The sequence below is a fragment of the Chelon labrosus genome (genome assembly GCF_963514085.1).
Source record: "Chelon labrosus genome assembly, chromosome: 14".
Taxonomy (NCBI): domain Eukaryota; kingdom Metazoa; phylum Chordata; class Actinopteri; order Mugiliformes; family Mugilidae; genus Chelon; species Chelon labrosus.
In genome coordinates this window covers 21030518-21318875 of record NC_140347.1, presented here as the reverse complement: position 1 = coordinate 21318875, position 288358 = coordinate 21030518, and the positions used below count along the sequence as shown (strand labels likewise).

At 42.2% G+C, this 288358-nt stretch overlaps 11 protein-coding genes and 2 pseudogenes across 22 annotated transcripts; 11 read left to right on the top strand and 2 right to left on the bottom strand.

The window, feature by feature from the left end:
• Positions 1 to 40504: 40504 nt before the first annotated feature.
• Positions 40505 to 48195, top strand: snw1 (SNW domain containing 1). Its single transcript, XM_084560430.1, has 14 exons — positions 40505 to 40551; positions 41035 to 41188; positions 41319 to 41480; positions 41649 to 41744; positions 42017 to 42123; positions 42849 to 42953; positions 43389 to 43458; positions 43565 to 43630; positions 43800 to 43916; positions 44008 to 44149; positions 44780 to 44882; positions 45634 to 45751; positions 46507 to 46664; positions 47386 to 48195. Exons 1-14 carry the CDS (start codon positions 40538 to 40540, stop codon positions 47576 to 47578), a joined length of 1605 nt encoding a protein of 534 aa, XP_084416556.1. The 5' UTR covers positions 40505 to 40537; the 3' UTR covers positions 47579 to 48195.
• An 8782-nt stretch (positions 48196 to 56977) lies between these two features.
• sptlc2b (serine palmitoyltransferase, long chain base subunit 2b) lies at positions 56978 to 74417 on the top strand. The gene is made up of 12 exons (XM_084560632.1): positions 56978 to 57414; positions 60019 to 60213; positions 60482 to 60636; positions 61287 to 61435; positions 61877 to 62001; positions 63761 to 63854; positions 64454 to 64559; positions 65726 to 65945; positions 67174 to 67300; positions 70285 to 70420; positions 70592 to 70721; positions 72103 to 74417. Exons 1-12 carry the CDS (start codon positions 57274 to 57276, stop codon positions 72214 to 72216), a joined length of 1692 nt encoding a protein of 563 aa, XP_084416758.1. The 5' UTR covers positions 56978 to 57273; the 3' UTR covers positions 72217 to 74417.
• A 470-nt stretch (positions 74418 to 74887) lies between these two features.
• On the top strand, positions 74888 to 85975 carry ism2b (isthmin 2b). The gene is made up of 6 exons (XM_084560228.1): positions 74888 to 75599; positions 79474 to 79725; positions 80692 to 81022; positions 82743 to 82880; positions 82998 to 83066; positions 83268 to 85975. The coding sequence occupies exons 1-6, from the start codon at positions 75489 to 75491 to the stop codon at positions 83783 to 83785; spliced, it is 1419 nt and encodes a 472-aa protein (XP_084416354.1). The 5' UTR covers positions 74888 to 75488; the 3' UTR covers positions 83786 to 85975.
• Positions 85976 to 95491: 9516 nt separating this feature from the next.
• Positions 95492 to 110833, top strand: LOC311499452 (cholesterol 24-hydroxylase-like). Its single transcript, XM_084560429.1, has 15 exons — positions 95492 to 95871; positions 95992 to 96069; positions 96235 to 96316; positions 96504 to 96577; positions 96928 to 97014; positions 97574 to 97712; positions 97817 to 97927; positions 98040 to 98202; positions 98285 to 98350; positions 98557 to 98629; positions 98721 to 98805; positions 109433 to 109543; positions 109733 to 109821; positions 109901 to 109967; positions 110054 to 110833. The coding sequence occupies exons 1-15, from the start codon at positions 95723 to 95725 to the stop codon at positions 110201 to 110203; spliced, it is 1524 nt and encodes a 507-aa protein (XP_084416555.1). The 5' UTR covers positions 95492 to 95722; the 3' UTR covers positions 110204 to 110833.
• Positions 110834 to 112384: 1551 nt separating this feature from the next.
• On the top strand, positions 112385 to 113552 carry LOC311499451 (coiled-coil domain-containing protein 85C-B-like; annotated as a pseudogene). The gene has a single exon. The product of its transcript is annotated as a coiled-coil domain-containing protein 85C-B-like (transcript).
• A 9325-nt stretch (positions 113553 to 122877) lies between these two features.
• Positions 122878 to 130664, top strand: LOC311499445 (cholesterol 24-hydroxylase-like). Its single transcript, XM_084560416.1, has 15 exons — positions 122878 to 123224; positions 123301 to 123378; positions 124847 to 124928; positions 125127 to 125200; positions 125568 to 125654; positions 126203 to 126341; positions 126472 to 126582; positions 126705 to 126867; positions 127020 to 127085; positions 127292 to 127364; positions 127454 to 127538; positions 129383 to 129493; positions 129683 to 129771; positions 129851 to 129917; positions 130004 to 130664. The coding sequence occupies exons 1-15, from the start codon at positions 123076 to 123078 to the stop codon at positions 130151 to 130153; spliced, it is 1524 nt and encodes a 507-aa protein (XP_084416542.1). The 5' UTR covers positions 122878 to 123075; the 3' UTR covers positions 130154 to 130664.
• A 1162-nt stretch (positions 130665 to 131826) lies between these two features.
• Positions 131827 to 132939, top strand: LOC311499448 (coiled-coil domain-containing protein 85C-A-like; annotated as a pseudogene). The gene has a single exon. The product of its transcript is annotated as a coiled-coil domain-containing protein 85C-A-like (transcript).
• A 441-nt stretch (positions 132940 to 133380) lies between these two features.
• On the top strand, positions 133381 to 139691 carry LOC311499446 (cholesterol 24-hydroxylase-like). Its single transcript, XM_084560417.1, has 15 exons — positions 133381 to 133818; positions 133941 to 134018; positions 134236 to 134317; positions 134517 to 134590; positions 134958 to 135044; positions 135611 to 135749; positions 135879 to 135989; positions 136108 to 136270; positions 136450 to 136515; positions 136725 to 136797; positions 136887 to 136971; positions 138236 to 138346; positions 138532 to 138620; positions 138700 to 138766; positions 138853 to 139691. Exons 1-15 carry the CDS (start codon positions 133670 to 133672, stop codon positions 139000 to 139002), a joined length of 1524 nt encoding a protein of 507 aa, XP_084416543.1. The 5' UTR covers positions 133381 to 133669; the 3' UTR covers positions 139003 to 139691.
• Positions 139692 to 139788: 97 nt separating this feature from the next.
• On the top strand, positions 139789 to 147293 carry LOC311499328 (cholesterol 24-hydroxylase-like). 2 transcript variants are annotated; one of them, XM_084560279.1, is made up of 15 exons: positions 139789 to 140634; positions 141317 to 141394; positions 141560 to 141641; positions 141829 to 141902; positions 142253 to 142339; positions 142965 to 143103; positions 143208 to 143318; positions 143431 to 143593; positions 143752 to 143817; positions 144024 to 144096; positions 144186 to 144270; positions 146117 to 146227; positions 146417 to 146505; positions 146585 to 146651; positions 146738 to 147293. In XM_084560279.1, the coding sequence occupies exons 1-15, from the start codon at positions 140618 to 140620 to the stop codon at positions 146885 to 146887; spliced, it is 1392 nt and encodes a 463-aa protein (XP_084416405.1). In that variant the 5' UTR covers positions 139789 to 140617; the 3' UTR covers positions 146888 to 147293. The 2 variants fall into 2 exon arrangements, with proteins under 2 accessions (XP_084416405.1, XP_084416404.1); XM_084560278.1 differs by having other exon boundaries at positions 139789 to 141196.
• A 285-nt stretch (positions 147294 to 147578) lies between these two features.
• LOC311499447 (coiled-coil domain-containing protein 85C-B-like) lies at positions 147579 to 190524 on the top strand. 8 transcript variants are annotated; one of them, XM_084560423.1, is made up of 7 exons: positions 147579 to 149167; positions 176467 to 176546; positions 177735 to 177776; positions 182227 to 182328; positions 186821 to 186913; positions 187154 to 187252; positions 188199 to 190524. In XM_084560423.1, the coding sequence occupies exons 1-7, from the start codon at positions 148465 to 148467 to the stop codon at positions 188286 to 188288; spliced, it is 1209 nt and encodes a 402-aa protein (XP_084416549.1). In that variant the 5' UTR covers positions 147579 to 148464; the 3' UTR covers positions 188289 to 190524. The 8 variants fall into 8 exon arrangements, with proteins under 8 accessions (XP_084416549.1, XP_084416548.1, XP_084416551.1 ...); XM_084560422.1 differs by having other exon boundaries at positions 182224 to 182328; XM_084560425.1 differs by lacking the exon at positions 177735 to 177776.
• Positions 190525 to 190621: 97 nt separating this feature from the next.
• On the bottom strand, positions 190622 to 199769 carry ccnk (cyclin K). Its single transcript, XM_084560415.1, has 11 exons — positions 199477 to 199769; positions 197028 to 197260; positions 196688 to 196769; positions 196465 to 196596; positions 195533 to 195638; positions 195376 to 195433; positions 194698 to 194867; positions 194391 to 194599; positions 194226 to 194256; positions 192664 to 192735; positions 190622 to 192188 (listed from the first exon to the last, which is right to left on the bottom strand). Exons 1-11 carry the CDS (start codon positions 199483 to 199485, stop codon positions 191665 to 191667), a joined length of 1626 nt encoding a protein of 541 aa, XP_084416541.1. The 5' UTR covers positions 199486 to 199769; the 3' UTR covers positions 190622 to 191664.
• A 3993-nt stretch (positions 199770 to 203762) lies between these two features.
• bcl11bb (BCL11 transcription factor B b) lies at positions 203763 to 232714 on the top strand. 2 transcript variants are annotated; one of them, XM_084560769.1, is made up of 4 exons: positions 203765 to 204035; positions 204168 to 204475; positions 212037 to 212420; positions 227419 to 232714. In XM_084560769.1, exons 2-4 carry the CDS (start codon positions 204412 to 204414, stop codon positions 229482 to 229484), a joined length of 2514 nt encoding a protein of 837 aa, XP_084416895.1. In that variant the 5' UTR covers positions 203765 to 204035; positions 204168 to 204411; the 3' UTR covers positions 229485 to 232714. The 2 variants fall into 2 exon arrangements, with proteins under 2 accessions (XP_084416896.1, XP_084416895.1); XM_084560770.1 differs by having other exon boundaries at positions 203763 to 204475; positions 212040 to 212420.
• A 7429-nt stretch (positions 232715 to 240143) lies between these two features.
• LOC311499327 (uncharacterized protein) lies at positions 240144 to 241382 on the bottom strand. The gene is made up of 4 exons (XM_084560277.1): positions 241342 to 241382; positions 241203 to 241258; positions 240901 to 241122; positions 240144 to 240752 (listed from the first exon to the last, which is right to left on the bottom strand). Exons 1-4 carry the CDS (start codon positions 241365 to 241367, stop codon positions 240253 to 240255), a joined length of 804 nt encoding a protein of 267 aa, XP_084416403.1. The 5' UTR covers positions 241368 to 241382; the 3' UTR covers positions 240144 to 240252.
• Positions 241383 to 288358: the final 46976 nt, after the last annotated feature.

Sequence of the window (288358 nt, the reverse complement as noted above, 5' to 3'; positions counted from 1 at the left end):
AATTTATAAAACATACAGAAACACCACATATATGAATATCATCATGAATAAATAATGTCAAGTTGGTCTAGGTTTACTTGATCGCCATCAGTGTTGTTTCTGTTTTTATAGTTCATGAAGATTTTCCATGACAACCTACTGTATAATTTATTGATAGTCAAAGGTTTGATAAGCTTTGACTACACTCAAGATACCACCACCGATACCACATGACTGCATAATCCTCATCTGAACATTTCTGTGTATCCACCACGTCCAAACTGTTTATCACAAATGTATGATATTTCCACCCTTCATGAAAACCAGCGAAGAACTGCAGGGAATTTGGAGCCTTGCCCAAGGACGCCTCCACCTGTTTATCACACCAAAGGGCGATTATCCATACCAAGTACCCAAACTTCAGGCTTGCGTACTTGGTAGTTCTGACGAAAATTTTTTGACTCTGAAGTACACATGGGAGGATGCAGTATGGTCATTGTAATTGGAACAGCAGCACCACTGCGAGAGGTAAATGCGCTTCCAGCGTACTTTGGAATAGTAATTGAAGCTTTTCATAAATCCACAAGAACACAAGTACAGACAAGTACGGATATTGAACACCCACAGACTACATTCCAGAAACTGCAGTTAAAGGTTACTCTTCTGGCTCATTATGCCACCGAGATGCCCCATACGCATGTGTGTGGCAGCTGTGGACTGGTTTAAATCCCCATACATTCACTGTCGAAGTGCCCTTGAGCAAGGCACATAACTCGCAAAGGTGTGCTCTTTGTGTGGACAAATTAATGGGTTAAATGCAGAAAACCAATTTCCCCACTCTGGGATCAAATAAGGCATACAATTTATCTGTGTATATGTGGAATCTGTCAGTAAGGCTGCAAAGTGGCTGCATTTAGCTCCTGCTGACTCGCAGTTTAAATAAGGATACCACAAGTTTTAGGGCCTTGTGACAAACAAATCTAACATCCCCAAAAATACATTATTTCCTTCCAGAGTTTCAACAGGTTTGCCTGCGTTGATTTGTAGTTTCTTTTGTTGTTTGTTTTTTTGTCCTGGCTGAGAAAATGTGATATCACATATTTCCATGTTTCATTTCGAGTCAAGAAACAGTATCATCAGAATGTGATGACAACTCTGGAGTCGTCTGCACTGTCAGGCAAATGTTAAATCACACCTACACTGTCCAGATGAGGTTAGAGTTTAAACCCCGCTAGCGTCTGTTTGCAGACAATAAATTCTAATGACTGTGGTCATTACTTGGCTTTTCATCTTGAGCCAACAGTTATATCCAGTGGAGTATTTCATTCTCTCCTGGTAGGAAGGCAAACAATTTGGCATGAACATTTATGATTGCCAGACAATTTTCTTCTTGCGACATCGTCAAGTCAAAAGATCAACATAGCCACCGGGTGTGAAGAGAAAAGCAATGCAAGAATGGCGTACAGTTTAGTACCACTGTTTAAAATCATCAACTTTCATTCATCAAATTTTTTTGAAGATCATCATGATGTGATGAGACAACTTCATTTCTGATCAGTGTGCTGGTAGTCCTTTTGAAAATAACTCCAGAACTAAGTAGATATTAGGCTTAGATGTATGCCTTGCTTGATTGACTCCTCCGTCTTGTGCAAGTACAGTATAGTCACACCTAAATCCAAACAAAGAATATGGCAACACCCAAATGCCAAACTCTAGAAGAAACCACAAACCAATTGGTGACATCACAGTGGCTAATATATGGCCATGCGTAATTTTTAATTTTTGATCAGGGAATGAGGCAAGCATTAGAATCATAACTGACATTTAGACTAAATGTGAAGTGTAGTATATATGTGCATGTATGATTGCCTCTGAAAGTATAACTCACTGTCATCATCCCGCACGTGAATCCATGAGTGTGTGTGTGTGTGTGTGAGAGAGAGAAATAGTGTGTGTGTCAGGTTTGAGCTGTGAGTTCATGGGCGCCAGACCAGAGTTACTGAGAGCGGTTAATGAGAGACTTGGCAGAGTTATTAGCTGATCGCTGTAAGTCAGTGATCTGTGTGAGAGAGGATTAGGTTCCACACGTCTTGCACAACCTCAGTGGAGCCAGGGGCTCAGTCTCAGTGAAGCTCATTAGATTTAAATATGGCTGTCTCGAGCAAATAGTAGACAAGATGGATGTAAATTGCTATCACAATGACAGTGCAATTCAAATGGTCAAGCAAAAGTGAGTGCGAGTGTAGCGTGTCTTTGTGAGTGCTATTGTGCATTAAAATGAAAAATGTAGATGTACTTTGCCTAATCACCGCTCCACATTCAAATTTTATTATCTACTGTAACAAGATGTTAGTCACTGAAAGAAATATACACGAGGTGTCAGGAGACTAATTTTGGCAAAGCCTACTGACGGTTTATTCTTATTAATTCTTCATCTTTATCCTCGCTCATGCAAGGTCGTTTCAGCAGACTGTCTTTTTAAACAAAACAACATATGTATGAAAACTGGGCTACTCTGAGGCAACGACTGATGCTGACAGATTCCTCACTGATTTAAAAAAAGTCTTATCCTGATAACAATTAAAGCCCATAAGGGAAGTGATTTCCAGCAAAAAGCAGAAGCTGCAGGATGGACTTAGCTACATAATATTGGGACACATTTTATAAATTCAGTTATATTACTTGTGATGATAAAGGAGAATTACTTAAACATGTTTGACTGGAGTACGATGCAGGACTGGAAGTGCTACAAAATGATTAAATACACCAGGGGTGCCCAATACATCAATCCCGATCAACCGCTAGATCTTGAAGGCAGTGGGGGTAGATCGCGTGTTATTGAAAAGAATGTTGTAGATGTTAGTCTAATCATTTATCTGTTGCACCTCCAAAACCAACAGCAAGACGAACATTCATCTTTTTCTTTTTTTTAATTCCAATAATTTTGACTTGGTCATTGTAAAAGTAGCTTGCAAGCCAAAAAAATGTGGTCACCCCTGAAATACACATTATGCATGCAGGTAAGCATGTGCATTGCACTGTGCTGTTACTTAGCTATAGTTTATGGCCTTCTGCAATGTTACGGGTTCATAACACTTAAGTCAAAAGAATACTGCCACGGTCAATAAGCCAACTTTCATAGTGTCTCGATAAAAAAAAAAAAAAAAACTCTGCATGCAATTATATAATCCTACAACCAATTAGAGCCATTTTGTTGTGAACAAATTCAACTCCACAGCACTCAGATGACCTGTATGACTGTCTCCTCTTCTGTTCATCACAGCAGAGGAGACAGGGCGGCTGTGGCTCAGTAGGTAGAGCGGGTTGTCCACTAACCAGAGGGTTAGCGGTTCGATCCCCGGAATGTGCCACATGCCGAAGTGTCCTTGAGCAAGACACTGAACCCCCAGTTGCTCCCAGTGCGTGGCACTGGTGTGTGAATGTGTGTGTGCTTGTGCTTGAGCGAATGGGTAGATGTGTCTATGACTGTAAAGCGCTTTGAGTACCAATAGGTAGAAAAGCGCTATATAAAAGCAAGGCCATTTACCATTTACCATAAAGCCTGACCAGGGGTCGCGTTATCGCGTTAACTGAATATTTTCTGTCATTGACCATTTTTTTTAAAAACTGTGACAGAAAACATCTGAAGGCCATCTGTCATTTTGACAGATTGCAATTCACACCCCTGACCACTTGGTGGCGAGTGACCTTATTAATTCACTCGTCTCTAATCGCAGTTTGCACGATTTCCTGGTACACCAATTACACTAATGCTAAACGTAGACATCTATCTATAAATCAAGAAGCGTCTGTGTGTCTGTCTGTGGCACGCATATCTCGCGAACCGTTGGCCCGATGGATTTGAAACTGGGCAGGTGTCTCGCTACGGGCACGAAGATGTGCACTGCTAAGTTTGACGTTGTTTGGATAAGAAATGTAAAATATATCGGTAAAATAGGTTTTCCCCGCCCTAATATTTCCACTACTCGGGTTGCCATGGCATCAAAAACAGCCACTTTCAGAAATTCACCAAAAACGGAGAGGAAGAGGCGGAGCATGCGCACAAATCTTGAGCACTGTTTACAAATCGGCTTTAGAAGAAACCAAACTCAAGGAGAAATGATATTTTGCCCTGGTAACCGTAATAGGCTCAATATCTTCTCCAGCAGGAAAACTAGCATGTAGTCTGCCATCTATCTATAAATCAAGAAGCGTCTGTGTGTGTGTGTGTTTGTGTGTGTGTGTGTGTGTGTGTCTGTCCGCCTGTCTGTCTGTGGCACGCATATCTCGCGAACCGTTGGCCCGATTGATTTGAAACTGGGCAGGTGTCTCGCTACGGGCACGAAGATGTGCACTGCTAAGTTTGACGTTGTTTGGATAAGAAATGTAAAATATATCGGTAAAATAGGTTTTCTCCGCTCTAATATTTCCACTAATCCTCATACACAGCACCTGTAGGCTCCCACTATAGGAATACATACTTCCGACGGGCACTGCACTAGTATATACAATATACAGTGCCTTGCAAAAGTATTCACCCCTCTTGGCATTTTTCATGTTTTGTTGCCTCACAACCTGGAATTAACACAGATTGAGGATTTGCATCATTTAATTTACAGAACATGCCCACAACTTTGAAGATGTTTTTTTTTTATATATATATTGTGAAGCAAACAACAAATAGGACAAAATAACAAAAAAAGTCAAGGTGCATAACTATTCACCCCCCTGAAGTCAATACTTTGTAGAGCCACCTTTTGCGGCAATCACAGCTCCAAGTCGCTTTGGATAAGTCTCTATGAGCTTGCCCCATCTTACCACTGGGATTTTTGCCCATTCCTCTTTGCAAAACTGCTCCAGCTGCTTCAAGTTGGATGGTTTGCGCTTGTGAACAGCAATCTTTAAGTCTGACCACAGATTTTCTATTGGATTGAGGTCTGGACTTTGACTAGGCCATTCCAACACATTTACATGTTTCCCCTTAAACCACTCAAGTGTTGCTTTAGCAGTGTGTTTGGGGTCATTGTCCTGCTGGAAGGTGAACCTCCGTCCTAGCCTCAAATCACGCACAGAGTGCGGCTGTGGCTCAGTAGGTAGAGCGGGTTGTCCACGAACCAGAGGGTTAGCGGTTCGATCCCCGGAATGTGCCACATGCCGAAGTGTCCTTGAGCAAGACACTGAACCCCCAGTTGCTCCGGGTGCGTGGCACTGGTGTGTGAATGTGTGTGTGTTTGTGTGAACGAATGGGTAGATGTGTCTATGACTGTAAAGCGCTTTGAGTACCAATAGGTAGAAAAGCGCTATATAAAAGCAAGGCCATTTACCATTTACCATTTACAGGTTTTGCTTAAGAATATCCCTGTATTTAGCACCATCCATCTTTCCCTCAACTCTGACCAGTTTCCCAGTCCCGGCTGCTGAAAAACATCTCCACAGCATGATGCTGCCACCACCATGTTTCACTGTGGGGATGGTGTTCTTTGGGTGATGTGATGTGACGTTTTCTTTGATGGCCGAAAAGTTCAACTTTAGTCTCATCAGACCAGAGCACCTTCCTCCATACATTTTGGGAGTCTCCCACATGCCTTTTTGCAAACTCAAAACGTGCCATTTTGTTTTTTGCTGAAAGTAATGGCTTTCTTCTGGCCACTCTGCCATAAAGCCCAACTCTATGGAGCGTACGGCTTATTGTCGTCCTATGTACAGATACTCCAGTCTCTGCTGTGGAACTCTGCAGCTCCTCCAGGGTGACCTTAGGTCTCTGTGCTGCCTCTCTGATTAATGCCCTCCTTGCCCGGTCCGTGAGTTTTGGTGGGCGGCCGTCTCTTGGCAGGTTTGCTGTTGTGCCATGTTCTTTCCATTTGCTTATGATAGATTTGATGGTGCTCCTGGGGATCATCAAAGATTTGGATATTTTTTATAACCTAACCCTGACTTGTACTTCTCAACAACATTGTCCCTTACTTGTTTGGAGAGTTCCTTGGTCTTCATGGCAGTGTTTGGTTAGTGGTGCTTCTTGCTTAGGTGTTGCAGCCTCTGGGGCCTTTCAAAAAAGGTGTGTATGTGTACTGACAGATCATGTGACACTTAGATTGCACACAGGTGGACATCATTTCACTAATTATGTGACTTCTGAAGGTAATTGGTTCCACTAGAGCTTTTTATGGGCTTCATAACAAAGGGGGTGAATACATATGCAAATGCCAATTTTCAGTTTTTTATTTCTAAAAAATAGTTTTATGTATATATTTTTCTCATTTCACTTCACCAACTTAGACTATTGTGTTCTGATCCACCACATACAATTCAGATTACAAAAACATTTTACTAAAGGCTGTAATGTAACAAAATAGGTAAAAAGCCAAGGGGGGTGAATACTTTTGCAAGGCACTGCATATGTATATTATGTCCATGTCTATGCGGCTAACGGCTACCAGAATGGAGGAATCGGATTAAATCACGTTGCTAGGACTGATGGAAGGCAAATTTTATTTAAAAAAAACAACCTGAAGCCTTCATAAAAGCAGAGTTTTGCGCAAAAAAAAACCAAAACAGTTTGCATACCACCGAAGCACTTCAACCCTATATAGGGTATATGGTGTCATCTAAGAGCTGTTTGCGCTAGCAGTCCCAGTCCAAGTACGGACAAGACATGTCGGCAGCCCAAACTTTTTTTTTGATACTGTTCTGAAAAAGTACTTAAAGTCAATGAAAATTAAATGCTATTGAATATGTCATTATTATCATTTTAAAAAATTAAAGTGATGGGTAAAAATAGATTATGACTCGATTTTTATGACTCAGTCAAAATGACAGACAATGAAAAAGTCTAGCACAACCTCTGGTCCTAACTATTCGACTGGCCACAGATATTTGCTGCAGCATTATCAGTTCCCAGTTTTGAAATGCATAAGACACAAAGTAAGAGTTAAAATATCCTTAATATGCTGGTAAATGTCAAATTTCACATAAATATTTTAAAATTTTGAACACCAACTTAAATTGACTGTGGGGGATGTCAACATGTGGCCATCAACCAGGTAAAGGGAGTGCCATCGTGAAAACATAAGTCTACCTGCGCAACATGTAGCCACAAATACAGAAACTACAGCGGAAAGAACCACCAGGGAAACTTCATGACAATTCAACTAACCAGTAAGTAACCAGCAAGTAAAAGCGTGTCGTCAAATAGTCCACAGTTTTGGCCCTGTGTGTCTCATCGTTCTGTGTGTTCGTGTCTGTCAGAACACACGAGAGTGTGTGTGCTGAATGGAATAAACTAGTTTCAAGACCCACGTGCTCGTAATACCACCTGCAGAACAGTATTTTCAGTTCTTTTAGCTTATAAAAGTTCTGGTATACCTTCAAAAAGCAAAACTGGTTGCACCATGATTATGACTGCTAATTACATGACTTCATTGTAGATGCTAATGTATTTAACACATGGACATCAATGTGGTAAACACAGATATTACATGTGTCACATTCTTACATTCATCTATCACATCATACATGGACTTTTTTTTTTGGACTGCTATTACAGTAGGTAAGTTACCATTTGTTCTTTCTCCTTTGTCCTCATCTTTCTCTGTTTCAGGTCAGTGCAGAATTTGAAAGGATCACCACACTGAATCTTGAGCCAAAATTCATGCCAGTGTAGGACCTCTGTTCCCCCAAACGGCTGTGCCTGTTCTGAGCAAAGAAGGGTGCTGAGAGAAAGCCACAACTGAGTATTTTACTCCAGGTATTAAAAATGAATCTTCCACCTTTTCTTAAGCATAATTTCACTTGTCTCATTTAAATTTCTCGCCTATGTGTAAGTAATTATCATTAATAACTGCCTATTAATCTAACACGATTAAACGATTCTATTAGATCTTCCACCAAGAATTATTGATTTTTCAAAGATCAACCACCTGCACAAATAACGCAAGCTATGTGAGCACCTGAAAGTATATGAGTTTTCAGCAGTAAATCATTCCATTATTTCTTTCGTCTGTAAAAGCTGAATATGTAGCGTGTTAATGACAGGTTATTGCTTAAGTCATAGGTGCAGTAAATGAATCTACTGGAGACTCGACAACCAAGCGTGCAGCTAACTTTGCTTTATGGAACTGTCCAATTAAACTCAATTAAGAGGAAGAAGTGAGTGCCACTAATTTTCAGTCTCAATGTCTGCAGGATGCTGCTAAGGCACCTGTCCATGTACAAGCAGACTAAGAAGTGATGAATTTTTACCTGCTGTGGTGTGCTGTGGTGTTTCTCGGACCACATGCCAGTTTTATTTGATTTAAATTTGCCTTGTCATAGTTTAAAACTGTGTGCTCCTGTGCGCCGCTGCCGCATGCTAAAACCCTCCACCGCTGCTCAGTTTTCGTTTGCGTTTCTCGCTGAAAATTGGCTTGACACAAGACCCTCTGCCCTCCTTGACACTGAGCAACTTACATCAACCTTTTTTTCCACCTGTGCTAGCACTCTTGACATTGTCGCTCCTCAAAAAATTATGCGCCTCAGACCCAAATCCGAGCCATGGCTGAATGATGCCACCCGTGCCGCCAGGCGCGAGTGCAGGAGAGCTGAGCGCAGGTGGAAAAAAAGATAAGCTTCAAGTGTCCTATGATATTCTTAAAGAAAGCTGGAGAAAATATCAGAAAACTGTCAAAGCAGAAAAAAACTTTCTGTTTCTCTGACATAATATCCCAAAATCTTAATAAACCACGTGTTCTTTTTAAAACTATTGATTCAATTTTAAATGCCCCCCAATCCACCTGTCTGGAAGCTTCTCCCCAAGTCTGTGAAGATTTTCTCTGCTATTTTATTGATAAAGTTGCAACTATCAGAACTCATACCTCACCCCCCACTTTTGATCCTTCCATACCCGTCACTTGCTCAACTGTTTTAAACCAGTTCGAGCCTGTGTCGCTTTCAACCCTCACAAAAATTGTCACTCAACTTAAACCCTCCTCCTGTCCCACAGACATTCTTCCTCCTCGCCTCTTTAAAGAGGTCTGGGAGACTATTGGACTTAATGTCCAAAAAATCATAAATAGTCTTGCTTCAGGTGTTGTCCCAGCATATTTTAAAGAAGCAGCTGTGGAACCCCTGCTAAAGAAACCAAATCTAGACACTTCAGTTCTCTCTAATTATAGACCCATCTCAAAGCTTCCATTCATATCTAAAATCTTAGAGAAAACGGTACTTGTACAGCTGCAGTCCTTTCTGGAAGTACATGGCATTCTTGACATCTTTCAGTCTGGTTTTAAAGCTTTACACAGCACTGAGTCTGCACTTTTAAAGGTTTTTAATGATCTTTTATTAATTACTGACTCCGGTGACTCTGCCATTCTTATGCTTTTAGACCTTACTGCGGCTTTTGACACAGTTGACCACACTATTCTCATTTCCCGTCTTGAGCACTGTGTGGGTATCAGGGATGCTGCCTTGGAATGGTTCCGGTCATATCTGTCTGAGAGATGCTTTTCAGTAAGGCTTGGTGACTCTGCATCGTCGTCTGCCCCCTTGTCTTGCGGAGTCCCTCAAGGCTCTATTCTTGGGCCCATCCTCTTCTCCTTATACATGCTCCCCCTTGGTTTAATTTTTTTAAAAAACATGGCATCTCCTACCATTTTTATGCGGACGACTCCCAAATCTACCTGCCGCTTAAGAGAAATGATAAGAGCTCCCTGATACCCTTACTTGAATGCCTTAAAGACGTTAAGGCATGGATGGCTTGTAACTTTTTAAACTTAAATGAAGAAAAAACTGAGGTTATGGTGTTTGGTCCCAGTCGCGCCTGTGGTGTCTCTTCTATAGACCTGGGCTCCCTGCAGCCATATGTAAAACCCATAGTCACTAACCTTGGTGTAAAAATGGACAGTGATTTTAAACTTGATAAACAGATAAACTCAATAGTTAAAACCAGCTTCTATCATCTGAGGCTTTTATCTAAAATTAAATCTGTTGTATCTTTTAATGATTTTGAGTGCTTGATTCATGCTTTTATCTCGACCCGTTTGGACTACTGTAATGCACTTTACACTGGCATTAACCAGGCCTCTCTCGCTCGCCTGCAGTTAGTCCAAAACGCGGCTGCTCGTCTCTTAACAGGAACTCGTAAGCATGACCACATTACCCCCATTCTTGCCTCCCTCCACTGGCTCCCTCCATTTTAGAATAAATTTTAAAATTTTATTATTTGTTTTTAAGTCACTAAATGGTTTGGCACCTCAGTATATCGCCGACCTTATACATGTCTATACCCCACCGAGAGCTTTGAGATCTGCTGATAAACTGCGTCTTGTTGTGCCAAAAAGTAGGCAAAAGGCCAGGGGGGACCGTGCTTTTTCAGTGGTAGCTCCTAAGTTATGGAATGAGCTACCCACCCATGTCAAAATGGCCCCCACCCTGGATACTTTTAAATCTCACCTAAAAACTCATTTTTATTCCCTGGCTTTTAATATAGTATGAGAATTGTGTGGCCTCTGTCTGTCTTTTTACTGTAATTTTGTGTTTTTCAGTGTTTTATTCAGATCTTATGGTTTTCTTATTGCTTTTATATGTTTTTAATTTATTGTATTAACTTTTATTTTCTTTATTCTACTGTTGTGTATCTGTTGTGCAGCACTTTGGTAACCTCGTTGTTTTAAAAATGTGCTATACAAATAAAGTGGATTGGATTGGATTGGATTGTGGAACCAAGATGGTTCAAATATATATTAAATATATTAAAATATATATTTTTAAAAATTATAGACCGACTATAGATTCATGAACCTCTTGGATTGCCTTGTTAAATACACGGCATTTCCTGCATCTTCTCATTAGAAATCTCACTGCACGCAACAAGATTAGTCCACCTTTGAGGGAGATCCAAACCTGACGGAAACGCTGTGCAAGCGCCAAGTAGGTGCAAAGCACTGTGGATCTCCAAAACAATTGGAACTGACATCACCCAGAAACACTCATCAAATCAGCAAAGATGTCAGAGACCAATCAAACACTGGAGAAAGTTCAGATTTTATTGTGTCCCTTCACTGATGTAATATACACAATATATACACAACTGTTTTAAAACTGAAATATCTCGAAATGAGTTGATACTGAATTGTTGATAACTGAATCAAATTGGGACCTTGTCAACTGCAGTCAAATCAATTCAGGAAATGGTTGTATCACCTACTATATGTTCTTGAATGGAGGTACTCTAAGAATGTCAAATATTTTTAAGGTTTTCTAAAAAAAGTGCCACTAGTGCTGGATCTTGGAAAGCTCAAACTGAAAAATAGTCGTTTGTTCACATCATAGCTGACATTTACATTTTTTAAAAAAAAACTGCATTTGGACCGGTATGGTTTGCTTATGCAATACAAAACTTAAGTGGCACTGTTCTTACTGGATTTCAGCCACCTCCAGAGTTACGTCTGATCTCATGGCATGTACATTTTCACGTGTTCCTTATCAAGAGTAAAACTAGTTAAAAGAAAGAAGATGAAACGCCTCAAGTTTCCCTGTTATCTCATCCAATTTCAGGTTTCCATTAAAGCCACCCAGCCTCCGTTGACTCAGTTTATTCCAGTTTTGTGGAGGCTTCAACTGACTGAGGAGCCCATTGATTTTTGGTGCATATCACCCAAGAGACTGTTTACTTTGGCTCAATGCGTTTAGAATATTGTCTGGGACATTTTTTAGGTTATGTGCAATGTAAGACAACCAAGTCGCAATTAAGAGATAATTTTATGTATTCAAATCTTAAAACTGGATGAACAAAAGTTTCATTCATCTAATGAATAATTAGCAGTGTGAACTTCAGCTATATGTACAAATATAATTTGATTTCATTAGATATATTCAGTAAAGTACTCATGGAGAAACGGGTAAATACAGTTGAAAAAATAATAAATGTAACACATCTGGTCTAACATCTACCTATTCAGGTGTACTTACATTTACTCAACTTAAAAATAATAACATAAAAATAACTTAACTTTTGACTTAAAATTTACTGAATATTTTATATACAAGTGTAAAATGCTTCTAACATAACTTAGTACAGCTTAGTTTCTTTTCTTTCTTTCTTAAAGGTGTACAACAGAGTCAGATTGGAGACAAATTACAATTTTGAGCAGAAGTCAACCTTCCTCAATTCTTCAAGAATACAGTACGGTCATTTAATACCTGACACTATGGTCCACACAAACTACACAGTGACATCTATATTTCCAAATGAGAGGTTATCATGTGAAAAAACAAGGCCTTCTGCTGGGCATTATGTAACACAGCGGTGAATCAGTGTGATTAAGACAAACATCCAATGTTAAGAACAAGAGTCCTTCTATAAGATGCCTCCCCTATACAGCTCTCTCACTGTGACTGTTTCACACATGTAAATAGAATATCTTTTAAAAAAGAAGAAAAACAAATGTCTATTTTGCAAATTTTGTTGAACAGGTACTTTCACATCGTAAGACATCACAACACCAGCGAGGTGAAAGCTAGACTGCTATTACAATACAGAGCTGCAGCTAAAAATCATTGCAATTGACGCCCCTATTACAACAAAATATCTAGAGGACAATCAAGCTTGTTTTCAGTCTCTCAATGAAATGACGCTTTTGTCCAATTATTTTGTCTTGTGCAGGAGGAAAGTAAACGCTGCATGGCCACAGTGGCACCATGGGTGTTTTTGTACTGTCCTAGAAAGACGAAGAACGTCCAAAATTTGATTTCGTTTATGTTTGCAGCAAGCACAATAAATAGCAGAATGGAACAATCTGGCTGGAACAATCTGGCTATGAAAAGAGGCTCGTGAACTCATGCATTGCGATGTCTGAGTGCAGAAATGGTCATTTATTTACACATTTATTTACCCAATTTTCTCTTCTGTTGACATCTGGAATGTGAACACTTACAACTTCTGAAGAACAAAACATGAAAAGCCTAAATAAGTACGCACAGTATTGTAGGTGTCCAAAAGTGGCATTGGAGCAAACTATTTCTGCATTTAGTCAGAGTAATGCGTGACCTTCACAAAGGAGTGGTAAGTGTTAAAGAAGAAAGAGGAGGAGGGGCAGCTGGCCTGAGCCACTCTTTTTATATATATAGAAAGCAATGACCCATGTAAGAACACTGTGCCAGCCACCACCACACTCCCTGGCCGTCCTTTTACTCTGTGTACCGTGCGTAAAGTGTCTTTTATCCTCCCTCCCGTCCCCGCCACACCTCTCCCCTCCTCCCGCCACTCCATCCAAGTGAGTCAATCAATTCTGAGCAGGATAATGAATTACGTAACAACAACTTCTGTTGTCGTCTCCCTCCCTGACTCTATGCCCTCGGCTACAGGGACAATTATAAAAGAGAGAGAAAGACGGGACAGGGTGGGGGTGAACACATGCAACTGAAGGATGAATAGAGAGAATAAGAGTTAAAAAAAAAAAAAAAAAAGGAATGAGAAGCAAGAGAGAAAATGAGACATTTGGCATTTCCAGTGCCTTTATTGAGTCATTTAAAGTTCATGTGGCATAGCAGAATAACACCATAAAAAAATATGCTCTATGGAGAGAATGTGGAGCATCACACTCCAAACATGGGATCACTGCATTTGCCTTTATGCATATAGAGCCAACAGACCTTGTAGTTATTTTCAAAGTTATGAAAAAAGTCAAAAGGTCACTAATGGCTCCTTGAACATGGTGTATACAGTTCGGCTTGAGCAAGGAGGAAATTGTTCTGTTGAGACTAATGAAAAGAAAAACACTGATTAAACAAAAGCCACAGTCTGCCCTATGAAGTGCTCAAATGTTAAATGAAATAACAGCGTACTGCACCTGCCAGAAAATAAAGAATATGGCTTAATGGTTTATAAAGCATAGCACATATATGATGAAGACATAGCAAAATTGATGTAAGATCCTCTGCCATTGTATTTACACTGACAGACTTGACATAGCAGCCATACAAAGACTTTCTTCCAATTCTGAATATATTGTACTGTTCAGTTTCTTGGAAAAAAATAAACGTTGTCTTCCACTTCTGTCGTCTTTGGAGACACTTAGAGTCAGGATTATGCCAATCATAGCCCATACTAAAATCCCAGGCTAGACACACATCCTACACATTTTATGAAGTGAATGAGATAAAGGGCTGGCTCAAATGTTCAAATGAATATCTTTCAAGCACCAAGCATATCAAAACCTTCACACAGTCTCACTGGCAAAACCAATTATGGAAGGTTTCACACAAAAGTCCAAAAAAGAACTTAACTACAAAAATGACTGGTAGGGAAGCAGGTTGATGAGTTTCAATATGTGTTGAGGAAAGACCTGATTAAGGTCTTTGGGGAAATGTTCTGACAGATTGGAGGCTATGTGCCAGAAACGACAATGATTTAGGAAGGAATGTCTTCAAGCAGAATCCTGAAAAGATAGATTCAGATCTTAAAATTTTAAATAGTGGTGTCATGTCTTTATTTTTCAGTGTAAAGTGGGACCAGAGGCGTAACAAGATATATGACCGATGCCACCGGTCAAAATAAAAGCTGAAAGATCAATACCAAAACCTGTCCAATATCTACAGCTATGGATAGCTATCTGTAACCATGCTAGATGCAGTAAATATTTGGACTTCTGTAAAGATACTCAAAATGTAATACTATTGATTAATGGAAGAATAATCCTTTAGGCCTTGGATTAGAAACTGGTGGCGCAATGTGTTCATAATCACAAAGCTAGGGTAGTACTTCATTTTACTAAAAGCACTAAATAACCATATACAAAGCAGGGCAGCTATTTTAACTCAAGACAAAGGAAGAATGAGTGATAGTAGCAAGGCGACTAGCTGTTAAACCTTTTTTCCTGGAGCACCATGTTAAATCTACAACACTGTCTTTTCCACGGTTGGGTTTAGAGCAATACCCCAGAATAGTTGGGCAACGCTTTAATTCAAAAGGCAGACGTTCAAACTGTTATTCTTTAACAACCTACTAACTTTGCGCAAATGAAAAAAAAATCAAGCAATGAATCAGGAAGTCAATCTCATTTCATTGCCACAGCTTTGCATATTGTCGATTTCCATAATATGAGCAGGTTACATTCCCAACACAGGAATCCAAAGGCAATTAACATCATTCTCTTAAAATTATGCTATTCAGCAACTGACCTTAAGTTGTAGAATAATAATACACAGCAGCAAGCTAATGATTGTTTTAAGTCATCAAGTCAGAATAGATAAAATATGAACTTTTAAATAGTTTAGTTAAGGTCTGATGACTGGTTTCATAGTGTTTTCAAATATTATACTCTTTCATCATAGCAACAGCTTCATTGCATATTGAAATATCCGTGTCCAAACATCTCTGCACTCACTTGCTTTTCTTTGGTTCCAACATTTTTGACCACCTGTGGCAAAAGTCTTCTTTGATAAATCTTGTTTTGTGGAGATGCTGCAGCGTTACAAGAGGAAACTCCTGTGCACATTTCGCAGTCTTATCCACACACCACCCCCTCCCAAATTTATTCTGCAATAGTACCACAAGCACGGACAGCCAGGCAAATGTCATAAGAACTATCTTCAGTGACAAGAACAAGAAGTACTGTAAAAGATGGTCCGACACCCACAGAGACCTAATTTAAATATCAGGGAGTCTGCTAGGTGACAAGAGAAGACACTGAGAAAAAAAATAAATTCACAGAAGAACTAAGGCAAGTTCTCCAATATGCTGGTTTAATGTACCTGCCAAGCCAAAAGTTACTAATGTCAAGATTCAAGGCATAACTTCACTTACACTTCCTGGTTGTATGGCTAAATAACCCCTCTCCCTCACCTTCAAATCAACACAGGTTACATCCCTGGCCTCTGGAATTTAATCAAGATCTTTTTAATCCCTGACGTTGTGCTGTGCTGCTTGATAATGTGTTTCTCTTCATTTACTACATCTTCAGCACTCATCTGTGTTTGTTCTGACGTTAAAACCAAAACTGTACTGTGTTTTACTGTGGCCTTTTAAAAATATTCTGTCCTCGTAGCTGTTAACTCATTAAACAATAAATAAATCCAATCAAGAATCAACAAATGTAAGTATTTAATATGATAACATGAGAGTGATTCTGTCATTAAATAACATAAAATCATGTGGTCATTTTATTGATGGGGTCATGTTGATATATATCCTCATGTCGTCATTAACCTTTATTACCGGAGATTACAGTGCTTACAGAAACTTCCATGGCTGGAGTTATAATCTGAGTTTTGTGTAGGTCTAACTAACGTCAGGGCAGAGATCAATAAATAATAAATTTTGCCCAAGTCATGACGCACATACATAACACAGCGCTGTCCTCCCTTCTGGAGCAGCTGTAGAGATCCATTAGAGACTGTTAAAATACTCTACTGTGCCCCAAATGATGTCGGTGTTTATTTGCATACAGAGGATGAAACAGAGATCGGATCTGGAGACACACGTCAAAGCTGGTCACTTGCTCGGATCAGATCTTGCAAGGTCTTAACAGGTCCTGATTGCTGCCTCAATTACAGTGCGATAATAAATTATGATCAAGAGAATCCAAGTAATCAGGAAAGTTACGAAGGGAGTTATTATTTTATTTTTTGTTTAACTCTCACCAATTGCCAGGTAAACAGCTGAAATAGATATATATATATTTTTTTTTCCACCTCCGCAGTTCCAGAGCTGCAGTCCTATTAAAATGAATGCGCTGGCTGCATTCTTTCACCCAGCGCTGCTGTCTCTCTAAACAAAGCCTCCATTTTGTCAGCCTCAACTTGAACTAAATTTAATTTGATGGACTGTGGAACAAATGCACAGTTCTCTGCTCAGCTGCATGATCTGCCATGGTGGCTTGAAAACCATCAAGTATAATAGATGTCACTCTAAAGTTCAACAGTGGGATTTTGTTTTTTTTCCTGCCTAAAGTTACTCCAGAAAAAGTATATATATCTCCAACATACAGTCACGCTAAGACCTTAATATTACTTTCAGTACAACTGTTTGGTGTCCTGTTTTTGTCTGAATAGATTTACTTTATAAATCACAACACAAAAGACATTTGCAGATCTCACTGCCTGACTGAGGCTGCGCTCCATAATGTGATTTAGAGTGGTATTAAAAACTGAAAAAAGGCTCAGTGAAAGAGAAGGAAATGAAATGAAATTGCAGGATAGCGTGAAAAGAAGGAGGAGATGAAGTATGAACCTGAGGAGTGAAAGCTTCATCGGGTTTAAAAGGAGAGTAAGATAAAGGAGAAGGAAGGAAATGAAAAGAGTCAAATTCGAAGTAAGAGGGAGATGAAGTGTGAATGCAAAAGAGGAAAGCGTGGTGCAGGCTAGGAAAAAATAAGAGATGTGTAAAGACAAACTGAAAGAGAGACGAGGTGGAGACACAAGGAGGGCTGCATTAAAGACTTTGGTCCACAGTCAGTGGCATGTGAATGGGTTCTACAAAAGCGGCGTACTGTAGAGCACAGCAGGGGCTCGGGCCAGGCAGAAAGGCCCGACACTGACTAGGTGACGACAAACTGTAAACTTGTGTTTGTGATATTGCCTCAGCCTGACTGCTTCTGACAGCAAATGCAAGAGAATACATTCAGAATGGCAATTAGCTGCTTGATGTACAGCTTTATGTGGTGTGAAATTGGGTTTTTATGGTGTTATTTCTCCCTGCATTCACCCATATTTACTCAAGGACTGTCACGCAGTTCAAACCAGCTGCCAGCTATAGTATTTTTTTTCCTCATACAGTGAGTCCGCCAGTCAGGCAGGCATGTATGACAGAGACCAAAAGTGCCATCCAATTTCCTTTTTTCGACGGGAAAAGGCACCTCACTATCAAACATCTCTCTGAGCCTGTCAAAACAGATTGCTCTGACACAAACAAGGGCATCCTCCACTCCTCAGAGAGGTTTGGTAGGAGATCCAGAGATGTAGAGACAGACAGCGCTCATAAAACCCCCATTCACTGACAAACCCAATACCCCATAGTAGAGGATGCTGACAAATTGACATATAACTTTACCGCATTTGACGGTACTTCTCATTTTCGGATGCAATAACCTTCGTACTGAACGCACTGCCAGACAGCAGACATAACACTGTGTGTCTGACACCCATGGCCTTTTGTGATGGGTGGAAGTCACTTAGATAAATTAGGCACACTTGCACATGCACACAAACAGCGAGACATCCCCATGCACCTCATTCTGCTTGTGTCATCAGATGCGGTGTTAAATTTGCGCTCGGAGCAAGAATACACTCTACCTGTCACCATGGCAGCTGCGTGGGGTGATTGCAATCACACAATCAGCGGAGGCTCATGGGAAATAAGCTTGGGAAGAAAGAGCTCTCCTGAGAAACGGCAAAGACAGACTGAGGGAGAGAAAGAAGGACGAAGCCAGATGGAAGGAGAGAAAAGAGCAAAACAGAGACAATGGAGGGGAAGGAAGAATTAGTAACTTTTGTCTGCAGTGACGAGAATAAAATGTCTGACTTTTCAAGTCTTGCAGAAAAATACATTTATGAATAGCATGAATTATCAAACAACAAGCACACTCATTTTTGTATAATGCAATAGCAGACATGCAAGCAGTGGTGCAATGTTACTTAAATTTCACAAGAGTATTTTAACTTTCTGCTGCTTTAAGGTCCAAAAACGATTTTAGTTCCATATTTCACACACATTTTCATGAGACCTAGGAGTTTTTTGGGGTTTTTTTTGTTCCTAAACTAAACGCTTTTGAGAGATGGTATTCTATGGGCAAATGTGTGTAAGATTAAATAAAGTATCAGTGAATAAATCAAATTTATAGTAAACAGCTGACTTTCAATCTAAATTTGCTAGCTAGCGCTTATAACGTTTAGCTAGTTCACATTACGTCTGGATTCATTTCCTATGAATCCTATTATTTGACCTACTCACTTTAAATAATTGGAAATCTCCATGGTCTAAATATCAAGAGCACAAACACTGAGTTTTAAAAAAGTGGCGGTAAGGTAAAATTTTATTAGTGAACAACACAAATAGCTTCTCATTCTACATGACTTGACCGTGCCGTTTTCGCCATCAGGTTAAATTAAGTACAGATCAAGTGAGTGGCCGGAGTGTGTGTAGGGGCTGGGGGGAGACGGCTTTGGAGAGGAGAGGGAGGGAGAGATGCTATCAGGAGCTATATGAAAAACAACGCAAGCACAACGTTATTTGAAACGTGCAAAAATATTTCTGATTTGTTATGAGACCACGGTGGAGTAAATTAGACCCTTGGCGGACCGCCATAGTTTTAACATTGTATGGGAAACACAGAGTGGTTCCAGTATGTATCACTCACTTCAAATCACAATACAATTCACAGTAGGGTTGTGCTGATCCTGTGATCTCAGGGAACCGCGATGTTCAGTGACTCCAAGTAGCGGATTCCTTTGCCAGTGTCATTTCAATATTTGGCTTGTTTTCCCATTAATGTTTGAACAGACTACTATTGTTGAATTAAATTCATTTCATGTCACCCCACACTCACTCTCACTCCGACACACCTGACTGGCGTTTAAGCAAAAACCTGTGCCATTACACGTCAAACATTATTAGAAAGACGGGTAGAAAATGAAAATAAACCATTTCCTGCTTCTGTGGAATGCACAGCACGAATAACAATGGTTTCAGCCAAGGCAAAAAATTAGACCGTCAACACCAGGTCAAGATTCATGCTTGTGCACATTTTTTAATTATTTAAATTTCTATAAATCTTGTCCATAACATCCTACAACATCAAAACTGTCAGATGCAACTAGCTAACAGTTGTACTTGTTATTATTGTCATTGATATTATTGATAATAATCAGTATTGTATTGAAAATAATAGGCAGCAAATAGGCAGACTTGGGGATTGACCCAATCAAGTTTACAAAACAATACATAATAATGACCTAACATTATAGTGATCTACTGACATTGCAGTTGTCTATCTGGAGGAAAAAAAAAAAAAAAAAAGTAAAAGAACTCTAGCGAAGCACTGGGAATCAAACTTAGTGTCCAATAAATGCCATTCCTGGAATTTAAGCCTTTGTTAGCTTGACAATGCAAAGCAGCTTGTTCCCGGTGTTTCCAACAGCATTTTAAATTTTACTTTCAACCTTGATCAGGCCTCAGTGCAGAAGTGGCACTCAGAGGCATGCAATTTTTAATTAATCATACAATTTAGAGCCGGTTCTCAACTCTCATTTCACAAGTAAGCATGTGGAAAAAAAACATTCCACAGTTCAGTCTCTACTGTCAAGCTAGGAAGGTTAGCCGGCTACACTCTCTTTTAGTAACAAGGCCTTATATTATGCATGTCTCACAACAGTGCACAGTTGCAGGTCAGCTAGCATTACGGTTTGCACAACAGAGCTAAAATAAAAACAAATGGAGTACTCACCAGTACAGAGCTGCTAAGTCCTGATTTTTCCCCCCACCCCACCAGGTGCGTCAAATGAAGTGGCGCGTTGTTCGCTGACCGTGGACAGACAGGAAAGCTAACAGAAAGGGCTTATGGCTGTCAGGTTCTCCTAGCCAGTCAAGCTAGCCTGGCTAGCAGAATTAGCGTCTGTGCTACACTTTCTGAATGTCACACACTGCACACTGTATGCAACTCCAATTACATACAGCGATAAAAGTTGCAAAGACGTACTAACACTGTAAAATCTTATTTTACCAAGTTTTCAGCTGTCTCACTTAGCCAAACTTCTTGTCACGGCTAATCGCTCTCGTTCCGCGTCTTGACCGCGCGCTCTCCACGAGCCTCCCCACGGCCAATGAAATTACAAATAAAAGAAACCAATCACATATATCGACAAACAAGGTAGGCTGTGCGCCACCAAACAAGGCATGTTCAACAGATGCACTGCACACAACCTATTTAATGGTGCACAGTGTATTTCTATTGCATTCGATTGATTGCACAAAGGAGCTTATTCAAGATAATAAAACAAAACTAAAAGCTGTGAAACGCATTTTAGAAAAAAAAAAACGTACACTTTAGAAATAACGAAAACTTACTGAAATTGGATTCCATATTGAGTCAATTTCCATGAGAAATTGTTGTGTTGTGCGTGTTGTAGTGTAATTCTGTACGCCTTCAGTATTTCCCTTGACAAATGACCCCATTTTCAAGATTCAAATCGTGTTTATTTTCACTTCCACAATATGTTAATAAAAACATACGGAGGTGTGAAATACTGTTTCTCCTAGTACCACTGTGCTATATACACCGATCAGCCACAACATTAAAATCACTGACAGGAGAAATAAATAACACTGACCATCTTGTGACAATTGACCTTTGGCTAAGCCCCGCCCCCCTTGGTTACTGTTGCTACGTCCGACATTCTCTTCTGGGCTGTGGTTTTCTGGTTATCTATAAGGCTCTGGTATCAATATCAAGGAGCAACACTGTTCATGCAAAGCTGGGTACGTCTCTATTCACTTCTATAATCGTTATTACGAAGCAAACGGACTAACGTTACACACGTATGCGTTGTATTTCTTCAGCGTGTGCTAGCGTATCAACAACTATGCAACTTAAGCTGTAACGGTGATGTTTTGGTTAGCTCCACAGGGTTTTGCGCGCACATCATTGGGCTTATCCATACCCTGGATGCTGGATATATACCGACAGTATAGCCTGCCGAGACCGAAAATATGAGACGCCTGCGTTAAAGTCAATGGAGCGCTGTGAAAAAGTGTCGGACCCCTGTGGGAGCTCTCTTGGCTGTGATTGGTCAATCTAAATTCTAGGGCGGGGCTTAGCCAAAGGTCAATTCAGTGTTCTGCTGGGAAACGTTTGGACCTGGCATTCATGTGGATGTTACTTAGACATGTAGCACCCACCTAGACCAGACCAGGCACCCCCACCCCATAGCAATGACACTCCTTGATGGCATCAGCCATCCCCAGCAGGATGCAAAAAAAAAAAAGAAAAAAGTACAGTACAAGGTGTTGACCTGGCCTCCAAATTTTCTAGATCCCAAACTGATCAAGTATCTGTGGGATGATCCACAGAGACCCCTCCCCCAAACCCATAGGACCCAAAGACCCCCACTAACATTCTGTTGCCAGACACCACAGGCCCATCTCCATTCTCTGATGAGTCACAACTGTCCTGGGGGCACAAGGGAGGCCTACACAATATATCATAATGTTGTGGCTGGTTGGTGTATATGCTGACAAGACACACACAATAAGTACTACCGCAATTGCTTCTGCACTGCATCACTACTCTACACTACACTACAACATGTTACAACACAGAAAAAGATTTTCTATACAGAATATATACAGATCTACAAGTGGAACATATATATTATAATTAGGAAACTAACATTAAAACATGTTGTAAAAGAACCCCAACCCTCTGTTGAAGTAAATGAAACTAACTAGAACTGAAAACAAAAACAGAATAGTTAAAGCTAATGAGAAATACCAACTTATCATCTCTGGAACATTGCATGGACACATTATGCAAAACATGCAAATAACCAGCAATAGCTAAGATAACTAGATTGAACTGTTTGTTAAGGTCATATTAAATTGCGTCCATGGGATCCATATTTGAGGGGGTAAAATTATCCAAAACATACTAAAAAAAACTAAAATAAAGCATGATGAAGCTCCCAATCGTGTTTATTTCTTCTTTGATTAACCTTTTCCAGATATTCCAATTTATCAGTGCAATACTGCAATCAAATAACATCATGTTTCATATATTAGCCAAATGCACTGGTTAACCTTTGCCAGTGGTAATATTTGTTGGGATCTGAACCTGGTGGTGAGCTATGGATGCTCACCACGCATAATCAAGTTAACCACATGGCTGCCTTTGTCTTGGAAACAAAGGGAAGCACCAGAACTGTATGTCCCACAATCCTCCAGGTGTGAAACTGACCAAGCAGTTCACTGGCTGACAGTGGCATGTGACCTCTGAGGTCATCAGGTCATATAAAATGCGCTGTTTTGCCAGTGTTCTTTCTCTTATTCTCTTATCCTCCTACCCTCTACAACTCCACACCTTCACGTGGAGACCCCCAGCCGCTCGGCTGCAGCTGGGTGCCAGGCCTGTTCTCCTTACAGCAGCGAAGCGAGATCCTGCTGAGGAATCTACACCAGGTCTTTTAGCCAACAAACAGAAGGTTTGCAGGCTAAACTCCCAAACAACAGGAGCCACACGGCTAGTTAGCACCGAGCTGCTAACAAGCCACTTCAAAGGACTTCAAGGAGCGGCCAGTTTCCCTCCAACGTCTGCCATCAGGAAAACACAGCAAGGACTACAACTTTTCCCAGTTTGGCCTTCCATCAGGAACTGCCAGCTAAAGGAGCAACACACCAGAAATGGACTTTTCCACCAAATCTGGTAGTATGACCTGGGCCTAGTTAAGCTAAGCAAAGCATAGAACTTAAACTTTGATTTGATGTGATATTTGTTTTATTGAGTGTTTAGTATAGTGATTTGATGTTAGTTTAGATTATGCAACACATAGACTCAGGGTCTCTTGCATGCTAAACTAACCATCCTTTCTCTAACCTGGCACCTCTTATCACATTCCACCAAGGCATTTGGCCAGCACACGGCACATGAGTGTCCCCACTCAGCAGCCATCTTGTTTCCTTTGTGTTCAAGACCTCAAGGCCCCAGCGGCCATCTTGGCACGCCCACAACCGGCGGCCATCTTGGCACGCCCACAACCGGCGGCCATCTTGACACGCCCACAACCGGTGGCCATCTTGGAACGCCCACAACCGGCGGCCATCTTGGCACACCCACAACCAGCGGCCATTTTGGCTCACACACACACACACACACATCTGTATTGAGTACACTGTAGTTAGCTTGTATGTTTAATTTTATTCTTGTTAATAAATGTCTTTTAAACATACCTGTCTGTTTAATGTTGCACAAGAGTGAATATTGCCAACCTCTACACTGCCAAGAACTCCAAATTCCTTCAACTGTAACTAGTTGTTAACGTGGTAATTTTGGTTATAGTTATTAAGTTAATTATTAATCCGAACTCCAAATTGACAATTTAGTATAATTTATGAGACTGTTTTGATTAATTGGCTATCTTTTCCCTTCCTAGAAGGGTGGTGCCCCGAGGTGATCTAGTAATTCAGATCCAATTATTTAATAATAAATAATTATTTTTGATAATTATTAATTATTCATGATAGCCAAACCCCAATACTGAGTGCCTTAGTACCCAGGCCCAACATATTTAAAGCAGCAATGATTAATATTCTATATTATAATGACATTGAATAACAAGTTTTGGCTCATTGTTTAGCTGATGAGCCCTCGGCTCTACTGTTTACTACTTTTGAAGTGTTGTTCTTTTGGTCACAGCAGGCAGCTGTTATCAGTGAACACGCTTTAAAAACTCTCCATATAGTTGCTATAGTGCAGCACCAAAACAACGGTCCAGATGGCGACCATAGTGTAGTGGAGCATTTAGCAGCTGAGGAGCCATATATTTTTGTCAGGAGTTGGTAGAAACCAAAAATGGAGCTAAAACCATCATATGGTGACCAGAAACATTACTCCAAATGAACTATAATGCGGCTCTGGATGTGTGAAAAATGTATGCGTTTGGTGAATTGAAATGTAGCAATGCTGTATTGAAAACATATTTTCTGCTGCCGCTAAGAGGCTAAGAAGTCGGTTTCACGGTATAACTGTGAATTCATGACTATAACTATCTGAATAATTCTTCCCAACAGGAAGGAAGACGAAAAGTAAAGCCGGGAAGTGTGAGGCTACTTCTTAATGAAACGTTAAAATGCCTAAGTAAAGCTCTGGAGGTCTGTTTTTTAAAAAGCAACCCTCGACTTCGGTGCTCCTGGGTGACTGTGTACAGTAGTTTGTTCCACAGCAGGGGAGAGAACAGCAGCCCCTGAGTCCCCCGTGGTGCCGAGCTCTGTCCTGGGGGCTCAGAGAAGCAAAGTGTTGCTTGACCTGGCAGTGGAGGACTGCGGGATAATAAGCTATCTGAGTTATTGTACGGGATGTTTTTCTAGACAGAAAAGGCAGCAGAGAGATTTTAAATTCAGTCCTAGAGGAGACAAACTCCCACCTGACCCAATCCTTTACAATGCCATGATGTAACACTCCTACTCAGGCCCTGAGCTCATATTTCTCTTCTTCATTCCTCCCTCTTCTTTTTATATCTCTTTCTATCCCACCCACTCTGTCTGCCTCTCTCGTAGATAAGCCCTCTGTGGGAATAAACTGAATGAGTGAACCTGACTGTTTGAGTGAGTCTACTGTTTAGCTCATTCCCCCTTCCATATCTCTCCGTATTGCTCTCATTGCATTACCTCTCCCTCCTTTTCCTCTTTGGGTGTCAAATTAGCCTTTACCCCCCGAGCTGCTGCAAAACATGACAGCATCATTCACCCCTTCACCTGAGTCCATCTCTTTGTCATCATCCTCGTTCCCATTAGCCCCATGTGTGCTCACGTCACCTTCTACAGTGGTGCCCTCCAACTCTCCCATTGCTCTCTCTCGCTCTCTCTTTTTTGTCTATTGCAGTTACCTCCAGCTGCACAGAGCCATATTTAGCATAAACTGTGGAGAATGAAAATGCTCTGTTGGAGGATGGCATCGCTGTGTTAGTAGGTGAAGTTTCACACTGTGGCCCTTGGAGTGTGTTCTCACAATTGCACGGCTCAAACCGACCAGATGCTCCACAGAGGGATGAAAGAGCCAGCGCAGCAGTTTCCCAGCGCCGCTATTACTTCACGCTCCATGAGAGAAGGAGGGAGGAGGAAGGAGAACGCCTAGCGCCTTCAAAGAAATGGAATCCACAACAATGCGGTAGATCAGCAGGACTCCCTTGCAGAAAAACATACCCACTGTATGCCTCTCTGTGGTCGAGCGTCTTTCTATCGCTCACCTTATTAGCCACGCTGAAGCTTCCTGTAATGTATCCACGAAAAGTTGAATCAGATCTGCTTTGACAGAAGTTGATTTTCGCCTTGAGAGCAGCAGAGGATCAGTCCTCTCTATATCTGACTGTCAGACAGGTTCTGTCAACCACAGCACAGTCAATAAAAGTGCAAGTAGAGTGGAAATATTATTGCCCCGGGCATGCTATTCTTAGCCCTGCAGTACACCCAGATTATCATTGCCCAACAAAAAAACGATAATCTCCAGCACTGTGAACCGTGGAGAGGAACATTGAGGCCCAAATAAATAAATAAAATGGAAAGAAACCTACGCAGCCAATTCCAGAGAGTTAATGAGGGTTCGGATGACTGGCTGCAGAGGGTGTGGATGAGCAATGTGCTGCTCCCCGATAAAGACGATTGGCTCTGTTTTTTGTTGTTTTTTGCTGCCTTTTCCTCCAAAAACGCTCGGTCTCAGGCTCGGTCGGTTAATTAATGCTGATTGCCTGATTGTTTCATTAATCCGATTACTGACCAGACTCTCTGTTATCTCTGTTCGGATATAGGACATTACAGGAAAGAAATGCGTGTTATCTTCCCGAGGCAACTGTAATTAAACATGCATGTGTTTGAAATTTGGATGCAAAATTGAGGATTTTCAATGTCGTGTTTTTCTGGACTTTACTTGTATTTGTACGGACTTTATTTCCTTCAAAAGTCTCTTATTGAACATGTGCTCTTATTCTCTTAATTATAAAACAGGTATAGGTTGTCATGTATCTCAAGATTAAACTCAAATTAAGTTGCAATTTGTTCAGGGGAGCTGTGGAATAGCAGTTAGAGGTTTACATCCCCACTTGTCCGTGGCTAAGGGTGCCTTGAGTAAGCACCAAATCCCCCAAACCGTTCCTCGGGCGCTAACCAGGTGGCAGCTCACTGCTCTGAGTGTACGCACTTCTCTGACTTGGGTCAAATCAGAGAATGAATGAAAGAATTTTCCCATGAGGGATCAATAAAGGAATAAGTCTTCTTCTTATTCAGTCGTACACACCAGTTAGAAATGATTGCTCTTCATTCAGTGCTTCACCAGTACCTCAAAAAATAATTAGTGCAAAATAATATTCCACTAATAATCAGAAAACCATACCAATGGGGGAAAAAAACACCTCAATCGGAAAAGTGTGGCCTGATCTGAAAGATTTTTCATATTGAGAGGGATGGTTTAATTCTTTGATAATCAGTTTCAATAGAAAAATATCACTTTCTAACAACCATGTAAACTCTTGATTTGGTATAATATGTTCAAATAACAATAATTTGTTCAAACAAGAGTGATGATCAAAAGCTGGAATCCAAGTGGACAATGCCATTGACAATGTGGGTCTGTTTCAGCCCATCTTAGTAATCTTTCTTTCATTTATTCAGTTTTGACATAAAAAACATATACACCATATCTTAACGGTATAATTTTGTTTGGCTTCCATCTAACCAGTTAGGTTGGAATCTCTGTTACAAAGGATTACAGTAAGATTGAAGAACTGCTGTCTATGAAGACATAGCCTTGGCGCGCTAGATTACAGGCATTCAAGAATGTGGAGTTGGAAAACAAACTCTTTCTAAGCCAGATGTAAATGTCTAAAAAGTAATCCATAACAGAAATCAAAAGAAATGTTTGCAATACCAGAGGGTGCAGTGATCTATAATTTTAAATAAAAAACGTTGTTTCTGCTTAAAAGGCACTGACCCGAGACCCAAAACAAACTAACTGTAGAGCCTAGTCAAGTCCCCCTCACATCAAGCTTGTTCTTGACATTTAAATCCCCCTGTGGCTTAGGGGGGGTCTGCAAGTCTTTGTCATTGCAAGTGATGTTTCTATCGACTCCCCATTCATATTGCAACCGGCCCTCTGAGCTCTAATCAATGGACGCTAATGCCTCTATTATAATCCATGCTCTCAAATTAAGGTTGCATTGATCAACAGGCCTTGGGTTGCTACAGTGTAAAGCAGCATGAGGGGCTGGAGGGAAATTTCTGTTTTAAGCAAACAGAAACTCAGAGAGGCGACGAGAGAGGGAGGTGTGAGCAGAATACTGTGTGTTTTTTCCAACTCGGTTTTTAATTTAAAGCCTTTCCCCGAGGTTTTCAAGTATGCATTGTCGCTGTCGGTTTAGAGGGGGTGAGAAAATGCATCAAACGTGTCGATAAAAAGGTGTGCTGGATTTTAAACACCGCTGAGCTTTAGGGGCGATCAGCGGAGAAATTGCTCCAGGTGTTTTTTCCGAACAAAACAATATTGCATCAGTAAGCCCCTTTGAGCGCCGACATGCATCTAGTTTTTCCTTGTAGATTCAGGGCGAAGTACGAAGCGTGGATTTGGACATACAGATCGGCTCGGCAGCTCTTAAAAGTGGAAGCACACTTGGCTCTCTTGCCGTCTCTGCCCTTCAGCAACAATGAGATGCGATGAGGTTTTTATTATATTTCATCGCCAATAATACAGTGCAGCGACAAAATCAGTCCTTTCTTTCAGTATCAGCAGCTTTGTACTCTTAAACTGTGTCCTTCCAGAAGTTGAGGAGAACTCTTGATGTCAGCTGTATGTAGTGTTTTCAAGCGGAGACATCCCTCAATTAACACCATCAAAAATGCAGACGTACTCGTCAGTTAATGAACCACTGATACCACACCAAAGGGAAATGGAAACTTAAAGCAACGAACACCAGGTAATTGTGACCTAACTAGAAAGTCTCATTTGTCTGACAGAGCAATAACTCCCAAGTGTTGTTTTCCATCACTAAAACTCCAGGTTTGATTTGACAAACACACAACCCTGTCCTTGTTCCTTATCACGCTCTGTCAGACTTCCTGTCTCTCTCTCCCATTTCCCTCTCTCTTTCTTTGTAATTCACACAGCCACCAAGTCACCTCTGCATTTCCGAGGCTAACCAGGGCGAACTCCCCTAGAAAATGAGAGCAAAACGTGATGCAGTTGTGAGAAATGGTTAGTGTCAGGGAGAGGTGGCTGCAGTGCACCAGTGAACGGTTCAGCTTTCAGAACAGACTTGCAGTGTCCATAGTAGAAAACCTTTTCAACCTTTTGACAGAAGACAAACACATCTATTGGTACGATACATTTTGGTTTCTTATTTGGTCCAGCATTCCCTCTCATTTTTGTACCCCTTCTTTAGTCCATATAAGTTGAAAGGCTAACTACTTAGCTCGCTAGAGTTTCGAGCAGCTTGCGCGTTTAACAGTGCATGCGCGGGAAGATCTCAGACTGGCCGCCTGTCAATCCGTCATTGTATTGTACATCAGCCAAGTGTCAAATGCTATAATAAGGATAGATGACAGACTAATATCTAAAACAGTTTTTCCGATCGATCGGATTGGGCACCCCTGCATTCGAATATAATGTCTGGGATGTTAATAGTACAGGTACTTGACAGGTTATTGTGTCTAATGTGTATTTGAGGTAAAGTGGTATTTGTCTTCCTCTGTTTCACTGGTGTACCCCATAAAGTTCTGCTGCCTGCCATATGAAGACAGGCTACTCAACGTCTGCAATGCTGATTGTTCAATGTATGGCCTCCAACATGGATCAGTAATGTTAGACTTAGGAAGGCAGGCAAGACACAAAAAGGGCATGTTTGGAGTTTTTTGGAATGATCCAAAGCTGCTTGGTTTTATGTATTGTATATGTATTTTGCTCCAGGTAATAAGCCACACTGAGTAACAGGATTGCTTGGCTGATGAAGAGTACTTTCTCTTCCTCTTTCTGTTCCGGAGGATTCATAATGAATGACAGGCTAGGAGTCTGAAGCCTTTGGAAGCAGTTTTGAAAAGTGGAGGCCCTTTCAAATACTAGACAAACCATCAGTCTAGCTGGAGCGAGCTTTAACCAATCAGATCGTTGCAGACAGAAACACGACAATCCGCAGTCTGAGGGGCTTTGAAAGCTAGCATGCAGTCAGTGCAGCTACGTATGTGATTAGCATGTCGGTAGCATGTTTCCTCCACAAAGATTTTCTAAGCAGGGGACGTTTGGGCCAATCTTTCTCACTGTCGTCTCGCTGTCATCTAGCTGTCATCAACATGAAGCGTCCTTGTAGCTGCCTTGTAGTAGTTCCTCATCCATCAAGATGAATTCCCACGTGATCTTATGATCCTGTGATCACCAGTTTTGTGAAAGACTGATCCTGTTTGTTAAATTTGGGCTCCTGTAATACTTTCAGTGGGGTTTTTGAACTAATTTTTAAATGCCTTTCTTCTACCGTAATAGGGTATCGGTGGTAGAGCTCACTGAGTGACTGCTTAATGAATGTGACCTTCCTTGCTCCTCAGCGTGGTGCTAAATGGACATTCATCTCCCTTAAGTTTGCTGCCTGTGTTTGTGCATATTTTTGTACAGGTAAGTTAGGTTAAGGCCTTTCAGGCTCCCTGCTGGCACAACATCATGAAGCCCATCAGTACTGATCAACAGCCCACTTGCTCCTGTGTGCAAACATAGAGATGACCGTTGTCATTTTTTTTTTTTTAACGTACTGTTAATCTTGTGATGAATCTCATCTCAGTCAGAAAGCCATGTTGGATTGTCGATCTCCTCAGCCCAGACTCAAGATCCAACAAAATTCTAGATGCATGATGTTTCTCCATAAATACTGGGTGTGAGAACAGGCATACAACTGTAGGTTATTGGGCCCGTGTGTGTGTGTTAGCCGTGGAAGAGGCTTGTTCATGTAAACTGAAAACACACAAAATTATAGGAATTATCTCTTTAGCTCTGTTAACTTATCACCTAGAAGACAGGCCCGGTTCTTGTATCATCACCATTATCTCACAGCCAAGACACTTGATCAACCAACCTCAAATTAGCTCTTCCTCTCAGCCTTGCTAGCTGCTCTTTCTTTTCTTTTGTCCTTTTCCCTCTATACTTTTCCCTCTCGCTCTGCCTCTCTGTGGCGCCATTAATTACAGTGAGGAGCAAGCGATGGCACTCATCGCTTTGGCATTACAGTGGGCGTGTTCAGAAAATGCACAGCTTGATGAAGTGTCCACTCCACACTACTCCACGATTTATCGCTTATTTCTGCCACAGTGCTTAGGCCAACAAATTTTACTCTACGCCATTTACTGCCAAGACATATGTCCGACAATCAGAGATGAGACTCTGTTGTTTCTTGTGATGCAGCCTCAGCGTGTGTGTGAAATGACCTCCAACAACCAGCAGCTCAAAGAAAGCTTATTTGAGCTTCTCAATGGTTTATGAGGAAAAAAAATAATAATAATTTGTAGTATGAAAGTATGTAGATAGAAGTATTATCATGGGCACGGTGTCTATGTGGGCACTAAGCATGTCTCGACAGCCCAGTTGAGCTGCTCTTTTTTTCTTCAGCAAATCTTCTGCTCATATTGCGAGCCAGCTTACCCTGAATTCCAGAACGTAATGCCAGTTTCATCTGTACATGACATATATGGAAGGGAAATCACAGGACCAGTCAACTGAACGCGCACCTTTTTTAAGTGAGTGCAAAAAGATTCAGCGATATCCCATGAGCCTTTGATAGCGGCGTCAGGGGGAGAAAAAGAAACAAGACAAGTGAAATCAAATGAGAGCTCTGAGCGAAGCAGATGCAGGCAGACAACAAAAAGAGGATGACTGAGTGTGAAACGAAGCAAATGGCGTGTAAGATGCACAAACAGATTGGGGAATGAAACAAAAACGATAATAAAAGGCGGAAAGACGGGCGTTAAGCGAGTGCGCTTTATCAGTTTAAATTAGTCTGAACCCAGAGACGGCAGGAGTCTCTAATCCTTTTTCCCTCAGGCCTTAAATCACCTGCCATCCACAAAGTCACCGTCCATCCCACAGGAAAACACTCATTACGGGCTGCCATTACGTTTGACTGCATCTCTCTCCATAACCTTGAAACACTGTTCACTCAGCCAAAAACACTTCAATCCAGCGGGGGAACTAGGTCAATTGAGTCAATGTCGAGTGACTCTTTTCTCCCACTGGCACCACAATTGACATGTTTCTTTTTTTATTTTTTTTTTTATTTTTTCTGGTTAGAGAATGTTACCAGCAGGTGTAGGTATATCACACGGGAGCGTAAAACGATGGGCGTGACTACTGATGTCAAACGAAGGTCACACACGTAAAAGGTCCTGCAGAGTCCTTGAAGACCGCCACAAGGAAGTCCTTCATGATAGCTACGGGTTCTGCTACAGGACACAGCCAAGGAAGTCAATCTTTCCAATCACGTAAAAGTAGTGTCACTTCTCACCATGTCCTCCTGAGTTCACTGAGTGATGTTTTCGTGTTTGAAGTAGTTATTCGTGAGGATATTGCTGGCCTCTCTGCACCAATTTTCTCCTCTCATAAACAATTTCATACTTAAAAAAAGAGCTCTGTCTTTAAATAATTCAAAGAACACCTCCCCTCTCAGCTACTGCCAGTTCAAAATATATAATAAGCCCGTATTGGAAATGTCTTGTTTAGTAGAGAGCTATGTTACCGCAGTGCATTGAACATAACTCTATATGTTGCTCTGCTGTTCTGATCTCTAATAACAAATCTAATCTGCATTTTTCGGCTGCTTCATTTGTAAATTAATATATCGCAAGACGGCAAGAGACAGCAGGGAGCAAGTGATGTCTAGGGAGACAGATCACAGAGGAGGGGAGCTGTAGCTAATTTCATGCCTTGTATTTTACTGTCACGCATGGGTAATTCACGGCTCAGGCCGGCGCAATGAAATGCACGCCCTGTGATCTTTCCCCGGCTCCCAAATCGCCTGGGCCTCAAACGGTGGAGTCTGAGCTATCTCCTATGCGGGGAGGTCTCGAAAATCCATATTACGGTTTGCTTTCGCGCAGCGCTAATTCGGAGGGAGCACGATAAAACCAAGAGGGAGACAGTGATGGCAGTTCCATTTGGGTCCGCTACCCTTGAGTGGCTGTGAGATGTAAATGACTATCCACCCCCAACGTCCAATGTGCCTTCTCCGGTCCTGCTCCGTTTGTAATTTAATACCTTTAACAGAATGCACTAGTTGGCTGAAAACATATATGAGAAAAGTCTGTGTCATCATGCTATATATACATTCCTATAAATGTTAAATGAATACTTTTGGGAATGCGTTTGCGAACAGAAATGCTGTATCTGTAATGTGAATATGAACAGTGGAAATGGAAGGGAAAGAGCTAACAAACATATAAATGCTCACTGTTTAATAAGGTATACGTGCTAGCATTATATCAAACTAGACCACCAACGTCTGGGAAAAAGACCTGGAAACGGCTTCAACGCTACATTCGCTGGTGAAATTCTCCTTACTTTTCCGTTTCCTGCTATGTTCAGAAAGGAAAATGAATTATGGTGGACTAAATATAACTTAAGGTTTTGGACTTTTTACCAGTGATATTTAAATGTTCGGATATGTCAACATTATATACCAACTCTGCAAGGTGGAACAATCCCAGTACGTCGCAGCTGTGTCCCTTTTTCCTCAGGAGATGATGCCAGCTGATCTGCTACCAGGTACGTGCAGAGCACAGCTGTACATCCCACCTCCCATTTCCATCACCTGTCGAAAGCAGTTAGGCTGGAGTGGCCCCATCGCACCACCCGCTACCAAAACATGTCGCCCGGTTGCTGTGGAGAATGCAGCTCTCCCTAGGTGAACCTTGCTGACACTTATTATGATAATGGGGTCCATTTCAGAACACTGGCTGCCTGCGGTTTGGTTGTTAAGGGTGGGGCTGAATGGGAGAAATGGAGGTTGTAGGAAAATGCAGAAAATTTAGGCGGTTAGAGTGGTGGTGGGGGAGGGGTTGGTTGGACTGCCAGGGGGAGTGTCCATGCATAAAGATGAAAGCACGGGGGCCAACGTTGCTCCAACAAATCAATCAGACAGTGGTTGGAGGGTGCAGCTGGCCTGGCAGTTACCCAACTGTCAAAGGAATATGTCCCTCATACAGATGCGTCTGTGTCCAGTAACATACAGAGATGAATCGCGAGCTCTGGCACAAACACACACTAACACCAGATTCCACCTGAAGATGTCAAAAACATTCTGGCAAAATGTGAGGTGAAGCAGTATCGTTGGTCTTACGTGACCAGAAACTTAACCAACCAATCAATCAACACCAGATTCACTGCTCTTTTTCAAGCTCCGTGTACAACAAGCACTAAGTGCAAAGTACAACGTGCACTACAGCAGCTTCTACAAGCTTCCTTGCTCCACTGTGACCTCCACCTGCAACATAGCCTGATTTTTTGTTGCTTCAAACTGAATTGCACCAATCATACGGCAGAGAAAATGAGGCTGAACTGCAGATGCTTAAAGTCGCCTTTGAAATCCTTTGCTTCACTTCGAGGGCTCTGTCTCAAATCTGGAGCGATACATATCTCCACTGCTGGAGACGCTGCTGCTGCTGCTGCTGCTGCTGCTGCTGCTGCTGCTCACTATCAGCACCCTTCATCGAGCAACATGCTCTGGAGATTAGCCCTGCGCGCCGCCGCTCCTGCCAGCTCTGCCTCCATCCTCTCTCCCCGTTTTCAAGGTCAGATCAACGCCGAGGCGCCAAGCACCAGCAGCGTGTGCATGAAAGGCAGCATGAAATGGGGTTTATCTTGGAGCAACTTTGCTCGCTTGTTTATTTGAACACACGCAGCAGGCTGGGTAATTGCGTAAAAAGGCTGCTGATGTGCGCTGAGAGCATTTTAATTAGCTCTCTTTCGCCTTCTCGACAGCAAGCTCTCTCCCCGAATGACAAAGCAATTTTTTGGCGATTAGGAAATGAATGGTTTCCTCTCCAGAATGGGAGAACCGATGATGGGGCCCCTGGTGCTGATGGGAGCCCATTTCCCGCCTAGCACCCTGAATGGGATGCGCTCCGTCCAAGTTGGAAAAAGTCCAAATGCAGAAGTGGGAATAGTATCTCAGACAAGCCCGCCTGCTGATGTAAAGAGGCCCTGACTGGCCGCTCCTGGCTCCCTCTCTCGCTCCGTGATAATGCTTTCTCTGGCACTCACACAGAACTGCGCACAAGCACTTAAAAACACACACGGTCGCCCACAAGGATACAGCATCACCTCGCCATTTCACTGTCTGTGCCTTTTCTCATGCAAAACAGATGCAGTGTAGTAGAGCTCAGCATCGTGGAAACACCTGAAGGCGTCTTTCTTGCCACTTGTGAAATTGAGTGTGCTCGGATTTGGGTGTGAATGCGTGTGTGCATGTGTGTGTGTGTGTGTGTGTGTGTGTGTGAGAGAGAGACTGGCAACTCTTTTTTGGGCGGCGCTGCCATCTAGTGGTGAACACACACTGAAGGGCGCTCATGAATTACACGGCACTGTTCATTCATCATACAATGAGCTGCTGGGTGAATAAACACAGAGCTACGTCATTTTTTCACCCTCAGATTTATGAAAACAGACATATGTGATTTAACAAGCATGTAATTAAGGCCTCAGCCCTACATTACTGCCTTTACCTTAAGTCCAATTTGGCTACATGTCAATGAGAGACAGCGCTCACAGCCTCAAGCAGGCAGCAAAGAGTATGTGACGTGTAGGTTTGTTTGTGCTGCATAAACCGCACGAAGACTGAATCATCCAGTCCGCTGCAGACTTGATCATCTACTCCTGTGACCTAATTGTGGCCACAAGGGACTTTTTCCAACAGAATAGCACAGCGTTGAACCTTATACTCATCTCTTCTTCACACTGGCCAACAGAACCTTTAGATTAAAGGCTCCACTAGCAGTGCTTGAAGTTTATTTAGCCCTCATGAGCTGTGAAAGCCCTCCGCTGACCTTATTTGGCCCCGGTCTTCCTCTGGACTCCATCCTGATGCTGGCAAAGAGAAGTAACTCCACTTCGGTAAGCCCAGACAGCAAATGCCCCTGGCTTCGACAACAAGGTCAGTGTAAAAGGTTGAGGTTTTAGCTGCTGTTGAAATATCTAAGCATTTTCTCCTTGTTTTTTTCACTGCATGATGATTTTTCAAAACAGAGCAGCCATAAAATGTATATATGGGAGAGGAGGACGGTCTGGGAGCATTCTGCATAATGGCCAGTTAGGGAAGCAAAGAGTAGTTCTCCATACCTGTCTACCTGATTTACAAATAATATTTTTCACAGTATACAGGAGAGCACATCCATGTAATTCAAACTGATTCTCTTCATCAAACAGCTGCAGAGGAGAAGAGTATTGACACTGACTGTGTAACCTTATTTGACAGGTAAGCGGTGAATGGAAATAGACTTAAACTCATCTAAGAGCCTCATCCTGCCACCTAAAATCTAAGGTGACGTATAGCCAAAGAGCTATGTAAGATTGTTGGATAAGGTGGAGGACGGCTGTGCAGCAATGAATAAACAAAGTGGCACAGTGGCATCGCCTCACTTTGTCAAACGTTCTGTGCCTCGCGCGGTAAACGTCCTCTAGAGTGTCTCAATTTGTGCATGCGTATTATACATGCAAATGTGTGTGCGTGGGAACTGGCACTCTGCCGGCCCACTTTGAGTTGTGTTCATTTTTCATTCACTCCCCATGTGCAGCCACAAGGCTCCATTTCTCACTTTTTTTTCTAAAAAAGAAAAAAAACTTGCTCCTGTTCTCCTCTCAGTATTTACCTGGTTATTGTTGGGACATGAATCATTTCCAACAGGGAGGAGCTCATCTTTCAGAACAGCTCCTCTGTGGACGCTGCAGAGAAAAAGAGAAATGTTCTTTTGATTCCCGCGGTCTCGAGCAATTGATGAGTTTGCACGTACTCCCTGTAACTCTGTGTTTGTGTATTGACTGATTTTGGTGGAACAGGATTGAATTTTGAGGTGGGAAGCGAGTTCACTTGGAGATAATGCATGCAGAGGAAAATAACTTTTGGTCTCTTTTTTTTTTTCATGAATACTAGGCTACAAAGATGGAGGCAACTGTACAGCATTGTGTAGTTGTAGTATATTTTGTCTGTGATGAATACAGAATACAAATACAGAATCTTTCTGAAAGTAGCTCAAAACAAAATGTTTCCAGAGGGCCCCCAAAAAGTGATGAACCTGGATGAGTCGCACTTGTTATTGAAAGTTTTATGATTTTTAGAGTGGTGGACGCTTGCTACTTCTCTCTATTGTTTGTATTTCCATTGCTGCTTGTGCTGCTTGCTGTGCATTTCTGTATTTGCTTGTGAGTGTTTTATTGGTGTACATAAATCACCATCTAACATGCACGCCACCTACTGCACCAAAGGCTACAGCAACACCTCCTTCAAGGTATAGAGGTGTGGTCAAAATGAAAATGAAAACATTCATTCATTCATCTTCTGTAACCACTTGTTCCTGTGAAGGGTCGCGGGGTCTGCTGGAGCCTATCCCAGCTTTCATCGGGCGAGAGGCGGGGTACACCTTGGACAGGTCGCCAGTCTATCGCAGGGCTAACACAGAGAGACAGACAACCATTCACACTCACATGCACACCTACGGCCAATTAGAATCACCAATTAACCTAACCAGCATGTCTTTGGACAGTGGGAGGAAGCCGGAGTACCCGAAGAGAACCCATGCCGACACAGGGAGAAGATGCAAATTCCACACAGAAAGGCCCAACCGGCCCATGGATTCGAACCTGGGACCTTCTCGCTGTGAGGCATGATTGCATATTCCACTGCAAATTAGTAAAATTGTTTTGTACCTTGTATATGATTGTAATTGTTCACATTCCAGGCTTGAGGAAAAATCAGTTAAAATGCTTTTTCAGCAAGACAATGGGGAATTTAAAAAACTTAATTTCTTCTAGCACACGGCTGTCAAATCCTAAAAGTGCAATTAGGAGCGTGTGCTGTATATGCAAGCATCTGCTTATCCACTGGAGTGATGCCTGTAGAGTGCACAGACTTGTGATGAGTGAATAATGACTGCGTGATGTGTCTGTTGATTTCGCTTCATCCAGTTTTAATGAACCTCCGTCTTCCCTGCTCCCTCGTGCCCCACGGTGACACTGGAGATGGGGCATGCTGGGGCATCCCAGTGCATGTGTCGCCTTCCTCGGCCCAGCGCACTGCTGTTGCCGTTGGCGTCCACATAGCCGGTAGCTCTGCCACCTCAATGTCGGCTCGCATCAAGGCCCTTTGTCACAGCCCCAAATTAAGCAACACAGCTGGCAGCATGTGGACGCTCCCTCACGTGATCAGTCCGGCCTCATGATGAAGACAATGAAACTTTGTTTTCATGGTCTGACCTCACACTGATGAGTATATTAAATACCATTTTATTAATAAAGGAGACTTAACCTTTCCCATAGCCTTGGCATTTTTTAAAAAATCCAACTCAAGAGACTTGTACCATTGGTTACGTATTTATCCTAAAGATCACATTCAGAGAGATCGTCGGTCAATCATTGAAGCTGCTGTCTGACATGTTACATGAACACTGTTATCTCTTCCCAAAAGCTGACTTCTAACATCCACCGTCAGTCACACAGCTCGTCTAAATCTACCTCTTCCCTGAGGGGTATTTCAGCTGAGCGGTGGAAAAAAGATCCTACTCCATCAGTAGTCCTGATCCAGCACGTCCAGGGATTGGAAACAGGACGGTGTAGGGCTCCTGAATGCCAAATGCCAAACACATGTATAAAAGAAAGGAAAAAGAGAGAGGCACCCATGATGATTGGGTTTATTAAAAGCGTTTGTGTCCCGTGCCACCACAGCCCGGTGATTGATCTCCTTTGACGTGTCCTTTTACCCTGTGTCACATTAATAAACTATGGCTGGGCTGAGAGACTGACAGGCTGCCTCCTCCTCTGAGAAACACAGAGGGAGAAGAGGAAAGAAAGATGGGAGAGAGGAAGACAATAGCAAAAAGCAAAGAAGGAGGACCTAGAAGTACCAGTCATTCACAGCAAGGATGTCACTTTTATTGCCAATTATTATGGCAGGAGAACCTGTAAGACACTCATATTATGATGACATTACATAATTCTCCTACTTCATAGCAAAAATCATTTTACAAGATTTCATGTTCTACCTCTCTTCAGCACTCTGAAGTAAAACATACAGTATATGCTTAAATAGGCTACAGACTCCAACTGCTCGAGGCTCTCCTTCTGGCTGTTTTACTCAGGATAATGCTGGCTGCTTATTCTGCTTCATAGCTTTGTAAGTAGAAGGAGGTGGAATCAGCTGGTGCTAGCAAAAACTGGAAGAAAAATCTAAGCAATGTTTACACTCTGCTGCTGTGGAATCAACCAAAAGCTTATCAGTCTATCCACAAATGCCCTTGCTTTAAGAATTAAAATCCACTAAATGGAGAGACTCTCGGCTGTGAAACTGTTAAGGTTCAGGGATGTGTGGAGGCATTTAGAAGAAACTAAATGGAAACCAGCAAGATTAACTATTAAGTAAGTATGTGACACTCAGTCTGGCACTTCTAAAAGATTTTTTTTTTCTTTTTTCTACACAATTTGGTGATACAGAATTCCACACACTTTAGTAAGAAAATTACACAAAGTTGTCTCATGAAGACATAGAACAATTATTAGAAGGTGTTTGTCTGATGTGACTAAAGGATAAGCCTTTCTTCTCACATGTCACGGCAAAATAAGAACAGGTGTGAACTCTGAAATTACAGATGGCTGAATCTAATTAACTTAATTCTATTTCTAGGCCCTATTATTGTTCATATGCACTCTCTGCCTCACTGTCATGGCTTACTGCAATATTTGAAGTGTTAATGTTATTTGCAACACTTTGCTTTTTCTGCTATAATGTATGAAATAAAAACTCGCCATAAGAATCGCTGTTATTTAAAACTAATTCCTTGCTAGGTTGGTGGTTATCCATTCTGTGAGAGAGATCTGCTTGTCGCTGTAACTCAGCATGAGCAAATAAAAAACTACTCGGATCAGCTGGATCATGAATTAATATTTAGTTTATGCAAGCAAAGATCTGCATGAGTTACTTGCACTTTTTGCTGTTATAGGACTCTGGTGCACACTCAATACATAGTTGTCACAGACTCTTCTGTGAAATATATAGTATATCACTACAAGGAGAAACTAGATGCAGAAATATAGACTGCTTGAATACATTCCTTTTTTTTTTAAAGTTTGCATTTTTTGCTGCTTATCATAGACATGTTACATTCTTACACATGTAAAATTGTGTACCATCATGGTGGGATTCTGTTCTATTCTTTTCTATATCTATCTTTCATATCATAGAAAAATAACATTAAAAAAAGAAAAAAATAGTAATAAACTCTGTTAGAGTTGATATCAAATAACAGGAAATTTTGAACACTATTCTATTCTATTCAATTCTGTTCTATTTTATCGTACTCTCTCTTTCATAATAGAAAAATAATGTTGTAAAGAAAACATCTAAACTTTAAACAACCAAGAAAGTGCCTTCACCTGACTGAGAAATGTGTGTTATATTATATATCACTGTCGCTGCCATAAAATAGAAAACAATATATAAATAACCAAAGAAAAATAAAATGTAAGCTCTAAATAAACAACAAATCGACCACTCTCTTGTTTACTCGTGTACACAGTGTATATCAACTAACCGGAAATGGTTGCCTTCGATTCCGTCCTACCACCGCGCATGCCCAGTACATCGCTAAGGAAGAAAGGGGAAAATGTCTCTAACGAGGTGAGTCCCTTGACAAGACGCTTTGTCTTTATTATTTAAGGAATTGCCATCAGTTGTTGTCTCCTCGTCCTGTTTAGCACTTTATATGCTGCCCTTTTAAAATTTAAGTAGATATTTCGGGTCTGCCCGCTATCGTTTTGTTTTAATCAAAGCTAACGGCGTTAGCTAATGCTAGCTAGCAATGATGTCGTAAGCTAATCGTTTAGCCTAGCTATCTCAGCCTCACGCAGATGTGGTCACAATCCGTTCTTTGCTAGATAGGTAGTTTATGCAGTCATGCCCTGCTGTTTGGATTTCATATGTTTTATTTATGTGTGGCTTTTAGTCTTTTTAGCCATCTAAAACTTTCAAATACTGTTAAGAACACATAATCACAACACCGATGCTAATTGTTTTCACTGCTGGCTAATGCTAGTTAGGACTCAGGGCCCCTGGGTTACTGCTCTTAACATAGGACCTAAACGTTTATCGTTGTGTTTTCAGCTTTTTACCGGCGCCGACCCAGCTGTCGCAGGACCAGCTGGAGGCAGAGGAGAGGCTCCGCGCCCAGAAGTCTTACTCCACCGCCTTGGTATCGTCCCGTAGAGAGCCCCCTCCATACGGGCACAGAAAAGGCTGGGTGCCTCGATCACTTGAGGTAAACTTTTTAATGACCAAAGTGAAAGGTCGCACGTGGTTTCTCATTTTGTTTAGTTCTTGTATCATCTATAAGGTCTGAATTAAAAACCCTTCTTCTAGTCATTGCTGTAAAATGTGTGTTTCACTAGGACTTCGGAGATGGAGGAGCTTTCCCAGAGATCCATGTGGCCCAGTTTCCCCTGGAGATGGGTAGGAAGAAGAGGACATCCAATGCCCTGGCAGTGCAAGTGGATGCAGAGGGAAAGATCAAATATGACGTCATTGCCAGACAAGGACAGGGAAAGGATAAGGTACACATACATTGCTTCACTCACAAGTTTATAAGATGAAGTTTGAGATGAGATTACTCATACGCAATCTATTTTCATGTAGTATGTCATGCTTTGATGTGATTACAAAAAGGAGTATTGCTTTTTAACTTGTGGTTTTCAAATGTTCACCATCTTTCATTATTGTAGGTGGTCTTCAGCAAGTATACCGACCTGCTTCCTAAGGAAGTTTTGAATGAAGATACTCCAGAACTACAGAGGCCCGATGAGGAAGCGGTACAAGAGGTAAGACATGATGTAATGTCCTGAGTGGATCGGTATGTGGCTTCAGTCAAGCCTAATCTTTTGTAGGTATTTATTTTAGGTGTGCCATAAACCAAAACCATGTACCTGTAGTGCCAAAACATCTTCTTCCTTTTCTGTTTTAATGGCGAATGGTTAGAGTTGAAACTCGTAACAAAGACAAAGAAAATCCTATCAATTTGGGGTTAGGATTTAATTGTCATTTAACGGTGTAACCAGCTTCTGTATTAACATGTTGTATGTGTCTTTTGTAGCTGACAGAGAAGACGCGTGCTGCCCTGGACAAACAGGTGTCTCAAAAGATTGCTGCAGCTATGCCTGTAAGAGCTGCAGACAAACAAGCTCCTGCACAGTACATCAGGTATGTGTTAGAGTTTATCATCATCCTCAGAATTTTGAATTTCAAACAGTTGCTACGTTTCCATGGAGAATATTTCCGCAACCTGATTACAATTCTGGTTAAAGATTTTAACTGTGTGTATGTATTCCAGGCAAGATTAAGTTTTATCAGACTGAAATGTTCCTTCTGTTAAGCATTATTCTGATTGTTGTTATTAGGAGTGTTAGTGTTCATATACATTCAGCAAATGATAGCCATGGAAACCAGCCTGACTTCTCCTCAAACTTTCAAGTTGGAACGTTGGTCTGGTCTGGGGTCGCTCCGTTGGGAACTGATTTATCCTGACAATGATCTGCACAGACAATCAAATTGTTTGGGCAGTCTTTATGTGGTAACAGCTCTGATTGGTTGAAGGACTATCCAGTTTCATGCAGAGGTATTTTTTCACTTTGGCAGTTGAAAAGTGACCAAAAATGAAATCCAAATGGTGTGTTACCAGACTCATATTTTGATGCAAACTGAGTCAGGCTAAGCCAGCCTAGGAAATGCCATTGGGTGGGTTGAAATGTTGACCTCCAGTTAATGTAGTGTTTAGTTGTCATCCAAATAAAAACAGTTCCATTCACTATCAGCTCCAGCAGTATAGTTTTAGCTTTAAAATGGAATAAATGAATGCCTGTCACCTATGTTTGTGCATGTGGATGAGGGATAACAATTGACACTCTTCTTCTTTTTCTCTTTCCCAGATACACACCATCCCAGCAGGGAGTGGCTTTTAATTCGGGCGCCAAACAGAGGGTGATTCGCATGGTGGAAATGCAGAAAGACCCCATGGAACCTCCACGTTTTAAGTAAGTAAACCACGGAGGCTTGAAAACTATTTACTTGATCTTGCAGGGCACGTGATATAATTGAATTATGCATTTTTTTCTAGCTGTGCTGACACTTCAGTCATGCTTTTTACAAGATGTTTTTTCCTGTGTTCCTAGCCATCTAACTTAGGCTTTAAGTAAAAACAAAAGTGAAAAGTATTTAGAAGCCTGGATCAAATTAGAAAGAAAACAATACTAAAAAAAAGAATGGTAATAACAGTAACATATATCTGGACAAATACATATTTGTTTTGTACTTTTTATGAAGATGACAAAATTTTATAACGATCACAGTTTGCTTTTCTACCTTTGTAACTTTAAGGAACAAATCAAACCACACAGACTTTTCAACATCTAGATTATGATGGCCAGCTTTTTATAAAGAAACCAATGGAGAAATCTGTTATGTTACAGAATCAACAAAAAGATACCTCGAGGACCTCCTTCTCCTCCTGCTCCCGTCATGCATTCTCCAAGCAGAAAGGTAGAGTTGGAAATGTAATATTGAAAACAAATATTCTGCGTTTCCATCCTTTAAGGATAATGGGTTTCTTTTACTGTATTTCATCGTTTTTCTCCCTTGGTTGTAGATGACAGTCAAGGAGCAGCAGGAATGGAAGATTCCTCCATGCATATCCAACTGGAAGAACGCAAAGGTAAATCTGACACAAGAAATAATTAGAACCATTTTTCTTCAATGTCAAACACATTGTCATTGTAATTAGTTTTGCACGCCTGTTTTAGTTTTGTTTGTAAAACACTGCATGATAACGTTGGTTCTCTCCCTTCTCACTTCTTCCTCTCGATGTGATTGCGTTCCCTCAGGGCTACACCATCCCCCTTGACAAACGTCTGGCTGCTGATGGGAGGGGTCTCCAAACTGTTCACATTAACGAGAACTTTGCCAAGCTGGCCGAGGCCCTCTACATCGCTGACAGAAAGGTAATGCACGCTTGTCAGAGGTATATCAGCATATTCAACTGTTTGAAATGTGCACCTGTTGCCGATTGTTAAATGCCGGTTGTGTCTTTAGGCCAGAGAGGCCGTGGAGATGCGAGCCCAGGTGGAGAAGAAGATGGCACAGAAGGAGAAGGAGAAGAAGGAGGAGAAACTGAGGGAGCTCGCTCAAATGGCCCGAGACCGCAGGGCGGGGATCAAAAGTCATGGAGACAAGGGTGAGTCTTGAAGAAGAAGGTCATTTTCAAGCATATATGACTAACTCGTGTGTGGCTTTCTGAGCTGGTAGTGCAGACTCTGTTATTAATGGCAATTCCAAATCTGAAACATGCCTGACACAATGAGAACTTTTTGTTCTTAGGAAGTGTGTTGACATTCCCATTACGCTGCAAAATGGTGTTTCTGCTTCTCCACTGATCATTGACATACAGCATGTTTTTGAGAGGAGAAACCAGCATTGCATGTGTTGTTGTTTTCCATTTAAATAATGGGACATAAATAAATTCCAACATCTATCAGGTGGATTTACTTTAGCTTACATCCCTTAAATTCCCCCCTCATTCTGCGTGTCAACCACATATCTCATATTTGTTGCATTCTTACACCATTTGCTCATTTCTAACTTTACCTATTTTTATTTTATTTTTTTTACCCTTTTTTCTCACCCATCTTCTCTCCTTCTCACCCCGTCTCCCTCTCTGATCCCATCTGGACTATCCTTTTGTGCCATTTCACACAATCCCCTCTTTCATACATTTTTTTTCTCTTTTTTTAAAATGTCACTTTCGTTTTTTCGCAACCCGTTCTCACACTCTCTATCCGTGCTTCTCCCTCATCTCGCGCTGCAGGTGGCGAGGACGGCGAGGTCAGGGAGCGTGACGAGATCCGCCACGACAGAAGGAAAGAGAGACAGCACGACAGGAACATTTCCAGGGCTGCTCCTGATAAGAGGTGCTGGACACGCACTTTAAACACACCACATGCGAACTCACCCACCCACCCCTCCTTCGTGTATACACACACACACACTCGCACACACAGATGAACTGCTGAATCATTCATAGGATCAGCAGTAGTACTGAACAAACACAGCAGGATCCAGCAGAGTTCCTGGGTAGTTTATCGTCTGCAGTGATCCACAGACTGTTTGTGCATGTAAGAAGCACGATCAGTGTGAATTTGTGCGTCGCGTCTCTGTGCGCACTGTCACGTTGACAGTAGATGGAATTGTGGGTCTCTGGAGAAGAGGAGTTGAAGGGAAATTTGAAGGAGAGGTCATTACAATCACAATTCCACCTGTCAGACAGCAGAGTCCTTGTTATCTTAAAAATTACCTTTCACTTAACTTTGACGTGGCTGTTTGCTGAAGGACAATCAAGATGTTAAAGTCACAAAGAACTGAATGAAAAACTTTTAATTCATATTTGAGCATGGAGGAAAGCTTTAATGACAGAATCCAAGTACTTTTAGGAAGTGATTGTTGATTATGCCTGCAGGTATACTTAACACTTACATTCTGACATCAGATTTATCATGTTACAGTGCTGAAAGTATTGCTTTTACTATAAAAATGATATTAATTGATAGTGGAACTTTCTAGCAAGTTTTCTAGTGGTTACATTTCCCATGTCTACATCTTACTGCTGTGTTTGCCTTTGGTTTTTGCTGAGAATCACTTTCAAAATCTCATTCTTTGTGCCAGGTCAAAGCTGCAGAGAGACGGCGACAGGGACATCAGTGAGCTCATTGCTCTGGGCAAGCCCAACCCCCGTACCACCAGCGAGGCTCAGTACGACCAGCGACTCTTCAATCAGAGCAAGGTTAGAACATTCATACCTACTTTAATACAGATTTAAATCATCTGTGGTGATTGGAGGGGGGGCGAAACGACTTGACTAAATAAGATTTAATTTCAGTGTTGTGATTGAAGTCTCCAGTGTTTAGCTGAATAGATGAACATAACTGAAAGTCTCAGGTGCAGGTCAAACGGTTGTGTTTCCCACAAGAGCTCCTAATTATGATGCTATCCCGACCATTAAAAACAATTGGGTTTAGCGATAGCAGCAGCCTGTGCAGTTCATGTACAGGAATACTAAACACAATGCTGTTGAGATGTGGTATTCTATGGACAAATATATGTACGATTAAATAAAGTGATCAGCGAATACAACGACTTTATAGTGAGACAGTTGACTTTCAATCCAGCTTTGCTAGCTAGCGCGTATAATGGAGTCATTCATTCACAATGTTTGAAATGTGCAAAAATATTTCCGGTTCATTATGAGACCATGACGGAGTAAATTAGACCCTGATGGGCTTCCTTAGTATTAACATGGTATGGGAAACCCTGAAACTGATCTTAGAGGACTGATTCAAAACACTTACCTGAGTAATGTAATACCCACATAGATGACAGAGGTCCTTTAAATTTTTTTGGGCGTAATAGAGAAGCAAAATGTTATTTAATAGATGCATTTGCAGAAAGAACCCTACCAAAGGTTACAGCTGTTTGGTCATTGTGTTGTGCAGTTTTCTATTCGTCCAAAAGTCACTTTTGTTTTGTCTTTCTTCTCAGGGTCTGGATAGTGGTTTTAGCGCTGGTGACGACGAGGGATACACCGTGTACGACAAGGCATGGGGCAGAGACATGGCCACCGGCGTGTACAGGCCCAGCAAGGGTATAGACAAAGATCCATATGTAGACAACTTTGACACTCTCGTGCGCAGCGACAGGTAATGTGGATTGTTTTTTCTTTTTTAATTATCTAATGAATCAGTTGTTCTGTATTTTTACGTTATATTACTGCTGAACGTTTAACCTGATCACACAGAGGGCAATTCAGTGATTACTGTATGTGTGGAAATAGACCTCTCAGCAGAGGAGCAATACATTTAAATCCTTGGGTCCTCAAAAAGCCGAAGGGTTGAGACATGATTAGGATTAAGATCAGTTTTTCATTTGTTTAGTGGACAATATTCTCTCTTTTGAATTTGACTCTTGATTTTACAGAAATAATGAGTGAAATGTATACCTACAGAAGGCTATGAACAAAATGGCTAAATTTTAATCTTGATAAAGTAATAATGCACCCACACAACATTTTGGAGGTCATCCTAGCTTCTTTATTTTTTTTCTCTTCTCGAAGCACGAGTTAAGCTTCCCAGCGGGAGCTCTTGTCCTTGGGGCAGCAGTGCCACACTCTGCTAGCCGAGCATAGCCTGTCCCATATGTTTAGTCACCAGCTTGTCATTGTCCTCTAGGAATGTTTGGTTGGCCACAGGGTGCTACAGTTGTGCAAATAAGAAAGTTGAAAAAAAAAAATTTGCGACATAAAACCATCCGTTCCATGGAATGTAGTTATGAAAAGGATTCAACCTTGTCAGCAAGTGCATTTAAATGACATGCAAATCAGCAAAAGTAGGAATCTACAATGAATTCTGATTATTCTTACAGGTTTGTCCCAGACAAAGGCTTCTCAGGTACTGACCATACACAGAGGCGGGAGGGTCCAGTCCAGTTTGAGGAGGATCCCTTCGGTCTGGACAAGTTCTTGGAGCAGGCCAAGCAGCACGGCGGCTCTAAGAGGCCGTCCACAAGCAACCGTTCGAAGGACGACTACCACGACAAGAAACGCAGGAAGGAGTGAGAGCAGACGTGGGTAGAGTCCATGTAGAGCACCTGATGGGATAGTGGAACATGAGGTTGATCTCACCATCTCAGTGGTTGAGCTGTATTATAATATAAAGGTTTCTGTCAGAAATAAACTTTCAGATTTTTGTCTTCTTTCAGTGTGAAAGAAGTTAAAAGATTGTGTAAAATTCTCCCTTTACCTCCTTTTTACTCAGTTGTCGTTTGCTTTATTAATCCCTGATAAGCTTTTCAGTGTCCGGGTAAATACGACATGATAAATATGCCAGGCCCGGCAATATCTGGTGATAGTAATTCCCTAAAGTATGTAGATCTTAGTTTTTGTGTTTTTTGTTTTTTTTGTAATATTGGAAGAGTAAAACTCAGCAGGAACTATTCAGTATTTACCTTCTCTCAGTTGTGTCCCACATTCTTCTCCAACCCCTTTTTTTAAACTATGTTTTATGTAAGCCCCCGTTGTATTTGTGAGCACAGTCCACATTTGAGGCTTTGATTGATATGTACAGCAGTAAAAACTTATCTAGAAGATGTAAAGCAAACCAGCTTTATAATTCTTGTACATTGCTACCAGCTGAATAAATTTCATATAGTGTCTAATTGGAATTCCTCCTTGTTTCTTCCTGAGCGAACAGTTCACTATTTACAAATCTGGAAATGAGAATGTTTTCTTCTGTCAGTTTTTTCATTCCTATTCGAAGTTACCTAGTCTAAAGTTTTACCACATAGTGGGAAGTCCATTAGTGGTGTAACTGTAATAGTTTGGTCATTATAGATTTCCATTATTGTAATCATTTCTTGAGTAATGCAGCCCATTTACATAGTTGATTAAATGTCTGAAATGCATTCAGAGAAGCCATCAATTACAAAGTGTGACTAGTTGTATTCCTTTTTTTTTTTTCTCACCAGAAATGGGCTCTGCGATTTATGCCATGATTAGACCAAAACTGGTTCCATTAATTACAATTAATTATGATTTATGCAGCCTGACAGTTTTATTTTCCCTGGCTTCGGAAAATAATCACCGGCATTACACAGCCCAGTGGACTCAGTCTCCGAGTCTTTCACTCAACCCTGAGTAGAACTCAGACAGTTGTTATATGCATGAAATTTATGTTCTCTTCAGTGAGTGGTGTCTGGAGTTACAGTTTACACCGTTAATGCAGAGTTCTGCTGTGTTTTATTGCAGGTCTTTTACAAGTATCTAAGAAATTATAGCCTTAAGCCATGTCTACACAGGAGGGGGAGCTTGAACGTTGCTGCAGTAACTCCTGTACTCCGGGTGTGTGAACACAACAGCCACTCAGGCCCAGTTTGGAGGTTTTCGAGAGCCCTTAGCAGTCACTCAGCCACTGTAGTTACACGTGTAAAGAGTAAGCCTGGCAAACAGGGCTGAATGTTCAACAAGAGAAGCACCAATTGGCTCCAACAGTAAAACAAGATGCATCATAAAAAGTATAAAGTAATGAGTAATTCTAAAATGCCACCATGCTGATGCATCGTCCAAAAAACACCTAGTAAAAGATGCTTTAAGGACTCATTAAGGGTTCATATATTGACATTACCACCTCTTTGTCTGGGTTAAATCTTTGCCTGCCTGCTTGTTGCCTCGATTTCACAGCAGGTAGCGATGGAGAGACGGGAGCTAAAGGGTGAGAAAGGGGACGACAAGGGCACGGGTTGGAACTGAAGTTTATAACCAAGTGAGGTATTGGGTCATTTGCCACTTCTATCCCTATTAAATGTAACCTTAAGATGTATGAGGCATGCAATAGAAAAATACCACACTTTCTATATCGACATGCCATTAGTTGGGAAATAACACAAAACAAAACCGCAATCAAATCAAAGTGGATCATATTAAGCTATTCCATAGGGACAATATACACATTTTCCGCATTCCCAAAAAGATTTCCAATGTTGCAGTCAGTAAATTATGTCCTAGCCTGCTAAAGATTTCATCTGAGCCGAGATCATGAAAAAATAATGAACTGAATTCATCATGAAGAACATTTTAATAATACAAGTCGTATAATTCTGCATGAAACGTAGCTTTAATCTACATATACGTTAAGCTGCTGCTCAAATCTTTTTCTTTTCAGCAGCACCTGCCATTTTAACAACAACCACATCTACTGCAGCAATGGCGGACTCGGCCACCGGCGATACAAGCTACCACGTAGAGAGCGTAAACACATTTAATCACCGTAGCAGCATAAAAGTTTTATGAGTGATAGTTTGAAATTCATGCTTCTCGCTGTTGCCGATCAGAGCCGACACAGCTTTCACCGCCTGTTGGGTCAGAGTCAAAAACACAGCGAAGCCCCCGAGCTTCCGTCTGCCTGCTGTCTAGCAGCCGAGAAACCAGACCGAAAACTCATTAATCCCACATTCAATTACAACAAAGTGGCTCTGATGTGATGGAGCATCGACCGCGCGCTCACGTGGAGAGAAGCCGACATACTCACAGTTGTTTTTTTTTATTTATTATTATTCCACCACAGATCTTTTCCCTCTCTCCGATTCTTCATGGTCGTATTGTTTGTCAGGTGTTATCTGCTTTACAGCAAGGCCGTGAAAGAGGACCTCACTCATGCTGCGTGTGAGAAAATGTTGAATGAACGGACTGATGGAAAGTCACTCCGCTACCAGTGTGAGGTGATACAAGGACGGCAGGGGTTTATCGTGAGGGCCCGATATGGGAGTCAGCGTGAAGAAATCAATGTGACATACATGCCAGCTTAGGGTAACTGAGTTATGCGGAGAGCCGTGATAGGTGTACATGGTTTTTTTTTGGAGACGCATATAAGCTGCAGTCAGACAAATGAAGAAAAAAGTTTTAAAAACCCTTAAAGTCAGCATGATCAATACAGGCCGGTGAATTCATCAGGCTTCCTATCTGGAAACAGGAGAATATGCGTGCTCCCTTCAGCCTGTGTTTGTGTTTAGACCACTGCTGAAGTGCGGAAGACAGCTTGATAATGGGTCTCCACTCAGCCCTTGTCTGCCTTTATGAATGTGCACAGAGGAAGATGAATGAGATTCTTTATTCATGAAGGTAAGAGGAAATTGGTTCTTTGGCATTGCCTTTGTGCGCTGCTCGGTGTAAACGGTGAACACATTGTGTCGGGCCATAATGGAATCCTCAGGTCGTAGACGGGGGCCGTGATTGATAGCTCCTTATCCCCGCTGAAACAAACCCAAAAATAATAAACAATATTGAGTTGTTGCGGCGCATCTTTCCACCCGTTACTCTGGAAGGAGGATAGCTTAGTTTATTTTGTGATATTTCTCCCTCCTCGCTCCCCTCAGTGGCAGCAAAAGCGATAAGTTTGGTGATAAATAACCCAGCTGCTTCTGTTGACCTGTTGAAGACCGTGGCTGGAGAGAGACCTTATCTCCCTCCATGAGATTTGGTAATCCCTTCAAGTATCGAATGCTGCTGCTGTAACAGAGGCAACCTTTTTATTTTGGTGAAAAAAAAACAACACTCAGTGACACAGATTAAAAACCCCTGCTCCCTTATGGGTTGAAATGTTAAAATACTCTACAGATGTCAGTGGCAAACCATTCAACTGTGGCCTCACTGGCCAGGAAGGCAATGTTGAACTAAAATAATAATGCTTTAAAGCTACATTACTTGTTTTTTATGTTTAGTAAAGGGGTTGCTCCTGTTTTGAGGACAGGAACATACACAGTTTAGCAAGAAAAGACGGACTGGATGAAAGAGGATTGAAAGAACCCATTTATGTTAAAATGGAAAACCCCTGCCTGAACAGGGGAAGTTGACTGAGACACCACTTGTCAGCCACTTACAACACAGTCTTAACATCTGTCCCCTGAATGTTTCACCACTACACAGTCTCGGCCATTATGCAAAAGCAGGACACCAACCAGGTTCATCCGAACAGCATCTTCTGAATGCCACTGAGCATTGTGTTAACAGACACTAGTCATGTGGGTTTTAAGTGTGCACCACCCACTCATGTTCCGAATAAAACCCCAAACTCCCCACCTAGTCATTTAGAACTTGAAAAGCCACTTGGGTGAGTGGCAAAACATCTTTTGTTTTTTGGATTCCACAGAAAACTATCGCGCAGTTCGACGATTTCCCTCCACTTTACAGACCGCTTTAACATCTTTTAGCTCATTGTTAAGCTTGCGAATTCACTGCAAAACCAGAACAAATGTGTAGCCACTAAATACAGAAGATCATTAACAAATATACATGAATATAAAGCTAATAAGAGTCCAAAAGATGGTCAGAAACACAACTCCGGCTAGGCTGTTTGCTAACACGCTAGCGCTATTACCTGGATGATGTGATAATATGAGGGATAAGTGATAAATATGTGTCCTGACATAAAAGGAAGTGACTTCTGCAGGTATCATTACATGCACATGCAGTCCAACTCTTTGACCAGGAAGTCTAAAGTCAGCAACTCATGTGCTATATCTGTTTCAGGTAATAGAAATTTGCAAGTCAGCAGTGTCCGTGCAGTCATCCACTACCTCAGTCTCAAGGGCTCCAAAGCTCCGGACAAGGTGGGTGACAAAAATGGGAGGGTGCCCCTTCTCATAGCAAGGTGTCCGAATGGACTGTTGAATGTGAATGTGGCAAAAAATGGTGGGAAGGTGATCTGAAGTTCTGCAATGTCAGTCACCGTCACCACACAGGAAACCTTTGACAAAAGCCAACATCTACGAAGAGGGCTCCTCAACTGCTCGTATGTCAGTGTTGTGTCTATAGATGTGAATAAATTAAAGCTACTATCTATTATTTGACATATTGCCGCCATCTTTAATTGTCAGACAGAAATATTTATCATATGCTTAACACCCAGGATTAAAAATGGTGACTTATATGTGGCTTCTAGTTAAAAAAATAGTTTGATATTATAATCTGATTCCCTTTGGGCCTAATATATATTTTCTCTCTAAGGCATACTGTGAATTTATAGTGTGAATACGGGGCACAAAGACACATAATAAATTGAATCTGTCAAACTGACAGCGGCACACACCTGAGCAACCTGTCTTTCCTCTGTCACTCAATCACTTTCTTATCATTAGTTCCTCATCCGTGCATATTCGGGCCGGATTTCACTCATCATTAAACGAGTGGTCTGGAGCCGGACAGAGTCTGCTGCTCTCTAGAAAATACTCTGCCTGTCAATTTGTCTGTACCGCCTGCCTTACCCGAATCCGAGGGAGAAGAATCTGTCTTCTCCTCTGCGGCTCCCTCTGTGGATAATCTTTCACAGAGGGGAGGTTTAGACAGGTGTAACAATCTCTAATGGCTGTGTCAGTCAGAATGCAGCCGACCTGCTGCACGCTGGCGGCAGGGCCCTCCCAACTGTGGCGGGAGCGCACGTCAGCTGCTCTGGGATGTTCCGTGCCGGGAACTGATTGATGCCTGAGCCAATGTCTTCATCTGAGGGAAGAGCAACGGCACGAGGAGTGCGGTCTGACCGGAAACATGCTGTGGTAGAGCTGTAATATAATGTAATATAATCTTTCTCCATGCTGCGCCCGTGTCCATTATACCATCCTGAACTAGTAATTTGCAATGTCACAAGCAGTGCTCTGATTAACACTTTGTCCTCACATGATTACTACAAACACTGATTACAGGAATTATCAGTGAGCGCTGGGATGGATCATTGATTGGGATGTGACTTGCAAATGCCCTCTTTGTGCCGGAGCGTAATTCTGAGCAATGAGCCGGCTCATTCATACTCATTTATACGGTTACTTGTGTACTATTGTGATTTCATCATTCGTTATCTACAGCGTTTAGACGCCAGTCAAGTATGAAAAATAGCTGCTTGCCGAGACTTCCTCTGGCGTTGTGTCTTAATAGGCTGTCGGGGGAATGGGAGGAGAGATTGATTCTCCTGATGATTTCATTACATGACATCAAAGCAGGGAAATTACAACAGAGAGCGGGAATGTATCTTTGGTGAAATGGAAATAATGTGCAATTTGAATTGTACTGTAAGAACATCAACGGTGACATATGACCTTGTCCGTGGAGACACTGTAATTATGATGTTTTTTTGTTTTTTTTTCCTCAACAGGGAAATTGTGTTGGGGTACAGTATATAGCATAGCCCTCTGCCATGTGGGTGTTATTGTCACCAAACCATGACCTGTTTTCTCACGTTGGACTTACCCCATAGTGTCCCAATGGCCCACTTGCTTCTGCCACTGTGGAACCTGTGTCCCGTTTTCTCCCTGTAGCTAGGGTTGGCGCAATGTCTCTCATGAAGGGGTCTCGGCACTCTTTGAGTTTCATCCCCAGTATTGTTTTCTTGCATTTACACTACTCCACAAGACTTGATGTAGGGAGCACGCTTCATTCCCATACAGTCCTATGCTGGTGACACTTTCTCATTTGTTCACCCATCAGCCCCTCCAGCCTGGGAAAGTGTGACCTCGTACATGGTAACTGGTCGCATGAGGACATTCAAACTACCGTCCGAGGGCACTACAGTATGCTATTATCAAAAAAGGATAAAACAATTTCAGTCAGGACAGACTTCCCTCTGAATAATGTGCCCATCAAGAGAAATGTGAGAGTCTTTGGCTATTAGACCCAGTCTTTTAGTCTGTGCCTAGGTCTAGACAGTGGTGGCGGTGGCGAGAAGAAGAGAATGCTGGAGATCCGGATGAGATGAGGAGCAGACTCTGGTTAGCTCGACCTGGGGCCTGGATGTGAAGACTGGAGGTGAACGGGGCAGACGAGGGTCGTAGCAGTTTCAAACTGAGGACATATTTAGAGTCTGACGGCAATGACATGATGGACTGAGATTGTGTCAGCTGATAAGCAGGAAGGGAGTGAATGAGTGAGGATAAAGACGGCCTTCTTAACAGAACTCGTGCTAAACTTTATTTTGTGGACCTTGTGAAAACAGCATCTACCAAGCTAGATAAGCTAAAAGGGAAGCCAAAAACAGTGACTGAATGCTGGAGATACAGTAGGTTGTTTGCTGACATGGCCTAAAGTCTGTTTCTGTTTCGCCAACAAGCTAAAGGATGCTGCATCATTAAGGGTGTGCCCCTACCCACACCAGGATCCTGTGTTCCCCACACTAACTGTATATGACACATGATGGGAACCTGAAAAATGTGTTCTCCAGTTTTGTATTTACTCAATATGACATGGGTCATTGTGGGAGAGGTTTTCTGTTTCCTAGCACTGCTTAACAGTTTGCATATCTGGACTGAGGGCAAGAGGTTCAAACCCCACCTAAACAATAGCTAACTTGCTAATGTTCCCACTAATTCCCACAAGATGTCGCTTTCCGCTCTTGTTATTTCAGCACATGCCGAGTCATCAGCAGCACTTACACACTTAATGCTGTGTTTATAGAGCCTTGTCACTCTGGTCCAGTCGTGGTGGTGGCCACAATGCAGCTTCACTGTCTAGAATGCAACACTGGTATGTTGCATGTAGAAATAAATCACAGTATGGAGTAATGTACTAAGTCAAAGAGTATCACAGGAAGGAACATAATGTCAAATAAGACATCTGTTTGTGTGTCTGTTGTACCTGAAGTGACAAATTAGCATATTCCATCTGGCTCTTGGATTTGTGTGCTTAGGACAGTTGCCTCTTTGCTCAATTGGTAATCATGAACACTTTGTAAAACCTCAGATAATATATTGAGGATCACCTAAAAGGCAAATCCCTTGTCACTTATCGGCAATATGTCTTGCAAAGACTATATTGAATACGTCACATCTGTTAAGAACAAAAAACAAATAGTGGCCAGCAGAATTTAGAACTCACAACAACAACAACTAAACTGCTTATCTGTTCCAAGTCAGTGTGGTTTTACAGTCTCATCTGAATGAATTGCACTCACCATTAATGTTCTTTGCAGTGTCTGTATCGATAAGAGCAGACCCTCTTTCCTTTTAACCCTGCCTTTGATCCTATTAAAGCTGGATCCTTATCACCTTTATCAGGTTTGGGATGGATTGGTGCTTAACTGCCTTTGTGCACACTGGCAAGAGCTCGCCAGACTGACATTTCATTATTCCACACTCAAGGTTGCAGCTTTGAGAGGAGAGCTGGAAATTGATTAGAGAATCAAATTGTCCGATGTTATCGTCAGTGTCTTAATCATGGATGTGACACCAGAGAAACACTAGGCTGTACGGCAGTGTTACTTAACGCTGAACTATAACCTTAGGAGTGAGCACAATGTGTGATTGTGGGTCTGGGGCTCAACCTTTGTGTGGCCCAACACTGCCATCTAGGAGGTGGGAAGCAGGAATAGGATTGTGGAGCTGATTGTGGAGTCTGTACAGGCCTTGCACTGTAAAATAATAAAATAACCATCCAGCACCCAGACCAACACATGCAAATAGTAGAGGGAGGAATGTACACTGCTGCCTTGCAGGTGCAGCATTATACAAACAATCATACTTTATCTGACTAGGGCCTGTGCTGAAAGGCACGTTTCACCATCCCATATTTACCGAACAGGAAAAGAACAGGAAGTACGACCTGGATGTCTACTGCAGAGTCCTGGCTGGGACACTGGAAAGCTCTATTGTTGCTGCACTCTCTCACAGCACAAGTCTTCTCCCTATCTGAAATATCTGGAATACGACATGTAAGATAAAGCTAATTAAACAATTCAGATCATAATGTTATAAACTCATTACACATTACTGAAGTACTGAATTAAATGTTTTTAAGACAGGGTTTTGCCCTTTGTATCATAAAGAATCACGTTGTCTGCGAAGCCCAACCGGGGTCTCACATGTTCTGATTTTTTTTTTTATGTCAATGGGAGGTTAAAACAGCCACGTTATTTCACAGCCAAACACAAACTGAAAAGAGATGACAGACTTTTTCTGAATCTTCTGCGTGACATTTGAACCACCACCTGAAATGCTGGTCAGTCCACTCAAGCTTTACTTTTTTTAAATGTTTTGTGGAAATAACCGCTGCCCTTGATTTGCATATCCGTAACTCAGGTGACAAGTAGTGTCAGTGGAAAAAGAAGCTAACGCCCAAGTAAAGGTTATTATGGGTTATTTCCATGGGCTCGGCTTTAGGACGTCCCACGCTGAAGAGAGACTGACGCCCGGCAGAGAGGAAGAAGTGAGGTAAGAGCTCTCACACCGCTCCTACTTTGCCAAGAGGTGCCATAAAGATAAGATAAGAGTATCATTTATTTACTCCACAGCGCGTTGTTGAATCATGCCAACAACACGGGTAGTTTGTTTCCTGGAAAATATTTATCAATCGCTTGAAATAGGACACATGCTAATCATGATGCGTCAGAACCTGTAACTTTGTTTTGTTTACCAAACAGACTTCAAATCTTCTTTAGCCGTTTGTGTTTTTTGCTTGGAAAATAAGTCAATAAATCATCAGTCAATCAATTATGGCAGTTTTATTTGATTTTTTTCTTTTTTTCCCCCCACAAACCGATGGAATAAGTATTTATAATGCTTGTCACGTGTGCCTGCATAGACGATCTTTGAACCGGAGCGACGTCATTGGCCAAAGAAACTACACAGGGGCGTGGCTTTCCGGCATCGCTCGTGCGGTCACAGCGCGTAGTGGGCGTTGAATCCGTCTTCTTCCCAGCTCATACATGACTTCACGACTTACGTTACACAAGTTGAGCCACTTCAAATCGTGAAATCTCCAGGCGCAGCCGGCCAACGAAGATGACTGAAAGCTCGAACAAGCTGCTGAACGGAGACGCCTGTCACCGGACCACAAATGGTAAAAGAGCGAGTAAAAATGGCTTTGTGAAGAACCACTGTGTGTTTGAACAGCCACGCAAGTATCGCCGCCCCAGGGAGAAGGTAAGGCCCAACCATCAACTGCTCTATAGGGGAGGACCATAAACAAACAACGCTGTGTTCGCCAGTAGAAATACATTAAAACATTGGCGTTTGCGTAGTCGCTTTTAATTTCAGCATAGTATGCCTTCGTGTTGTGTGGCAGTGTCCTTTCGTAGCGGGTCCACGAAAAAGTGCAACCAAACATGACGTTACCCCACGAGTAAACTGTAACATTAATGTAATTAGCCTTCTTAAAGCTATCGTGTTAGCTTATATAGAGCCATATCGCTAGCATTATGTCATAGCCTAGTAGTTTGTGTCCATGCGGCATATCTCAAGCTAGCTGTTGTCATTTGCTACGTGGAATTTAATTTCTGTGTAATATTTTATTTCACATCACATGACTTTAGAAATACATACTATCATGAATGATTATGTTGCTACATTTTACCCAGTAAAGGTTTGTATGAGCAGTTAAAGCTACACTACTCCCTCAACTTCTTGTTTAGTGGTACGTGCCACCTGATCTGGGAGGATAGTAGTGGTGGCTCTTTCTTTTATTTTTTTTGGTAACTTTACACCCCGTTGTTTGTGTGCTTTTGAGCCCGGTGAAACCAGACTGGTCACTGTTTACACCGGCTCTGGTATTAACCTGGGTCCCGCTAAGTTTTCACCAGAGAGCTTGTCAAGTCTCCTGGGAGAGGAGGGCAGGAGTGCGTTCACATGACACTTCAGCAGGAGAGGAATGTCCTCAGCCTTTGGAGGGTGTGGTCTCTCCAGGGCTGGAAGGAAACCCACAGAAATCCTCTAAGTGTGTTTGTGTTTGTGGGTTACACATGTCTTTGTTTTTTTGTTTTTCTTCAGTTTGTTCTGTTGATCACAGGAGAGCAACCGAAAAATCACATGTACAGAAAGTAGAGCACCACCTCTGCCACATCTGAGAACATCACATTCCAGCCCTGCTACGCTGTTTGTCTGCAGGGCTGCTGATTTCAACATATAGCAGATTTACACAACCGTGGTGGTTATACCAGTTTATGTACTCATCCTGCCAGAAATTAAGACAGGGCTGCACCATTCATGACTGGTCTTGGTAGTGCTTTCATGTATATTGGTGAGAGTCTCAGCTGAAAATGGGAATAGGCCCTAGAGGACATCCACAACAGGTTTATGATTGTTCTTTTTATTATCTCTATCATGTACTAGGCTTGTGTATCTGTAATGTTAAACAGTGTGATGGGCCCAGTCTATGTTATGTATGTAAACTCCCCCACAAGGCGTGTGCAGTATTTAACAAGCCTGGGTCTCAGTCCCAGCTCGATACGAATTTTCCTCGTAGTCTGGTCCAGCATCTGAAAAATCGATCATTCGTTATCGAGCTAGCCATAATCCCTGTATGAAAAATATTGGATAAATGGCTAGAAGCAAGATTTAAGCATCCATTTTTATTCAGTAATTGCCCAGTAAAAACAAGCCGTGCGTCGTATCGGCGTTGACCAGAGCGACGGCTTACTCACTTATTTATTGCGTTATACGTAATGAGAAACGTACACCATGTGCTCACACCATGAGCTTTTCTTATTGTGTATACAATGTAACTTGATCATCCTCTATTGAGCTCCAGAGCAAGCCTGTGAAAGAGCAGCTATCCACAGACTTGCTGCTTGGATGCTTCTATGGGGATAGTGTCCTGTGGTGCCCAGCTATAAACGAATGGAAAAGGCCTGCGCCTTTTCTGTTTGTCCGCAGGTATAAAAAAATTAAGCAAATATGATGTCAGGCAAACCATATTTAGCTGCTGGGGTTGGGACCAGTATGCAACGGTCTCTTTAGAGTGGTGTACTTGAATGTGAATGCGTTTTGTGCTCTCTGTTTTCATAAGCCATGGCCACTGGACTGCTGGGGACTGGGAACTTGTTTGACTGGCTTTAATCACACACACAAACACACACACTCACACTCCTGTCCTCTCCTGTTCCCCAGCTCAGAGGTATTTCTTGGAGGAGCATGACTGGTCACATGAGTTATGGTTGCTAAGCTGCAGGGCACAGCCTGTAATGAGTGACTGCCCTCAATGGTTTAGTGTTGGGTTTTATACACAACTAAAAATCACATTCAAGCTTGAAATTACTCTTGTTTTTTTATGGGGGGGGGGGGGGGGGGGGGGGGGGGGTCTGATGCAGCTTTTCCAATCTGTGAACACAATGGTCCCATAATCCGTGATCAATATTGCTATTCATAAAACTCAATGAATTAGAACCCTGGATTGATGGCCATTTTACCGCTCACTGGGGGCACAGGAATGACTTCCATGAATGCGTGTGCTCATTGTAACCTTTATGAGCTTTCTAACTCTCTCCAAGAAAAACACGGTTTTGGCTGCCCTGCTGCCCCACTGCATAGATCTGGTGTGCTTTTGTGCAGTTCATTGACCTGCCTAGTGTGGCAGATTTAATGAGTAAACAGATCTCGAGTATAGATAAACCATTGCCCTTTTGAAGGAAAAACCACCACTGAGATGAGTAAATACTCCTAAACCTCTTCGCTGGCCTTTGATTTGTTGTAAAAGTCGTTTTACTGTATTGTGCTTGTGATTACAGCTTCTTTGACTTTGTTGTCCCCCAGAACCAAAATGTCCCACACAACCCCAGTTTGTATAAGAAGCCCTTTGTGGAATCCTTTGAGGAGACTCCTCTACTGGTCGCTGTACTCACCTACATGGGTTATGGCATCCTCACCATCTTTGGCTACCTCAGAGACTTCCTCCGCCACTGGAACATCGAAAAATGCCATGTGGCTCGCGAGAGAGAAGAGCAGAAGGTAAGAAGCAACATTTACATCACACCTTTTTTTATTTTTTTCCAATATACAAACGTTAATATTGACACACAGATTTGTTTTGTATCTTAACTTACAAGATGGAGCTTTGCTTTTATTACAACAGTGCGTTTTATGTTTTGGACATATGAGGCCTCAACAGAGCTGGTATTCACATTGCGCATGCCCTTATTTGCTGCAGAACAAAGATGACTCCTGTTGCGTTTACTGAGCTGTGAAGATGACATTTTTCTTTTCTTTTCCTTTGCAGGATTTTGTCCCCCTCTATCAGGATTTTGAGAACTTTTACACCAGGAACTTGTACATGAGAATCAGAGACAACTGGAACCGACCCATCTGCAGTGTCCCTGGTGCCAAGATGGACCTGGTAGACAGAGTGTCTCATGACTACAACTGGACATTTGAGTAAGTTGCTGAGTTTGTGTGATTGTATTTGCTGTCCCACACCTACACATATACAGTTTAGAATTAAGGTCTTGTACATGAAGGTCATTAGTCCCTCGGAGGTGTGTCTCTGTGCTATTGATTTGCACTTTAAATCACTGACCTCATATTTCTGATAACAAGAGTGACCTAACTATGATTCAGATGGTTATGTTGAAATGACTAGTATCTGTCACATGGTTTTGGAATGTCGAAAGAATGGAAAAACTTTTAACACAAATTGTCCCCCAAAAAAGAAAGTGACAGATATAGTATGGACATAATCTGATAGATCGATGGTTGGCACAAAACTGAAATATTGTCCCGTCCACTTAATTTTGACTGTGAAACAGTGAACAGCATGTTCATGAACATTTCTGTAGACAAACTGATAACTTTAAACTTTATGTCACATATTTTCCTACTTATCTGACATGTATGTACAATATGTATAATATTTACTGTGTTAGCTCAGTTCCCTTGTATGCTGTAATACTAGCAGGTAAAGTGTCAACTTTGAGCGAAAAAGAGTTGCCAAGCAACCAGGGCAGACAGGCTCACATACTGAATGTAATTATTTGTAATAATCCACATACCAATCTGTCTCTGACTCTTCTCTGTCTTTCTCTCAGGCACACAGGCAAAGTGGTGAAGGATGTTATCAACATGGGCTCATACAACTACCTTGGCTTCGCTGAGAACACTGGAGCTTGTGCCAATGCTGCTATTGAGGCCACACAAATGTATGGAGTTGGAGTGGGGAGCAGTCGCTGTGAAATGGGTAAGATCTTTTCAACATAAGATTTGAAAACCTTTCATGATTTGTCATCCTTTGAGGGTGTCTATTTTTTTCACGATGACTCAAATAGTTTCTAAAATACTCTGCTGACACTTGAACGGCTGCTCCACCCTTTGTTCGTCGCACTTTCAAGATAAATCAGAAGCCAAAGGCTCAAGTGATTCCTGTTGTATAATGTAATGTGAGACATTTTCAGGTTAGGACCTAGTTAGCTGAAGCCTCCTTTTAGCCATTTAATCTTTTTATCTTCATAAAAAATAGCTGGAATTCATGGTGCGTTATGAGGAAGTGGCCTGACTTCCCTGTTTCTTTAACAGACACAATGAAGGACAAGTGTGACATAAGCCTTTTTCCACTACAGAATCTCTGCAAGTTACCGTATACTGAGGAGAAGTTGTAGTAAAACTGAGCTGTCATTTTCAGGAAACCTGGACATCCATGAGGAAATGGAGCAGTTGGTTGCCAGGTTTCTGGGTGTTGAGTCATCCATGGCTTTTGGCATGGGCTTCGCCACCAACTCCATGAACATTCCTGCTCTCACTGGAAAGGTGGGAATTTTCGTTCACTTCCTTAGTTATTTGCTGTCTTATTGTTCATTATGTATAAACATTACATCACTGTGAGTCTGTTCTTCAGTGTTTGCATTCCTCGTGTACCCTTAAGGCAATTGCAAGCTAGTGACATTAATAGTTTCGCTGTTGAGGAAAAACACTCCTTCCTGTGTGAAGTGAAAACAAGAGGCTTTTTAGATGTATGGCCAAGCTTGAAGAGTTCAGACTACAACACAGTGATTTCCTGTCCAAGCTTTCAAAACGTTCTGATCCCAGTCATTGTTTTTCCAATCTCAACAAATCACATGTACGAGTCCCTAGTTGACCTTTTCTTCTGGAGCCAATGTCGCTTGAACAGGAAGTAGAAATCTGAGCTGACAGGCGCGTGTCTTTGTATCTTGTGAGTCAAAGAATAAGTTTCCTGACCATCTTTTGAAAAAAAAAAAAAAAAAACAACAAATGCAGATGGACAGAAAAAGTACAGCGACTGTGAAATCTAAAGATGTGAGTCCCTGCCCTTGTCATAAGGGATAATAAAGTCCTTACTATTTATGTAATTTTTCTGCTAGCTTAGTTCCACGTGACCTTATGCAACAAGCTCATTCACAGGAGGAAATGATTCATGCGCTTTTAGGTGTGTTGACTTTTAAAGCTGGACACAATGTGAGCATTTTTTCCAGCTTATGTTTACGGCTTTCATGTTGGTAATAAACACCTTCCTCTTAGGTAAGCTTATTTTCCAAGTTTTAACGAGTATATTTTGCCAGACAAAGAAAATAGTAGTATTCTTTTATGAAAAAAACATATATATGAATAGAAACACTGCTAAAGATTATGAAAAATTGTGACAGGTCTAAGAATTTCTGAATTAAAATAACATTAAGACATAGAGTCCAAGGTTCGACTGACGCTTTCAGTGGTATCATTTGGTTGTCTCCTCTTATTCTACTATGGTTTAATAGTAATCTGAGGAAAGAATGAGTGCCTCCAACTGTTTACCTGGAGGTGTTTAGCTTCTAAATATTCGACCGACTGCATTTCAGTGAGCATTTATTGACAAAGTTGTTGATTTAGTTGCACAGCCGAATGCCACAGCACCACTGTTGCCACATTTTGTTTTTAAACCAAATAAAAAAATAACGTGGTGGAGGTGATTTGTCAGATCTGCAGCAAAAAGGTGGCATTCAAATAGCCACTAAATAAATCTACAAATCCACCACCCTACCTAGTGTGCCAAACTTGTAAAAAACCCTGCATTGAGGCACATGGCTATTGCGGAAGCTTTTTAATGAATGCCTTCATATAGATGTGGCTGTAATAGATGGTGTACTTTAACATATATTGTAACATGGTATTTATATAAAGACATGCAGCGGTTAAATACAGTTGAAAATAAAGAACCTAAAGAAATGCTGCTGAAGTTTCTCAAAGACAAGATCGTAACAGCCTTACACACAGTAACAAATATACTGCACTTTGTCACATAGTATTAAAGGTTCATGTGAACAGTGTAACCTGTCCTCTGGATGTGGACATGCTCCAGATACTTCAGTTTTCTGCAAAGAGGAATAAGCAAAGATCATTGCCCAACTCTATAATGTCAAGCATGTGAAATTCTGGGGGATTAGAATATGGCAAACAAAGCTCTTGAGAAATAATCCCGTTTGACTTTTCTGGCTAATATGTGTGTGCGTCTGTACTTATGTGAAAAATGAGATCACTTGCTAAAATTTTTTATTTATTTTTCTTCTTGTAGGGTTGTCTCGTCTTGAGCGATGAGCTGAACCACGCATCGCTGGTGCTGGGTGCTCGCCTGTCTGGCTCCACGATTCGAGTCTTCAAACACAACAGTGGGTGACTTTCTATCTCTAACCTCTTTCATAAAAAACACTAGCATTGCGACTCACAGTACACCCAAAGCACACAGTAACACCCTACAAGCGGGATTAATGGCTGAAATGAGTAATTGGCTATAATCCGCCGTACCCAGCAGGATAGTGAGTACTTTTAACATGGGCGTGTTTATGTTTACCAAATCCAAACCGTCTTTATTACACTTGCTTACACACCCCTGCAGTTCTACATGTAGCCCTTTATCTCTTTGTCTTTTTTATTTACTGTACTGAGTCACACAGTAGTGGGTGTGGTGAGACACAAACACATATACTCTATAAACACAATTGCCAATAATCATTACTGACAGTCATCCAAGCTAACAATCAGCAATTAGGAACCAGGCTGGCTGACTGGCAAAGAAATGCTCTCGGTGCTTCAAAGCTTAGTGATCATAAAATATTCATTCATTAGTTAAAGAAGGCTCCCGTACTATTGTAAAGAAATAAAAACATCCTTAGCCTTTATGTGTAGATCAGAAATGTAATTTTCTTACTAAGTAATTTAGTCGGTAAACTTACATTTTTTATTATTGACAAATCCCTCTGTATTCCAGACATGCAAAGCCTTGAGAAGCTGCTGAGAGATGCCATCGTGCACGGGCAGCCTAGAACCCACCGGCCCTGGAAGAAAATTCTCATTGTTGTGGAGGGCATATACAGGTATGCACAGTCTTTGTCTTTGTGTAACATGCACAGTACACCTAAACAAAAGTTTCCTGAGCTGGGTAAACCGTTACCATTTAAAAAATTGCATTCACTTCAAGGTCAAGTTTCATTTCTGTCCTGTTGTTATGCTTAGTATTTTCTGCCACCGCTGTGTCACATTAAAACTCTGTTTCCAGTTGGTTTCTTTATAGCCACAGTTTCCTGGTTGATGACCCATTCAATTTCACTTAGATTGATGAATTATGCCATTTTTATTTCTATAATTTTGAAAAAGTTTGAAGCCATATTCAAACTTCAAATTACTTTTTAACTTTTAACTATAGTGTTCCAGGATATTGCTGTCAGTGTGATGCATAGTGATAACTTATTTAAGACCTTATGGTCACGATGCAAAGGTACTGATTTACAGAATCTGCTGTTGGCTGTTTTTTATATGAACATGGCCCCGGATTCAGCGTAGCAGCAAACTCATTTGCAGTAAAACAGTGAAGCATTTTTACGAGCAGTATTTCAACAAATTAGACTTCAGTGCGAAAACATCTCTCGACATCAATTTCACACTCACCTGCTGACTGAAGACATACTGTACAAAGAAGAAGAAAAGTTTCCAGGGGGACAAAATCTAAATACTCGGTTGACCCATTCCCATTTCTTAGCCATGATCTATAGCAGCATTCCTGTGTTTAATTTTGCTCTAAATATAAAAAAATAGTGGCCCTCCTTTGAGCCTGCTGTATCCCAGTTTCTTTGAAGGTACTTACTGTAAAAGCAATCAATCCAGCCGATCAATATAATTGTCAGGGAAACTGTCTGACAGACTCGATGACCTTTACTAATGCATCGTTAATGGAGTTTCATTTCCTCTGAGATTTCTAAAGCAAACGCTTCATCTGCTAAAATAGACAGTACATGCACACACATTAACACCTGCACATATACGACTAAGCAAAGGTTAGACAGTTGCCTATCAAGTGACGTATATTGCTTTCTGATAGTGTTGTAGCTATGTTAGGGTAAGTTAATCTAATAGTGTATTCTGTAATACCACTTTCCAGCGAACTGTGTGATTAAGTATGCCATTAATAAAAAATAGTTGCTGGACTTTTTTGAAACTGCTGATTTAATTGTATTATTATTCTTTTATTTTTTTTACATTGAAGTATGGAGGGGTCTATTGTGCGTCTGCCTGAGGTTATTGCTCTGAAGAAGCGCTACAAGGCCTACCTGTACCTGGATGAGGCTCACAGTATTGGCGCACTGGGGCCTAACGGCAGAGGAGTGGTAGACTACTTTGGCCTGGATCCCAAAGACGTTGACATCATGATGGGAACTTTCACAAAGAGCTTCGGTGCTGCTGGAGGGTACATTGGAGGCAAAAAGGTTAGTGTTGACTCTGACTGGGACTTCAAACCAATGGCCCCAGTAGTTGATAGGTACGCTTGTTGAGAAACGGTATTAAATTAGTACCTATTCCTGACATATTGGTACTAAAATATTATTATTAATTCCTGGACAAGTGCCCTAAAGCTGCTAGCGTCAAGTCTTCACAATTTGTGCTTTCTAGTCGTGTCTAACAGAAAAGAACATTCAGAAGTGTCCACTGACTTTATTAAACTCAATAAATAAGCAGTTATATGCAATACTCGTAAGAGTATTTGCACATGAAGAGAGTTACCACATTAACGTCTGTAAAAAGAAAATCCCCAGTGTCATCAGTGCCAGTTTCAACCCTTCCCAGTTCTGATGCTGATTGAATTTGCCAACTAAAACTGACTATCACAACATCCTTTAGATACGGTTTTATTTGTTATCATTATAAAATTAACTTAACCCATTCTCTTGATTGACCAGAAGAGAATAAAAGACAATAGACTGTCACAGTACTGTTGCCATCTTTATTGTGAAAAATGTATAGCCCGTCACTGCACTAGAAATGAGTTGTTTTAGCAAATATCTAGCATACCATAAATCACTAACCACTCATGTCTTTACTTTTTGCAACGAATCATAGAGCATAGTGCCAGTATCTGTATTTATTCAGCCCTAACAATTCCAATTCCTTCTAGTAGAAGGAAGATGTATAACATCTGCTCATTGCACTAGCTGGAGTACTGACTCATCTTCCGGATTCTGGCTAGTTTCCCAGCTCCTTGTGTGTCGTCCAGTATTGGTATTGATCAACTATGTTTCCCAGCACTGAGGATTATAGCTTCCCTTTTTTCTGAAAAGAAAGTGATTCACTGTATGCTTTCATTTTCAGCCAGCGTGGAGCCACAAACAAATCTATATTTTTTTGCTAAATGCATACAATATAGAAATCTTATATTTTGTCTCGCAAAACTTTAAAAGCAGAATTCGCTTCACAAAACACTTGAACATGCTTTTTTGCTCTTTGAAAGGTTGGACAGAGGCTGAAATATGTTTCTTTATATGAGAAAATACTTTAGACCTAAACCTTAAATTTGCTATATTATATAAATGACTCTTCTTTTTATGTTAGGAGGAACCCATTGTGCTGATGATGAATGATAAAACCACATTAATTCTGTCGTCAGGTATTGTGCTCATTCACATAATAAAAGCCATTTCATTGTCATTCCTCTGTTAGGAGCTGATTGACTACCTGCGGCGCCAATCTCATAGTGCCCTGTATGCCACCTCAATGTCCCCTCCAGTGGCACAGCAGATAATCACATCTATGAAGATCATTATGGGAGAGGATGGGACTACATTGGGTAGGTTCCAAAACACTACTAAGGCATAGCGTACTGAAAAATCTAGTAGCAAATAGTGTATCTTGGCAGTCTTGTGTATTGGCTTTTGATGGCACCAGAATTCAAGATGAACACTTTTAATTACAATGCACTATGTTGACAGTGTGGATGTAGTCTTATTCTGTTAGCTACTATCTATTTGCTGGTGTTCCAATGTGGCAAATGTTGCCTATTATTTTGTCATTTTGTGATTATTTTTTTCCCCTTGGTGGCATTTAACATGACCACAAGATGGCAGCACAGACCAATTGCTCAGATTTTGAAGATCTCAAGCAAAAGAGTGCTTGTTAGACACAGTTACTATGCAATTCTCATCATGTTGTCTCACTTCAGTGTTACCAACTTTTAGACATTGACGCTTTCATCCTAAGTTTGTCTACTTAACATTTCACACAAATGTCACTGAAAGTAATTACCTGTTTCTGTTTCTTATTTTTCATAATGGCTGCAGTGACAGTAGGTCATCTCTAACTATTTTACTGTTTTGAGATGGTCACTTAGAGCATCCTTTTTTGTAAGCTTTAAAATCATAGTTTCTTTTTGCCTTTATGGGATAGACAGTTGAGAGGGTCAGAAAGTTGGGACGAAGTGCAGCAAAGGGTACAAGATGGAATCAAAGCTCTTCCACTGCAGTGCGGACTAGTTTCAGATTATGGGGGCGCCTGCTCAATGCTAAACCACATTTTTACTGTGCTTATGTCAGCGTGGTTTTAGATGTCTGTTGACCTTCACAGCAGCGTCCTCCTGTTTTTATGTTTCAGGATGTGCATTTCTTTTCAAACTGATATGTAGAAAGGTTCCTTGCTTCAGTTCGATTCAGGGCAGGCTGACGGAAGGTCTTCTACCCGCTCCCTTTATGGCTTTCAGATGTGTTTCTTTGTGTATGTGTGTTTCTTTGCCTTCATGCTGTGGGTACAAATCAGCATGGTGCTTGAGACCAGAGGTCTGTGCAGATCAAACTCTGCTGGACTCTCCTACACACACAAATAGATGACCAAGTCTTGTTTTTGTTGAAGGGCGGCACCCCTTTACTCTTCACAGGCCTTGATTGATTCAGCCTCCCTTAAAATGCTGATATAAGATCAGATTACATTGCCTCCCAGCCATTCAATCGCTAGGTACAGGAATAAACACCTAGGTTACCTTTATAGTATTGCCTTTCTACAATGTCATCAACTCTTCCTCTAAACCGTTTCTGAGAAGAGGAGGCTAGACTCACTGACCTTGCAATATATCCTCACTTGACAAGTCTTCCTTGTAGAGGAGTAACAATGACAGTCTGATTGGTTGCAGCCCGTCACTGTTTGAAATTCAAGCCTTTGAAGATTTAGATGCTGACACAAAGTCAAAGCGACAGTTGAGCTGCCTGCTAACGGTTTGTTGTTGCCCTCATGTTGCTAAGGAAGGCTGTTCAGCATGGCAGACGGAGTATATGGATGGGATGTAAGGGTAGGAACCAGAAGGAGCTTTGTTTAATATGAAAAGAAGGCTAAAGCACGTGAAAGGCAAAATCCTTTATTATTATATGCTATTGTTTTTTGACAACTAATCACTCAATGCTGGGAATACCTTTGGATTCCTTGAGTATGGAAAAAATGTGTAGATAAATATAATGTCAGACTTTGTTGTGTCTCAGCTTTGAAGCTGTGTTGTTTCTACTCTGTTTTCAAGAACAGTCAGGCAGATGTGTGTTGCTATTGGCGCTTTGTTCCATGTGGTTATTTGTTTGGTTAAGATGCTAGCTCTGGAGGCTCGGCCTGAGGATTCACTGAGTAAATCCACGGTGTGCATCACACTGACACGTAACGATTGATGTCTGTTTAGTTTCAGCCTCTTGACCTCGAACTAAAAGAACTCTGTTTGTCTTCAAAGGTCCTCTCCAAATAAGTGCAAGACACAGTAAAAAAGTTACGTGTTTTGTTGACACGGTTTTGTTACTGTGATTTCTTATTCTGCTTTGGCTCAGCTGTGCAGAAAAGCAGACTAAATGGAGAAACAAAGTGTCTGCAGACTCGATTCCGTTTCCTTCACTTGGCCGCGGGACATATAATTTTAACAAAGCTTAGCAGCCCAAATAATTACCAAGATAATGTTGTAGTTTTAAGGACCAGCACACCCTCACAGGTGCTTTCACTGTGGCTGATTAAAAGTGTGCACAAGTTGACTGGAACTTCCTGCACTAATCAGAGTCATGAAAGGGTAAGTTGTCCTGTCCTTACAGGTGCAACAAGACACTGAGGACAAAAACAACCAATAACTGTTTCTACATATCGTGCCTTCTAATGGAGCTGGTTACAACTTAGGAATTGAGACCGTATCAAAAATTCCCACTTAACACTTGATGAATACCACAAGAGTGGGTTGACCACAGTAAACACAACACTGTTTGAAGGCAGCGCTACACACACTAGGTCTAATCATGCAAACTTAGTGAAACCACCTGTGTGAATGCATTGTTGATGTGGTGGGGCTTAAATCAAAGCCAGGAGATCCTAGGTAGTAAATATTCCAGGTTTCTCCTTTCAAATAAAAGTAAATATAGCACAAATTTGAATAAAACGTAAACGGTGTAAAATGTGTGAGGATTTTTCTAGCCAGTTACAGTAGCATTATCTAGCTTGGCCATCTTAAATTTGTTCCTGGCTGAAGTACAACTCACATTAGTAATGTTACTGTTGTCCATGCGAGCTGGTTAAGTAGCAGTAGCCAAACCTTGGATTGCAAAGTGGCCGAATTTTGACCACAGTCATGAAATCAAATGACAGTTCATCTTGTTAGACTTCTATCTATGCGATTCTATATGATTCTGAGGAACTGCTCCAAGTGATGGGGATGTTTGAGGTCGCTCTAAGAGTTACTTTTATGCATACTCTTCCCTTAGAAAGACAGCAAGCAAACCAAAAACTCTTCAGAAATTCAGTTGTTTGTTTCTCTGTCGTTTCCAGGTGCTGATCGCCTCAGACAACTTTCAGAGAACACCACCTACTTCCGTAGGAAACTCCGCGAAATGGGCTTCATCATATATGGCAATGACGACTCGCCTGTTGTACCCATGATGCTCTACATGCCAGCCAAAATCGGGTATGTGATATTCAACCCGGTTACTGTCAAAGATTAAATACTTTCTTCCGGGAAGACATAAAAGCTCATCCCCTAATTTGAATTACCTGATGATGGTGGGACTAAAGTGGTCAAATCATCTTCAAGACAGCAGTGCGTTGCCCTGTGTTTAAGGTTCCCTTTGCTTTTCAGGGCCTTTGGTCGAGAGATGCTGAAGAGGAACATTGGCACAGTGGTGGTCGGCTTCCCAGCAACACCTATCATTGAGTCCAGAGCGCGCTTCTGTGTTTCGGCTGCTCATACCAGAGAGATGCTTGACAGGGTAAGGTTTCCAATAAGTCTTCTTAAACACGCATATACTTTTAAACCTATGCCTTTATTGCCATTGGTTTTAAGTGTTACTATAAGGTGAATGTTTTTTTTAAAAAAAAATCAATAATACAGAATCTAGGTTAAAAATCAGTGCGAGGGACCTGACAACATTACCTAATAAGCTTTTCCCTTTATATCATTTTATTTGCCTTTCTAAAACAGCTTTCCATCAAAGCAAATGATTAACTCTAAACTGTGGGAAAGTTTAAAAAAAAAAAAAAAAAAAAAACACTGTTGGGTCCAAAATTAATGGGAAACTGTTTATCACCTTTTTAAAAAGATGTTGCCTTGTAAAACCCAGACAAAACTGAAGTAAAAAAAAAACAAAAACAATCACTTCTTCCATGTAGGGAGAGATGAGAGAAACTCTTTGTTTTTATTGATTTGAAATTAACTGAATGCCTGAATGCTGCCTTCTAATCTTCAGCCGCTTAAGTTTTCATTCATCATCAAAGATGTAAAAAGAAAGGCCCTTCTGATCTTAGTTTAGAATGTGTCTTCTTTCATGCTGGATCCAGTTCAAGAGACGTTGTTACAGGACAGACTATTTTATTGGTGAGGGCTTAATTTTATCCACAGCATGATTTAAGAGTTTGTTTTGATTCATCATGGGTGATCATGGATCCAAGAAATCTGTTAATCATCCAGATCTGCCCGAGTGCTGACTGACAGCTTGAGTGTGTGTGTGTTTTACTCCATGTGAGTATTGAATAATAAAGTCCTCTCCAATATGTCCTTTATTATAAAGGAACCTTGAAGGCCAAGCTGTCTGTAAAGATTACAGCACGGCTCAGACCCAGACTTATTTGAGCTGCTCTGTCTCTCTAAAGACACTTCATTCATCTTACTGAGGAGCATGTCAGCACCGTTTGTAATAGTCCATTTAAAGGGCATCAGCCTGCCTTTGTAGAGCACTTCGAGGAGCCGCTTTTTCCGTCTTTGGAAAAGCCAGCCCTAGCTATTTCTCAAACCATGGAATCAGAAAAAAGGTCAGGAGGAAGGTAAATTGTTTCCAGGTGCCCTGCAGTGTGTTGCAATACTGATACAGTCTCGGGTGGAAAGAAGTGGAGGAGTTTCTGTTCAGTTGTGGTTCATACAGGGAGCCTTCTGTTCACCTTTGCTTTTCTCCACTTCTCCAACACCCTGACATGTAAAAAATCCAAGCGTGAGGCTTATCGCTCCATTTGTCACCCACAAACACAGTCCTCTTTCAAGTCATGTGTGGTATCTTCTCATCTTGTCTGGCTCATCTGTCTGTTTTAATTTAATTCTGACTGATGCAAAGTCTTTTTGGATTTAGATTAATGGCATTCTTCCTGTTGCTTTGTCAGGCGTTGGGGGCCATCAGCGAAGTGGGCGACCTGCTCCAGCTGAAGTACTCCAGACGGGAACAAGCTCTCCCCTCTCTTGGGTGGATGTCTGAGGAGAGCCTTCTCCAGGACTGAGCCACATCATCCCTTCCTATCACATCAAGCCGTCTCTTCCCCTTACTTTACGTTTTATGCCCCATATCCCTCTTTCGCCCCACCAGTTCCTCTGAGCCAGTCTCTCCATGCGACTTCCACATATCTCTTCACATCAGACTCCCGTGGACTCACAACGAAAACCAAAGTCGTAACAGATTCACCCCCATTTTGAGATCTGTGCAGTCTTTGACCTGCCCAACAGATTCACCCAAATCATCCACACATGTGCGTGTCCATTGTTAAAATAGTCTTTCAGTTTTTTCTAACTTATTGTGACTACATTTGTCTAACGTCAAGTCTTATTCCTGTACGCACCCTGAATGTGTATCTTGTTTGTGCAATAATAACTTTCTTTCTTTGTAATTCAAACAGCCTAGTGCAGACCAGACAGAGCTTTGCCTCGTGCACTTGGAAATAAAAAAGAAATCTGATCATAGGCATTGCTATGATGCAAATAAGAGGAAACAAACGATATATGTAAATATTATTTATCACAAAGTTGGTAGTACTGCCTTAGGGTTGCATCCCAAACCTCAAAGAGAGATCCATTATTTCACAAAAGTGAGCATGTGTTCTAATTACTTTTACTTGAATAGAGAGTATGGATATTGGGTTCTTTCCCTAACCAAAGGATATATAGATAGATATATCTATATATAGATATGTATGTATGTATGTATAGATATATTTTCTACCTTTTCTCTTAAAATACAAAACAGATGTTCCAAAAAACATTTAACAGGGAAAGAATTCCAGGGAGCAAGACTAATTAATATATATATATTTTTTTTACTGCTTATTTTCTAGAAATATTTTTCAGCCTTATTTAGTGTTTACACCTGCACTCAAAGAATTGAGCCGAGCGCCTTTAACATTTCTATAAGCTAATGTGCTACATATGTGATTTTTTTTCTCTCCCCCGTTTCATTCTCACACAAGTGCTTTCATGTGAATCGGCGATCTGAGCACGACGACACGCTGTAACTTTGATCTGTATGTATGACGATGCCGCTCCCATACTCATCCGATATACAGACAGCTTTTATTTATTTAAAATGTGTTTGTTATCCGTTGGCTATCTATTTTTGTGAAAATTGATTTGAAAGGCAGCTCCAAATGTGCCCCAGTGGAAAGAGTGTATGTTAACTGACTACTTTAGGTCTTCATGTCTTAACTTCAGTGCAGCACTACTGACAGGCATTTAAATGCACAAATGACGTAGTCACTGAAATTTGCAAGATTTGCTTTGGTGTACTCCAGAGTTTGTTTGTTTTTTTCTTCTCATTATTTATCATCTGTGATCATCCTCTGGAATGACATTCCATATCAACCTGCTTTCAGTGTTGAAGGTTTTGTCTGATTTTTTTTCTGTGTACGGTCTCCCTGAACATGCAAGTCAGACATGTGAGTGTTTTTATGTTTATCACTTCACCTATGTAAACTGGAGGCTATTTATGTGTAGCTGTTGTCTGGAAATGTGAACATTCCCACACATGTTCAGTCATGAAACTCAACACAAGTTTAGAGATGTGTTTGTTAATGATTGTGGCATTTTTGCACAGCATGACAACTGTTTGTTCTAAAACTGTACCTCCAGTATACATTAGTCACATATTTGTATCTTGAGTCATTCCAATATTGTTGGTCTTCATAAAATGGCTTGAATAACAGCCCGGTGATACTTTTAATATATAAAATAAAAAAACGTGGAACACATGACTGTGATCTGGATGCAGTCTTCAGAAATGTGCACTGACATAAAGAATTTTCTTCTCATCAAAGTTTCCTCTCGAGCTGACTGCAGCACCGTGCCGTATGTTGAGTCTCTACATTTCTGTCTATGGAGGCAAAAAATGTAATTGCAAACAGCAACATTGCTGCTTTTCTCAGCCAGGTTTCCCTCACTAAAACTGCACATTTAATGTCTAAAGAGCTCAATCAGATGCAGAGTTTGCTTGCGGCTCTTTGATGCATTGTGGCATTTCCCAGCCTGGCTGCGACAAATACCTGTAAACAGGCCTGCAGTGACCAATGGAAACTTGCTTATCGGTCGCTTTTGCCCTTGGAATTGTGTTTGGGTTTCAGATAAACCACTTACAGGAGTTTGTAAAGCAGTGATGTTTGTTGACCACGCTGTTGGAAACAGTGCTGCAAAGATTAAATCACTTTCTTTGTATCAAGTTCTGGAAAGGCTTTGTGTTTATTTACCATTATACACACACAGACTGCAGGAACAACTTAAAAGCTCATGACCAACGTGTTAGTAAGCCTTTTGGCCAGATAAGTCACTGACATTCCACAATGACTGGTCATTTACTATAGTCTTAATTGTAATTTTATGAAAGTGAAATAATAACCTGTTGTTTTTGGCAAAACACCCTTAAAGGAAATAATGTTTTCATAAGACACTGGTGGAATATTGTACATGAGATATGATTAGATGAATTTTCTCAGTGAGATGTATATGTCCACCTCCTGTCTGCAGCCTGTGGTGAGTTCCAGCATGTGAACTCAACCTTGTACCTTATCTTGTACCTCAGTGGCCCTGCGCACCCCCCCCCCCCCTCCACACAGCTGTGAGTAATGAGCATCCCACCCCCAACTCCTTCAGCATCAACCCTCCGAATGCGTGCGTAAAAGGCGAGTTTACTGGGTTGGCTGGGCGCTGCGCACACAAACACACACACATACGCACAAACACGCGTCTTTTCCAACCGGTGGAAGAACTTCAGCTGGATAATGGATTAACGCATCACACAGATAGCTAACAAAAGCATACTATGAGCTCCAGATGTCAATGTATTGGAAGAAAACACCCACCCACCCACGACGAGTGAGTCACAGTTTAAAGTAGCTGAATAAGCGATCGCCGGTGCGGACGGGGAGATTCTGCCTGCGTGGGGTATTCTGACTTCTTTCTGCTACTTAAAGCTCTCCCCAAACTCTGGTTTTTATGGGGGAGAGAAGCTTCGAGCTCGAGCCGCCACACGGACTGACAGTTGCTGCGCGAGGAGCCGGTGCCAGATATGGATAGCGCGCGGGATACCTCAGGACGCTGGTGCGCATCTTCATAAAGTGCCACACTTCGAGACTCCGAGGGGGCCTAAAACCTCACTTGTCCGGAGGCAAAGTTGGGGGCAAACGGAAGACGAGCGCCTTTTTTTTTTTTTTTCTAAAGCAGCAAGCCGACTCGGAGAGAAAGCTGTCCAGAGAACAGTACTTTTTGCAGGTCTTCACGGGAAGCTTTAACGATGCGTCAGGAGGTCGCGAGGAGATTTCAGATGCTGCTTGTGCTTTGGCCAATGCTTCTCTTTAGCTTGGGAACAGGCTTTCCTACGAGACACAAGAATGTTGCCCACAAAGTAAGTTTTCTCTCTTTATGTGTGTTGCCTTATTTTTTTTATTTTTTATTTATTTATTGCTTAGAAAGCTAAGCAACAAGTTTCAGCTAGCTGCTAAGTCTTAAAATCACACCTGCCACGGATAAAAGCTTTTTCTCTAATTAGCTAACAGCTGGAACTTTGCTAACAGTTGCTACCAATGTTTAATACCTCAAACGGAGGTAATTTTTTTATTTTTTTTATTTTTTTATTAATGTTCTAAACTAACTTTTTTTGCAGTGTGAAACATTACATATAAGCTGTAATAAAAGATAAAACATTTTTATTTCCGTTACAATACTAAATTTATCATTAATAGCCTAATTGTATCAACAAGCACTAAAATTAATCACCTTCAGTGAATATTATTATAGGCTGAGCTGGTCGTTTTGTTTGTGATATCAGAAACATGTGTTCTCCCTTTCTTTTAAAGTTCCTGCTCTTTTTTAATTTAAACTAAATGTCATGAAAAATGTCGGCTAGAATGTGTCGACCCTGGTCGTATTCAGCTGTCACCCTCAGTTTCCATCAAATGGCCCATTCAGCTAAATGACAGACTTTCCGCACCAGTAGCCTACATGGAGCTTTCTTTTGTTCCACTGCTCTCTCCATGTATAGTAAGGCTTGCCATCGCTGGGCATACACCCTGCTATCATAAATCCAAACTCCCTACGCACACACATGCTGCGCAGTGTCTGTGTGTGTGTGTGTATGTGTGGTGTCTGCGAGAATGTTTGTGTTACACACGGACGTATTTGGATATCAAAGTCTGTTTGTGTGTGTTTGTGTCAGGGTTCAGCTTTTGCCTTTGAACTCTCCATCTTGTGTGGCCTCCCATGGGTGCCCTTTTGGGACATACTCGCTCTCTCTGTCTCTCTCTCTCATCATCTGTCTGATTGATGTCAAGGCAAAAAGACACAGAGAGGAAAAACAGGGAGGGAAGAGACGGGAATCATTAGTGAGGAGAAATGGGAAGACATCTCACTGTGGCTTCTGTGACTGATCGTTTCATTCACCAAAAGGCAGCCGTTGGCGGCGACTCTGTACCTTTGCCTGCTGATGTCCATAAGTGGTGGATCCAGAGGGGAGGTTAAAGCGGCTGCTCAGTAAAGCGGCTGCCCAGTAACGAGATGCTTATGTAACCAGAATAAGGCAAGCCCTCGGCATCTCTCACACTGGAGCTGGGGTCAAGTGTCATTCATCTGATTGTTTACATTGGCTCTTTTTTGTGTTAATGTGGAATTTCCTGTTTTTGGCTTTACCCCCATGTCTCAGCAAAGAAGACGAAAGGGAGGAGGGTTGTGCTGAGGTGGCCTCTTTTCCAAACATTGGGACCTGTTTGCGCTCTCTAGTTTGTGCCCCCGCTACCCACACCAGCCTCCACAGCCTCCACAGCCTCACCCCGATTCCACCAGGCATGCATTTGTTGTCCCGTTTCCATTTGCAAAAGATGGCGATCAAAGAGCGTCCATAGTTTATTGTTCTTCTGTAATGGTTTGGAAACAGCCAAGTGCAGGGGCCTTTGATATCTGCGGGTACATAAATCAGGGCTGCCACACTGCATGCCTTCCCAGCCTGCCCCCCCTCAACCCCACCGGATCTTGTCCTTTCCCCTCACCTCAGCCACTCCTGCCTCCATCCAGTCTCCCGGCCCCCTCTCCCCAATCGGAATGTGTGTCATCAGCAGCAGTAGCAATGACAGTAGCCCAGAATGGATCTAATTGTGTCAGTCACTTGAAAGCAGGACAAAATGCTTTGCCAAAAGGATTGTCAGTAATGCAGTCTCCAGACTGAGGTACCCCACTGCATCCATGTAGTCTCCCAGTTAAACGCACTGCATGCCATCAACCAATGGGCCTTTGATCAGAAGTGCCCCACTACCGAGAGGAGGAGAGCAGGATCAGAGAGAACGAGGGGGAGGAAGAAAGGAGGAGGAGAGTGATATACAGGGCGAAAGAATACAGGATCCAGATGTGTAACAAGACGAGATGAGGAGGGTGTGAAAGTATGTGGCCTCTCTCATGACTCTGGACTTCTTTTTTTTCTGTCTATGTGAGTCTGTTATGGCATGTGTGTGTGAATGGTCACTGCTCGACACATTTGATAGGGATGTACTCGTGCTAGTAACAGGCCAGTTATAGGCACAAATGCAGAATCGTGTGTGAAGATTTTTTCTTTATATGTTCACTCAGGAACGATATTACCTCTTTTCTGTATTTTATTTAAACATCTTGCAATAGAATGCACATGTGACACACTATAATGGATGTATTGGTAGTGAGAAATTGATATTGGTGTATTCCTATTTTTTTTTTGCACACTACTACAATACTCAGAAAATATTGACAAATGTCCATCTCAGTTCAAAAGGATGTCTTAAGTTGTCCTATTTTATTAGACTGCAGCCCAATATCCAAACCTACTCATAAAAGCACAAGTTGTATCTTTAAATTGAAATTTAGTTTTTTTTTTATCTGTGCTCTTGAAATTAATCAAACGACAAATCGATTTTGACAATAGTGGCAGATGATTATTTTTCTGTCGCACAGTTTCAGCTCCAGTTGCATGCACATCAAGCTCTGAAAACTGGTCCAAACCAGTACAAACTTTCACCAAGCCTTTGACTATTCTGTTAATTTGTAAGTTTAATTTGTGTTTGTCTCATGAAAGTGCTTTGTGCCTAGTGTTTACAGACGCATTGCAACACTCAGTGTGTTCTGATGAGATGTTGATTTTTCTTGTCAAAAAATGTTGTTAAAGTGTCACTGTGGATTTATTGCAACATCTGATGTTTACAACATAAAATGTTTGCAAACAGTGCATACACTTACAGAGAGAAAGGTTAAATATCCCAAAAAAGGTTACTTATTTGTCACCACCAGTTTACAGATATCTGAGGAATGGAGGCCAGCTTCATCCATCATTTATCATGCCTGACAGACTTCTCGTCTAAACAGGCTTTATGTGTTCGCATTCTTGGATTTGACCGACCACATAAGTTCTTTATGGGACAATCACAGGCAGTCACTGAAAAGTACGCCCTGTTCTAGAGGCCATAACCATAAATCATCAACCGACTGGTCATTAATTCAGACGTTTCCTCTCCACTTTAGCCCTCCAACTGCCACCGTTTTGCTGAGCAGACCACAAGCTGGCTCAGGTCCAAGCTCATATTTTTGTCCAATCATATGTTTGGGCCTATTTAGCATATTCAGGACGACAAAGGCATGAGTGAATGGCAGAGAAGTGTTCATTAGAGGGCTTGGATGTTGGTTGTGACCAGTGACAGGCATGAAATAGACCTATTGCTCATGAAACATGCACACTGGAGAATCAGAGCAAAAGTGTAATTTTTTTTATTCCATAGGGTACAAATATCCCACCGTTAATCACTCTTAAGCTTTAAGATCAATGTGCTTTCTTTCCAGGATCTTTCTCAATAACTGTAAAACCTGAAAGGTCACATTAAGCCGTGACTGTAGTGGTGGCAGCACAGCAGGTTCAGACATACTTGCATCAGCCCAGGGGTCCCACGCCTCCTCGGCCCTCTCATTAAAGCTAAAAGAGGATCTCTCTGGCACAGGACCCTCTTTGTCCATGGCCTGGATGCCATGACTGTTGTGAGGAAAAAAGAAAATGGTTGGTCACTTGGCTGGTTAGTTGGATGCCTCAGGGGCTTTCTTAGAACTGCTGACCAAGCTGCAAAGTGATTGATGGTGTCAATTTTTCTTCCTGGAAACAGAACACTTATTGTTTTTGTTGTCTTCAGTAAGCCACTGTAAATGACAGATCGCTTTTTGCCATTAGCCCTGAACAGTTTAACTCACATACCCTGTTTACCTGCACTTTCCCTCAGGCTCATGGTCACCCAATTCACAGTGGTGGAGTCCAGTATGTCCCTGAGTCTTTGGAGCAACAGAACCAGGTTCAGAGTCTGCTGCCCGAACCCCACAGCCACCAGAGGAGGTGGTCTCTCCCCCAGCACCGCTCCGTTGGTGTTCTTCCACAGCCTGAGCCCGAGGAAGAGACAAAACCCTTCATACTCGACCTGAAGAACTTCCCAGACCTGGCCAATGCTGATATCAATTCCCAGAACCCCAACATACAGGTGATTGCGAAGACAGGAGTCACACAGATGTGAATTTTGCTGTATGGGTTCACTTGAAACTGTTGATGTGTGAAAATCAGGGACAGTTGTATTTGTTATTGTTATAATTTATGTACTCAATGTCAAACATGAGCAACAATCTCTCAGTGTAATCTTAGATACACAGTTTTTCTTGTTATTCTTTAATTTAAAAGAAACAAAGGAAAGACAAATCTGTAATCATCAGTGTCTGTTAAGTCTTCATCAGTTCCAAATATTTTAGAAAGTTTAACTCCGACTCTGGTCTGTGTAATCAGGATGTGGTTAGAGGGACATAATGTGCCAGCTAACATCTACATCAAGTCTGGAGACAGATAAAGATTTCGAGTAGCAAAACTTCTTTATTGTAAAATTTATTTGACAACACTTGCAGAAACATAGTTTTGCTCTCTAGTCCAGCCTGCTCTTCACATCAGCTGAAGTGGGCCCTTGGAGGTACTGTAGCATCTAGGATGAGTCATATTGAGGTAATGAGAAGTAGTTATCCAGAATAAATGTTCACATTCTCTCCCTGAGAGGATCTTTTGGTTCGCTGAGTGCTCAAGCTCATGTCTGACTGGCTGACTTAGACCTAGGGAATCGGTTCGCTCACTGAAATACTTTTCCAAGGATTTGATATGGTTGATTTCTTGAGAGGAGCTTGCAAGTGAATCACTGAAGCTGCATAAGGGATTTGTGTTACTTTACCTTTTGGATTACATTGAACTGCAAAAGCAGACTTGAAACAGCAACTTAACATGAACTCCGTTGTTTGTTATATTGTCTTGTCAATTCTGAGTTTGCTACAAATTATAATACAGTTACAACAGTGGTTAGTTTAGACCTTTAGGAGAGAGATGTTCAGGTCCACAAATATAGATACTGCTCATATTAAAGGTGGTTGTGTCTTAGTTAGGATTAACACAGATTCTCACTTGTTCTTTGCAGGTAACCATTGAAGTGGTTGATGACCCTCAGATGGAGGTAGAGATGGACCTGGCCAAAGAAAAAGATTGGCTACCCTCCTCTTCCTCCTCCCCCTCTTCTACAGTAGATTGGCTCGGAGGCAAGAAGCTTTTCTGGCCCCTGTTCTGGAGTTACACTGACGCCGATTCCAGTGAGGACAGCAATAGCCGCTCAGGCGTGGAGGAAACGGGCGAGGAAGAGGAGGAAGATTACTCTTTTGATTATGGAAGTGAGGAGCCCTTACCCAGTGGAGTAGGTGGAGACTGGGATACTCATTGGAACGAAGGCTGGGATCCAGTGCAGAGCTACTATGGTAGGTTTTGCCAAGTGGCACACTCCCTGCCTGCTAGTATTGGAGTATAAACATGACTCTTTCAGATATGACTCTACCAAACTGCTTACAGCTTTAAAAAGTTGTCTTTTACATTTTTTAAAGGGAAATCTTTTAAAAAAGGAAAGTAAGGAAATGCAAACGATGAATTTATCAAATCTAAAAGATATAAAGATAATGGGATGGTCTGGAATGATAGATGGAGAAAATGAGAAAATTATGTGGTCACAATGTGGGAGAGCAACTGAGTGGCTCAAAAAGGCTGCATGATAACTGTCTTCACAGTCACAGAGAACCAAACAATGCCAGCATGCGAGGCAGCAAGAGCACTCGACCGTAAGGACATTGTGGTTTATGGGTACTTTGAAGTCGACACTGGTTGTGCTGGTCACAGAGGCCTGCCTTTTGAAGATGGGTCCGATGCGCTCGCTAATGGCAGCGTGAGGCCGGCACTGTTTCCTGGGACAAAACAGCTCTCCGCTTGTGGACAATTAGAGGGCAGATTGGGAACACAGAATAACAGGGGCCATTTGGCCAGCCCTTTCATCCTTCCCCAGGACCCCTTGGACCCCCACCCCTCAGGCCATGGCGGCCCTCACTGCCCTCCGCGGCTAGGCCTTTTGAGCGAGTTCAAGAATTTCGGGGGGCTTTAAGGGCTCTGCATAACTTATGTTGTGTCTCGGCCTGCACAGACAACCTATTCAGTGGTAAAAATAGTAACTAATGAGAGAGAAAGAGAAACGGGGTTTCCACAGAGAAGATGGAAAAGAAAAAAGGCAAAAAGAAAGAAATGTGAAGACAAGTGGGTGTGAATCTTACTTAAGATTCGTACAGAGTGGTGAGCTGTCCCCTAGAGCACTTCATTCTTTAACGAAATTTCTTTCATAAATCTGGACTTCATTTTCAAAGCTTTCTGAAGCTTGTTTTTGCACAAAACTCTTCTTTTGTAATGTAGTAACAGGTGTATTAGATTGGACTTATTTTCCCCATTTTATAGCATATAGTATTCATCTTTAACTGTTGTGCACATAGACGAGCCAGCAAAGGGCAACAATGCCTATTAAGTGGTCACATCTAAAGACTCGGTGAACATAAATCAAGAATGTCTCCCTTAGCTTCTTCTGTAATTAAGACTCTCCTGAGACCTCCTTCCTGTATGGCCACATGGCGAGTTGGCAGCGCCCACAAAGTAAAATTGGGTGCTCGCTACACCCAGGCTGGTATTTCTGCACCCACCTCGCCTTTAATCAAGAATGACTTGTTTTCAGTGTTATTAACACCACAAGGAAACATGGTGCGGAGGCGGAGAGCCACAGCAGAGCCTCTCTCTCTCTAATTTTACTGAAGCCTTTTTAAAAAGAACATGGGTTTGCATGGGAAAGGTTAGACCAGAAAATTGTCATTTGTGTGGACTGAGACAGTCAGGAAACTTTGAATGCTTATTCTGGATTAGAGTCTTGAAGCAATGCTGAGTTTATGTCAACACTACAAAGCTGTTTCCTGTTAAATTGACTAAATGCTGTAAACAAGTTCTTGTAATCTTCACATGTGCCCAAAAGCATGATGTAGAGCTCCTTCTACGATCATCTCATCACCAATATTATTGTTAATATTGTGCTTTAATCTTTGTAGGAGTGTAAAGTTATGCTTATGTTCAGTCTCTGTCACTGATCATGTTTGAATTTTGTTTTGTCTCCCACAGTAAAGGACACAGATGAGTGGACTCCTTGGTCTCCCTGTTCAGTGACATGTGGACACGGTGAGAGGAAGAGGACCAAATCCTGCGGCTACTCCTGCACTCTGACAGAAGCCTCTAAGTGTGACCTGGATCCTTGTCCTGGTCAGATTATACTTCCATTTAAGAATTAAAAATGACAAACAGATTACTGAGATATTTATATTCTGATTGCCAGCTGGTTATTAATCTAAAGCTGATCTACCACTCTACTCTTCGTAGGTGATGTCAACACTGTGGTGGAACCTTTTCCTTTTGAGATGGAGAACGGCACAGAGCCATTTGGAACAGGTCAGTTTTTATTTAATGGGAAACTAACAACTTTCATTAGTTTAAAGTATCAGGAACACATTTCACAACAATAATACTACTCATCCTCAACTGTAGCAGGTTTATTCAGTCAGATATTTACTAGAATTGTGTGAATACGATAGCACCTCCTTGGCTAATGGGCTAATTAACACAATTTTATTGCTGTTCCCTTTCTTATAGAAGTAGACAGCTGTGAGAAATGGCTCAATTGCAAGAGTGAGTTCCTCCAACGGTACCTGCACCAAGTCATGTCTGAGCTGCCTAGCTGCCCCTGCTCCTACCCATCTGAAGTGGGGTACACTGTGGTTAGTGTTTACGATGACACTCAAGGTCGGCCATTTCGCTGGCGCGATGCCAGTGGCCCCAAAGAGCGCCTGGACGTCTACAAGCCTTCGGCACGCAGCTGCATTCGCTCAGCACTCTCCAGCGACTCATCCACTCTTGCTGCACAGCACTGTTGTTATGACGATCGCGGCCGGCTGATCACGCGGGGTAAAGGCGCAGGCACGCCTAACTTGATCAGCACTGAGTTCTCACCTGAGCTACACTTGAAAGTGGATGTGCTGCCTTGGATCTTGTGCAAGGGAGACTGGAGTCGCTTCCATACGGTGCGACCACCCAATAATGGATTGAGCTGCCCACAAAACCCCCATGACGATGTGTTCATGAATGAACTGGAAGAGGCCAGGGAGTACTGAGGGACCACAGCCAAAACTACCACTTCACTCAGAGAGAAGTCAGAATGGCCCAATCCTTATTTGAGAGGAGACAGCATACCTTAAAATGAAGTATCTCATCAAAACCACTTATCAGCCAATAACCATGCATTAATGAGTCAGAGGAAATCTACACTTGTGATTGGGAGTTCTTTGAGATTCAGGAGTAATGGTGAAGTCAGGTTGTCTCAAGTTAGGATTTGGCCCAGTGTCCTGATGTCAGGCTCGACTCAACTGAACTCAAATACACGAAGAAAAAAACAAAAACTAAAAATGTAGTGTTGTCCCATCGCTTGCCAACCTGTTATACATCTGGCATGACATCAAGCCCTTTCTTTTTATATTCAGTACACTCTCCTGGGTGCATGTAAGCATGATGTCTACCCTCTGGCTTCTTTTGATGGTGTCCTGGAGCACTTGTGATTGACAACTTATGGTAAACATTCCTGATCATGTTTCTTGCAGGTTTTACATTAGGAAATATAACATGAATATGTGCAGGTTATATTATTGAAACAAACACAGTCCAACAGACATATATATATATATATATATATATATATATATTAACTATGCTGCTACAATGTGAAATCCTCTAGGTTTTACAAAGGATTTTAAGGCAACAACACATCAGTAGATCCAAAAGGTGCTGCATGCATTTAGAGTAATGTAAAGTGTTTGGAGACAAATGATTGATTACAACCAGAGAGCTAAGCTAATCTAGCTTTCTATAGAGAATTATGAGAATAGCCTTTGGACAGTAATGATACACGAACAGCGCATTTGATTTCATGTGTTTCCTCACACTTTCTTTCACAGCCAGGAAAAATCTATGATCTGGGTGCCAAAGAGATAAAAATCAGACTGTTGGTGCCTGTGTAAATAGAGCCTCCAAGACTCTACGGTGCAAATGTAGGGAGAAAATAAGTTCTGCAGTGGTTAGATTGTGCTAATAGATGTGTCTCTACAATGTTCTCAGGGGGACTAACTGACCATGACAAACAAATTTGTTCATTTACCTCGACAGCGGCGCGCTATTGGACCTTGTACAAAGTGTTTTCGGTGTGTAACCCAGAAAATGCTTTTGTTCTGTTTCAGAAAGCAGTTTTAAACCGTATAACTGAATAGTTGTTGTTGATGCATTGTGTGGTAGGAAGATGTTGTTGCTGTTCAAGCTGTTTTTGGTCTTTGGGTTTATGTATAGAACTTGATTGGGTAGAAAGGACATTCCTTCTAAAACCAACATCCCTCAGAGGATATATACTTGTTGGCCAGCATTCTGGCTGACACAAGATATTCTTAATGATAACAGGAACTAGTTGACATTAGCAAATGTGTCTGTCTTTTGTCATTATTTAAGGTTTAAAAATCGAATTGTAATTTGCAGAAGTATCTGTGCGCTCTAGTACTGGTCCTTTCTATCCAGTGTAATTCTATGGATGTTTGCTCCAAACCTTTTTTTCAGGAATTCTGCCTCCAGATGTGCATATGCAAACAAGCATTCACATTTTGGAATCACCAATTTTAAAGGAAGGCACTTTATTTCTGCCGTTTGTCGATGATAGTGTTATTGTGAAGGGAAACTCGCCAGAAATGCTGCATTGTTATATGAAGGTGCATAATACATAGCAGTGTTTTGTTGAGAAAAGCATGATCTTTTTTGTGTGATTTCTGAATCTAGTATTACATATATGGTGTTGTACAGTATTTATTTGTCTCTTTTTTTTTTAAAGTTTGCTGAAGCTTTGAAATGAATCTATACTCAACACGGTGCACTAGTCGGACTGAAAAATGAAGGCACCCGTTAACAAAAGGGAAAACTCTTGCCTCATATCACTTCATACAGCAACAACAGGTGTCTGTGTTTCATTCTGTGTTGTACTGCAGTGCGCTATGAATATGTTGATGCAATTATACTGAAGAAATATATATAAATACCTTGCATTCATCATCTGACTACTTAATGTGTCTTTTGTTTGTCCACACCTTACAGCGTAGTGCCAGAGATAACAGAGTATTGTAGACGTACATACCAAACTATTCTGTATGTACAACAAAGGAACATCACTGTAAGTGTATATATGATGATACATTTCCTGTATCTATGTTTTCATCAGGTCCTGAGTCTATTCACTCCAAAAAGACATGACCATGAGAACAGATTCATGCTGATTCGACTAGGGTGACCAGATGTCCCGCTTTGTGCGGGACAGTCACGCATTTTCATTACTTTTCACACGTCCCGCAAATTGAGACGTTGTCCCGCATTATTGACAGTCAGACTCCAGTTTTGAAATGCGTGTTTTATAATCTGGCATTTATCAAATAGCTGTTTGGAGAAAGCAGTGAGGGCTGTCATCAGGGGTCGGGGCGGGCTGTTTGATCATGTCAATCAAACTGGGACGCGGACGCAGGTTAAGGGCACGCCCACCAACAACAAACAATACAAATCAGATCAGAACGGCATGCAGCGCGAGACATGGAGGGAAGCACAACCCGGCTAAGAAGAGGAAATGCAGCCATGATAAAGACTAGGAAACGATCTATCCCTGGGTGAAACCAGTGCAAGGCGAGTCTGGTAAAGTTTGCTGTGAAGCTTGCTTGAGTCATTTTTCCGTTTCACACGGAGGTGAATACGACGTGACACAGACAATGCGAGACAAAACGTGCTGCTCAACTTGGGAACTTGGGAAAGTTGCATTTAAATAAGTTTATATATATATATATATATATATATATATATATATATATATATTTATAAAATATATTATAAAATATTTTGGCGGCACAGTGGAAAGGTGGTTATCACTGATGCCTCACAGCGAGAAGGTCACCGGTTCGAATCCATGGGCCGGCTGGCCTTTCTGTGTGGAGTTTGCATGTTCTCCCTGTGTCTGCGTGGGTTCTCTCCGGGTACTCCGGCTTCCTCCCACCATCCAAAGACATGCTCATTAGGTTAATTGGTGATTCTAAATTGGCCGTGAGTGTGAGTGTGAGTGTGAATGGTTGTCTGTCTCTCTATGTTAGCCCTGCGACGGACTGGCGACCTGTCCAGGCTGTACCCCTGCCTCTCGCCCGATGACAGCTGGGATAGGCTCCAGCACACCCCTGTGACCCTTAACAGGACTACACGGGTATAGAAGATGAATGAATGAATATATTTAAGTTTTTATTTGCAGGCTGTTATGTGCTACTGAATCAATCAGATGGCAAAGCATAGTGATGTTATAAGCAAAGGGGCAGAATAGAAATGTTTATTTTTTCTTTTAGTTCTTTTAGGGTACCTTGATGCACTGGTATCTCACATTGTCCCACATTGTCCCACACAAACGTAGCCTTTGTCCCACATCTGGTGAATTGGGATCTGGTCACCCTAGATTCGACATGTACACTTTGTATAGGACCTGTCTCAGCAGCACACTCTCACAAGATCTGGCAACACATCTTTTTCCGATCAGACATTCAGTTCGTACTGTGTTGACACGGACAAACAATAGTCCACGAGTGTCATGAAAGTTAACTGTATTTCCCCATGGAGGCAGACAGGTAATAAATGAACCATTCAAACTACCTGCTGTCACATTTCCTGCTAGCTGCACAAGCCTGTTTTTGTTTTGTGCCGCTCTTCCTGTAACCTATGAAGCACATGAATGCAATTCCCAAAAGTATGAGTGGTGCATTCCTTTTAAAATATCCTTAATGAGCAAACACAGAGTCAGTCCAACAAAGCAAGGTCCTTCTATTATGTGGCGAGTCATGTCCACAAAGCTAGGGGAAGCTCTAATATTAATTTGTTTCACAATCTGTAAATGCAATTTGTGGTTTAGTAATCAGTGTGTGCTCTGATGAGAAGTAATGAGACTGTGTCAATTTCTTGAACCTAAATGGACCCTTCCACATTCAGCAGAATTTAAATGTAGCCATGACAGATTTAAATTAGTCTTAAAGTAATTGGTGTCAGACAGCAGTCGCCCTTTCAAACCAACAACATCAAACATTTCATAAGTGTACTCAGTTTGTTGTTTGTGCTTCCTTAACTGGTTCTCTTCATGAGTTAAGTTCATGTCTACAAATCAAAAATAACATTTCCAAATGTGTAGTGGGCCCTCTAGTGAGGGATCCACAAGAGTGACACATTTTTCGTGACTGTGTTTTTTTTTAGGTGTGGTTTCGGCCCAGAGTTTCAGGACCTAGCAAGAGGGAAGGTGGTGTTGGCTAGAAATTCCTTTAAATGTGAATCACAAGAGAGACATGTTAATATCACACTGGAGGTTTTGTTCAATCGGTCAGAGCCAGCGTTTAGCCCTGCTATAACGCACATTTAACTTCTTAAGCCCATGCATGCCTTAACTAACAGCCACAATCACTGCCATCCATCCCTGCTGTGGTTTTTCTAGGTTGATCTATGCCTATACCTTCATGCTGTCTGAGGCTAAACTCTTTCCAGAGGATTAAATAACAGTGAGATTAAAAGTTCAAAGGTCAGAGTATTGCAAATCCATAGGCTTAGGCAAACCAAATACTCCTCTCAGATGCTCTAATTCCGGTCGGCCATGATGTCCATCCTTCACTTGCTGCTCCCGTTGACCCAAGAGGTTAAAAAAAAAAAAACACTTGTGCACTTACAATGGAACACTAGGTTGGAAATGGGCCACAATTAGCAGATGATGTACTTAAGTTATATGTAGAGTCAGGGAGACGCTCAGAAATCCATCTATCTATCCATATGGCAGGGATCCACCGTGGAGTGAACAACAAGGAGCTTGGTAGGTCTACTATGGTCCTCCAGTGGTTCCTAAGCTGACTACAGATGAGTGCTGTGTGGAGGGAAGCCAGACACATGCTGACCACATTGCTGCCACAGAATAACAGATAAATAACCGCAGATGTGTAGACAGAGGAGAAAGCAGGGAGAGGGAAAACAGAGGGAGGAAAGGGGAACATAAAAGAGAGGGGAGTTTTCAAAACTCTGCGGCTGAAAGATGTTATCTGAAATTCTGAATGGAGCAGGAGTTTTTTCCGGGCAGATGCATTTAAAACCCGGGTGAATGCACTTCACGGCTTACAGTAGGGCACGTGTGTCGTGTCTTTTAGGAGGGCGTGTGCTACAGTAACAACAACATTCAAGCCGACCAAACTCATCAATTTATCTTGATTGCATTTACACTGGACTGTCATTAGGGATCCTGAGTTTTCCTTCACCTTCATTTTGGGCAGGGAATGTGTGTTGCTATGTGATTCATTTCTTTAGTTATGGTGCCGGTGGCCCAGGCCGGGTGCCAGCCCTCGGTGGTTAGAGATCTGTTTACTTTTGTAGGCTGGCAGGAACATGAGATTTCCTCTGGGTGCACAGCGGCTGGTCGACCTGCAGACGGCACGGCCCTTCAAATGCCTCACTGTTACAAGCTGCCTTCTTCCCCAACCTCTCCTCTCTACAAGGGTACTGCTAAACAAACAAACGTATAGTCACAGAGTCTGACAACACATATCCTTACACTTTTGCATGTCTGCATGCATGAACAAAGCTGTACACATGCTTTTGCAGATCGATTTAAAGTTTTCATTATCTGGAGTTTGAGGGATCCCATTCCTTGACCAGCCTGACACAGAGGAAGGCCTTGTTCTGAGACTAGACCAAGACTAATCTCTAAATAAAGCCTTTACCTGAGGAGAGCCAGGAAAACCAGTAAGTGCAGCTGGACTTTGAGCTAAATGCTAACACTGTGCTAAAATGCTTGTAATAACATGCTGAGCATACTGTTTACTGTGGTTTGAGTCAACGGTCAAATTCTGTCAACAGCTGGGAAAAGGACGGCCCAGCTTCAGTCTCGTGTGGAAGGCCAGCCAATGTTGGAAACATGTCACAAAGGATCCTGTCAACTTGGAGTCCCCAGTTTCAGTTTGGCCGTGAATGCAGATACTTCATCTGCCAACCTGAAGACATCCATTCCACTGTGCTCCCAGTAGGGACCTTTTCTCTGAAAGAGATCTCTGTAGCGACTCAAAACCCTGCCGGGGGATCTCCCCCTTCTCGTCAGGGAAGGTTTAAGCACAAATAGACTGTACCAAGGTGAGTGTAACTACCACACAAATTCATTCATTCACAGGGTTTTGCTGAACCATATAGTCTTTTACAAAATCTCATCTGACAGAGATGCTACATTTAAAAAAAAGAAGAAGAGATTACTAAGATCATTACACTCACTACAAGTTGGTGGGGTCCATCCTCTGGGCACCATGAAAGTCTGCACCAAGATTTGCCCCCTCTCCCAATCCTTCCCGCCTCCCCATGGACTGCCAGGGTCTCATAAAATCTTGTGGGAAACCCAAAATCAGGATTAATATAAAAATGACAAATTATCGTATCAAACAGAGAGAACGCAATACAGTTTGAGAGCAGTTCCTCACTTTGTTGTAGACATAAAATCGCTGAGAGGGTTGGAAAAGTCACTAAATCAAGGTCGACTGCGGTTATATAGTTAAAGTCATTGCATGAACACTGAAAAAACACTAATGGCTGAACAAAAAAGACCCATGGTTGCAGCAGAGGTCGACATTCCCACAGTAGCTCACTCCAACCGCCCCCACTCCGGTGGTTAGCAGAGAGGAAGATAATACCTAGCTAGCGTGCTAACGGTGGCTAAATTCACCTCACTTAACCTTATTACGGCTGAATCTACATATTTTGGCCATATAAGTTATTTTGACAACGATGTAAATTCTGAACAAGTTCAAGGAATGAAAAAGATGACTTTGGCAGGAAGTAGCTACGTACATGGAAAACGCTGGGAGATGGGCACAAAATACTACGGATTGCGCGGGTATTCAGACGTATGCGCACATGACTGTCCCAAAATATTCCTAAACTCATTTATTTTGAGTTAATAAATACAGTTAATACTTTTTCATGTTCCATCAATTAAATATGAATGTGTATTTCTAAAAATGTATACTTTATGTTAATCTAACAGTATTTAAATGAGTCAGATTAAAACATTTTTTGAGTGCATCAAAATGCAGAAGAGGAAGAGTTTAAAAAGAAAGTATTCTTTTTGCGGCGTCTATTGTCACATTGTCTTTAATATTTATATAAGCTTTTTATCTCTTTCCCAGACGCTGGCCTGGCAAATTTTTTTATCAAGCATGAACAATATTCAGCATGATAATCCCGACTCTGGACATCAATATCCTCAGAGGAGTCGGAATAACTGAAATTTTTTGGATGGACCAGACTCTACAAACTCTTGTTTACTTGTGTCCAGTGGGAGTCTTAATTTTCTCCCTCTCGCTCTCTCTCTGCTGATAACATAATCAAAAGAACGGCCAACACAATACCCCTGGACATGAGAGGGGCCTGGGGATCCAGTAGTACTGAGGCGGCAGCCCGCCAGCCATAACAACATCAAACGGCCCCTAGCCTCCAGTGTTTACACAGAGCCGAGACCCTGGACCTAAAATATGATTGCTCGTTCTTTTTAAGATAAGAATGCAGACAAGCTGGAAGGCTATTGCAAACAATATGTGCAGGTATGAAGCAGCCACATCTGTAGAGGCGGCAGAATTGTAGTGAACAAATAGGGAGAAAATGATGTTTAGATTCTTGGATGCCCGGGATAAGAATATATAGGATAGTCTTGTCTTGTGAAAACAGCCAACACTTGTGTTCTTATATGTGCAATACGCAGGTATGTTTTGAAAAGCTGGCAGTTGCTCCATAGCTTATCTCACTAAAGAAAAGTACTCGTGAAATGCTGGGAACTTGAGAAACTGACATAGAGCACCACCTGCTGGTACATTGTGGTACACCCATAATAGCTTCCTGCACAGTGCTTCCTGTGCTTCCTTGTACCTTAAGATACACTGTGCTTCCTGCTATTACGGGTGCACCACAGTACATCTCAAACCTTTCTGCTATCTTGCTCATAGTAATGTCACCTCATTCTTTAAAAATAATTGGAGAATCTATTCCTAGACATTTGGACCAAGCTTTCTGATACTGTTCACAGGTTGCTGCATTTAAAGTAAATAACAAGTGCTTTACAATGTAGAATCTCAGTGGATTCTACATGTGGATGAAATGAATGACACTTCATTTCCAAATTGAAATCAGTTCGTTTAGAAACTGAAACCAACCACTTTGGGTGGCGTTTGCTTATGAACTAGAGTATTCTGTTTGTGGGTATAGTCACAGTGTTAACTATCTGTGTCAGGGGTTAGGCTGATCTGAAACGATAGCACCAACAAAGATATGAACATAATTCCCCAGTGTGTCCTAGAAATCACACTTTTACCTCCAGCGTCCCCATCTGTCTCGGCTCCTTGAGAAACAAGCGACCCGAAAAATGCACCACACACACCAGGGGCCACAGAGCACATATTTTCATGCTGGTAATTTGACTTGTGACAAAAAAAAATCAAGCGACGGCTTGGTTTACCGTGTAAAACTAATCCTATAGTGTCTGTCCATATCACTGCCCACATGGAGAGTGCAGTTCATCGCTTTCTAGCTTTGTGTCAGCCTGAGGAATGCTCCTGATCACACCACCTTAAACACCGTGATCACACATAGAGACTTAAATTGGTTGAAATCAGTCAGATCAGATATTCTATGGATCATCATATTTCTTCCTAGAAATAGGACCCTGTTACAGACCAATGCATCTGGGACTCAGAGGGGGAGCCCATTAGAAGAAATCAGACTATGAGATATAAACTTTCGTGCTTACTTACTCAAAGCCCTTCATTCCCCTTTAGCACGTTCAACCAGTGCATTTATACAAACCAACATAAGTGTGCATTCGATTCACAATGTCTATTTGCATCGCTAAGCCTTTCACTTCTGTATGCACTTCTTCAGCAAACCTGTGTGAGAATCTGTGCTGACTCACATGATTACCCTGTTATTCCAGCACTCGTGGAGATGAGTGTAATTGCATTAACAGAGGGAAGTCTCCTCCTGCGTCGCCAGCAAAGGGGAAAGCAAATGGGATCTGATGCGTGAAGCACATCTGCCTACGTAGTTGCGTGCTCCAATTGGCATTATTGATCCTATTTTAGGTGTGGAGGAATTCCCTGGTCCTGTCGTGCTGAAACCAATTTGTGAGGGGTGAATTCTCTTCTGTGAGGCAATACAATTTGCCTCAAAGTTTTAAAGTTGTGAAAACTCAAATTCACCTCTGCGTCATATCATGAATTGGAGCTTACAAAACGCAGTGGGTGCACATCACATAGACCTGCTTCTGCTTCATTACGTAAGCATAGCTTTTAAGGAGAGATGGTTCTTGCCCTAGTGTTGCACACAATGACGTATACTTGTTAATACATAGCTGAGATGTTGTAAAGACAAACTAGTATTATGCAGCCTACATTAGGAGTAGAAATGCTGGTGCCAGTGTTCTGCAGGCCTACTAAAGTGTTCTACTCATTCTGTTTTTGTATAATCATTATGATTAGAATCAACAACAGTAAAGACACGCCAAACGTAAAGGAGATGTAGGGTAATAAAAGATACAACATGTGCAGCTGCAGCAGAACTTAAAGTCTCAGAAAGAAGATTAAACCAGATAAATCTTAAGAAACCCACTCTAGACCCAGATGTTTTAGTCAACTATAGACCAATTTCCAACGTTCCTTTTATTTCTAAAATTCTAGAAAAAGTTGTTGTTAATCAGTTGCGTGACCATTTAAACAAGAATGGTTTGAAGAGTTTCAGTCAGGTTTTAGAGCTCATCATAGTACAGAAACAGCTCTGGTTAAAGTTACCAATGATCTCCTCATGGCTTCAGACAATGGATTTATCTCTATACTTGTTCTGCTAGATCTTAGTGCTGCATTTGACACTACTGATCACAATATTTTACTACAGAGACTTGAAAGTGTGATCAAGATTAAAGGAGCTACATTACAGTGGTTTGAATCCTATCAGTCAGACAGATTCCAGTTTGTCCATGTCAACAGCGATTCTTCTATTTATACAAAAGTAAGTTATGGAGTTCCTCAGGGCTCTGTGTTAGGACCAATCACAGTTTTTCCCCGTTTCCCATTGAACTGATGTTGAATTTTTCATATTGCTTGTTCTGTGTGAGCAGCGTCCCGAAACCCACAGATATTCTGTTTATAATAAAATGAAAGACAAATACCAGCAAATCGTCACATTTGCAAAACTAATTAATACACACAAGATACACATTAAAGAACGTATGTAATCCTTTAAACTGTACAATGGTCGGCTTGTGTTTGCTCATATGGTGTGGTTGAATGCTGATTGGAGTATCTCACATTTTCTGTTGACAAATGGTTGAAAAAATCGAGATCTGCACATCATTTCCAGAGCATATTCTTTTGGCTCTTTTTCATGCACAAATCTCATATATGTGTGCAAGTCTTGCCTTTTTTTTTTCTTCCAGTGGTCACCAGAACAGGCAGTTGCAGTATTTTGATAATAGGGTGTTAGTACAAGTCAAAAAATCCTGTAATAATCTGAAGCGAAACTACGTTTGATATCTATAGTGAAGTTCACTAGTTCTTTTTTTATTTTTGTCCAGAAAGTACAATGTGTCCCGTACGCCATACTTTGTGTCATTGTCATCACCAGGTATTGCTCTGAAATGTAATAGGCTCCATAATTGAACATTATCATAATACTTTATTGTATTAACTCATTGGATCATTTTGTTTTATGACCATGTCACACAAAAATGACTCAGCATTATTTATTTGTTGCATACAGGGTGTGGATGACACTGCGTCACTAAAGAGCTTGGAGTACAATGTACACCAGCACTTTTAACTAGTATTATCAACGGGCTATGCTAGGCTAATATTAGCATGAAAAGAAAACATATAGCACATATAAAAAGGTGTTACATCAAGGAGACAGTGCTTTTTTACAGGCTGCTGTCTCTGTCCTGCTCCACTTAAATATCATATCTTTCATATCTTCGACCGCAATTCCTGCCTTTTCCCACGGGATAAATAAAGTATCTATCTATCTATCTATCTATCTATCTATCTAAAGAAGTGTTGGCACATTGGACATACAGGATGACAGTTCCAGATTCATTGTGCATTTCAACAGATTCCTTTTTTAATTGTTAGCCCTGAAACGTTTGAGACTTGCTTAGATCATGGTGTTTTGTTATTATTATTTTTTTGCTAATAACATGACACAACGAATGGCATTTCTATAACCACAGAAATCAGCGTTGTCAACCAACCCTTGCAAAGAGCGATACTTTGTCTTGTAATGAACGGCAGGTCTGATCAGTCCTTCAAGAACTACATCGAAACTCATCTCTAAGCTAAAACACAAATTAACAAAGGTCCAAGTGTGAGTGGGACTGGCTTTAAGAGATAAAAGCGATCACCCGACAGGCCCCAGCGAGGATCGAACTCGCGACCCCTGGTTTACAAGACCAGTGCTCTAACCACTGAGCTATGGAGCCTGTGCTGGCGACCATCAAGATATAAAGGAATATAACATGTAGCAAACGACATCATGAAAAGAAGTTCGCGTGTACCTGTAATGTGGCCACAAATTGTCGAGGCAACTGAAGTGGACCGCAACTATACTAGAATTGCCAGTACACGACTCAACATCTAGACTAATGTCATGTCTAGATCTAGTCTGTAACGTAATATTACAGATGAATTCACCCCCGTAATGTTGTCATGAAAAGTCAAATAAGCTATTGAGACCAAATCCGTTTTTTGTACGAGGCTGTAAACATATTAACGTTGCTGTAAAGTTCGGCATTTTAACATGGGGGTCTATGGGGATTTGCTCCCTTTCGCTCCCACTCGATGAACTCATTTTGGCACTTCCGTATTGGCTCCGCTGCACAGACGCTGAGGTTTCCGCTCAGTGTGAACCATTAACTGTGGTTGCGAGCAGCTCTGCGCAGGACTTGAGTTACCAATATGGGAGTTTTTAACATGCTTTTGAGTCTGGCTGCTAAAGGGGCCATGATTCTTTTCTTTCTACTTCTACTGGCGTTTCTCGGCTACTGCCTGTACATCAAACGCATTCATATGAAATATGACCACATTCCAGGGCCACCGAGAGACAGGTGAGGAAAGCGGGTCGTAGTCGATGGGGATATAAACTTTAGGTAATTGTGAGCTAAAACATGTTGGCTGACTTTGTTTTTTTTTGTGTGTTTTTTTGTTTGTTTTTTTGTTAAACTCAGTTTTTTCCTCGGACATCCACCAACGTTTCTGCGTGTAATGAGAGATGGTGGAAATACACAAGACAAGTTCCTGGAATGGTAAGTTTACAATCATCACAGGTTTTGGATACGTCCGTTATATGCATTAAGTAGTAGTTAGTTTCGACCACCACTACATTCACTTTAAGTTATCAGACTTGAGTATGTAATAGGTGAACCACTTTCCTTTAAAGCCTATTAATACTAATATTCTCTCATTCATAGGGCCGAGGAATATGGGCCTGTTTACAGGACAAATTTTCTGCACTACGTTTTCATTTGTGTGACCTGTCCAGAGGCGACCAAGGTAAGCCCATTGTTGCATAAGCATTGCACATAAAAGTAGGTATAAGTGCACTGGGATTAAGATGGATGTGCTTGATAGCAGTCCTAAGCAAACAAATAATAGCCCAGCCCAGCCTTTATTTTGGTAAAATGTAAAAGAACGCTGCTACAGTCAAACACCTTTCAATGTCTAACGGTTGTGGTTTAAGGAAGTCCTGATGTCCCCAAAGTACCCCAAAGATAAATTCCTCTACAAGCGACTCTTCAACCTATTTGGTCAAAGGTAATTCATCATACTGTCAGAATCACTTTATTGTACCTGCTTTATACACCATGGCTTGACATGCATTCAGCAGTAAGAAGAAAGTGTACTTTGTGATTCAGATTAGTTGCATTATTGAAGTGACATAATTGTATTATACACCACATCCTTCAGTGTATCAGGGATGGACTGGCCATCAGGCATGCCGGGAATTGTGTGTTATTAAATGTGGTCCAAAGATTTTTTGTCCCAGTCCCCCCCTGCAGTGTAATGTTAGCTTAACTGAGTAAAAATCATCATTGCTTTTCAGTGTCAAATCATTTAGCTACATCCTTACTCTGAAAATATTTTCTGATTGGTCTCTTTCCAAGGTTCCTAGGCAATGGCTTGGTAACAGCACAGGATCATGAGCAATGGTATAAACAGCGCCGGATAATGGACCCTGCGTTTAGCAGCTTGTGAGTTACTCAGTTATCACTAAAAGAAAGAATATGATCAATCTTTATTTCATATCCAGTGTCTGCAATCATTGTAGATGTCTGTGAAGGTTCTCATTCATCAAGGTCATGTCCACAAAGCTTTTAAGAAAGGCAGCTGGACATGTAGAGTTTCTTGAAGGTGTTTTGCCAGTCATCCAATTAGCTTCTTCAGTTCTAAGTGACTGGTGGGAAGCTGAAGTTTATATAGGAACATCTGTGGGTGTAGCCCATCAGAAAGCTTGCTTGACTTGTTTCTGTAACGACCAGAAACTGGCATGACTGTGTAATGGTTAGTTAGAGCACCATGTTCAAGAAGCTCTACAAATCTAGTTGCCTTTCTTAAATGCTATTTGGATATACAATGACCTGGACGGCTGGGAACCTTCACAGACACATCCAGGTCATTTTAGATCCTTTTCAGATTGTGGGAATATTGTCTTTAGTTTACTTCCATTTTTTTGTGCAACTTTGTCTAATTACAAAAATCTCAGTGGCTTTACTGGTACTGTTCCTTTGTCCAAACTATAACCACTTCCAGATACCTGAGAGGTCTAATGGGCACCTTCAATGAGAGGGCAGAGAAACTAATGAATAAACTCACAGATATTGCTGATAGTGAGTCCGAAGCCAACATGCTCCACCTTGTCAACTGTGTTACTCTAGATGTTATTGCTAAGGTATTGTGCTATAGTCAGTTTTGCAAGTTCCTCTGCAGAAGTCTTTATCCAACATATTGTTTATCTGTAATCATGTTCTAACATGTTTCTTTTATGACATTCAGGTTGCTTTTGGAGTGGATTTAGATCTCTTGATAAATAAATCACCTTTTCCTAAAGCCATTGAGACATGTCTGAAAGGGATGGCGTACTATGTTAGAGATACTTTTCATGAGGTAATACTTACAAAAAATTGATATATATATATATATGTTGGTTATTGTGGAATGTGTGTTGCAAAACCCGTATTAACAAGCGTGACATTTAATCTTTAATCTCCAATTTCAGTTCAATCCAAAGAACAGACCATTCATTAATGAAGTGAGAGAAGCGTGCCGCCTGCTGCGCACAACTGGAGCTCAGTGGATCCATGACAGAAAGACTGCCATGCAAAACGGCGAAGATGTCCCCAAGGACATTCTCACGCAAATCATCAAAGCTGCCAGCAAAGGTAAGGATCCCAAAAGAACAGAACATGTTTGCAAGTAATGGAAATAAGACAAATGCTTTTTTCCATCTTCTCGTTATTCTAGAGGAAAACATGTCTAAAGAAGATGACGAGTTAATGTTGGACAATTTTGTGACATTCTTCATTGCGGGTGAGTCAGTATCTACATGGACAAAAACTGCTGAATAAAGGGTGCCACTTGTGATAGACATTCTGTTGTGTTTTATAGTGAACTAGTCCTTTAATGCACACTTTTTTTGTTCATAGAAGAAGAATACATCTACATAAGTGTGTGCTGTGTGTTATTGCTCTTTTTATAGTAAAGTTCTGATTCAGTTTTGCCGTACCACATTTCAGGGCAAGAAACAACTGCCAGTCAACTGGCTTTTTGCATTATGGAACTGGCAAGACATCCTGATATACTGGAGAAGTAAGAAATAATAATGCTGTGCATGGTAATCTAAAGTATAGGTAGTGAATGAAGGCTTCTTCAGTCGTTTAATTTTTTTTCTTTTTTTCAGAGTTAAGAAGGAGGTTGATGATGTCATTGGGATGAAACAGGAAATAACCTATGATGACCTGGGCCAATTGATCTATCTGTCACAGGTATATGCCACGATTATGCAAAAAGTTACACTTAAGTTTACTCTCATGTTCATTCATGTATTCGCCGTTACAGTGGATATAAAAAGTGTGAGTCCCCCTGTTAAATGTTAAACCAGCAGGTTTGACCAAATATTTAAGAGTTGACGCACCATGAGTGATTTCATTATAGTGCTCAGCTTGGAACATCTCAACTGTGGAATGTAACGTCTTGCTCGTATTTGCACAGATGTTCCAGGTCTGTCAAACGGTATCAGGGCATCTCCTGTACACGGCCTTGTTCATGTCCTCCCACAGGTTATCTATAGGATTCAGGTTTGGGCTCTGGATTGGCCATTACCAAACATTAATATTTTATAGCTGAAGCCATTCTTTTGTTATGGATTGGGGTTGAATTGCTTTAAATCATTTTCATGGTGAAAGATGAAAGTACTCTTCATTTCCAGCTCTCTAAACAACCAGAAGGTCCTGTGCCAAAATCAGTTGGTAGTCTCAAGCTATTCGTGATTCTCTAAAGCCCGTTCCAGCTCTAGAAAAGCAGCCACAAAACACAATGCTGTGACTATCACACTTTACCGTGTCTATGCTGTTCTTTTGCTAATAATGTGTTGTCATTGTGCTAAACACACCTTTTACAGTTTTGTCTAAATCGTTTAATCTTGGTCTCGTCATACCATAACACACTGGAAGACCAGGTATGCGCCCAGTTTAACTGGGTCTGGGTGTGTTTTTTATCAGAAGATAAACCTCCGTCATGCGGTCCTGCACATTTATGGAGTAACCAACCCATGTTTCTGGCAAGGCAACCTGGCAATGGTACATCCAATTTTCGTGATTGCAGAAATAAGATAAGATAGTGTAACTGCTCCCAAAGGTTTTCTTCTAGCTCAGACAGACTTGACGAGTCAACCACTGTTCAACAGTTTATTATCACGCACTGTAGATGAACATCGTTTTTTGGTGAAAAACTGTAACAGAAATAATATACGTATAAAAATATGTTACATGTCAAATAAACAAATACACATTACAAATACACATGGTCACACACACCGTTTCGCCTTCTGAACTGGAATTCAGGAGAAGTTAGGAGAATGTGCGTACATTGCATCCTTTGGACCACAAACCGGAAGTAATGAGCAATTCTTGCTCTCGGCTTCCTTCTCAACCTAACTGTGCGATCCTGATCACCTGACTTTCCTACACCACATTCAATGCAACTCTTAAATGAACAGCAGGGGGCGCAATTAACCAAATTAAATGTGAAACTTGACAGCATATTACACCTGCAGTCATATTACAATCATGAAATGTAGAAAGGTAAATTATTTATTTATTAATATAATCATGAACTTAAATCCAAGACAGTTACACTGCCACCAAATTATAATGAATTATGTGACCATATTATTGAAAATAATAATTTAAATCATATAATTTTCTAATAAACTGTCATTTAACTTTTCCTGATTAACTCTATTTAGGTTAGACATCGTCAGGTAAAATAGTTAAGACTGGCTTTCCACTAGCACCACTAGCTTATGCACTGGATGCTCAAGAATAGTTGGCTGTGTCAAGCGTTCACCTTTCCTGCCCAGACTTCTCTGACCTATTTGAACTTTAACCTTTCTCACTAGACCATCATCATCTTCACTCGTCTCCACAATCCTGGCCAGTTTCCACTCATTTCTGGGAACATTGTCCTCCTTGACAATCACTACATCCCCTATTTGTACGTTTCTTCTGGGCACAAGCCATCGTTGTCTGAGGCTTATATTAGCCAGGTACTCTTTGCGCCATCTACTCCAGAATTGTTCTGTCAGGTATTGCACCCTCCGCCACCTCTTCCTGCCATACAGATCTTCTTCGACAAAGTTGCCAGGAGGAGGGAGGGGCACAGACGTCTTCATAGTGAGGAAGTGATTGGGTGTTAGCGGTTCTACACTCTTGGGGTCATTGATCGTATCTGTTGTGAGGGGGCGATTGTTCACAATCGACATAGCCTCGTAGAAGAATGTTCTCAATGAGGTGTCATCCAGTCTTCCTGTAGCTTGTATCAGGACAGAGCTCATCACACTCCTGACTGTCCGTATCTGGCGTTCCCACACGCCTCCCATGTGGCTTGCTTCAGGAACGTTCATCAGGAAATCACACTGTTTCCTTGCAAGGTAGGTTGCAATCCTCTCCTTGTCTGATTCCATAAGACTCTTTTGTAACTCATTCCTTGCTCCGACAAAGTTAGTGCCTCGGTCACATCTGATCTGTCTCACCGCTCCTCGTATTGCTATAAAACATCTTAAAGCGTTTAGGAATGCATCAGTTGTGAGATCCTCCAGCATCTCGATGTGGATTGCTCTGGAGCTTAAACATGTGAACAACAGACCATACCTTTTGTTTTCCTTCCGACCTGTTTTTGTGTGGAAAGGGCCGAAGCAGTCAATTCCAGTATATGAGAATGGTGGAGAGGGATCTACTCGGTCAACTGGCAGGTCCGCCATACGTTGCTCTTCGATTCGTCCACGCACCTTCCTGCAGATGACACAATTTTTGATGTATTTGGCCACTGTCTTGCTGCCGCCGATAATCCAGTATCCACTGGCCCTGAGCTCGTTCATTGTTTGGCCACGGCCCTGGTGTTGAGTTCTCTTGTGACAGTCGTCCAATATCAGTTGTGTGACGATACCTTCCCTAGGTAGGATCACTGGATACTTCAGCTCAAGGGATGCAGAAGATCGTCTAAGCCGTCCTCCGACCCTGAGTAGTCCATCTTCAAAGGTAGGATCAAGCTGATACAGTTTACTTGTTTTTGGTAATTTTTTAGATTTCTGGCTAAGCCATTTTTGATCCTCTTCAAAGGCTTCTCTTTGTGCTACCTTGACGAGTGTAGTAGCAGCCTTTCTTCTCTCCTCTACACTAATGGGCCCAGACTGGTCTCTGCTAGCCAGCCTTTTAATCCGAGCGATAGTGTTGAGGGCTGTATTCCAGTCTGAGAATCTTGACAACCGCTCAAGGAAGTTTTCACCTTCCAAAGCATCTGTTTTGAGGACCTTGACCTCTGGGTCACCAACAAGAAGCTCTGGGGATGTTTGGTTCATTACTATCTTTTGTTCCCATAGGAACTTAGGACCTGTCAGCCAGTTTGACTCACTCAGGTCTGCCACCTTGAGCATGGTCTGCTGGATTTTGACTTGTCTCGATGTAGAACCATTGGTTTGGGTCTGTAGTGTCTCTTATTCTTTGGACTCGATTGGCGACGAACACATGGAAGCGCCGGGCTTCGTTCTTGATATACCCAAGCACCACCTGCGAGTCGGTCCAGAAGAATTCCTGGTCTATCTTCAGATCAAGCTCTTCTCTGAGAATATTGCTCACTGCAGCAGAGACTGCGGCTGCGGTGAGTTCGAGACGTGGTATGGTCACAATGTTGATGGGTGCCACTCTGGCTTTACCCATAACCAGTGCACAATGCACCTGCTCTTCAGCAACAACCCTAATGTACGAACACTGCCCATAGCCGTTGTTGCTCGCGTCTGAGAAATGATGCAGTTCAATTTTTTGGATCGCACCAAGGTTCTCAGAAATGAAGCATCTTGGTATTTGGATTCTTTGGAGATTCTCCAAGTCAAGGAGCCATGCTTCCCACCTTGACTCTAGTTCTGGGGGAAGAGGATCATCCCATCCAACTCCTTGCTTGCACATCTCTTGCAGCACTCTCTTTCCAGTTAAGATGTAGGGGGAGAGAAATCCTAGAGGGTCATACACGCTTGCGACTGTAGATAGGATTCCTCGCCGCGTGGCAGTCTTTTCATTGAGGACGACATTGTACGAGAACGCGTCCGTTTCTACATTCCACTTGACTCTTAATACACTCTGCATTGGAAGCTCACTGTAATTCAGGTCTACATCATTCACTACAGTAGCACGATCACTCTCCTGGATGGTATCTAATACTTCTCTGCTGTTAGACACGAACTTGTGCAGGTGCAGTTTTCCTTTAGCACAGATCTCTTGTGCTTCCGTGATCAGCTGGGCGGCTTCCTTGACTGAGTCCACACTGATAAGTCCGTCGTCCACATAAAAATGTTTGCGGACAAAGCTTGCTGCCATTGGGTAATCCTTTTCATATTCACAGGCGAGATATTTCATGCCGTAGTTGGCGCATCCCGGAGATGACGCTGCTCCGAAAATATGAACGCGCATGCGATATTCTTTGAGCTCACCTTCTGTGTTTCCCTTTTTCCACCACAGGAATCTCATGAAGTCCCGATCATCTGGGTGGACGTGAAAACGGTTAAACATCTTTTCTACATCACAGGTGATTGCAATCTGATGCTCACGGAATCTACACAGTACTCCTGTCAGAGTGTTAGTTAGATCCGGTCCTGTGAGTAGGTGATCATTAAGAGAGGTGCCTTCAAATTTGGCTGAGCAGTCGAATACAACTCTAATTTTTTCAGGCTTCCGCGGGTGGTACACCCCGTGGTGTGGGATGTACCATGTGCTGCCCTCCTTTGGTAAGCTGTCTGCTTCTTCCGCATCACCATCCTCAAATACGCCATCCATGAATTTCACATAATCTTCCTTGTATCTTGGATTCTTGTCCAGTTTTCGCTTTAGATGCCTCGCTCTGACCGTAGCAAGGTGTTTGTTGTTCGGGAGCTGGGGACGCTCTCTGAAGGGTAGAGGCATCTCTACATGTCCTTTCTTATTATGATGGATGGTCCCATTCAGGTGCTGTATAAACTGAATATCTTCTTGGGATATGTTCCTTTCCTTGGCGTTAGTGTCCAGAAAGTCTGTTTCCAATGCCTTAAAGGGGAACTCCGGCGCAAAATGAACCTGGGGTTAATAACACATGTGTACCGAGTTCGACCGTTCTCTGGTATTTGTTTTCATGTATTTGTTTTGTTAGTCAAATGTGACCAGTTTTCTTGCAAACCGCTATTTAGCGTATAACGCTAGCCTTCGGGGCACACCGACACATAAAAAGAAATCGCTATTTCTATACCACTAACAAGGCTCACAATATCACCACACTTACACGGTAGCATAACTAGGGTCTCTACATGTAAACCGAAGCATTGAGAACTTTGCAAGTATACAGGCAGTTTATTAAAAAAGGAATACAGTACCGTTCGCGTCCGGCTCGCTTATCCAGGCAGGCGCCATCTTGGGGAAACTGAATTCTCTTCGTTCAGTGCTCTCAGTGCTTTCTTCCGGCAACAGACAGGTCAGTTTCCCCAAGATGGCGCCCGCCTGGATAAGCGAGCTGGATGCGAACGGTACTGTATTCCTTTTTTAATAAACTGCCTGTATACTTGCAAAGTTCTCAATGCTTCGGTTTACATGTAGAGACCCTAGTTATGCTACTGTGTAAGTGTGGTGATATTGTGAGCCTTGTTAGTGGTATAGAAATAGCGATTCTTTTTATGTGTCGGTGTGCCCCGAAGGCTAGCGTTATACGCTAAATAGCGGTTTGCAAGAAAACTGGTCACATTTGACTAACAAAACAAATACATGAAAACAAATACCAGAGAACGTTAGAACTCGGTACACATGTGTTATTAACCCCAGGTTCATTTTGCGCCGGAGTTCCCCTTTAATGACAGAGGCAGGTGTGATAGGTGGAAGTTCCTTCACAGAGACGCGATGGCAGAACCCTGTCACATCCTTTGAGCTAGCTTGAGCTGTTTTGGATCCCACTATACTCCAACCTAACTCTGTCTTGACTGCATATGGATCACTGTCTTCCCCCGATATCACTTGTGTTGGTTTCAGGGCTCTTGCACAGTCATATCCGATCAGGAGTCCTACCGGACAGTCCAGTAGACCAGGGAGCTCTTTTGCTATGCTGAAAAGGTGAGTCCATCCCCTTGCAGTTTCACATGTGGGAATACTGTTTTGCTCCAACGGGATGCATTCTCTAGTGTAGGCTGGCGGTACCTCAATGCTCTCTTTTGAGCAGTATCCTCTCACCTTAAGTCCCACTGCTCTTTGGCAGTTCACTATAGAACCTCTGTCAGTCATTGTTGACAACTTCAGTTTGACAGGTTCAGTCTCTGCTCGAAGTCTCTCGCAAACATCTTGGTCAACAAATGTATTGCTGCTCTGTGTGTCCAGTAATGCATACACCAAGATTTCTGGGCTTTCTTTTGCTTCACCGGACAGCCACACCGGAACAATCATTGAAGTGCGATCACTGTTGTCTACTCTCACACTGTGAGAAGATGCACTTTCTTCTGGTGACAGAGTTTCTGGTCTCTCCTTCTGAGGACGCTCCTCATGAAGGAGAGTGGGATGGCTTCGTTTGCAGATATTACATGTGGCCCTTTTTCTACAGTCTTTGGCGACATGGCCAACCCTAAGGCAACCATAGCACATCTTGTTGTCTAGGATGAACTTCTTCTTTTCTTCCTGAGACATAGTTGTGAATTTTTCACATTTATAGATGAAGTGCTTTTCTTTACAGCAGGCACACTCTAGTTGTCTTTTGTCTCCGTCTGATACACTGGAGTCTTTGTCTTGTTGGTCAGTGCGTTTTGTTTTCTGAGACACCTTTGCTGATGTCATCAGAGTGCTGACTTTGAGACGCTTCTTTTCTCTTCCTGAGATTTCATCTTCACCTTTTAGTGCATGAAGAGAGGAGATTGGATTGCACGCTATGCGTGCCTCTTCTGCTATGAACCCGCTGGCGATTCCAGCGGGTTGTTGCCCAGTCAGGAAGTTTCTGTAGTAACTTCTGATTTTCTTCACAGTCATCTAGAACCTTCAGACCTTGCACATGGGGCATCGCATTTTTGCAGGAGACGAGGAAATCACTAAACTCCCTTAGTTTGAGAGACTCCTTCGGACCAATCTTTGGCCAGCTGCTTAGTTTTCCCCTGAAAGCTCTCTGGATTATGAAGGAGTGGCCATAGCGTTTGTTCAGGGCATCCCATGCCTGTGTGTAGGCTTCCTCGTCACTTCTGTAGAATGTTCCTTCTAGCACACTAAGTGCTTCTCCATCTATGTATTTCTTCAAGTAATACAGTCTATGTGCTGGGTCTGTACAGCTTGTTTCAATCAATGCTTTAAAGCAGCTGCTCCATTCAGTGAACTTCAGTGGGTCTCCTTTGAACACAAAAGGCTCTGGTGCTGGGAGTCTAGTCGTTGCCAGGGTTTCTTTTAACACCTGAGCCAGTGAGACCTCATTTGCTCCTGGATCTGACTTACTTACAGTGCGAGGAGGGACTGAGATGTTTTGGGGAACTTGGATGCATGGAGCACTGTTTTTTTGCACTGGAAGCTGACTTTGAGGTTGAATGATTATTACTCCATCATTCTCTATTTCAGTGTTCCATTTTGATTCTTCTTCAGCATACACATTGTATTCAGCCTCCATGGCTTCGATATCCCTCTGAGCTTCCAGCATTTTTATTCTCTCTTGCTGGGCAAGCAACTTCTCCTCTGCTCTGTTCTGTTGCTGGACAAGCAACTTCTTCTGTTCTGCGATTTCTTCTTCTCTTTTTTTTTCAGCTCTTTTTGACGCCAAGCGTGCTGCTAATTCCGCCCTCTTTAGAGACATCTGACTTCCAAGCTGACTACTCTGTTCAGCTCTAGACACAGTCGATCCATAGATAGATCTGGCATCCTCTCTTTTGAGTAACTGGCGGAGTGTTTCTTTTTCAGCTACTGCATCAAACTCCTTGACACCAGCTTCAGTGTGACGCCTATTCAGGACTGCAGTCATTTCAGAGGTAACTGAGGTGCAGCTATCCATTTTCCTTCTTGTATCTTGTGATGGAGTGGTCATTACACGTAGACTCTCATATAATTGTTTTAGTTCTGACTCATATTTCTCTAGAGTTGTGATCATGTCACTTAACTCCTCTCTAGCACACTCATTTTTAAGCTTAGATCTGCTATACTGGACCTCTGCCTTGAAGTTTACATACGTAGACATAAACTTTCTTTCCTTTTTTGCTATTTCTTCCCTTTGAAATGCAAGCATTTTTTCTGTGGGGTGCTTCACCCTTTCACTTCGCCTCAGCTCTTGCTCAACATTACTTGCTGGCTCTGACTCTGTAAGCCTTACATTCTTTATTCTAAGCTCTACATGAATCTCACCTATGCGGTCTTTTATCTTTTTGATTTCTGCATCTTCCATTTCTGATTCTAACTTCTGTTCTAATTGTGCCTTCTCTTCTTCTAAAATCTTGATTTCACGCTCTATTGCATCTCTCACTGCTTTATGTGGTTCCATATTTGCTTTGCTATTTTGCTATTTGCTGTTTGAAACCAAACTATTGAAATCCAAGAATGAAAGGCTACTATAGAATCGTAATGGATATACACATCAAGTATCAAACCAAATTACACATTTCCTATAAACATGTTATCTGAAAGCAAATTCGGTTTTACAAACACATCCATGCAGAAAACGTACTGTTTCAAACTTAAACGATACATCTGACCTGGCATCCCATGGCAAAGTACTGTTGCTGAATTGTCCAGAGCATCATACTGCCACCTTGTGACCGCTTTCGGAACCGCGGCGCTGTCCCTTTGATTCCATCATGCAGGCGGATATTTCTCAATTGAGTCTTTAATCAACAGTTCTGGCCTATTATGTCTTCTTAGGAACACTTCTTTACTTGCTCACGGCGTACATTTGCCCACGATGACGATAACTCACTTGCCCGCGAAGATACCTCTTCAACTGATGACGACCACTCAATCAATATTGCCGACGGCGACTCTTCGTGGCTAGCTTTCACTCGCCACTCTTGTGGCTACGTTTTTCACTGTAACTGCTCCCAAAGGTTTTCTTCTAGCTCAGACAGACTTGACGAGTCAACCACTGTTCAACAGTTTATTATCACGCACTGTAGATGAACATCGTTTTTTGGTGAAAAACTGTAACAGAAATAATATACGTATAAAAATATGTTACATGTCAAATAAACAAATACACATTACAAATACACATGGTCACACATACCGTTTCGCCTTCTGAACTGGAAGTCAGGAGAAGTTAGGAGAATGTGCGTACATTGCATCCTTTGGACCACAAACCGGAAGTAATGAGCAACTCTTGCTCTCGGCTTCCTTCTCAAACTAAAGGTTAGATTATGCTTCCGCGTAGTGATCACGCAATGGTCACGCAATGGCCACGCAGTTGCTCGGACGCAGTCGTGAGACCGTGATGGTTCTGCGTGGGGTTTATGTGTCGAAATGCATGCCATACCGGTAGAGGGCGCTATGATTTTTTGTGACCGACCGACCGAGACTCTTGTGACTATCTCGCCTCGTTATTTACCTTCCGGCTTTTGCCGTAGTCACAGTGTACGATGGACACCGAGACAGAGAGACTGGCGTTGGAGCTCCAAATTATTCAAGCAGAGGAAGAAATACTTCTTTTGCAAATTAGGGCACGACAAAGGAGACAATGATGTTTATGAGTGGAAACCGGAAAAGCGGTCTCCAGCGGATGTAGTTAGCGGACCAATCACAGCCAATGCCGCTGCGTTGCTGTTGCGTCGCCTCGACGCGCATCGAGGATTTTTGGGAGGTGCGCGTCTGGCCCTTGCGTAGGACGCACGGGGGTCCGCAAGGACGCAATAGGTCCGTAATAGGTCCGTACGCACGGACGCGCTGTGTCAACGCGGAAGCATAATTTGGGCTTAACTGTGCGATCCGGATCACCTGACTTTCCTACACCACATTCAATGCAACTCTTAAATGAACAGCAGGGGGCGCAATTAACCAAATTAAATGTGAAACTTAACAGCATATTACACCTGCAGTCATATTACAATCATGAAATGTAGAAAGGTAAATTATTTATTTATTAATATAATCATGAACTTAAATCCAAGACAGTTACAGATAGGACTTTATTTAGATAGGACTTTAATTAGGGTGTTACAGCGATACAAGAAATAGAATAAGGTAGACAAGATAAACGATATGAAAGTAAATATGGCACAAAAAATATTTACATAAGGCCGGCACAGTGGTGTGGTGGTTAGCACTGATGCCTCACAGCTAGAAGGTTCTGGGTTCGAAACCATGGACTGACTGGGCCTTTCTGTGTGGAGTTTGCATGCTCTCCCTGTGTCTATGTGGGTTCTCTCCGGGTACTCTGGCTTCCTCCCACTGTCCAAAGACATGCTCATTAGGTTAATTGGTGATTCTAAATTGGCCGTAGGTGTGCATGTGCATGTGTGAATGGTTGTCTGTCTCTCTGTGTTAGCCCTGCGATAGACTGGCGACCTGTCCAGGGTGTACCCCGCCTCTCGCCCGATGACAGCTGGGCTAGGCTCCAGCAGACCCTGCGACCCTTAACAGGACAAGTGGTAACAGAAGATGAATAAATGAATAAAATATTTACATATTGCATCAGGTTTTCAGTAGCTAACCAAATTCTCCTCCTAAAGTTAGCCGCTAGCTGCTAACCACTATTTGTTGTTTGGCGCTTTGTACTGGACAGATAGTGTAAAGTGGGTTTATCTGAGCTTTTAGCTGAAAATAACTTCCTGTTGTGGCTGGAAATTACTCTAAAATATATGAGAGTGTTGAAAGCTAAACAACAGCTGAATGAGGTTAAAATGCTACCAGCATGCTTACCAACATTGTAACCTTCCCCCAGGTGCTGAAAGAGACCCTGAGAATGTACCCAACAGCTCCAAGCACATCCCGTGAAATTGCGGATGACATCATTATTGATGGTATCCACTTACCTGGGGGATTCACTGCTTTTGTGAGTCATTTGCTTTTGATTGTGTTTGTAGGTCTGAAGAAGAAATTGTCTTCTTGTCTGTTTTAAATGTATTAAGGACAATAACTGACATTACTAAAAACCTAAGAAACTACACCTTGTTTTAGATCACTTGTTAAGCATTTCAGTTACCTACTATCAAAATGTGATTTTTCTTTTTCTGAAATTCAGTTCAGCACCTATGTGACTGGGAGAATGGAAAAATTCTTCAAGGACCCACTGACATTTGATCCAGACAGATTTCACCCAGATGCTCCAAAGTAAGCAGCAGACCTATCCTTAGACAAGATCCTATCATTGTGCATTGTGACTCAAGTTGCCTCTTATGTGTTTTATAAGGCCCTATTACTGCTACTACCCTTTTGCCCTCGGTCCACGCTCATGCCTGGGACAGAACTTTGCTCAGGTTAGTGCGTGCCTAAATAAATCAATAAATACATAGACATAAAACACATACAACCTCACACTGATTGACTGGCAATGTGTTTTCAGATGGAGGCTAAAGTCGTGATGGCTAAGCTGCTCCAGAGGTTTGACTTCACCCTTCTCCCGGGGCAGTCCTTGGATATCCTGGACACAGGCACTCTCAGGCCAAAGAGTGGAGTGCTGTGCTCTGTCCGGCACAGGAAGTACAATGAATAAATGATCATAAAGTAACATAGCGTACAAGGATATAATAATTGTGCAATTGGTGAGTTTGGGTTGTGGCTTATACTGCTTAACTGCTTCTCTGATTTTTAAACACTAAAAATGGACTACTGTTAATGAATTGTTAAATATGTATAATTAAATATTCCGTATATTCACAGTTTAATTTTTGTTACTTATGAAAGGCCTAATGGAGGTATAGGATTTTATTTTTCCGTTCTAATACAACAGCCTATGAATTTATATGAAGTGATCTTTTTGTTTTGTGTAACTACTTTACTGAACACACAGAAATGTTTTGTGCCTGCAACGCTAATTATGAATATGACATGTTACTTAAATAAAACAAACATCCAAATGAAATACAGTGTGCTTTTAGGCTGTGTTCTGTTTGCTGCGCAGTGATACATGTCAACATTATTCATGCGTTCAACCTGCAAATCATGATTTTGGCCAATGCTGTCAGTAAACACAAGAGGGCGCTGTGACCTGGTCAAGGAATTCCACGGGCACCTGTTAAACTACAATTTTCATTTCTCACTCAGAAGCTGCTACTGGTTGAATTTGAACTGGTTGTTAAAGTTGGTTCAAATTATTATCTCTTAGTTTTTAATGTGGACCACTGCCTTTTATGCCTTTTACTTTCAAAATCTTTTAAAAGTGGCCTGTTATTATATTTTCAAATGGCTAATATTTTTGGAGCGTTTCTGTTGTCCCGAGTTTCTCCCAACTGTCCCTTTAAGAGGGCTGAGTCTGTGCGGTGTGCTTCTCCGACGCACTTTTCATCTACCTGCTGCCCACACCTCTCCCACGTCTTGATTGGCCGTTGTTGACGAAATGTGAGTCCCAGCAATTGTTTTCCCAGATTGACAAAGGTTTTTCTGTAACCAGATTAGTGAGGGAGTGCAGTCCGTGCACGGGTTGGCATAGCATCACATTAATATTTTCCCTTTCATTATCGGACATTTTGTACAATGCATTAGTATTTTAACACAATTTCGCAATTGAGATTAAATTAAATGAGTTTTGATAGCTGATTTAAAGCCGACTGTTTAAACGAACTGAGACAGAGCCAAGGGAGTCATGGCTAAGAATCCGTCCGAGGCAGGGCCGGCGCTAGCCATTTGGGTGCCCTAAGCGCAAATGCTTGGTGGTGCCCCCCCCAACCAACCAACTACCCACCACCAAAGGAATAACAACCATTCAGAATTTCTTAGGTTCTCTTTACTTCCAAAATAACTGCTGCAAATAAATAATTTTACATTAACAATGGCACCAAACATGAAAAGAAATAAATATAATATATATATATATATATATATATATATTCTACTGAAATGCATTTTTGATTGAACCATCATACAAAAATATTGCACACATTAGTCTTTTATATAGGCCTATGTGTCACTGGAACATTTAAAATTCAAAACTCTATTTTACCTTTAAAAGAGGTCTGATGAGGCACAATATAATTCTGTACATAATTTGACAACTCTGTGAATATGAAAATATACAAACACTGAGATTGTGTTTTTTTTTTTTTTCTAATTGCAGTTTCACCAACAGATGTCGCCCTTGGCCTATGAACCTCTTGAAAATGACCGCATAGAACAACAACGAAACTTATCTAAAGCAGTCTAATTTGGCAAAATCACATCACGTTCAGTTGCAGGGTTTTTCTAAAGTTCACCTTACCAAGAGCCGTTTCCCACTCACCATTTCATTACGTTGTGAAAGTGTCACTTGTAGCGTTACCTTTTCACTACACATCGTTTGATCATAATTGATAACAAACGCCAAAAAAGCGTCCTGAAATGCAAAGCAAACTAGGCTAATAGGCTAACGTTACTTACCTGACTATATCTCTGATGGCTAAAAGAAATAGCAAGCCCAGTTTAAGCATAATCAAACATAGCATTGCTAGCTGACTAACTGATAAGTCTACCGTTCAAAAACGCAACACAGGTTCTTTTTTATTTATTTATTTGTGATCGTACAGCAGTAATGTTACAGTAGCCCACACAGCAGCACAGGTTCGCGTGGCCGTCATCAGATCTGGAAGTCGCTGAAAAGGCTCTTTCGAGGTTGTGGCTTCGAGTCAACTTCAGTGAGGTGCGGTGGTTTATGGGATGAGTAGTTCCTTCTCTCGGAAATGAAAATATGTACACAGTCTTGTACCTTTGACTTTTTTTGGACTTTCTCTTCGTTTTTTCACTCGAAATGGTATGCTTATGAGTTCAGCCGTAGCTGGTTATCCTAAGACATGCACTAAAACTCTTTAGATACGGATTTTTCCAAAACGTCAATGGGAGAAATGAATGGGAACCGTACTTCCGGCACCTCCGCTCTCTTTGGCTGTGGGCGGGACTGTGACGCTCTATTGAGGCATAATCGAACAGACCACTGGGAGGTGGGGAAGGGGGGCACCAGAGGGAGACTAGAGAGAGGGCCGCACAGGAGATTCACCTTTTTCTCGACTAATTTGGTCTAGGCCTATATTACTTTTGTATTGCTTTTGTATATTAACATGCTTTAGACATATTTTATTTGTTATTTATACTAGTAGCCTATTGTGATGATTTTTCACGACCCAGATTTTTTGGTGCCCCCCCAGGGACTTGGTGCCCTACGCGCAGTGCGTGATGTGCGTGTGCGGAGCGCCGGCACTGGTCCGAGGGGCCGAAAGATGACCTGAGCCAACAGATGGACGAGGAGCTGCTGCGGTGCAGCAAAGAGGACCTGGTCAGGAAATTAAGGAGGGTTGACAGCGAGAAAATTAACTTGATGATCGAGCACAGCAACCTGATGAAAGACTTCAACCGATGGCTGCAGGTGCACCTCCACGAAATCCGGAGCCTGAAGGAGATCAATCAGAAGCTGCAGTACGACAACCATGAGCTCAGGGAGCTTTGCTGCTTCCTGGACGATGAAAGGCAGAAGGGCACGAAGCTGTCCCTCGAGTGGCAACGCTTTGGCCGCTACACTGCCAGCGCCATGTGGAAGAAGGTTGGCACCTGCATGATGAAGCTGAAGGAGCTGGAGGCCAACCAGGAGACCGTGTTGAGGGAGAACTCTGAACTGAAGGAGATCATCCTCATGTTGGACGAGGAGAGGAATGGGGCTGGGTCCAGGAGCTCCATAGACAGTCAGTCCAGTTTGACCAACCTGAACGGAGGCACCGGCACCGTCAGGGATGTTGGGGATGGGAGTAGCACGTCCAGTACGGGTAGTGCTGGCAACCCAGAATCACAACCACATACACAAGCCCTCACAGAACAGTAAGATGAGGAGGTCCATGGATGACCTGTCAGCACCACATCATCACAGGAGCATCCCCAATTGACTCAATGGTGAGTACATACGCTGTGGAAACCCCTTGGAAACATGGGGAATCGTGATCTGCATGCACACTTAGAGTCCAACCAATCAGGCCAATGAAGTTCTAAAAGCTTTTGGCCATATTCTGTTCAACTGGCCACATACCTGCCTGTTACAATGCCTCATCGATAGACACAGTCAGATGGTGTAGTTAGGCTACTATGCGTATGATTTCTCTGACAACGTATGCTGATCACCATTGTATTGAAGGATTAACTCACTGTAATGTCTCGATTGGGGTGATTATGACACACAGACGCACACACAGCCTCCGTAAGTGGCCGTTTCAGTCCCACACGAACCCATCGCTTGAGTCTGCAAACTATGCTGGAATCGCCAGTAGGCTACACGACTAACATTTCAACATCTAGACTAATGTCATGTCTGGACTGGATCTTTTCTGTAATGTGATATTATACAGATGAATTCACCCCCGTAATGCTGTCATGAAAAGTCAAATACGCTATCGAGACCAAATCCGTTTTTTGTACGAGGCTGTAAACATAACGTTGCTGTAAAGTTCGGCATTTTAAGATGGGGGTCTATGGGGATTTGCTCCCTTTCGCTCCCACTCGATGAACTCATTTTGGCACTTCCGTATTGGCTCCACTGCACAGACGCTGAGGCAGTGTTGCCAACTTGGCGACTTTGTCGCTAAATCCAGCGACTTTCAAATCTTCTTGGCGACTTTTTTTGTCAAAAGCGACTAGCGACAAATCTAGCGACTTTTTCTGGTTTCATTGGAGACTTTTCTGGTTCTTGGAGACTCTGATGTGAAAGCACATATCGGTTTTCAGTTACTGTCCTCAACAAGCAGCGGGTGCTGCCGTGAGCCCCTCCCCCGACCCAAAGCACTCACAGGCGGTTAGAGGTGGGCGGATCGATCCAAATATCGATAATATCGATACCAACGTTGGTATCGAGATTGATCGATACCAATGTAATGATATCGATACTTAAGTTTCAGTTTGTTCTCGTTTCATTAAAGAAGCGACCTGACTCTGTTTGTCTAGATGCCGCTGCTGTCAGAACAGATCAGGCTCATTTTGCTCCCCCTCCCCCTCCCCCTCGCGTGTGTTTGTTGTACTGTCATGTGACTCTGCAGCGCCAGGTGACCGAACACCGCCCACCGCTACCAGCCAGGCTCGGCCAGCAGCAAGGCATTACACACAACGAGGGAAAGAATAGAGCTGTTTGGTTATATTTTCGGACCGAAAATGAAACGATAGCAAGTTGTGTTATTTGTAAAAAGGTGGTAAGATACAGTGGTAACACAACAAACTTGTAAAAGCATATAGAAATTTTTAAAATTCCCGCCCACTTGGCCCCTACAGATCGCTGATAGGCTACGACGAAAAAAAGGGCACGAAAGGGGAGAAATGTTGTCTTATTTTTGTATTGTATTGTACTTCCTAAACACTTCCTTACATTATTTATAACATTTGTTGTGGAGTGATAATTTTCTACACTTTGTTTATTTAAGAAAAAAAAATCCAGAAAGAAGTTCAATGAAGGGAGAGATTTAGTTTTTATTGTAGTTTCTGAACACTCTGCCTGAAAAATAATTTGTTTTTATTTGTCCTCAAGTGATCATTTTGTGTTGTTTCTGAACAAAAACTTTTATTGTGATAAAGTATTTTCTATTTACTTATAAACCAAATTCTGTACTGAACTTTAATTGATTAATAATCCAAAAGGCAAATCACGAAAACACTTAAAATGTCATGAGAATTAATTCAGATTTAGATTGATTCAGATTGATGGTGCGTCCACCTTCATTTTTAAAAAGTATCGATATCGATATCGGTATCGGTATCGGCGATACGGGCCCAGTATTTACTTGGTATCGGATCGATACCAAATCGAGCGGGATCGCACACCTCTACAGGCGTTCAGTCTCACAGTAGCCCCGCGCAGCAGCAGTCAGAGCAGAGAGGGAGACCCACGCCACTCCGTGTCCAGAATGCGAACGAATGGCGCATGCGCAAAGCTGCCGCTGATCGCGCCCTCGTTTACAGAGCGGGATGTAGCTAGTGATGGGCAATCGAGGCTTTGTTGAAGCCTCGACACGTGATTCAAAAAAAGGTTCATTACTCGAAGCTTCAGTGACACAGTGCTCTATTAGGACATCTAGTGGACAATAAAATGTAGTGCAATGGAGACGTGTCATACTGGTTCATGCTTGTATGGGACTTGATTTGCCATGCACATTTCTATTCGACTACATTACATGGATATGTGGTTTAAAGTTTATTATAAGAAAATTATATACATATAACAATAAAATAAATAATAAAGAACAAATGGGAATCAAACCCTTGTTTCGCTAACGAAAGACCAATGATTTCACAGTGTACCACGAACCTCATCAGTGATGCGCCGTTGTCGGTGGACCATTTTGATTACGTCACTGCTACACTCTATGAACCTTTCCTAATTTACACTAATGATTATGTTTCAGCGCTTACATCAGCTATTTTCATTTGCTCTTGGTATCATGGTTTAGTAGTGTTAGAGAATATTTGTACTGAATGCAACAGTGTCAAACCAAATCTCTCTTGACTCAGTCATTATTTGCTTCGAAGACTCATCTCATCTCTCCCGAAGAGCCGAGACAACCAAACCAGTGACAGGGTTTCTGAATGAAGCGGTGAAATGGTTCATACGTCACAAAACACGTGATTTGTCCGAACCAAAACTATACACGCACTTCTGACTATATGTCTATATCTTATCTGTATCTCTCGCTCTCTATCTTATCTATATATAATGATATTTTGAACTATCTATGTAACTATGTCTATCTATAAATCTAGTGTTGTCTAACTGTGTAACTATTTTATCTATTTCAATCTGAATCTTACGATCTATCTCCACAAAATACGCAACTAACTCCAACTACAGCAACAAACCAACCTATTATGCAAAGAAACATTCAAATGAGCATCACTAAATAAGGATAGGATATCCGAGATATCCCTGAACACACTCGATCCCACCAGGTGATTCACATGACAAACCGAACCCCTCAGGTGATTCGTTTGCCGCTGAAGCGTTCGAAGCAGTGCTTCGAACGTCACTCAAGTGCTTCAAACGTCACTAGTCACGTGACCGAACCACGCCTCGGCACAGTGGTTCGATGCAATTGCTTCATGAGCTACGGCGCATGTGTCGGAGCCTCGGGTGTCAGAGGGCCATCACTAGATGTAGCCTAAATGTTTCTTCACTGTCACACTAAAATAAATAATAAAATAATAATCCATTTAGGTTGTTAATTTTGTCAAGTTAAAACCGTTTATACAAAAAATGTTAAAAATGTTCTAGTTATGGCAAAAAAATGCTCATGTTCTACTGTGACTCTACTGTTGTAGGCTCTAGTGGAGCATAAGGTTAGAAACTAAACCAAACTTAAGAAAAAAAAAAAAAAAAAACTTAAGTAACTCTGCCAGAGTGTCTCTTTTGAGTCACTTTGCCAAGCCCAAGTCCAGATAAAGGAGGAGCATTAATTATACAGGACAAAATTACTTTTGTGTGGCTAGGCAAAGCATAAGTCATGAAATTATTTTGAGAGGTGATGGCAAAATAAAAAAAAAATAATAATAATAAAAAAAAAAAAACAACCAAGAATCAACAGAAGAATGTTCATTTGTAGTTCTAAACCAGTGGCGGCTGCTGGTCTTTCAAATAGGACCCAGTTTTGTAAAATTGGCCAATTATTACATCATTAAATTTAACAGGGTAACTAATTAATTCTCCTTATATTGTATAGGCCTATGTTTATAGTTATTATTAGTTAATTAGAGTGCATGAAAATGCACTCTACTGTTATCATAAGTATTATTATTATTATCATTCTTCTAACCAAAATTCATTTAATTAATTCAGCTTGAATTGTTAAACGTAGAAACTTCATTCAACTTTTAAACTATCAACTTTTAAACTACAGTGGATGCAGCTAGCTAGCTGGCTGGCTAGTTTACCCCCTACAATTGCAAATAAACGAACTTTTTAAAACTGAAATGAAAACAAGTAGCAAACTCAATAACGCTATATATTCACGATTTTATTTTGACAGATGGAAATAGTGCGATATATCGCAACAGATAATGAGCAGTAGCTTAGTATTAACCCTATGGTATTACTGTAACTTCACTCGCCAAATATCCGCATGGGACTGATAGACGAACGGCTAAAACGTATTAACGATTGTGTTATTATAAGAAGTAGCCATGAAGTCGTTCATGTTCTAGCACATTTTAGTTTGAGTAGTAGCCTAATGTAAATTCGTAGTATTTGACGAAATTGCCAGTGATATTTTAGGGGAGGCTGAGCTTCCCCTGTAGTCTTAGAGCAATCGCCTCTGTTCTAAACATATTTAGTTTTTTTTTTACTCTTTGTTATTCACATTATTCCTCTCTCCTACCTCAATACTTTACGTGCACGTAACTCACGTAACTAAGGAGTTCTACTTCCGCATCCTGAGTGTGCGCTCGACAATTTCCGGTTGCAACCGGAAGTTCTCTCGCAGCGAGACGCCAGATTTTGCGATTTTTGCGATGGCATATTTCACCCGTTGTCTACAAGGCCTCCCGAAAATTGATGTGAATGACGTCCACAGGATTGTCGACCACTGTTCACCTGCACCCGGTTGCAAGCGTGAAAAAGGATTTAGGTTGTACATATCAAGTTACATCCACAACTTTGAAGGTGAGTAGCAGTAGTAGACATTGACTAAGCTAGCAGCCAAGTCAATATTACGACATACTTTATTAGTGTTATTAAATACCTTGTTATGTTGACATGATTAGCAACTCATTTTTGTGTGTATTTCCCCTCAGTGTCCAAGAAAGATCCAGTGACAGGAGTAGTGTGTGTGAGGGCGTTATGTCATCCGTCAATGGACAGATCAAAACCACCTCACAGTTTAAGTGTGGGATGAGTGTAGCGTTAAGATAGCGTTAAGATGGTTACCCATGTTCCTGGGTTAATCGTGTTCTTTTGGTTCTTTGCTCTAGGTTAACCATGTTCATTTGGTTGACGATGTCTCCCATTAACGTAAAAAAATGACCAGTGTAGCTTAGTGCTACGTTACTATGTTTTCACTAACAGCAACCAGTGGTGTAGTATTTGCTTTTCCAGGTATGCTGAACATCCCAGCTAGGTGAAACACATAAGATAGGTATATACGTTTATGTAAACCTGCTAAGTCTAAGTAGGTATACAGCAATCCTGGTACTTTTTAAGTGGGGATTCTGAGTGTACCTGCAAATCAAATAGACTGCACCACTGACCATATCAAAAGAAAAAGATTATTAATCCCTTTATTAACAGTGTTAACAAGAAAAAAAGTTACGTTTTAAGTTTTTAAGATAAGTTTTTACTAGCTATTTTAACTAACAGTGTACAAAAATAAATAGTAGCCTACTTGAGTAGTCCATATAAATATATGACAAATCAGTTATGCTACTATTTTTTATATATTGTTTTAACATTTTTAACATCTTGTTACAGGTGGGGCTGAAGGACTCAATCCCTGTTGAGCTGGCCCATCACAGCTGTACATGTGTAGCTGGATCAGTGCTCTGTAACCATTGTGTGGCTCTACTTTTCCAGTCTGCACATTATTCTCAGCTAGACATTCCAGTTGTTCCACCAGTGCTGAGCTGTACGGAGAGTGAACAACAGTGGCACAAGCCAAGAACCCTGGTAAGTCTTGGAATAATGTAACAATAATTTCAATACTACATCTACACACACATCACATACGCTCATCACTGCTTATGGCCTATATTCACAGGGTGTTAAACCAGGTCCTGTCAAGAAGATGGCTGTGATGTCTGCCAAACCAAAGCAGAGAACCACGGCCGAGGGAGTAAGGTGAGAATTTGACTAGTAGTTAGTAATCTATTAATTAATTTGTTAGGCCTACTTTTCTCAATCAAATCAAGAAAACTGTAGTTTTGTTACTTGTAGTTATGAAGTTATGTATCTAACTGATGTTTCTCAATTTGATTCAAATAGGTCCACACTGTACAAAGCCATCAGTGGAGAGTTGCTGGACCTGTCCATTCTCAGAGTGTCAGAGATCTACAAAGAGTTCACCCCTGCTTCTGCACCAACCATTTGTACAATGGGTATCACCTGTGAGGTGCCACTAGTGGACTCTGCACTCGGTTTGGTACAAGCAGGCAGTCCCCTGTCATACCAACAACCCACTTGAGGTTACCTGGGAGATGGCTAACAAAATAGAGGATGCAACTAGGGGCCAAAGTACATCAGCAGACTGGCATAGACTGAGAAAACCCAGACTCACTTCCTCACATTTTGGGGAAATATGCCATGCTAAACCATGCAGCTTAGATAAGATGGCAGACCGGCTGCTCAAAGGGGTCCGTCAGACAGCAGCAATGAAGAGGGGTCTCGAAATGGAAGCTGATGCCATCGAAGAGTTCTGCAAGCTCAAGAGAGTGAACTACTACCCTTGTGGCTTCATTATACACCCCGACACTCCATGGCTAGGTACATCCTCAGATGGGGTTGTCTTTGACCCAACAGAAAGCACTGAATTCGGCCTTGTGGAAATAAAATGTCCAAACATTAAGAGCTATGTGGATTATCCACATCTGAAAATGAAAGACGGCAACCTCGAACTGAAGCAGGGCCATGGCTACTACTGGCAGGTGCAGGGTCAGCTGCTCCTAACAGGGATGGAGTGGTGCGATTTTGTGGTGTTTGCAGAGGAAGACACCCTGATTCAGAGAATATACCGGGACAGTGGTGTGATGCAAAAAATAAGAGAGAGAGCAGACTTCTTTTTTTTCTACACATGCCTACATAAATATCTGCTGTAATAAAATGAATTATCAGTAAACAATAACTTCTAAGACCTGTCTTGTTCTTGTTGATATCTCATTATAGTGTGAGGCCTTCAAGTGGGTTGTTTTAAGTTAATTTAAATTTGTCAAGTTACTAATCAGAAAATATGCGCTAAACAGAGTTGTGACACTTTTAGGATTGACCACTTGACTTAAAGTGTAGGCAAAGCAAAGGTTAACCCACACCAATGTATTGGTAGATGTTAAACTAATATTCAATGAGTCAGGCCCACTTGACATTAAACAACACAAAGCGAGACCAAGTTAATATAGATTTCAAATAAATAATTTATTAATTTTAAAAAGTCAGTAAATGTAAGCCAAAACTAAATTGTGGTGTGAATCAGTATATTGTTTGTAAAAGAAAAAAGGAAAATGAGGAAGAGGAGCAGCCAGCCATGAAGCAAACAGTCAGCTCTTATGTTCTCTCCAGTCTTTGACCAGAGGTCCATTTTGGTAGTTGCACAAGATACAAGCTACAGTGAAAAGTTGGCTAATGCTCCCTGAAATAGACAAAGGGATTACAGTGTCAAAAAGTTTGTTCTCCTTAACCCGCCTGATTAGCCTTTCAACATGAACTCGCAGCCGCGCGATTGACTGGGTCTCCAGGACGTCCTGTGCTGCCATTTGTTCCTTGTTGGAGCGGAAGGCAGGCCTGTGAAGTTTTCCTGGCACAAGGTTGTCCACCCTAAAGCCCTTGTCCACCATCACAGCCATGTCAGGAGACAGGAGAGGTATGATGCCCGACAATCTGAAAAGCTCACGGTCACTGATAGAGCCCGCATAGAGTGCAGAAACAAATGTCAGAGGACCATGTGGTGCCATGCCAATCATGGCCTTGTAGGTACAGTGTGATTTGTAGTGCGAGTACACCTCACTCTGTAGCACAAGTGAGGATGGAGTTTGGCACCGCAGTTCTGTGCAGTCAACAATGACCTGAGTGTCTGCATATTCCTTGAACTCAGGAGGTAGGTTGGCTGTGATTTCTTCAGGTGTCATCCAGATACACACAGCTCCCAGTACACAGTAAAGAAAGTTGGCCCAGGTTGTGATGATCCCGCTGGCTGTTGTCCGATGGATGTTAAATCGGTGGCCAAGCTCTCTCTGTGTGCATCCGGTTGATAGATAATTTAGAAAAAGAAATAACTCATCTATGGGCAGCAACTTAGCTGATCTGTTCGATGTTGTTTTCTCTGCCACAGAGGCTGATGCTTCTCTTGCCACACTTGTCACACGGATCATCCTTGATGTTGCTGGTTCGATGAGCCTCCAGAATGCCATCAGGTGGTCATAAGAATGGAATCTTTTAAACAAAATACACAACATTGTTGTTAGTCATGGTAGACTAATTTAGTTACACATGATCAATTATCTTATTTTTTTTACTCTACTTACTACATTTGTTTTACATGAAGAAAAGACAATGAAAGGTTGTGTCTACACATCTGAGTGCTGTAGGTAGCACAAGTTTGGGCCTGATCATATCATTATGTTAGTCATACGTTACACTACTTTTACTTTTGATATTTGATGTACACTTGAAGGAAAATACTCTACCTCTTGTAAGGTGGACTTTTAGTGGAGCAACATTTTACATGTGTAGTAAGCTTACCATCTTTACTTTCACTAAAGTACATGACTTGCGTGATTTTTTGTCCGTCACTGTTAATATACATCAGCTTCCTGCCATTCAAAACACCTTAATTACGACTTACCTGGTATAAAATCGGATGTCCTCGTCCGATCCTGCAAAGCGTTTTAATCCAAAACAACTCCGCAGCTGGAGAGCCTGTATTTGTAGTTCAAGCTCCTTTACTTTCTGGCGAAGTGTATCGTTTTCCTCAGCAAACTGATCTGCGACCATTGCTGTTGTAGGAGTAATACAGTAATCATGATCTGGTGCCAGGGTAGCCATCTCCATCTCTTCTTCTGAGTCGATGTCATGGACAGGAGGAGGGCTATCCGCTCTGGGTCTCCGCTCCCACACGCTCGCCCTCGGTGCCGGTATTTGGAAATTATTCCAGGAAAAAAGAGCAGGAACGGCCCCTTTCTTCAACCTTCTCAATTTCCCCGGGTTGTTAACAAAATCGTTTTTCTGGAAATGCCTGCTGCAAACACGACTCGTCTTGCTAGGGGTAAAGTCGTCCCGCCGTACTTTTACCATCCATTCGGCTCTCACCGACACGTCCACCGGAAAGCTATGAAAGCTTAAAGTACTGTTGTACCTGGACGAATTCGCACACAGGGGTACACAACAATGGAGTGCGGTCTTTTTCACCCGTTGATACGCCAACCGCCTCTCTTTTACCCGAAATCCGCTCATACTGAAACATTCAAAACTAGCCACTCTCGATTTCAAATCTCCACATCAACATCACGACCTACAGGAAGTACTCGAGCGCACACTCAAAACACGGAAGTTAACCGGAAGTTCTATTGTGCACGTAGCCTAAAAATATGCAAATACGCTGATGACGTCATTTAGCGACTTCTAGCGACTTTTAGGACAGCCAATAGCTACTTTCCTTACTGAGGACTTGGCAACACTGCGCTGAGGTTTCCGCTCATTAACTGTGGTTGCGAGCAGCTCTGCGCAGGACGTGAGTTACCAATATGGGAGTTTTTAACATGCTTTTGAGTCTGGCTGCTAAAGGGGCCGTGATTCTTTTCTTTCTGCTTCTACTGGCGTTTCTCGGCTACTGCCTGTACATCAAACGCATTCATATGAAATATGACCACATTCCAGGGCCACCGAGAGACAGGTGAGGAAAGTTGGTCCAAAGTCGGTGAGGATATAAACTTTAGGTAATTGTTAGCTAAAACACGTTTTTTACACAGTTTTTTCCTCGGACATTCACCAACGTTTCTACGTGTAATGAGAGATGGCGGAATTATACACGACAAGTTCCTGGAATGGTAAGTTTAAAATCACCACAGGTTTTGGATACGTCCGCCTAACTATTGCCAGTGCTATCGAGAGAGAGAGAGAGAGAGTTGCGACACTCCCACAGACCTCCGTTGTAAAAAATGGCGGCGCTTTTAACCGCCTACTTCCGGATTTGAAAGTCGGATTAGTTCCAAACACTGTCATTTGGGCGTTCGACCTCATTCATTTACATTGCTGCGAGTTGAGTTGTTCCAGAGCTAAGCTGCTGAAATATCGACCTCTTTTGAATTGTCAACTGTCTATATTGTATCAGAGGCCCTTTGCGATGCTTATACTGGTCTTCATTTGTATATGCACAGCGTAATTATTTATATTTTATCTTGGTTGTTTCAACCAATTTTCTAGCATTGCCTGCTAGCTAATTAGCCAGCGCGACTTCCCCTGCTGTGAAGGTAGTTCGGTGATGAATCGCTACCACCTTCATAGCAACTTTTATTTAATTGAATTTTGGGATATACTAACTTTTAATTATGTGACGTGTTGGCTGTACTTAATTTGTTGTACTGTTCCTGTTCCATGTTCACTTGGCTAGTGTACAATTTGCCCAGCGCTACTTGCTGATGCTTGATGAGATGAGATGCTGATTGCTGATAGATTGCTATCCCGTATGTCAAGGCATTGTCGTGACTCGTGATTTGAGCGAGGGTTATTTAATTAGGAATGACGGGAATTTTAGGACTGGCGAGTTTGGCGTTGTGGTCGTGGGGGTGGCCACTCATCAGAAGAAGTGAGCTAGCTTCTAGGCGAATTCTGAACGGACCGCCATGGCAGACCTCTTTGCGTTATCACGAAGGTAGGCTAATAGCTGAATCGGAATTTATAAGCAAAATCACGGGAATCAATAGCCTAATACAGCCCAGTTGTGCTCAAATGAATATCATGAGACGTCTACCATCAGATGAATGACATGGAAAAATTAAGTTAGGGCCTCTAAAGCCAGTGCTACTACCCATGCGAACATGAACACTAAGCTTTTCTCTCCATGTAGCCTAAAACTTATCTAAGTAATATAAGTTTTTCGTTGTCACCCTGCCTCTCCAAATGCAAAACTGACATTAACAAAATGCAATAATGTAATAACAGCTGAAAAAGTAATTGGGTGTGTGTTTTATTTTATATTTACCGTTCAATAATGCAATCGCTGCTGTCTGTCCCATAGAAGAACATGACAGCCAGCGCATGTTTTGGAACTAATTGGGTTTACATGAACCACGTGACAGCCATAGCGGCGACATCAAAGAGTGTCGCAACTCTCTCTCGATGGCACTGGTTAGGCCAAGTTTCGACCTCTTTTTCGTCGAGTATGTTTTGGTGTCAAATTCCGTGATAGTACTCCTGTACATAACACCATTCACTTTAAATTATCAGACTTGAGTATGTAATAGGTGAACCATTTTCTTTTAAAGCTTATTAATATTAATATTCTCTCATTCATAGGGCCGAGGAATATGGGCCTGTTTACAGGACAAATACTCTGCACTTCATTTTAATTTCTGTGACCTGTCCAGAGGCAACCAAGGTATGCCCATTGTTGCGTAAGCATTGCACATAAAAGTAGGTATAAGTGCACTGGGATTAAGATAGATGTGCTTGATAGCAGTCCTAAGCAAACAAATAATAGCCCAGCCCAGCCTTTATTTTAGTAAAATGTAAAAGAACGCTGCTTGATAATATTTACAGTCAGAAACCTTTCAATGTCTAACGGTTGTGGTTTAAGGAAGTCCTGATGTCCTCAAAGTACCCCAAAGATAAATTCCTCTACAAGCGACTCTTCAAGCTGTTTGGTCAAAGGTAATTCATTATACTGTTAGAATCACTTTATTGTACCTGCTTTATGGCTTGACATGCATTCAGCAGTAAGAAGAAAGTGTACTTTGTGATTCAGATTAGTTGCATTATTGAAGTGACATAATTGTATTATACACCACATCCTTCATTGTATCAGGGATGGACTGGTCATCAGGCATACCGGGAATTGTGTGTTATTAAATGTGGTGGGCTGGTCTCGTCCAAAATGCCAGAGCAGATACTTTGTCCCAGTCCCCCCCTGCAGTGTATTGTTAGCTTAACTCAGTAAAAATCAAAACTGCTTTTCAATGTCAAATCATTTAGCTACAGCCTTATTCTGAAAATATTTTCTCATTGGTCTCTTTCCAAGGTTCCTAGGCAATGGCTTGGTAACAGCACCGGATCATGAGCAATGGTATAAACAGCGCCGCATAATGGACCCTGCGTTTAGCAGCTTGTGAGTTACTCAGTTATCACTAAAAGAAAGAATATGATCAATCTTTATTTCATATCCAGATGTCTGTGAAGGTTCTCATTCATCAAGGTCATGTCCACTAAGCTGTTAAGAAAGGCAGCTGGACATGTAGAGTTTCTTGAAGGTGTTTTGCCAGTCATCCAATTAGCTTCTTCGGTTCTAAGTGACTGGTGGGAAGCTGAAGTTTATATAGGAACATTTGTGGGTGTAGCCCATCAGATAACTTCCTTGACTTGTTTCTATATCGACCAGAAACTGGCACGACTAGTGTCCATTGATGGTTAGTTGGAGCACCATGTTCAAGAAGCTCTACAAATCTAGTTGCCTTTCTTAAATGCTATTTGGATATACAATGACCTGGATGGCTGGGAACCTTCACAGACACATCCAGGTCATTTTAGATCCTTTTCAGATTGTGGGAATATCGTCTTTAGTTTACTTCCATTTCTTTTGTGCAACTTTGTCTAATTACAAAAATCTCAGTGGCTTTACTGGTACTGTTCCTTTGTCCAAATTATAACCACTTCCAGATACCTGAGAGGTCTAATGGGCACCTTCAATGAGAGGGCAGAGAAACTAATGAATAAACTCACAGATATTGCTGATAGTGAGTCCGACGCCAACATGCTCCACCTTGTCAACTGTGTTACTCTAGATGTTATTGCTAAGGTATTGTGCTATCAGTCAGTTTTGCAACTTCCTCTGCAGAAATCTTTATCCAACATATTGTTTATAAATGGCAATAAAGCACCACCAAATCTGTAATCATGTTCTAACATGTTTCCTTTATGACATTCAGGTTGCTTTTGGAGTGGATTTAGATCGCTTGATAAATAAATCGCCTTTTCCTAAAGCCATTGAGACATGTCTGAAAGGGATGGTGTACTGTATTAGAGATACTTTTCATGAGGTAATACTTACAAAACCTTGATATATATATATATATATATATATATGTTGGTTATTGTGGAATATGTGTTGCAAAACCCGTATTAACAAGCGTGACATTTAATCTTTAATCTCCAATTTCAGTTCAATCCAAAGAACAGACCATTCATTAATGAAGTGAGAGAAGCGTGCCGCCTGCTGCGCACAACTGGAGCTCAGTGGATCCATGACAGAAAGACTGCCATGCAAAACGGCGAAGATGTCCCCAAGGACATTCTCACGCAAATCATCAAAGCTGCCAGCAAAGGTAAGGATCCCATTTAATTAGACGAATGTTTAAATGTCTCAAATGACTAAGCATTGAGATTAAAATAACAAAGATTGTAAAAAATACACAGAACATGTTTGCAAGTAATGGAAATAAGACAAATGCTTTTTTCCATCTTCTTGTTATTCTAGAGGAAAACATGTCTAAAGAAGATGACGAGTTAATGTTGGACAATTTTGTGACATTCTTCATTGCGGGTGAGTCAGTATCTACATGGACAAAAACTGTTGAATAAAGGGTGCCACTTGTGATAGACATTCTGTTGTGTTTTATAGTGAACTGGTCCTTTAATGCACACTTTTTTTGTTCATAGAAGAAGAATACATCTACATAAGTGTGTGCTGTGTTTTATTGCTCTTTTTATAGTAATATTCTGATTCAGTTTTGCCGTACCACATTTCAGGGCAAGAAACAACTGCCAATCAACTGGCTTTTTGCATTATGGAACTGGCAAGACATCCTGATATACTGGAGAAGTAAGAAATAATAATGGTGTGCATGGTAATCTAAAGTATAGGTAGTGAATGAAGGCTTCTTCAGTCGTTTAATTTTTTTTATTTTTCAGAGTTAAGAAGGAGGTTGATGATGTCATTGGGATGAAACAGGAAATAACCTATGATGACCTGGGCCAATTGATCTATCTGTCACAGGTATATGCCACGATTATGCAAAAAGTTACACTTAAGTTTACTCTCATGTTCATTCATGTATTCGCCGTTACAGTGGATATAAAAAGTGTGAGTCCCCCTGTTAAATGTTAAACCAGCAGGTTTGACCAAATATTTAAGAGTTGACGCACCATGAGTGATTTCATTATAGTGCTCAGCTTGGAACATCTCAACTGTGGACTATAACGTCTTGCTCGTATTTGCACAGATGTTCCAGGTCTGTCAAACGGTATCAGGGCATCTCCTGTACACGGCCTTGTTCATGTCCTCCCACAGGTTATCTATAGGATTCAAGTTTGGGCTCTGGATTGGCCATTACCAAACATTAATATTTTATAGCTGAAGTCATTCTTTCGTTATGGATTAGGGTTGAATTGCTTTAAATCATTTTCATGGTGAAAGGTGAAAGTACTCTTCATTTCCAGCTCTCTAAACAACCAGAAGGTCCTGTGCCAAAATCAGTTGGTAGTCTCAAGCTTTTCATGGTTCTCTAAAGCCCGTTCCAGCTCTAGAAAAGCAGCCACAAAACACAATGCTGTGACTATCACACTTTACCGTGATTATGCTGTTCTTTTGCTAATAATGTGTTGTCATTGTGCTAAGCACACCTTTTACAATTTTGTCTAAATCGTTTAATCTTGGTCTCATCATACCATAACACACTGGAAGACCAGGTATGCGCCCAGTTTAACTGGGTCTGGGTGTGTTTTTTATCAGAAGATAAACCTCCGTCATGTGGTCCTGCACATTAGCCAAGGCAGAATAGACTGATAGCTGTCACATGTGTGAGGCAACCAATATTTTAGTGTAGTTGTGAGCATCCTGGAAGTCTACCTGCCCAGTTTTGTCTTTGTCTTTTCATAAATTTTGTAGTTTGCCAACAAGGCTAGTTATCTTATGAGGAACTGCACTATTTCAGACTATTCAAATATTCAAATTTTCTCTGAATTTAGGTTTAAGCATACTTTGTTTATTCAATCATTGATGGAGTAACCAACCCATGTTTCTGGCAAGGCAACCTGGCAATGGTACATCCAATTTTCGTGATTGCAGAAATAAGATAAGATAGGACTTTATTTAGATAGGACTTTAATTAGGGTGTTACAGCGATACAAGAAATACAATAAGGTAGACAAGATAAACGATATGAAAGTAAATATGGCACCAAAAAGTATTTACATAAGGGCACAGTGGTGTGGTGGTTAGCACTGATGCCTCACAGCTAGAAGGTTCTGGGTTTGAAACCATGGGCTGACTGGGCCTTTCTGTGTGGAGTTTGCATGCTCTCCCTGTGTCTATGTGGGTTCTCTCCAGGTACTCTGGCTTCCTCCCACTGTCCAAAGACATGCTCATTAGGTTAATTGGTGATTCTGAATTGGCCGTAGGTGTGCATGTGCATGTGTGAATGGTTGTCTGTCTCTCTGTGTTAGCCCTGCGATAGACTGGCGACCTGTCCAGGGTGTACCCCGCCTCTCGCCCGATGACAGCTGGGATAGGCTCCAGCAGACCCTGCGACCCTTAACAGGACAAGTGGTAACAGAAGATGAATAAATGAATAAAATATTTACATATTGCATCTGGTTTTCAGGAGCTAACCAAATACTCCTCCTAAAGTTAGCCGCTAGCTGCTAACCACTATTTGTTGTTTGGCGCTTTGTACTGGACAGATAGTGTAAAGTGGGTTTATCTGAGCTTTTAGCTGAAAATAACTTCCTGTTGTGGCTGGAAATTACTCTAAAATATATGAGAGTGTTGAAAGCTAAACAACAGCTGAATGAGGTTAAAATGCTTCCAGCATGCTTACCAACATTATAACCTTCCTCCAGGTGCTGAAAGAGACCCTGAGAATTTACCCAACAGCTCCAGGCACATCCCGTGACATTGTGGATGACATCATTATTGATGGTATCCACTTACCTGGGGGGTTCACTGCTTTTGTGAGTCATTTGCTTTTGATTGTGTTTGTAGGTCTGAAGAAGAAATTGTCTTCTTGTCTGTTTTAAATGTATTAAGGACAATAACTGACATTACTAAAAACCTAAGAAACTACACCTTGTTTTAGATCACTTGTTAAGCATTTCAGTTACCTACTATCAAAATGTGATTTTTCTTTTTCTGAAATTCAGTTCAGCACCTATGTGACTGGGAGAATGGAAAAATTCTTCAAGGACCCACTGACATTTGATCCAGACAGATTTCACCCAGATGCTCCAAAGTAAGCAGCAGACCTATCCTTAGACAGGATCCCATCATTGTGCATTGTGACTCAAGTTGCCTCTTATGTGTTTTATAAGGCCCTATTACTGCTACTACCCTTTTGCCCTCGGTCCACGCTCATGCCTGGGACAGAACTTTGCTCAGGTTAGTGCGTGCCTAAATAAATCAATAAATACATAGACATAAAACACATACAACCTCACACTGATTGACTGGCAATGTGTTTTCAGATGGAGGCTAAAGTTGTGATGGCTAAGCTGCTCCAGAGGTTTGACTTCACCCTTCTCCCGGGGCAGTCCTTGGATATCCTGGACACAGGCACTCTCAGGCCAAAGAGTGGAGTGCTGTGCTCTGTCCGGCACAGGAAGTACAATAAATAAATGATCATAAAGTAACATAGCGTACAAGGATATAATAATTGTGCAATTGGTGAGTTTGGGTTGTGGCTTATACTGCTTAACTGCTTCTCTGATTTTTAAACACTAAAAATAGACTACTGTTAATGAATTGTTAAATATGTATAATTAAATATTCCGTATATTCAGTTTAATTTTTGTTACTTATGAAAGGCCTAATGGAGGTACAACAGCCTATGAATTTATATGAAGTGATCTTTTTGTTTTGTGTAACTACTTTACTGAACACACAGAAATGTTTTGTGCCTGCAACGCTAATTATGAATATGACATGTTACTTAAATAAAACAAACATCCAAATGAAATACAGTGTGCTTTTATGCTGTGTTCTGTTTGCTGCACAATGATACATGTCAACCAGTGGTGGCTGCTGGTCTTTCAAATAGGGGAAGCCCAGTTTTGTAAAATTGGCCAATTATTACATCATTAAATTTAACAGGGTAACTAATTAATTCTCCTTATATTGTATAGGCCTATGTTTATAGTTATTATTAGTTAATTAGAGTGCATGAAAATGCACTCTACTGTTATCATAAGTATTATTATTATTATCATTCTTCTAACCAAAATTCATTTAATTAATTCAGCTTGAATCGTTTAACGTAGAAACTTCATTCAACTTTTAAACTATCAACTTTTAAACTACAGTGGATGCAGCTAGCTAGCTGGCTGGCTAGTTTACCCCCTACAATTGCAAATAAACGAACTTTTTAAAACTGAAATGAAAACAAGTAGCAAACTCAATAACGCTATATATTCACGATTTTATTTTGACAGATGGAAATAGTGCGATATATCGCAACAGATAATGAGCAGTAGCTTAGTATTAACCCTATGGTATTACTGTAACTTCACTCGCCAAATATCCGCATGGGACTGACCTAAAATCCTTCGATGCAGAAGTATAGTCTTAAAGCGCTGTCAATCACGACGAGTTCCAGCCACGTTAACAGTTCATCCAATCATCATACAGAAGCTCGGCGTCCTGGTACATCCCACTGCCCATTCACTCCCAGAGACGCCCGGCTTCCCTGGAAGTGACGATTTTGGAGCGTTTGTCCAATAAATGTCTAGCTTTTTTGCCCTGAGATCGGCCCATTCTGAAGCCCCATTGAAAGTCCATTGAAGCCGAGCCTCAATGGGTTTTTAAACGGACCGTGCCATTACAGCAATATGAGAAAAAAAATCACGATAGACGAACGGCTAAAACTTATTAACGATTGTGCTATTATAAGAAGTAGCCATGAAGTCGTTCATGTTCTAGCACATTTTAGTTTGAGTAGTAATGTTAATTCGTAGTATTTGACGAAATTGCCAGTGATATTTTAGGGGAGGCTGAGCTTCCCCTGTAGTCTTAGAGCAATCGCCTCTGATGTCAACATTATTCATGCGTTCAACCTGCAAATCATGATTTTGGCCAATGTTGTCAGTAAACACAAGAGGGCGCTGTGACCTGGTCAAGGAATTCCACATGCACCTGTTAAACTACAATTTTCATTTCTCACTCAGAAGCTGCTATTGGTTGAATTTGAACTGGTTGTTAAAGTTGGTTCAAATTATTATCTCTTAGTTTTTAATGTGGACCACTGCCTTTTATGCCTTTTACTTTCAAAATCTTTTAAAAGTGGCCTGTTATTATATTTTCAAATGGCTAATATTTTTGGAGCGTTTCTGTTGTCCCGAGTTTCTCCCAACAGTCCCTTTAAGAGGGCTGAGTCTGTGCGGTGTGCTTCTCCGGCGCACTTTTCATCTACCTGCTGCCCACACCTCTCCCACGTCTTGATTGGCCGTTGTTGACGAAATGTGAGTCCCAGCAATTGTTTTCCCAGATTGACAAAGGTTTTTCTGTAACCAGATTAGTGAGGGAGTTCAGTCCGTGCACGGGTTGGCATAGCATCACATTAATATTTTCCCTTTTATTATCGGACATTTTGGACAATGCATTAGTATTTTAACACAATTTCGCAATTGAGATTAAATTAAATGAGTTTTGATAGCTGATTTAAAGCCGACTGTTTAAACGAACTGAGACAGAGCCAAGGGAGTCATGGCTAAGAATCCGTCCGAGGGGCCGAAGGATGACCTGAGCCAACAGACGGACGAGGAGCTGCTGCGGTGCAGTAAAGAGGACCTGGTCAGGAAATTAAGGAGGGTTGACAGCGAGAAAACGAACTTGATGATCGAGCACGGCAACCTGATGAAAGACTTCAACCGACGGCTGCAGGTGCACCTCCACGAAATCCGGAGCCTGAAGGAGATCAATCAGAAGCTGCAGTACGACAACCATGAGCTCAGGGAGCTTTGCTGCTTCCTGGACGATGAAAGGCAGAAGGGCACGAAGCTGTCCCTCGAGTGGCAACGCTTTGGCCGCTACACTGCCAGCGCCATGTGGAAGAAGGTTGGCACCTGCATGATGAAGCTGAAGGAGCTGGAGGCCAACCAGGAGACCGTGCTGAGGGAGAACTCTGAACTGAAGGAGATCATCCTCATGTTGGACGAGGAGAGGAATGGGGCAGGGTCCAGGAGCTCCATAGACAGTCAGTCCAGTTTGACCAACCTGAACGGAGGCACCGCCACTGTCAGGGATGTTGGGGATGGGAGTAGCACGTCCAGTACGGGTAGTGCTGGCAACCCAGAATCACAACCACATACACAAGCCCTCACAGAACAGTAAGATGAGGAGGTCCATGGATGACCTGTCAGCACCACACCATCACAGGAGCATCCCCAATGGACTCAATGGTGAGTAGGCTACATACGCTGTGGAAACCCCTTGGAAACATGGGGAATCGTAATCTGCATGCACACTTAACACGTCCCAGAGTCCAACCAATCATGCCAATGAAGTTCTAAAATAAAAGCTTTTGGCCATATTCTGTTCAACTGGCCACATACCTGCCTGTTACAATGCCTCATCGATAGACACAGTCAGATGGTGTAGTTACTATGCGTGTGATTTCTGTGACAACGTATGCTGATCACCATTGTATTGAAGGATTAACTCACTGTAATGTCTCGATTGGGGTGATTATGACACACAGACGCACACACAGCATCCGTAAGTGGCTGTTTCAGTCCCACACTAACCCATCGCTTGAGTCCGCAAACTATGCTGGAATCGCCAGTAGACTACACGACTAACATTTCAACATCTAGACTAATGTCATGTCTGGATCTTTTCTGTAATGTGATATTATACGGATGAATTCACCCCCGTAATGTTGTCATGGAAAGTCAAACAGCCTAAGCCATTGAGACCGAATCCGTTTTTTGTACGAGGCTGTAAACATATTAACGTTGCTGTAAAGTTCGGCATTTTAACATGGGGGTCTATGGGGATTTGCTCCCTTTCGCTCCCACTCGATGAACTCATTTTGGCACTTCCGTATTGGCTCCGCTGCACAGACGCTGAGGTTTCCGCTCAGTGTGAACCATTAACTGTGGTTGCGAGCAGCTCTGCGCAGGACGTGAGTTACCAATATGGGAGTTTTTAACATGCTTTTGAGTCTGGCTGCTAAAGGGGCCGTGATTCTTTTCTTTCTACTTCTACTGGCGTTTCTCGGCTACTGCCTGTACATCAAACGCATTCATATGAAATATGACCACATTCCAGGGCCACCGAGAGACAGGTGAGGAAAGTTGGTCCAAAGTCGGTGAGGATATAAACTTTAGGTAATTGTGAGCTAAAACACGTTGGCTGACTTTGTTTCCTCATGTTTTTTTTTTTTTTTTTTTTTTTTTTTTTACACAGTTTTTTCCTCGGACATTCACCAACGTTTCTGCGTGTAATGAGAGATGGCGGAATTATACACGACAAGCTCCTGGAATGGTAAGTTTAAAATCACCATTGTTTTGGGATACGTCCGTTATGCAATAGTTAGTTTCGACCTATTTTTCGTCGAGTAGCTTATGTTTTGGTGTCAAATTCCGTGATAGTAGGACTCCTCTACATAACACCATTCACTTTAAGTTATCAGACTTGAGTATGTAATAGGTGAAACATTTTCTTTTAAAGCTTATTAATATTAATATTCTCTCATTCATAGGGCCGAGGAATATGGGCCTGTTTACAGGACAAATATTCTGCACTTCGTTTTAATTTCTGTGACCTGTCCAGAGGCAACCAAGGTAAGCCCATTGTTGCATAAGCATTGCACATAAAACTAGGTATAAGTGCACTGGGATTAAGATAGATGTGCTTGATAGCAGTCCTAAGCAAACAAATAATAGCCCAGCCCAGCCTTTATTTTGGTAAAATGTAAAAGAACGCTGCTTGATAATATTTACAGTCAGAAACCTTTCAGTGTCTTAATGGTTGTGGTTTAAGGAAGTCCTGATGTCCTCAAAGTACCCCAAAGATAAATTCCTCTACAAGCGACTCTTCAACCTGTTTGGTCAAAGGTAATTCATTATACTGTTAGAATCACTTTATTATACCTGCTTTATGGCTTGACATGCATTCAGCAGTAAGAAGAAAGTGTACTTTGTGATTCAGATTAGTTGCATTATTGAAGTGACATAATTGTATAATATACCACATCCTTCATTGTATCAGGGATGAACTGGCCATCAGGCATACCGGAAATTGTGTGTTATCAAATGTGGTGGGCCGGTCTCGTCCAAAATGCCAGAGCAGATACTTTGTCCCAGTCCCCCCCTGCAGTGTATTGTTAGCTTAACTCAGTAAAAATCATCACTGCTTTTTAATGTCAAATCATTTAGCTACATCCTTATTCTGAAAATATTTTCTGATTGGTCTCTTTCCAAGGTTCCTAGGCAATGGCTTGGTAACAGCACCGGATCATGAGCAATGGTATAAACAGCGCCGGATAATGGACCCTGCGTTTAGCAGCTTGTGAGTTACTCAGTTATCACTAAAAGAAAGAATCTGCTTGATCTTTATTTCATATCCACTGTCTGCAATCATTGTAGATGTCTGTGAAGGTTCTCATTCATCAAGGTCATGTCCACTAAGCTGTTAAGAAAGGCAGCTGGACATGTAGAGTTTCTTGAAGGTGTTTTGCCAGTCATCCAATTAGCTTCTTCAGTTCTAAGTGACTGGTGGGAAGCTGAAGTTTATATAGGAACATTTGTGGGTGTAGCCCATCAGATAACTTGCTTGACTTGTTTCTGTAACGACCAGAAACTGGCACGACTAGTATCCATTGATGGTTAGTTAGAGCACCATGTTCGAGAAAGTCTACAAATCCAGTTGCCTTTCTTAAATGCTATTTGGATATACAATGACCTGGACGGCTGAGAACCTTTACAGACACATCCAGGTCATTTTAGATCCTTTTCAGATTGTGGGAATATTGTCTTTAGTTTACTTCCATTTCTTTTGTGCAACTTTGTCTAATTACAAAAACCTCAGTGGCTTTACTGGTACTGTTCCTTTGTCCAAACTATAACCACTTCCAGATACCTGAGAGGTCTAATGGGCACCTTCAATGAGAGGGCAGAGAAACTAATGAATAAACTCACAGATATTGCTGATAGTGAGTCCGACGCCAACATGCTCCAGCTTGTCAACTGTGTTACTCTAGATGTTATTGCTAAGGTATTGTGCTATAGTCAGTTTTGCAAGTTCCTCTGCAGAAGTCTTTATCCAACATATTGTTTATAAATGGCAATAAAGCACCACCAAATCTGTAATCATGTTCTAACATGTTTTCTTTATGACATTCAGGTTGCTTTTGGCGTGGATTTAGATCTCTTGGAAAATACGTCACCTTTTCCTAAAGCCATTGAGACATGTCTGAAAGGGATGGTGTACTATATTAGAGATACTTTTTATGAGGTAATACTTACAAAAAATTGATCGGGACATCCCTTCTTACATGTTGGTTATTATGGAATGTGTGTTGCAAAACCCGTATTAACAAGTGTGACATTTAATCTTTAATCTCCAATTCCAGTTCAATCCAAAGAACAGACCATTCATTAATGAAGTGAGAGAAGCGTGCCGCCTGCTGCGCACAACTGGAGCTCAGTGGATCCATGACAGAAAGACTGCCATGCAAAACGGCGAAGATGTCCCCAAGGACATTCTCACGCAAATCATCAAAGCTGCCAGCAAAGGTAAGGATCCCAAAAGAAGCATTTAATTAGACGAATGTTTAAATATCTCTGTGGCAAGGAAAATCTCAAATGACTAAGCATTGAGATTAAAATAACAAAGATTGTAAAAAATACACAGAACATGTTTGCAAGTAATGGAAATAAGACAAATGCTTTTTTCCATCTTCTTGTTATTCTAGAGGAAAACATGTCTAAAGAAGATGACGAGTTAATGTTGGACAATTTTGTGACATTCTTCATTGCGGGTGAGTCAGTATCTACATGGACAAAAACTGCTGAATAAAGGGTGCCATTTGTGATAGACATTCTGTTGTGTTTTATAGTGAACTGGTCCTTTAATGCACACTTTTTTTTTGTTCATAGAAGAAGAATAAATCTACATAAGTGTGTGCTGTGTGTTATTGCTCTTTTTTATAGTAAAGTTCTGATTCAGTTTTGCCATACCACATTTCAGGGCAAGAAACAACTGCCAATCAACTGGCTTTTTGCATCATGGAACTGGCAAGACATCCTGATATACTGGAGAAGTAAGAAATAATAATGCTGTGCATGGTAATCTAAAGTAAAGCTAGTGAATGAAGGCTTCTTCAGTCGTTTAATTTTTTTTATTTTTCAGAGTTAAGAAGGAGGTGGATGATGTCATTGGGATGAAACAGGAAATAACCTATGATGACCTGGGCCAACTGATCTATCTGTCACAGGTATATGCCACGATTATGCAAAAAGTTATACTGGAAGTCTTCTTAGAGTGTCCATAGGGAAGTTTACTCTTATGTTTATTCATGCATTTGCTGTTACAGTGGATATAAAAAGTGTGACCCCCCCCGTTAAATGTTAAACCAGCAGATTTGACCAAATATTTAAAGGGGAACTACTGTTTTTTTTTACAACCTGGACCTTATTTCTGGCGTAAAATATGGTCGCCTACTCACCCATATAACGTTTGTGTAATTTGTATTCCTTCGGGAGATATTTAGATCTCGTATACCATGTAGTGGGAGTGACTGGGGCACTATTTTGTTATCGTACGTTAGTGCTATTCCCCGTTGAGTCCGGAGTTACCTGTTATCATTATCTGGAGTCTGTAGATTGACCTACAGACCCCGGATGATGTCTTCTGACCTGATGATGTCAGGGTTGACGCACCTTAATTGATTTTACTGTGGTGCTCAGCTTGGAACATCTCAACTGTGGAATATATCGTCTTGCTCTTATTTGCACAGCTGTTCCAGGTCTGTCAAATGGTATCAGGGCATCTCCTCTACACGGCCTTGTTCACGTCCTCCCACAGGTTATCTATAGGATTCAGGTTTGGGCTCTGGATTGGCCATTACTAAACATTAATATTTTATAGCTGCGCCCAGTTAACTGGGTCTGGATGTGTTTTTCCTCAGAAAATAAACGCCCATCATGTGGCTCTGCATATTAGCCAAGGCAGAGGAAGGATAGACTGATAGCTGTCACATGTGTGAGGCAACCAATATTTCAGTATAGTTGTGAGCATCCTGGAAGTCTACTTTTTTCTTTGTCTTTTCATCAGTTTTGTAGTTTGCCAACAAGGCTAGTTATCCTTATCAGGAATTGCACCATTTCAGATTGTTCAAATACCTGTTCTCTGAAATTAGGTTTAACCATACTTTGTTTATTTAATCATTTATGGAGTAACTGGCCAATGTTTCTGGCATGGCAACCTGGCAATGGTACATCTAATATTTGTGATTCCCGAAATACTCCTCCTAAAGTTAGCCGCTAGCTGCAAACCACTATTTGTTACTATTTGTTTTTTTGGCGCTTTGTACTGGACAGATAGTGTAAAGTGGGTTTATCTGAGCTTTTAGCTGAAAATAACTTCCTGTTGTGGCTGGAAATGACTCTAAAATATATGAGAGTGTTGAAAGCTAAACAACAGCTGAATGAGGTTAAAATGCTTCCAGCATGCTTACCAACATTGTAACCTTCCCCCAGGTGCTGAAAGAGACCCTGAGAATGTACCCAACAGCTCCAGGCACATCCCGTGAAATTGCGGATGACATCATTATTGATGGTATCCACTTACCTGGGGGATTCACTGCTTTTGTGAGTCATTTGCTTTTGATTGTGTTTGTAGGTCTGAAGAAGAAATTGTCAGTCTGTTTTAAATGTATTAAGGACAATAACCGACATTACTAAAAACCTAAGAAACTACACTTTGTTTTAGATCACTTATTAAGCATTTCAGTTACCTACTATCAAAACATGATTTTTCTTTTTCTGAAATTCAGTTCAGCTCCTATGTGACTGGGAGAATGGAAAAATTCTTCAAGGACCCACTGACATTTGATCCGGACAGATTTCACCCAGATGCTCCAAAGTAAGCAGCAGACCTATCCTTAGACAAGATCCCATCATTGTGCATTGTGACTCAAGTTGCCTCTTATGTGTTTTATAAGGCCCTATTACTGCTACTACCCTTTTGCCCTCGGTCCACGCTCATGCCTGGGACAGAACTTTGCTCAGGTTAGTGCGTGCCAAAATAAATCAATAAATACATAGACATAAAACACATACAACCTCACACTGATTGACTGGCAATGTGTTTTCAGATGGAGGCTAAAGTTGTGATGGCTAAGCTGCTCCAGAGGTTTGACTTCACCCTTCTCCCGGGGCAGTCCTTGGATATCCTGGACACAGCCACTCTCAGGCCGAAGAGTGGAGTGCTGTGCTCTGTCCGGCACAGGAAGTACAATAAATAAATGATCATAAAGTAACATAGTATACAAGGATATAATAATAGTGCAATTGGTGAGTTTGGGTTGTGGCTTATACTGCTTAACTGCTTCTCTGATTTTTAAACACTATAAAAATAGACTCCTGTTAATGAATTGTTAAATATGTATAATTAAATATTCCGTATATTCACAGTTTAATTTTTGTTACTTACAAAAGACCTAATGGAGGTATAGGATTTTATTTTTCCGTTCTAATACAATAGCCTATGAATTTATATGAAGTGATCTTTTTGTTTTGTGTAACTACTTTACTGAACACACAGAAATGTTTTGTGCCTGCAACGCTAATTATGAATATGACATGTTACTTAAATAAAACAAACATCCAAATGAAATGCAGTGTGCTTTTATGCTGTGTTCTGTTTGCTGCCCAGTGATACATGTCAACATTATTCATGCGTTCAACCTGCAAATCATGATTTTGGCCAATGCTGTCAGTAAACACAAGAGGGCGCTGTGACCTTGTCAAGGAATTCCACGGGCACCTGTTAAACTACAATTTTCATTTCTCACTCAGAAGCTGCTATTGGTTGAATTTGAACTGGTTGTTTTCATGCAGTCAAAGTTGGTTCAAATCATTATCTCTTAGTTTTTAATGTGGACCACTGCCTTTTATGCCCTTTATTTTCAAAATCTTTTAAAAGTGGCCTGTTATTATATTTTCAAATGGCTAATATTTTTGGAGCGTTTCTGTTGTCCCGAGTTTTTCCCAACTGTCCCTTTAAGAGGGCTGAGTCTGTGCGGTGTGCTTCTCCAGCGCACTTTTCATCTACCTGCTGCCCACACCTCTCCCACGTCTTGATTGGCCGTTGTTGACGGAGTGTGAGTCCCAGCAATTGTTTTCCCAGATTGACAAAGGTTTTTCTGTAACCAGATTAGTGAGGGAGTTCAGTCCGTGCACGGGTTGGCATAGCATCACATTAATATTTTCCCTTTCATTATCGGCCTGTCGGAGATTAGGGCATGATGGCACTCTCGGATTTTGGACAATGTATTCTTATTTTAACACAATTTCGCAACTGAGATGAGGTTAAATGAGTTTTGTTAAATGAGTCTGGTTTAACCTGATGAAAGACATCAACCGACGGCTGCAGGTGCACCTACACGAAATCCGGAGCCTGAAGGAGATCAGTCAGAAGCTGCAGGACGACAACCATGAGCTCAGGGAGCTTTGCATGCTTCCTGGACGACGACAGTCAGGAACACTGGGCACATGATGAAGCTGAAGGAGCTGGAGGCCAACCAGGAGACTGTGCTGAGGGAGAACTCTGAACTGAAGGAGATCATCCTCATATTGGACGAGGAGAGGAATGGGGCAGGGTCCAGGAGCTCCATAGACAGTCAGTCCAGTTTGACCAACCTGAACGGGGGCACCAGGACTGTCAGGGATGTTGGGGACGGGAGTAGCACGTCCAGTACGGGTAGTGCTGGCAACCCAGACCACCACAATCACAACCACATACACAAGCCCTCAGAGAACAGTAAGATGAGGAGGTCCATGGATGACCTGTCAGCACCACACCATCTCAGGAGTATCCCCTCACTGTAATGTCTCGATTGGGGTGATTATGACTCACAGATGCACACACAGTATCCGTAAGTGTCCGTTTCAGTCCCACACGAACCCATCGTTTGAGTCCGCAAACTATACTAGAGTCGCCAGTACACGACTAACATTTCAACATCTAGAGTCTAATGTCATGTCTGGGTCTTTTCTGTAATGTGATATTATACGGATGAATTCACCCCCGTAATGTTGTCGTGAAAGTCGAATAAGCTATTGAGACCAAATCCGTTTTTTGTACGAGGCTGTAAACATATTAACGTTGCTGTAAAGTTCGGCATTTTAACATGGGGGTCTATGGGGATTTGCTCCCTTTCGCTCCCACTCGATGAACTCATTTTGGCACTTCCGTATTGGCTCCGCTGCACAGACGCTGAGGTTTCCGCTCAGTGTGAACCATTAACTGTGGTTGCGAGCAGCTCTACGCAGGACGTGAGTTACCAATATGGGAGTTTTTAACATGCTTTTGAGTCTGGCTGCTAAAGGGGCCGTGATTCTTTTCTTTCTACTTCTACTGGCGTTTCTCGGCTACTGCCTGTACATCAAACGCATTCATATGAAATATGACCACATTCCAGGGCCACCGAGAGACAGGTGAGGAAAGCGGGTCGTAGTCGATGGGGATATAAACTTTAGGTAATTGTGAGCTAAAACATGTTGGCTGACTTTGTTTTTTTTTTTGTGTTTTTTTGTTTGTTTTTTTGTTAAACTCAGTTTTTTCCTCGGACATTCACCAACGTTTCTGCGTGTAATGAGAAATGGTGGAAATATACACGACAAGTTCCTGGAATGGTAAGTTTAAAATCACCACAGGTTTTGGATACGTCCGTTATATGCATTAAGTAGTAGTTAGTTTCGACCACCACTACATTCACTTTAAGTTATCAGACTTGAGTATGTAATAGGTGAACCACTTTCTTTTAAAGCTTATTAATACTAATATTCTCTCATTCATAGGGCCGAGAAATATGGGCCTGTTTACAGGACAAATATTCTGCACTACGTTTTCACTTGTGTGAGCTGTCCAGAGGCGACCAAGGTAAGCCCATTGTTGCATAAGCATTGCACATAAAAGTAGGTATAAGTGCACTGGGATTAAGATGGATGTGCTTGATAGCAGTCCTAAGCAAACAAATAATAGCCCAGCCCAGCCTTTATTTTGGTAAAATGTAAAAGAACGCTGCTACAGTCAAACACCTTTCAATGTCTAACGGTTGTGGTTTAAGGAAGTCCTGATGTCCCCAAAGTACCCCAAAGATAAATTCCTCTGCAAGCGACTCTTCAACCTATTTGGTCAAAGGTAATTCATCATACTGTCAGAATCACTTTATTGTACCTGCTTTATACACCATGGCTTGACATGCATTCAGCAGTAAGAAGAAAGTTCACGTTGTGATTCAGATTAGTTGCATTATTGAAGTGGCATAATTGTATAATATACCACATCCTTCAGTGTATCAGGGATGGACTGGCCATCAGGCATGCCGGGAATTGTGTGTTATCAAATGTGGTCCAAAGATTTTTTGTCCCAGTCCCCCCCTGCAGTGTATTGTTAGCTTAACTGAGTAAAAATCATCACTGCTTTTCAGTGTCAAATCATTTAGCTTCATCCTTACTCTGAAAATATTTTCTGATTGGTCTCTCTCCAAGGTTCCTAGGCAATGGCCTGATAACAGCACGGGATCATGAGCAATGGTATAAACAGCGCCGGATAATGGACCCTGCGTTTAGCAGCTTGTGAGTTACTCAGTTATCACTAAAAGAAAGAATCTGCTTAATCTTTATTTCATATCCAGTGTCTGCAGTCATTGTAGATGTCTGTGAAGGTTCTCAGTCATCAAGGTCATGTCCACAAAGCTGTTAAGAAAGGCAGCTGGACATGTAGAGTTTCTTGAAGGTGTTTTGCCAGTCATCCAATTAGCTTCTTCAGTTCTAAGTGACTGGTGGGAAGCTGAAGTTTATATAGGAGCATCTGTGGGTGTAGCCCATCAGAAAGCTTGCTTGACTTGTTTCTGTAACGACCAGAAACTGGCATGACTGTGTCCGTTAATGGTTAGTTAGCGCACCATCTTCAAGAAACTCTACAAATCTAGTTGCCTTTCTTAAATGCTTTTTGGATATACAATGACCTGGATGGCTGGGAACCTTCACAGACACATCCAGGTCATGATATATCTAAACAAAGCTGAAACAAAGGCATTTGTTACAGTTTTGTCTTTGGATAATCATTTTAGATCCTTTTCTGATTGTGGGAATATTGTCTTTAGTTTACTTCCATTTTTTTGTGCAACTTTGTCTAATTACAAAAATCTCAGGGGCTTTACTGGTACTGTTCCTTTGTCCAAACTATAACCACTTCCAGATACCTGAGAGGTCTAATGGGCACCTTCAATGAGAGGGCAGAGAAACTAATGAATAAACTCACAGATATTGCTGATAGTGAGTCCGAAGCCAACATGCTCCAGCTTGTCAACTGTGTTACTCTAGATGTTATTGCTAAGGTATTGTGCTATAGTCAGTTTTGCAAGTTCCTCTGCAGAAGTCTTTATCCAACATATTGTTTATCTGTAATCATGTTCTAACATGTTTCTTTTATGACATTCAGGTTGCTTTTGGAGTGGATTTAGATCTCTTGATAAATAAATCACCTTTTCCTAAAGCCATTGAGACATGTCTGAAAGGGATGGTGTACTGTATTAGAGATGCTTTTCATGAGGTAATACTTACAAAACCTTGATATATATATATATATGTTGGTTATTGTGGAATATGTGTTGCAAAACCCGTATTAACAAGCGTGACATTTAATCTTTAATCTCCAATTTCAGTTCAATCCAAAGAACAGACCATTCATTAATGAAGTGAGAGAAGCGTGCCGCCTGCTGCGCACAACTGGAGCTCAGTGGATCCATGACAGAAAGACTGCCATGCAAAACGGCGAAGATGTCCCCAAGGACATTCTCACGCAAATCATCAAAGCTGCCAGCAAAGGTAAGGATCCCAAAAGAAGCATTTAATTAGACGAATGTTTAAATGTCTCAAATGACTAAGCATTGAGATTAAAATAACAAAGATTGTAAAAAATACACAGAACATGTTTGCAAGTAATGGAAATAAGACAAATGCTTTTTTCCATCTTGTTATTCTAGAGGAAAACATGTCTAAAGAAGATGACGAGTTAATGTTGGACAATTTTGTGACATTCTTCATTGCGGGTGAGTCAGTATCTACATGGACAAAAACTGCTGAATAAAGGGTGCCATTTGTGATAGACATTCTGTTGTGTTTTATAGTGAACTGGTCCTTTAATGCACACTTTTTTTGTTCATAGAAGAAGAATACATCTACATAAGTGTGTGCTGTGTGTTATTGCTCTTTTTATAGTAAAGTTCTGATTCAGTTTTGCCGTACCACATTTCAGGGCAAGAAACAACTGCCAATCAACTGGCTTTTTGCATCATGGAACTGGCAAGACATCCTGATATACTGGAGAAGTAAGAAATAATAATGGTGTGCATGGCAATCTAAAGTATAGGTAGTGAATGAAGGCTTCTTCAGTCGTTTAATTTTTTTTATTTTTCAGAGTTAAGAAGGAGGTTGATGATGTCATTGGGATGAAACAGGAAATAACCTATGATGACCTGGGCCAATTGATCTATCTGTCACAGGTATATGCCACGATTATGCAAAAAGTTACACTTAAGTTTACTCTCATGTTCATTCATGTATTCGCCGTTACAGTGGACATAAAAAGTGTGAGTCCCCCTGTTAAATGTTAAACCAGCAGGTTTGACCAAATATTTAAGAGTTGACGCACCATGAGTGATTTCATTATAGTGCTTTGCTTGGAACATCTCAACTGTGGAATATAACGTCTTGCTCGTATTTGCACAGATGTTCCAGGTCTGTCAAACGGTATCAGGGCATCTCCTGTACACGGCCTTGTTCATGTCCTCCCACAGGTTATCTATAGGATTCAGGTTTGGGCTCTGGATTGGCCATTACCAAACATTAATATTTTATAGCTGAAGCCATTCTTTTGTTATGGATTGGGGTTGAATTGCTTTAAATCATTTTCATGGTGAAAGGTGAAAGTACTCTTCATTTCCAGCTCTCTAAACAACCAGAAGGTCCTGTGCCAAAATCAGTTGGTAGTCTCAAGCTATTCGTGATTCTCTAAAGCCCGTTCCAGCTCTAGAAAAACAGCCACAAAACACAATGCTGTGACTATCACACTTTACCGTGTCTATGCTGTTCTTTTGCTAATAATGTGTTGTCATTGTGCTAAACACACCTTTTACAGTTTTGTCTAAATCATTTAATCTTGGTCTCATCATACCATAACACACTGGAAGACCAGGTATGCGCCCAGTTTAACTGGGTCTGGGTGTGTTTTTTATCAGAAGATAAACCTCCGTCATGCGGTCCTGCACATTAGCCAAGGCAGAATAGACTGATAGCTGTCACATGTGTGAGGCAGCCAATATTTTAGTGTAGTTGTGAGCATCCTGGAAGTCTACCTGCCCAGTTTTGTGTTTGTCTTTTCATAAATTTTGTAGTTTGCCCACAAGGCTAGTTATCTTATGAGGAATTGCACGATTTCAGACTATTCAAATATTCAAATTTTCTCTGAATTTAGGTTTAAGCATACTTTGTTTATTTAATCATTTATGGAGTAACCAACCCATGTTTCTGGCAAGGCAACCTGGCAATGGTACATCCAATTTTCGTGATTGCAGAAATAAGATAAGATAGGACTTTATTTAGATAGGACTTTAATTAGGGTGTTACAGCAATACAAGAAATAGAATAAGGTAGACAAGATAAACGATATGAAAGTAAATATGGCACAAAAAATATTTACATAAGGGCGGCACAGTGGTGTGGTGGTTAGCACTGATGCCTCACAGCTAGAAGGTTCTGGGTTCGAAACCATGGGCTGACTGGGCCTTTCTGTGTGGAGTTTGCATGCTCTCCCTGTGTCTATGTGGGTTCTCTCCGGGTACTCTGGCTTCCTCCCACTGTCCAAAGACATGCTCATTAGGTTAATTGGTGATTCTAAATTGGCCGTAGGTGTGCATGTGCATGTGTGAATGGTTGTCTGTCTCTCTGTGTTAGCCCTGCGATAGACTGGCGACCTGTCCAGGGTGTACCCCGCCTCTCGCCCGATGACAGCTGGGATAGGCTCCAGCAGACCCTGCGACCCTTAACAGGACAAGTGGTAACAGAAGATGAATAAATGAATAAAATATTTACATATTGCATCAGGTTTTCAGTAGCTAACCAAATTCTCCTCCTAAAGTTAGCCGCTAGCTGCAAACCACTATTTGTTGTTTGGCGCTTTGTACTGGACAGATAGTGTAAAGTGGGTTTATCTGAGCTTTTAGCTGAAAATAACTTCCTGTTGTGGCTGGAAATTACTCTAAAATATATGAGAGTGTTGAAAGCTAAACAACAGCTGAATGAGGTTAAAATGCTACCAGCATGCTTACCAACATTGTAACCTTCCCCCAGGTGCTGAAAGAGACCCTGAGAATTTACCCAACAGCTCCAGGCACATCCCGTGACATTGTGGATGACATCATTATTGATGGTATCCACTTACCTGGGGGATTCACTGCTTTTGTGAGTCATTTGCTTTTGATTGTGTTTGTAGGTCTGAAGAAGAAATTGTCTTCTTGTCTGTTTTAAATGTATTAAGGACAATAACTGACATTACTAAAAACCTAAGAAACTACACTTTGTTTTAGATCACTTGTTAAGCATTTCAGTTACCTACTATCAAAATGTGATTTTTCTTTTTCTGAAATTCAGTTCAGCACCTATGTGACTGGGAGAATGGAAAAATTCTTCAAGGACCCACTGACATTTGATCCAGACAGATTTCACCCAGATGCTCCAAAGTAAGCAGCAGACCTATCCTTAGACAGGATCCCATCATTGTGCATTGTGACTCAAGTTGCCTCTTATGTGTTTTATAAGGCCCTATTACTGCTACTACCCTTTTGCCCTCGGTCCACGCTCATGCCTGGGACAGAACTTTGCTCAGGTTAGTGCGTGCCTAAATAAATCAATAAATACATAGACATAAAACACATACAACCTCACACTGATTGACTGGCAATGTGTTTTCAGATGGAGGCTAAAGTTGTGATGGCTAAGCTGCTCCAGAGGTTTGACTTCACCCTTCTCCCGGGGCAGTCCTTGGATATCCTGGACACAGGCACCCTCAGGCCGAAGAGTGGAGTGCTGTGCTCTGTCCGGCACAGGAAGTACAATAAATAAATGATCATAAAGTAACATAGCGTACAAGGATATAATAATTGTGCAATTGGTGAGTTTGGGTTGTGGCTTATACTGCTTAACTGCTTCTCTGATTTTTAAACACTAAAAATGGACTACTGTTAATGAATTGTTAAATATGTATAATTAAATATTTCGTATATTCACAGTTTAATTTTTGTTACTTACGAAAGGCCTAATAGAGGTATAGGATTTTATTTTTCCGTTCTAATACAATAGCCTATGAATTTATATGAAGCGATTTTTTTGTTTTGTGTAACTACTTTACTGAACACACAGAAATGTTTTGTGCCTGCAACGCTAATTATGAATATGACATGTTACTTAAATAAAACAAACATCCAAATGAAATACAGTGTGCTTTTAGGCTGTGTTCTGTTTGCTGCGCAGTGATACATGTCAACATTATTCATGCTTTCAACCTGCAAATCATGATTTTGGCCAATGCTGTCAGTAAACACAAGAGGGCGCTGTGACCTTGTCAAGGAATTCCACGGGCACCTGTTAAACTACAATTTTCATTTCTCACTCAGAAGCTGCTATTGGTTGAATTTGAACTGGTTGTTTTCATGCAGTCAAAGTTGGTTCAAATTATTATTTCTTAGTTTTTAATGTGGACCACTGCCTTTTATGCCATTTCATTTTAAAATTCTTTTAAAAGTGACCTGTTATTATATTTTCAAATGGCTAATATTTTTGGAGCGTTTCTGTTGTCCCGAGTTTCTCCGTACTGTCCCTTTAAGAGGGCTGAGTCTGTGCGGTGTGCTTCTCCGACGCACTTTTCATCTACCTGCTGCCCACTCCTCTCCCACGTCTTGATTGGCCGTCTTGGTCGAAATCCTCTTGAATGATTTCAAACTCGAGTGTTTGGACAAGAAGGAGGAGAAGGAGGAGGGGGTGCCCGCTGCTAATTCCGAGCTGGCTGAGTGGAAAAGGCTGAGCCCTTGGTCCACCAACGCACGGCTTCAGTAAAGAGGTTTACCGTGGATTGTTGTTGACGGTAAAAACGCGTCCGAGAGCGGTAAAGAGTGTAGCCCACAGGTACCGCGTTTACTACAACATAAGCTGTTTTTAGTTTTATTTTTTCATTTTTTTAGATTGATTTCCATACAGATACCAGGCTGTTTTTAGTTTTCCATCATTTGAATGGAGTGATGTCCAGCGAAGACGGCGCACATTGCGATGGGACGCGGTGTGCCTTGCTGACAGGACTCTGTGCCCGGGACTAGATCCTGATTGGAAATCTTTGTTAATCGATTGAAATGTGTTCGTTGTTGACGGAATGTGAGTACCAGCAATTGTTTCCCAGATTGACAAAGGCTTTTCTGTAGCCAGATTAGTGAGGGAGTTCAGTCCGTGCACGGGTTGCCATAGCATCACATTAATATTTTCCCTTTCATTATCGGCCTGTCGGAGATTAGGGCATGACGGCAGTCTCGGATTTTGGACAATGCATTCTTATTTTAACACAATTTCGCAATTGAGATGAGGTTAAATGAGTTTTGATAGCTGATTTAAAGCCGACTGTTTAAACGAACTGAGACAGAGCCAAGGGAGTCATGGCTAAGAATCCGTCCGAGGGGCCGAAGGATGACCTGAGCCAACAGACGGACGAGGAGCTGCTGCGGTGCAGTAAAGAGGACCTGGTCAGGAAATTAAGGAGGGTTGACAGCGAGAAAATGAACTTGATGATCGAGCACGGCAACCTGATGAAAGACATCAACCGACGGCTGCAGGTGCACCTCCACGAAATCCGGAGCCTGAAGGAGATCAATCAGAAGCTGCAGGATGACAACCATGAGCTCAGGGAGCTTTGCTGCTTCCTGGACGACGACAGGCAGAAGGGCAAGAAGCTGTCCCGGGAGTGGCAACGCTTTGGCCGCTACACTGCCAGCGCCATGTGGAAGGAGGTTGGCACCTACATGATGAAGCTGAAGGAGCTGGAGGCCAACCAGGAGACCGTGTTGAGGGAGAACTCTGAACTGAAGGAGATCATCCTCATGTTGGACGAGGAGAGGAATGGGGCAGGGTCCAGGAGCTCCATAGACAGTCAGTCCAGTTTGACCAACCTGAACGGAGGCACCGGCACTGTCAGGGATGTTGGGGATGGGAGTAGCACGTCCAGTACGGGTAGTGCCGGCAGCCCAGACCACCACAATCACAACCACATACACAAGCCCTCAGAGAACAGTAAGATGAGGAGGTCCATGGATGACCTGTCAGCACCACACCATCACAGGAGCATCCCCAATGGACTCAATGGTGAGTACATACGCTGTGGAAACCCCTTGGAAACATGGGGAATCGTAATCTGCATGCACACTTAACACGTCCCAGAGTCCAACCAATCAGGCCAATGAAGTTCTAAAATAAAAGCTTTTGGCCATATTCTGTTCAACTGGCCACATACCTGCCTGTTACAATGCCTCATCGATAGACACAGTCAGATGGTGTAATTACTATGTGCGTGTGATTTCTCTGACAACATACGCTGATCACCATTGCTGTGAAGGATTAACTGGGAGGGTGGGGTCTTGGCTTAACCTCACTGTAATGTCTCGATTGGGGTGATTATGACACACAGATGCACACACAGCATCCATAAGTGGCCGTTTCAGTCCCACACGAACCCATCGCTTGAGTCTGCACTGATTTAGGTCACTGCACTTGCGCTACTCAAGGAGGAGGTCTTATCTTAATAGCTTTTAGAGGCATCTCAATTACATATATATATATATATATAGAGAGAGAGAGTTGTTTGCTGAATATTGTTTATACTTGTAGAAGAGTACTCATGTCAGCTTAGGGCCCTTTTGAAATGTTTGGCGTGGGACCAGAAATCAATGTCCCTGCTTTAAGACCTAAATACGTGGCTGAAAGCTGCATGTGAGGATGAAAATGCCATGATGGAACAGGACAGGAGGACACTAAGCCTCTAGCGAGCGCACGGGCTCATAACCCTCTGTGATCTGTTCGGAAAGGGGAATAAACTCTGGTACATAGCGGGGGAAAAAAATCCTCCGTCTAGCTGAAACTTTTATTTTTATTCTGCCCTGATTTGCGAGGACAGGGCAACAACAACAGCAACAGCAGCAGCAGCAGTGTGTAGGGGCTCAAAGCAAGCAGCTTCAAATCAGATCACACAGGTCACATGTTATCCATCAGACATTCCTAAAATCGTGTGCCGTGAAAACCGTGAACGTAGCAGACAAAAAAGGATGGAAGCATGCATGAGGGAGACCTTAATCTGGAAACAAACACGCTACAACATTTTGGGTAGTGTTTGGCTGTCATTATGTAACATCAATATTGTGTCTGCAGTGCCCTTCTGTGTCTCTAAGCCCCTGTTTTGCTAGAAGTGAAAGACTTCATCACTGATAATAAATTTACAGATATGCTGGCTTGCGTTTCTGTACACGGGAGGTGTACTGTTTCATTGTTAAAATCTGTGCACTGGTAATGAGATTGATGCGATCTATTCATAAACAAAGCTGAGCATCACAGACCTTTCAGTAACAAATTTGCACTAGACATTACCTAATATAGCGTTTGATAAAATCAAAAACAAAGCAGTACTACACTGATCCTAATTTACTGTGACACGAGCTGGATTACTCTGAAGATCAAACAGGTGTTTCATTGCTCCTCTCAATAAATAATTCTCAAAACCTTTCTCAGAAAGGAAATTTAACTGCCCTCTGGCTGACACTAGCTCCTACGTGCCAGACGAGAAAGAAAGGGGTCTTCTTCTTCTTCACCAGGACAGATTTACTCAGTTGGCTGGTTTGAAATCCGAGTGGAGTGGCCATGTCGTGAGGTCAGATCTGGTCGTGGTGTGAGGTCTGCCGAGTGGCTTTATTTAATGCTGTCCAAATGCCAGTGGCTCCCCTGGGCATTTAGGAGACAAGCTAGAGGATTGCCACTCAAGTGCTAAATGAACGGCATCTGTCTGGTTGCCAGGAACAGACAGGAAGAAGTAGAGTAGGAGGAGAAGAAAGATGGAATGAGGCTGGAGTGTGTAAAACTAATAACTTCTATCAGCTACACGCTTGGGCTTCATACGTTTTCGGTCAAATGTTACATTTTATCATCGTTTCAGCTAAAGCGAAGTTTGAAGATTTCCATTTCTTTGGAAGCAAAAGAGGCAGTGGGAGAGGAGTGAATGAAAGGGAGCCCGGCACGGGGCCCAGTGTTGGGGGAGTGGCTGAATGGTGGTAAGGGGTTGGCTGGGAAGCTTGGGAGTGGAGTGGTGGGGACTGTTGGAGGGCATATTGAACTCAAAGTAGGTTGGGTTTGGAGCCATCCCGCTGCCTGCTTAATTGAATTTCTTGTGCATTGACACGGCTGACCAACCCCCCACTCCTTTTCTTTTGTGAATGTAGGCCGTGTGTGTGTGTGTGTGTGTGTGTTTACTTGGGCAGGGTTGTGCCGTAAAGAGTGAGGAGAGCAAAAGCTCCTGTTCAGAAGAAACAAAAGAAAACTCGAGATTTGTATTTCCAGACTTCTCAGCGTCTGCATTTAATTTTGGCGGTCCGGAGCTCAGTTCCAGTCAAACACTGCCTGAAATTTGATGCTGTTACAGAGCGCTCGCATTAGACACAGAGTATAGCTCTATGACATTAAGACAAGGTGGCCAAGCGATGCAGAGAAATGTTGCTTTGACACCAACCAGATGAACTGATGAAGATTTTTACTCCAACAATGCTCGTTGACCTTTAGCAGACCCCTCACACATTGCTCTGGCCTTTTAGCTGCCAGTGGCTTTTAGGAACAGTGTTTCAAACTCGGCACATAAAGACACAATAAACTAGCCACAGGGCGCAGTTACACCGTCGTAGAAAGAGAAATTATCAAATTTGGGCTGACATCAACACATTTTTCTACTTGTAACATTTCAAGATCAGCAGAAAATCTGTGGAGTACAGTGGAGTTAAGTTCTCATTAGGTGTTCCCATTTTATATAAAGTCTCTCCCTTTTATGGTTTCATCAATATTATGTACAACTTGCAGTTTCGACATTACTGCTGAATTGAGTGATCTTGGCAATAGTGGTACGGTCATTTCATGCATATGGACAGACACTTGTACACTAATGCAGGGTAATAAAAAGTAGTAAAAAAACATGAGCTGAGCAGGGACAACTGGTTCTGGCACGTGTCTGCTGCCAGAGTGACTTAATCCTTTACCCTTACACAATCTGTTGTGTTTGTTTTTTAGCCATGCGTGCCAGAGACCAGTAAGATTTTGAACTGGGCCCAATTTCTGACTTTTCTGAATTGACTGCCTGGCCAAAACGCTGGACGCCTCAATCCCCTTTCTACCTTAAAGGCTTGGTTATATGCTCCAGCAAATTCCAGCACAGCTGCGACCATTTACTTGCTAAGAACATTAAGTGCATTTCTATAAAATCTTGAGTGTTCCGTTCGGCCAACCAGCAACCCATCGTTGCGATGCTGACCTTTGCCGGAACATAATGCCAAAGACTCCAAAATGGAAAAAGCTGGTTTGTCAGCAACATCATTATTTTTCATTTTATTTCAATGACTCTGTTAAGAGTATAAAGGGCCAGACAAATAGTTTGCATACTACTGAGAGATAGTGACTCTGTAGTACAAATATGCCCTCTGAATGGTGTGAACTTTGTTCTGTAAGCAATTCAGGTAATGAGCTGGCTACTTGACAAGCAAGCAGTTATAAGCTTGTTAATTTGTTTCCCTGTTCAGTAAAAGTCTTAAGTGAAACTGTGTTCAAGCCTGAGAAAAAAACATCAAGAAAAAATGAGAGGCGCAGTGTAGAGAAAACGAGAAAAGCTCAGGGAGCATGCCCCGGCAAATATGTCGGTGTTTAGCACGCGAGCTAAAGTAGTTCACTGGATAACATTATGACTGGATATCTCAAAGCTACTAGAACCAAGTATTTATTACCAGTTTCAAATACCACATTAATTTCCCGACTTGGTTACCACCCAGCCTGTCGGCCTAAACCTGTCCGATAGGTTACTGAGTCACCGTAAGATTCATAAGAACTTTAACAGGGGGTTGGCTTGGTTTTGATTTGCATGTTGTATCAAATCCAAGGACCGGCTTCCCGCATCTGTTCAGTAAATCGTGTTCCTAAGAAGGCACGCTGTCTTAGTCACTCTGCCGACTCACCCTGTAAAACAACCCAATTAGGCTCAAATTAGGTTCAAATGAGTCCCAATTATCTTGCTGAGAAGTCATAAAAATCGTGTGTTTAAACTGTGATCTTTAGCACCTAACCTCTCTATGCGTGCACGTCTCTCAATATATGAGGTGCCATTGTGAGTGTGAACTCTCCCCCTCTCCCTTTTAGAGGCTTTTCTCTCACTCCCTCTCTCTTTTAGTTTTCCTTTTCTTTTACCCTTGGGCAGCGACATGACCTGAAAGCTGACAGTGAAACTGTAGAACCAGCCCTCCCAGTTAGCCGCCAGTATGTGTGTGTGTTTCATCACGTTAACATGAATTAGTCAGTGACGTAACACCCACATTCAGGTGTGACTGACACAGTTTGTCCTCCCTGTGAGGTGCTTTATCGGTAAGCTTAAAAGTGAACATGACCCATTTATATCCTTGAAATCACAATTTTGAAGTTAAGCGTCTGTTGTGGTTCCTTTTTATGAGATAGTCTATGCTTACTTTATTTACACCACTGCATAATCCTTATAATATGTATTTTTTGTCTGAGAACTGGTCAGGTTTCAGTATCTCTTGAGTTTTCTGAGGTAAATATACCTCAGTCAGTCACAGCCACCTACTCTTGAATTTCTCAGTGTGGGCTCCTTTCTTGTTTCAAAGGAAACCAGAGGATCAACAACACAATGGTGTTTTCCTCCCAGCTGTTGTTTCAAGTCATTGTGTGGCATATCTGCAGGACTGAAAAAGGGCGTCTAAGCAGGAATAGGATGTTTCTGTCGCTGACATCCTGTTTGTCCGCTCTCAGATTCATGTTATGAGTTCCTAGATGCTGAGTTGGTTTCTTGTAATCTCTCCCAGGATTACTTTTCTCATAAGAGGCCAGCACATCCACGGTGTACGTTCCAAACTTTGACTTGGTAAATAAACTGAAACTGTAGCTCTGAGATGATTTCTTAGGCTGTGCATGATTTGCTCCAGGTTTATAGATTAAAAAGCCCCCCTGAAGACCTTGTTATACTCAGTAAAACCTCTTTCATCTACTTCTCCAGGTTTTGTTGGTGTTTTGACTTCAGATACAGTTTAAGAGTTTCTCTGGAGTACGACAGGGATCTCTGGTTTGCGTTTCCCAGCATGCTGCCTGTCTCTGTGAGGCCTGGTCGCCTGATAACACAGATAATAGAGTAGAAACACAGCCGCACCGAGGAGAGGTTCAGAGAAAGGAGAATTCTCAGCTGTGTGCTGTCAATGAAAAGTCGGCTTGTCAGGACGTCCCACATTCCTGAATAAACAAAAGAGGAAGTGTGTCTCCGTCCCCTTTGTGACACAGCAGTCATGACACGGCATGGAAAGAAGATGGGAAACGAATGAAGCGCGAGTCTCCGGGTCACTTCTCGAACTTTTACCTCCATGTCTTTTCTTATCTGACAGACTTCTCTCCCCTCGCTCTCTCTCCATCTGCATCCATCCCTCTCACGATTCCTGTGAACCTGCTGTCTGATCTGCTGTCCTTTCATTCCCATCAACGCAGCACCCAGCCGACAGAATGAGGTTATAGAGCCAGCACGAGTCTTGCGCACACACACGCAGACTTGCTTAGAGATGTGATGCGTGGGCCTTTAACACAACAATACGTTTTTCAACAAGTCCTGGGTGCTTCATATTTGTGCGGTCGCCGCAGACATTTTGGAATTATATTTAAGTGCAGCTCGTCTCTCTGTGACTCCCTTTACGTGTCTGCTGATCCAAGTCGCCCCCTTATCTGATTGTGGGACAGTGTTGCTGCTGGAGGGGCTGGGTTGCTCAGTTGCCAAGGCAACGACGATGATCAGTGGACGGCACCCACGCCTAGACTTGGAGTCACTGAAGCATGGGGAAGTAAGGGGTAGGGGGATGGGGATAGGTTTGGGTATGGCTGGCCTCCATGCTGGTTGACCCATGCAGAATTATGCCAGCTCCAGTGAGCTCGGCTCTCGGCTCTCTTTGTATGTGTGTCTACTTGCTCTTTCAAAATATATTTATTGGCTACCTGCCAAATTCCAAACTTACTTTCTTTTTAGCTTTTGTTTTGGTCTCCACCAACTCCCAAGGTGGAACACTTGCTACCAGGTTATTAACCAGCTAGTTGGTAACTTTTTTTTTATCTCCTGTTTGCTCCTGGGCAAGTAAGTCATAGTGGATGTATCAGAGGGTTTTCACTTAAAGCAGCTGTTAGTGCTGGAAACGATGTTGATGAGTGTGTTGAGACCATAACAGTACAGCCAGGGGTTTATGAAACCCAACTGATGAGCCACAAGATGCCAAGATACTTAACAGAGCTGAGGGAATGCAGTTTTTTTTTTACTAGAGGCATCCTCTTTCTTAAGAAATACAGTAAAAAACATAAATTATAGCAGCACGTTTCATTTAGTATCTCTAATCCTTATCTAGAGTGACAGAGTTGACTAATTCAGAATGTTTTGCTTTAGTTGTTCTGATTAGACTATTAGAAATGTCGATGTAAAGTACGTATCTGGATGCAACCAAAACAGATTTTGTAGACTGACTCAGAAAACCATTATAGTGACTATATTTTCACTTTTGTTCAGCTTTCATGATAGAACTTTATGGTGGGGAAGCGTCTGTATCTAAAAGTTGTAGCTACAGTGTTTTGGCTGACTTGCCTTCAGTGCAGTATTGTATAACTACACCACATCCTTTGCTTGTTCCCCCGTTGGCAGCCTGCCCTTAACCGACTAAGGTTGATTTTATTGAGAGACACTGCCCTGGTGAGGCCTTTATTGACCTGCGTTACACGTCAGACAGCAAATGAGGTATGGAATTTAAAAGACTAACTGGGTTCAGCATAGTGACAAAAAACCCATCTGGGCCCACATCATGAAGCCAACGTCAGCAATTTGATTCTGTCTATGCGACACACCCAATGACCTTCGATAGTAGAACGGTCCCAGGTTGCCAAAAGTCAGCAGCTCGTAGACAGAACACCTCTTCATCAGCTCCTTTCGAGGCCTGGGAGGAACAAGGTGTTCATCTGGATTTTCTGCCTGTCAGCTCTTTGGGCTGCTGTGACATTGGAGACCCGAGTCAGCAGATGTCTTCACCTTGCTTCAGTTTACATGGTGCTGTCACCTTACCCCAACCTTTAGTCTAACAGTTATAGATTGTTTTCTTGAAAGCTTGGGTACTCAAAATGTGGCCACTTCTGGTTATACCCATATTGCTCGTTGGTTTTCAAGCCAAGAGTATGAATTCCTCACTGCAATAAAGTAATATGTAAATACTTGATTTCTTGCTTAGATGTCAACAGGACCACTGTCATGGTTAGAACTTCGTCTGATAACTGCATAACGGGATCGCATGCAAAAAATGTGAAACTGGCAGTGGGCCATCGAGATGGGTGAGATAATGTGTAGTTCTGACGGTCGGCTGAAGCATCTGGAATGAATTGTACAGTCTACAGCACTGTTGCTCCGGCCTTAGGAATTTTTTTGGGATGGTTTCAGGTAACCTTGCTTTTCTTTTCTGCAGGCTAATTTCCTCTTGCAGACTGGACTGTGTAACTTGGGCAAACATGTTTCTGCTTTGGGTTGGCCTGGGATTTGAGACGCACATTCTCCCTACTAGTTCTTGTTACTTGGATACTGGAAATAAACAGTTGTTGAAACACTGGGACGAGAAATGGATCAATCAAATGGTGGGCTTAAACAATTTTTTTTGAACACCTGGGTTGTATTATGAACACAGTGGTAAAAGTTAGAGATTTTTAGGGGCTGCAGCGTTGCCACCATACACTGTATAAACATGGATGCGGAACTGCTCCTCAAAAGTGAAGCAAGTAGAGCTCCCCCTGGTGACTGGGTGCAGCATAGGTCATAAGCTCCACCTTCTCCATGTAGCGGATGGGACTTGGGCCGAGCTAAAGCACTAAAATACACGTCAAATTTTTTTTTTCAAGGATTTCTGTCATTTTAAGTAGTTAAAACTATGTTAATGAATGTTCAAGTGTCAGTTTTGCTTTAGTTATTTAACGCTATAGAAACAGGATGTGACATAATGGCAAGCACCACTTTCCGTGCCAACCACTCCGTAAAGCGATCCCTTGGGACTGTGAGAGTTGTAAAAAAAAAAAACGTACTCCGCAGACTCTGACTGCAATCTCGCAAGATGACGAAAATAGCGTCAGTTTGGCCAATGCAAGGTAGTGGGGATACGTTGTCCATATTTATACAGTCTATGGTTTCCACCCTCCTCCTCCTTTCGGGTGTGCCCTACATTAAAGGTACTGTTGCCAATTGTTAGTGTAGTCTATTGTCATCATGGGGTTACACAGATGGTAAGGAAAGTAATTTCCTCCTGAACTGAAAAACTCAGAAAAATTAGTTTGTACGTTGAGAATTGATGATGTTTTTATTGGACCTGTGGTGGTGATCTTATCAAAATAGACAATGAAGCAAACAGCAGAGCAGCCACACAGGCCACATGAATTATTCCTAGTGTACTGAGAAATATTATAACCCTCAGTCCCATCTCACCTATTGGGCTCAAAACCTTTGACCTTAGATAAAATATGTAAAGAGGAAACTTGACAGCTGAAAGGCAGGTGAATCATAATGGGCAGGGTCAGGGGTCAGCTTTAAACCAGTAACTAGTAATACTGTGAATATATCATTGGTGGTCCCAACACATAAAATATTAATTCAAAAAAGATCTATCTTCCTCTCCCTGCGTTCCAATTGTGCGGCTCTTGAGAAACGCATAGTGACGACCTGATGGCGGCTGAAATTCCATCAAAAACGTATTACAGCACCCCATTTAACTGAGCTTGGCCTCCGATTATAAGGGCTGATCAAAATCATTATTGGTCTGAAGTGAGCCAAGTGTAGGGTGTTCGATACCACAGATTGTGACAGTCGTAAAACGCTTAGGTGAAAGCTGATAATCATGTGAAAATACAACCTCACAGAAAAGGAGTTTGTCTGGCTAAATCGATGATTGGCAGCAGAGGGAGAGGGATACAAGCATAAATGCATGTTTGGTTGCATGTATGTGGCATTGCTGGCATTGGAGGATATTTGTGCTGGTATTAATGTTCATGAAACAAGTATCAGGGATGAGATTATCTTAAAATCTAGAGATGTTCCTGGGTTTCTGACTGATCCTCTTTCTTGTTTAGATTAACATTTGCTGTCCCTAATGATGAATAAAAAACACTGAGTTGGCATGCAACCTCAGAATGTGGTCAGAGTGATCAGATTTCAATGCATCATGGATGCTCTCATACCTGTACTTATAGCTGGCCAGTCGTGATTAAATCAGATGGTACCCTCTCTTGTTTCTTTTAGAGCCCATTTATGTCTGATTACACATCTTTAAAGAGGACGTAATAGAGGCAGATGGATGGGAAGTGAAATGAGGCCCTGTTCATACTTGAAAATGAAAATGGTACAAAAATACCTAAGTACTCATGGCCAATTTTCACAGCTGACCACTTGTGGCTGGATCATCCAAGGCGCTTTTTAACGTCTGGGTGAACAAGGCCTGAGAGAATTAGGTTTGCGAGTGTTACGATGTTAGATAGTGAGAAAAGAGACGGTACCCTCTCTTCTTTCTTTTACAGCCAGTTTCTGTCGGGACGTGCTTCTAGAGTTTCGGATAGAATTGGTGGGTGTCGGAGGAGGCAAGCGGAGCCAGTAATTCATCCTCAGAGGGGCATCGCGCAGCATATTTCAAACTCCTCTCGCTCACACGCTGAGAGGAAATGACAGTTACGACAGCCAATTATAGCCAGTCTATTTCTCCTCACTGGCACCGTGGCCTCTTTGGTTCTGATCTCCACTCCTCCACTGCTGCTGCTGTTTTTAGTGAGAGTTCAGCATCAGCACATTTTGAGTCAGGCATTAGTTTGCAAGGCAACAGAGGTTGGTTAACACTTTATTTGGAGTGTCTCTCACAGGGTACTATGAGCACATCATATTTATATTTAGCTAATATATTGTATTCCCTCAGATTCAGGCCTTTATGTACTTAATCACAGAAAAACTTTACAAATCAGTAAAAACACAAGCCAGGACCTGTAAAATGCAATATAGCATCATATACTTGAAAATGGTGAAAATGCAGCTGCAGCTCTGACATATGCTCTGATGGCAGGTTGAACTGATCAGTGAACTCAGCGGACCCACACACTAGTTTGTTTCCTCACGCACAGACGCCGCCGCATAGAAAGCTCACGCTCTGAAATTCCACCCATTTCTTTGATGAATCCACCTTTGACCTCCAGCTGTCTCTGTATGTACCCATCACCATACCTTGCTAATCACAGCCTGAGCTAGATTGAGTAACAAAACAAACTACAAGGAATTTCAGGAGAAATTCTCTCTGTGTTATCTCCTATTTATCATCTCTTTCTATCTAAACCAACAAAAGATGTTAAAGATGATTAAACTACTGACTGATCTTTGAAACCTGGCAGAGGGGATGCCTTTACTATTAAATGGATGTGAAGAGTGGGATCCAGCGCTTCATCTCTACCCACCACTTTTTTAAATACATGGCACGTAGCCCTGCGTATGCTAGGCAGTTTATAAACCGAGGCCCCCTCTTAAACAGGTTTAAGTGACTTGTGCACTTGATGAAAACATCCTTAGTATTGTGCAACGCTGTGTTCCAACAGAAAGTAGAATAACAAAGGATGGGGGAAAGGAAGAGAGCGTCTCTGAGGGGGTTGCTGAGGAGAACCACTGTAAGGAGGATGCCAGGTTGAAGATCCACAAGCAACGGAGGACACTGCCGAGCAAGCAGTGTTCCCTTTTTGCTTGTTGCTAGGATACTATGCCCTTTCATTCAGTATTATGGGGTGTGCTTTACTGCGCTTTCTCCACAGAGTGGCACTTCCTTAAGCTTTCCTGCTGTACATCACTTACCCAGGGCTTGGACACATTTTTCTTGTCAACTTTCAACTTTTATTGTTACCTGTAAACATGTACAATCTTGTTGCAGAGGAATGCATCCAGACAGAGGGATTTTCGAACCTCTGGTGGCTTTAAATCTGTGTTCCCTCAAGGAGGAATGTTTGCTCTCTACCTACAGATCCTCCTTGCAGTCAGCACATGTACGGCAAACAATAGCAGTTGGCATTAACGGATGAAGAGGGAGGCGGTGCCATGTGCTAGTGGTTTAGTAACTCTCCAGGCCCAGGTTCTACACATGGTGGAGTATTTATGGAACATGAAAGAAGATGAAAGCTACAGTGTAAGCAGTTTCCATGCAGAAGTTAATAAATAACTGTGAAAATACTGGATGAGATAACAGTGCCACGAAAGCCTGCAAAGCAGAAAGAAAGCAGAGTTATGAAGTCAGTTGACATTGTGTTGATGTTGTATTGACCACAGTCATGCGCGGTGCGGTTCACCAAAAGGGTGGAAAGGCTGACGGAGGAGGTTTTCATGGAGCCCACATCAGTGGTTGTCAGCTGAGGACGGAAGAAAAAGGGAAATCTGAGAAATTATGAAAGCTTAGGGAAAATGTGGAAGAGGGGAGGTGGGCTTAGGGGTTGTGGAGGGTCAGGCGAGGAGTGCATGAGGCTGGATGGAGGAAAAACATGAACGGAGCAGGAGTGTGGACCAAAAACATGAACGGGGTACATTAAGCCGAGATGGGGCCACGAGAAGAAGATAAAGTACGGGAAGAGCAGATGAGAAGGAGGAGAAGAAGGAGAAGCTAAGGACAGGAAAAAAGAGGGCATATGAAAGAGGAGAGGATGAGGAAGGTGTCACAGCTGGAAATTGACCATACCCGGACCTTCACCTTCTGCTGCTTAGAGTTTAGCACGGAGAAATAAAAATACACTCTCAAAAATCCTGCAAGCACCTACAGACAACTGAAACAAAAAGACACACTGCCCAGCACTGAAAGCAAACTGACGTGACTGAGTAAATATTTCACCTTGCATCCACTCAACTCATATACTTGAGCTTTACATTTCTACAAAAAAAAATCTTGCAAATCGTTTGGCTGCAGAAACAACAGTGTATAGAAAGTAGTATAGTATTGTAGTATAGTAGTGTTAGTATTAACAATTTTAACTTTCTTTGTAATTGAGACACTCTGTACTATCCAAAGTTCTCTAGACTTGCGCATTACCATCAGTTGGTTTCACAACTTCAAGTGTTTCCAGCTGCTTAAATGCTTTGCAATCATCAAATATCTCGCCGGTGGTCTGAAGTTGACTTATTTACAGTGTTTTCTGTGAGTTACGACCTTCGGTGTGAAATATTGAACGTAGAATTCCGACTATTGCAAGAGTGTAGACGTTGCTAGATCTTGGGTGGGACCTCGCTGCACCTTTACATTTCTGAGGAATGTCAATATGAATGGTGTGCTGACAGGAACTTGGATGGAAGGAGGAGGGGGTGCAGCGTATTGACATTATGTTGTAATAAAAACACTGAGCCGGTTACGTAAGTCTTTGTCTGTGAGCATTCCCTTTTGCTGAACTCCCTCATGGGATACCACATGTGGAAAGAAACCTGAGACAGGAGGGTCAAATTCCACAGGGCAGAAAGTAAAATCAGGCTTATAGTTTGTTACTCATTAGTGTGTTGTAGCAGTATGGAAAAATATAGTTAATCCACCCATAAAAGCAAGGAATGTCTCTTTGTCTGTGTGTTTGTCTGTCTGTTGGCCTTTCTTGACAACCTCTCAGGTGATTGGTTGTATTTCTGGAGATGTAAACAAAGTGTAAAGTTTGAAGTTCGGGGCGGTTGTTGTATTTGTGCTGTTTGCTGCCCTTCGCGATCGGCCAAGCTGCAGACACAATGGCAGCTGGTGGAAAATCACATGACCACAGCAGGACATGTTGGTCTTCAGGTTGTGGAGAGCAGGTTCACAACAGTTTACAATTACCGTAGCTGCGATCAGAGCTGGCACGGTTTCAACGGACATTGCATTTTCTGATCATATACAGTTACATCGTGAGTGGGACCCAGCTCACACACTGCTGCTTATTCAATCTTTTGCTGTATTTTTTGGGGATGAGCAGATCTCAAGAATTGATCACATAAGTGTACATAAAAGCAGTGCATTTTTTTTTTGGCCACTGTGGTGACACCACACAGTTCCAAAAAAATCTATAATCCGTACAATCCTTCCTATACGCACTTTTGTCCTGTACAGTGTTGCAGGGAGCTGGAACCCTTCCCAGCTCCTACTGAGTTTAAGGCTGTCCACCTTGGCCAAGTCGCCAGTCTACCCCAGGGGTGATACACAAACTGACACATTCACACCCCTACCGGCAATTTACAGCTGTCAGTTAGCCAAACCTGCTTGTCTTTATATTGTTGGAGGAGTCACATGGAGCACGGTGGAACAGCCGTAGCTGCTTGGCCATCCGAACTCAAGGGCCTGCTCCTCCTGAAAACATTGAATCAGCTGAATTTTTAAGCTGAGACAGAGGAGCAGGAAAATTTTGTCTGGGACAAAAAGCGAGCATATGTTCCTGTTTGCTAATCCGGAGCTTTTGCAGTAAGATGATTAGAGGTTTGATAACCCTCCATTTGAAAAGGGGCACAAAAAGGCTGAAGGCTCGTTTAGAGCCATTTAGAGCTGATTTACCTCCTTTTTCGAAGCATAGCTTATTAAACTGTATTGTAATTCTTATCCTTATTTGGAATCTGTGTGTGATCCGCCTCTTCTTCCATTTCCCCTTTGTTACACCAAGTCGTCATCTTTGGCTTTTTCTTCTACTAGAGTCTGTTAATGATTTACTGTTGACCCCCTCAGTTTTCGCTGTAGGTCTGTTAGTAAGAGCCACTGAGTCAGAGTGAACACCTGGTCGCCGCTGTCTCCTTCTGATCAGTGTCACTCACTTTTAATGTGAGCTGACGCAGTGGCTCCCAGAGGACAGCTGGTTACACTAACGACAATGGAGGCCAAGTAGCGTCTGACCCAACTGTGCTGTCCAAGATAAAGTTAGTCTAGCTTCTGTTGTTGACTCATGTCTGGTGCTTTTTTTTTTCTTCAGTTGTAGAGGTCCTTGTGCTGATAGAGGTAATACTGGCAGGTTTTCTGTTAAGTTAAATGAGTAAAAAGCCTGTAAGGCCTGGGTGTTTGAAAAAATGACCAGTCAAAAATAGTACGATAAGTCTCTGGCCCCGTCACTTAACATAACAATGTGAATTTAAAGAAAAAAGAAATTGCAAGACATCTGTTTTTTGTTGCTGAATCATACTTTGGCTTGTTAAAGCACAATTAAAGAAATGGTTTGATTCCATTTGAATCCATTTTTGCTAAACTAATTAAGTCAACCAGCTGCTGGCTCCAAGTATATAAGCAAATTGTTTATTTTGTACGTATTGAAATGGTTCTTTCATAAAATTTCGTTTGAACTTTTGAAGAATTTATCAAATAAAACTGCTTTTGACTGTTAACATTTCCTCAGTAGGCTTCATATTCTCCTCAACCACCTTCTACGGTTCTACAGCTTCAGATTCCGCCGAACGGTGAAAAACGATGCTTTGCATTGCAATTATGGCAACCAGACCAAAAAAAAAAAAGTCATTAAAGACTGCAGCGGTGAGATTGATAGGCAGGCTACTGATTCTGCCCCGTCAGAGGAAGCATCAATCTAAACTGCCTCTGTAACCATCCCGCTGGGCAAATGATCGCCATACATCACAAAGTGAGAAAGCGTGACTTGATGACCAGATGATGGTGTGCCAGAGAGGTCTTACGTAATAAAATTACCAGTTAATGAGTTTCCATCAATCTTTATGAGGTAGTTATATATATATATATATATATATATGCGTGTGCCTATGTGTGAGACGGAGTCCTGCTATAGTCTTAATCAGATTGATTCAGGCCAGGTTAGCCATCTGGCTATAAACCTTTAGTCTTACTTGCTAATGGAATTTGTTCCTGTGATTCTGCCCTCGTTGTGTGTGCGGGCTTTTACCCCCTATACAAGCGACACTAATAAACCTAATGGCTGCACAGTCAGAGGCGGGATTTAGGCCTATTAAAAGGATGGAGTGCTGTAGTGGCACTTATGGAATTGGAACTCTTATGATATACCACTGCATAGTGTATGATGACATTTTGAATTGTTCCTACAGTATGCGCTGGGCTACAGAATATGCATAAATATATGTAATGCCATAATCTCCTCCATCATCCGATCAGATGTAATGGCCTAAATTTGAAAGTTGGCCGGGTGGCAGTAGCCGTAAATGCCATACTTGCCTTTAGGGTGTATATCCATGTTGTTTGTAATGACGCTGCTTGATGAAGCCATTCATTAGCTCTAATTAAGTGCTTACTGGCAAAATGAATCAGTGTCATGTGTGATTAGAGCCATGTTTCGTTGGGTTGCTGCGTGTTTTATTGATTGTATACCGTATAGAGCAGGCAAACACACACTACCAGAACACAATATGTGTGTTTCCGTCAGCTCAGACTTTGCATTATTGTGTTTCCTGTTTTCAATTAGTAGATCAGTGCAGTGGTTCTCAAGGAAAGCTGTAAAATTCTGACATCGTCTGCTAATCCGTTGGTACATTTGTGTCTGAAGGGCAGACTGAAGTCTGTGCCCCAGGTCAATTTAAACTGGAAACAATTAGACAAGATCAGACACCTTGGGAATGCTTGGCAGTTTTAAATATACAGAAGACGTGTGAGGAAAACATGTTTTCGATCTGTCAGCCTGTCAGGCGACAGAAATAACCAGCAGTCTAGCCTTATGTAGGCTTGTCAGGGCTCGTAAAATTTTCTTCTTCAAGGGTCGCTGGCATTTACGCTCCCTTGACTCTTTCTCTCCCTGATGTTCCACACCTTTGACATCATCTTTAACATTGCACAAATATACATGAAGCGCATAAACCTTTTCACTGAAGCTCCTAGAAGTCTTCTTGCCATTGGCGAAGGAGTGGAAGTGTGTGTTCAGACACTTGACACTTGAAGATTAAAATGTTATTTTGCTGCTGCTGCATCTTACAAGAATCTTATCTTAATTTTCTATTATAGACCAAAGTGATTTTGAGTAAAAAATGACTCAGGGATAATAAGTCCTGGCTAACCTTGTTTTCTTCCATTGTGGACGCAGCCAGGTCTAACCAGTCATAATGGGATGTAATAGAATTCCCTTACTTATTAAGCCTGTTTATGTCATGTCTGCACAGCATCTCTTGTCTGCCTACTGAACGTCTTGCCGTCGTTCTCCTGTTTCCTTTCTAATGGCCTTTGTTCCTGACAACTGCAGAGTATAAATGCCGTCGCTTTCCCTTAGTTTCACTCTGTCTCAAAACACTGGGCTACAAAAGGCTACGGAACTCTGGTCCAACATCAATCCAACTTTAGCTGTGGTTTGGATGAGATAACGAACTACCTCGACAGCCCTTACATAAGCTATTTTTCCCTTTGTGGCCATCACTTTGCTAATAGCCTTCAAAAATCCATTTTTATCCCGCAGTGGTCAGTTATAAGTAGGGGTTGTACAGACTAGTCGACTAGTCAGTTTGTTGACCTTACTGCTGTGCCGTGATGCTTTAAGCATCATGTCAACTAGTCACGGATCACGCAGCTATAACAACACGGACAACTCCTAGAAGACAGGTGAAGAGCCCAGTGGGTCATTGCAGCAAACTAGCAGCGGTTCATCAAGTGTGTGGAAATACTTTACTGAAGATGAAGCCCATACTACCGTGACATGCAAAATATGTAAATCAGTCCTGAAATACAACAAATGTACTTATGCAATGCACACTCATCTGAAAAGGCATACGCTAATGTTAGCAGAGGAATTATCCAAATCCTCTCGACAGCAGTTGCAAATGAACAATTTGCTGGCGAATTTCATTGTCAAAGTTATTAGGCCTTTAACTGCAGTACACATAGAAGGCTTTAGAGAAACACTGCAGTTTTTTTTATTTATTTTTATATTTTTTTATACCCGGCTACACTGTACAGTCTTACAACACGCTGTAGAGTACTATTAAATGCTGTTGATGGTGCTGAGTTGCAGCCTGTTTTTATACAGGCTATACATATCTGCAGTGCACAGTATATAGCGCCTGAGCTGTCTGTTCTCAGCATATGTATTCAGGTCAAGAATATAGATTTAATTGTTGCAAAGCATTACCTTCTGCTGTGTATTTATTAGTGACGTCAACAGTGACTAGTCGGTGCCGATTTGTCTTGACATGACTTTAAAAAATCTGACGTTGTGCAACCCTTAGTTGTAAGTTGGTAAATTTTCATATGACACAAGTTGAATGGACAGTTTTGTTTATCCAAGTTGCCCAATTTGAGAGATCCACCCTTGTCCTCTCTATTAATTACTTTTGTTCTATACATTAGAGAGCTTTCTTGACGTTATTCCTTTGCAGAGTAACTCATGGGATTTCCTACATGTTGCCACAGGTAATGCCATGGTTAGAGATATAGTCAAAGCAAGTTAGATTTCGTCAGCACTTGGATAGAACAGCAGAGCCACAAGTTGGATCTTGCCTGCCTTCCTTTTCTCTGTGATTTGCATTAAAATGAAATCATACTGGTTATTAGTGGTGTAAACAGTAATGCAACCACTACATGATGTCACTGGAAAGAAAAGGCTATTTCCACAGGATTTGAAGAAGAACCGCCAGTTGCACATTGCATCAGTACCCACACGGGGAGATGGGATTTTCATAATAAAGGGGTTTCAGGGTTGTACTTATGGAAGGAACGTCCTCTGTATTTACCATCTAACTGCTCGCTGCTAGACTCTGCTTGCATAAGCACAACCTTTGCCAGCTCAGCAGTCAGTCAGACAGGCAGGCTTTTAAAGGAATGCAGATTTATGCAAATGAGACTGCTGTGGGGTTTGTGGTGGCAAAACCGTGGTAACGGGGAGAGGAATGAGGTTAAATAGGGCTGTGGGCTCTGGTAGGACGTTCTCTACCCGCAATGCCCTCTGGTGTTTGTTTACACAGTGCGGTGCGGTGGGCTGTAGGTTGTGTGGGGTAAAGCCAGCCATCTCGTAAGCCTCTTCTGCAAAGCCTTTCATGGGCACCGTGGGATAGCTTGTTGGTGATATCCAAACGTTTAGTTTTTGGGCAACATATCTGTGTTTTTGTTATCAAAGGGCATAAGTTAAATTTCTATTTATACTGACACTTTCAAAATGTGTTGAAATTAGTTAACTCACCAGGTTAATATTCATAAAGGCCGCTAGCAAAGGACTTGTAATCCCCGCAACAAATCATCCCATCTAAATAGCTGATGATACCGATATACATTCAGACAAAGGGTGCGCTGCTATTTAACAGACACATAATGCAGCGATTCCACCATCTTCGTCTATGCAAGGAGAAAATGGTTGACTGATCTAGAGGAATGTAGCATCCCATCCCTGAATCAGACGAGAGTTACGGCCCTTGACACTGAAGGTCAAGGGCCATGAGTGTCATTGAGTGTGAGATAGCAAGAAGCTTTTTCCGTCTTCTTGGAATGAGAAATACTGAATGGAACACATTGCACTCTCCTGGAAGTGTTAGTAACCTCAAAGGAGAGACGTTTTTTACCCGAAAACTCATGTGCACTCATTACAAACATGTTTTAAATAGTTTGGGGCTTGACCCTGTTCACCTTTTTTAACACAGACGTGAGAAATGTGGAAAGTATGTGGAAAGTAATCTGCTATACAACATAAACCATACATGTGGGTGTGTTGAAGAGTTGTGGTACAACATTCTGTAGACAAATAATAGCTAATCCATCTCCAAATGTCACTAAGCTTTTCTATTTTGTCTCGCAGTGAATAGCCACAAAACACACACTCACACGCACGCACACACACACATGCACACACACATAAGCATAGTAATTAAAGGTGGTGACCAAATATAAGCTCAAAGCTTTGATTTCATGGGATTAAACTACAATGGCTGCCTGATCGCCATTCTTCTACCCTAATCAAAAGATTAAGGGCATGGGGCAGTAGGCAGTGGCATGATCATCGAGGAAACAAATAAACTGACTGCAGCACCACTGTGTAAATGTTCTGCACCCAAGCAGTGGGGAGCGCTAAACCGTGACATTAATTTTATAAGACACTTGCTAACAGCTTTGTCTGCTGTCATCCTGCAGATCTCCCACCAATAATAAGGGAACTTGTTATTTCTAAATCCCAGCCACAAATTAGCACACGGGCTTGTGCTGTATGAATGCAGTCACAGGCGCGCGCACAACGCCACACGGGTGTAAACGTGTTTTCAGCTGGCGCGTGTGTGTGGAGCTGCAGGGGCGCAAAAGGCGTCCGCTGACCCTGCAACGGTGATGACGACGAGCGGAGGAGACAGCAGAGGGACCCATCAGTTTGCTGGACAGGATGCGTGATAGGAACAAGCAAAGTGTCAGCTGGAACACCTATAAATAAACATTCTTTTTCTTTTAAATGCTACCAGAGATGCTGACAAACCAATCAACAGCTAGACATGAGAGATTTAAACTAAGCTTTAGTTTCCACTCAGTAGACATTAACAACCCCTGGTCATTTAAAGAGCCCCCCCGGACCTCTACACAACCTTGAATGAATACAATGGTCTTGGCAATGCACTTAAGATGTGAATGCTGTGACTACTTAAAGTTAGTAGTGATTTTCTGTCAACTTCCAACCGAAGACTGATTTGCAGAAACTGCCTGAAAGATGCCCAACCAAAAGTTCAAAACCACTGACTGTATATAAAGATGAACTAACCTTCTTTGACGTCACACATAGGATTCCTCCAGTGAGGTTTTGTAGCTCAGCGTGGTGGCTGCAGCTGTCTCCATCTTGGCAGGGGTTGTCTCCGCGATGTATAGGCAGACGGCTAGTGACCTGTGATAGCACTCGACCTGTCACTCAAGTCACGATACACGCCAAATCATTCATAACTTTAAGGGATGCTGTATCTACAATCCGTGGATTATATAAGAAATCACCGTTGTACATTGTCACTTAACTACAGAGAGATGGAAATCATGCTGCCAAAGCTGAGTCTTGGAGATGGCCTCAAGTGGTCACTGGAGGAACATTCATTCATTTTTCAGTCCCAAAGGTTGCCAATACTTAAACTACCTGTTACTATAGTAACATATAAATATATGATATCTCATTTTTGTCAAGGAGCCAATTAAGAAGGTGGTTTCTCTAAAGATTACCTAAAGAAGAAGTAAACAAAAAGGTTCTTGAACAGCACTTGTGTTATCAGTATCTGGTTGAGGTCCCTGGTGCACTCATGACCAATCAGCTGTCTTCTTTTCACTGCATGACCACACAGTGCTCCACAGGTTTATGATATTCATGTTTTCCACCAAAGTGTATGAAATATTTATGCCACTAAAAACTCCTCAAGGCATACTGTCCTCTGGAGTGAAAACCACACAGAGCTGTCACCTGTTGTCAGTCAGTCCTGCTAGGCTTTGCTGTTGACAAGCAACGACCGATTAAAAAGCTGATTTCACCTGATCAGTGTTTAAGAGCTGCTGATACACACAAGCCATCCTTTTGAAGTGTAATCCTTTCACCACATTAACTTTCACACTAGTCGCTCAGCATGGGTCGTCTCCATTCAAGTATTAAGTAATACTGTACTGCTATCACGCAAATGCAACGACTCGCACACATTCTCATACACATGAAAAAACATGTCTCGCTTCTCCCAGAGCGCACACACCCACATATGCGACGGGAGGTGAGGCGCTCTTTCCCTCTTTCTCAGAGTGGGTGCCATGTCTTGTCATATGGGGTTAGCTCCCTGCCAGCTGATGAGCCAGCCGAACCTTTGAAGGCCTTCCAGGGTCCCGTGGCTTATGTGCTTGGGTTGCCAGGTTCTGCCATCCCCCTCATTAATGCAGCATGGGTGCCCACTTAACTTGTTCGTCTCTGTTCCTCTGGCTGGCTTGCCCTGACCATGACAGATCGTTGCGCAGCCAAGCAGACGAGCACACACAAACTTGCTAAGTGCATGCACCCATACATGCGCATCCCAATGCATACGGACATGGCACCGAATATTGCACTTTGAGTCAGGTTAATTGACCGAAACAATTAGTCCACTAGTCAGTTGATTATTTATAGCTCCTTCCTTCGCAGTGACACAGAACAAAGAAATGTTCGCATGTAACTTTGACGAACAAGAATTCTTGTGTCAGTTTTGTAGGATAATGACAAGTGCAATGCCCACTCTATGCATATTTAAGACCTCCTTTGTTCATGGTTGTCATTTTAAAATGTGTTCCAAGGTGGCAGAATTAAGAGGTGTTTAGTAACTAGCTACATTTGATGAAACTGAATTGCGATTGTTCTTTCAGTCACCTAAATTAACGCAAACACTGTTTTGGAAACTGCATTAAATTTGAAGTTGTGAATGTGCGACCGTTAGCGCTATAAACTGTATATGTGCAGTACTAGAATGAAAAGCTTGCAACAATAGCTGGGACTGAGCTAATCCTACAATTTTAGCCAGTCACAAAAATAATTGAGCTGATTAAACAACAATGAAAGTAATTACTATTTACAGCCCAGTGAAACTATTACTTTCCGTTGATTGTTGCTTGGTTGACTAGTACCAAGTTCTGACTAGAGGCAGTGGTGTCTCTCTTCTCACTTTTCCTTTATTCGTCTTTTTTCCTTCCCTCTGTTTTCCATTTTTAGGGCAGGCCTCATTTTCCCAGCATGAATCCGCTCTGTTCCATATTGTTTCTTTGAAAGTTGCTGGTTAAATCGAGATGTTTTAGTAGGATAATGGGACTTTCTGTAACCAGTGAGGTCTGGTTTCATGGAATTCACTGTACTTCCAGTTGGGTGTTGGCGCAAAGAAAAGAGAGGGAGAAAGTTTGGACTGTTTCTGCTCTTTCTTTCAACATCTTGAGGTAATTGACCCAACCTCCTGCCCTGAACACACATACGAACACACATACAGTGTAATCACAGATGGGTTTAAAAATCCCCGTTTTTGCTCAGACCCAGTCGCTTATTCTCCCTCCCTCCCACACAAACTAACGCTGTCGGCTTCAACACCCATGCAACCCACATGCACTCCCTGTCTTACAAATGCTTCTCATAAGCACTCATTCATACTCTGCACACATACACACATCACTGAGAGAATATCCATGTCTCTGTGCTAAAACACTGAGTTACAGCTGTGAATAGGAGATGAAAGCCAGAGCCGAGCCAGGAATAATAAAAGCAGTGTGATTTCAATGTACTGCGGGCTTCTAAACAGCCTTGGGATCTGACATGAAAACATGAGGGGATTCCAAAGCTTGGTTCTTTTTTACCCGACTATTTTACCAAAGCTACTTTGATGTAGTAAAGACCTTGAAATCAACAGTGTGGCGGCTGGTTTAGTAACATTCCCCTCAGAATAATCTAAATGCCCAGTGTAAATGTACGGCCAGATTATAAAACTAGTCAACCTTATTCTTGCAACACCCCTTTACAAGCATGCCTGACTCCATTCACTCTGCCTGTACTGCACAATTTGCTCTTTAAAGAATGACCTGCCCTGACCTCCTATAAATCCACCCACTGTTCCATATGGGGATTTGAAGCATATGTAAGAAGGGTGTGACTAAAAACTAATGCAGAGGTGGAAAGGCAAACAACAAATTCACACAGGAGAATGCTAATACACCCTACAATATCAAAGACAAAGCCCTTTAAGGTCTATAATAGTTTGTTTTCTTTCATATCATACTACAAAAGTGAAGCTGGGAAAGTATTTAATGGACAAATCCAAATAACCAGTCATTTCTGTACATATAAATCCTGTTGCAGATTTGCTTGTGTTGTGTAATCAATCATATTTGCAATTCCTTATGGACGACACTTAGTTATTATTAATTAAATGCATACTTTAGAAATCTGGTTGAAGTTAAACAGGGACAAAAATTAAAGGAGCACAGTGGAGTTTTGACCACTAGTAGTGCTATTGAGCAATGCTTTTATGACAAGATCCTCATTTGTTTTTATATCGTGCATGCAAGTACTGTATATCTAATTCACATCTGCTACTGGTTTTACATCATTCCATTAATCAACAGTTGGCAGCAATAATGCACAAAGACTCGTGATTTAAGGCAAGGAGCGGCAAAACAAATTCATCCAGCTCGGGGTGAGCATCTGCTCTTTGGCAGACCCTGGTCATGTGAGTGTCAGGGTGGGCACCACCCACAGATGTTTCTAATAAAAAACCTAAACTTCCCGCTAGTTCCTTAAAACTGAAGAAACTACTGTGGTGAAAGGTCTTCGACAAAACCCAACCAGTTCAGTTGCTTTTGTTTTATCTTAATTTCTTTAGATATACCACAACGCGGATAACTGTGAACATTCACAGACGACTTACGTTACATTTTTTTAATCTGCTTTTCGTTTGATGAGGGCTGAGGTGCATCCAACACACATCCGTTGAGTTTCAGATATGCACGTAATGTAGGTATTTTATGCATTGCGTGACTCGAGTTGATGCTTTAACATCTAAACCCTCTCATGCAGTTGTTTCTTTTGTGTTTTGGGTGGTGAATCATGCACCCTTCCAAGTGGCACTAACACTGTCTGAAAAAAAAAAAACTGGACTAAGAGTAATTGTGGCATGGTGCAGGCTGGGAAGCGAGAACTGTTTTGAACAGATGGGGATGGGATGTTTGGAGCCAAGCGGAAAACAAAGGCCAGCCAGGAGAGGTCAGGACCTTTTAAAGGTTCACACAAGTTTTTACAGCTTGGCTCTCATTCAGGCTAACTTTTTCATTTGTCCTTTTTTTCCTCTCATCACCAAGCAGCTAAGTTGACCAACAGGTCAGTCACCCAGAGTCGTGTTTTTAAGAGCACAAAGAGGCCACGGTGGACAGAGTGGGTATAGTAAGGGGATGCAATAAAACGGAGAAAGAGAGGGGAACTGGGAGCAGAGTTAAGGAGGGAGTGGCTGCGGGAAGTGGGTCACAGTGGCTCTGACGTGATACAAAGCGACATGCTGAGAGGGGGATGGACTCGCGCCACTGTCTGCGTCACCTTTTGTCCTGCGCACTCGCAAACATGTACACTCTCACATACAGATAAATCAGCTCAATTCATTGGGTAAACAACACCAGCACAGAAAAATAAAAAATTGCTTACTTGTGCATTGTGACTGTAAGGTTTCCCCCCTCTCTTTACTGCTTAGTTGGGCACATTTTACTTTCCTTCTTCTTCACAGCATCTTGTACTCACTTTATCAGTGCTTAGGACTGCATTCAGGTTATGCATTAGTAATAATGGCCTCTCCCTCGGCGCTTGTTGTGTATGAAAGAGTGGACGCAGAGCTGAGTTTTGCAGGGTAATTATTTTGGCTCGGCTATGCGATCCCCGCATGATCTGTAGCTTTTCCTGCAGCCCCGCGGAGGAGCGGTGAAGAGGAGGAGAGGATGTGAAGCCGGAGGGGTGGAGGGGATAAAAGCACGGAGGAGTGGCTGGGGAGTCAGGGAACTGTTTAATTGCCTGACCCTTCTCCCACCAGGATGAGTCTCTGGAGCCGGGTGTTAAAGAGAGGGTGACTGCTGGATTCTCCCCAGCCCGTCCCTACGGCTCCGTCTGTGCATGTGTAGTATGCGGAGGGGGAGGTTTTGGGGCATCGGTGCGTGTTTTGTGTTCCCGTGAATGTTCCCAAAGCAAATCTGCACATATTTAAGAAGAACCACTTAATCATGTCATACGTAATGCTGCACTGATGCGCTTTGAGATTTAGGCCCCCTTTACACATCAAAGGCTTATATACAGCGAGTGGGAGGGAGAGACTGAGCTGTGTTATGTGAAGAGGCTTCTCATGGCTGTGGAATTCCTCACATTTGGCCGATTCTAGGTTTCTTTAGTCAAATAAAAAACAGTCAATGCTTAGCTTTTGATTGCTTAATTTTGATTTGAGCCGTTTTATCGAGGTAAAATGTTCTATGATTGTTTGATCTTTTATCTCAGTAAATAATCTAAACATATTACATACTGGAAAAAAGCAGCGGTGGACATTTGCTTTTCACCCTGCCCGTCGTCAGAGTCTGTTTCCTTTGTTTGAGTGTGATGGTGATGACTGAAGGCTGAGGAACCTTCATCCTAATCGGCTTGAGATCTGGCTGCAGGTCAGGCCAGCAGATGAATACAGATTAGAGGGTCACAAGGCAGGAAGAGAGGATTACCAGCTCTGGCCATGGTAGCCTCCTCTCATAGCCATCCAACCGTTGACTAAGCATTGCTGTCTGCAGTGGCTCTCCTAAAAAGTCTGGGCACAAATAGGTCTGGAGGGGCTGCTGTTGATCAGCTGGTTGACTCAAAAATTTTGGGGGAAGGTATATGTTGTATATGTGAAATGATTAGAAATATTTATATATATTTAAGACTTTGTGATGCCATAAAGAACTGCCTCTGCACAGTGCTTGTGTGCACATTAGTTACACACAAGCTGAAATAAAAGGAGGAGAAAAATAGAAAACGTTTTGCACCACCGAAACCTGGAACCTACCAAGCGGACCAGTCACAGTTCTTGCGTTGCCACGACACGTAGTTACGTTTCTGGGGAGGTGCACGTCAGGCTACAGCATTAGGGTCTGCTTAGGGCCTGCATAGGATCTGCGCTGGCGCCGTAGCTACGCCGTGAAATTGACGCAGGAGCCTAAACTGCCTATTAGTTTTTCCAGTGTGTCCTGAACCGTTGGCACTAGTCGGACCTCTGACGGTGGCTTTTCAGCAGATTCTGCATGTTGAATCGACAGTGGAGGGAGCCTTTTATAGAGATAACTTTGATTGACTGTTCAGCTTAGAAAACGAGTGAAAATCCACATGCTAACCTAGTGTTTCTAATTTATTAGCTTGATCCCAGATCCTGTTTCTTGTCACAGATCTGCAGACATCTATAGATCAACACACAGCTGTTCACCTATGTGTGAAATATTGCATTGCTATGATCTGCGACTTTTTCTTTTCTTTCTGTGAATCCAAATCTCCTGAATCCAGTCTGGTGGTATACGAGTGTGTTTTAATAGTTTATTTCTGTACAGTAGTCCCCCCGGTTGCAAACTGTTCATCGATTAAGTTATATTAATACAGGATAGTTAGATTTATTGGTTTGTTTAAACTTAACTGGCCCTGAGGTCACTTTGATTTTGATGTGTGTGTGCATTACTGTTACAGCACTGACTTCTCATATGCATCTACCATCATTGTTATCAGCAACCCCCCCAATCCCCCCAAACCCAAACATCCCCAATCTCTCTGCAGTTCCACTTACAAAACAAAATAAAACAAAGCTGTGCGCTCAGTGGTGGGCTCCTGATGAGACTCACTTCCTGTGCGGATCGTGGCTTTGATCCCTCTGTAAATTAAACATGCCTTTTTAGATAACAGGCCCTGTGCCACCTACCGAGTCAAGCTGCACCTCCACTCTTCGCTCCTGTCCCTGGTTTGAACTCTGTGAGGCTGATTTATGTTTGGAAAGAATGCCGCTTCATCAGGATCAACAGCGGTTGTTGGAATCTCTGCGGAGTATTTAAGCGGTTTCACTGTTTGACGGGCGTATAGAGTACACAGATAGTTCTGTGATGCACTTCAAATATGGCAGTAGTGTTGGATTCAAACAGAGTACGTAGCACAGGAGAAAGGAAAGGAAACAGGTCAAGTATGGGTTCAAAATATAGGTCTAAAGCACCGCTGATATCTGTGAGGACGCTCAGTTCGTGACCCTTGACATCAAGCTACAAGGAGTTTATTTACGACAAGGACACATGGCCGATAGATTTAGTTAACAGTTTTTCTTAAATGTTGGTGTTAAACAATTTGTTGATGGCTCCATCAGAAGAAAATTAACTAAAGGGAAAGAATTGTGGGCAAAAGCAAAACATTTGTGATTTGCAGCTTTCAAAAAGCTTACAGTATCTCGGTTTAGTATTTTCTTTTTTGAATATTTTTGATTTATTTGGGTCAAAACAACACTAGACTTTAGGATGACTTTGGATATTTTATTACTCTAAAGCATTTCATTTATTGCTAAATAATGGTTGGATTCTTTTATCATATTAGCAGTTCTTGAAGCCACCAGCAAACTAAGACATATTTATATTGGTATTTATTTAGGTTGCTGAGAAATTATTTTTAGGCAAGGTTCCTTCAGAGTAAATGATTGCTATTCAGTAATAATGCATGCATTATTGCATTTATTTTAAGCTTTATATATAACTAGGACCTGTAAGTCCTCATTTGGAAGTTGCACGTTCAGAAGGAGTTTTCTAGGTCTCTTAAAGTACACAGCAACCTTTTGAGCTCTATGTGGTCCTTCTGCCTCAGTGGCCCTGCCTGCCTGTTTTCCGCTTGAGGTCTTTGAAATGCTAATTACTTCTCCTCCCTCCTTTTCTTCTCCGTCTCTCCTCCAGATTCCTCCTCCAACTACATCAGGCAGCTGGAGACGAAAGTGCGGATCCTGGAGGATGACAACAATAAGCTCCTCTCACAGGTGAGCCGTGTGCACACAAGTACTGCGCCGCTGAGTTCCCCTCTTTCTGTCACTTCCAGGCATGTGTGTAGCGTTAGTAGCCCACTTCAGCGCCATCTGAACTTCTACCCTGACTTCTTCCCGAACTCCTCTTACGCAACTTTTTAACTCGCCCAAAACATGTGATAGTCAGCTGCGATGACACAGAAGCGTTTTCCTGATACCTCTGCGAAGCTGCCCCCTCACAACAGGCTGCCTGTCAGTTGGAGAACATGTTTATCATGTTTAATTCATAGGGAGTCTGTAAGCTTCAGTAGCGAGCAGTGATGTTAGCCCCCGAGGCGAACTGTGGGAGCGGAGGAGAGATGAGCGTAGGGGCAAAAAAAGGGGAGAAAAGGGCATTAAGTGACAGTGACATAGTAAAGGATTTCTCCCTAAGTTGACCTGGCTCGCACTTCTCTCACATTTGGAGGATGGTGGCCTTAGTGAGTAGAGGTGGGAGTTTGAGAAGGACGGGGGTGGGATGCTAGTGTGGTTCAACGGGAGGTCGCATGCCAGAAACACAACCAAGAAATAGTGAACCCATACCTCAAAGAGGCTTGTAATTATTGGCTAGTAATTACTGTTAAAAGAAACTGCTATAAACATACATGAACATATATCTTTTATATTTAATTTGACCATTTTTGTTTCATTATAACGTTGTAGAATGTGAATCCGTTCCTATGATTGCAAGGGAGGCTTTTTAAAAGGCTTTTTTTGTCACTTGAAGCATGTGTTCTTTTATTTTTAAATAGCTTTCTCTCTCCCCAATTATCTCCCAACTGATTCACGTGTAGGCAGAGCGTTGGCTGAAATCACCGATACGGAAACCTAGATGATCCTCATAATTAAGTGTTATATTTAGGTGCTACACATTGTCTCACAGCAGTCAAGACCCACAATAGGAACCTGCTTCTTGAAGTCGACTAATAGTCCTTGATCACATGGGGTTTTCTCTTTCTTTCTTTAGATCTGAGGGTGAGGATATATTTGCAGGAATATCATTTTAATACTTGATCATTTAATACTGCAATATGTGATATGCAACTAGAGGAAAATTGTCAATCATGAGAGCTTTCATCAAAAGCTTTTTTCATTGCTGTTGGCTTCCAGTAGACACAAAATTAAGTATTGAACCATTCCATCGTTATGTTTTTCTCTCCCTAGGCTTATAGCCGGTATAGCTTATCGCAAATACAGACGAAAAAGGTAACTTTCTGAATTGTCACTGTTTGGCTCCTCTGTTGGCCGATCAGTTTCAGCCCCTTTTGCCCTTTTCAGTCTTTTATCTGTTTGGTGATGGGACTTTTCACAGCTTTGAGCTTTTCGCTTTCTCTAATATAAAGGGTGGATGCAGCCAAAGCAGCAGTTATGCAATGTAATGCAACTCATTTTCAGTGAATGTGAATGGTGAAAGGTTCAGTTTGTGTTGACACCTGAATTAACTCTGTGGTAATGTTAAAATCCACATATTATCATTACTTTCACATTTTAATGAACATATTATGTTTTTGGTTTTTTATTCCGTACAACAAAGTTTAAACCCAACTCAACTGCTGCATGTTTCATCTGTAGTGTGTAGTACACTATGTACTATGTACTATGTGATAGGGTAGTATTATTTCAATGACAATAGCAACATCTTAGCATGTGATTTTCTGGTCTAGCTGCCACATTTTGCAGTGTCAGATCATCACAGGCTGCTAAATGAATCCATTTAACTCGCTAGTCTCCTTTATCCAAAACCACTGTAACTGAACTTACACCGTTCTAACAATTTGATATTAGTTGGTGGTCCTTCCCCACCATGTAGTCAAGATGACAACCTTTGAGGAAAGGAGGTATTTCACTCTCAACTTTTTGACCATGACAGATACACTTAATCTGAGACGAAGTACAGTCAATTCAAAGAGATGACATAACTTAAATGAATAAACCCATTGGTAAGGAAGATTTACTGATGCTGGTCAATGAAATGTGTTGTCCTTGAACTATAGACCAACTAAGCATTCAAGAACTGACCAGCAGTAATCTTTTAAACACATGACATATCAAGAGTCCTAATTCCTGAAATTAAACTGAAATGTTATCACTGACAAGCAAACCTAGTCCAACTAAATCAGCTGTTTTGCAGTTCAGCACTACAGTTTGTCAGGTAAGCAGAGCACCAAATCCAACTTCATTTGTCCTTTTCCTGAAACTAAGCTAATCACCTTCTGGCAGTGACTTCATGTTAACAGTCCAGACATAAGAGCTCTATTGATTTCCCATCTTCCCTATACAATAAAGTGCAGCAGACATTACCACAGAAATGCGAAACAAAGGATTGGATTGCATTACATTGTAGAGGTGTTGCTTCTGTGCCCAGGCCCCTTCATAAACTGCTAGCATGCTATGCTGATTAATAAACACAGATGGCTGTGCTTGATTGTATCCTTTCTTGGAAAGAAACCCTTTATCTGTCCTTGGAGCTGCACTCCACAGTGTTTGGTACAAGGTACACCTTAGGTGAATGAATACTACATTGTGCTTTGGTGCATAAATGACACATGCTTGTCCCGGCTTTTCGAGATGTCTGGTGGGCTGAATAATTGAATACACGGGGGCACCACAGGTAGATCAAGGTACATTATGCATGGCTGACAACTGGTGTGTGTGAACTGAAGAATGTAGGAGTGTCTGAAGTTAAGACATGTTATCTTTATGGTTGTGTCACTATTAAATTGAAAGGTGAAAGGATACACTAGAAAAGAAAAAAAAACATTTCTACAGTTTACTATTTAATTTGACATCCTGTTCAATAATGTTTCTGAATACTAGCAGGTGGATTAGTAGCCTCAGTGGACGTATTGCCTAACTTCCTGTGTTATGAAACTGGCCCAGTGAAACCAGAGTTGAGTGAAAGGAAGCAATAGACTCTTATTGCAGGAATGTTGATGCTCCAAACCAAGCTTGCCTGAAGGATTTTAACTGTACTAATGGGAGTAGAGAGGGAGTTAACAACAGGGTCCCACGTGGATATAAGCAAGGGCCTACGCTGCACAGGTGGAAGCAAAATAGGAAAAACAGGTGTGTGCTCACACACACACACATTAACAACATGCTCGGTCACATACATGTAAGTAATTTGCCGTTAAACTCCTTTCCCACTCGGCTCTCCCACGTCTTCTAGGCCGTACTTATCTCTGTTACCTCACCAAAGTGTGAGGCACTCACACTTTCCCGCCTTATCATTAATAAGTAAGCGCTCAGTGTGAGAATTTAATGATTCAGATGACAGATTCAGATGGCACTCCATCCATTTACTGCGAGCTAATTGATCTCACTTTGCAAGAGTGGACCGCAGTACGATCCAGTGGATTAGAAGGATGACAGAGGTTAATGAATTGTGGCCTATTCGTTGACAAATTTACAAAGTGGCCGATTTATAGACTGAGGAGTCAGATTGTGCTAAAAGAAGATGGATCTGGGACATGGTTCGTGTGCGGACTAATTCAGTATTTGCTGAGCACCACTACTTCTCACTTACTGCTGCACTTGCCAAGCCTTCCATCTTCACTTGTCTCATAATGCAGTCAGTGATGTTGGTTGCAGATCTGCCATTCAAAAATGACTCTACCTACCTATATATAAGATTAAGGGTAAAAGTATCGCCTTTACCCAGCTAGTTTATGATTCATATAAAAGATGTTCTGAAGTGGTGAGACAGTTATGCCTAGTATTTTAAGAATGATAACAAAGAAATTTAATCAAACTATGGCTCTCAGTGAGCCCACTGCTACCACTTTCTACCCTTTTGCCAAAGTAGCATCACCCCTGCCCCCTCATAACTCAAACAGGAAACGATGCATGAATTCCACAGCTTCTTCCTGTCACCACCAAGAACACTGTGATGGAGTGGTATATGGAAGGCCCTGGGTTTTAGCCAGGAAGTCTGCAGAGGGCCAACTGTCCTCATCTGTCTGGCAAACAAATAGCTTTGTTGGTCCCAGTGGTCAAGGTCAAGTCAGGGACGGAAATAAAGTTGGAGATGTGTTGGTTTGATAAACAAGACTAATCCTGTCAGAACTATTTTAGTGTTCTTACCAAGCCTTCTTATTCACTTGATGGGTTGATCTTACTGTATCTAACTCCTCCTCATTTAACGTTTCGGACCTCCAGACACAAAGCCTTAAGAAATTACAGATGCTAACAAAGGTACAGAGATGAGGGCATGAATATGGAAACTCAAAGGATAGATCAAGAAGTGCCAAGGGCAGGATTGGAAAAGGTTAGAGGAACACCACAGAGAGAGAGAGAGAGAGAGAGAGCGAGAGAGAGAATGTGCTGGGTATCAAAGGACAGAGGAGACAAGGGGAATGCTGATTGTGGCTTTGTGGTAACAAACTATGTGTGAGTGTGCACCTGAGTATGTGACACAAAGACGAATAATACACCGGCAGACAACACAGCACAATGTCCATGTATTCATGGGCGCACACACCCTCAGCTCATTTTGTTATTTATAGCACGAGAGCTCCAAGGCATCAAGTGTTTTTACACGCTGCTCCTCGCGCAGAGTGAACACTAGTGCGTGACATGAAAAATGTCATAAGGAACAGTGGTGCTGCCGTGTTCCTGCCCGCGGAGGGAGGCTAGGCAGGCTAGGCAGGCTAGTGCCCCCAGGAACCAGTGGTCTTTGGCTGCTAATGAGGACAAATCTTAGGAACGCCGTCCCTGCGTCATCATGGCCTTCGTGGCACAACGTGATACATCCGCAGCGCTGGAAAGTGTCACCGTCATATATGCAGACAGCCACACAAGCTGTTGCGTCAGAGTGACGATGAGTGGGCAAGTGGGATGAGGACAGAACACGAGACCTTAACCAACACTAACTAATATACATTAGTATATTAGCCATGTGGACATCTCATCAGGCTGATATAGAGTCGTAATATATATATGGCAGTATGTCTGATGGCACAGATGCTAAGAGAGTAAACTGCTTCAAATTGTTTACTAGCAGCATGATTGATTAGTTTCTCAGTTCAGTTTTGATATAGTTTTAGTAAAATATCTTCATCAGTAAATAAGTAGAGCCAATATTACCAAAAAGTTGTTGCAAATGCATTATTAATACAGTGTAAGTGCAAAGATACACCAAAGACACGTTTATGCTTTAATTAAATAAAGTAAAACATTAAAGTTGTCTCGCTCAGTACATTCACTTGTCACAGTAGTATAATGGCTAAGTGACATGGCTAAGTTGTACATTTATGTAAAAAAAATCAAATATTGATGTTATTGCTAGTATCCAACTCCAAAAATCCGGTATGGTTGAGTTTTATTAACAAGGAGGATATATCCAACAGAGGTTCAAAAAAGGCAACTGGACTTGTAGAGTTTTTTGAAAAGACGTTTCACCATCCGAGTAGCTTCTTCAGGAGGATACAGTATTTTTTATAAGAAAGTGTGCTTTGTAAAAAAAGTACATGACTTTCCACCTGTAGGTTTGTACTTTGTGACTTTGAATTAATCACATTGATTCATCAGCATGCAGTGCAGCCACACTTGGGTATTTTTAGGTAACATTGGCATTGAGGTTTTGTAACCCTTTTTTTGTTTTGTTTTTTTGTCTTTGTTTTTTTGGTGTTTGTTTGTGCCCACTTGTGCCCAGCAGTGTAACCCAGGTGACCTTCGTGCCCTGAGGAAGGGAATGACTCTGTACCACTCAGAGTCCCAGCTGTCCTCACTGCCACAGCGCCAAGAAGCCATGCACATGGTCAGTACCCAGGAGACTGACACACACACACCCACACACCCACACACACACACTCACATGCACACTTGGCAGAAGGGTAACCACATATAAAGACTCACACGCACACACACAGAGATGCCCACTCAACATCTAAGCACCTAGACTATAGTCATAGCCATAGATGAAGACTACGTCTTATTTGCCCCCACAGTAAAGTCAGCTCTAATTCACTTTACTCTCTAATTAAATTTCGCAGGCGACCTCACTCTCTCTTACACATGACAGGAAGGGTGCTCAAACATACAGGAAGAAAGAATGAAAGGAAAAGGGGCTAAAGGGGGGTGAGGTGGACTGGAAAAAGAAAGGGAGAAGAGAAACTAAGGCAGAGATGAAGATATAAAATTTGCCAGGAGTCAGCCTTCCCTCCTCTTCCTCCCATATCCTGGCTCTTCAGCTCATTTCTTCCTGCCCAGAGCCTGTTTGAACTGAATCCCACTATGAAAGTAATAATCCTCTACAATCCACCTCCACCCCTGACCCTGCCAGTGTCTAGGGAGAAGAGGCTTGATAATTGTTTTCTGACTGCTTAAGGAAGGTCAGAGTCAGGCTACGCTGCTGCCCAGAAGACTAAATCTTCCCCGTGTAAAAAAAATCAATATTATGGTTTAATCACAGGCTCAGTGTGAGGCACGGACGTCACTGCATTCATAGCCAGCTCGCACATTTCAAGCACGGGTCAAACTCGTCTCCCTCTGGAGCTTCGTGCCATTCAGTAATGCCCATGATCTTTGACTCCACTAGAGGGTGAAGGATAAACTGCAAATTGTCTTTATGGTCCGCATTTAATTTCACAGTGCAGTTTCATTCAAAACAAGGTCATGCTGTTGACTTGGAGTGGGAAGTTAGGCTCTTTAAAGACAAGACATCTCGCGCCATTCTGACACGACAATATAGAGATAAATGCATTTACATATCATATATTACAGTAAATTATTATCCAACTAGCTGCAACAAGGGACAGTTTGGATTCCAGTGATCTGCCATATGTAGGATTTGATTCATACAATAAAACTCAGCCTTGCAGTCTTAGTGTTATAAACAAGACTGTATATAAAGATGGATAAACAACATCGCCCATGGCTTTCCTGAAGAGCAGTATTAAAGCTCAGTGGTGCCCCAACTGTCGCCATCTTGACAGTGCCTCACCATAACACCCTACTAATTCAAAAATAGGCGACGAGGTGAGTGGAGCTGAAGCGGCTGGGATGATGCCAATTCACATGACTAGCAACCTATGACAGCACCCACCTGTTACTCAATGCTGCCACACCTTAATTATGTAGAAATTTAAGCCTTGAATGTCTTTTGGATCGGGGAGTTACACAGACTTTACCCATTTTTCAGTTGTCATTAATGAAGACATTAACTATAGAGACCAAAACAGTTCTACCTATCAAATAGGATTGACTCGCCCTTATGGTCAGCCTCAAGTGGTAGTTTGAGCAACTGCACTTTTTCATATTTCAGCATTGGTTTAATTTTTTTACTTAGCCCTGGAAGTTTCCATGTGGTTAAGTGGATTTTTACACATTAGAATCTGCGGCACCACACAAATGAAAAATATATAGTTTTTACTAAATGTTTACACCTACTGTAGTAAGCTGGAAGCTAGCTGGAATTGTTTTGTAGCTAAGTGAACTAGCTAACGGACATAACTAGCATTAGCTTGTTCACTGATTTAAATTGACGATTAAAAGCTGGTTTAAGACTGATAGTGGATATTCAGTCTATTGATGAAGGATTTTCAGTTAAATTTCACAATGATAACAACATACTGTACTTGAAACTATAATGCTAATGTTAGGCTAAATACCTCAAAAATTTAAGTGGCTATGTTTGCCCCTAACTACGTGAATACTACTATGCATACACATATGCATAAATAATAAAATCATGTCAAGTCATGTCAACATTTTTAGAGCATTTTTGGGTAGGTTTAAAGGAATAGTATCCACCTTTTAGAAAATATTGCATTGCTCATGTTCTTTCTTGTTGCGTTGGAGAAGAAAGCCTGGTGTCAGAAAGATTGTTAAGGTTGAACCACCTCATGTCTGTGGTAAATATGAAGCTACATTCAGTAGCCAATTAGCTTAGCTTAGCATAAAGACGAAAAATACTTGAGCTACCCATATAAACCTTATAATGATGCAAAAAAATGCAGAGTAAACTATTGTGTCTTGAGTTTTATGTCTTTTTCTGATTATGGCTTTGCTGGGATAAGCGTGCTCATGTTGAGCAGTAGGGTGATCAAGTGGCTGGTCTCTAATTTGGCCTGGGTTGCAAAGAAGATGAGAGATGTGGGGCTCGAGGATGACAACAGCAGGACTTCAGAGAACTCATCTCTTCGTTTGTGTGTACCCCTCCCAGTCTATCAGCTTGTCCTTTCTATGTAGTTCTTTGTCTAGCGCAGACACAGATTCAGGTCAGTGAGCGTGCGTGAGATTGTCAAAGAGAAAACGAGGGGAAAGAAGAAAAGAAAAGATGTGTAGAGAAAGAGAGCGGGCAGTCTGCGTGATTCTCACAAACACTCAACAGTCTGCTCTGATTTAGTATTCTTGAACTCCACACCATTGATTCTGACAGTGTTTGCCCCCCCACCCCCTGCTTCCTCTTGGGAGGCCTAAATCATGCCTGTTTATGCAGGGAAGCCTTCCCCAAATGCACGCTTATATGAGCAGTAAACATTGCCCGGAGCCGACTGTGTCTTTCCGCCATCCTTTTCTTCTCGTGCAGCTCCGTCACAAACTGGAAAACCTGGCCGCGACGCAAGAAGGAATTGTTTACACATTTCTAATAATAGCTGTAACCCAAAGACGAGAACATCAAAAAAGGGGTGACAGCGATTTACATATTCTTTTTTGTAGTTGACTTCAAAGTCCACTGCGGAGGAGCCGTATGGACAGTAAGCTGCTACACTTGTTGGTGTGACCTTAAACAAAAGGAAAGCACAATGTGCTTTTATTTAATGACGTTGTTGTGTATAATTTTTACTCAAATGTGGACTTAGCCTTGGAGAAGCATTTATTAATAAATCTTAACTACAAATGTTCTGCAGACTAGTCTGTTTAAAAATAAATAAATAAATAAAATAGGACTGTAACTAGCTTGCAGGCTGCCTTTAGCTTTCTGTTTGTCATTAATGGGATGTATTTGTGCAAATGTTCCAAATTTGCATATGGATTAAAATACCTTTGATTAACTTCCTTTGTTTTAGAAAAATTGGTGTAAATAAAAATGGCAAAATAAGTTTCAATATAGTCAGTAAGCTAAAATACTGTGTCTGCAAAAGGAATAAAAATTAAAGCAATAGCAGTTTGTTGTTAAGTCATGTAAAATCTTTAAAAGTGAAAATGGCCAAAATCCGCGTTAACATTTAGGATTTTTATAGGCTCATAAATATAATGGTCTTCATCAAACAGTTCTCTTTGTGTTTGGGGTTAACAAGAACTTAAGAAATAGAAAAAAACATACATCAGAATTGTCGGTATATTACTGTTCAAAGGTTAATAAAAATACTTCTTGGTTTTGGTGGTTGTTGGGTGAGCAGGTGTCAGGCCGTAACCCTCGAGACCGGCTAAAAAAATAAATCAATGTTTCATGTGGGTGATGTGATATGCATTGACAGTTGGGCAGTTTGCACGAATCATCTCTTAGCTGGAGGGGGATTATTATTTTAACTCCATGCTATTGGGTTTGTGGACTCGTTCGTGACCCTAAATGGGGCCGGCGGTCGCGGTGGGAGCTGACAAACGCATCGCTGGTGAGCGAGGAATTGAACCTGGGCTAACAGAGCCATAGAGCTGTGTCTAATGCAGGGCCTTGATGCCAGGTTACAGTGAATGGTGCCATTGTGTGTCCCAGAGATCTGTGTGCCCCTCAAACAGAGAGCCACTGTTTGGAACTAACCAGGGGGTGTGTGATGAGTCAAGCAAAAAACCCCCCTGGACCTCTTCCTGGCTGGATGCTCACATCACACCAGGTTAAATCACACGGTGCAGGTAGCTGACCCGGGAGTTGAATGCCTGGTCAATCCAAAAAAGGGAATGAAAACACAAGAGGTGATGTGAGCTGTTATGAAGGGGATGGCATTTTCATTGCTGTTATGTCAGAGCAGAACATTCACTGATAGAGACAGTTGTTTTTTTTTTGTTACAAAGTAAAATATCTTGGCTGTGGCTAAAGTGAAGATCTCTGTAAGGTGGTGCTCATTTCTGTACTTGAAATTGGTCTCTACTTCAGAATCTAACCTGTCAAGTCTGAACTATCGAGTATGGAAGTCTGAAGTTTGCATACTCTCTTTAAACACCCACAGGCTTCAGAACATGTCCTCCACATGTTTTACGCCTGGACATGAACCTTTGTCCTAGGCCTATCCTCACCTTATATCGTAGCTAAGCCTGTTTTGAAAGAAACACCATAAATGCCTCAAAATATTTTCTTTTTCTCCTCTTAGGGTACTGGCCGTCTACCAACCAGCGAGTCTTCTCCTGCCACAGGCTACCTGTCCTGCGTCCAGAAGCCTGAAGCTGTAGTGCATGCCATGAAGGTAATATTATACTTCAATAAATTCAATGACATGAAATGAAATGAATACTGCTTTCTGATCACTCTGTTTAAACTGAATTCATTGACTTGACTACAAATTGTACAGATATGTTGATATCTCATGCTCATAAACATGTTTGTCGCCAGTGTAATTAGTGCAGTGACATAGCTAGCGAGGTTGAAAGATATGGCCATCCTTAGTTTTGCAAGTAGTCACACTCTTTGGTACGCCCGCTTTCAGGTGCTGGAGGTCCATGAGAACTTGGACAAGCAGCTTCCCGAGGACTATGAGGACGATCTCAGTGAGAAGGAGAAGGCCATTGTGCGAGAGATGTGCAACGTAAGTGCAACGCCTCGCCCCAAGACGACCGTCGGGACGCCACCATCTTGTGTACATGACTATGCATGTCCTGTTCGCACGCCCGCAGTTCCATTTGAAGGCAGCATTTTGCAGTTAGAGTTGGTGTATATGCTGCTGCATGCAGGCATTCTTACGGCTTTCTGTTGATCACTTTTTTAGTTCTCTCCACTCGGTGCAAATCAGGTCAGATTTTGAGCGGCTTTTGCTAATGAGGGACTCATTTAGACTCATTTGGTTTGGAATGACACAGGCAGCAGAGTCCCGGGCACAGCGCTCCCTCTTGCTTTCCGCCTTTCTCTCTCTGTCCCATTATCTCTCTCTTTCTCCCCCTCCTCTCCCACGTCCCTCCTCCAAAGCCAACACTGAGCTGGAAGAACTAAGTAGAGGCTCGTAGTTGAGCTGTCAAAGCAATTAAACTGGAGCGGCAGGGAAAAGAGCACTCCCCCCTCGCCTAAGCCTCACCCCTCCATTCTTCCTCTCCCCCTGCCGCTCATTTTCCTCCATCTTTCTCTGCTGGCGCTGAAAAGGCCTGGTGTGGGAATAAAAGGTCGGCTGATTAGAGATAGAGTGAGAGCCGGGCTATCTGGGCCCTGCAGAGGTATGTGACAGGCCAGGAATCTGGGGAGCACTACAATAGTACCTCTGTAATATCACTGGGGCCCCCCAGGGGCCCCCTTTCACTCACTCATAGCGAGCTCTCGGCACTAGAGAACAGAGATAGAGGACAGAGGTAGCTCTACTGTAACGTGTGCAGTCTCTGCAGTTCAAAGTCAGACTGAGAGCATTTGAAGTTTCCACTCCTGTAGAAGAAAGTATTTTTTTTCAGTCACTCTCTCACTTTCGCTCTCTGTGTCTTCCTGTCTCCTTCCGTATGTCTGGCTGTTCCTCTTCCCCTCTCAGCTTCTCTCTCTGCTTCTGTTTGCAGGTGGTGTGGAGAAAACTGGGTGATGCAGCAGGATCAAAGCTGTCCGTCAGACAGCACCTCTCTGGGAACCAGTTCAAAGGGCCACTGTAGCATGGCAACCAGCGAGAAATGGAGAGGGGCATCAGGATATACTGAACCTACACTCACCTGAAAACACCACCTTACTACTTGCGCCTACACGACCCGTCATGCCGTGCTCCATGCTGCCTACAGCACCCAGCATTCCTTCAACTAACACTCTCTTAAGACTGACAAACTTATGGAACGGACCTTCTGCTCTGATATACACATGTACAGTGTTACATGTATGTTTTATCTCTCAAAGCTTGTGTTGACAACTGGCAGCTAGTTTCACTGATTCACCACTTTTCTTCATTGATTCGGAGGCTTTCGGATACACAGTGGTCTCTCTCTGTACACTAGCTACACACCCACTCTGCTTTTAGCCCTACTAGAGCATAGCTGTGCTATAATAAGCTAGCGATAGAACATGGTTTTAAGCACAGACCTGACTAGGCCGCAGGGGCAGAAATCTCTTTGCATGTTGCCGGGATGTGAAGGCAACAATGTGGTGGTATCTTCAGATAGTCTTTGATAGTACCTCCCATAGAGACTTTAGCTCCTGTCACATGTATCGCCTTCCCCCCTAGTGGTCAATGAGTATAACTAGCATTAGCGTTCTAAAATGTTAACTAAGTGAAATCCACTGTGACCTAGCGCCTTTTTGCTCGTAAGACAAGTCTATGGATAATAAAGTCTAGAGATCACTGTTAACTTGTGTATATTATGTATAAAAACCATAGCACTACTTCATTGTTACTGTTGATTTGACTTTATCTGTTTTGTATTCTAGCGTGGCCATGTGATCAATAATTCAGTTTCGAAAGCACACACAACCGAACCTAAACAGGGTTTGCTTTTGGTGATGAATAGATTTCTTTTTTTTTTTCTCCTTTTCCACATAAATTACTTCTTTTCTCTGTAACCTCTGAAAAAAGTATCAAGTTCATTCTCGACCTAGCATCTTTCTCCTTTTGTTAGTGGACAGATACATTTCTTACTTTGTAAAACGAACTAAAATTGTGTGCTGTGTGCATGCTCGACAATCATTTTCTCAGGTAGGGAGGGCTACAGCTTTACCTTTGCCCATTTGTGACTGCGTGTTTGTGTGTGTGGAAGGAGAGTGAATGGTTCTCTTGCAGCTGTAGCATCTGCCTGTGAATCCTCTTTTTAGCTATTGAACCCTGGTTACAAGACGGTTGAAGACTGCTGAAGACATTTTCTGAATCCAGGCAAAAATTTTAAGGTTAAATACTAAACCCCATGTTAGTTTAAATGGGTTTTTTGAATTGCTCTAAATTCCTTGTTTATCATTTTATATCTCACAAGGTAAAAAGAAATCTTTTTTTTTTTTTATCTTGTCATGGATTCAGCAGGTGTGTTTATGCAGTGCATGTTAATTCTTTTTCTTTTTAGAATATGAGAGTAAAAGTCTTCCCTTTGATGTGTCCATTACCGTAAAACACTAACATTGTAAAATGAGTATTTCTTAATGTCAGAATGAACAAACAACTTTTTTTTTTATCAGTGTATTTATTGCCAGGTGGAAGATAGAGATGGGAGCGCCGTCAGTAACTGAGCAGTCACATTTTGAATTTAGCAGGTTTACTCGCACCGTAAAGTTATCTGGTTGATTTGTCGAGTGACTGGCAGCTCAGGCTCTCCCATCTCTAGAGTTATTTGTTCCAAATTAGAACATGTCTGAGGCTGTGCACCTCTGATCTCTCAAAATAATGGGTCAAAAATAATACTAATCAAAAGCAGATTTTTTTTAAATGTTTTTTTTAAAAAGTGTCCTTTTTTCTAGGAACTGATTTGAAGCCATGATGCGATTTTGGATTCTTTATATATGGCATTTGATTTGAGATGTGCCATTTTTTATTCGTCGTGTTTTGATTTGGAACCTAACTGTAATTCTTTTTTTTTTTTTTTTTTTTTTAAAACATCTATACTTCCTTTTTCCTGCCTATATGCTAAAACCACAGTACAGAGTCCTAGAATCTACAGCGTAAGTGTCTATTCCTGTAGTAACTAGCATGACTGTAACTTCTTTTCTTCTTTTCATGAATTTCACTGATGAGATGACTATTTGGCAGGTGAAAAGAAAACAGGAAATAGGCCACGTTTAGATGAGAAATTTGGGAGAAAATAAACAAGTTGCTTAATGATGCTGTGAACCTGTCGTCTTGATTTGACGAAGAACCCATTTGTGCAGTTGTTTTCTTCACTGGATGAATTGTACTGCCCTCTGCTGGTACACTCCACTACAAACTATTACATAGAATTATGTGAACATGCTTGGTGTACATAATTAATTTATTAGCTTTTTGACCTTATTAAGACTGAAAAACATTACTCTGTACTCAAAGTAGGAGAAGCAGGTATTTAATGTCTTAAGAACCAAAGCTGTGTACAGGATACAGAAAGCAGAAGCCTGACTAAGGCACAAAAGCTCTCCAAAAAAAAATCGGCCTAAGTTTTTATACATACAAATTTACCTTGGACTGTCCAGTGTTAGAAATAGTTGATATGACTGCAAGGTTTGTTCTGTACAGCATTCAGTACTGTCTCCAGTGAAGATTCACAGAAAATAAGATGACAACGTGATATATACATTTTTCTAATTACAGCATTAATGATAGCAGAAAATATCTTTCAACATGGCATCAGTAAAATGTAATGAGAAAAAAAGAGCTACTGTATATAGAGCATGTTTATTTTTCAGCCTTTCAAAGCGACAGTCCTTTTTAGATTGAACTACTGCATTACTGCTATTCAACCACCTCAAGATCTTATTACACTCAGGTTTTACTCAGCAAAACAAAGTGGGAATGTAGAGAAAGGCGGAAAAAAAAGCAGACTGCAGGAAAAATGACACGGGCCTGACAGGAAATTCAAGAAAATCAAAACACTTGATAAGGGCGATAGAACATAGAAGGGAATAAAAGACTCAACCCTTAATCCACTCAGTGGTGAAGTGAAAATGGAACACTTCATCACCCTATACAGTAATTAGCAAGAGGAACCATGTTTGACAACAATACAAAAGAAAAACACACACACAAAAAAAACCTGTTACATTCCCAGAACAATGAGGGAACAGCGGTTGTTGCAAGATCCTGGAATAGGGCACTCTAAGTATCCATCCCACACGTGTTAAGGTCAGAATTTCAAAATATGTCTCAAGGGAAATTTAACCACCACTGGTTCTCATAACAATACTGCCCAGACCTCACTTTTCCTTTCAAGTCTATTTGCTAACAGGCCTTCATCCACAACACAAGCACCTGTTTATCAGTTGTTGTGCTTGAGATGAACCAGCTCCCCCTGTCAAGTTGCTGGTTGAAACATACACTTCCCAGTTTTGGCTCTGTACAGCCTCAGTTCATACACTGTCATCACACTCTCATCTCATCCACCCACCGCGGTTCAAGGGCATGCCAGGTGGAGGGGGCAGGGGCACCTGTGACTGTCCTGGAGGCACAGGAGGTGGAGGGTACCCAGTAGGTGGTAGGCCTATCCCTGGAGGGGGTACATGGCCTGGCGGCATGCGTGGAGGAGGTGGTGGAGGGTAGCTGTTGTAGCCAGGAGGCGGATAGGTTGGTGCCAAGCTGGGTGGTGGATAGCTGGAGGGAGGAGGAGGTGGTCCTGGAGGTGGTGCTGCAGGTGGTGGATAGACATGTGGATGATACGGTGGTATCGGGGGAGCGTAGCTGGGCGGCATGGGGGCGTAGGAGGGACCTTCTGTCTTCATCAAGGACTGCAGGTTCTGGTAACCCTCTCCAGACATGTAGGAGCTGGTGGTGGACATGATGTAGTTGGAGGGTGGAGGCGGAGGAGGGCGGTGAGGCAGGGGAGGAGGCTGGTGCGGTGGAGGAGCATGTGGAGGCGGAGGAGCCGTTTCACTCGGCTCTGCTTCTGTGGGAGGGGCTGTCATGATGGGACAGAGCAAAGAACAAAATGTTAAAATCTCTCATCATCTTGGCAGTAACTAAAGCTGCTCCCTCCACCATGATCTCAAATAACCTCTCAGTTCCCAGACAGTGAACACACAGCCAGGCTGAGACTGCCAGGCTTCAGCCACACAGGAGGTCTCATTATCGGGCTCAAGCACTAATCAGATTGGTCTGGGACAGGTTAGGAATATGCGTGTGTTGGGAAACAATGTCCAGACCAGTTGTGGTTATGTAAGCAGCCTGAGAGGACTAACGACTTTGGGTTGCTTTCTGAGCATGAGTCGCAGGGAGGGGGAGTCCTGGCTGGTGATTATGGGCCTATTTGGTGGCACACGCTAACAGACAGCAGGGTGTCGAGAGGACACCAGCAGGCACCTATACTCTAACCCAGCTCTGGATCATTCTAGCTAACAGGACAAAGAAGGTACACGACAGACAGTCCCTCTTACCTGGGGGAGGTTGCGATGTGGGCAGAGGAGGCATGGGGCTCTCCAGTCGAGGAATCTTGGATCCAACTTGTTCTGTTAATTAAACAGAGCACTGAGTGAGACGCAGAATCAGTGAAGGCATTGGGGAAATCTGGTGTATGCTCGGATATTTAGAAAATCCTAAAACCTATCAGGAAGTTACTAATCCACTTTGAATCTACAGCATGTAGGTGCAGTTCTGCTCAAACTTTATATAAACTGATATGTAAACTTTTCTTGGAGGTATTTCAGTGGATAAAAAGACTTAAAAGTTAAATGTTTTAAATAGGGATGGCTCGATCCGATACTTAGGATCTGTATCGGCCCGATATTGGGCAAAATTTCAGGATCGAACATCGAAAAAAATAACTATAGCCCGTCCGATCCGATACCTAAGCCCAAATGCTCAACTTGACTGCGCGACATGCCGTAAACAGAGAGCAGCTGCTGCAAGCGTGTGTAAACAGAACGTTGTGACAGTGAATTAGCCTAGCGCTCTTATCATGTCAGCTGTGTGGAGTTACTTTGCACGCAAGGAAGAGAAAAGTAAAACAGCCGAATACAACTTGTGCAACGCGAGTGTCTCAAGGGGTGGCAGCAGCACCGGACGCAAGTGTTTGTGACAGTTATTTAAAGTTAGCAGTCAGTTAAAGCAGCTATATGTCCTATAGCAGGGTGCCCATTACGTCGATCGCGATCGACCGGTGCGGGTAGATCGCGTGCCATTGAGAAAAAAAAATAAATGTTTTAGATGTTAGTCTGGCTTAACAATTATCTGTTGCACCTCCAAAACAAACAGCAAGACAAACGTTCATCTTTATTTTACTTTATATTTGCAACATACCCTCAGTTCAGCGGCACACATCCACAGCCACGCACAACTTCAACCACAACAACTCAAGACTACCGTCTTTCTTAAAGAGACAGCGCTATTTTTCTAAAGGTGTAGTGCACCAATTTTTCTTGATAAAAATAAAAACAAAGATGGATAGAGCTTTTAACACTGTAGCAACAATTAATATGACTTAGGATAGGTAGATCACTTTGACTTGGTCATTGTAAAAGCAGCTCGCAAGCCAAAAAAGTGTGGGCACCCCTGTCCTATAGTCTTCAATGGAACATTGGAACTAAGTCCATTCTATATCTAGTTTGATATGGGTGTTTTACATACAGTTCAACTCCAGAGGTTACATGTGAAAGAAGAAACATTCAAGTTTGCAGTTTGCACTGATTTGAAGTTTAAATAAAGAGCTTATGGCTTGAGGCACATTGTGGGCTATTTTATTTCTTCCCTGAGGGGAGCAGAATATTTGTTGCACAGTTTGACCATGGTGTTTTTAGATGTCCATATTAAGCAAAGTACATCTACACAAACTATATATTATTAACAACTTAACATAGGAGAAAAGAAGGTATCGGATTGATATCGGTATCGGCAGATACTCTAAGTTGCGGTATCGGACATGAAAAAGTTGTATCGAGCCATCCCTAGTTTTAAATCCAAACAAAACTTTTTTCAACTTTATGTTTAAAGAATATTTTACCTGGAGCCTTTGGTTCATCTTTTGGGGATGTCTGAAACATAAATGCAAATACTCAGTTCCCACTTTGGGACAGGGTACACACACACTGATGGCAATTTCAAATACAGAATTTTTAAATTGAGATATAGAAGCAGTGGACTTTGTATGGGGTAAGCATATACTAACATGTGAGCGTTTGAGCTGGCGTGCAGGGCTGCCACCCTGAGGGGAAGTCTTCTTTGGTGGTGGGGGAGGAGGGTTGGTGACTGGGGGCTGTCCCTGTGGAGCAGGAGGGGCAGGGCTCGGGAGAGCAGGAGTCCGCTCCTTCTCCTGCATTTGCTGAGGGATGGGCTTGTTTCCCTGGGAGTACAGGTCCAGGATCTGGTGGCAAATGTCTGGAAAACCAAGAAATGTTTTGTTTGAGCCAAGTGCGACAGCACGTTAACAAATATTGTACGAAAGGTGTGAACTGTCATGTCTGTATGATGAGTACCTTCGAGCAGCTCAACTGGGACATCCTGGACAAACTGCTCCCACCAGCGGCGTGATGACTGCTTGGCAGTCCACTCCTGGATGTCAAACTTACACAGACGGCCTGCCAGATACATGACAGCCACTGCGATGATCTCTGGCTCCCACTGCAGAGACAACATGGTGCACAGGCTGCCAGAGACACAAGCAATGTGGTTAAAGTCTGATTGCAGCTTTGTTTGCTAAGAGAAAAAAAGAAGATCTGGAACCTTAAAAGACTACCCCATTACATACCTAATTATTGTTCTGTAACTCTAACAATAACCATTGTTATTGTTATTTTGCAGCATTTTTGCTATTTTGCGAAATAGAAAGGCAGACAGGAAATGTGAGGGGAGAGAAATGCTGACTCGTTACAAAGGCTGTGGCCGGATTTGAATCGGGGACACTGCACTTGTATGTGGTATGCATCTTAAACCACCAGCCACTGTGATGTCCCCATGTGATTCATTCATTATAAACACTTCTCAAACTGTAAAGCCTGTCTTAAAAAATGTATATATACTGACTATCTAGCAGGTTACCCAAAAGAGCTTTAAATATAAATCACTCTATACATGACATATTGCTTTGCATAAGAAATCCTCTATGATAAAAACAGGTATGAATAGGAGAAGCTGTTTCCTTGCCAGATGCTCACCTATCATTGACAAAGGTCCATGCCATTTGAAGCACTTTGCAAACTTTATTCTTCTCCCCTAGAAGATTAAAACAAAACAAAGTCTGTGCTTAACTGGTTCCATTCACCAGAATTAGTCAAACTGTGTGGATTTGATGTAATAATTATCCAGTCTGACCTTTGAGCTGCTTGACATAACGCAGCAAGAACATGTAGGGGTGCTCCACCTGCAGGTCAAATTTTATAGTCTGGAGCAAGATTCTCTCCAACACCATCACCTCTTCCTGTTGAAACAAATAGGGTTACTTAAGACTTATTCACCATTTCCCACCTAGATACATATTATAAAATATTTTCATGTAATGTTTTCAAACTAGAATTTTCTTGTAACAAAATATAATACAGAGGAATTCTCCCTGTAACACCAGAGGTGTTGGAAGGCATCAGCAACTACAGTCGCCAACTGTATAATGGAAATTAGTATTAGAAACATTTGAGCCATAACTAGTCTTTTTACAGCTTTATTCTGGCCTTCTAAATCAAAATAAACCAGGGTGAATAGGCCACATGGTGCGACATTTCACTGGATGGAACAATTTATCACCTTCAGACCTATCCGTGAAAGTAACTTGCGAAAAAATATGACTTAGCCATCTCAGTAGTCATAGTTTCAATTACAGGAAACATGTGTTTGCGTTTCTGTTCCTTTTTAACCACAATTTAACCTGTTACTGTAAAAAATAAATAAATTAAAAATTAAAGACAAATTTAGCTTTAGTGTTTAGTATATGAGGTCTGCTCTAAATCCCATTATATGAATCCAGGATTCTAATATAAAAAATAAATGATTCAAGATTCAAGATTCAAGATCTTGAATGGGTTAATATGGAAAAACATCTAGTAATGTAGTAAGTATTAAAACTTGGCTTGTTGGTGGTCTGTCTACATGACGCAGAGGCCCTCTGCAGTCTCCACACAATACAATTCAGGTGTGAAGACCGCAGGGAGGCAGAACCCTTTAACACAATGTTATGGCAAATAAGACTGCAGTATGTGCACAGCTCTACAAAGGTGGCTAAAGACATAGGGCGTAAATGAAAGAAACTGCACCTTTGGATCATCTCCAAACTGAGCAAACTGCACATCATTCAGTAAGCTTCGAGCTGTTTTGATGATGTCTTTGCATTTCTTTGGCGTTTCCTCTACTTTTCCAGCCAGGAAAAGGCAGCAAGCTCCCGTCACCTGATGAGACAAAACTCACAACATTAATCCAACACATTCAGTCCTCTTACAGGAACCAGAAGAACTAATGAAACCAATCAACTGAACTTACATATCTGGGAAACTGCTTGAAGGAGTGAAACATGTAGAAGCGGTGGAAATATATGATGCCAGTTGCCAGTGTGTCATAGTGTCTGACGACAGTCAAGGAGTCACCATTTACAGTCATTATTTCAACATCAAGTTCATCAGATATCAGACGCAATATAAACTATATTCTAAAAAAATAGGATTCAATTTGATCATTGTTAAAAAAATAAAATGAAAATGCAGCATTACAGAAGTGAAAGTCCTTCAAAACATGTCTTGTCTTTTTTGCTTTCTGTACGGGAAAATGTTGAAGCAGTTGTACCTTTTTCAAAGGCTTATTCAAATCAATAAATCAAGGATACAAGCCAAGTCGGGTTCCCACGTCAAATATGAAGCGGGCTCCCTCTCGTCGATACCGGGCCTCTGTTCCAGGGTCCAGGCCCTCAGACTGAGAGGGGGTGTGAGCTAAATCCTTCTTGTCCCAGTACCAGCATGGCTTAATGTGGTCCAGAAACGCTTGGCCAGTCATTGATAAGTTGTCCTTCGATTCCTTCATTGACTGAGGTGAGGCGGTGGATGGACCCGCTGCACTGGACTGTTAGAATACAAGGCAGAAATACTGTATTCATAGATATTCTTACTAACCAGGATCCAGCACACAGGCAGATTTGAAAACAAAAGTGTGCGTTACAGTGACTCACACAAAAAAAAGAGCCCCACAAATTGTAATATGCTGGTGCTATATGTGACTTATGTATAGTCTGGCTGGAGAATAAACTAAAAGGTCTATGTTCCAGTTTGAAGCCTTTAAATTAGGCAGCTTTTTATTAGACAGCTGGGTAAGTGAAAAATAATGACTGAGGTCTATAATGTCTTATGTTTTATTCACATTGGGAAGTTGCTGTGAGGCAACCCTTCTCGGAATAATCTACATGTGATCTCAGTTCAGTAGAAAACTATGGGATTCAACACTTTACCCATTAGTATACAGTGTAGATCAATCTCGAAAACACCAATGTTCAATCAAAAAGAATCCGATCAAATCAGCTTTATTTTCTATGTTCATATGTACAAATTAACAGGGAATTTGGTCTGCATTTAACCTACCCAAATAAGCCCACATGGAGCAGTGGGCAGCAACGCAAGACGCCCAGGGAGCAAGTCATGCGTTCATAGTTTACTAGCCTAACCTGCGCTTCAAAGCTGCTACTTTTAGTTCACTTTCATACACATCCTCCATATGTACATGCCATACAGTTAGCTTACAGCCCACACTATGTAGAATGCAGATGAATGTGTCCCATTATCAACCTACATCCTGTTTCTATAAAGAATATTAAGCTAGCTGTTAACAGTTTGACAACCTAACGAGGGAACAGAGAAGCGAAAATAGATTCTGACAAAGGTATAATTGTAAGTATGGCACCTCATATCCCATTCATTCATCGGTCAATCTCAACTACCTCGTTAGAGTACGAAAGCAAAATAAACGATTTAATGCCAATTAGTGATGGGAATTCCGGCTCTTTTTGGAGAGCCAGTTCTTTTGGCTCGGCTCACTAAAAAGAGCCGGCTCTTTCGGCTCCCAAGTGCCTCCTCAGATTTTCTGTTGCTTAAAGTATATTTATCACCAAAAATAATGCAAAACTATGTGTAAAATGAATTACTAATGTAAAAAACATAAACTATATCAAATATTTATCATTTATATGGCTTTATTTAGCAACGAACACACTCAAACTTGAACAGAGAATAAAAAAAATATATAAATAATAAAAAAATATATAAATAATAAAAAAATAAATAAACTATAAAGTATGCTATAAAAAACAAAGACCCATCCAGGGCTCAAGACTCCTTTTTTCACCAGTTTAAAAAACAAAACAAACAAAACAGAAAATTCACTGGTTCCACATGTGCAAGAAGATGGACTATTTACATTGAAGCATTTGAGCTGCTTATAACATTGAAATTTTACTACGTTTCCTGCTGCTGTCGCTCATTTTCTCACCGTTTCTTCGTCGTTCTCTCTCTCTCTCTCTCTCTCTCTCTCTCTCTCTCTCGCTCGCTCGCTCTTTCGTCCTCTCTCTCTCTCTCTCTCTCTCTCTCTCGTTCGCTCTTTCCTCCTCTCTCTCGCTCTCTTGTCTTCCTCCGTGTGTGTGTGCGTGCTCACTGCTGTGTGTGTCTGACCCTCCCTTTCCCCCGCCCCTACTGCTCTTTGTGTGGACACTGCAGTTGTCGCCACACATCTTGACCAATCACCGTGTGGCTTTCACCAAAACAAGCGGAGGAAAAAAAAAACGAAAGAAAAAAACTAAATCGGCTCCCAATGAAGAGCCGGCTCCCGTCGTTCACTTCAAAGAGCCGGCTCTTAGAGCCGTCTCGTTCGCGACCGACACATCACTAATGCCAATACAACGAAAGAGATTTGCTAGAAAGTAGCATCACAAAACAGCTAGCTGCTTGCTAACACTCACTGCTATTAGCTGTGCCGGATAACACAAAGGTAGCTTCATATGTCTTAGCTAACTAGCTAGGTGAGCGCGGATAAAGAGAGGAGACGTAAGCGGTTGTGTTCGCTTAAAAACAAAGACAGGGTAACATTTCTTAAACTTTCGATAAGAACGAAGCTAACTTTGCTATCCTGGCAGGTGAGTCTCTTCACCAGCCTCGGCTAGCTAACTTCGGCTAGCAAACTTGCTCAGCTCGAGGTCTCGACAACGCTGAGACTAGAAGACACCAAGCTGTCAAAAGTAGGTAAAATTTCCCCCGTTCATCGCTATTCTGCTTCTAATGGAGCAATACTCTTACCTTTAACATGTAGGCGTCGGAATAAATCACCCAAAACGGCCAGGTGTGAGATTAATTCGTAGTTATTCACAATAAGTTGGCTAACAAGTGACCAACAGCAGTCCCCATTGTGACAAGACCACCGCCATTTTGCAGTACGTCAGAGACTGTTGGCAGACGTCATGAGGACAACGGGTGCACGTGCTACGTGGTTATATTTTTACTTAAACATTTTCTTCATTAAATTAAGTTCTCCAATCTCTGAATTAATGTCTTTAAACCCTAAACCCCTTGTATGATATCCGCAAGAATAATTAACGTCTTTTTGATAATAATTAAAATGTGTTATTTCCAATTATAACCACTAGAGGGAGACAAATGATAACTGCTGGGCTTTGACAGTCAGGACTGGATTTTTGACACATGTAGATTTGACTAAATGACTAACTTGAAAAATAGGATTGTGCAGATCACAGGAAATAAAGCAAACCCAAAGGACATTCAAAATATCTTGCAAACAAACACAAAACAACATTTACAATATTTTGAATAATCTTTTTTTCCCCCACATGCCAGAGAGTGCTTGCGCCTTGTCTGCAAAACTGTACTACACCCAGAGGGTTTGAGTATATAGGTAGATGAGAAGAGGATGTGAGATCTTATATATTACACAGGATTTACAAGAATCCAAATTAGGCCAAAACATATTTAACAAAAATAGCTTTATATCACAAAGATCTACTGAAGGTTTCCTCACCACTACAAAGGAAAAGGGTCTTCAAAAATTACAAAGTTCAACAGAGCCTACAGTCTTTGAATACTTAAATATACATCTATACATACAGTCCCTGATATAGAGTGTACAGGAAAATAATTCAGTTAATTTCAAAGTCAAATGTTGGCCCTTGACACCACTTGTTTAACTTATCATGGCATCTGAGGGCGAGAAGAGATAGTCTGAGAAATTCTGACAGTTTGCAACCATATACTGCATTTCAGTTTCACTAAACAACCTACCATTATATAGTAATCCTGGGTCAAAACACACAAAAAACATTGAATCACATTTGATTAGTGAACAAATGATAAATGTAACCCGGTATTTCACTGGTGCAATCTTCACCCATTCTGATGATGCAGTGTAAAATGTTGTGGGTATGTGGGTATGGTTGCAAAATGCAGAGGAGTAACTTCTGCAGAACAATAGTCATAATAATCGTTAACCATCAAGAACTTTTTGGTGAATAAGAAATAGGCTGCTAATAGAAATGTACTAATATGACCAAAAAAATAAATAAAAAAATCATGAGAATCACCATTTGTTTTGCAGTGCAGAAGAGTAGACTGCAAGTAACATCTTGTGCCCCTTTCATTCCCCTCCCGGTCTCACTTCTTAGAAAAAGCCAGCATTAAATCATTTACTCGGTCCAAATTAAAATTTGGAATCTGCATGCATTATATATTCACCCCTGCTCGGACAAATCCTCTTAACTGTGGGAGAAATTGTCAGGATGTGTCCTGTAGTAAAGTAAGAGCCTTGTCTAGTTGTATTGCCTGTAGCAAGGGAGCATCTCAATCTGCCACTCAAATCCACACACACACACACACACACACCCAGACACACAGACACACCCACGCACACACACGCACACACAGCAACCACAGTAAATCAGCTTATGAATAATATATACTTATACTTTCTTTATTAATATTAAACACTGCATAATGAAGCACCGACTATAAGCAAATCCCAGAGCAATATTCATATTACCATGAGCTCTCCTGGAGTGGACCTTTCATTGTTTATGTCAGTCCTGTCACATTGCGGTTAAACACATCAACATGGCTGCTTTGAAAGGTTTGTACACTTAACCTCGGCAACACAAAATCCTCTCCTCTTGTCCTTAAAAATTGTATTATGTGCACTTTCCATTATATATGTTAGTCTATTTTAAGACGCTGTATTAATGTCATTTTTGTATTCTTTGGGGAGTAAACAGATGGGAGAGATATGAAAAATGGAAGATAAAAGGATGTAATGAAGGATGTGACCCAGAATCAGAGCGGGTTAAGCTGCATGTGCTTTCGTCCACCCGTGTGCAAGAGCACTTCATCACTGGGATCATCTTTTGTGTTTCAGCATAAATTCGTAGTGTCTGGAATCTCCTTAAATCATGGAGACTTTGGACAGATGTCAGCGTAATGTCTCTTGTTAGTTGGACAAAAACTTTCTTTTCAGCGTATCCTCGTCTCTTGTGTAGATGTTGCCCCGCGGTGTGTTCAGGTATCTCCTATTCAGCGATGGCACTTACTACAAGAGCTGCATGTCTCCTTAGAGGTAACACTTTGGACTTAAAACCTTTCCTGTGTCCACAAGCGGGGTATTTGTGGTATGTTGGCCCCGTGCAACCCAGCTTAAACTGCCTTTGCCCGGAGCCTGCAGATACAAGCTATAATGGAGACATTGATGTATTATTGAGAAACCCATGGGTAAGGATCAAGGAGCTGCTCACAGCCGGCAGGGATGGCAAGAGAGAGTGTGTGTGAACTCAGGATAATGTTTTCCTTCAGCATTCAAACGTCCACGACCGCTGTTGCTCTCTTGGCCCATTGCGAGGAAGAAAAAGACATTTCATGTAATATCACATGCGGAATTTATGCGCTCCAGTCAAAGCAATATGCTCGACAACATGCTTGGCCTATCTGTGAGAGATAGCTGTTGTGCTGTAGTGTTTCCATGTGGCGTCTGCTGAGGTTATGTCTTCTTGAGCCAGATCTGAGATGACATTTCATTTATATAAATAATTACTGTCCTGAAAGTCCCCTAGGCCTGCCCTGAAGCAATCAAACTTCTAATGCTCTTAAAATTGCCCACCATGTTTTATTAATGGCTGGGCTGTAAAATGTATTGCTATAGCTGCACACTTCTCTGCTGATCCACGAAGAAACGGTGTCAACTTCAAATGGCCGTACAAGGCTTTTATTCTTATTGAACAATGTATTTCCACCAAATTATTGCACAGCACAAGTTTGCATTATACGGTAAAGTTTAAAAAAAAAAAGAAAATTGAGTGCGTTCTTGCTGAGCTGCAGTCTGTACAAAGCACCTCTCTGTGATCTGAATGGATACAGTGGAGTATGTGCAGAATGATTAGTGCCATTAATTGCCTCTGAGTGAACCTGATCTGCTCTTCAAGGACTCTCTTAGATTCTGAATTGTATAAATGGCAAATTAAGGAGGCTTCATTCTAAAAATAAGAATCAAGTGTAGTAGTGCTCTGTTAATGTGTTAACCCCCCAAACCGTTTTATAATGCCTCCTGACTGTGCCAACAGAGGGTACTGTTGCCTCACAACATGCTTAAATTATCCCAACAACAAAGCTGCAGCATGCTGATTTCCCCCCCCCCCCCCCCCCCCTCCATCTGATTCAGTGTGTGGAAATATGTGTGCTTTAAATTTCTGCTCATTATGTACAGTAGCATTGTCTGGTCAATCACACAACCTGGAATACCAGTAAAGTATTAATTGTCTAAATTAAATGTGACATTTGAACCCAACTTGACCTTATATCTGATCTTGTTTGTGCTCCTAGAGCTGCGGGAGTCATTTCCAAATTGTTTCCTTTTGGCATTATTTCCATTTGTGGAATCTGGATCAATCTGGAATTACATGGAAAGTTAAAAAAAAGTAATATATATAGAAAGAGATAAAACTATAAACAACAGTGTGTAAAATTAAAATGATTGACTGCATGTTTTTATTTCTATTGTTTTGGATAGAATGACCACCAATGCATAGGTGCAATGGTGGATTTTGGGTGTAACTTGACACTGCTTCAGAAGCGGGACAGTACGACCCCGTCTTTGAAGGAAGCAGCCGCTGACGAGTGATAATTACTTGCTGCACGGAGCCTGTGTCTCAGCTCCGGGGAGCCACCGCTAGTTGCCCCCAGTGTCCGCAGCTTTCACATGTCTGTGGTGTCTGACGCGCAAAACGTGGCGGACGCACTTGAACTTGAATCCTTTCCACGGAGGCAAGCTCATCTACACACACTCACACACGCAGTCTGCACACACACACACACACATCGATTGCGGGGTCGCCCCAAACAGAGCGTATTTTGTCGCGAAAGTCAACAAGAAGTGGCCTCAACACTGGGAAAGAAACTGGGAAACATTGGACCTCAGCTTGTTGGAAGAACAAGGAGGAGGAGGTGTCTTGTCTGCTTGTCTGCCCGCCTGTGCTCTCTCTCTCTCTCTCTCTCTCTCTCTCTCTCTCTCTCTCTCTCGCTCTCTCTCAATCAACGAGGCTACTGCCACCAGAGCCAAGAGTTGCCGTTCCGCGCACCGATGCCAAAACGCGCAGGAGGAGTCAGTGCCAAAGGGTCATTTTAGCGCACCACTGCTGAAATGGAAGGACTGTAGGGAATCCTAAAGAAAAACAGCAGCCATTTGACCCCCAGATGATATAATTATATCATTAAAATTAAGAAAAGCGAAAAAGGGAACGGAGCTAAATAAGAGCCAATATCCATCACCGGTGGAGTGCTCCTTACTTGTCACCACGGTCGCCGCAGAGGTGGGCAGTCCAGGATTTTTTTATCTGCAAAAAGCTCTTTGCAAAATTATTACTTAACCGCGCACATATCAGCTCAACGGTCGCTTGTAGCCAACTGCTTCATAAAACTACACTTTGGCTTCCTCAATCCAGGTGTTGCTTCCTCCGAAGACGCTGCAGGACACTGTGGACAAACAAATCCTTCCATCCTCGTTGCGCTCCCGTCCGGCCGTTCACCTCCCACACGCGCATCAAAGTTGCCGCTGCAGACTGTGAATTGCGGAGGGATTAGAAGGAAGGAAAGTTGGTCACCTGCGATCCAGAGAGGACCGACACCACGGTCCAAGCCGACTCCAAGTGCCGTTCACCGGGCGATGCCAGAGTAAATGCCGGGGCAATGTCCCGCCGCAAGCAGGTGAACCCGCAGCACTTATCGTTGACGCACAGGGAGACAATACAAGGTGAGTTTAATTCTTTACACACTCCTCACTTCCTATGTTATTTGTTTACTGGTCTTGTAGTCTGTCATTTGTATTAATTATTTATAATTCTTTATAATTTAACCAAATAGCCTGTAAATGCTGATTTTTTTTTAGTGAAACATAAAATTAATGACCATAGATTGTTTTTAGTGTTTTTACAAGGCTAAAATAATTGCCGACTATAACTGATTTGTGAAAATTAATTGACCATACGATTACACTTGTGCACAAACACACAAAAAAAAAAACACATTGTGTTCGTTCTTAACTTAGACTCAATCCGAGTCACTTCACAGTCTAATATCTTTTTGTGTATTTACTACGGCTCCAGTTTTAAATGCGCCTTTTCAGCTTCATAAGACTTTACTACCATAGATGATCTTATGGCAACTACAATGGGGGCTGTCTGGTTGAGTGTGTGAGAGTGTGTGTGTCTGGGTGTGTGTGTGTGTGTGTGTGTGTCTGCAAGCATGCACGCACGTGCGTTTAGCGTGTAATCCAACATTTCATCACGGTACAATTTCGTTTTATTCCCCAGCATATTGCAACACGTGGAAATGTGCATATTTATGTGCACTTTGCGAAACATTTCACATGTTTCTAAATGTAGTTATTTATTCGGTGACTTTGCACAAGATAATGTAGATTCAAATGTTGTTGTTTTTTTTTGTTTTTTTTATTTAACCACCTCTTTACTTCTCTTCCGCTCTCACTCTGTGTCACACATTCTCACACTCATACACAAAGTCAAAATATATTTTCTTCCTGACACATGAAGGCCCATAAGTACTTTTAAGAACGGAATTAAATTTTAATTGCGCACGAAAACAAGCTGTATATATATGTGTATATTTTCCTTTTTGCAATCACACACACACAAAGAAAGAAAAACATGCCACACAAGTTAAAAACAATCTCAACTTTTATTCATGCCACATTTTAAAACCGAGACTCGCAACTTGTTTACTTTTTCAGAGCAGCGAAAAAAAAAACAAACAAAAAAAAACAGAACAAATTAATTAAATTGCGCAGATGAAATCTGTGCCAGGATTTTTATTTTTTATTTTTTGGAGGGGGGCATATGATTAAAAAGTCGTATAATCCAATTTCAAATCAATTATATCAATCTAACCTTCATCTCCCAGCGCTCTGCTGTGCCTAAATCCAATTTCATACAGGCCTAATCTGGGTAATTCATTGCAGAAGTTCATGATGTAATCTTTGGCCAATCTGCTTTGTGCTGAAAACGGTTAGGTGCATTCCGTCCCACCCGACACATTTAGCATTTAGACTAATCATTTATCCCATTCACTTTGTCTCTCTGCCTCCCTCCTCTCACCGACTCTGGATTTCTCACTTTAAATAATTGCGCAAATTTCAAACGCAAAGATCAACCTGAAATCCAAATGTTGTCGTTTTTCTTTTCTCCTTTTCTAATCGAGGAAGTGTGGAGCATCTCCAGCAGCTTTTAGGCAGATGACAAATAATGATCCTGTGTGAATATTAATCAGACAGTTTATTCTCTCTGTTGTCACAGTCGCTGTCTGTCAGTTAAAGCTGGAGAGGGAGAGATGTGGAGAGATTTTGAACTTAAATCTCTAACATGAGAACAGTTTTACCTCAGGCATGTGTCTGTGTGTGTGTGTTTAACATATGGCTGCATGAATATGGCAAATAATTGCAGCGTCTCACACATATTCCTTCCTGTCCTCAGTGAACAAATTTGGACTAACTGTTAAATATTTGCTCGTGCTCCTTCCAGCCATGGGTCACTTTGTTTGACATCCTTTGGATGATAGTTAGACAAAGCCTCACACAGCACCTGCTGTACAGTCAGCAGATTCTTAAAAGTGAACCTGTGGTGCTGAATGCAGATACTTGCATAATTAGGCTGGTAATTAGTTGTCACAGATTAGCTTTAGATTTCTTCAATTCTTTGTCGGAGCTGAAGCTGAGTTTGAATGTCCTCAGGATCCATGTGTTCTTGCCTGAAGCTTTTTTTTTTAATTATTATTATTTTATTTTTTAATAACTGCTTTTAGAGATCTTTTTAATCATCCCCGATCTGTCTTAACCACTCACAGCTCAACGACCTCAAATCTGTAAATGCTGACAACTGTTTGATTTTCAGCTCAATCATGCAGTCAGTCAGTGTTGTCTTAAAGTAGTTATTAGAGCAAGTAGGATGCTGAAAAGCTGGGCAATCTGTAGGGCCAGAATCTCGTCCTACCTGTTCTTTCACATGATACGCAGGCTGTCTCTCGCTTTTGAACTGTGGCCTCCAGCGGTAGCAATGACCTCAGAGTCAAAACTACAAGACTAAGGAAGAGCTGCTCTTGCAGGTGTTTGTTTTGTTTGAAGTCAAAAGCACAGACAGAAATGGACTTTGACGAGCAAAAAAAAAAAAAAAAAAAAAAAAATATATATATATATATAAAGAAATAAATAAATAAAGAACATTTAATTGTTCTCCCTCTGCAAGAACAATGTGTGTCTGTGAGTGAGTGTTTGCACAGATGCACTTATTTGCATTAAGCACCTAAGCTATGGCAGGAAGGCTTTTAATGTACCTATCATTCAGCGTCTGGATGCTGCAGGCTGCTGTGGGCTGTTTCCTTAAGACGGGTGGGTCAGGAGAGGACCAGGAACACTCCTCAGGCGGAAGATCTGAGGAGCGCTGGGGGAAAACCAAACTGTAATTTGAATGAGTCAACATAAAACGAGAGCTTTTTTCTTTTTTTCACATGTATGCTGTAGAAGGAGAAGGTAAACTGATGAAAAGAAAAACACACTGGACTGATTATTTATCATATTTGTCTAATATTTTAATATCACTTCATCAATAGGCTGGCTTGGTTCCACGGTTTAGTGTCAGCTGCCAAGACTAGTCACAGGGAGTCTCGTTTCACAAGTGAAAATATGAAGTTACTGCAGGATGCTGACAGGGGTTATCCAGTGAAACTGAACACAGGCTTGTGCCCTGCAGCCATGCTAGGCCTATAGGTCATGCACTTCTTGGGAGAGGACAGAACCTGAATGTCAGCATATTTCTGTAAAGGCTGTTCTTGGAAGACTGTGCTGGAAATGTTCTTGCCAGGCCAGATGTCTAGAGGGACGTACAAGCGACTGTACCTGCAGCGAATGCACTCAGAAGAAAAGACAGACGTAGAGACTCAGCAGAACGCACGAATACATACACAAACCGTTCACATTCTAACAAATCCCATGTAACAAGCTATTCAGCCCATGTCAAAGCTGACCTTCGGTTTACAATCCATTCTTTGTTTTATTAAGACTCCTGTAGAGAAAACATCCTCAAAACAGCCTCAGTGATTCAGCTTGGAGTCACATCCATGACAAAGGGAGACCTATCATACAAATATCCTTATGAATCACACACAAATTAATGCGCAGCGGCTGCTGTTTAGCACCACACGTCTCCCCTGCTCTGAGACTGGTGCATGTGTGTGCAGTCTAATATCAGCAATATTATAGCGAATTCTTTTCTGGATCCAGCCATGGAATTGCCTCGTGATAACTGTTTACTCTAAGAATTGGCATGCTACTTGTGAAACAGTTAATGTTTTCTTCTTTATTTGCACCATATGGCTGTCAAATGATGGGGAGAAACCCACGGTACGCGCTGCGACACCACAGTAAATATTCACACACTTTGTGGTAACCGGATGATAATCTCACAGGAGATGACTGGTGAGCGATTTATGATTTACTGTGAGGCACTGCAGTTTGTTCTCAGATTTTCTTTCTATATTTCAGTGTTATTGAACACATTTAATCAGTTTTGCAATGCCATAAAGCTTCTTTTTATTAGTATATCGCTAAAATTGTTTGGCAAATTTGATTTATATCTCCAAATGTCATGCCTCATAGGTTGCAAGTCATTTATAGCGATTTGGTGACAAGTCACAGTCAGCTGCAGAGCTGTATTTTGCTCACTTTCAGGCTGATAATCTAAGATTTATGATAAGGAATGAGACTGCTACAGATTAAATGGTGATAAGATAATGAAACACACAGGCCTGGCCTTACACAACGCACACTGTTGCAGCTCTCCTTGGCAATCGCAGCTGAGAAAAAGGGATAGGCTAAGCGAGGCCGCTTGTTGTTTGAATTTTTGATTGCAACCATCTGCAACGTTGCTGGTGTCATTTATTTTCAATGACAGTGTGAATCTTATCCGACTTTCCCTGTGGGGTTTACACATAAGATCGTGCGTGTGTGCATGTGTGTGTGTGTGTGTATGCATGTGTTCTTTAGCTCAGCAAATGGAAAACAAAGAAAGGGAGACAGGTCTGAACCCATACAGCATGGTCGACTGTCATATGAGTGCCCATGGCCTTACTCTGCTTTTAACAGCAGAACGGAGTGTGCAGCCGGTATTAAAATGTTGAGTGAGGTCAGGATTTTAGCGGCAACGGAAAATAGTTTTATGGTTTCGGTTTAACGCTGCTTCGGAGCCTTTCATCGAATTTAAATATGAAGAAATGTTTCGCCAAATAAAAATAAAAAAATAAATGCGTTTCCCTCGGCCGTCATTCGACTTTGGGGCAATCGCTTGTTAAACTGAGTTGTACATTTTTCTTTACTTTCACCTTCACAATCACAATGAAACAACAGAAGACTCATCTGGTTTACAAGAGCATATAAGGACAGAGTTGAATTAGCCAGACGTGTCATTAATCTCAGGGGACTTGACAGGAGGCCGTGTATGTACTTTGGCATCTTTCACATACCTTGCTTGTTTTAGCTGGCAGCTAATGTGAAAAAAAGACAGGTGAGAACTTTACATTTACTGTGTACATACCAGTTTTGTCGGTTTAATTGCAATTTAACTGTAAGCAAACAACGCATGTGAGGGATTTTCTTATTTACAATAAAAAAAAAAATAGACTCAGGAATCAGCCCTAGTTCTTTGTTAAGCGCATTCTTGACGGTCGTTTAAATATATTTTCAACCTTTGGAAATTAAAATGGAAATTTTGGTGAAAGAGGCCCATTGTCTTCAGCTGTGTCTCCCATCTGGTATGTATTGTGCAGTGGCAGCAGCAGCAGCAGCAGCAGCAGCAGCAGCAGCAGTAGAGCGACTGACTGACTGACTTTCTCCTCATCAAACTGATAGGGGGTGCTCTAAGGCTGCCTGACTTAACTCACACTTGATAAGGCAGAGCAGCAGGACTGTCTTTGGGTGAATCCAGCTCCCCGTATGTGTGTGCAAGAAAGACAGAGACCAAGAGAGGAATAAAGTACGCGTGGTATCGTGTTAGACAGCCGGGTTTCATTGCTATCATCACGCCTTCTCAGTGATGGCATGTTTGACAATGCGTCAGCCATGCTCCTTTACCTATCAGGCTTGTTCCTCTCACATAGGAGTTTATACAGAGGAATTAGACTCTGTCTGTCACGGTGATAGGCCACATTAGCGTGTTATTCTTTCGTGTGTATGTTTCCATTTCAGTGTATTTGTGCCCAAGTTTTTTTGTTCCCCCCGCAAGCATTCCATGTTCGGTCCGTTCTTGCACGCGTTTTTTTCTCACACAGGTGAGCCTCGGGAGAGATGAGTGAACGGGTTTCAAAGAGGGGTGCGGTTTTTAGAAGGTGTCCGACTGATATTCCAGTGGCATAGTCACGGTGCCAACTCCTGTTAATTTACTGCCTTCTGCCGCAGGCCATGTTACTCAACCATATGTTAACAAACAGGCCTTACTGTATTTGTCTCTGTCTCTCACAGGGAGAGAGTCAAGTTCAAATGCCCAGGTGTCTGTCAGCTTGTTGACTTGATGTTGTCTTTTCCTCATTTACGACATATGAGGATCTGGGTCTCATACCACCTGTCTCGTTTTCAAAGAAATGAGAGCACGCCTTGTTGTTTGCAGAAAGATCTCCTGCATCGTCCCACCTATATGCATTCCACATACTGCGTCTGCACATTCACATGGCTTGGTTGAGCACTCCGGAGCATTGCTTCATGTGAATTATGGTCACAAGCTGTGAACTGTAGGTAAATATGTATTTGTGTTCCTTCTTTGCCGCCAAAGATTATGAGATGGAAATTATTTGGCAGGCATCCAGGAGCCCATCGCCATTTAGAGAAAAGATATTTGGCATCGGATCATCACTCCAGGGCGAAGTGAGACGACTGGAACGCGCGCGCGTGTGTGTGTGCATATGTGGGCGGATGGGTGATTGGCTAGCGGGGAGATTCACAGTCGCAAAGAAACACTTCTAAAAAGATAAAAATGGGTTAAAAAGATGTGTAATATTTAGTCGCAATTCTGCCCGAGTGTAACAACTATGACAGGGAGTTTAGAGGGGCAGGGCCTCCCTGACAGTTGGAGATGGGTGATAGGAGATTTTAGGATCTCTCCTCTGATAACTGCTGCACACCAAAAGCGCACAAATGAGCACACATCCTCTTTGTCTAATCTTTGCAATTATTAGGGTGTCATGTTTGGAGAAAGAGAGAAAAGAGAGGCAAAGAGGAGGAGGCAGGGAGGGGGGAATGCGGGTTCTAGAAGTGGAGAAGCAGCAGAGACAGGCAAGCGCTGCTATGCTTCTCTCCCAGGCATCAACACCTCCTCCCCGGGTACCCGCTCACTCAGACACCCCAACAGTCTCCGGAGCTTCAGGTTTCCTCTGGGCTCTTTAGAACAAGACACATTTTCATACTGGTACATCAGGGTAGAGTTTAAAAAAATGGAGGCAGTCCATGAGGGATTTATGTTAAGCCGAGGGACAGAGTCGACACCATAGGGGAGGAAGGGAGGAAGAATGTGTAATGGTTATTAATGACCGTGTCAGATCTGTGAAGAATGAGATTTACTCTCTTAACAGGACCCCAGGTTTGACTTTATAGATTTTCTGTCTGTAGAGAATATAGTGTTCAAACTCACCTGAGTCCTGATCCATTCATGTACACACATACTTAGGCATCTTACTGTTTTTTTTTCCCTCCCCTCCTTCTCATTTTTTCTTTTCTCTGTCTTATTATACGATACGCACAAACATGAACACACACGCGCGGTGGATGTGGCCTCCGTTACGCTACACTTTGTTCTGCACAAGCCTCGGCTCCCACATGGTGAAGGCAGCCGTCTGGTTATGACAGCTTAGTGCAGCAAAGGCCCTCACCGGAAACCCAGCCTGCACTGTGAGATGAATAGCTTCCTGGCCACACGCACAAAAACACAGGCAGATACGCACACACACGTACACACACACACATACATGCACTGTATGCACTGGGTCCCACCCACGCAGATCTCTCACGGATAAGCTGCGCAGGTGTTTGTCTAAGCGAAGCCGCTTTGCAGTGGCGTTGTTTTATGGCATGAAAGTGACACAGTTGTAAATGTAATGATCATCTTGTGTGGTAGAGAGGGATGGCTTTCATCAGGTAACGACTTCAGGAATAACTAAACCTTCTTTCTGCTAGTGCGCCTGCCTGCCTTTCTTCTTTCTCTCTTAAAAAAAAAAAGAAGCGACAACAGTGACTGACATCTTTTACCTTCCTATTTCTGCAGCAGAAGCCAATCATGACTCAGGGGCCGGATCTCCATCTCTGGAGTCGTCCTCCCCCAGCCCTCGGAGGGTGGGACACGGAGAGCATGATCTGCTGACCTGCGGCCAGTGCCAGACCAACTTCCCTCTGGGTGATATCCTGGTTTTCATCGAGCACAAGCGCCGCCTGTGCCGCGGGCCTGCTGGCGGCCCGGGGTCCTTCTCCAAGCCAGGGGAGGCTGGTGGCATCATGGGCCTTCCCATTTCTCCCAGGGCCAGGTCACTGGAGCTGGGCAGGGGGTCCATTCCAGTGGAAGTGGGCATCCAGGTGACTCCTGGAGGAGAGGAGGATGAGGCGAGGAGGATGACGCCGGCCAAGGGGATATGCCCCAAACAGGAGAGAGGAGGTATGTAGAACAAAGTGTGCACTGCCTCTAAAACAGCCAATAAGCATCTGAATAATAAACACATAGTCTTGAAGGGAGCTCTCTGTCGGTATAGAAGCATACGTCTCAAGCACACACATAGGTGCACTTAGACATGCCCACACATGCATACGCACATCTCTCACCTGTCCAACACAGATAGCTCTCTTTAAAGAATCCCAGCTGTTTGTTATTTTGACAGTGGCCTTCAGGAGGGATTAATGTAGCCTGAGATGATTTTATTAGAGTTGCACAGTACGTCTATTCTGCTCCATTCTAAGTAAAACATCACACACATATGCACATGAAATGACACACAAACACACACACACACTCGCAGGCCTGAAGGACTTCTTCAGCTGAAACCAATTGTGAAAGGCGAGGAAGAAGGTGATAGAGGAGCCGCCCCCAGAATGAGCGTGCGCGCGTATTTGATTTTTTAATTTATTTATTTATTTTTTGCCCGTGTGAGTGCACGTCACGTGTCTGAGCGTTTGTAAAGAAATCCTGCAGCATATGAAGAGGTTAAGAAAGCTGATTAAAATTCATCTGCGTGCGTGGTGAGGAGAAGGGGATTAATAAAGCAGCAAGGCCGTTCATCTGGCTATGAGGGGAAGGGGGACGGGAAGGGGAATGGGAAGGGGAGGGTGTGGGCGGGGGGTAGGGGGGGGGGATGGCAAGGACTGTAGACTGCCAGCGCTGCAGGGAAGCCAATTCAAAGTTATCAGAGGAGACAGTCACCATCGCACCCAGGAGCTGGGAAGGCCATCCAGGATTACACAGACTCCAGTAGACTAAGAGGGAGTTGGTTTAAAGAGGGAGGATGGCTGCATTGTAAAAGTTACCATCCGGGAATTTCATGCAAGATTATGCAGTTAACACAGAAACTGGCTACCACAGTGTTACACTCTTATGTCATGGTCAGACTTAAATATGTTTAAGGAAGGCTTTAGACTGAGAGCAGACTGAATAACGTTAGATTTTGTCGCTGCAGACATGCACAGAGACACGCTTTAGATAGATTGAGTTGATATAATTGTCAAATTAGGTTCTTATACAACTCCCTCTACATCTCCGACATAACTAAGGGGTTATACTGGTTTATCATGTGTTAACACATGTAAAAGGTGTGAGTTTGTAGAAATCACGATAACAGGCCGCGGCTGCTTGGGTTCACCGTAGGAGCGCTGATTTTTTTTTTTTTAAACCCATTTGAGTGGTTACAATTCACGGCGCAAGCTATTTCTAATCATAAGTCTGCTTACCTGTGACCATATTACAAACCTTACACACGGTCAAAATACAGGGAGGCCCTATGGTTTGGTTTTACGCGTGGCTTGAATATTTGTTTCTTGAGGATCCTAGGAGACCAAACACGTTATGAAGCTGAACATCATTTCGGCATCAAAGCTCATGAAGACGTCTTTTGTCATCGCTGCAGAAACCAGTGCATGCGCATGGTTTCTGCGTGCGGCCGGCAGCTGTGTGTGTGGCCACCATCGAGCACGGTGGGAGAAATCTATTGTAGGGGATCACAAACAATATGTGACAGCGCAGTTTTGGATGTCACTGGTAATTTCAGGGGGAAAATAAAAGGATGCTTTTTCGCAGAGTACAGAAGATTTTCCCGCAGATGAAAAACAGCTTGAGTTTAAAAAATAGTAACTGAACATCGATCAATAATAATGTGGTTTTTGTTAATTGTCTAATGGAAATTTAATGAGCGCTTAACAGCGACGCAGAGGAAAAAACATTTTGGAAGCTTTGTTATTAAAAAGACTCATTTGACATGGCATTTTTGTCTGCTAGGTGGTCAAAGGAAAACACTCACAGTCTGTGAGTGAGTCAGCCTTTTAGAGCGGCAGTCAGTTAGTCATTCAGACAGACAGTCTTATCACTAAGAGAACAGGACATGAAAGCACTCCAAGCGCCAAATGAAAGAGAAGAGGAGAGCTTTGTTCGACACATTAGATTGCCACTCAAGGCAGTCTCAAGTTTCAACCAAATTAGATTACATTATTAGGTCTAATTAAGTCCAATGTGTTAGAAGTACTCACACTCACACACGGAGAGACACACACATAAGGAAGCATCTCATTTGCTTGCACATATTGAGGAACTTTGGGGCATACAAGCTAATACACGGCTATTTCAAAACATGTGATGAAAATAAGACGTGCATGTCAAACTTCTCACATACATTTCCATGTACACATGCTAATGATGCACAAAATACCGTGCACTGTATGCATAACATAATGAGGCTTAACCCCATCCTCTCCTGGATTGTTTTTTCTCTCTCCTGGCGGTGTTTTATAACATCCTGTCTGGCCTCTTTGTCTGTCAGCCTGCTTGCTTAAACTGCAAACATGCTGCAAGGCTAGCAGATTCAACCCCGAAAGGTGCAAACGCGCTCACATGAACGCAAACGCGCATGCAAGCACATGTGTACTCTTTTGTACACACGGCGTAGATGAAAAATGGCCCTTCTCTGCCCTGATTTTATTTTTTATTTTTTTGCCCAGAGTTTCTCTTGCTGATGCATGCACTATGCGTGTATATGTGCGGGCTTTGTCGGCGTATGTTAATGTGTGTACGTGCATGTGTGTCCTGTATGAATTTGTATATGTGCGAGTGTGGCGTCTGTGAAGAATGATGCGTGTCATCAGGCAAGCGAGAGGTTGTCGCTAGGGAAGTGTTACCATACTAAGACGACCCTGGCCCTGCTTTGAACTCCTCCCAGGACTGCTGTCGATCCCCCTTAGAGCGCTTTAAGACATCCATACGGGCGAAGTCACAGCATGACAACCTCTCTCTCTCTCTCTCTCTCTCTCTCTCTCTCTCTTTCTCTCTTTCTGACTCATTCTCTCCCGCTCACAAACACAGCGTATGGAGATCACACAGTAAATATTTCATGAGGTGATGTGAACGACAGCAACATCCTCAAACATCTCTCTCTGTATCTCTCTCCGTCCACCTCTCATCTCCCCGTTGTCACTTTTGTGGGCATAGTTCTACATTGCGTTAAAGATTTTGCCTTTTTTTTTTTCTTTTTTTTTTTTCCTGACAAACAACTTGCAAGCACGGTGTGAGGCCGACACCGGTGCTCTTAAGTGAACCACCCTAACACTGGATCCACGATCAAAGAATATAAATGAGACACCCGCCACTTTAGAACTGTCACACCTCCATGTGGAAAATAATCTGCGGGTGTGAAAGTGTGTTAAGTGCGCAGGGGCATTTTAACGTGATAGGATCAGTTTTTATTCTTGAGCTAATGGGCAACGAGGGATTTTGTTTTTCACGTTAAATGAGTCACAGTGGTTTTTAGATGAAAAAAAAACTGCGGTGTCGCTTATGAAACGCATCAAAAGTGATAATGACCTTTGTGCTCAAAGAGGTCAAATCGGCGGTGTTTGACACTTGTTTCACTGCTTCACTGCTGCTCTCACTAAATAACTGTGACATTCCAGTTTCCACACCTCTGCACTGGATTTGAAGGTGTCCCTTTTCCTCTCTCTTCTTCTTTTCTCTCTCTCTCCCTCTCTCTCTCTCTCTCTGCCCCCCCTCCCCAATTTTTTTTTTGCCCCACCACCCAATGCTCCTTTAATCACCTGGCTTGCTCTCATTTCCATATTAAATAGGCTTTAATCATGAAAAGCAATCAGGCTTTTGCATATTCATACCTTCCCCTGTACGCCGGCTTCCCTGTCTCGCTCCAGTGCCAAGCAGCTAGTAATCAGTAGGCAGGCGGCGTAATGCCATAGCCCCGGCCCATCGCATGAAAACACACACACTGCGTGAGTTAGAAATAACTTCACATGCTACTTACGTATTATCTCTACTCCAAGAGAGAGGGAGAGATAGAGGGAGAGGGAGAGGGGTGAGAGATAAAAAAAGAAAGATGGCGAGACTGATCCCTGATTTGAGCGGCGAATATTTGTACAGAGGCTCAAGGAAAAGTCGATTTGCATAATGACTTTGTAGTTTTGCATTAATCACATTTGCATATGAAAATGCGTTAATTACTCCTGATGATTTTTTTTTTCTTTTTTTTTTTTAAACTTGCTTCATTTGATGTCCAAGCTCTGGGGTTGTGATTAGGGGTCACATGGTGGGAGCTGTGTAGCTAGTGCGTGTTCACTTGCATGTGTGTGTGTGTCTGCGAGAGTGTTTTCTGTGTGTGTTTGTGTGTTCTTACATGAGTGTTTTGAACGCTTGCCAGGGAATTTATCTCGTGTCTGCTGTTAGGCATGTGTGTCTATTTTCATGTTCTAATTTGCGCGTGTGTGCATTTTTTGCAGATTCTGTGAGTGGAAAATATTTCCCTATTCCTCTGTGTGTAGGGAAAAAAAAATACTAGGTGTGCGCTCCCGTCTTCAGTCGAATACGCAACATATTTTGAATAACCTTAACACACACTTTTAGGTCCTGGTTTCACGGATCTAGGTTTAGATTACTGATTGTGTTGATGAATGCTTTTATTTTTTCTTCCTGAAACAATGCAATACACAAAATTTTATTTTTGAAATATTTTTACACAATATTTCAAGAAAATTGTGACACAAAATAGATTCAGTACATACGCTGCAGGAACAATTAATCATAATTTATGCATTTTGCTTTGGACCGTTTGTATGTATAATTGTTGGTGTTTTTGCACAGTGCCGCATGCGAGTCACAGCAACTAGAAGCCACTGGCAACCAGCTATAGGCTGAATGTAAAATTTCTCAATTGCAATTTCAGAATTTTTATCTCCTTACAAACTAACAGAAGAAATTAGGGTTTTCACACTTGGAAACACAACAAAAGAAAGTTTTTGTCTTGGCTTTTTAATTAACGTAAATTATTGATATCCTTAATTGATCATTTCTTTTTATCTGTTGTATGAACATTTGGGTTCAGGAACACATCTGTGTGTGTGTGCAATTACAGCATACGTGTTCCTGCCTGTGTATGGGCCCCTAGTGTTGCTGGCCCATAACACTGCACCTCAGACAGGACCACCCCAGGGGCCGTCTGACTCTGCTTGTGTCTGTCTGCCTGCTCTATACAGGAGGGTCAGCTAGGTCTATAAGGGAGCTGCTAAAATGGCACAGCTGCATGCGCACACTGCTGTAACCGTTTCATACGCAGCAAGGTATGTGTGTGCGGGAAAGCAGAAACATACATGCAGCAGTATGCACACACACACACACATGCTGATAAGAGCCGCACACACACATGCAGAAAAAAAAAATATGTACATGCAAGAATGCATACAATGGCTCTCATCTCCCATTAAGGCCTGCATCTCCCACCAAACACACTCACGCACACGCACGTACACACACGGCTTAAAGGCTCCCACATGAAGGCATCAAACACTCCACAGCCAACTTTATGGCACTCATATGGCAGCAGATTTGATATTTTCCTACCACAGCGGGGGAATAAAACTCGCCACTAATTTGGACTGCGAGCGCCACCGCTAACTTTCAGCATGTGCCGACTGACTGTGTCTTCCAGATGTGTGGACTCTTTGCTCCTTAACAGCCTTGCTGAAGAGGCATTAGAAACCTCACACCCTGTCCCCGCTACGCATGGCGACCGATGACGGTGCCTCGGTATTCAACACAAACACTTTTTTGTGTGGGGCTTTTGAGTAAAGTGCCGATGTGAACTTCATGGTCTCGCCGCCATGGCCCACAAGTCGTCTTGTGTCGACGGGAATTTGTGAACGTGTTTATGTTCTTTGTGTAAATAGCTGTAATCAAGGTATTTTGACTGCTGCGCCGACAGCTACCCCTTGCTTTCCCTCTCTACTGGTGACATTTGTTAACAGGTGCACTATTATCAGTGCTGACTAATGAGGAAAGTTCTTTAAAGAACGTGGCGTTCATACATAGAGTACAAGTGTAAGTATTTTTGTGTGTGTACACCTGCAGACGAGAACCTGCATGGCAACATGTACACCTTCCTCCACTCTGGAAATCTTGTGTTCAGCTATAGTGCAGACAACTAGTATATAGCATATCATATGTCCCTTTCAGGAGTAAGTGGGGGAAATTTCTGACCAGGGCATTCGCTCCCATTTATCTTTTGAAAAGTAGCATGTGTTTGCCTTTGGGAAGAAAAGGGCTACCATTAGTATTTGTGAAAAGGAAAAGAGATGGTGCTTGTTAGCCAGTCAGACAGGGGTAATCCTACTTGCAACACTGTTGTTGTTCCTTTCCTCTTATCTTATTAGTGTCCTGCTCTGATTGGGTGGGCTTGTGGCGGAAGAAAATAAGGAGACAGCGTTTATGCCGTATTTTTCCTTTTACAGGCTGCTTCGCCGCAAGATATATTGAAAGCCTTTCATGGTACGCTTACGATTCCCCTTATTTCATCCACTTATTTGTCTTGAGCAATTACTCCGAGAGAAAACACTAGACCCAGACAAACACATGACGAACGTAAGCTGCCTTTATGTTGGTTTGTCTTGGTGTGCCAAGAGCGGTATCTAGTATACAAACAACACATTATTCATGCCACCTTCATACACACTGTGCAACCCTCACATACACAGTAGCGATTTACTGTAAGCAGTAAAAGTTTTCTGAAGGAGGGAAAAAGAAGAAAAAAAAAAGCAGAAGTTTGGGCGCAAAGGTCATATTCACTTTCGTTTTTAATCTAAGTTTGCCCTTTTAACTTACAAAGGCGCCTAGATAGACTTAGGTTAATTTGCCTAACATTTTTGATGTTTCTGGTGCTTTGAATACAAAAGAAATGGAAAGTATTTCACTTGTGCTCAAAAGAATTATTAATAGTAACATGTCTTTCTAGAAATAGTTCCGCTGCCGCTCTGGATAATCCGCAGATCACACTTTGAATTGTTATTTAAGGACTATAAAATAGTGATAGCTTATGAAATACCTATAGAGACAGTTGGTTTGGAATCACATGCTAATGTTTAATGTTTTATTTTTTTGAGAAAATAGATCCTTTAGAGTAAAGTAGTTCCTGGTTTTATTCATTATATTTTATTATTATCATTATGTTGGATTCTTTCCTCCTTTAACTTTACTTCTTAAAAACTGACGTGCCATCTGCAGGAATGGGAAAGGAACATCAGCTCCGGTCTGTTGAAAGGGCTTGCACTGTCATGTCCATAGATGGCATTGCAGACAGGGGAGTTAACTGCTCAAGGTTAAGGGGCTACACTCTCCTTGCATGCTGGCGTAATTCATACTTTTCCAGAAAGCCCTCTTCTCTGTGCCGGTCTTTCCCAGAGCAGAACAGAGCAAGCCAAAATGAAATAAAGCCTAAGATGTTATCAGGGTGATTGGTGCCAGCGGAGCTTGTCTGAGCCTGTGGTCTGGCGGGGCAGTGCTGGCCCGTACCAGTGCTTGTATATGTGTGGGTGTGAGTGTGTTTATGTGTGTGTGTGTGTGTGTGTGTGTGTGTGTGTGTGTCCTAGAGGCACTGGATAGATGAAAGCTTTCTTTAACCATAAGCTATGCAGGAGCTGTGCCAGGAGTAGGAAATGTATCAGCGTGATAACAGCCAGAAAGACAGAGAGAAAACGAGAAAGAAAGAAAGAAAGAATGAAATGAAAGAGAGGGAGACAGAGGGAGAGGCCACATGGAACCCACAGGGGGAGGCCTGGGGCCAAACTCAGCCCCATCATGTCACTTCATAAATATGTGCTGGGTGTCGAGTGATGAATCTATGTTCATGCCTGCATTTGAGTGCGTACGGGAGAATTTGAGTCTGCGTGTTAGAGACGGTGCGAGACAAGAGACCGTTTGACACACCTGAGTATTTCGGGACGCATCGGGAGAGAGAACAGAATTCCCCTGGAGACACGACCGTTGCACGTCCTTACACAAGAAAATCAATACCATTCTCAAATTTGATAGGTAAACGCGACTCTACAGCCACCAGCTGGTTATCTTATATTAACATAAAGGCCGGAAACAGCCTGGCTCTGTGCAAACTTAACAAAAGCCCAGCAGCTCTAAAGCTGTTAAAGTTTTTTTTTTGTTGTTTGTTAAATCCATAAAAACACTGAAGTGCAAATGAATGAATGGACTGGGTAACTGTTTGCTGTGTTTCTCCTGGCAGAAGCCTTTTTTTTTTTTTTTTTTTTTTTTTTTTTACCAGACAAACACGGGAGTCTTCTCAAACTATTAGTTTAAGAGGTCTAAGGATATCACATACCCATATCCTGCTTTTTAAAATGAGCTCCGTAACCCCTTCTTCTAGACCAAGCAGAACCGTACTATAAATACAGTAAACTATAAATACCACTATCCATTTTTTTTTCTATCACTCTTCAGTTTTTGTTGCTTCGGTTTAGTTTAGCTAATAATAATTAGACAACCTGCAAATTGGTGCCAAACGATGCAATGCTCCACGTGCTCTCTCTCTCTCTCTCTCTCTCTCTCTCTCTCTCTCTCTCTCCCTCCTGTGAATCTCACAGCCCGAATTAATTTCAAGTTAATAGTGAATTAGATCACGCATGTTTTTCCCCCAGTCACTGGAATGGACTCTGCAGCTTGTGTGAAGCATGCGAGGGGCAAGTTTTATAGTGAGTTGATTAGGCTGGAAAGGCTTGTGTGCCATTCAAGGCCGTGGTGGTATCTTCCTGTGGGCTGCTAGTTAAGCGGGACTGGCTCCAATGGGCAGAAGCCAGCTGGGAACCATTACTGCTGCTGAAAGAATATAGCACCCTTTCACAGAAGGGTGGACCGAGAGACACACATGCTAACGTACACATGCGTTGCCGCACACACACACACATCACAAACAGAAGCATAAAAGCACTACTGTATGAGATTAGATGTAATGGCAGTGTCAGTCGAGAAGGAAAATCCTTGGAGACGTTCGCAAAAGGACACTTAAGATGAGCAATACTCCTCATGTATGTATTTATCAGGGCTGGAACAATGCATTTTCACACCCTTTTAATATATACAGTAGCCTACATGTGTTTGTATAAACTGATCGATCCAATGAAAAATTTAATAAACCCACAAACTGCAATTCACGTGTCACTCATCTGTCAATTTCCTATTCAGTGCTAGGGAATTGGAAATTGACTTTCCGGACAAAGTGAGATGCCCTGAGGGGTATAACCGAAGCTCATTTGGATGTAAAACCTTACACAAACATTGTGTGAGTCCACAAAGTCAGTCTCCATTTCAGTGTCAAAGCAGCTCAAGGTTTTTTTTTTTGCTGTCACCTTACCGGGCATTTTGCTTTTTTTTTTTTTGGTTTTTCTCGTCTGCTTCATCAGTGGTCAGCTTTATTCTAAAAAAAAAAAAAACAACCAAAATAATCTGCTTTATTTATTCTATTTATTAAAGGTGAATCACACATCTCCTCTTACAGTGAATGAAGATGCCTCTTGTTTCTTTTCTTTTTTTTAGTTTCACGTTGTCTGTTTCTGTTTTCCCTGTTGTGTCATAGTAAAATGTTCAGGGGATGGAAATTAAAATGGATGTAATTTTGCTGAAAATGGCGATGCAGGTGATAAAGAAAACACAATTCTTCCTCTATTTCCACACCGCCTGCCATTCTATTTTTTTTAATCCACTTTTTCACTGACTTTCCCCCCCTCCCATCCTCCCTTTCTTTGTTTAATCCTCTCCTCCATCTTGCTCCTCTCTCTTACATCTTCTTTCAACCACAAGCACGATTGAGTGTCATCCATTTGTCAGCGTCACATGATAGACAGCAGACCCCACAAGTGTGTGCACAGACCCCTAAAACGAACACACAGTGTGTGTGGGTGCGAGTGTGTGTGTGTGTGCAGGCACTGGGGCCAGTTAGGAGCTGATGGCGATGAGTCAGGCTTTGAGAAATGCCACAGAAAGCTCAGCTAATGCACTTTATGGAGCTCCCTTTTTCTTTTCATTCTCTTTTCTCTCTGTATTGCTCCCTCTTTCTCCCCCTTTGTCCTGGAACCCGAGCCAGAAGTCATAGCTCTTTGCTGACAGAGAGGTCTTGCCAGTTATTTTTCACAGCATGTCCCCCGTGCCCTGGCTGGGATAGCTTGCCTCATGACGGTAACGTGCTCCCTCAGTCGTGCTACATGAGAGCCTTCTCTGCTCATGCATTGTTGTACAGCTGGACTTACTCAGTGTGTGTGTGTGTGATCAAGTTGTTGGAGATACCTGATCCCTTTTATTGTTCATTTGACCCACATCCCAGGAGGCATGAGGGTCAGGGTGGAGTACCCAGATACCTTGTACAGGTGCTTAGTGTGTACGTGAGAGAAAAGGAAGACAGGGAAAGAGGGAAAAGGAGAAGATAAGGGATTTAAAAAAAAGGAGAAACTTTACAATTTTGTGCATGGCTCTCGATCCCACACACTTTTCTGCAAATGCATTAACGAGCACTGTTTCTTTAAATCTTCTCTTGGGCTGTCAGGCATTTCAGCTGGTCATATTGGCTGCAGACACACACACACACACACACACACACACATGCACAGACACACAGATGTATATGGTTAGCAGGCTGAAGCTGGTTTGAGTTAGCATGGAGCCAGTCACACTGTGTGAGAGCCTTACCCCCTGCCTGCTACTGCCACCCTCCGCAGTCTCTCTACTTATTTCTTTCTCTACATCTCCCTCTTTCCTTTACTACATTTTTGTGACAGTCTGCCCCTGCTTGCCGTACTGTAGTTTCCAGTCCGAGCTCCCTATCCCCTGTGAAGAGCACACAGACTCGCACAGTTGATCCGCTTGGCCCTGTGTGCCCTGATTAGCCCCCTTCATGACAAACAAGCCATCAGAGCGGAGGGGAGTGGAGCACGGAAGAAGAAGGAGGAGGAGTGGGAAGAGCAAGAGGGACGGATGGGAGCAGTGAGGTGGAGGAGGAGAGGAGCAGAGGTGCAAGGGGGGGACGGGGGGTGAGGTGAGGAGGCTGGGACCCCTGGGGACCCCTAGATCACAGCCATGCTAATGAGGAGCTGCTTTGCCAGCAGCAGAGGTGTCAGCTAACCCCTGACAGGTGCACACACGCGTACTCCCAGGGCTTGTGCCGGCGTGTGAGCGCGTGTGTTCAGAGAGCGTGTGTGTTTGTGTGCGTGTGTGAGAGGAAAGGAGGGGCTGCAGGGGCAGGTTTGTGTCCCAGTGGCCTAGCCTGCAGGCAGCTTTGTTCTGTATGTAAATCTGTCGCTGTGGCGTTCTGTCGCCCTTGATGGAATGTTTGAGCAGTACAGCAAACCTGAACTCCAGGAATGCTGCAGTGTACACACACATGCTTGACACCTACTGTAGCACATCCTCTGTTGCCCGAGTCCTCTCCTTGTTAACAGCCAAAACCTTTACTGGCCTTTTCTGTTTCTACACTTCTTATTCTACCAACTCCACTGTGCCACATGTACCGTGCTGATCACTCTAGAGCTGACCTGGAAAACCTGAAGGTGGTACAGTAGTGCAGTTGGCGGGTTAGCATTTGATTCCACCTTGTTTTCAATAATGATTTATTTTCCCTGAGCTCTGTGAGGGTTAAACTGGCATCAGTGAGCATGCTTCATCAGCCTCTCACTGCTCACTGTCTTGTTGAAGACTGAGCCTGTGGAATTTTGTTATTCTTCTGTGGTCTTAATATAAGTCCCCGTGGATTAGCGCATCTGATAAAGGCCCCAAAATGTAAGTGTAACGTAAATGGAGCGACCTCATGCTTTAAAATATAAATCAGACTCGGGCCGGAGGCTGAAAGGATGGCATGTGAATTCCTAAATTAAACACAAATCCACATGTCTGCACCATACGCCTGGTGTCTACGTCAGCCCCACCAACCTCACACCAACTTTTGTACACTAGCCATATGCAAACAGTCAATACCATGGCTCCCCTTCATTCACTGGCATTTTGTTTGTACTTTTTAAGGCAAAATAATGGCTATAAAAGGCAATCTGGAAAGAATAAAATCTGATGTAAAGCTCAGATCTTACTCCCTGAAGACTGGCTTAATTGGCCTGGTGGTTTAGTAAAAAAACCAACCCAGGAGAGAAGGAGAGCATTATTACTGGCCTACCTCAGCTCCACGCATGTGCCAATGTTTTAATAACTTCCTCCAGGCCTCCTGGCCCTTAGCCCTCGTTTTGTTACACAGGACAAAGAGCTGCCCTCTTAAGCTGGTCTCAGTTCTGTATTGCGTTCCTCTGTTTCATGGGAAAGGCTGCCCGAGCGAACACCTGGGCGGAAAAATAATTGATAGTCTTTTTGAGGTGAATCCCATTACACTATAGCTTTAACAAATTGCAGTATTGCTAGCAAAATGACAAAAAGCAGCAAAATGCAGTGTACCATATTACTGAATCCCGCTGTGACTCCATTTCATTTAACCTCTCATCTCAGTGAGTGTGTGTGCGCTAGGATGTCGTGTGTCTATGTGCATATGGTGCGCCAGAGTAAATTGGGCGATTAGGTCCAGCATCAGTGACTGCGTGAAGAGGAGAATGTAACTATTCTAACTGGTAGTTGACCTTGGCGGTCAGCGGTGGAGAGGTCCCTGCCTGTGTGTCAGGCAGACGACTGTAATTACCACAAACTGGAGCATGACACGGCCCATCGTGATTCTTTAATGAAGGCTTTTATTGGCTGGAGCACTGAGCAGCGACACTCTCTCAGCGTGTGTGCAAGTCTGCATTTGAGAGGAAAGAATGGAGTGGGTATGTCTGCAACCTATTGTGTGTATTTGTTGGTGCATCTGTGTGTGCACGAAAGCAACATGAGGGAAGTGACTATGATGCTTACAAAGGAGAGGAAGTCTTGCAACCTGCAGGTTTGGGTTTACCACTTACCTGTCGGTTGGTTAGAACTGTTTGCAATAGAGTTTGATAGTTTGAGTCAGTCAGTCAGTCAGTCTATCTATCTATCTATCTATCTATCTATCTATCTATCAGTAGTCTTTGATTCTTTTATTGCCAAGTCTTTTCTTTTCTGCTCTCCACTCTCTTCTTTCCCCTCCCCCTGGATGCTTGCTTGTTTGGGAAGTTGATGAAATTTGTCTTTGGCCGTCATTAGGCAGCAGCCATCAGCTGCCACTCTATTAGCTGCCACGCTTCCTTTAACAGCATATGGCACGGCTGTGTAAGATATGACAAGATGCAAATGTGTTGCCGTAGCGGTGGTGGGAGGGTGCATGGTTGTGGGGACGGTTATGTTTGATTGGGTAGCTTCTATTGATGAGGCCATGTGTACAGACAAAAATGTGGATAAGATGGAAAAAAACACACTTTGAAAAACTGAGTGAGATCATCAATCCTACTCCCAATCTCATGTCTTTATTCAATATTGATCCGTGTGTGTTGATGAGATTATACAGCTCCCAAGTCTATAGACCTAACTTGGTCCCTGGGGGCATGTAAATAGCCTCGGTGTGTGTCAGTGCGTGTGTGTGTGTGTGTGTACTCAAGCACGTCTGGCCCTTAAAGTCCCTCCACCTCTCTTCTTACCCCCTCTCCTCCTCCTCTTCCCTCTCTCGTTCTCTTCTCCCCGTCCAAGCTGTTAAGCTGTCCAGCTCTCTGCTGCCAAGCGGCCGTGTGAAGCTTAGCCAAACTAAACACGGGCAGGCAGCCCGCCACTCGCCCCACACATGCACGCAGACATACACATCGAAGTGCAAAAATACATACATGTTCATACACGTGCACAAAAACATGCTCACACACACATTAGTAGGAAGAGTCAGGTCGTGTCCCACCCCACACAAGTAGTGAGAGTGACGGCTGCACCAGAGCCCCACTAATAGCAGAGAAAAACAGACAGAATCAGTAAATGAGCCCCTCATTAACTTTTTCTGACCCTTTCTCCCCTGGGGAAAGCCAAACCAATCACACCGCCAAATCAGCTTCCTGTACTAGACACTGATCCAACATCAGCTTTCGCTCATCTGTTCTGCATAGTACAAGTGTGTGTGTGTGTGAATTTGTGAGTGTGTGGAGGTACACTGTGAGACTGAGAAGAGACAGAGAGAGGAAAGTGAACAGAAAACACTCCTGTACGTGTACCAGTGTCTGCATGTGTGCTTTACATTCCATAACAGAGGGTGGCTTTGAGGCAGTCAGCCATCTTAAGGACTTTTTTCGTGATCACATAAAACTTTGGGCAAGAGTAACTTCCCCGCCTTTGTTTCGCCCCTCCGGGCTTCAAGCTCTGGGACCACCGTACCAACTTGACTCTACTTGCGGTAGCCACTGATGATAAAGTAGATACAGATGCCTTGCAAGCAAACACAAGACTGTGGAAATGCGTCTTCACTACAAGCCTGTGTTGAATTAGATGAATCCCTGCCAAGGTTCTTTTTATGAGTCACAAGCAGGATGACAAGGCCATGCCACAGTGACTGATGGATTCATTTGGCATTATTAAGTCACACTATTTAAAGGGGCAATTTGTCAGTGTGTGACGTACAGTTCTCTGTGTGTGGACTCACTTTACTGTACTCCTTATTACACCATTGACGTAGAGCTTAATTTAATGTGGAAGTTGTGTTAAGACCGGAAGTGTCTTCACTGTTTACACCTTGTCTGCATCCTCTCTCCCACCTCTCCTTTTGAATGTCTCTCTTTCTCTCTAATGTCACATCCTTCCCCCAAGTCCCATCCCCACCTCCACCACAATATTCTCATTTTTTGTTTTTGTTTTTCTTTGTTTTTTTTTTCCCCCACTGCTGCCTCCCTTGTCTCTATATGGAAATGACAGAGTAGAAGAGATGGATCTGTATATTAAAGCTTAGCTGACATTAGAATTAGCATAATGTGCCATGGCCTTAGGGCAATAACTACCACCTACGTTAGGCCTGTACACACACACCTTGTCAACACACAGAGAAACACAAAAGCCTATGGAAGACCCCCAAACGCAGACACAAAAAGAAAGATAATGTACTTTAGGTTTTAAGAAAAATGATTAACCCCACAAATTTTCTCACAAGTTGTTAGAAGACATATTTGAACTTTTACAATAATGGTGTTTTCTTTGTCTTGGTCCACAGATAAAGATGAGCCATCCAGCTACATCTGTACTACCTGCAAGCAGACCTTCAACAGTGCCTGGTTCCTGCTTCAGCATGCCCAGCACACTCATGGCATCCGCATCTACCTAGACAACCACCTAGCCAACTGCTCCCTCACTCCCCGCATGGCTCTGCCTCCACCCCCAGGAGCTGATGCATTGCCCCGCTCCCCTCTCCCCACTTTCCTCGGTGACACCAACAACCCATTCCACCTCCTCCGCATGGCTGCGCCCCTGCTCAGGGAACACCCTCCTCCTCCAGGGTACATGGAGACCCGGTTGCCTGCAACGCCACCCTTTGTCAGCCCTCCACCTCCCCCTAGACCACCTCTAGAGCGGCTGGGCCCAGAGGAAATGGGGCTGCTGTCACAGCACCCCAGTGCCTTTGAGAGGGTGATGAGAATGACCCCCATGGAGCCTCCTTCCATGGACTTCTCCCGTCGCTTGAGGGAACTGGCCGGCAACACAACCAATAATGGTGGGCCCACACCTCCTCTTTCCCCAAACCGTGTTCCACCCATGCACCGCCTGCTGAGTCCTACGCTTTTTCAACCTGGTGCCAAGCCCCCAGCATTTCTCACCTATGCCCCTCAACCACCCACCTCGCAGGGGGGACACGGGTCTTCCAGCCCTCCTGACTCACAAGGTCAGAACCAGGCCCCAGGGAAATCCAAATCCTGTGAGTTCTGCGGCAAGGTTTTTAAGTTCCAGAGCAATCTGATTGTCCACAGACGCAGCCACACAGGAGAGAGGCCGTACAAGTGTCATCTATGTGATCACGCCTGTTCTCAGGCCAGCAAGCTTAAAAGGCACATGAAGACACATATGCACCACAAATCCGGGGCTATGCCTGGCTCCCCAGAACAGGAACGTAGAGGAGAGGGAGGAGAGGGAGAAGAAAAGAATAGAGAAGGAGATGCAAGGGGAATGGGAATGGACAATGAGGAAGAGGAGGAAGAAGAGGAGGAAGAGGAAGAGGAGGAAGAGGAAGAGGAGGAAGAACTGAGAAATGGAAGTCGGCCAGACTCCAACTTAAGTGAGGACTCCCAGGAGTACAACCAGAATAGGGAAAATGGCCCAAGACAGTCTCCTGAGGAGAAATCCCTAAGTGGGGACAGAGTAAATGATAGTGGTGGGGTGGGCATCATGCACCCATACAACCATCTGGACAATCACCTTAGACTTAACCCTAACAAGCGAAGCTTGGAGAGACAACCTAATGGAGATGGTGGAGAGAGGGGTGAAGCAGAAAGACAAAGAGAGAATGAGAGGGAACATAACAGAGAGCGAGATGTGCAGGAAGACCAGAGGCCTGTGATGAATGGCAGGATCAGTGTATCTGAAGCAGAGTCCTTCCCTGGGCTGTTCCAGCGTCGACCCACCCCTATCACTAGCCCAAGCCCCTCCAACAACAAGAGGATCAAGATAGAGAAAGAACAGCTGGAGCTTCCCCCGACCATACCCCTTATCTCTCCCGAAAACGTCTACTCTCAGCTCCTGGCTGGCTATGCTGCTTCACGCCACTTCATCCGAGAACCTTTCTTGGGATTCACTGATTCCCGCCAGTCACCGTTTGCAACCTCCTCTGAGCACTCATCTTCAGAGACAGGAAGCCTTCGCTTCTCCACCCCACCTGGGGAACTGATGGAGGGTGGAAGTGCCTCGGGGCGCAGTGGCAGCAGCACCCCTCACCTCTTGCGGGGACCTGGACCCGGCAGGCCCCCAAGCTCCAAAGAGAGGAGGAATGACACCTGTGAGTACTGCGGCAAGGTGTTCAAGAACTGCAGCAACCTGACGGTGCATCGACGCAGCCACACAGGGGAACGGCCCTACAAATGCGACCTGTGCAGCTACGCCTGTGCCCAGAGCTCCAAGCTGACACGTCACATGAAGACCCACGGGCAATTTGGAAAAGAGGTGTACCGCTGCGACATCTGCCACATGCCCTTCAGTGTGTACAGCACGCTGGAGAAACACATGAAGAAATGGCATGGCGAACATTTGATGGCCAGTGAGGTCAAATTAGAGCAAGCGGACAGAGGTTAAGCCAGCAACCATTAGTTATTCAGTGTACACAAACACTCTCTCTTCCACACATACACACAAACACACATGTACATGCACACACGTAATCCCTATAACCACTTCTTCAGCAATGGGGCCTGGCTGGAAAATCTCTCTCTTAAAAAAAAAAAAAATGAGATTGATTGATGTTCATCTTTTTTTCTTGTCACAGAAACTGCCACCTGAGAATATAAACAAAGGGAAACTTTAATGAGAACTTGTCTGGAATGCCCAACTTGGTGTTTCCTGGCAAACTGTCTGAGGATTTTATCAGTTAGGAATCCATGGAGCCTTTCTACTGTGCAATAATTTCTGTATTTATTGGATTTTTGTAATGATATTTGGCATGTGCAGGTACATCTTTGTGGGATTTCATATGGAGTTAGTTTTGAAATGTGCTAAAAAAAAAAACTTTTTTTTTTTTTTCTAAAATGCGATAACTGAAAAGAAGTCACCCTTAATACAAATGTTCTTTTGTTCCTATAAGGAAGCTTATTATCACGTGAAAGTAACTTTGTGTGAAGCAGTTAAGCTTTTAAAAGTAAAAATAATTGTTTTCTATATTAACTGCAGCAGCGGACTACAATCCATTCCCTCATACAGGCCTAAAGCACTGAATGTCAGCCTGACAAGAAAACATCATGCTGGATTTTAAAAATCCAACATTATCGTAGAGACCTGGAAAGAGTTACTATTAATTTATTCAGGGAACTTTGTCCTTTTAAATATTGGCATGTGAATAATTTCAAAATGCAGTTACTGTATTGCTGTCCTTGCTTCAGTAAGGACATAAATAAAGGTTGCACTTGGAGATACCCTTAACTGATGCTCAGTACATTCCCAATGTAGGATTAAACCACCATATTTAATATGTTGAATAAGTTAAGACTACTTGTGATTAATGTGAGATGGAGAACAGTCCTGTTTATGGTTTGTAAATATATTCTTTTTTTTATATGTTAAAGTAGCCCTTACTGTACGTGAAAGATGGCCTAAAACTAAACAATCAGAAGACCAGCTGCTTGCATCATCCACAGTATATGCTAAATGTAACTACCATACATTATTGCTTTTATCAGACCCAGTTAATTACCTCTCCCACAACCCCATCCCATGTGTGCTTATTCAACGGTAATTTGTTAAACAAAAGCTACTTCAACTATTGTAACACTTTTCTAAATTATTCTTCATCTCCCTCTCATGTGTGGCGTGGCAACTCTCTCCGACCCAGGTTGACTTCCTGTGTCGCCTTAGGATCCACGAAATGGTTTCAAATGAAATTCATATCAGAATGTGTTAGCGTGTGTTCTTCTCTCTGCACCATGCTCTAAGCCTCTCTCTGACGGCGTCTTTTCACAGTTCACTAGCTCAGATTCATGCATTAGAGCGGCTTTTAAAAGGAAGCCTGTTCATTCGCCTCACAAAGCGATATGGGTTTAACTCCCAGTAACAGATTTTGAGACAGTGTGCATGTTCGTGTCTTTTGGGGATTACGGTTTTTATTTTCTGCATCGTTCATCCTGAAATGAATCTAGCGCAAAAAAATGTTATATGAGTTATGATAATTTTGAGCGCAGCTGCACTGGGGGACGGCCGGGCGACCTTGAGTAGGGGCTATTCTTATAGTAAAAATGAAAGATTGGAACTGAGAAATGAAGAAATGTGAGAAAGAAATGGAGGGAGAGAGAGCAAGACCTTGACCGGGGAGAATAGTCATTCAAATGAAATTGGAAGCATATGAAAAGTGTATTTTTTTTTGTACCCAAATGCACATCTACTGGCCACATCTTATAACAGACCATCAGAGTGAGACAGAGTGAGCGTGAGAGGAGGGGAGACAGCAAAGCCACATGAAAGGAGATTGAGACTACATCTTTCATTTTAGTACTGCAATTCTCAATCATCAAAATCATTGTCACTTGAAAGTTTGACCTGCTATTCTGGCCTATTGTCAGTTTTGATCTGCTCCTCTCTGAGAAAAAAAAAAAAAAATATATATATATATATATATACTGTACCTTGAATGCAAATTCTTTTTGTTTTTGCAATCTTTAAAAATGATGTTGAGGTCAGGAGAGCTCTCCATAAGCTATTCAGTTACCATGTAGTTCAATATATTTTCTATGAATTAACATGAAAAAGCTAGATTGGCTCAAGAGCTACATTCAGCTTGCTTACACATGTTGATGCATGAGTGGGGAAACTCAAGGTCCTGTTGTAAACACACAGCGTATTAATTCCCAGAAAACTCAGTTCAGCGTCAGGCCAGATTGAGCCGTACGACTATGAAATATAACACACTCAAACGACGAACAGTGGAAGCCGCGCGGAGAGCCAAATCACACATGGACATTCAGTCTTACAATATGTTTACAGTGTTGAAGTATGCCATTGATGAAATACTCTGTGTAAGTGTTTAAAAATGATAATAAAGTATTGTTTTCTCCAATGTTCTTTCAAATGATTTGAATGCCATAGCAGTTTTGTATAATTATCCTGGTGGAGGGATTTTATCTACATAAATATGTTTCTGTATGATTACTTGTTCACTGTATGGACAGTTTTTTAAGTGTAATATTGCAGATTCATGCCAGTTTTTTTTTTTTTTTTTCTAACAACAGTGGTGCCATTTTTGACTTTTGGTATCTTCATCTTTTAATTTTGATATGTTTTATTTTCTTTCTTTTTTTTTAGTTTTATTTTTTGAATGGGGTTCATGTTGTTGGTTTTTGAAGCCATCCTTTATGGATGTAAAACTAAATAAATAAAAAAAAAAACAAAGCAAAAAAAAAAAAAACAGGAGAAGAATGAGCTTAAAGGAAGAACCTTCGGCAGGGGAATACAATGGTTTGCGCAGGAATTCTTTTCCACATCAGTTTTATGAGACGTTCATGGACATTATTATTATGATTTTCTTTTTGTTTTTCCTCATGGTTGGTTGAAGGTCTTGTGACGGCACTTGCAACTGTAATTTTGAAATACATTTTCATATTTCACTTTTCACGCCTTTCACTTACACTCTTTGTACAAAATAGTTTCCTTGTTCTTTCTTTTGGGAGGGGGGAGTGCATCATTGTGGAAAAAAAGTGATTTCAGAACAGTACACATCTGCTGTTTTGAACATATATGTATTTTTGTAATGTGTTGAAAAATCAATACAAGAAAGCCAACACTTCAATAAATGTTGCAATTGCTCTATGATTGAAACGACATTTCATTCTCATTATTTCCTCTTCTTTTTCGTCGACCACCACAAATAAAATCTACATAGTGCGTCAACTATAAACAAAACTCTATTGCTGGCATACCGCCACAGCAATCTAATCCTCATAATGTACCACATCTGATGAAAAGAAATATATTTAATCAATCTCTATAAAATACTCAATAAAATTTATATAATTTCATCCAGCATACATGCGCTGGAAACTGATGCTAATAATTTAGCACCATTACTAATTTTGATCTTACATCCACAAACCAAGCATAAACTACTCTAGTAACACTCTTTGAATTATGTAATGTACAGAGTGGGAGCTTCAAATTCAAAAAGTGACATCTACATCTATGAAAAAATATTATGACCACCCATGCCTTATATGCTGTCTGCCATTCAGACAAAAAAGCCATGTCGGACGTCAGCTTGCACGGCCTGACCAAGAATGTGTCTTGTGGTAACTGGCCCAATAATATTAGCGGCAGATTCTTTAATTACTGTAAGATGCGAGTTGGAGCCACCGTGGATCAGATTTGTTGCAGCTTACCTTCCAAGACCCTGTCACCGGGTCTGACCATACAAATTTGGCTCTTGTCTGCCCATTTCTCCTGCAGCCAACATGTTGTCAGCGAGAACCGACTGTTCTCTTACTATCTAACACACTCCGGACCTTGACATCTAATGAAATAATGGTCATTTAATGGTCATTAAGTTTTTGCTCGCACCTATACTGTGTAGGACCATTAGAAAAGGGGAAAACCAGATGGAATAATGCACATTGACTCAGAAACACACCGTATATCAAAGACAGAAAACCAACTGAAAGAGTTACAACAGTGTCCACGATAACTTCAAAATCCCCCATTTACACACACACATTTTTTACAGATGGAAATCCGCCCTTATTAAATTGTGTAGCACCTTGTAACGTAATGCCGCTTTAAACAGCAGCAAAATATACACATACTCAAAATTCCATAGAAATCATCGCACTGGACAGTCTCCACTGTGTTTTCATTTGACATAGAAAATACAAGCTGCAGTGTGTTGGATCTCTTCAGATGTCTCTATTTTGATGTTTTTATGGTGAAATTCAAGAAATACCTATCATGTTGTCGGTGAGGAATTCTGGGCAAGACAAGACACAGATGGATGGTAAGTAGTGAATCTTGATCAGAATCTGACAAATCAAATTTCACATTGAGGTACTGTACTAGTGCGTGGAAGAAACAAAAAAAAAAACAAAGAAGAAGAAATCCCTTCCAAAATTTTGCTTTGGAAATAACTGCTAGTACCACTCCTTTGTTCTTATAGAAAATAACACTACAAACGTGACTCATAGGTTTCGAAAGCAACTGTTGACGGTCTCACGCTTCATAAATGAGTCTTGGCATGAGTGTAGGGACCCATCAGGTATTTCTTGATATGAGGCCAACAGCAGTCAGGTCTGTCCTCACTTGAGCCTCCAGGCCATTGGATAGCATAACAGAAATGGTGCATGTTCAGGATGCGTGTGCATTCGCTCAGAGACAAAGTTCAAGAGAGGGTAGAGACACAACAATAGGGTGGAGATAGAGGAGTGAAGAAAAGAAAGGAGGCTTGTGCAGGGTGGGTTTGTGTGAGAGTCAAAATCGGCAGGAATTCTTAATGCTTGCCAGCTCTCGCCACACACAACGATCCGCTAAGTGTCTACCTATTCTAAACAGTTCAACGCAAAAATATGATTATTATTTCAAAATAAGAACCAAACAAGCAACTATGAACTGCGCACACAGAAGATGTTGGGAGGATCTGCTTTGACTTTCTCTATTCTCTCTGCGTATGTGTGTGTGTGGGTGCCTTCAGGCCGACATCTGGATGCCATGTTGATGATTCTGGTCAGCAGAAATGTGCATGTTGAGAAGATGTCACATTCCCACAATGCTTATCCCAGCAATGGCATAACTATTGACACAGAATAGCATGACACTGCAGATGTGTAGGGGCTGCAGATGTTTTTCATGATTGAAAAAAGGTGAAAAAACTGATTGATCTCATAATGTCAGCTGTTGGTTGCTTAATTCATTTAGCACTACATGTGTAATTAAAATACGTAAAAGGTGCATATTATGTTTTGTTTTTATTTTTAGATTTTTTTTTCTTATTAAATTGAGATGTTGGAAAACCAAAGTTGTAAATCATATTACTGCCTCAAGTATCTTATTACATTTAGGCGAATACCGAACTGTCTCTTTCTTTAAAGGGCTACTCTCCATATAATCAGAGACCACACAAATGTGTGCTCACAGGCCCATTCCGGCCACTTCTGTGCCACCAGCCCATTTTGCACCGTATACATGTGACATGAGGTTTAAAAGCTCTCTTTTAACTTGTTTAGAAAAGGGCCTCCTCCTGTGTGCCCGACTCCATGGGAGAAAAGTGGCCTCAAGCACCACTGGTGAGGAGGTGCTGTATTCTCTTCACCAGAAAGCACTGGGCAGAGGCCCACAGTCACAGACAGAGAGTCGCGGAGTAGGAGATGGGAAATCATGATTTGGAGTAAAACCACGTCCTCGGGGAACAGGGTGTCAGCAGGGACTGCGGTCCGCGTCCTGGGCCACACAGAACCACAAGGTCACCGCAGAGACCTAACTTTCCACTGGATCACAGGGCTCAGGCCCCACTGGCCTCTCTGTAGATATCCAGTTACTAATCTACCGGCCCTGACCAGTACCCAGTCAAATGACGCTGCCCGCCCAAAGAGCAGACTGGGCTTCGCCCTGCGACAGAACGACCAGAGTAAATCCAGCCCAGCTGGCTTCTCTTGGGAACAGGGGGGTAAAAGGGGGTGGAAAGAGACAGGGAAGTGGGGGAATGGTGGTGGGAGGAATGGATGGAGGAGAGCAATTTAGAAGAGTGGTCAGGAGACAGAGACCAGTGTGGTCGAGCGTGGTCATTCAACAGCTGCGGCTTGGGAAGATTCTCTCTTCTGGGAGAATCTGACCCTGAGGAACAAAGGCTCTGCGGTCGTGTTGAGCGTGTAACTAAAGGACAGGAAATGCAGACTTTTTCAGAGCGAGGAAAACACTAAAGCCACTCAGTGGGAGGTTTTGGTCTTTTACAGCATAACCATGTCGTCAAGAATCAGAAATGCACCCATCTCAAAGCGAAATGACAAGTTTGGTTCGCTGTAATTGCCTCCCTCATATTCAGACAATTCCATAACTATAGGACAACAAAAAAAAATCTATTGTTTGACAATTAGACACTGTGATTTCCTTCATTTTCACGAGCTCTCCTCATTGCACAATTCTCTGGAAGAGCAAACTTACATGACAGTGCAGACACCTGATGTGATCCCCTTTGAACAGTGATTTTAAAAGTGTTCCAGTTTTTAGCGCTATGACAACTCAGTGGGTTGTGACTGCACAAGCCCACCTAACCACTGCCCGTCACCTCACCATGGAGACACAGTGAAGCAAAACGTTTATTTATCTTTGCGCTCCAGCCACACCCTCACTGTCTGCATATTTAAGTCTCTTCCTCCTCTTCTTCTTTTCTTTCATTCTCTTGGTCTGACTGTCATAACCTCACTTCTTTCTTTCTCAGTTCCTTTAAGCTGATTGGTTCCTTCCAGATAAACTTTCTTTCCTCATAAGTTGCTCTCCCTCTACTTCCCTGCCTCCATTTCACAGGCAAAATCCTTTCTTTCTCTCCTCCCTTCTGTCCCACTGTCAATGTAATTCCATTGGTGTCAGACCTCCCAGGTGGGCCCAGACACAGGTAGATAGCTACCGCAGTGGGGAAGCTCCTCTGCTGTCGGCTTCCTGACGCCCGGTCTGCCCCCCCACGCACTCTCTCACACATCAACACTTTGCCTCAGGGGGGTCAGTGTCATTGTTGACATTGGACACATGCTCGTCGTGGTGCAATATTAAATCTTCTCATTTGATTTGGACTGTAATTATGTCGTAAAAACAAACTGGCTGTGAAGCCGTGGCCCGCCAGTGTGATCTACTTTCATCAAGTGCAGACTGGCTTAATTACAGAGTGCGCCATATACCCATCTTTCACTGGGCAGCTTTTCCTGCTGCTTCTTTAAGCCATCACATTCTTTTATTGTGCGTTAATCACAAGGCAATTGGACCGTTTGCAACGGCTGGGGGTAAATTTTAACACTGGTCTGTACACATCCTGCGTATTCTGGAAATAAAAAAAAGTCAAGAGTTATTCAGTTGTACGCAGTAATGGAGTCTGATACCTTCTCTATTTCTGTGGTGTACTTAATGATATGGTTTTCATACCACAGAGGTATTTAAATCTCTGCACAATACAGGATTTGCTGTTCTTTGTGCACTTTGTGCAGCGTATGAAGTTAGACAGATAAGTAAATTTAACAATAAAGGACTGAATCTCATTAAAAAAGCACACACTGATGTGAATGCTAAATAAATGTCAGGTGTTTTCTTATATTTCTGTTTTATTATCTTAAGGAAGAGGGGTCATAAAACATTCAAGAAACACCGCATAATTATGCGGATCTAGGAATTTCATGAGCCAGTTATTTCCTCATATAGCTTCGGCTTTTTATCTGCATTTTACAGACAGACTTCTGAAATACATGTTTGTTTAGGCCCTATATTTGCCAAATGGCTAAGTCAAACCAGATTCCACATCAATGCGCAGGAGGACGCCAGATGCCAAATCACAACATATGGCAAAATGTATATTCGTTTTTTTTGATGTACTTTATGTTTTATGTTTCAGAGCGCAGCTTCAAATCACTTCAATGATTTACTCTGTAATATTTTAGACTGACCTCCCATTTCTGTGATTTGAGAAAAAATTTGTATGGTTTATTACCACGAAGGAACTACAGCTTATAAGTTAGATAATGCAAACATTTAATTAACAAAAAATTGCAAAACAGTCACAAAATCAGGATGCAGGTATAATCTTGAAGTCAGTGGTTCCCAAGAAGAGCACAAGGAAGGATTTATGTTAAAGATGAGGTGTGTGTGAGGGAGGGATAAAGGATGGATCTGTCTGGGGACTGACCCCTTTATGTCTTAATAGTTGAGCTGAAAACGAGGGCAGACTATGAAAGCTGAAGGGTCACCAAGGGAGAGCTCCCTCGCTTTCGCCCCTCTTCACCGGCCTTTTATGATAGGTTCATCTGTGTTGTGACAGGTGTGTGAAGTGGGCATCTTACTAGAGGTAATTGCCATTTTTCTCCTGTGGGTCATTGTTTGTCCCCACGCCTGAAAAGACCATTAGAAAAAAGAAAAAAAAGGGGATTTGCTAGTGTTCACGTGGCAGAGATGAAATCTCTGTAATTCTCTTATTTCTGCTCGAATACAAATCGCAGCAGTAAAATTGTGAGAATCTTCTGAACAGATCCATTAGCCGCAGGATGTGCTGTACATAAACACAGACGGTAAACACTCTCCGCTGATGCTGTTCTTTAGCTCAAACCGGCTGCTGTGGCTTCACTGCAGAAACTATTATGGTGCCACTGAGGAGAGTCATAAAGGTGATTAACAGCCGCTTCTAATTAAAGATCAATGGAGAGTCTTTCTGAGGTGATTTGTTATATGAATTAGGATGCCTACTGTCCATTAATGACATCAGGCAATGTCACCGTAACAGAGTAGGTATTGATTTACCCTTGTTTGAAAAAAACAGCTCAAACCAAACTGTAGATCATGACTGCCTACAACACTGGAATTTGGTCACGAATGCCCCTTTATTCAGAGTTGACTAAAGAGCCCAACCCCCTCAGCAGCCCCTACCCCTGCCATTGTGCTTGAGAATGTATGGCATTTCCATGTACAAATTACATCAGAAGATGGATAAGTGGAATACATCTTTATAATGATGCAGGAGTAGAAGTAGTGACATTCAAAAACCTGAAGTGCATTTCTCCCACATTTGATTCAGTAATCAGATGAAGACAAGCAATGCATCACAGGGAGGGGGTGAGGAAACCGTTGTATAGTCCGTTTCACCCTTACTCAATATTTAAAACCATGTTCTCCATTATGTGAACTGAAGACCAGCAAAAGCCAAGTTGGTCCAATTCTTGGCCATTGTCTGCCAGTACAGAGCCCTGAAATTACCTCTGAATAGGATACTGCCTTTTCAGAGGCGATTGCTCTAAGACTACAGGGGAAGCTCAGCCTCCCCTAAAATATCACTGGCAATTTCGTCAAATACTACGAATTTACATTACTACTCAAACTAAAATGTGCTGGAACATGATCGACTTCATGGCTACTTCTTATAACACAATCGTTAATAAGTTTTAGCCGTTCGTCTATCGTGATTTTTTTTCTCATATTGCTGTAATGGCACGGTCCGTTTAAAAACCCATTGAGGCTCGGCTTCAATGGACTTTCAATGGGGCTTCAGAATGGGCCGATCTCAGGGCAAAAAAGCTAGACATTTATTGGACAAACGCTCCAAAATCGTCACTTCCAGGGAAGCCGGGCGTCTCAGGGAGTGAATGGGCAGTGGGATGTACCAGGACGCCGAGCTTCTGTATGATGATTGGATCAACTGTTAACGTGGCTGGAACTCGTCGTGATTGACAGCGCTTTAAGACTATACTTCTGCATCGAAGGATTTTAGGTCAGTCCCATGCGGATATTTGGCAAGTGACGTTACAGTAATACCATAGGGTTAATACTAAGCTACTGCTCATTATCTGTTACGATTTATCGCACTATTTCCATCTGTCAAAATAAAGTCGTGAATATATAGCGTTAGAGTTTGCTACTTGTTTTCATTTCAGTTTTAAAAAGTTCATTTACCGGTATTTGCAATTGTAGGGGGTAAACTAGCCAGCTGTGCATGATGGCAGACAGTGCTGTTGACTTGATTTTGGCAAGGCCATTTGATGTTCTGCCTTAAGAGAAGCTCAGAATTAAACAGCAAGGCAGACCAATGCCCAAGATTGATTTAGTTAAAAGCAAAGGGAAACATAACAGGCCTTTTCAACAGTCCTGGTATGAAAAGGTAAGCTGGCTGACTGCAAGTGCCTATGTTATCAATTAACTAATAACTATAAACATAGGCCTATACAATGTAAGGAGGATTAGTAACCCTGTTCAATTTAATGATGTAATAATTGGCCAACTTTAGAAAACTGGGCTTCCCCTATTTGAAAGACCAGCAGCCGCCACTGTGCCTTTTAGGTTGGACACTAAAGACTTACTGGTATCAATGTAGAGCTTGAGTGGCCCAGTGTGAAGTTTAACATTTGCCTCTGCTTTGAGCAATGGCATCATGATCAAATGTCAGATAGGGTTATCACTTCATATGAGAACATTCAGCACATTTGTGCAACACTTGAGCCATAAACCCTTTAGCACAAAAGTAAATTGGAGCATCACAAGACCAGTGGAACTCTTTAGAAGTCCTTGACAAACACACTGAACATGGGAGAATATTTAAATGGATCTTTATTTTGCTTAGGAACAATACATCAATTGATATTAGAGCCATACACATGTTAGGCTTGCAAAGTGTCCTGGCTGACAAGAGTGGACCCTTTTAAAAGCCATATCCTTGAACAGTGTGCTTTACAGGTTGACGGGGCTGCTTCACATGCTGGACTGGGAAGGTCTCCCCTTGCTGAATGCTGGGGCTAGCAGGATAGTAGTACCTCAGGTAGTGGCTGTCATGCCAGTTGTCCCTCCCCTGCTCCAAACTACTGCTGAAGTGCGTGATCGTGCCTGGAGGATACTGGCCAGTAACAAACATGTAGTCATAGTAGGGATAGGGAACCCATCCCAGGTTGTAGCCTAATGGCACTGGTACAGCAAACGAGCCTCCGGCATTCTCAGCTTCATAATTAACTTCTTGGGAAGGAAAACCTTGTTCTTCAGATTCAGACTCAGAGTTGCCATGCTCCAAGATCTCCTCCATGTGAGCCAGTTCACCTTCCTGGTATGTTGGGCCTGGAGGACCTACAGGTTCACTTAAGGCAAAGCCCTCAGCGCTAGCAGGCTGAGCCTCCACAAACAGACTAGGTGCAACTGCCCAGGTGACATCTAGGATGATGAATTAGAGGGATTTTGAGTAGTAAATCTACTCTAGGAGAGTGTATTGCTAAGGCAATATGGACTTGCCATTGTCTTACCAATTTAGGAATATATTTAATGCTTTAAAGTTACATTCTAGCTCATCAACATTACTTACCACGGTTTGGGGCAGGCTGATAATATGGTTGTGTTGAGCGGCCATCATCTTCAGAATACACAGGTGCAGCAAAACTGTTAGTGCTAGAAGCAGCTGCTGGTTCTCTCTGAACACCGGGTTGAGCATATATAGGCTCTTCATATGAAGGGCCTTGATAAGCTGGAGTTGAGGCTACCCACAAGCCAGAAGCAGTAGGTGCTTTTGAGGAGCCAGTGTTTGAACCTAAATAGCAAGTAAATCCATTAATATGACTTAAAAGATAAAAGTTGAAGTGTTGAATTTGTGAGACCAGTAAAGCTTACCTTTCTTTGCAGGGTAGCTGTAACTGGCACCAGTCAGCATGACAAGGAGCAAAGCTCTATTAACAAAAAGGAAACAATTAAAAGTCACAACTACAAGCCATGAACCAAACAAGAGCCCAAACAGCAACACACTACTTACCCCGAGAAACACAAAGCAGACACCATGTTGAATGAGTCACTCTACTACTCCTGTGAGCATGTCAGAGGTTTATATGCTGCAAGTGACCTGCCCTGACCAATCAGAACCTAATGAGCTGACGATACACGGCTGCTAGCACATTAGTCCTGACGGAGGTGGGTTCCCCAATCTATATTTAAAAGTATCAGAGCTGCCTCACGCTTACAAATGTTTTTACAGTGTTCCATAGAAGGCACATTTATGTACATTTTACATGACCTCTTTGTGTTTCTGTGTATTATTGTTATTTCATTGGTGTAGCAGTCTCAGGTTTAGCTTGTTTCAAAAAAAATAAAAAAACTCAAGGCCAAAATTTTACAGGTTAAATACTAACAACAAAAACTAAAGGTAGCAGAACCAGCCAAGAGGCCTGTCACGTGGCTCAACTAGACAGCCTTGGCTCTCTTAAACATATTTAAACAAATCCTACATGGCAACATTTATGACACAACTTTTAGTTTCATCACATAGGATGAAGCCTTTGACCCTGGAGACCGTGTCGTGCAGATAAACTGATAAATGGCACAACTATATGAGAAATTTCAATGTGTTTGATAGAGCACATCCCTTCATTAAGATCTTACTCCTCTATACCCAGCTTGAGACTGTGCCAAATGTGCCGCGGTACTGCATTGTGACAATTTCCGGCTCTTCAGATGTGTATTTCCTGGCTTTCTAATCAGAATGCTATTTTGTATCTCAAAAGGGGCTCCATTCAGCTCAACATTAACAGCCCTCGTCTGTGATAATGTGGATGCTTCGGGCCATAGGCCACCAGCTGCATCCACTTGTCAGTCTTTGGTACAGATGCCCTGTCTGTCTGCTGTGCGAATGAAACTCATGGACTAAATTGGCTCTTATTGTTCAGAGTGATTTTATGTACGCATTTTTAATGTGCCTCATCCAATTCCTTAACATGGTTTAATTTTATCTGCTGACAGCTATCTCAAAATTTTAAATGATTTAAATGGAAAAACTCCTGTCTCGCTTGTAATTTCTGTCTTTAGTGGCCAGTGGAGACCAAATGGAAAGGCTATAGATCTTTGGATTAAACTCAAACACTCCCAGGCAATTTATCTAAATCTGCTGGATTTTCTGTGCATCATATTAGTTTCTCATACAAATCAAATGAAGAGAACTCAATTATGATGGATCAATAATTCAGCATTCTCAATTATGCTTTAATTGTAAGAAGCAATATCATCCAATCTTATTGTGTGGATAGGTGTTGTTGCTCTGCAGAGCTTTAGCTGATTGTTTATATGAGATTAGTGCTGTGTATCAAGAAAAAAGATCAGGCAATGTCACAGAGCCTTGGATAGCCGGCAAGTGACACGTGCACAGACACACTCCCAAATACACACACACACACACTCTTAATGACACAAACACATAACATAAAGCCAAATGCTGCCACTAAAATTTGCATGGTGCTCAGTAATGCATTAGTGAACATCACTTGGCAATCTGTTCATACGGGCTTAATTGGATTTTAATACCGCCTCTGATCTTGTTTTCTAATTAACGGCGGTGGCTGGCAACCAAGCAGAACCATGCACCCAGCAACACCTTTGATCCCGGCCATATGGAGTTCCTCCAAGCACGCCGGGGATGTAAAAATCCCTCACCTAGACGTGGGCGAACAACAGGCCCCCGAATCAAAATGGATGGGGTGAGGAGAATGAAGGAGGGTGGAGGATGGAGGAGTGAGGCAAGGGGTGCTGAGGCGGTGGGGGCGTGCGCGAGGTGGAGGAGGGGGTGGGCAGTGGCATGTGTCACCCCTGCATCCTGGCGGCATTGTTATTGATTAATTTCTCTCACGATCAGTTGTGATCACAGATACATAAAACATGAGAGGGGGGACTGAATGCCTGTACACCTTATCATCCTTGCTGCCATTCGACACCCCTTCCTTGCTACGGGGAAATGTCAATAGCTTTTCTAATCTGTTTACTTCTCCCCTTGTGGCCACTGCTTTATGCTTTTGATGAAGGGCTGCCAAAAATGTGTCCTTTTTCTACCCTTGCTTTGCTTTTCCTGTTTTGGCAGACAGAGTGTGGGTATTAAAGTTTACATCTGCATAGTCACCCTGGCCCTCATGCTGTTACTTTGTTATTTAAAGGATGTCAATTAAAGGCCCAGTGCAATTCTTAAACTCTAATTATTTAATAGATTTTAAGACAGTGTCGGACTCAGTTTATGTTTATGTAGGCCTGAGAATAGTGCCAAACACCACCCTTGAACAAATAAGGCATATGAACTGAAAAAATATATATTACAACATGTAACTCTATGTCATAAATTCAACCAGATATTAAGAATCTCATTCAAAACGTAACACAAACATGTGAAAACACGTGAAAACCTCCTTTTGAGAGATTCACATTCAATATCCTTAACCTTAACCCTCTAAATTATATCAGTTTTGTAAGAGATTACAGTTCAGCCTATGATGACCTTCTGCCCAGTCCCTGAAACGACAGTTTTGAATGTGAGTTACCATGGTGAAACAACTATATTTGGTTAATCTGCCCAGATTACATTACTGCAAAAGGCCTGGCCTTAGAGTAGTGTAGTTTGGGACGGCAACAACTTTTACTTGGCACACCTCCCATACAGGTCAAACTTGACAGCAGTTACAGGACCTAACTACAGATAATGGATTCATATTTTGGGATTCTTAGATTAATCATTTTAGATCAAACTGTCAGTGGTCTGGGCAAATTAAATAAATCAACTCCACTTTTCAATGATTTTCCTCATAGTAAAATGATTTATTTCAGATCATTTGGAGATTGTATATTGCCAGACTCATCTGTTTCCTCAACCTTTTTTTCTGGATGATGCCTTAGAGATCTCTTCAGATCTTTACACAAGGATACAACTGTAACACCCATTAATGTAATCCCCAAGTTCAGGAGTAGTTCCTTATTTTCACCAGCAGGGTTCGCACACAGGTATCGGCAGTGCTTTAGATCCTTGTTTATCTGTGTTTTTTTTTTATAAGATAAGATAAGATAAGATAAGACATGTTTGTTAATCCCACGTATGGGAAATTTCCTTGTCACAGTAGCATGGAATTTATTCACCGAATGCAGACGAGAGCACACACACGCTACGGACGAGAGAGAGAGAGTTTTTTGCTAAATTGGACGACTACATGTAAAGTTGTTAACACAACAGTTCGAGTTGTCATTCTGGGAATCTTTATGCACTGGAAGGGAGTTTTGGTAGCCGAACATCACCGTGTTGTGTTTTTGTTGAGTGAAACTCCGGTTGGTTTTTATTTCATGATTGGATTCCGATGGCGAGCCAGAGCCTAGACTGACGTGTCATGGAGCAGAACGCAGGCTTACACGTGGAGGGTGGACGTCGGCAGGAGCTTCATTGTGCATTGGGAAAGAACACCTTTTTCATACAGATAAGACGTCAAACACAAACTTACACTACCCGGGTAGACCAAAACTAAACACTGAACAGTTATAAACTGTGGACACTGACTAAATCCTGACTTGACATAAGACTCTTTTGGACTCTTTGCTCTTGTTTATTATTTTGGGCTATTTCAGTTATCACTATTGCTATTTTCCTCAGTATTACTGTGCACTGTTTTTTTTTGTGTTAAACTAAGGGTTATTAAGTGCAATATTCTAAGTTGATACCACTTCAAGGGTGGCACTTTTGCCAATAAAGAATATGTTTTTAATTTCAAAACTGCATCCGTGTTCTCTCTATCCTCCTTGAGCGTTCCTAATTCTTCTGATTGGCCTAAGTTGAAGTAAATGATAGTCACCTTAGACGGTGTTACAGGTGCTACAACTTTTTGTGGCGAGCCAGCCAGGAGGATTAATATAAGACGGACACGGTTTTAACACATTTTGAACGGACATTTTATCTTCTTCTAGAGTCCATTTACTGTGCGGTTAATTTCATATCATTGTTGTGAGTGTAGCATCAAAACAAACATGGATATTGAACAAAAGTATGGCATTAATGCAGAACAGTCCATTTGTGTAATTGGACTAACCGAAACAGACACTGACGCTGATATCACTGCTTCATTAAGAGCACATGGGACTGTAACTAAAGTGGTGAGGCTTCAAGCTGCAGTAAAAGAGAATGCAGCTATTGTAGAGTTTGATTCAGAAATTCCGATGGCAATCTTCTTCTTCTTCTTTGCCGAGCGCTCCTTCGTGGAGCATAGGCCATTGATCACAGTCCGCGAGAGTCCTCTATCCTGGGCCTTCTTTTCCAGTTGTTTCCATGTCGTACCACACTGCTTGATGTCAGCCTCAAGGTCCCGGCGCCAGGTGTTCTTTGGTCTGCCTCTCTTTCTTTTGCCTTGGGGGTTCTCTGATGGCAATGTTTGAGTTAAATCTTCCTCTTGACATACCAAACGTGAACAATCCTACAGTGATATGGCAGGTAGACAGTATTGAGTCGCTTACACACGTTACTAGCCAGACTGCAGTCCCTCTCAAAGGCATTTCCCTTGCCATAAGCAGTAGCAGTGAGTCTTCTGATGAGAGTGTTCGCTCCGTACATAGTACCACACCTCTTATACGCAAATCCAAGACCAAGAAATCTGACGTGCAAAGGTTTATCTCCTCTCCACTTAACATTAACACAGATAAAGAGGTGGTTCAACCTGTAGTATCTAAAACGATAAAAAAATCTAGAACCCTGGAACTGGAAGATGATGAGTTAAACCCATCCGATGTGCGGCACATTGTGGTTGAGCACGTGATTAAAAATGACTCTTCCACCTCTCAGAGCCCATCCAAGTGGTTACGCCCTTTCTCTGGGAAGGTGCCAAAACCTCCTGGAGAAACTGACTTTGAAACATGGTGTGTCCATGTATATTTGATGTTCCAAGATGGAGTCCCTGTGGATGTTCAGCGTAGGAAAATATTGGAGAGTCTGCTTCCTCCAGCCTCGGATGTTGTCAGACAACTGGGGTCCTCTGCTCATCCTACTGAATATGCGAAGCTGTTGGACTCAGCTTATGGTCTCGTCGAGGATGGCGATGAAATCTTCGCTAGGTTCTTGAATACCCATCAAAACTCTGGTGAAAGAGCATCAGAGTATCTGCAGAGGCTTCAGGTGCTGCTTAGCACCGCTGTAAAGAGAAATGGCGTGAGCCAGTCATCAGCAAGCCATCATCTGCTGAAACAGTTCAAACATGGCTGCTGGGACCACAGTCTCATCATGCAGTTGGAGCTGAAGTCTGAGAAACACCTTGACTTTGCAGAGCTACTACTACTGCTACGAACAGAAGAGGATAGAAGGGCAGCTAAGTTTGATCGAATGCACCATCACTTTGGAGCCACAAAGCCAAGAGTCACTGCAAATGTGCAGTCTGTGCCTGACCTACCTCCAGATTCATATTCCGGTGTTCTTCAGGCATATATCTCTGATACAGAAAGTTTAAAGAAGCAGCTTGCTGAGCTGAAACTACAACTCTGCTCAAAGAAACCTAAAAAACACAGAAAAGGTGAGAAAGTCTCAACAGACAAACCAAACCTGCACACACCTAGAGCTGAGGCACAAGCTCACCAAGCAACATACAAACCACAGCCTAGAGCTTGGTTCTGTTTCAGATGTGGTGAAGATGGCCACATAGCCAAGGTCTGTGAGAACCCAATTAACAAAGCTGCTCTTGACAGAAAGTACAAAGAGTTAAAAGCAAAACAAGATGAGTGGAAAGCTAAACAAGACCCACCTTTAAACTGGACAGGCTCCCAGTAAAGGGACCTACTGGAGCCACTGAAAGAGATGAGTGTTCCAAGATAAAACACACAGCAAAGAAAGCTAAATGTGAACATATAAAAGCCTCTGAAGATGAGCTTCTCAGTGGGTTAGTGGACCCAAGGTCTGTTGCAGTTGTTAATATTGAAACAGTGCAATGTCAAGCAATCATTGATCCTGGCTCACAAGTTACTACCATTTCCAAGTCTTTCCATGACACTTACCTGTCTTCCCTACCAATTTTGCCCCTTAGAGACATTCTCGAAGTAGAGGGTGCAGGAGGTCAAAATGTGCCTTACCTGGGTTATGGTGAGATTAACATTCAGTTCCCAGAGAACATCACAGGAAAAGCTGAGCGTGTTACCACATTAGCTCTTGTTGTACCAGATTGCAGGTCTAATGCAGAATTTCCTGCTCTTTTGGGTACCAATATACCTCTGATTCGAAACATTTACAGCACATGCCAGATCAAACAAACCAATGACATGGTGGGGAGGGTGAAGCTACAGTGTAAGAAGGGAATTGTGATCCCAGCGGGTGAGAAGAGGGTTTTAAGTGGTTATGTGAGAAGGGTGCCCACAAACAAGGGAGTCCCTCTTTTGGTAGAGCCATCCACTAAACCCAATTTACCCAGTGGCTTGTCTTTTTGTAGCTATGTCATGTCAAGCCACCAACAAACATGTCCCCATTCTGCTTAAGAATGAGACAGCACACAACATAACTGTTTCCCCAAACCACAGCATAGCAGAGCTTACCATTCCATATTCTCTCACTCCCATGTCCTCATCATCAGACAAAGCTGAAGGGACTCAGGTGTCACAACCCCCCAGCAGTACAGCTGAGAGTACAACCATTGGTTCTACAAATCACAGCAACAAAATAACTTTTGACTTCACTGATTCTCCACTTCCCGAGGAATGGAAAGAGCGTATCGTGAAAAACCTAAACTCTATCCCTGACATCTTTGCAAGAGGTGACCTTGACTATGGTCATACTACTGCAGTCAAACATAAGATTCGCCTCTCTGATCCAACACCCTTTAAACAGAGAGCGAGACCCATTTACCCATCAGATTATGAAGCAGTGAGGCTTCACCTCAAGGAACTTTTGGACGCAGGCATCATGAGACAATCGGAAATCCCTTTTGCTTCTCCGATAGTAGTTGTGAAGAAAAAGAATGGTACCATCCGCTTATGTGTAGACTGCAGGAAGCTGAACAATCAGACCATAAAGGATGCGTATTGTCTACCGAACATAGAGGAACTTTTGCCGCCCTTACAGGGTCCAAATGGTTCTCTGTTATGGACTTGAAATCGGGCTACTACCAGGTGGAGGTAGACGAAGAGGACAAACACAAGACGGCTTTTGTTACACCTATGGGCTTTTGGGAGTTCAACAGGATGCCACAAGGGGTCACAAACGCCCCCTCAACTTTCCAGCAAGTTAGGGAAAAATGCATGGGCTCTCTCAACCTCAAGGAAGTCTTAGTGTTTCTCGATGACCTCATCGTGTCTTCCGACACACTTGAGGAACACGAACGCCGTCTCATGCATGTCTTAAACAGGTTGAAGGAGTTTGGTCTCAAGCTATCACCTGAGAAGTACCATTTTTTCAAAAAGTCAGTTAAATATTTAGGTCATGTTGTCTCGGAAAATGGAGTAGAGAGTGACCCAGGAAAAATTTCCGCTCTGACGACCTGGCCCCGTCCAACCAACATCAGTGAGCTGAAATCCTTTTTAGGATTCACTGGATACTACAGGAGGTTCGTCAAAGATTATGCAAAAATTGCGAAACCTCTAAATGCCTTGACTGCTGGTTATCTTCCTTCTCGGAGGAAGTCCAAAAGTTCAAAGAGCTTCTCAAACTCTGACCTAAAATGACCCTTCAGTGAGCGATGGACCTCAGATTGTGAGGATGCATTCAAAGCACTCATTGAAAAGTTGACAACTGCCCCGGTGCTTGGCTTCGCCAGTCCCAGTAAGCCATATGTCTTGCACACCGATGCTAGCCTGCATGGGCTAGGAGCAGCTCTTTATCAGGAGCAAGAAGGGGAGATGAGGGTAATTGCCTATGCAAGTTGAGGTTTGTCAAACTGTGAGCGACGTTACCCCACCCATAAACTCGAATTCTTAGCACTTAAATGGGCTGTCACTGATAATTTTTTTGATTACCTTTATGGTGCAGAGTTTATGGTCATGACGGACAACAATCCTCTGACCTACGTCTTAACATCAGCCAAGATCGACGCTGCAGGACACAGGTGGCTCGCTGCCTTGTCTAATTTCAACTTCAGTGTACAGTACAGAGCTGGCAAAAGAAATGTTGATGCAGACGGATTATCCAGACGACCTCACAATTCAACTGGAACTGATCATAGTGCTCAAGTTGAGGATGACAGAGTGAAACAATTAATTTCAAAGTTTGTGCATGAAGGGGATGAGCTCAATTTCCCCAAAGAAGCTTTCAAAGCTATTTGCGAAAGTCACGAGATATATGGTGTTCCAGATGATGAAGAGGGCAGCCATTCACCTGTCTCAGAAGAGTGTCTTGCCATTGATGTGAGCGCTATCCCAGCCGAATTTTCACAGGCCGACCTGCTGCCTGGATCTAGCACTCTACCTTGGATGTCGCAGGAGGATTGGGCTGCGGAACAGAGAAATGATCCCCAAATCAGCCTAGTCATTGATATTGTCAGCAGGGGAAAGCTGCAAGAAGACAAGAAGATCGAGAAGTTCAACTCATGCTTCGAGTGTTTGACCAACTTGTATTAGACAATGGCACCTTATACAGGAAACGCATGAACCAAGGTGAGCCTTTTTATCAGCTGGTTCTACCCTTGAAGTTCAGAGAACTGGCACTCGAAGGTCTCCATGATTCAGTTGGTCATATGGGAATGGACAGGACTTTGGATCTCGTACGCACACGTTTATATTGGCCAAGAATGTTTTCGGCTCTTGGGAGGAAAGTCCGAACCTGTGAAAGATGTATCCGCCAAGAGGTTGTTAAATCAGAGCAGTCATAGGAAAGTGAAGAAGAAATAGATTACTATTACCCACAAACTGCCAAAGAGGATGTCATGTTCCCAGCCATAACCATTGTCCATGAAATTCCTTATCCACAAATTGATTTGGAGCAAGTGGCAATGAGGAATTGAGCTCTGAAAGGTCAAGTCTCAATCCAGAAGCTGATGTGTTTCATCCCATGAGAAATCTGGAAGAAAATACTCCTGAGGAAAAGGAGGATCACTCACCTGTGGAAAGAGAGTTAACTACTGAGGCAGACTTACCTGTTGAGGATGATCCAGGGGTCAAAAGTGAATCTGTCCAAGGTGAACCTGTCGAAGGAAATACAGATAACACAAGTGAAGGAAATGTGGGAAAGGAAAAAGATGACGATACAACTGACCTGATCATGAGACAGGAATCCAGAGTGGAGGAAAACGGTGGAGATGAGATGAGAGTGAGCCAAGATAATCTTGCTCAGGAAGAAATTGAAGCTACTGAGGTCAGAAGGTCAACAAGACAGAGAGCTCAACCTGATAGGTTGACATATAAATCGCTAGGGAACCCCTTAGCCTTTGTTATGCACTCCATTCTGAGCAGTTTAGACCAAGTTGTTATGCAAGCTCTTGAACTTACCCCAGCCCCTGAGGTAGGTGAGATGTTACATGTCTAAAGGTCAAGCATGCAGGGACGCACGCTGATTCAGGGGGGAGGATGTAACACCCATTAATGTAATCCCCAAGTTCAGGAGTAGTTCCTTATTTCCACCAGCAGGATGCGCACACAGGTATCGGCAGTGCTTTAGTTCCTTGTTTATCTGTGTGGTTTTTTTATTCACCGAATGCAGACAAGAGCACACACATGCTACGGACGAGAGAGAGAGTTTTTTGCTAAATTGGACGACTACATGTAAAGTTGTTAACACAACAGTTCAAGTTATTGTTCTGGGAATCTTTATGCATCGGAAGGGAGTTTTGGTTGCCGAACATCACCGTGTTGTGTTTTTGTTGAGTGAAACTCCGGTTGGTTTTTATTTCATGATTGGATTCCGATGGCGAGCCAGAGCCTAGACTGACGTGTCGTGGAGCAGAACGCAGGCTTACACGTGGAGGGTGGACGTCGGCAGGAGCTTCATTGTGCATTGGGAAAGAACACCCTTTTCATACAGATAAGACGTCAAACACAAAATCACACTACCCGGGTAGATGGACAAAACTAAACACTGAACAGTTATAAACTGTGGACACTGACTAAATCCTGACTTGACATTTGACTCTTTTGGACCCTAACAAGCCACACCTGAGGTGGTGTGGATAAAAGGCATGGCTGGATAGGCTGGAGACACCATTCTCTGCTACACAAGCTCACCATGTTGCATCTGTTTTTTTTTTTGTTTTTTTTGTTTTTATTTTAAATAGCATGCAAGCTGTTCATTTAAACTTGATTTGTTTTTATAACTCTGTGGTCTGTCACTTTATGTTGTGGCCTGTGAGCTGGGCTGTAACACAAATGGGAGCTTGGTCTTTTGGGGATCTCTTTTAGACTTTGCTTAGTTTGCAGTAGGTATTGATATTTGTACCTCTAGTTTACTCTTTGCGTCAATTCCGAGTTAATTCAAGCATATGTTGCCACATGAGCTAGGTTTTTCATTTTTAGAACTTGCCTGGTTAAGAAAGCCTCTGGATGTGACCATCACCGCTTTCTGTTTAGTGTAGCAACCCAGGGGTGGCCCCTCACATGCCCAGGAAAGCTGAACATGTGGCTGGGCAAGCTACTAGACAAAGCTTGAATTTGAGTCTCATAGGCAGAGAGGAGACCAGATAAATTTTTAAATAAGGGTTAGTGATAAATGTCACTTTCTTATCAGATATGGCATGTGGTGGCATTTGCTGGACTTTGTTACTCTCAGTGTTGGGTTTGAAGGTAAGGGTATTTTAGGTGAACTGACATGAGGTCATGTGCCCACTATGTAAATATTAGCAGTTATACACAGCAAATTCAGCATACCCAAATCAACACCATCAGAGTTAATCTCAACACTTCTAAAGTGTCTATATGGGTCCACACTACAGAGTGTTAAATTTACTCTTTTTGAAGTGTTGGTATGTTAACACTCCCAAGTGTTATTGACTCTTCTTATAGTTAAAATTTAACACACGCACAGCTATACTTTACTACCACTCGCTATCTTGTTGGTCTCTGTCAACTTTACCACTATTTTATTGAGGAAGACAGAACGCTTCCAAATAACGCATCTATATTTCCCTGTAGGATATTTGAAACAGCTTTTCGTTGGTGTATAATGGCACCGATTGTGCTGGGCCCGCTAAAATAGCATGGTGTTATCTTGGTGTCTGGATACAGTGCTGTATGGGGCATGCAAGATTAACAGTCAATATTTACATCAAACATAACATTATACACAGTGAAGCACATTTACTCACCAAACAACGTTTTCTCATCGGTGAAAAACAGTCGGTGTAATAAATGGATGGGGCTAATAAATTAACACCTTAGGCGTAACTCTATTTAGAGTAGAATCAACTGTACTCTTGCTTAAATTTCGCCGACACCAGAATTTTAACTCCACAGCATGGATCACTTTTTGATATTGCTGGACGAAAGCAGCAGCTGTGTGGTGTGGAGCCACACTAGCTGGGATTGTTGTGGCTGTAGCTTTCTACTTGTTGTAGGTCACTTAAGATAAGATAAGAAAGGACTTTACTCATCCCCATGGGGAAGCTAATTTGTCTGTTAGCTTTACTGAATTTGTGAATTTTGTAACATGTTGCCTTTTTCTTTTTAATACACCTATTAAAATAAACTACTGACTCTAACAAATGTAGATTAGCTTAACAAAATACTGGAGGGGCTACTGTTAGCCTGGAGACAACCATTTATGAAGTTTACAGTTTATCAGTGATAACACTCTTATCTAATTCTCACGAAGCACATAGATAAGTGTTTCCTGAAATGTCAAGCTATTTATTTGAAGGCCATTTGTTCATTGCAAGTTTTGTTCTGGCGAATCAACTGTCAATACAGTGCTACAGAATCTAACATGTGTGCACTCGGGACTGTAAAGGTTATCTTACATAAGGTAAAAACTCTACGTTATGCCTATGGGTATCAGTCATGTCTATGCAGCTGGACTTGCTGTGTAGTCTAATAACATTTCAGCTTTCAACCCAGAGGCCTGTACATCTCTGACTGAGAGAGGCCTCAAGTATTTAACCTGTATAGGTGGTTGGAAAATTTGACATCAGGTGAGAGTAATGATAATACAAAACACAATATGGCAGCCATCCATGCATGGTGATGTTGGTTAGTTCAGCAAGCTGCCATTTCACTGCTGTCTGACAGAAAGAACCTCATTAGCTATGCATATTAATTAAAAAACCTAAGATCTACAACATTTGAGTGACAGCTGGGGGGTGGTGTTTTTAAAGGGTGTCGCGTTTCGACAATACTGACAGTTACAGCGTTTTGTGTAACTTTACATTAACACGTCCTGTTTGAAACAATATCATTAGAACAGGGATTGCTATACTCCAATAGCAGTATGTCTTTAAGCGTTGATCACGGCAGCAGCTCTGATTAAAGACTTAAATGCACACGGGCGCCCGTGTTGCTATTTGGCGAATCACTCAGGCACTCTGACATCAAATGGCCTTCTGCAACAATGGCAAAGCAGAGGGAAGGCCTGAAAGTCCCTGCCAGTGATTGCACCTAAATAATGATGCCTTTTTACATGCTGCTTGTTTGTCCTTCACAGGGCAATTATTTGAACAATGTGTTTATATTCTTTTGAAGGGGACTGTGACATATTGTGCCCTGGATAATGACTAGAAAAACATTACGACTAAAGTGGGGTTTCTAATGAAGATGGTTGACGAGGCCTGAAGGCCTTCCCTTTCTTTTATATGAAACTCTTTCGCTTTATGAAAAGAGAAATCCTTGCCCTTCTTAAATTATCAAATTGTCCTTCGACCTTAGCATATTGCAAAGTTCCTCTTCTTTCTTTTAGAGACACTTTCAAGCACGTTGAAACGTTGCGTTTGCTTAAGTGCCATATTTGATTTAGGAGTTCTTTCTTTTGAAACTTAACGGATGACAGAAACGGAAAGTGTTCTTAGCTGATGCTTGTTTAGTTGATGCTGCCAGTCTCCAGGTGATCACATATTGGCATTGTATACGTCAGCGTAAGTCCTTTTGCACTAATATACTTCAAAGTGATGAGTACATATTAATTTCTTATCAGCTGCATGCATATACATTTATACAATTGGTATCTTCACTTTAATATATATATGTATATATATAAGATAATTGTTAAATAAAGATAATTGACAATACATTTTTGTCTTGATAAGTACATCTCTCTTGTTTTATGTCAGTTGAATCTGCCTTCCAGTGGCGACAATGCTGCTCCACCAGTTCACCTAGCATTACACACAGCCAACCCTTTAAAGAGAATCTACTATGAATATGTCTTTTTTTTTTTAACTGTTAACATCTATGGAAGTGTTTCATTTAGATGCATAGAGGAATAGAAAACCCAAAACCGTGCAGCATGTTGCTTAGTTGGAAAAAGAAAATCTGCGTTTCAGTATACAAAAATATAACTATAAATCAATATAAAATATAAATATATGTCTTGTGTATTTGAAGACTTATTTTCCTTAATTATAGTCCGGCATTACTTCAATGAAATTTAGAAAGGGATTGAAAATGAGGTCTGGATACAGCAGTTGTCATCTCAAGGGATTCAAGGTTTTAGACATAAAATGCCTGGGGCTGCACTTAACAATAAATGGAATTAAAGTTGCACCTTTAAGCTGACTTGGCCCCCCGACTGCAGAGATCAGTTTGTAAATCAAGATGATAATTTGACCATAACATGATAATTGTGGGCTACCAAGATGAAACAAGGGCAGATTAAAACTGATCCTGGGCTTAATCACAGAGAGTAAAAGAAAGATGAAAACACCCACATGGGATCATCTTTAAATTTCTGCTGAAGGTAAATGTAGTGTAGCCAGCGTGTTTTCTGTGTACTATATGCTCACATAAAGCAAATATGTGTTTGACTGGGAGTCTAAGTCAGGATATAATTACGGGGTTCTAAGGAATGGACAAAAAAAAAAATCCTCTCCTTTTCTCACACACTCACACGTAGACATGTATGCATCATACACATTGCAACGTCCAAAGTGGTGTACACGCCCAGTGTACTTAGCCCAGGGTGATACTGGCACAGATACAAAAACCAAAAGACAAGTCATATCAGCAATGCAAACCATCCCTCGGGTCAAAAGGGATCAGTGAAATGCCGCAATGAGGAGCTAGGCTGAAACACAGGAATGAGCCACCCTGCTCAATCATCGTTACGAGGACTAATAAACATGCATTTGAATATTAGTTTGATTTATAGCATGTTCCTTTAATTAGCCGCCAGAGTGAAGACATAATTTCATCTTTTGTCCCTATCTGTTCTCTTTTGACAGACGTAGTCAAGAGAAAAATATTTGAGTGTCAGTTGGTGATTTTAAAGAAAGATCATATTAAACAAGTGCGTTCAAAACAATAAGGGCCGCGGTTTTCTGGGAGCACCGCATGTTTTTGCTAGTCTGCAGAGGACAGGAATACAGCGAGTCTCCTGCACCAGAGGAAGGAATTTCTAAAGAACATGGTCAAGTCAGAACCCCTTTGTCACATGGCAATTCACTCCTTTTCTGCCTGCCGTCAAAGAGGAGATTAAGTTGTCAAAATGTGGGTCCTGGTCCAGACTGGTCTGTTGAGTGGATATTCACTAGTCTGATCTCTGCCACTGCTAATAGACAGAGCTCAAAGGGGAGACGGCAGAACAGGGGAGGGAGAGGGGTAAGAAGGCTTTAGGATCACTTTACCTGGATTCGGCAGTGTGGCGCTGGTGGATTAGTGCCCCGGGCCTCATGGCACGCTATTCTGCAAACACCCCATAACGCTCTACAACAGGTACAAACACACATGCTCATTTACAGCGCAGTGGCCAGCAAACACACAGACTTAATGTTTCATTTTACACCTACGGCTACTTTGACACTCACCTATGTGGGCTTGTGAACCTGCCGACATGTCAACACACATCTATACGCTACACCAAGCGAGCAAATGCCCTGTTATCTCTGGAGTTTCACAATATCTACGCAGCGCCTATGCAGCACCAACCCAGAAAAAACAACTACTCTTAATTCCTGTGGCCTATAAAACTTCTACACTTATTTCTGGCGTGGGTACAGTTGGGATGCCTCACATAAACTTTCTTCGACATCCTAGAAGCTTTGAGAAGTCTGTTCCCGGTCTGATACCACTCTGTAAGGTCACTCACTCATCCAGAACTGCAAAACCATAACCCATAAAGGAGAAAATACAGGTTGTTCTTGGCAGGGAGGAGAGAAACCCACCACAGCTCCATCCCTCTCTGCCGCCTCTGCCTGCTTCTCCCCCCCAGTCACTACCTGATGACTTCTCCATCCGTTTTAATTGGTAATTATTTTGCGGGGTTTAATGCCTTTATTCAGACTGTCAGTGTGGAGTCAGGAGAGGAGGATTAGGTGCCCCAGGGGGACGAGACACTGGCACGGCCAGGACAGCTCATTTTTACACGGGCAGGGGAGGAGGACAGCTCATCTTTGATCCGGTTGGGGCTTCGCAGGCCAGAGGGGTGACAGCTGCACTTTCTTTAGCCCACATTTGAATTTGAATTCTATCTTAGGATGCAGCGCGGCGCGGACTTGGCAGGGCAGTGGGGTAATCTGCTCGGCACAAACGCCCGGGCCTTTTCTTCCTGTGTGCCCTCGCAGAGATTGGAGTAATTAAAGTTAAATGGAATGCATTAAAAACTCACTTGTGCCGAGGCTGTGGCGGCCGTGCCAACAGTGAATGGGCTGGGGCTGTCCTTTTACGCTGCTCTAATCCTGCGGAATATATGTGTGCCCCGTGACTTTGATGCTACGCTACCAAAGCATCGGAAACGGCTACCAGTGGAGCTACAACTGACTGCTGGCTTTCACCTCAGAAGAACATCTTGGAAAGCAAATTCAGCTGGATTCTGACATTGGCAGGAGGTTGGATGGAATCAGCCCGGGAAGGCTATTAGCACTTTCCAGACTCACATGTCACTCTCAAATTGCTACGCTTTGATGTATGGTCTATTTAAATGTGCACTTGCTGCCTTTCCCCTGACCTGTGGTAATATTTAGAGTGAATCTGACTAGCTGTCCATAACTGTAAAGCACTTGTGACGGCAGTTGTTCTACAAAAGGTTACCCTGGTACATGAAGAGCCGTCATTGCCAAGAAACGCTGGTTCTTAACACAACTTTGAGGACAAAATGGGCGCGTCTAGTTTGTCAGCCATTTAACATGGACAGTAAAAGACAGAACTGTGCCTATAGCCAAAAGGGAACCAGACCTGCTCTTCCAGGTAGATGTCAAAAGACTTGAGGCATGAGACACTACGGTAATTGTTGCCGCCTTTCATTTTAGAGGAATGTGGACAGAGACAAAGGGGGACGGGCAACAAAACTATCATCATAATCTTTTCCTGGCTTTGTGTGTGATCCTCGAGCACTTCTAATGAGAGTCGAAGGGACAGGGGGAAACATAGGGGCTTGGAAGGAGGGGAACATGGGAGAGGTGTTTTGTGAAAATGCAGAACACAGTGAGCAGTAAAGAGATGCCAGGCATAAAATACTAGCGCCCTCACTTGTTAGCTTTGTGGTTTTTTGTCTAAAAAATCTAAAGCAAATTAACAAACACATGAATCAACATGTCAGTCAGTGGTTGGTCTTACCCTCTGTAGAGCACACAAACAATTCCTTATCCAGGAAAAGTAAAAAACTAAAATAAAATGGGTTCAACCTGAAAACAGTCATTACATGCATGTTCCCTGCAGGTTTCCCAAGTAAATGCCTATGTCCAAAAGCAATAACCAGTTTGTCTGATAACACTTCTTGGAAGGGCGGGTCAAAATGACACTGACATCCACAGTTTTCAGTAATTTCTAAGTTCGAAATAAAGCACAGGCTTCCATTGCATCCTGCATAACTACATTAATACTTGCTGAGACACAAGATAAACCCCACTTCTGATTAAGTTATACATAGGTATATATCGGTATTTAACCATTGTCTTTTCATTATTTTCTTGCCATTAGGATATGTGTTTGTTGCCTAGCAAGAACTTAGTTTGGAAATGTACCCCCAAAGCTCACTAGAGCAACTAGCAACTTATCTCCATAAAACAACTGCAAAAACAAAGGGGCAAAGATAAAAGAGGGTGTAAACACTATACTACGCACACACGCACACACAAAAAAAATCCAGGAAGGTCAGTTAAGATGCTAAGCTAATGATATTTGTTTGATATTTAACATAGGGATATGAGAATAGGTGCTTCTCTCACAAGTCTAGAAATGTAGAGGTGTTCTTTTAGTTTAGCAGATATGTGTTTCTTTACTTTTTCTCTCACTGTTTCTGTGAGCACCAGCCTCGGGTGGCCACCTGGCAGCACACCAAAATGAACACTTTGACTATGGTAAGCAGATTGTTTAAACAGTAAATTAATGATGTAAAGGGATGATTTTGTCCAAGCTTCTTTTGATCCATGTCAGCGTTTGATCACTGCAACTGTGATCACGATGCATGGCCCCATTGTAAATCTTTCCCCAACCTTGTCCGTGCACCCGTTTTGAAAACCATTGAATATAATCTGGGGTTTTGCCTGTAATGATAGGGTTTTAGTTTTCATTAGGTGGTCTTGTAGTTTGGCGTACAAAGCCGAATTATCCAAGATTTCAAAACGCATTTGTGTATATGTTGTTATTCCTTAAATGTTCAAAGATCACAAAGCAGGACAGTTGACAATTTTCATATTCCACATGAAGCGTTTTAACTGGTTGAAATACAATATTTTCTTTGTCTCCTTTTTTTGTGAATACGTGCTAAACTTGTTCTTACCTACACATTTCAGGGAAAAGAATACAAAGGATAATGTGGTTTGCAAACTGAGGTAATGCAAGATTTAACCTTACTGGGAGCAGTCAGTGAATAATCATTGTGAAGGTGTAGTGGATGATTCCTGATGGCATGCGTGGTCTTCTGTCACGCACACACATGCACATATTGTCTAGTTTCTTTCAAGGAACATGTGTGTTGTTCTAAAGTGAGACTGTCTCCTTTCTAGTTGTTTGGAATATTTTGTATCAAGCACCTAAATTGGATTTTGTAGACAGCTGGTCTGACAGAGTCTTCAGGCAGATTACATGAAAGACCAGTAAAGAGCAGGGAGACAGACAGAAAGATAGACAGTCACATAGACAGACAGAGACAGGATAACAGAGAAAAGGGAAGACCCACAGACCAAACGGACAACCATCCCTTCCGTGCGCTCTCCTACCTTATTGAACAGATACGTACACACATCTGGACATTTAATCTGCAGGTCACGATTCAAGTATATCTTCAATTCATATATCCTTTCTTTTATGGCAAAATCAAGGAAAAGTGCCATGATTACAATCATACTACCATTGTCTGTAATAAACAGGCGAGCTTGTGCTTCTTCGGGGGAGGGATTCAAGTGCTTGTTCACTTAAAAGTGAAAAGAATCCCTGAATAACTAATTAAAAAGCATTGGAGTACCAGTATAAGACCTTGGTTTATACTTTTGTGGATTTGATTAGTGGTGATTTGTCTATTCGCTGACAGACGCTTGATGTTGGCGAGATAAGGGGGAAAAAAGCCAAAGCTTTTGGCTGGGAAGCCCTATTATTCATGGGCAGCAGTTGAGTGTGTATTTCCATTAGATGTGTGAAGGCCTCTAAGGTTTAAGAATGCACTTTAATAGATACCTGTCAAACGTAATTAACTATGTTTTTCCTATATCATACGCTTTCCCATTGCCTCCAGCCAGAGACTACACAGTGTGTTTGTGTGTGTGCATACGAGTACACAGGCATATGTGTGTCTGTGTATGAGAGAGACAAGAGTCTGTCTCAGCGCCTTTTGCCACCCAGCGATTGGAGACAGTTTTAATTGCAGCATGACAACCACAAGAAAGGACCAGAAGCCCCATAAAAGCCAAAGCAAGCTGGCAGCCGTCCCACAGTAGAAAGCTAGCCATGCCATAATTACAGGTAAAAAGACCTCTAGCACTGTAGCTCAGCACTGTGTTTATTTGACACCAATCATGCAACTATGCAGGTATCCCAACAATAACGTGCTCTGTCCCGACAGGACTGAGGTGCCTCTGAGAACGACTTGGACATCAACGGCAATCAGGGAACGTCTTGTGGCTTGGAGGCTGAGCCCTCGTCAGAACATGAAAGCGAGCGCAGAGACCTTGATTTTAAAGAGCTCAAATGTATTCTCCAGCGCAAGTTACATTGTTCCCAGTCAGAGAGGTGCCTCGCATGGCATCAATAATTCATTCTACAAGACTCCCTTCTGCCTCCAGTGAGCAGGTCGATTTGAATGTTTTGATATCCACGTCCAGAGGTCTAACCTGCCGCATTAAAGACACGATAGCAAAGCGAGTGACAACTCCTGCTGAAGAGGAACTTTATGCTTTACTCAGCTAAAGCAGAGGCGGACACTTATGCTCATCGTAGTGAAAAATTTGAGTAAGTGGTTTCGTACAATCGGAGAAGTGTTTGGTGACCATATGTTTGACAGCCTACCTGTGGGACAAGCAGAGTTTCCCAAAATGATAGGTGGGGTAGAGAAAACCTGGGTGATGAACATTGCATGTTTTAAGGAAATGTGGTGAACCGGGCAGCCTTCCACTCAATAAGATTTTACATATGACCACCTAATTCAAATCAAACTTCATATCCCGCTTTTAAGCACTCGCATTGGTGTTCATGCCAATACATTTGCAGCGTAAATCACAAACACTTTAAAGACAGCATTGGTTTCTATTTGGAAACCCAGACCCCGGCACATAAATCTCACCTCTGTAAGTACTTAACGAGAGCACAATGTGTGTTTTATGTGTTCTTTATGAGTGTGGAAAGGCCACATCTTGAATGACACTGCTGGAGCCATCAGGGGAAAAGAAATACAAAAAAACATTTTATGGGCTCATTTTCTATAACATATGTTCACTTTCCACTTAGTATGAGCTTGTGTAGCAATACTCGGCAACATGCTTCCTCTAAAGTTGTTCAGTCGCTGGCTGTGGTATTTACTTGTATCCTGGTTGTGGTGATTTACTAGTAAGGTAATGACTGTCAAAGCAATTGGCTGCTAAAGTGGTGAACCGGGGCTGAAGTGTAGGACACTGTTTATCATGGTATTGACTTCCTGTCAAGGGTGCCACAGGCTGTTTCGTCACTGGACCACTCAAAGAGCTGGCAAACAAGGCCACAGGACATACAAACATACTATTCCTGTTGTTTGATTCTTTAATCGGGTTATCGGTTTTCTAAAATGTGCACTTTTGTTTTCACTGAAGCGCCAAGTTGACCAGAGACCAGGAAGAGGTTAATATTTTGGCAAAAAAGCTAATCAGAATATTTCCCCAAAACGTCAGAGCAAAGAGGCTGATGCTGCATAAAAAAACACATTTAATGCTGTGTATATAAATATATGTCTGTTATGTCTGTTATGTCTTGAAGAGCAGTTTTTGAAGCTCAGTGTGGGTCTCACTGGCCACCACCATCTTGGCCATGTTGGACTGCACATAATGCCTGGCTAAATCAAAAATTGGCAAAAAGGTGAGGAGTTTGGAGCTGAGACAGGTGACTCTGAGACAGACGGCTAGCAACCTGTGAAGCCACCCTCCTGTCACTAAAAGCATAACTTTAACCTTTATATGATTCAAATGGGTGAGCTTTGAAAAAAATCTGTATTTCAACTAGGTGTGGGACTCGATTAAAAAAAAACGAATCTAATTAATTAGAGGCTTTGTAATTAATTAATCTCGATTAATCACATTTTAATCGCATAACAATATTTGCCCCAAAAAGCAACATTTTTTAATTTAAATAGATTTCAGTTGATGACTGAATCAAACAATAGACACTGACATGAATATTGTAAACTCAAGCTCTTTTAATGTCTAGAAAAATGCATTTAATTGCATTTCAATTAAAAACAGTAGAAAAAAGAAAGAAAATATCCCGGCCAAAACTGAACAGACCTAAAGTTAAAGTGCCATTTAGAACAGTATTGACTTTAAAGTTTTGGGCGTACTCAGACTGAGACTGCTAGTGCTAACACCTCTGGCGGTTTCTGTGCTCACTGCATGCTTTGCATATAGATGGCACTGTAGGGTTGAAGTGCTCTGGTGGTATGCAAACTTTTTTTTGCACAATTTGCACAAAATCCTGCTTTTATCAAGGCTTTCATCAATCCTAGGAACATGCTTTCATCCGATTCCTCCATTTTGGTAGCCGTTAGCTGAGCTCTGACGTGTGCATCAGTGTAATTGGTGTAGCAGATTACTTGGGCCTGTATCAGCTCACCAGTCAACACCAATATCGCGCATTACATATTTAGAAAAGTCAAGGTTCTGTTTTTGAGTTGAGCTCAGTCTACCGAGCTCCTTAGCAGTAGTGAAAAACGTATTTACTAGCTCAGGATAGTCAGGCATGTGGTGGGCAGTGTTTGGCAAAAAATAGTCATCGAAAAATCCACATCTTCATCCAATTCACTCAGATTCTGCCGCAAAATTCAAGTTGATTTCATGCACAAATTTTGATCATTGTCCTTATGGGACTGTTGGCACTCACAAACATGTGGCGTCCATCTGTCTGTTTGCAAAGATGTATTTGATCTACAGTCAAAAGTCGTTTATATATATATATATATATATATATATATATATATATATATATATATTCTTTTGCAACCAGCTCTAGTGTAGATGATAACTCTGTGCAGTTTACTTTGACGCTACACAAATAGTTCACTAACTGTGCAGCAGTGAAGAAATGAAGAGTTATGAAACCTTTACACAATGTCAGTGCCTTCTGATGAAACAGCTATTATCTATACATCCTTCATCCTACTTTTTTCTACACCGTTATATGTTACAAGATGTTTTGGCGTTTAAATGGGACCCAATGCCCCCACCAACAGCAGCAAGACTGGGTGTATGCACTGTTTGCTGTAAATAGACTAATGTAATTACACATAATATGGGGGCACTTGTTACTTAGTTCCCTTTCAAAGAGCCACACAGGTACAGTATGCATGTGTGCAAAGACACACCCACACATTCGTTTGTACAGTACATGTACTTATAAACACACAACATGCGCTGCTATGAGTTACTTAAATACTCCTACTTTGGTGGCATTACAGCATATCCAACTATGTGTCTCTCTTTCTCTTCTCTCCTGCACACCCGCACACATGCACACTGGCTTCCTCTCTCTCGTAAGAAATTTGCATATCTAGAAAGCATTTCCTTGTAAGTAGAGCAATGGCAGCTCTCAGGAGAGACACAGACACAGATAGAAATTTGTATTAAAGAGAAGAAACATCTGAGAAAAAAAGAAGAAGAACAAAACCACGGTACACCATTACTTTAATGATCCATCATGTTCAAAGGAAACTTATTCACAATCCTTCTGCAATAAACAAGGGAATGAAACACTGGTGTAAAGTGCTTTTCATTTGGTGCTCGCATGCAGCAGATGTTTGCTCTTCACTCCTCCACATTTTCTCAAACAGGTCACACTGCACAGTCTTTGGTTAAAAATATGTTTAACTGATGGTGTTTAACTGAACTACTAGAGCACACAGCAGTGGGTTATGCAGGACTTTCTACTTTGCATCTCCTCTCCACTGTCGGCATGAGGCTACACCCACATAACGACAGATTTGTCCGTTACCCCCACAGGCCAATACATCGCAGGTTCAGGGTTGAAAGGTTACAAGTCCCAGGAGGTGTCAGCCTCATTACCCCAGAGTGTGTCAACCCAACCCAGAGGGCTTTCTCTGTATTTACGTAACCTGCGACCTCCAGCTACTGGGGAAGCTGCTTCTTTCTGTCATCCAATCCATTCATTCTCCAGTTTACTCCATGGGTTTCAGGGTTCAAGTTCACCATCGGTGTAGACACGTTGAGGCTATCCAGCACTCCATCTAAAGCCACGCACTGTGTTTAACTGAAACTTTTGTACCTGCAGGCAATTTTGTCTCAGAAGCAAATTAATCTTGATCACAATAGAAAACAAAGGAGAGATGTTACAAATTAAAGTGTTTTGAAATAAAACAAATTAGATCAAGTTCAATATTCAAAATACCCATTTTAAAAAGTAGTCTCACCACAAAGACCATGTTTCAGTCATGCTACATGATCTTCATCAGCACTTTTTGTGCACTCCTGGGATCTCTTTGAGGATGACTGAGGTACAAATATCTTTTTAAATTAACCGTTCATTGATTTTCTTGATTTTTTTTTTTTTCCAGAAAAACTGCTTCTAAGGTCAAGAATGAGGCCTGAACCTTTAACTTTTAAGCAACTTTACAAGAAGTGCTCCGTAAAGTCCGTAAAGTGCTCAAACAAAAACAAGAGTTGTGATCTACAGTGTGGAGTTTGTTTTCTCAAGAATCGATCAACAGTATATCAAATATGGAAACCATTCTCACCTTAATACACCTCTATCCTAATAAACGCTGTTGCATATGACTCCGTCGACACCTTTGACACCGTGTGCTCAAGAGCGGCCCAGACTGGATTTGCTTCCACTGATATACGGAACAGAGAATCCCAGTCCAGGATCCTTCCTCTCCTCTCCACTCCTCTTTCCGTTTAACGCCTGATTGTTTAAGTGATAAGTGACTGTGATGGATGAGCTGAGCTTTGTGTAATTATTGTCCTGGTTATCATTGTCACTGCTGATAGCATACATCACCGTGTCCCTGCCCATTTTGCATGTGATAAATAACCATAGTCGGAAAAAAATACATCCAAATCATTTGTGAACAGACCCCTGGAATGTAAACACACGGGCAGGCTAATGGAGGGTCCTGGTAGGTACGAGAGTGAGAGCTTGACGGTGTGAAATCAGGACTATTGCACCATGTTTTTGGAGCATATCTGGTGTTAGCAATGCCATATGAGCGAAGCAACAGACAATGCAGCACACACTAGCTCTGTATCCCCTCGGAGGCCCCAACCTATTTGGCCTTCTCCCCCCACTCCCTGCATGTCCCAGCTTATCCAAACAAAGCTTCGTTTAAAGAGGAGTCATTCAATCATTTTATATACTTTGTCAGAGGTGATTAACTGATTTTAAAGCTCTATCACGCATCTATGATACTTGACAGCCCTTAGGTGATGTAATCTCTCAGGATGATTTATGGATTAGGGCAATTAGCACTCAAATAAAGGCTGTTATTAGCACTGATTCGCTTTTTGCAGGTGACTGTGTGCATCGCAATGTCCTTTCAAGCACAACCTGCATGAACGTACTGTCAAATGCAGGATAATGACGACTTGAGGAAGTCAGTGTTTCATCTACACACTATGTCAACAGTATGGTGCTTTTCGATGAGATATCAACTGCTCCTTAACACATTTGCATGCTTCAGTGTTATCTATATATAATATAATAATGAAAGTTATTTTTGATCCATCACAATAAAAATGAGCCTTGAACTATTCTATTTAATTTCCCCCTTTTTTTTTTCCTCTTTGCTTTGCTGCCTTTGTCTCCTTCTCCGTCGGACTAAAGCGAACGCGACCTCTGACCCCGGGCTCTGTGGCTGACTGAGCATTATGAGATGCTAATTGGCCATGTAACAATATATCAAACTGTGATATACTGCCATGTAAAATGTGGAAAAACACATTGTGGACTAATTAGCGTTGCAGATTCTTACTCTGGTGAGCTCACCTTTCATCTAGAAGGTCACTTTTTTTTTAAGATATCTGCACAAACAATCCCTTTCAATTCATTTGCAGTGCTCTCTGGTCAGAGTTGTGATACCCCAAAGATTAGAAGGTAAAAGAAGACTTTTGTATATTGTGACATTTTTATTACTTATACTTACTTTAGTACTTATTTATTACCGAGGCGTTGAGAAGTAAATATAATAAGTGCATTTAATTAATTGCTATTGTATCAGTAGATTTTAAATCTGGTAAACAAAAGCATAAACATGCGGTATCGCATTACATTGCTATTTCTTAGTTAGTAGTCTTGGTTTCTTAGTTAGCTTAGTTTTCTCAATTGAGTTTTTTCAGCCCTAAAAGGCACATTTAGGGTTATTTTAAGTATTACATTTGTAATTTTTTTGTATTCTTGTATGTTTTTTATATATACAGTATACTGGATATATGCATGTAGAAAACGATGACTTGTAATTCCACGGTTGTGCAGCTCATGAAGGGATTCCTCTTCCTCTCGCCGTTTTTAAAATGTCATCTGATCCCGTCAGTCATAATATCCTCTACACAAACTCACACCTTAATGGGTGTTTCAGGAGCTTAGAGGTGTGACAGTCGATTGGTGACAGGTTAAAAGACCAGAGGAAAGTCACCTGGGCTCATTTAAGGGAGCAATGATTCAACAGCAAAAACACCTGTAAAAGGTCCTATGTTTGCTCCTGCGGAGCGGTGTCACGTAACCAAGTACAATGCAGATCAAGAGCTATTACAATAAACACATGCTCTGAGGAGTGGTAACAGTTTTATTCGTTATCTGAGTCATTGAATCATTAATTTGTTAAACCTAAAACAGCTCATCCTCACTGTGCTTCTTTTAATAAGCTACATGGTTGTCTCTGAACTGTGAGCTCATGTTGTATACAAATATTTCTTTTTGTATCAGTTTTTTGAAAAAAGGTAGTTCGGAAATAATAATTAACGTTGATGCTTATAGTAAATGATCTAGTTGGGAACAGACAAAAATTAAAAAAGACACACTTTTGCATAACTGGTTTCCTTATATGCAAAATAAGAATGTAAATGCATGTGTTTTAAATTGAATGCACAAGCAAACTGATAAGGATAGGTGAAACTCTTTCTATGGCTGGAGGTGGGATGCCTTGTAAGCTGACACAATGGCTTGGTCGCTGAGAATGCATCATTCTCTTCTTCAGATTTTATATGTAGATCAGGTTTCAGTGAAGGAATCGCTGATTTTTGTTCCCTGTCTGGAAGAAGAGAAAAAGAGCAATTTAAGGGCCCTGGAGGCAGATCAATCAATGCTGGTCTGTGGAAGTTGAACTGTTGGATAGGTCAGACGGGTCAGAGAGCACTCAGAGTTCACTGCTGTCTGCCTGAAGCTGTCTCTCCGTCACGCTGAACAATAGGTCATTGTCACGGGGAGGCAGAGTCACTTATCCCAATTTAATTGGCAGCCGTGGTCCAGAAATCATCGCTGGTTATTTGCATGATTGAGGAATTAAACATCTTGTGGCTGATCTTGGAGGTTTTTGAAAATCAGGTGCTGCACACAGTACAATGGATGACCTGAAATGACAGCAGCTTGGATACATGAGCCATTAAGTACCCCATAAAGAACCTTCACACCTCTCTTTCTTTCTCTGTCTCACTTTCTACCCCCCTCCATCTGTCTCTTTCTATTACCCTGTCTTACTCTCTCACTCACCCTGTTCTTTTTTTTCTTCATAGACAGATGATACGCTGTCCTCCTTCCAACACCCTTGCAGTAGCATATTTCTCTCCCTGGAGCAAGTAACTCTGTCCCCTGCCTATGTCCACACTCCTGCCCCCTAAACAACACAGCCCAGGACAAGCATGGCCTGCAGCTTCGATGGCCCTCCGTGGAACAAAAACGCACGCTGCCTCTCAAAAGCCTCCTTTATCCGGGACGAACAAAAAGAAGGCTTCACCTCCGCACTGTTCCCACCATTAGGCCCCGGCCTGGGCCCTTTTTTCCCTGTCTCCTCCTCTCTCCCCCTGATGCTCACACCCCCACTGGGTCCTTTCAGCATGGGGTGGTGGGGGTGTGAGGTACGCCCTTTATGTTCACATGTGTCCATGGTGGTTTATGCTGTCAGACTTGCCCCCTTCACAATGGACGTGCAAAGAGATTGACCAGCAGCTTTTGACGCAGCCACCCCCACTGAGAGGTGAATAAGCATGTGTGGAAAAACACACCTGCACCTTTATGTATGTGGGTTTTAATGCCAGAGGGGAATGCCTGTCCTGAGTGACATGGAAGTTTGGAATTAAGCCTAAAATTGAGTCTGAATTGAATTGAATCAGTTTGACTGAGCTGAACTCGACCAGAAAGGCCTTGTTAGATTTGTGAAAATACTTTTTTCCCCACCCCTGCGTGTCATAATATTTTGATATCATGAGCAAATTATATGTTCTCTTGTTCAACATATGGGAGCACCACTCAATCAACGCGATCTAACGATGCGGTGGCAAATTTGCATTGCGTGAATACAAAGTGGGTCATTTGGAAGCGTTATTGGCATGTAGACCCTGTCATAAAACCAAATGCATTTACATATTCAGTAAATGCCCCTGTTCATTGTGATGTTCACCCTTACATTCTTTCCTCCTTTCAAAAAAAACCAAAAAAAAAATAACAGACAGGATACCCGGGCCACTTGACTCCGACTAGGTCCATGAAGAAATCATTATCCCCATGACCCGAAGCTATTAATTCGATCTTTCACTCCTCCCTCTGTCTCTCATTTCTCTCATTCTCTAGACAAATTCATTTACATGAAAGACCACTCGCACTGGCACGGGCCTGCAGGTAAATGACAATCCAGCCAATGATTTCAAGCAATATTACCATTTCTCAGCTGCGCACGCAGTCCACGGCTGTGGTAAGTGTATCATTAATAAATCTGCCCCTTTCCCATGACTGAAGGGATCAACATGTTTTAATTATCCTGACGTGATTTGAACTCGATCAGCGTAGCGTTCAGTTACACAAACATTCCGCCGGTGAGCGAGATAAACACTGCCTGCGCACTCTGCATACAGAAAGAGGCGCAGGGACAAGGTAAGACACAGTCAGAGTATTTTTTTGTGTTTGTCTTTCTGTCTGTGTCTCAGAATTGCCACAGTCGAGCCGTATGGTCTGTTGAGTGGAGCAGAGAGGCAGACAGTGTATCCTGACAAGTCCGGACCTGGCCGTGTCTGATCAGCCACACCAGTGCAGACATAAAAAAGGAGAGGGGAAACGTCCATAAATCTAAATCAGGTAAGAGCATAGTTAAGTTATTTTTTTGTTGAATTATGTTTTGCACCCAACCTTAGGGCCTTTTCAGAAGCCTGTTGACACATCCGTACAAGTAGCCTGCACATATAGCAAGCAGCTGACTCTCTGTTTTTTGGCAAGTATTCAAACTTGTTGGTTTTGCTTGGTGCCAAGCAACAAAACTACTTGGACTGGGACCTCAGCATTTCACAGGAACAGGCTCAGGCAGTAACTTCGTCAACGAGCATGAGTGTGTTTTCCCATCCCCTCATCAGGAAATACTGCAGCGTTTTTTTTTTTTGTTTTTTTTTTTTGTTTTTTTTTTAATGCTTTGGTGTCTTAGTCCCGTGGGGCAATGGGCAGCTTATGTGGTTCACACAAACACACACAAAGCAGACGTGTGCACACACCCACATACACACACACACACGTACACTCACGCAAGAAGGAACCTGTTATCGAAAGCTCGTCCCACTGGCTGGCTGCCAAAAGAAACGTGCTGAGGCGAACACTAATCCACTTTAAATTACAACAGTACTGAAAGCCTGTGACCACAGCCAAATATTGATATGGGGTCATTAGTCAATTATGGTGGGGACTCTCGCTGAGTGATCGGAGGGGAGGAACCGGGGCAGAGGTGGCCGAGCAGGAGGTGTTAGAAGTGGTCCAAGAGGAGGAGGTCATTGCAGGGGGATTATGGTATTAGCAGGCGGAGGGTGAAACTACATGCCAAAGTTAGTTGAGACGGGGCTGGAGCAGTAACGCAAGAAGTCACGTGACCACTCCTCCTCCTGCCTTTTTCTCTTCATTCTCTGTCTCAAAACTCAGCCAGCTCCTCTCTGCGTGTGTGCGACTGAGAGATTCGAACACACTCTGTTTTTGATACATACCTACCCATGTGCTTGCCCAAAAAGCATCATCACCCCCCCTAGTGGCACACCAGGTTTTAGTCTGTTGCTGCTCTCCTCTCTCCAAAACGCATCACAACTCATTAAAATGAAATATATCTAAGAAAATGAAATCCTGCCTGTCTTCAGAACACTTCTTCTCCAATTATGGCCAATTATAATAATGCGTTATTGAATTCCGCGTGATTGAAACATCTTTTTTTTGTTTAATCTTTACCTGGTTTTATTTGTTAGGCTAAATTGACATGTAAGGCACTCGGTTTTTCCTCTTCAATTGTAATTAGTATAAAGATGGATAGAAAATCTAAAGGAATCTAATCATTCAATTAGGACCATAGTGTTTCAGGCTAAGTGAAACTACATCAATGCCTTGACATAGATGATACCATTAATTTCCTCTGGGTTAGTAATTTGATAAGGCATCAAATTGGAGAGATTGCATTGCAAAGGGCATCATCACAGCCAAGCCAATTTAGACACTGCGTGGGGCGAATGCTGCAGCTAGAAGATTAAAGAATGAATGATAAAAAGATGAGTTGCGTTTAATGTTAATCATTTCATGTTGAGATTAAGTCCCGAATCGTTGCGTTTAGCTGCAAATCTGTATCATGTCTCGTGAAATGTTGCCACGATCTGCGTGTGTGGAGCGAGCGGAGGCAATAAATGTGTATAATTTGTCCTTGACAGACACTGTGATATCAAGAGCTTTCATTGTCCAATACGCTTTCACAACATGCTTACATATAAACAGTGAAAGCGTCTGCAGCTCTGAATGGCTCTAATAAGAGAAAGAGAGAGCAGAAAAAGCCCAGTAACAGACCACCAGTAAAGTAGAGACCACCTATAAATGCTTTCCATCGGTGGGTTCACAGAAGCACTTCAGCTGTAATACTTTAATTGCTCAGGGACTCAAAGTCTAATAAGGTTTCTAAATCGAGCTGCTTTATTTGTTTTCCTCTGACTCGCGGCTAGAGCAAAAATGCAGCCACTCTAATTGCAGTGCCGTCATTAAGAGCTGTGGGTATTAAAAGTTTCTTCCTCCAAAAACGAGCATGTTGCAATGTTTTTTTATTTTTTTTTTTACTCCCAGAACTGAATTATGGGGCCCTTTCCGTCAAGGCCAGGTTCATACAGGAAGTAATTGAGTTTAATAGAAGATATAAAAAAAACACTCTTTTCCTGAACAAATGTTGAAATACAGAAGAATAGAGTTCATTTTCCATTTTTACAAGTTGTGTGTGATGCTGTTTCGTGGCAATTATCTGGTCGCTATTAAACCATCCTCAGCGCTGCGCTCTTAATAGATCGTGAGTGGTCGCTCACGACAAAGACAGAGCCTTTAATTCTGTCATTCATTTATTTATTGTGGCTAATTTTGCTAGATTGCGATCTGGGCAGAGGCAGTAAAATACTTCAAACGCTAAAGCTTCTTTAAAAACACACTGCTGACTGTCTCACGTGATTCGGAAGATTCATGATACCTGCATACGTTTCTGCACATAATCTTCGGGACACATCTGTAAAAAATATGTGTTTTCAGACCATGGTGTTTTTAATTCACATTTTAATCAAACTCATCTCCTTCTTCTTTGAGCTGCTTACTTTTAATTGAGTTTGTATTACAGTAATTATCGAGTGAGAAGGAAACGAAGTATCTGTCAGCTCGACGTGTCACAGGTACACTCTCACATTGACATGGGAAGGGTGGAGGGGGGTCTTGTACATCCCCCGATGAGGCACACAATGGCAATCACAACTCAATTAACACTTTCTATATATACAATTGTGCATGCACAGAAACACGTGTGCACGTACGCACACACACACACACACGAACCCACACGCAAACAGCAGGGAGAGGAGTGAAAAGGCTGTTTTCCAACCCTTTCTATTGATCCTGTGACTTTGACAGCTACACCTGTTGTAGGACCTGTGAAATCAGACAGGAAGAAGACTTAAGACTTGAGCTGGTTGATGCCAATTAGTTAACTGTTTTGTCATGCCCTATTACTTCATGCGCCAAAGTTTAGGTGGCGAGAAAGGGAACTAAAGCTTGATTTGAAAGGAGAGAGAGGGAAATCTGTCTGTGAATTAATTTCTCCTCTCTCTGGATAACTGGATTTTAAAACGTGTCACATTATATGATTAATGTTAACAGTGAACGGAGATAACAGTGAATGCACATATGTAAAACACCATAAGAGCACAGCTCAAAGTCATTTATTTCATGCTTGATGCATACATTTTCTGCATTACTGTACGTGTGTAACCTGTATAAATCTGCTCTGTCTGGCTGCTATTTCATTTCTAAATTTCCTACACGCCTTCACAGTTGGCCAGCCTTCCTTTATGCTACACCTGATCTACTTTATCAGGGGGCCAGTCAGACAAAATCTACCTGAAGTTATTTCTAATACTTCGTCCTTCCACTCCCCACATGCCTTTCTTCTTTTTTTCTCTCCGCGTTCCCTCTCCCTCCCTCTTTTCTTTCTGTCTAAACTTGCTTTCCTTGATGAGTCCTAGCAGGGAATCACAGGCTCGGAAAAAAGGTAGGGGCCTGACAGAGATTGATGTCTGAGCGCTCCCCCTGATTCGCTGATTAAACCCATCAATCAATATGCAGAGGAGGTGTCCGATGCAAATGGATCCAATCAGGCGGAACGGAGTGGTATTGTCTGTGTGTTGTGGCGAGTGGTAAAGTTAGAGGTGGAGGACTCGCTAGGACAGGGTCTAAAAATGGCGGGGGGGGGGGGGGGGGCGACAGGGCGACAGTTTCGCATTCAAAAGATTTCGGCTGGAGCGGCGGTAGAGGAGCGGCGAGGCTGTGAACGCGGCGGACGTCGATTTCGAACAATTACACTGTGAGGCGCGTGATCCCTGACTTTCCCCCTCTGTTCCTTGATAGCACAAACACATGCCGTTCTCCCTCTCCTCTTGTGTAAACAGGAGAAAAATAGATTCATCTGACTTTAGGTGCTAATTTCACATCACGTCTCAGACGCACAGAAACGTGCACAGGCTCACATGCATAGATCATCAAGGCGACATTCTCCTTGTGCCGTCCCCATCCGCTCGCACACACCATCATATTTTCCATGTTTCCATCTTCATCCAATCTTACTGTAATGGTACAGCAGGGACTGCGGCTGGATCTCCCCTCTGGGCCTGGCTGCTCCCTGAAGTATCTGCCTTGCTCTCACTTCAACCCTCATTTGAATACAAGTAGCATCCTTGGTCATTACAGTGAGAGTGTATGTCCTGCTTGCTTGTCATTGAGATAGGTGTGCATGTGTGCGTGCGTGCGTGTGATAGTCTATAAGGCTGTGAAAGTGACACAGTCGGGATGGATACCATTGTACCCAGGGGTCACGTTGGCCTCTGAGAGGCGCGCAGCGTACAGTCGCTTCTACTTGTCGAAAAAAACATAGCGGCTGTCGCAATCGCCCAAACCAGCTTTTATTTCTGTCCAGTTCAAGTTCATTATTCATGATTGTTCCATCAGTGTTCTATCTCTATCATTCGCCAGCCTCACCCTCCTCATTCAAACCCCACAGAAAGAGAAGGCTGATCATTTGTTTCAGTAAATGACACCGATGCCTCTCACTCTGCTTATAGACTTATTCCTCCCCTTTTTTGGGTAAGGGGTGGGGGTGAGGGTGGCGGCGCATGTGAGGGAATGATACCATGACACGTTCTTCCCTCCCTCTTCCTCCTCCTTCATCTCCTCCTTCTTTCTCTCCCCCGTCCACCACTCTATCCATCCCCCGCCTCCCCCTCTTCCTCCACCAGCTCCAGTAGGAGACAACGAGCCCCCAAAATGGCTGCCTTGGTGCCAGGGGGACCACAGGCTGCTCTCCCATCTCCCATAATCACCGGGGCGATGCTCGGATGCCTCCCCCATTTGCATAATGCCATCCTGACACTTTCACTTCCGCCATCCATCACCGGCGGCGTGAGTCCCGCGGCCTGCTCCGTCGCTCCGTCTCCCCCTGATTGCGTCCTGTGTTTATCTGCCCAAGCACAAAAGATTGATTCCCCGCTGTCTCTCGGCCTTATGTTCAGCAGATAGGGATTTTCGCCGAATGATGAAGCACCCAGTCAGCTAATGATAAACAGAAAACACATATTCAAAAGGACGGCCCCCACCCCCACCCGCCCCCCCCCTCCTCTGGCTTTAGTGTGGCTGCCGCTCGCCTTGCCTTCTCCTCTGCCATGTGTGGGGAAGGGAGGGATGTCAGGTTAAGGAAGTGAACACACTCTGCAGGGAGTTCAATTTGAAACGCAATTGTTTTCCTGTCAGTCCTTTTACATTTTTTCTGTTGATTTGCTCCAGGGGTAAGGGAAAATGAAGGACCGGGAGGAAAGGGAGATAGCAATTAAAATAAAACTGTCGTCTTGATGGCTGCTCTTGTTCTTCTACACACCACAGTGCAGGCGGATCTGACAGACCGTGCTTTAAGAACATATCCTGGCTGAAAGATAAAAGCATACATGAGTGCAGCCCAGTAGCTTTTAAGAGGATGGAATTGGTACAAGAGGCTCCCTATATTGCAACAGAAATAGGTACAAACCAAACCCAATAAGTGCATTATTCATTTAATTACTTAACATCTAACATGATGTTGTATTTAACCTCTGAATCGCAGCGTAACAACCGATGAATGCATGTTGTAACAGAGGCATGTGACATCAGTACATCCATTAAATCGGCAGATAAAATGTTTTGACGTTCACTTAATCAGGTGGGCCAGAGTCGCATTTCTTTAAATGCACTTGTGCGCAGTTTTGCAGCGTGATAAGTATTCCTCACTAGGCAGACAATGCTACTGTATGCTGCTGCAGAATGCCAATGCAAAGCATTTCAGCAAGTGCACTAAGTCTGCAAAGTTTCACTCCACGATAACAAAATACTATTAGCTGCTGTCACGTACAGGAGAAGAGAGATTATTTTATTTATTGAAATGAGATTGAAATGATAAATCTCTCTCCCCATGATAAAACACTGGGACTCATAAGCCTAGTGTGGGGGATAGGGATTAGAAAAAGATGGAGGCGAGAGAGAGAGAGAGAGAGAGAGAGAGAGAGAGAGAGAAGGAGAGAGAGAGAGAGAGAGAGCGAAGGAGAGAGAGGGAGGAGTGAAAGGGGAAGAAATTCATAATGCATAATAAAACAAAAGGTGTCGTGGGAAACATCACTGATATTAAAATCAGAGGCAGACAGATCTATATGAAAAATGCAGATTTGAAAATGTAAATAACCATGGCCCTAGGGGGGGAGGGGGAGTGATTCAAAGATAGGATGACAACATGAAGAGAAAGGCATTTATATGGGGGCTTTGATGTTTCTCACATCCAAATTTATGCTTCTGACGACCAAAATAATGCCACTGAAGGGGATTTTACACAGTGCACTGCTGGCCCTGTTTCATACCATGATGATATAAAACACATTATGCTTCACATTATCTCAGTGTGAGAATGCCTGGTAATGAGATGATTCACATTCAAGAGGGATACTTAAGATGGCATTTCAACATCTCCAAACAACAACATGTTATCTTCACATTAAAGTCCTGTTCCAAAACAAAGGCATTTGATCCACGCTCAAGTGTGCCTCACTTCAACGGGAACATCCGCGCAGTGTGCCTAACCTTAGCCTTTGACGGTGACCCTTTCGCTTTAATCCGAATGCATCCCACATTGCTTTGATTTTCTGCCGGAGCCAAGTTGTCAATCAAAATCAGGAGGAGACTGGACCCCCAGCCGTTTTGATGAAATACCCATTTAATAAAGCCGACTGTCCTCCCCTCTCAAAAGGTGCAAGAGAAGATCCCTCAAAATTGTGTTTGCCAAGATGACGGTGCGCTGCTACAGTGTAACAGCAACATTCTGATCATATTCTAAAAGTATAATTTCTCAGATCCAGTGGCTTCACAAATCTAGATCATGTCTGGTGCCTCCGTCTCCCGTGATAACGTTGCATTTGACAGAAGGTTTGTGGGAGTGTGAGAAAACTATACTAGGACACCGTGGTGACTATTGCACATCTTTTGTGTGCAGCAACGCTGGCCCCCTCCCGGGTATCGAGGAAAAGAGTGGGAGTCGCCGGCTAGTTCCCCATGAAAATCCACCGCACAAGTTCAGCCTTGCTTCTTTACAATACTCGGCTCCTGAATATTGCCATTAGGGAGCTCTCTCACAGCTATTATTTTGAATATATCATTATTCTGGCAGCACTATCACTTCCAGCTCATCACCATTTTTCCTATTTTTTTTTTCTTTGTTTTGAATAGATAAAAGCCTCATGAAAAGACGGCATCAAGTCACTTGAAGCGCCGACACCTCAATAGCCTGAATCACTGACTTCTGATGCATATGTTGTCCACATCTTACTCGGTTTTGAATGTAAGAGCCCTCACCACAATACTGCCATCTTGATGCATATTAAACCGCTGTAAAATGTATGTATCCTGATTGATACTAGTTTATCTGAATTAGTATGCATAATTACACATTATTATGCATTATGCTAACATTGTATTCAAGTTAATTTCTTAGACTTGACTATGCTAAAGAGAAGTCCACCGGGGCCAGAAGCAAGGGCTTTTAAATCCTTATTGGCTAGGTTTATGTTAATAAATTATTTACGAAGCCTTGCATGTCAAGTATCAGTCATTAATGGACAACCTTTTAGTTTACACGTTACAGATTAAACGACCATTTGAAAAAGACAAGCACACAGTTAAGCCTGGGTTCTTTAAATAGTCACAAAATTGAATCTGTTGATTTGAATGCACGGACATGAATTGTCCATTTTTATGACGCATGAGCGTGACATATTATACTGTCTTTCACTTGGTGGTATCTTTTTCCCCTGCACCGTGTAGTTGAAAGACTGTAGTTCTTCTTCTTCTCTGATTTTTAATTTATTTATTGATCCCATAACTGAAAAATGTGTTCTCTGTTTTTAACTCTCCCTTTGCACACACAAAGAGCGCACTTGGAGCAGTAGGCTGCAGTTTTGGGGGTCAGGTGCCTTGCTCAAGGACACTTCGTCAGATGGGGGATTTGAATCACTGACCCTACGGTCTCTAACCACCAGGCCACAAGCTCACCCATAATGCCTTTTTGTTTTTCCATTTAATTAGGCAATCTCAGAGATTTCAGTCCTGGCTGATTTGGCAACACCTGCAAACAGCTGCAAATTATGTTTAGTCCCGCAGGTCACAAAATTGTGGTGGCAGCAAAACAAATTGCAAAACTATTGTTTTGTTAATACGGTAGTCAGGATGTAAGTCAGATCTTATTTATAATTCTGTGAGCAACTCTAATCTATTACTATGCATTTACTATGCACACGGCAAGAGTCTGTGAACAGCGGGGTGGGTGCTGTGAAAGGAGGTGGTTACCTCGCTAAGAAGCTGGAGGTGTGTATCCTGTCGCCTGCAGCTCTTCATCTAACAGCTCACTGCTGCTGCTCCTTCTTGTTCCGTTACTTCTCCTGTCAAAATAAATAAACTTTTGTCTTGTTTTGTAGATGCATTTTTGTTAAACCAGAGCAGGAAGTGTTAAGTTAAGTGACAAACGATTGGATTTTCTGTGACTACTTTGTGATAAAAGTCAACTCGTGTTTTGAAAGCTGCAGCAGTACGGCATGTATAGTTTGCATTAGCAGCAACCTGTCAACCAATCAGCTATCATCTCATGACAATTTACCACTACATCCAGAGTCTGTTTATCGAGATTACATAAGGAGTGACTTAATACAGCATTTATCTCAGGGGCTGTTGCCGCAGACACCTTGTTTGTATAAACACATATATGTGAATGTTGCAGTTCTTGCCATAGGTTTAGAAAGCCTTTAGAATAGACAGCGATTTAACAGACATTTTAAAAATGAAGATATTCTCTCACTGCCTCACTGCTTGGTTAATTTTAAGCAACAAAAACACTTGGTTATGGTTAGGATAATATTGTGGTTTGGGTTAAAATACACCCCTGCAAATATGTGGTGCAGGCACAAACTGCTGACTGAAATGTATTATTTTCAAAGTCATTTTTGTTTTGTGACAAAAGAGAAAAAAAAAATCATGTCCAGTGACACAAATCACTTTAATTAAATTTCAGTACTATTTCACAATCGTCCATGAGAGAGGGCTGTAAAGAGTTGAAGTGGACCTGGACACAAATCAATGTATCAACAACTAACTGAGCATTTATTAATGGATTATCAACATTCAATGAAAACATGTTTCACAATCTCAAATTTTTTCTTAGTTTTGGCTTAAGCGCGAGCTGTAAAACATCAGTAAATAATTTATTAACCTTTAATAAAGCTATTTATTACAATGTATAAACCCTTTATAGTTTGCTTTCATTTGGAAGAGAAAATGAAATGGAAATAGTAAAACTTATTTGGTGCAATCATTTTGTTTTTACAACTAAATGGAGCAGTTTAGATAAACTTGATCAGCTTTGTTTATGACTTGTCTGATTATCAGCGGTAATTGCCTCTTGCCATGTCAGGCTTCATTTTGTCAGCGTTGTCATGTTCCATGATCTCAGCAGTTACTCTGTTGCCTACGCGTTATCGTAGAAATAATAGGCAGAGCAGAAAAAAATGAGACGACAAGTTGTAATAAACCGCAATTGTCCTTTAAGTGAAAACCCAAATAAGAAAAACAGTTTCTGAGAGTGACGCTGTGTGCCAGCTAACATGGACATCTTAGCACTTCCATGTGGAGCTCTGCTGAGGTCAGTCTTCATGAGCTCTTTAAGAGCAAACAGGGCCTTCACCCCAGCCCACTCCACAGCTGCTTTTAGTCAGGGCCTGAGGTCCCTCCATTCTTTCCCTCCCCTTCCATTCCCTCCTGCCCCTCAGCTTTCTGTTCTCTTGCCAGGACTGTAATCAAGCCTTCAGCTTGTGGCCAGGGCCTACCCCCCTTCCAGCCCGAAAAGCCACCAACAGACTAAACTATGAGAGAAATGAAGAACCGAGACATAAGGAGGCGAGTGGGGTGTGAGAGAAAGTAATTAAAACGGTGTCCTGTACGGTGAGGGAACACAAATATGATGTATTAAATGCCGGAGTTTCTGCCGTTCAGGAAAACGTTATTGCCAAAAGTTCTGCTGCTATTAAAGAAAGCAGTGCAGGAACAGTACACAAGTGAGCGCTGATTAAAAACATGTGCACCTTGAACTCTGCTCATAGCATAGTCTGATTATAGTTTTTGTCAAGATGTTTGTTGGGATTGTGACTATTGTGTACATCTTTCGGAGGAATTAGCTTTTCTCGCTCAGGGGGCCATCTCTTAGAGCCTTTCTCAGGGGCCGACAGCACCTACTCTCATGTGCTCTCTCCCTTTCCAGTGTCATTTTCCATGGCCGCAGGGGATGGTGTAGCCGCCATGGTCATGTCCAAACAAACCCCCATCATATTCCTCACTGCTGCTCCTGAACACAACGCCCTCTCAGATGACATGACTGCAACAGCAGCCCATTATTGTGGACAGCCTTTTGGTTTGCTCAAGGATGTGATGTTGTCAGAGCTGCCTTTCAAGGCCTGGTTCATGTAGAATCTGTCAAGGCTACTGAAAAACAATGCCGAGGATCATTACACAGATATGTGGGGCCATAATCCATTTTTTTTTTAAGCATGAAGACAATTTGAGCACCACAAAGGCACGTGGGTCATATGCTGATGATGATCCAGTTGATGTGGGCTTTGAATGTGAGTGAAAAGAAAGTTAATTTCCTATTTAAAAAAAAAAAGATTAGCGGCAAAGTAAATGCCAGACCGGGCAAAAAAAAATTCATATAAAGTTGGGCTCCTACTTCAGAAGATCCCTCTTCAATATTTTTAGCATCTAAATATTTGTTTGCCTTCTTAAACCGAATTTAAATAAAATAGGTTCACTTTATTTTCTAAAGACATTTGTAAAGGAAAATCCATGGCAGGAAATCCGCCCAAATCCTTGGAAAATCCAATAATATTTGCATAGAGCTTAAAACATGCAAAGTCCCTGCGTACGAATTAAGCTGGAAAGGAAAGCCCTGCTGGTTATGCATTAAAATGGATTGGAAGCAGGGTTTGACTCCTACAGGTAAAAGCCCCGGAGTGACGACTGATTCTGCACTTTGACGAGACAAAAACCAGAGATGTCCCCTTCACTGCTGCCCAACTCCACACTGAGCTGCGGGATAATCTGTTTGGCAACGCCGCACACTGCCTGGTGACCCTCTCCAGCTTTCACGCCGACTTTTTGAATAGGGAAGATGAGCACAAAGAAGTCCCGCTACTGTACGTCGCACAAGGCCATTGATGTACAGTGCAATGGATAGATTCTGTTGTGATAGAAATGAGAGGAGACACAATCCTGGTCACAATAGCCCACGAGAACATAAAGCAGAACATAAAGTGGAAGGATTTTCTTTAGCTAAGGCTCTTCCAAGGCCAGTGCTGATTACAGGGCAAGGCCTGACACAATATGCCTGTGTGCTGTCAACGTGGGGAAAACAAACATGGAATTTATAGCACATTAAGAATTCAACAGGCAATCTATTCAAGCAATTAATGGCGTATGAAAATAAGCTCTGTTGGCGTTGAAAGCACTGCAACATGAATGTAGGCCACGACTGTTGTGCGCTTTTGTTTTCCGCTGATTCGCCCTTGAGGATCACAGTTCCAGAGCTCACACTCTTCACAAAGCCTCCCCTGCAAGTTGCTGTGCCCCCCTTTCATATTCGTGTGTTAAAACGCGCGGCATATCTACAATTACAGTTCCTCCTCTGTTTGCCCACAAAGCACAGTCAAGGTGATTTTGATTATACTAAACAATGTTTGACACACACGAGATATTCAGGACATGCTGTCTTTTGTCAACTCAAAATTGAAAAATTACACCACTTTGAGTAAGCAGTCATCTGACAGTTGAAACAGCCCGTGGGTGAAATGTAAATACTGCTTCCAAATTTTCCTGAAAAAAAAAAGTGAATAATCAATGGACATTCAGTTCCGTTTAAATTTCCTGTTTGCTTTAGTATGTTTATCTTTCTTATCCGATTAGTAGTTAGGCTGACTGTTGAGTTATAGCCACACAAACATCCTTTAGGCCTCAGGACAACCAGGTACTGTAAAGTGACCTCTGGCCTTGCTGTGTTTTCTTTGCACTGTACTATTGTCACTCACAACCCATTCTTGCCATATTTGTAGGGTCACGCGTAAGCGCCCATGTGGGGCTGCCCTTTTGCAATTTCTAGAAAACAGGGATTTCATTGTCATAAACTCACATTTATTTATAGCACACTTACGAAATTCTCCCCAAAGCCACTGGATCAACTGAAACACGCATTTTGGTAAAAACATAAAAAAAAAATGTTTATCCTTAGTTCGCAAAAAGTTGACATTCTGCGGTTCTGAGAATGTCACAGTTGCGATAAAACTACCTGCACAAGAAAGACAAATTATTCAACAAATCTGTTCAATGGGTTTTTAAGCCGCAGCAGGGCCCAGGACGGTAAACAGTGGAAAGCCATACAGTAAACTGACACTGTGCCCTGACCCATGAGAGGGATTATGGTGAGGCTTTGACAGCTCAGGAGTTCCACAACAAGCACTTAAGACAGGAATCCTGCTGATGGTCTTAAGGGAATGTGTATGTGTGTGTTTTGAAGGCCTTTTTTTTTTTGCCCGAGGTATTTCTCCTGTTGGTCAGGGTATAAGAAAACAGCCATGAGTGACACGGATCTTGAAGGAGTTGGTATGCGCGCAGCTCCTTAAATAAACCCCATCAAGCGCTTTCCAGGAGAAGGTTGAACATTGTACACACACTTTGCAGGCTGACTCCTCATATACGAATGCAAAGTATGGAGACGGTATAGCTTAAATTACCCCATTGTATGGGTGGCCCATTAAAGACAGCACATTTCGCTTTCACAATGCCACTTCCACAAATTTACACGCGATAATTCAAAAGATTCACACATGAACGACACAAAGTGATCATTTCGGCTCTTCACACATGCACGACATTAGTTTCACATGTTGTTGCCTGTTAAAATGATTCTCAAGGAGAGCCTGGTACAGATTAACACAGTATATGTTATAGACCACTGATGCCTCCCTGACATGTGACCAAAATTAATCAGATTTAGATTCAAGTGATCAAACTGTAATTAATCATGTGAAGAGGGAAATGATCCTTGACGCGGCTCCAGCTGCGAGATGCCTCTGTTTGGTCCCGTGTGCCCCTCTTACAGGGGGTCCACCGGGGCTACATTAAGAGGCTTTGTGCCAATGTCACCTAAATTACAGTCACTTAACACAACAGATGTACTGAATGTCGAGCAAATGATGTGCTCGGGTTGGGGCGGCACATTCACATGCATGGAATAAATTTTACCCAATGTATCAAACGTGTTTTTGTTGCATCCTCTCCCCTTCTCAGTAAATTTGCATTTTGCTATATACATAGCATGCTCCACTAACCAACACATCGATGGCTCTTTTATTTGATGGCCTTTACAGTCTCCAGTGCGGCTTCCGCATAGGTAAATTAAGCGTATTTATTTCAGTGCATCAGTTTGAGGAGATTTTCCCCTGCACTTATAGACTCAGCATTGGATACGCCAGACAAGCTTAGTTCAGAAGATTATTTTCCTCTTTGTGTGACAGACTCGTCAGCTGAGGCACAGGCAGATACAGGTATTCAGATGGGAGCCAACGTGGACCGGGCCATTGTGCTTCCCTGCACACAGGAACAGAGCGTTCTGGCATTGCAGGTATAAAGGGGGGGACAAAAACCCAGGGTTGCAGGCACAAATTACATTCATCAAGTTTATCAATAGCAAGTCGAGATTTAAGCCAACAAGCTCACCCAAACCAACACCTCCTCTCCATCCTCCATAAGTCTGGCTTTCAATGCGCAAGTTAATTCTGCATCCACCGAGAGAAATGAGCTGCTCACAATTATGCCTCCTTGGATGGATATGTTTTAAAACCAGCGCAGCCACTGCTACCATATACCCTGGCAACAATCCCTAAACATGAGTAAAGATCTCATTTCTGTGCACAAATACTAAAGCGACGCATTGATACCGTAGCCGCTCTTTTTCTGTGATAGATAGCGAGAGGGAGAGAGAGATTATAGGCAAAAGATGATACCCTTGAACAGTTTGTAATTGTACTTTACTGGGAGAAATAAAAAAGTAAGAGGAGATATATTCTGAAAAATCATAAGCCATTATGCTCCAGAAAGGGTTTGTGGGGCGGGGCGTATATCCACATAAAGCACTGCCGAGAACCTCCAGCAAATTACCCCGCAGGCCTGCGAGGAGGGGGAAATATCACTAATTGCCCTCCATTCTGTCAGGTCAATTGACTCTAATTGGAAAAATAATAAAAAGCATACTACCCCGGGAGCAGCAAGCTCTGAAAACGACACGGTCCTTTTTTGGAAAGAAAGCAAAGGCGGGAGAAAAAGCTTAAATTCCTCAGTGCAAATATGCCATCTGAAATCTATCTTTGCCGCTGCCATTTCTCCCTCAAAGACAATTACGGCGTGCCTTCCTTCTGCCACTTGGCTGTAATTACAGGAAAAAAAAGGGCATGGGTTACATACCAAGTGAGTATAATAAAATGACATGTGATTAGGAATTAATGTGCGTAATCCGGCTCTTTTTACACCTTAATGTGTGATCTTTAATAGTAATTGAAAAAAAAAGAGTGTCTGCAGACTTGAGTTAACTGGAGGCGGGGAGGGGGTGTTCGGGGTGGTCTTCTGGTCAGCGGCTGTTGAATTGTCTCCCCGGAGGGCTTGGTAATTTGGAGTCAAATGAGCGTAGTCGAGGGCCAGGCCACCTACAAGACCTCGAACATACAGTAGGAGAACAAGGAGGTATTGAATATGAGCTATGCCCCAGGTGTTGGCAGACAAGAGGGAATAGAGCTAATCTACTATCTACATTACTAAATTATTTGAGATGAATGTCTCTGCTAATATAATCTCCCACCCCGGGGGGATGATCCTAAGATTAAGGGTCTGTCTCAGTATTCATTGCAGTATTCAGCCCTTTGAGTCACTCAGAAGTTGTAATTTTGTTTAAGCCCAGTGCTTACCACAAACCAGAAGAAAGTTCCCCAACTTACCCATTCTCACTTGGCAACAATAAAAGCAGAGTCACTTTATAAAGTATATTTTTCTTCTCTTCCAAGCAGTGAATAATTGATAAGTTTGATTACCGTGGCCAATTACATTTCAATTTGACTCAGATCTGAAGGAATGTTTCCACAATACGCTTGCCAGCTCCTCTGTATTTGTCCAAAAGTATAAGCAAAATATTCCAGACAAAAAAAAACTGTATTACTGAGGAGTTCAATGTGTGTTGACTCTGATTCTGTACATGTACGGGTATGAGTCAAATTTCTACTTCCTCATTGCAGAATTTTACATGAGCAGATGACCGGAGCTGAACTGAAATGAAATCTCCTTTCATTGAAACTTCTCTGAGAGACAGTGTTTTCCAATTCACTCGGATTCAGAATCAGTCCTATCGCGAGTGCTTGCGATTAATTCACCGGCATGTAAGGCTTCAGGATGACAAAGACATTCTCCGGTGAGACCCAGTGGCACATCCCCCGCCAGCGACGTCTTGCCCCCAGAGACAAACTTAGGATAAGACAATGACAGGAGCCCAACAGCACACAAACCGATGCCAAACAGCACACCCACCTGCTTATGATCAATGAAACCTCACTGTATACTATCTCGGCATACCATGCCAGCCACTGATGAAAGGCCTCATCGTTAGTGACCGTCTTTGATCGGCTCATCGCCTGTTTTGAAATGTAAATTGATGGGAAAAGGAAAGGGCTCCGTGAAGGAGTGGCATGCAGAGGAGAAAGGGGGACCCTACCCTCTGGGGAGATTAACGCCACCCCAGTCAGACATATGTCAAGTGGGGCTTGATGAATCCTGGGAAAATGAAAAAAAAAGGTATGAAAAAAGGGAGTCAGAGGAAAGAAAGCCCTTTCTCTTTCCTTCTCGCCTCCTTTTGCACACCCCTGCCTCTCAGATCATCATCTCCCGCCCTTATTCTGTCAACGCCCCTCTTGATGGTTACTGTCAGAGGTGCGCATCTCTTTTGTAGTGTGGTGTTTTGCTGCTGCCACAGCGGAGATGCTTCCTTCCTCTGCATATGCACAAGTAGGCAGGGGTGAGGTGGGAGGGGGTGAAAAAGGGTATTGGATTTGGGGAGGGAGGGGGGGTGGTAAGGCAAGGATGCCTGTGGTATCTGCTGATCATGACACACCTTTGGGAATCAGAAACCAAAGGACAGAGGGAACGCTTCGGGAGAAATAGTGGGAGCACGGTATCGGAGTAGAGGGATTTGGGTGGTGGCGGGGGTGTTGCAAGGGCAAAGCACATTTCTGTGACATTGTGGATGATAACACAGGGATGACAGCTAACCAATGTGTTGAAAACCTTACAGGAAACGGGGGTAGATGCAGGGAGAATTGGCTTCTTCAGTGCTAGTCCGTATGTGGTCAATAGAGTGAAGGAAAGGAAAGACCAGGAGAGTCATGGATGGACGGGCCAGGTCATTCAAGGTTGTGAAAAGGAATGTCTCTCTTGCCACTGAAGGGCAGAGGTGTCACCTTCTCGGTTCAGTCTGTCGTCCTGTGCCTGAAAAGACCATTGCATCATTTGAAGTGACGATGAAATAGAATAGCTAAATAATGTCCCAGCAGGAGGCGGCTTGCAGAGATGATACAATGCACAGGGCCTACAAACTAATGGCCAGCTGTCTTATAATGAGCCCCGGCGATCCAGGCCTGCTGATTACCCCCCTTGCCCCATTGCCATCCCCACTATGGGACATTATGGAGGGGGAGGGAGTGCAGAGGTGGAAGATGAGGGTGGGACTGTCCCTCGCTCACACAACTCACACCCCCCAAGCCCTCCATCACCACTACTGAGCACCAAAACCCTCTCAGTTAACGAACTGTGAGCCATCTAATTAGAGCTCAAAAATTCATGAGGGTCCTCATTAATATTGAATATCTGTTGTGGGCCACGACTTCAAAATAAGCACTTGCATATGCAGATGGAAGGTGAGAGAGAAGGGAAGGAGTGAGGAAGCGGCGCAGTGTGCACCACCAAAGTAAAGGTAGCGAGGTAAAGGTGGAGGGAAGGAGGGAGAGAAGATCTGAGGGGGTAGGGAGTGGGAAGTACATGAAAAGAAGGGTGACGGACTGGGAAACAGACGAGGAGATGAGATGGAGGGAGAGCAGAGAGGAGGAAAGGGGAGGAGAGGGAAAAGGATGAGAAAAAGTGAAGGACCCCAGAGAGCTGTACCTGTGGAGAAGAGTTGTAATGTTGGAGGACTCTCCTGGGAGAATATGCATGGTCTTTAATGAGGAGGGTGGAGCGCAATGGCGAAGAATAACAAGAAAAAAGACAGAAAAAAAACATTCTGCTCTTAATCCCTCGCTGAGAGGAAAAACTCTTTCAAGCAGGTACGCAGAGGTATCACTTTTCAAGTCCCTCACTCCTTCTGTTTTACCCCGGAAAAGGGTACATAGATAAAAGATACAGTCATTTGAAGATTGTCTGCTACCAACAACCATCATTTGCCTTTGAGATAATTTTGGGTATTCCACTTCAGATTTAGAGGCATATGGGTAAGGCAGAGGAGGGGGGATACACTACATTAGCTATATGTCAGCCACTCTGGAAAACATCAAGAAAGTCATTTCATAGTGAAGAGAAAAAAGGCTGATACAAATAAACACTTTTTTTTTCTTCCTCACACTAGTAAGGTTGAGTTTTGTCTTTTGTGTCACCGCTGCAACATTTCTTGGGAACTGTGTTGAGCAGTGGGAGAAACAGGTTTCTCATATAAGACCCATATAAGGTCCAAATACAATTTAATACATTTCTGTTCACACTCCTAAATCTGATTGCAACCCACGTTGGGTCTACTCGACTACATACGAGTCACCCTGCTCAGTTCAAATGAGGTGCTGGTAACTATGACTAAATAAAATTCAAAATATACCAGTTTAAGAAAATTTAGGAGGAGTGAACATTATGCATGCATCTCAGAGAAACTGACGCATTACGCCTTTTCAGTAGTCTAGACTTCAGTCTATTGCTAATGCTACTTGTACGCCTTGATTTGTGTTCTGCTGGCTTGCAGAATAGTGTCTGATTTGTTCATATGTTGCAGTATAAAATTTTGTCTCGCCTTATGCTGTCATCAAATAGGGTTGCGCTCAAGAGTCCACTTGACCTGTGCATTCTTGTGGTATTCGCAACCTGGAAGGTCACAGCTTCTTTTCACAAGCTGTGACGTTTTATCAGAAATTTCAGAAGTGGGTGATAAGTTAATATAAATTGTAATTCAGTTGTGTAGAGTTTTCTTCATAATTTCGTGTCTATGAGAAAAATGGTGATATACCCAATGGCCTCATCCTTTCAAGTAACCTGGTCATTAGCGGTCACCCTCTGTGGTTTTGCGATTGATGTTATCATTTGAACGCCAGGTATGTTGTGAGCATATCTTCCTGTGTCATAAGCCCAAGCTCACACATTTTAATTTGAAGGCAGCATTACTGACCTTAACTTTTACCACAGATGGAGATGGCAGTCAAAGCTAGATAAACGCAACTCAGGCCAATCTTAAAACCTATCAGGAATTCCAGCACTTTTAATTTTGTACTAAATTCCAAAACAGTTTGATTGAATTTCTGTCTGCAGTCGTACTCTAAGAAACAAGGGGTTGTTGGGCATGTGTCAATCGTCTAATTGAATTCTCAGCGACGAAGGAAATGTTCCAACATCTCCAACTATGCCTTTAATGGAAACAACCAGAAGCAGCCCAAGAGCCAAACTCACCTATAAGCCTCCTATATGTACCTATAAGCAAACATAAATGAGCGCGCACACACGCACATGTGAAGACAAGTCTGCTTGTGTCGGCCCAGGCAGCTGTTTGGCCATGTGTGCTCAGCGCTTTGCTCGTGTCCATGTGTTTGTGTTTGCGAGCGAGGTGACTGTGGTCGGGGCAAACCTGAGTGCTCCTTCTTAATGTGTCTGGGAGGTCCAGGGGAGTCGATGGCTTTGGAGGGCGT

Bases quoted from the DNA above. Each gene is read 5' to 3' on its own strand.
- snw1 (XM_084560430.1), top strand. The intron at 41,745-42,016 runs GTAAGACATGAT...TGTCTTTTGTAG, and splicing joins ATGAGGAAGCGGTACAAGAG to CTGACAGAGAAGACGCGTGC. The intron at 43,631-43,799 runs GTAAATCTGACA...GCGTTCCCTCAG, and splicing joins CCAACTGGAAGAACGCAAAG to GGCTACACCATCCCCCTTGA.
- sptlc2b (XM_084560632.1), top strand. From the start codon at position 57,274: ATGACTGAAAGCTCGAACAAGCTGCTGAACGGAGACGCCTGTCACCGG. The intron at 70,421-70,591 runs GTATGTGATATT...TTTGCTTTTCAG, and splicing joins TACATGCCAGCCAAAATCGG to GGCCTTTGGTCGAGAGATGC. The intron at 70,722-72,102 runs GTAAGGTTTCCA...TTGCTTTGTCAG, and splicing joins CCAGAGAGATGCTTGACAGG to GCGTTGGGGGCCATCAGCGA.
- ism2b (XM_084560228.1), top strand. From the start codon at position 75,489: ATGCGTCAGGAGGTCGCGAGGAGATTTCAGATGCTGCTTGTGCTTTGG. The intron at 79,726-80,691 runs GTGATTGCGAAG...TGTTCTTTGCAG, and splicing joins CCCAGAACCCCAACATACAG to GTAACCATTGAAGTGGTTGA. The intron at 83,067-83,267 runs GTCAGTTTTTAT...CCTTTCTTATAG, and splicing joins CACAGAGCCATTTGGAACAG to AAGTAGACAGCTGTGAGAAA.
- LOC311499452 (XM_084560429.1), top strand. From the start codon at position 95,723: ATGGGAGTTTTTAACATGCTTTTGAGTCTGGCTGCTAAAGGGGCCATG. The intron at 96,317-96,503 runs GTAAGCCCATTG...TTGTGGTTTAAG, and splicing joins CCTGTCCAGAGGCGACCAAG to GAAGTCCTGATGTCCCCAAA. The intron at 109,544-109,732 runs GTGAGTCATTTG...TCTGAAATTCAG, and splicing joins CTGGGGGATTCACTGCTTTT to TTCAGCACCTATGTGACTGG.
- LOC311499445 (XM_084560416.1), top strand. From the start codon at position 123,076: ATGGGAGTTTTTAACATGCTTTTGAGTCTGGCTGCTAAAGGGGCCGTG. The intron at 127,365-127,453 runs GTAAGAAATAAT...TTTATTTTTCAG, and splicing joins CATCCTGATATACTGGAGAA to AGTTAAGAAGGAGGTTGATG. The intron at 127,539-129,382 runs GTATATGCCACG...ACCTTCCTCCAG, and splicing joins AATTGATCTATCTGTCACAG to GTGCTGAAAGAGACCCTGAG.
- LOC311499446 (XM_084560417.1), top strand. From the start codon at position 133,670: ATGGGAGTTTTTAACATGCTTTTGAGTCTGGCTGCTAAAGGGGCCGTG. The intron at 134,019-134,235 runs GTAAGTTTAAAA...TCTCATTCATAG, and splicing joins CACGACAAGCTCCTGGAATG to GGCCGAGGAATATGGGCCTG. The intron at 138,767-138,852 runs GTTAGTGCGTGC...ATGTGTTTTCAG, and splicing joins TGGGACAGAACTTTGCTCAG to ATGGAGGCTAAAGTTGTGAT.
- LOC311499328 (XM_084560278.1), top strand. From the start codon at position 141,048: ATGGGAGTTTTTAACATGCTTTTGAGTCTGGCTGCTAAAGGGGCCGTG. The intron at 141,197-141,316 runs GTGAGGAAAGCG...TGTTAAACTCAG, and splicing joins CCAGGGCCACCGAGAGACAG to TTTTTTCCTCGGACATTCAC. The intron at 146,652-146,737 runs GTTAGTGCGTGC...ATGTGTTTTCAG, and splicing joins TGGGACAGAACTTTGCTCAG to ATGGAGGCTAAAGTTGTGAT.
- LOC311499447 (XM_084560418.1), top strand. From the start codon at position 148,465: ATGGCTAAGAATCCGTCCGAGGGGCCGAAGGATGACCTGAGCCAACAG. The intron at 149,168-176,466 runs GTGAGTACATAC...TCTCTCCTCCAG, and splicing joins CATCCCCAATGGACTCAATG to ATTCCTCCTCCAACTACATC. The intron at 177,777-182,223 runs GTAACTTTCTGA...ACTTGTGCCCAG, and splicing joins CGCAAATACAGACGAAAAAG to CAGTGTAACCCAGGTGACCT.
- ccnk (XM_084560415.1), bottom strand. The intron at 195,434-195,532 runs GTCAGACTGGAT...TTAATCTTCTAG, and splicing joins TTATGTCAAGCAGCTCAAAG to GGGAGAAGAATAAAGTTTGC. The intron at 192,189-192,663 runs GTAAGAGGGACT...CCATCATGACAG, and splicing joins CACATCGCAACCTCCCCCAG to CCCCTCCCACAGAAGCAGAG.
- bcl11bb (XM_084560769.1), top strand. From the start codon at position 204,412: ATGTCCCGCCGCAAGCAGGTGAACCCGCAGCACTTATCGTTGACGCAC. The intron at 204,476-212,036 runs GTGAGTTTAATT...CTATTTCTGCAG, and splicing joins GCACAGGGAGACAATACAAG to CAGAAGCCAATCATGACTCA. The intron at 212,421-227,418 runs GTATGTAGAACA...CTTGGTCCACAG, and splicing joins CCCCAAACAGGAGAGAGGAG to ATAAAGATGAGCCATCCAGC.
- LOC311499327 (XM_084560277.1), bottom strand. From the start codon at position 241,367: ATGGTGTCTGCTTTGTGTTTCTCGGG. The intron at 241,259-241,341 runs GTAAGTAGTGTG...TTTTGTTAATAG, and splicing joins TCTGCTTTGTGTTTCTCGGG to AGCTTTGCTCCTTGTCATGC. The intron at 240,753-240,900 runs GTAAGTAATGTT...TCATCATCCTAG, and splicing joins TCAGCCTGCCCCAAACCGTG to ATGTCACCTGGGCAGTTGCA.